This window comes from Cimex lectularius, unplaced genomic scaffold (assembly GCF_000648675.2).
Source record: "Cimex lectularius strain Harlan isolate CLEC.00 unplaced genomic scaffold, Clec_2.1 scaffold106, whole genome shotgun sequence".
Lineage (NCBI taxonomy): Eukaryota > Metazoa > Arthropoda > Insecta > Hemiptera > Cimicidae > Cimex > Cimex lectularius.
The window spans coordinates 829,669-1,118,026 of record NW_019392769.1 but is presented as its reverse complement, the minus strand read 5'-3'; the positions used below and the strand labels follow the sequence as shown (position 1 = coordinate 1,118,026).

The following is a 288,358-nucleotide window of genomic DNA, read 5'->3' as shown; positions in this document are numbered from 1 at the left end:
TTTTTTGAGCATGAATTTTTTAATCTAAACAAACTGGCTTCAATAAACTTAGCTTTTAGAAGAATACCCAACGTAAATTTGATCAACCTGGGGCACGATCGTCTATCATCCTTTGCCTATTCTCGCTTATTTTGTCTTTCAAATTTGCCAGTAATTTACTGGTTGGTTGTGTTCATTTTTTCATTTTACAGATAATGAATATTTGTTATTGTAACAGTTGTGTGCGTCTGAAGGTGAAAAAAAATTGAAAAACGACCAAACTCAATCAAGTTCATTGTGGTTTTTTGTGAGGTTTGTAAAGTAGAACAGTTGTATTTTCCACAATTTTACCTGAATGATCTAAGGTGTTTCTTGTGTTTTATATTTCTACCAGTCTGTTCCGTGTATATTTCTCAAGGAAAGATAGGGGGTAAAAAAAGCAGCCACTAGGCCTTCTGCACCTCGACCTAAGTAGATCTGTTGTGCTTCTCTATTTTTTTATAACTCACTGGCCAGCTTCATGTAATCAACCTCGTTAACCGTGGCAGTAGCATCTTAGTTTAGAGTCTTTCTTACGGCTTTTCCTCTATTAATTCCAAGAAGCTGCAGCACAAAGACCTACACAAAAACATAAAACATATTCCGCGGTCTCCTCTTTTCGTGGCAATATCTGCACAGCATTTCTTCTATCTGTACTCCTATCCGGTGCATGTGCTTTCTTAAGCAGCAGTGCCCGTCAGGAGTCTAACCAGAATCCTGGTTCTGTTACGGTTCCAGGAATCCCTTTGTAAGCTTTGGGGATGGATGAATTATTGTTTATAAATAATTTTTATTGGATTGGCTTATAAAGTTTCACAGTATATTTTATTGTTTCATGTTAAAGAATTAACAATGAAAGAAAAAAAATTGAAACTTAACGATTTGGCCGGGGGCTACGATAAAATGCCACGTTACCCGGAAGGCTTGATGGTTTAATCTGCCCTTTAATTTCGAAAACACTAGCGTGAGCTCAACAAGAAATCCTGTCCACTGTCCAAGGGGTGGATTTTTACCCCGGTTAGCTTTGCTATAAAATGAAAACCGCCCATGCAAATTATCGTGCTCGTGACGTGATTCGTCCAAAAGGGGGTCGAACAGGAGTTGTATTTCAATAAGTGTTCAAAACAGAGATTTTATCAAAAACAACTAAATGAGAAATAATCTTGTCTAAAACAAATAATTCTAGAGGAGATTAATTAATTAAATCGTTAAAAAACGTTAAGTTCCAACAAGCTGTTATTTAAACTACTAATTAAAAATGTACTGTTATGCCACATTTATAATTATAGCATAAGCTAGGACCGGATTTTTATGCAGTTGCATATTTTGTTTGCCACCAAATACGACCGCGGAAATCAATTATCTATGCGAATCATGTATCTAGAAAGCCGTAGGTTAAATTTTATAGAGCATATTTGTGCATATTTAATGAATATCACATAAAATTGCATATTTGAACAATATCGCATATTTGATGGATTTTTTTACGTAAAATCTAATTTATCACGCAAAATATTTAAAATATTATATTGATTTTCGGAGGGGAGCTTAAAAAAATCTGTAAAAAATTAACAAGTTGACGAAAAGTCGAAAACTGAAACGGTGCACGTCAATCAACTGATGAAGGAAATTGCCCAGAGCCATCAAAATCCAAGAACATAAAGACGTCTGAAGAAGCACAATTTCGACCTTGTACAATCCTAAACTCATTAAATTAAATTTATTAGTTGTATTTCTTATAATATTTATTGATATTTACAAGCTATTAGGTATTTATTGCTGCTAAATAATTATTTACTGCAAGCTATTGTTTACTAATAATATTATTAAGTGAAGAACGCTTCATATTTTACATTTAGCGTTCGATTACAACACTAATGCGCATTAGCGCAATAAAGTTATATAAAAATCCAATTTATCAAACAAACTGTTTATTAAACAACTGGATTCCATCACAAAAAAGAAAATGCATAATTAAATACATTACACCATGAAGCCACATCTCTAATTTTCATCAAATCATTCTACTGCAAGGAACAGTTTCACAAAAATAGTTCATGGGAGAAGAGCTCTCACATGAAATAAAATTGTAAAAAACTCAGAATTATAATAGATTTCTTGTCGCTCGAGGTTTGATACAGAAGATTGCCATGAATGATTGTGTCATGGTGATTTTGCAAAGAGTGTGTTTAGCATCCCAAAACATTTACTATAATATCTCACTTATACCTTAATGCAACCTTGAATGAGAGTTAGTGTTAAAACCTCTAAATTCCTTTGCTACCATATATTAACAATTAAAATTTCCTAAAAACCTAGATCACGGATTATAACAGTTTTGTAAGGAGTAGGGCTGGGGAAAATCCTTTGTAAAATATTTAAACGTCACAGCTCAGATTTTGCTGAACTCCTATTGAAAGGAATAACTCAAATAACGGTGCCCGTATAATTTCTCAATCGGTTTTCCTTTATACAATTCTAAATGCTCGTGACGTACTTCTTGTATTCGGAGCAGCGTCAATTGACAACTTCGTCCCTACAATTAAAGATTGCTGTAGCGTGTGTGATTACACTAGTTCCCTTTTAGTAAAACTTAGAGTTTAGAAGATAAATACAGAAAATAATTAACGTTACGTAATCATAAAAGATCATGATGACTTAGAAAAAAACGACGCTACTTAATGACGAATCAAATAGAATTCACGTCTGTCGTACACTTACCTGTTATCAATTTTTTTTTATAGTAAAACTTCTTACATAAGTGTTTTTATTGACGTTGGAAATCAAATTTGCAAAAATCAAGACGAACCGTGTTCAATTGCCAGACGCACAACGCATTGCGTGCTTGGAATATTCAGAAATCATCGGATTCACTACCCCGGATTCTTTACAGTCATGTTTATTTAACGTTGAAAAATTAAATGAAGAATCCTAAGGTAGGCAATTTCGAAAATATTTCAGAAAGAAATTTTTTTCCAATCATTAGCCCTGACCAACTTTATTAATATTACCTTTATTAATATACTTTATTATTATTTACTGTACTTATATTATTATATTATTTTATTCACATTGTTAATGAGTAATCGCATAATAAAGTTTTTTAAAAATTCTGTTCTTAATTATTTCTAACTTCACCAATTCACTGAAGTCGTGAAGTCCTTCACCGTAATATGTCACGTGGCTTCACGAGTTTGAATCACCTGGTTAGGTCCTTATATATATATATCAAACCTTCATACCAGTCTTTATCGTATGCTTTAACTACAATAAAGAATACAACCGAGAATCTTCCGCTTGGTCACTGACTCTTGTGTTCCTGTGATTCTGGTATGTGTGAGTGGTGCGGTCGTCTAACCATTTAGTAGCTAGTTTTACGATAATCTAGAAATTGCCGCCAATAGAGAATTTGGACTTTTGTTCCGAGCGGCGGTTTAACTGATTTAGGGGGATCATGAGATCTCAGCTAATTGCCATGGCTGGGCCACATATTTACGTCGTAAGGTTGCCTTAATAATGGTCCTGATCATCTGGACTACAGTTTTTCATGGCTATTTCTTGTGAATAAAACCAGCAGTCTGGTCGTATCCACAAGCTTGTTGACGTTTTGGAGTTCTACGATATTAATGTCAGGATCAGGATATATAATTTCTTCTAATGTTTGCTCGTCAGGTTCGGCTTCATTAAGGCTCTAGAGGTTATACATCATGCAGTTAGTCATGCAACACATTATGTTTGCTTTGGATATTTGTGATCCTCTGATTATGAATATATTTAAGAGGTGGCGTATTATCGTTTTTTTAAATAGATAAGAGACGTAATTGATTTTGAAAGCCAGGAAAGTTTTATCTATAAATTGTAACCGAATTTTAATCTTATCGTTATCATTTATGCAGTTTATGAAATATAAAAAAAGGTAAGGAATTAAGTTTATTTTATGTAGATTATCTTGACTTCGTACCGTCTCGTTTATGCTCATATGGCCTCATTTATTATTAAACCTTAACTTTCATTTTTCTTGTGATTCTTTACAATCTTTTGATTACTTAGATCATGACCAACTAATTTATAAGCTAGTTGATTGAATAATTGTGCAAGTCTGCTTGTAGGTCTGCCCTAACGGCGTGCCAAAAAACACTTCTGCAACACTCCAACGTCTTGAGGGTTTAGTATGCGCGGTGTATACTATAAAACCTATTTTAACAGACCTTGACTTTTAAGCCATCATCCTACTATTCATCAAATTCACAGAGTTAGAGAATATATTACTTCAGGTCCCGAACAGAAACCGGAGTACTTATAGATGTTTCTAAAATTTTCGCCAAGATATGACATGAGGGATTATGCTGCATATTCAACCTATTTTTCCTTCTATTATCTGATTATACAATTACATCTCAAGGAGAGATTTTTCGCAGTAACCCAGGGATCAGAGACTTTTGAAATGAAGATAATGCTTGCCGGTATACCAAAGGGTCAATATGAATGTACTTACTGCTACATACGCAGAAGTTACTGCCATATTAACAGTTCTTCTACTTATGTTACTAAACTACATGTTGACATTTGCAAAATGGAGCACCTTTTGGGAAAGGAAAATTAACCCTCAACTGGTTTTCGTCCATCCAAAATGTTTTTACACTAAATTACAAGATCAAACTAACACATAAATACACAATGCCCCCGTTGTCAGGTAGAAAGAATATATAAGAAATGTCTTAAATGATTAATCCAGAGCAGCTGCCACAAATCTACTGGTTATTTATAATATATATACAGTTGTAAATATGAACTCATGGAGTATAAAAAATACGATAAAACATAACCATGCAAAAAATTACACTCTCTGCCATTTGTGCACATATTCTGCATCAATTCTGTCAACGTGTAGAATCTAGACAACGTCTTACTTTATCATTTTTATTGTATACAATTAACATATTTATAAAGAAGGAAAAGAAAAATCTTTTGTTTTGGATGGTTTTTTGCAAGCAGTTTCTGTGAAGAGATATTTCTGTAACAGAGTCAACGGGGCACCAATTATACTAAACCCGCAACACGCTTGACTGTTGCGGAAGTGTTGCTGGCCACGCCGTTAGGGCAGACTTAGGTTGCCTATCTAACCAAATTAACTAGTTGATAAATTAATTGTTTATGATTAAAGTAATCAAAAGATTGTAAGAAAGAATTAGAAGACTGAAAGCTAAGGATTAATATAAATCAGGCCATATGGTTATAAAATAGACTAAGTTCATTACCTTTTTTTTATATTACATAAACTGCATAAAGGATAAAGATATAATTAAAAATCATAATAATAAATCATAATATTAAATATCATAATAATAATCATAATCATTAAAATGATAAGGTAAATTCAATTATATATATACCAAATGATATAATTTCAATATAATATAAATTTCCACCTAATTTATTTAAATCAAAATCCATAAAAAGACAGATAATACGCCACCTCTTAAATATATTCTTAATCAAAGGATCAAAGATATCTAAAGCAAACTCGATATGTTTGTATGTGGTATGAGTAACATCTAGACTCTTAATGAAGCCGAACTTGACGAGCAAACAAAAGAAGAAATTGTATTTCCTGATTCTGACATTAACATCCTAGAATTGCAAAAGACCAACAAGCCTGTGGATACGACCAGATTGCTGATCTCTGCTCAGGGAATTGCCTTGGAAAGCTGTAGTCCAAATGACCAGGATCATTAATTACGACTGGCACAAACATGGCAAATAGCTGAGATCATCATGATCCTCCTAAATTATAAACCACCACTTGGAACAAAAGACCAAATTCTTGAGAAGATTTTTAAAATTTGGAAAACCACCTACTTAAAAGGCTAGACGACAGGCACTCTACAATTGACCAGAATCACAGAATGATAAGAGAAACTGAACAAGCCAAAAATTTTCGGTTGTATTCTTTAATGTATTTCAAGTATCTACAAATGTTGCAAGTATGTTGTTGTTTCTGATTTTTCCGTAGCTAATTTTGACATTCTCTCAACCTTTTTAATAGTTATCATGAGAACATACAATTCACTTATGAAGTTGAAAATAGGGGCTCTATTCCCCTCCTAAACGTGGAAGTGATCAGGGGTCCAGTGGGCACATTGATACATAGGTAGAATACAAAAGAAATTGGTTCGGACAGACATTTCAATTATTTTTCTTCTTTTGATCATAAACAGAATTTTACCCATAATTTGATATATAGAATTTTGGCACTAAGTACATTCTTCTGCAGTAAAGTTGAACAGCGAGCTATCCCAATTTTAAGAAATAATAATTGCACAAAGATGGTTAATAGATTGTTGGACAATAATTCAAGGAAATGAACCTTCATCCGCTCGCGTGGAGGCCAGATTGGGCGCATTCTTTCGTTTTTTCGTATTATAAAAATTAATTAGTATTCTCATGTTCGACCATCGACCACCAAGGGGTTTACGACTTCTAGCTCCAACCTGTGATCCAGATTATTCGTTACTTCAATTTTAAGGTACAGAATCAAAATTGTTAATCCAGAGTTCTCCCTATTACGTCCTACGATAATGTATTGTGAAAGAAAATAGAAAAAATAATTTAAAGTTAGACATCAGTCTGACTAGTATTTAATTTAAAATTGGATCATCGAAGGGTGAAACCATAATTTTTCAAATACGATTAATTCATTATGCTTAATTAAATAATATAAAATATTGGAGAAATAAAAAAATATCAACGCGAAATATTTTGATGAAAATAATAATAATAGCTTAAACCTGATGAATTATTTAATTTCTCACCTGTCACATTATTAACTCAAGCTCTATTAACAACTAGAACTTCATAATGAAAAAAAAATATATGAACTGATAGACCCCTGGTCGTTACGTTTCTAAAATTTTGCAACCATTTTTTCTCAGTTTTGTTTGTATGTTTGCGTAGTATTACTTAGTACAAACTTAATTCCTCTGTCGTGTGTTACAAAAATCAATCAATGTTAACTAGTATTTTATAAAATTAATTTTTAAAAACTTACATATGAGTATGATCCTTAAGTCCGTCGTGAAGTCCTTTATATCCATTGTAAGCCTGAATTCCGACGTCATATCCGATTGTATCAGATCTGCCCTCCCTGCGGTCGGCATGCAAGCCCAGCCGACGAGCATTTGATCGCCCTGCAAAACCAAGGAAAACAATTCTGTAGGGCCGTAAATATAATATATAGTCGGGCAATTTTCAAAGTAATAAACCGTAATGGATCGGCCTAATAAGAACGAACAAATATTTACGTCGAAGATGCAACCATGTACAAGATAGGCGGAGAAGAAAATAAATGTAAAATGAGATCATTTTTTTGTTTGGATATGGCAGAGCTATTGCCATAAAACTCCCATATCCAGCGGGGAAAATAATTTCAACAATTCAAATTATAAACGTCAGGCGATTTTAACCTTCTAATTGTCTTCTAATTGCACCCCGTTCCTTGAACCCTGGATTCCGGGAAAACTTTATGGTTTCTGTTGATCGAGGAAAAAGAGGAAGTTAAACGATTTTTTTTACAGTAACACTTTCAATACATTACAAACCATTCAATTGACCTTTTAGCTTTTCCTAGGACAAGCCAATCGCCCGGTGTAAAACCTGATGTGTAACTTTTACAACACGATTCTAGCAAATGGCACATCTGTATTCGTACTGGAAACAGCTTTACTTTAACGATTTCTGAAACCCGCCATAAACTATTTAGCTGGTACTGGCTAAAACTAATTATGTGCAAGGAAATTCAATTTAGCTTTTTATTTTGCCCACTGACATTTACTGAGGTGGAGTACGAGATAAAAAAGTAATACTTGGGATGTGAAAACATTTGCTTTTAACTACTATATTTTCATGTAGCTGCGTTAGATGGAGTAACTGGAGACAAATATCATCATTTTTCTTGCTGTATTTCGAAAAACTAAATCTTCGAAGATTGTTTACTTTCCAACTTATGGAGGAGAATGAGGTTACCACGTTGTCCGATCCATTAATTACCATTGCTTGGAGGTGACACAGCCTAAAAAGTTGGCAATCTTACGTTTTCCTTATTTGGTGATCCATTCAAAATAAGTGATTCCAACTTTTGTTATTAGTTATATAAGAGTTAGTACAAAAATGATAGAATGGTTTTTCATTTCCATATGAATTTTTTAAGCCAATTTATTCCTTTTAATTTCTATTCATTTTCAACAGCCAGCCAAGTTTTGGTCATTGTTTCTTGATTATTATTTATTTCATAATTATGGGGTAAAAATTGAAAGTTTTCATATTTTTTTTCATCTCAACTAAAAACCTTAATTAATTGTAAAGTATTAATTGGTCAAGCGGACCACGAAATTAGTGAATTAATTTTCATATTATAATAATAAAGGCTATTAATACCCAATTTTATAGGTTGATTATCTGAACAAACGAAGTTTTATTGATTTTAATTAAAAAAGGATTAAGTAACAGAAATAAATTCATGGCTCAAATGAATCTTGGTTTTCTTTTATGGATTACAAATAAACATAAAAGTCGCTCGAAAAGGGAGTAACTAGGCTGGAAACATTATCTTGTAGATAATCTTTCCTAATGGATAAGGTTTTTCCCAATGTGAAATAATTTTCCTCTCAAACTTTTTTCTGTTAAACCATTTGAGAAAATTCAAGTCAGCAGAAAGGACAATATCAAAGCATAATATTACCGACATTCGTACCGTTAGACAAAACGTTGCTTCATCGATAGTTAATTTTGGTTTAAAGATAGACTGTAAGTTTTATGCATTCATGAGCACAAAAATAGAACAATTTTTTCCTTATCAAAGGGCAAAAAACCGTTTGGAATTGCTTTCGTGTGGGTTGGTGAATTTTACAAGATGCCGAATAGAGAGAAGAAAGAAAAGAGCATAACTACCCTTAGACACGAGAAAGTCTTGCGTGTTTCTTTTACATTCATACAGCGAAAGAATATATTTTCTTTACAAGTTAATTACTACGTTGGTTCCTCTAATTAACGGATTTAAATTTAATTTATTTTGGCCATGTCTATCAAGCTATTAAGGTTTTACCTTCAAGGCATTGAGTTCGCGTCCTATCCACAAAATATATAATTAATAAATCAGATGAATAACGTAAATTAAAAATTTAAAAAAGTATGTATAAATCTTATTCCAAGTCGTTTTGATTTATGATTTTTTTTCGAGCAATGCTACACGTTGAAAGATATATAATTTGATTAAAAGATAAATAATGTTACAGGGTAGGTAAAGGGGAGTAATGATACAGTCCTTGGCAATGTTTGAACTGAGTCGGTCTTCAAAGAAATTTGAAACGATCTATAGATCTATAGAAAAAAATCATAAACCAAAACGAACTTGGAATAAGACTTATACATACTTTTTTAAATTTTTTATTTACGTTATTCAAGTTAAAGTATCAATTAAAAACTTAACTATTTATTTGTAGACATCTTTTAGATTGTTTTGACATGAAGATGACCTTAAATACGTTAAAAGTTTGGCAGATAACAATTGAATTTGTTTTTCTTCCAGACCATACCGAAATTAAAAGGTAAAAACCGTTTCTTCTGATTCTTGCAAGAGAATCAATTCAGACAAGTAATATTTTATTTTCCGTTTTAACTGCGGTAATAAAGCAGTAGCCATAAGGAAACGCAACGGAAGCTTTTTATGTTTTTAATATTGCAGACTAGCAAGTACTTACAACATGCCGGTACATCCGGAAAATGTGCTTGTTTAATGAGATGATAAATTTTTTAAATGGAATTTATTAATTCAACTTGCAACATAACCTCCAACGTTGTATATTTTATAAAGTTATTTTAATAATACGAATGCGCAGCCATGATGGATGATCTCGTACGAGCGACTTATAAATGTTTCTCAAATTATTATTCATAATTTTAAACATTTAATTTTTATTAGAAACCTTGTAAATCAAGGATATTTTTTCTGAACAATTTTCAATGCGATTAGTCTAACACTAATAAACAATAACTGGGGCGTCGGTTGCCACATCGGTTTAGCCGTTGATAGCGCTCATCATTGTAAAGTAAAGATCCCAGGTTCGAATCCAGCGGCCCTGCATTCGTACCCGGCATTCTTACAAATGGGCTTTTTTTCCAAAACCCTGAGGGTTTATATGACCTCTGCTGTTGTGAACCCTCGTAAAAAAATTAATAAATCTACTAGGTTCGTGGTCCGCTTGACCAATTAATATCTTAAAATTAGTTAAGGTTTTTCATTTGAGATAAAAAGGTCACAATAGCTCAAGTGGTAGAGCAGCGGCGTATCAAGCCGAAGATCATGGGTTCGAATCCCGCTCGTGCCACTGACTTTTTTATCTCAACTGAAAACCTTAATTAATTATAAATAAATCTATTAGGTTTCGTAGTCCGATTTTCCAAATAAATTCTTTTCAATTAATTAATCATTAATTAAGGTTTTGTTTGAGATAAAAAAAGTCAGTAAAACGTGTGGTCGAATCCCGCTCGTGACACTGACTTTTTTGTCTCAACCAAAACCGTAACTAAATAAAAATAAACGATAACATAATGAAATTCTTGTTAAAATTAATAACCCTGTCGAAAATCTTTGTGCTTGAATTTTCTTATAACTTTACTATTGTTTTAAAGCTTACATACTTACAATGTTCAAAAGATTATTAAATGTTTTACTATGTAACATGTTTCCAGTTGATATTATACTATTCAATAGACAAAAGGCACAGACAGTGTTAAAATTAATTAGAAAATGAATTAATATCATTGATCATTTGAGTTTAATATTTACATTTCTATGGCGTAGAGGTAAAAAACACAATCACTAAAAATTTGTGTACGTAGAAATTAACTTTCAGTTTAGAAATTTTGAGGAAAATCAAAATTTTAGTAAAAGATAAATTATTCAGAATGGTTCAAAAATTCAAGTTCAAGTAACGTGAAAAATAGTTTTTTCCTTAAAATGACTACAATAATTTCTTCGATTTGTCTTAAATTGGTTATAATTGTTCCTAATAAAGGTTTGTATTTGTAACTGTTAATACTCTTCACACCCCCTGAAACATTCAGACGGAACTAAGGCCAGATCTGATGAGTTCAAAGCACAATGTCTGGCTCCGCAATTCTCAATTTGAACATTGTCATTCTCTCAAACCTCTTTTCCGCTGAAGAATTCAGAGCAAACGAAGTCGAGCAGGTCATTCAGTATCTACCAACAAATATAAGCCCTGACTATTAAGTCACCTTCAAAAAAATCCTTCTTCAATTTCCCGGAAAATCAATAGTTGTTATTACTCTCCTTGCAATATAGTACTGCCTACCACCTACTCTCCTATTCTTTGGAAGTTCATGATTCCTAAAAATCTCAAGCCTACTCATTTCCCTAACTCTTACAGACCAGTTTATTTCAACATCCTTGGAAAAATCCTAGAAAAGCTCCTTTTAGTCAGACTTCCGAATTTTCATACGTCTGCTCACCAGGCGCATTTCCGAGTCATCTCTACCTCCATAGAGCTGAAACAGTATTTCCTTGGTTTATTTGGGGATATCGCTTAAGCTTTTGAACGAGTTTGGCACCTGGGGCTGCTGTGTAACTCTTTCTTAAATCGTATCTCCTTTCATTCTTTCCAATTTACCCAAATATCCTCTTCTTCCTCCCCTTATCCTGTCCGAATAGAAGCCCTACAAAGCATCACATTTGCTTCTATATTATATAAGGCTGTGCTGGGAGGGATGGTAGAAAAAATAACATTCACCTTCGCTAACGATACATCCCTTTTGTCTCCTTCCAAAGATATTAATATCTACAGGTAGACTGCAAGAGATACGAGCAATACGTATCCTAAAAACCAACTACTAGCCCTTGAGTTTTGGTTCCATAATACAAAGCAATTTCAACAATCCGAATATACTTTGCCTGACATGAAACCTCATATACTCTACTAGAGCGTACAGGCTGCATATACATAAAATGTTGAACAGACTAAGCCAAAAACGATACAGACTAACATAACTAAACAAGAAGAACCTCTAATACCTTACTCGCCACTATATGAACGTACTGAATTGAACTATACTGCACAACGAAATGTTCCAACTTTAACTTTATCCAATTCTTACATTTTAAAACCCTGAGAATAGTTAAAGCTCCCGATCCCATTTTTCAAAGACTCAATCTCGATATCGGAAATTTTTATTCCATCACAATCCTTCAATTTTTCTTCCCAATAACCCTCGCTGGACCACTAATATTCATGTCTGACATGACTATTTATGATTGTATGTGAATGTTTTTTTACAAATTTTCTGCAGTTTTAGACATAGTCATAACCAGATTAGATAATAGCCCAAAGCTTTTGAAATTACAAATACTTACGCCATCAAATTACTGTCAAACTTTACATTTTATTTAACAATAATAATAAGGTGGGCCAATCCCCCGCAGGTGTCCGTTATGCAGAGAAAGGTTGCTCGATGTGTTCCACATAGTCAAAACGAGTCGTGCCTTGGCTCCCGACAGGGCGCGAGTAGGCATGCCTCCAGATTTAAAGAGGGTTCTCGGACAGAGCGGCGAGTTTCAGGGTCCTCTATTCCTCTTTTTAAAGGAATTGGGAATTTTTTATTGTATATAGAAGTTAAATTATGTGTTTTATGTTTCTGTGTCTTGTATGAGTGAATGTATGTATTGGTGTGAATAGGGAGGGGCTGATGGCGAAGTAGCTTCTCCATCGCCCCTCAAGTTGCTTGCGTGACTTGGATCTACGGCGGAAAACTTTTAAAGTACCCCATCGACCCCACATTAGAGTAGTTTATTATAGTGAACACGTAGATGGAGGAATATCGAGTGCTCCACTACCAAACTGTTTGAGTACGATCAATATATATAGGTATGAATGTATTTATTGGTGTGATTGTGTATCGAGTGTGTAGCGGTATTAAGCTAGTGCTTCGGGGCTGAAATGACCTAGCTATCCGTCAAAAAAAAATGTCTTCAGTTTTTTGCTTACAGATTATTTTTATGCCTATAAAGGCTAAAAGCATGACAAGAATGAAGCCCGACGTCGACATTTTAAATACTTTCCTAACTCTTCACCCTCGGATAAGGCTAAGATGAATCCAAACAATTCCAATCGCTGGAGTTTCTCCCCCTCTCTCTTGCTTCTTTGAATAGCTACACGACTTATCGTAAAAAGAAGTACGTGATTCCTCGTAGGGAGAATTTAATAACAGTCATACTAAAGTCTTTCCCGGATATCAGTCAAAACAGGACAAAAAGCTCGTTTCTTTTGAAAAGCCTTTCTCGCTAAATCGTCACAAAACCTCGTCCGAGAAGAAAGGGTGCCGTTTATTAATTAGAGGAAGGGCTACCGATTGTCGCTGGGCTTTGTTTTTTTAAATTAGCCCAATTAGACGAGGGGAAAAATGGGTACTCGCCTCACATTTTAAAAGCTTTTCCCTTTAACAGAATAGTTTCCGCGGAATAAGCGGATTATACAATTTTCCCAAGTGGAAAGAGAAAGACACCGAGCAGATGGAGATCGCTCCTCGGGAAACTGCGGATTTATAAGCCTTTTAGGATATAATAACAATAATTACGCGAGGGAAAAACAGAATCAAATAATTTAGGAACAGGTTATAGCTCAATTATTATGTATTATATACAGAGGTTATATTCATTATCAGTTTTAGTGCACAACTCCGTTTTCTTAATTATACTTTCAAGTCAATTAGAACCATTTAAACGTATTTAAGATAGGGTAATGCTACAAATTAATACATAATAACTAAACACCACTAAGAAGGGAGCTACGGACGTGGGATCATTGTTTTAAATGAAAAGTTTTTTGTGATACTATCAAAAAATTTAGACACGCTACCGAGTTTTCTTGCTTATAAGCCGAGAAACAAATATTTTAAGTATTTTAAATACTTTTTTAATGGGCTTATTTCTTTGTTGCGCATATATTTTAACTTTAATATCACACACATATTGCTGAGTTTGATGAATTTCAATTATTTATATTAGATTTTGTGCCTTACTTTTAATAATATTTCGTATTAAAAAGGGTTGTCCAGTTTAGTATTTAATTACATGAGAATCCATGAATACCAAAGCTTCCACTTAATAGGACGAGGAAAGCTAACGTAAAACGCCCCATTAAAATGTTTATGCAAATTTCCTTTTCCTAGAAATATCCTGTAAGGTTTTCGGTGTATTGTAAAGGAGAAAAGGGTTTACAAACATCACTAGCAATTTATTAACGATTGAATTGAATTTCCACGGCAACGCTTTCGTTCTTGTATTACAAGATGTTTAACATTCGCAATAAAAAAATTTAATTTAAAAAGAAGTCTTTGATGTGGTCTGTATCAACATGGGACCGACTGGGAATTTTGTGGCCTCTTTTATGTAAACATAGTCAAAATGTAACGAGCTATTCTATAAGAAAAAAATTTTATGTTTGTCTTTTGTTAAAAGAAAGTACTTTCCTGCCATTAAAAATTTACGATTGACTTGTGACAAAAGGAATAACGGGTCTTTCTGTTGGAAATCTGTTATGTTCCGTGCCCCGAAACCCTAACTCAGATGTGACAGATATCGTACGGACTTATCATCCTTCTTCCTTATCAAGATGACCGGTACTGAGAAACCACATTGTATTGTTAACATTATTAACTATTTACCCGCTCTGAGAACTTGGGTTTGACGACCTGGCGAGAATAGGCGGACCCAGACATGGGGCGACATTTCTGACATCAATTCGCCGTTACGCCGTTAATTGAAAAGTTACAACAGATAAACAGCGTTGACTCAGTTTAATATAATAGATATTGTATCAGTTAACATGATTAAAACCCCTTCGGGTAAAAAGAACTTTCAGGTAGTCACCGCTTGTGATTATAATTATAGTCTGGATGATGACAATCGTAACATAGACTGCTACACAGATGGATCACTTATCAAAGGTAGAGGGAGTGGTGCAGGAATCTACATACCAAAATTAGGAATCAGCAACTCCTCCCCTCTTGGCAATAATACCTCCGTTTTTCAGGCGGGAATCTGGGCCATCAATGTGTGTTGTAGAACACTTATAGAAAATAAAATTAAAGGAAAAGATATTAGAATTTTTTCTGAAAGTCAGGCTAGTCTTAGGGCATTACATTTTTGTCAACCGTCGTCAACCTCACGACTGGTGGAGGAAACTATAGATCTTGTCAATAGGATCTCTTTCAGGTTTGAGAACATGGTAACCCTTATTTGGATACCAGCACGTAAAGGACACCATGGCAATGAAAAGGCAGATGGCCTAGCCACAGAAGGTTCTATTCCCACAACCGGTATTACTTCACTCTATGAGCACAGCGAAAGAGAGTATTAATAACTGGGGCATGAAACAATTCCTTAGGGAGTGGAATTTATCCCCCGGACACAGGCAATCGAAAGAGTTTGTTAAGGCGATCAAACCAGCAGAATCGAAATGGCTATTCTCTATCTCAAGGAAGGGAATTAGGAGGCTGATAGGCTCTGACGGGCCACTGCCCACTGAGAAGACACCTCTTCGTAATGGGTATCCTACCAGATCCCTTTAGCCGTTTTTGCGAAATAAAAGAAGAAACGCCAAGGCACTACCTTGCAGAGTGTGATAGGTCCGCTAGGTCTAGAATTGAAACTTTTGCAGGAGAGGACATCACTAAATCACTCCCCGAGATTAAATGATCCAAAATCTTGGGGTTTGTGAACAAGTCCAAGAGGTTTATGCAGGACACGTGAACCGACCAAGTCCCGGACCCATTGGGGATGGGGTACGAGTCTACCCAGTCATTTAACCCCTCGGGTCTTGGTCGCCCGCCCTGCGTAATATATATCCTAGGACCAAGTTCTTTCTGGGTTCAATCATCATGGCAGTCAAGTTTCAAAACAAAATAATAATAGACTTTGTCTATTTCATTCCGTCCTCTAAGGTCCTTAACAACAGTGCCCTGAATCTCTACGACTCTGACCACGCCATATTAGCGTATCAAAAAATACGTGTTATCTATGAATTGTTAATTACCAAATAAGAACACTTAAAGCGTTTATGCAGGACACGTGAGCCGACCAAGTCCCGGACCTTTTAGGGATGGGGTACGAGCCTACCCAGGCTTTTAACCCTTCGGCTCTTGGTCGCCCACCCTGCATAATATATATATATATANTATACATATCAGTTAACATGTTTGCCAGACTCAATCAATAGTTTAGGAATGTCTAATAATGCACCCTTGCAGTACTCTAAACAACTCTAAATTATTTTTGAATCTTGAAACAACGAGCAGAGAAATCGAATTGATGGGAAAGGGGAATTTAAAATGGGATGAGTATTAAAACTTGTAAAAGGATTCTTTCAAGGATTTTGGATATTACTTGGAGAAGGCTGACAAGTCTGTAGGAGGATATATGGCTTGGAGATTCGTGGGATTTAGATGTGAGAGTGATTATGAATATTTATATACTAGAGTGAGAGGTTTGTAAGATTAAATTGTATATGATAGTAAAAAAAAAAACTACTATCTTCTGTGGGTTTTGGAGGATTATGGGACAAGTTTGTGAGAATTATAAGATCGTGTGCGGGGGATTTGTGAATGTGGTTAGAAAGGTTTAGTAAAGGTATAAAGAGGAAGTGAAATACCAAAATTTTATCTTACTTGCTGTTAGTGATGTCTAATTTTTATATCAGGATTAAGAATAAAACTGAACTGAAATTAACTAAACATAAAAATACATCGGTCGTTGGCCTGCAGAGGTTATACCAGGTTACGCATAGGTCACACCACGACCACACATAGGAACCTCCTAACGACGAATAAAGAGTGCAAAGAAAGAACTTCGACATCCCGCATGATCCAATATCTCCGGGCTATAAATATTATCATTTGTTTCTAGATAGTTGTAGGTTTATATTGGCGTTATTTATTGGAACGAATGTTTTTGTAAGAGCCCGGACTCATTAATGAGAAAGATATATCATCACGAAGATATACATATGTACATGTATATGTGAAGAGTATATGAGTATGAATTATAAGTTTTTATTAATGACATATGACAGATTAAAACTTATTGCAACGATAACGTGATGTGATGATTGTTCTTAATTATTGGAGGTTGTTTTGGCGGTGCAATTAGATCTACCGGTTTTTACTCTGTTCTTATATTTATTGGCTGGTTGGCTGCGACCGGGTTGGTGGCCCTCTTGGTACCCCCTAAATGGCAACCCTCCACATGTTGTTGCACACGAGCTTGAAAGTCCGGTGGCTAATGCGGAAACGTAAAGCAAAAAAAAATTATTGGCCGACGTTTTGTCCTTTCTTTTTCTAGGAGGAACTTAAACGCCTTGAAACAATAATCTGTTACATTAAAAAAATATATATTTGGCCAATTCAATATTTTATAGAACTATACGCTTTTTATTCACGTTCAAATATATGTGTCGTGAGAATATATTCATTAAGTTTACCATTGTCTTATTTTCTTTATAATGTATCAGGCAAACTGTGTTTAATTTAATTTCGTATATTTAAATAATTTTGTAAATTACTTAAATCAAAGAGTATTATACTTTACGAATTAAGCAGGAATAAACATAAAATGCTGTGTTCTTGAAGTTTTTAAGATTAATTATTCCCTTTATCTTTTCACTTTCGTCTAAAATATTATTAAAAATTCAGAGGATTTAAAATGCTTACGTCATTACGTATTCATTAAAAAAAGCTTTCATCTTTTTACACTAAACGTACTTTCACATTTTAAACTAAACAAAATAACGGCATATTTTTGTAAATAAAACAATCTAGGTGTTGTGCGTGAAAAATATGATGTATGGGAAATGGTTCCTGGTTTATAACAGTTAATCCCGCCGAAATCACGAATGATATATCATAAAAGAAAATTAAAATGACATTTCAACAATAAAGACAATCTAAGTGATTTATTGTCTGTCGATCGCCGATTTTTTGTGCTGTCTTTATTAATTAACATCGTTGATTGAAATATCTACGATTGCTGTAAAAATCGTTCAGAAAAAACCCTCAAAACAGACCTGTGTCCGTATTGAAATTTGTAATAGATGGCTGCCTGTTAGAATAATTCATCAACGACTAACAGCCGAGTAATCAATTATTGAAATTGCCTCCCTAAAATCGAAACTATCTGGAATCCGGCGGTCGTTCGCTTGTAACACGAGGCGCATTCGGAGTTTTGCATTATCGGGGGTGGATTCTGGGAACGGCCTGGGTAAAAGGTACTCCGGAATGCCCAACGACCGCAGTTTCGACCATGATTTATACCAAGGGTTGATAAACTTGTCAACCCCACGCCGTTTAATTATATGTCGTATACGACATCAGTAGTCACGGGATCTGCTGACTTTGCATATCTAATAGTTGAAGTTGTTACTGTATAAATGAAAATTACTAGAACAGTGACAATTCGTATTATATTGTGAGATTTTGTCGAGAGTTTGTACATGTAGTTTGGTCGTCTTTGGGAATAATTGTCTATCCATCCTTGTTGGTTTGGTTTGTCAGACACATTGTAACATTTTTACATCTTATGTGTTGGGTCGGATTATCTTAATACAATTAAATCAATTGTCGGTGATTTAAAACAAACTAAGTCTAAGTTATTAGTTATTAGTTATTAGTTCTGTTTGTCCACATCGATTATTGTGTTTATTGGTTCGTTTTATTTTGTATGTTAAATAGTGTTTTATCAATGAATTATGTATTCGTAAATTTCTTCTTTTTGACTTTGTTTTGGTAGTATTTCTAAGTAATCATTATTGTTGTTACTATTATAAAGTACGTTAAAGAAAATGATCTCAAATGGAAAAGATCATACTTACCAGGTTGTGCCTAGCCCATAACAAGGTCATACACGAATAACTTCTACGGGGTGAGACCACGTGGGTGCTTGTTGTGGGGATAAATCATTTCGGTAAAGCACATAATAACAAAAGAGTATAGAATATATACATAAGTATATACTCGTGGATAATGATAGACTGCAAAGAACTAAGTCTGCAAAGAAAGACATATGACGAAATGACCTATGGGCGGACTTGGGGCACAGCAGCAGGCACAAATTGCTTATCTAATATCTCAGGATTACAAATTTCTATTTAATTATACATAGAACAAATGTATTTGCGTGAATGGAGTGACATACTCCCAATTAGCCCGAGGAATATCGAGTAATGTGAGCTATTGTGAATGAACTGTGGTGTTTGCATGTAATTTAGTAGAGAATGAAAGGGTTTATTCCGAATTACCCCTAAGGATATCGAATACTCCAGGTTAGTGTGAATTTAATTTATTAACGTGAATCTATGAGCTTATTCCCAATTACTCCGAGGAATAGCGAGTACTGTGTGGTAGAGTAAATGCTAAGCAGGCTATCATGTTTTATCTTGTTTTTGTGCATTTATGTTTGTTGTGTTGTTTTATCTAAAATTAAAGAAGCCTTGAGGCATATCATACAACATCATAAACTGACTGGAAAACCAGAAAAATAAATTGGTACGATTAAAACGCGTAAAAGACAAGAAAAGAATTTTAATTCTTTTTCCTGTCAAATTAACCTTTTATAATTTCAAATTAGGCCTTGTTAATTGTAAATTAACCCCTTTTTTAAACACAAAATGAACTAGGAAATAATTTGAAATGTAAACACATAAAGTAAAATTCCTGCATTTGAAAAAAAAAATAATTTGGCTCTTAGAAGACAAAATGAAAAGTAATGAAAAATAATATTAAAATTTTTGTAAAATTAAATATAAAATCAAATAATTCTTCTTTTAATTTATGATTTAGTACTGAAAAACAAATCCTTTGATGACAATGATATTTTCATTTGTGTTTTTTCTGAATATTTTTTTTTAAATATTTTATGTGTAAATATGTAACTGCAGGACTTTTTGTTGAAATGATAATTCGGTTGTGTATATATCTAAAATTGGACTGTCCTATGCTTGGGTACCTGACCTGTTTGGACTGTAAATAAATTTAAAAAAGTACAGGAAAAAATGATCGATATTATTAATTAATTAATTAAGTATTAAATCGGATATTACTTTTGTCCCTGGAAATGAAGCTATAATTACAATGAGGGTTTGTAATTACAATTAATTTCTATCCGTGAAGTACGATAATACGTAGTTGAAAAACAATTAATCGGGGTGAAGGAAGTTGATCGGTTAATGGGGTGTGGTGCACGAAACGGCCGAAAGAAACACGAACACCTCTGGAATATTTATCTGGATGGTTTTGACGCAAAGCATAGGTGGATTTGTTTATGGTTTGACTTCAATGTAAATTAACCGGAATATTTATCCGGGTGATTATTGTTGGAAAAAAATCGCTTTATTCAGACAAGGACGTGGTTCTTTGAACTGAATCTCAAAGAGAAAGCGGTGATGGCAGCAGGAATTTGATTTGGTACTTGAAGAGGATAAATGTATATTGTCGCATTTGATGGGTATCTACAAGTGGTTTTTCACATTAAGAATAAATGTATTTTAGACTCGGCTAAGGACCCGCGGTTGTGGGTTCGAATCCGTCGCGCCCCGGCCTTTTTTTCATGCAACTCTTTTCCCTCCCTAATAAGATATGCATCGCATATATACAGCGTGACTGGCGGTAAGTGTCGAAAATTTCAGGAGATATTTCTACTAACAATGTGCAAAAAAAACTTCTTATAATCCAGTGTCCAGGAATGTCAACGGTAAAGAAGTAATTTCAGAGATTTTTTCGAGTGATGCCAACTAAATTGCTTATAATTTCAGAAATACTGACTGTAAAAAAATCTAGTTTAAGGAAACCGAAAGAACGTTAAATTTTCTGAAAGAAAACGTATTTACATTGCAAAATAGATGAAAACATCCTGGATGAAAAATTCAGAAAGAAACAAAAATATTGAAATTTGGAATTTTTTGAAAATATTTGGTAACTGTTAATTCGTAAATTATTTCCGGATGCTCCTACTGGAAAGTCAAATTTTGTCTATAAAACACTGAGATGCCTGGATAGCCGCTAGGACTTCTCCCTGTTGTTGACTTGTACCTGTACCTAGCCTTATTCAAAAGGTTTTAGGCCCATTTCTTACTTTCACTGCTTAGAGAAAATAATCATGGCTGCTAGACGGCAAGGAATAAAAATTTATTAGATGTGCAGCAGATAAGAAGTTACAGATTCTGGTCAAGTTCCTGTCCTATAATTATCCAGATTGAACTTTTATTTATTTTTTTTATTTATTTCTCACTTATCTAAATTTTTTCAAACCTTTGTTCGCCAACAGTAGGGGGGTTTGCAACAGCAGAGGTTGTATAAATGCCCGGTGTACCGGTGTTAAAAAAAAGCGCATTTGTAAGTTCCATTTGTAAAGTTTGCCGGGTTCGAATCAGGGCTGTTGGATTCGAACCCCGGACCATTACCTTATAATGATAAGCACCGTGTTAACGCCTAAACCGTTGCGGCCAGCTACGGCCCCCTTTAATGTTTCAATTGATATTTAAGTATACAATGTACGTTTATAAACATAATAATTGTCTTAATAAAATTGCTTAGATTAAATTAAAGAACATGTAGTCAAGAAGGAACATAAATACATTCCTGTCTAAGAAATAAGCACGTTTCTAAGGAAAAAATATCATTTACCAAACTCATTGTTAAGTTCCACTAGTAATTGCCGAAACAAACTATTAACAAAAGTTATGTTGCCAAGAGTCAACAACAGAAAAGCAAATTATACACTATTCATACATCCGTGATGTCCTGATGAAAGGAATACATTCGTCGAAAGCTAGCCGAATTTCTTTCAAATCAGCACCTAATTTTAATATAAAATTAAAACAAATATTGAAAGCTCAAATGTTTACAAAGTGCGACAATTGAATGAAGAAAGTGCAATTTTCTTTCTTAATTAGTTATCTATATTAAGATCGTGCATATTACTTTCGTTTTTACAATAAACAGAAAATTATTTAATTGGTAGACAAAAAGCATGAAATTTAAATGAGAAGTGGTCTCCATTCCTCTCTTCCAGGAAGGAAGAGATAAATGGACGACCCTAAACACTCGCAGCCTAATCTTCTTACTTATGAGAATGCTTATGTTTTATGATTAATAATTGTTGTACAGTTCAATTAAAATAATTTTTAATTATTTTTGAGTTTAAAAGTTAACTGCAAAGTTGGCAAGCGTTCCAGCGAATTTTAAATTTTTATAAAAATTACTTTTTTTGGGTATTACTGATTGCTTTTGACGAAAGCTGGGGTTTTTTGTACAGTAAAAAACCAGTTTTTTTGTATTATCCGAAGTGGTGAAGGCATACAGCACAAAATATTCATTAAACAAACCATTTTGAAATTAGAATTGGAAATTATGTTAAAACGTGGCACAACAGTCTGAAAAAAAAATATTTGCCCGCCTTCTAATTATCACCATCAATCAGACTTGACAAAAATGTTATCAAGGAAATGCCTCGTAAAGTGTTATTAATTATTTGACACCACCTTTGGCTGTCACGTGATACATCGGCACAGGGTGAAGTCCTAGGCACTTAATTAGAATGGATGAGACCTTCCTGGTTAATTCTGTGCGTTTTCAACGTTGAAATTTGTAACCGGGGCCTTAATGAGGCGATACAATGGCTCGTTATTATCTCGTTTACAACAGTTATAATAATAAACTACGGTTGGATTGTGGTCTAGGTTCTACTATCAGTTGATATCTGAGGAGGTAAAAGTTTCACTTATTACAGAAAAAATTTGTTTGCCTTAGCTTATGGTTTTAAATCCTCAGGGGGAATAAACGACAGATATTTGCTTCTTTGTTGTGTTTTATGATTATGCCGTTTTCCACGGCCCACCCCTATGTCTACAATGCCATACAAGTTGAACAAATTTTCCAGATCATTTCAGAGGATTAATTTTCCGCGTGGAAATATGAATATATTTTTTTTAAATTCTCAACCCTTTATTTTTACTTTTTGCTACCTCATTTAATTTATTTATCAAATACAAGCTTTCTTGAACAATGAAAGTTGGTCAACACGTCCGATTTGTTCTAATGACCGCACCCATTGTGTTTTCATATCATGATCGATGGAGTGAAATCCTATCTGAAAAGGCTACAAAGGCCGTGCTGAAATTTTGAAACCCAAAAACATTAGTGACAGGATGCTAGGATTAACGACCGGAGATTTCCATCAAACAAAAACTAAAACTGTAACTCAAATTAAAAAAGAAAAAAATTAAAACTGTACTTGCTAAATTACATCAGGAAATGACCTATCACTGAAGAAATATTATTACAAAATACTCAAAAGGGATAGTTAAGCTTAAATCTAATAATGCAAACACCCTAAATTATGTTCCCATTGTATGGAAATTTTCAGTAATTATGACACAAAACCTAAGAAAGTCACCAAAAGTAGTCAAATCGTATAGACCCATATCTCTACAACCAACCACCTATAAGTTTTTGGAAAGATATTACATATTTAAAAAAAAGCTATAGTAGAAAAAAAATTACACAAGCTTTCATACAACTAATTGAAAATAATTAAAATTAAAAATGATAAAAAATCAAATATAATAACAAATGATTCTTCTTTTAATTTGAATTTTTTTAAGCATGTTGGGCTCTTAAATACCGTATGAAAAGTAGTTACATTTAAAATTAAAAATGATGTAAAATTATAAAAATAAAGGATATTTCTTTTAATTTGTGAAATGTCAGAATCTGTGGTTTTTAAAAGCCTAATTATATGACATTAAAAAAGCTCAATTTAAAAGATGAATAATTTGTTTTTATACTTAATTTTATATAATTTTTAAAATTAATTTAAATAATTTTCAAATGGGCTTCTAACATCCATATCATTTTTTTTCTTCAAATAAAATAATTTTACTTTAGGTGTTTACATCCCATACCATTTCCAGGTTTTTTTGTGTGTCAAAAAAGAGTTAATTTGCAATGAAAAAGCTAATTTGAAGTTGAAAAGAATTTGAAATTAAAAATGTTAATTTACAATTAAAAAGGATTTATGTAAAGGTAAAAAGCATAATTAATTTGAAATTAAATAGATTATTTTGATGCAAAAAAGGGCTAACTTGAAATTAAACAGGGCTAATTTGAAATTAAAAATTTTTAGGTAATTTGACGAGTAATTTGTAGGATAAAAACCTATATCAGTAATTACACTTTCTACTTAACTAAAAGAGTTTTTTAGAGTCAAACGTGCAGAAACGTAATAACAACTAGGAAAAATAAATGCCCCAAGGCAGCTTACTTTATCCAATACTTTACTTGCTTTATATCAATGATTTTTCGGAAATGGACGGCATACAAAATTGTAATGTTTGCAGATGGATATGGTGATATCAATAGGACCGAGCATCAACCGTGCTTCAAAAATCTTTCAAATGGCGTGGAACAAGATTAAAAGAAGAATGTGCTCCCCTCCACACCAATTAGTTCAAATCGGACCTTTTAAATATTAAAAATAAAAAATTGGACAATATTCCATTTATGGCATTATACTATACGCGATATGGCTAAATATTTAGGAATGATCCCAGATGCTGAGAAGGAAAGAGAACGTAAAAATGTCATACATAACTTTAAAAAATAGGGTATGGACAACTATACTGCATGAAAGGATACAAAATAAAATACTAATATACAAAGTATTAAGCATATGTGTACATATGACATACAACTATGGTGGTGTAGCCAACAAAGAAATACAAACATTCCAAAATATAATCGACTTAACATAGTCAATGCAGCTTGATATACAAGTAATAAGGACATACATCGCGATCTTAAATTCCTTGAGGTCAAAGCGGAAAAATATAAGATTTTCCGCTGAACACCAGTTCCACCTCAGCCTGCACTAGTAGCTAGAAGCGACAAATCTCCTACCCAAGTGACACAAGCAGTACATCGTCAGAAGGTTGAGAAAGACGAGGGCATTTGAACTAATTAAAGAAGATCAGTTTGAATAAAAAAGTATACTAAAACAGATCTTAATTAAAAAGGCTACAACGGCCTGTCAAAACAATTCAATTAGTACTTTTTTAATAATTCCTTAATTAATTCATACATAACGAATAAATCAATAGTTAGATAGAATAAAATAAGAAAATAATATTTTCTTCGAAATGCCTACGAAGAAACTGAGTGTTTTCTTTAAAAGCCCTTATTTCTGAATTTTAATATAAAATTATATTAAGCAGCTGTTTTCGACTAGCTACATATATTTCATTTGCAATTATTCATAACTCATAAAATATAATTAGAGATAACATGAAAAACTGGACTAATACTAGATATATTCAATTCGCAATTGCCGAAAAATTTACGGCCCTTTCAAAAGCTCAAGGTGGTGGATTAACGACCGAATAAGCTATAAGAGGGCGTAAATTACTGTAATCCCGTACTATAAAATATGTTTTGTTGCTCGGGCAAAAGGGTCGTTTTACTTAACAAAGCCCTCGCCTTGTCACAATTTTTCTACTCCTTGTGTATATTTTTTTCTTGTGTATATTCTATGCACTCATTTCATATTTTGTAATTAAGTCATTCACGAAAGGGAAACGCTATATTTTGTGTGGAATTTCTCGGAAGGATTTGGAATGCTTTCCAACGGCTAAGTCGTCTTGAAATAAAAGGAAATACCTTTATCAACGATTTTTTTTTGTCTGAGAGTAAATTGGGCGAAAAGATGTAAATATTATGACGTTTGGATTAAAATACCAAAAACTGAAAAACCGTTTTTAATTTTTTTTCAAAGGTATTTTGGCATCTTAGTGGTTAGTCTTTGGGCAAAAGACAGGCAAATTACACCAATCAGTGATGTAAATCTGATGATAATTGTATGCCTTACTTATATAAAATATTGAATATTGGAGCTTTAACATTTTTTAATCCAGTTTCTTCTGGAAAATAAAGAGAAGATTTACAACTTTGATTAAGGGTTTTATTCCATGTAAAATTGTATACACATAAAAACAGCAACCTAATTATAATGGTATTTATAAGCAAAATTTCATGAAATGATATTCAATAAACGAAATATTATGGTGGATTGAAGAAAAATATTAATGAGAATTTTTTATATATACATGTTTGCAACGGAGTTTAACTTTTATAGTTCACATGTTGTTAATTGTCTTCTAATTACTTTTGCACATAGGCTTATTTTTAATTCAATTAAGTTTTCGATATAAAATATTCTAGTATTAAAATTGGCCTTTAATTAAAAATATAGCATGTAATCTTTTCGAATTGTACTAAAAAAATTAAATTTCTCAAAACCTTGTAGCATAGATTAGTCTTAAAATTAACCGTCAAGTGTCAATGGACAGAAATTCCAAGTTGGGTATTGTTTTGGTTAAGCAGAGAAGTCAAGCGGTCCAGAATAATAAGCTAGACGAAGAATGAATGCTAGTACGAACTCTACTTTTTAGAAACAAATAAGTTTTTCAAGAATCTTCTTCCCCGGCGGGAAATTTTTTTTGACCAGTCTATCTGGAGAATATTCAAACTAAGGTTTTCCCGAAAGAGGAAAAACATACGGCAGTCAGCCAGCTTGATATTGGAAATGTATAAGATAAAAAAGCCCTTCGGAGTATATTCCAAATATTTGCTCAGCATATTCCTTTTGGGGTAAAAAAATCAATAATCTGTCAATCCGAAGGTAAAAAAATATTGCAACGATGCAGGCTTTCAATGTTTAAACTAACATACACCTCAACTTATAACCAAATGGCATATTTAAATTACTAGAGTTGTGTTTAACTATTTGCATATTTTCAATACCATTTCAACCTTTTTCATGATCAAAAGTTACATAAAATTATGGAAATTTAAATCACTGGCTTTTTTCTCCCATCCTGCGCTCAATTTTGTACGAATGTGCCCACCAATAGTTTATTTATGGCATAACTGAGTTCGCAATGTCAAATTATAAATTTGAAATTAATGCTGTCTACTGTCATCTTTTCATCGAGAACATTCTCATAACAGATATGAATCAGACTATTTAAAACTCAATAACCTTGGTTTACAGCAAGATATCGATCAGTTTTTTGCGGTAATTGAAATTGTATTTATTCTTGTAGCAAAATAAAATCGTAAAATTCCGGATAAACCGCTTCTGATCTTTTTTCCTGGAATGTATTGGTGCGTGATACGAATCGCGATTGTTTCAAGATTGTGAAGCTTCAAAAATCCCAGTAGATATATAACCAAAAATCGTTAAATTTCTCCTTTATATCAAACAATATTATTTTATAAATATTTTGTTTCTAAAGATTCTTTTGTCATTGGAAAAAAATGTTTTGGCATCATTGGAAAAGTGAGTCATTCCTGGTTTCGCCGGTTTACGTGGGCTTATTTGACGATCAAATTACATAAATAGTAACATAAATAGCGGTTATAAAATAAATTTAATTAAATCTATATTTGTTGTAATTTGACATCTATTGCGTTTTCTATAAATAAATCACGTATAAATAACAGACAAATTAATAGATTAAAAGAAGGAAAATAGAAAGAAAACAAACAAGGGCGAAGAGCGATGCGTGCAGATCAATAGACGCAGGAAAAATCAAAACCTTTAGAATCATTCATCTTGCAATTCATAAATTAAAAGCATTGTTTCAATTTGAATTTCTGTTTGAAAAAAAAGTTCTTGCTGTGCAAACATAAAACTATACAAGTATAATATGTTTTGATATGATAAAAAATTGATATTCAGTTGTAGCTTACGTAAACAAAATTATATATCTCTGGATATCATTACTTTTAGACACGAATAAACTTGCAAAATAAACATAAGTAGAAACCTAAGGAACAAGAAAGGGTGGTAGAAAATAAAAGCTCTATTATCAATGGCAGTGAATCTGCTAACATTCAGCTCTATAACAAGAAGCCATTAATTGTAATTTTTTGGTAACTGCCTATGCAAGGAGCTACACAATTCAAGACACTACACAATATAAAGAAAAAACAAAAAATGTGTTTTGTATCTGTCAGGTAACGATACACCTAAAATAACACCGTACACTTTTTAGGTTTCAGTGATGTAAAAAAGAAACTCGACAAGTACAAGCATCTTTTCGATCTTCCCCTTTCCAACAATATTTGCTCGACTCGACGAATAAAACACGGTTAAATGAATACAATAGAGTTTATAACCACTGAACATGACAAAATTTTAGAACAACAACAGTTTGGAACAATCAATATAGATCTCAAAAGAAAATCTCACAATCTAACACTTAATGTTAATCTTGGCTCACCAAAACATCAATAGATTCATAATCACTCATTAAAATATAATATAGATTAAATTAAACTGGACTAAATTTGACCATTAATTGCACTATTGGTGTGTCTCTTGTTAGACCAAGAATACGTTCATTGATGGTTCATTGCTCCTAAAATATTGATTCGTAATGGGAATCTAATTCGGTTAATTGCCCCAGGGGATAAAAGTGATACTACATCCCAAAGGGTGAACGGATTGTTCGTAATTAATGCGGTAGACAAGTCGTAAATCATCAGTACGCGTGGTTCCGTCGTGCACGGCTGCTATTAACAAAATGATTTTTAAAAGCTTTCTTCACTTATATTTGCGTGTAAATAATTCTCGGCCGAATCGCTTTTTCAAAACTCAATCTTTTATCTGAAACCTTAACCTTTTTTTCCCCACTCAAACCAACTGGAAATAAAAGGATATTGGCTGCTCCGTGGCATTCTCTTTTAAAAGGTTTTTAAGTATAAAGGGGTCGACACCCTCTATTCGTTAATATCCCACCACACATACCAAGCCGTGCGGTCTATAGGAATAAATATCAAAATTCATAACCGCTTACTTAAATGGCGGTTGGAAGAGGAATTCGACATGGTTGAGTGTTATTCGTAAAAGGCCCAGGCACATATTTTAGCAGTAATGGTTTTGCTACATCAATTAATAATAATTTATTTGTTGCATGGTAAAATTACATTTACAATTACTCTATCTTAAAACAATATTATTGAAATTACAAAAGCTATAAAGCGTGTTAAGGGCTTTAATAAAGGAAGCACTCGGAACAACAAAGGGCACGTCATGTTGTCCTCGCAAACCCTCTGGGAAGGGATGACCTTTTATCTCCTTAACAAACACAGATTGTCCATGTAATATAAACAAGAGAATTAAATCGTAATCAGTGAAATGCCAATCATTAAGGGGAATTATGTACCTGACAAACAGTTTGCTTTTTGCCAGTCCAGATCCAAGAAAAACATTTCTTAGCTAAATAAAGTGTATTTATATTATTAAAATATAACTTTTCTGACTTTTTTGTTCATGTATTTCAAGGTTGTTTATACACTTAAAGGCAAGAAAAAAAGTACAGTTGTATTTAAAACTGGAAAGACATCGAATAGAAAGGCGACTGACTATTCGCAAATCAGCATCCCGCTTGGAATGACACTTGAAAATGGGGGGGTTATCCTCTTCACAGATGAGTTCTAGTTTGGTTTGTGGTAATCAGATGACTGGGAACACTGGGAACATGTGTGCCGAAGAAGTAGAGTACGCTTTGCTTCATGCGCCATGCGTGAGACTCAGCCTGTTCAAAGAGAGTTATGATATGGGGTGGAAACAACGTCCATGCCCTACTGAACTGATTGTCATACAGAATGGATCTTTTACTGCATTACGGTACTGGAAGCTGTGGTCCCATTCGCTACATTTTGTGAGCAACATCGGGTTAATGAATCATAATGCTCGACCTCATGTAGCTAGGATTGTCACCCACTACTTGGAGGATGTTGTTACCACAAAGAATTGGCGTTCTCCTGACATGAATTCCATAGAATACGTTTGGAACACGATAAAGATTCGGGTTAGGCATTGTCCTCCAGCAAGGTGAACAACTTCAAACCGCTCTTGTTGAAGAATGAGATCCATATCACAAACAAGTTCCGATCGCGTATTACTCCGTGCCTAGCGGAATTAATACCCTCCGTGAGAACAGAAAACCTAATTCGCGTTATTAAGAGCTAAACTAGGTAATAAATTGTTAATTAAATTTTAATCTATCACTAAATGATTTTCAGTGTTTTGGTAAATTTTTTTCAAACCATCATAATTAAATAATTTTGATTAAAATTCATGAATTTCTAATCTCGTTTAATTTGATTTACATAAACATGAAAACGTTGTAAGTATTACAACGATAAAAATACATATAGTTTGTAATAAACTACAAAATGCAAGAATCTGTTGTTTTTTTTTAAGATTTTTTTTTAGTGTATATAAAACCTTTATCAAATGAAAATAATCACAATTAAAATTAAAAATTATGTAAAATTAAATATAAAAATTAGGGAGACTTCTTTTAATTTCAGAATTATTTTAAATTTGTGAGCAAATAATAAAAGACAGTATTAAATTAATGACACTTAAAATTAACAATTATGTATATGAAAATAAAGGAATTTTCAATTTACAAATAGAGGATTCACTGAACAACCAAAAAATAGCATTGGGAACCTTCTTGGCCATTGAAGGAGCATTTGACAACACTCCTTTCGAAGCAATGGTTACATCACTCAAACAGCGAGGAACAGACAAAACCTGCAGTAGATGGATAGATTCAATGATAAAAAGCAGGAAAGTGCAGGCTTCCATGTTCCACAAAAAAGTAGAAGCAGTGGCGGCGAGGGAGTGTCCGCAAAGAGGAATACTCTCGCCTCTGCTGTGGAATGTGGCAGTGGACGACCTCATATGCAAACTAAATGAAAGTGGAATTTACACCCAAGGCTAAGCAGATGACATTGTCATACTAGTCAGGGGAAAATTTGATTCAACATTAAAAGAGCTCACCCAAAGAGTACTAAACCTGGTGGAACAATGGCGTTTAAAACGGGGACTTAAAGTAAACCCCTCAAAAACCACCTTAATCGCTTTCACCAAGAAAAGAAATATAGAAATACAAGGATTACGCTTCTATAGCGAAATGCTGCTTTTAAAAAATGAGGGAAATATCTAGGAATAATCTTTGATAAGAAATTAACCTGGAATCCTCACCTGCAACATACTATAGCAAAAGGTAAAATATCGCTAATGACTACAAGAAGGACCTTAGGCAAATCTTGGGGACTAAAACCGAAAATGGCCTATTGGTTATACACGGCAGTAATAAGACCATGAATAACCTATGGATCATTAATCTGGTGGAACAAAGCTCAACGAAATTTAGCTACCCAAACATTAGGCAACATACAAAGACTAGCAAACCTATGTATCACAGGGGCGATTAGAACATCCCCTGCAAACGCATTAGAAACTTTGCTAAACCTACCTCCACTGGAAATATTCATACAAGGTGGGACAGCTAGGAAAAGCTGAGTTAGGCTCCAGAAACAATTAAATTGGAAAGGAACTAAACAATTCGGGCATACAACTATAATTCACAAAATCAGACAATCATTCCTAGAAATGGGGACTGATTACATGATCCAAGAAACACTCTTCACAACTTCGTATAAAGTCTTAACGGACTATAAAGGAGAGGAAGAAACAGGAGAGCATCAGATACAATGATATGGTACACAGATGTCTCCAAAACAAACGAAGGAACCCGATCAGGGGTTTTCTGTACAAGCCCAAAACATGAGCAATCAAACTCATTAGGGTCTTTCAAGCGGAAATACATGCCATCAAGCTTGTGCCCTGGAAAATCTTAAAAGAGGTTACACTGACAAAAAAATCCTCATAAGATCAGCTATTAAAGCATTAGCATGTAAAAGAATCACATCAAAATTATTCAGTGAATGCATCCAAAATCTCCAAAAACTGGGGAAACATAACAACCTGATGATATCTTGGGTGCCAGGGCACAGGGAATTTTGGGTAACGAGAAAGCAGACAGACTGGCCAGAGGAGGATCTGCAGGACCATACATAGGCCCCGAACCTATTCTTTGGATAACAAGAACAAATATAGAATCCTCCATCGCAGAATGGATCCAAACAAAACAAAAGGAGAGGGGATAAACTCTAGCGGTGCTAGACATAGTAAACTTATGATGAAACAACCCTCACCGAGACTGGCAAAAACACTGTTGCAATTGGAGAGGGCCAAACTCAGAGGAGTGGTAGGACTACTAACCGGTCACTGGTATCTGAGAAAATGGTATACAGCGATGATCCCATTTGCAGATTATGTAACGAGGAGGAGAAAACAGCCACCCATATCATCTTCGAATGCGAAGCAACAGCTCAATGGAGGTTTAACCTAACGTACGGAAAAGACTTACGGAATCAAATTGCAGCAGCAACAGTCAATGACCTGATACTTCTAAGAAGAAGGATTGACTCTATTGACTGAACTAAGGAACTAGGAAGGTACAATAAGCCAGAAGGCTGCAGTGCCTGGGGAATACAAACGCCACTTCCTAGTAACTTTTTCCACCATACCATACCACCAAGGAATTTTCTTTTAAATTGGTAATATGTAGTTTACATTTTTTATACCAAATTGAAATATCTCCCAAAGTAAAAGAAAAAATTTTTAATTTTATTTTCTATAATTTTTAATTTGAATTGCAATTACCCTCGAACCCTCTTCGCCGACTAAAGAGACGATTATTTACATATTATATGCATATGGTTTCTAAAAGCAGATTTTATTTTATATTTAGTGTTGTCTTCAAATGCAGGAATTTTACTTTACCTGCTTACAATTTCCTTCTCCTAGGTTTTTGTTCTTTTGAAAAAAGGTCTAATTTTAAATTAGAAAAGGTGTATTTGAATTGATAATCGGTCAATTAAGAAATTAAAAAAAGTTAACTTCATGGTAAAAAATGTTAAAAGATTAAAAATATTCAATTTGAAGTTAAAAACGGTCCATATCAAATTAAAGAGGATTAATTTCAATGAGGAAATTCCTATCGCGATAAAAGCTTAATTGAAATCGTCAATTATACGTCCGTATTCCCTTTGAAAGCCAGGTTTATCACCATTTTGTGTATATCTTTCACACAAGGATGAAGACTTTATAGATAAAACAAACGGCTTTGCTCAGAAGGAGATCGAAAGCTGAAAGTTGAACAGCTTTGAAAACCTTTCGGTCTTATTTCAATGATATTTGTTTTACCCGCTTCCATTTAGGGAAAAGTCAACTTCAGGATGTTTTGTCATCTTGAAAATCGTAACAAGCCAGTAAAAAGGGCGAAACTAACAAAAAGAGTAACTGAAACTACTTATGAAACATCTTAACAATTCGAGTAAGTTTATAAATTTGATAATTTACTGGAATTTGGTGGTCACTATATACAATTGCTATGAAAATCATAGAATATACAGATGTAAGTTGAGACAATTATTGCTATTCAATTTGTTTAATAATTGTTACTACCGGTTTGGGTTTTTATCTAGTAATTCGTTACTAAATAGTTTTTTTTTAGTTGTCTTTAGAAAATTCCAAAACCACAACTTAAGTACTTTCAATTTTCTATCTTCTCCGATCACCCAGGTCCGCCTATCCTTGCTGTGTGGGTATTTTTCCATTTTTCTATCTTCACTGCTAGGTCTGTTTATTATTTTCTTATTCGAAATTCTTTTTAAATGTCAGTGAACTATGAAAGGGGGCCTTTTCGTAATTGTTATTCTGTCGGTGCCTTAGACTGAAAACTGTTTTTTTTTTCGTTTTTTCTGATCGGTTATTGTGCTTTTTTATGTTTACTGCTTTGAATGGTGAAGGTAAGTCGATAATTTGTTTGTTACTAAATTCAAATATAAAGGTTTTTGGTAAAAGTTTTGGTTAAAAATAACTTTAAAGGTTAATTTATAAGATTTCAAAGTCTTAATTTCTTACTCAAACTTCACAATTATTTCTAGTTTTATCTTCTCTGATCACCCATGTTTGACTGTTCTCTCAAGTTTTGTCTGTGCATTAATTTGTCAACCATACAGACCACAATGACCGGAGACGATAAAACTAAAGTTTCTTCATCTTTCATACCTCAACGCATTATCTCTAAATTGTAATGATCCTGGTTAGTTAAAGGTTTTCAATACTCACTGCGCTGACGCTGGCGGATTTGATGAGTCGCACTGTGTCGGCAGGCATGGCTTCCAACAGGAAAATCAACTTTACCGAGATATCTCGGTATATCGAAGTATATGCGCCAAAGGAGCAGACCACGCCTAGACTGAACTCTTGTCGGCCTAATGAAGCGTTGACCCAAAGTTCATAGTTTCCGTCCAGCCATATTAAATTGGGAGCTGAAATTGATAAAGAAGATTATTTTAACCGTTGTGGAATAAAAACAAGGTAAATCGCCTTGGGAGTTTCAATTTGTTTATAATACAAAGAACAATTAACTAAAAAACAAATCAATCCGGAGCTTATAGGCCGAAGTTTATCACCTGGGGATTAGGGTCGACCTTTACCATCACGAGGATGTTCACCCTGTTCCAAATTAAATTCTAAGACTGAACTTGAAAAAGATTTCTTGACATTTTGATGCGATAGACTGAGAACGGAATTGGTTCTTACGCTAAAAATAGCCCCGTAAACTTATAACTTCTTCTTCATTTTATTTTGTTAACAGTTTAAAGGAAAAGTCAATAATTTTGAAAGATCCTATGTTCCCAAACACCTCCCACTACTTCCAATCATAAATTATAATAAATTAATAAATTATCACCGTTTGTTACAAAAAAATAATACTAAAATAATAGCAGTTCAAATACTTTGAAAACCTCGAATAAGAATATACAGAACAACAACAGAAATAAAAAAACTCGATTAAATCGGTAACCATTTTCTTAGTAATTAAAGTCATAAATAGTAAAACATGAAATAAGAAAAGGATAAAGAAAGGAATTTTAAATGATTAGGATTAAGGTATAATTTCTTGCTTATGAAGTAAAGGAAAATAAGTTATTCAAAGGATGATATTAAAACAAAAAAACAGGACTAATGGAAATACGAGACGTTTCACAATTCGGCGTATACTATACTAATGATATACAGGATGATAATGGGGTATCAGTTACTTTTTTCGTTTTATCTGAGATATTATGACAACGAAAATTAATTCAGTACGTTACTAAAACAAAATATAAAATTAAAATAGTAATACAAATAATTAATATAACATATGTCTTTGTTATTTTCATTAATCCAGAAAAAAATAAGATTCTCAATGGTCTGAACACTTATTCGCTTGAACTTTGATAATTACGAGAGGCGAAAAATGATCTAGACACAATTTTTTATAATCGTTTATCTTCCTCACGTTCGGGCAAATTGAACGGGGTCGTCGAACGACGTTCTCATTTTTATTACACTGTTTAGTTTTTTACATTCCAATCTAAAATATAATAATTGAAAGAAAACGTTAATGAGGATGTTACTATCTTTTAAAACAGCATCATTGAATATCTGGCTTTTGTTTCGTCTTTCACATTCTATTTTCAACCTATTGAATCTGTGAATGTTGTTTGCCTACTCTATAGTCCCTTCCTGGACCTAAAATGACTTAAACTGACAACAAACTACAAGTCGACATTAGGCAACATACAAGCTGACTCAAACCACCCACACTTAATTAAGAAAGGGAAGTAAAAAGTTACTTTAGTTTTTTTGTACCAACTGATCAAAAGTTTGAAACTAAAATTAAATATAAGTATATGTAAATGTATTCTCAGTCATTTGAATACTTATGCCTGCCAGTAAGTACGTCTATCCTATTGAAGGTGAGATAATCTACTGGCATAAAGCAACTTTATAGATATTATATCTTAAATAGTTATTCTTCAATGAGATGCTATAGTTAGGCAGATATAAGCTCCTATTTTTCACCCTGGAATTACAGATTATTATTAATTAAACTTTCGTTTTATCCTAGGCAGCCCATCCTTGACCTAAAAATTACTAAAACTGACAAAAAATTCCAATTCGACATACACAAACAGTATACATCCGAGTCAAACAACTCCACCGACACACAATTTCAGCAGTAAAATATATGACAGATAAAGTAAAAACAATACTAAAAACTAACAATACTATATTATATTATTGGATTACATAATTCCAAAGGAAAATAATCGCCAACCTGGAGGCATATGGCAGTAGATGGTGACGATAATAAATTATAAAAAATTGGATAAAATGCGATCAGCCATACGTAATTTTCTAAAATAATCTTTTTGCTTTTTGGAAATCATGTTTACAAAAGCGGCAACATCGTGAAATAATGCTTATTAATTTCAATCCCGCATTTGGACAGTTCCAAGTATTTTTTATTATGTTATGTAAATTTCTTCAGATAAGTCTGGGTATTAATTTTTTTGTAATTATTTAAACATTTAATGCATTATTGTAAGTGAATTATTGAATTATAAGCCACTTCTATTTCATACTTGTACATGTATCATGTTTCTATCCACTAAATTTGAATTATTTCCTCTGATAGTTATAATGCTCTAAGAATGTACCGGATCGGATTGATAAATCATAGTAATGCCACTCGGAATAGTTCAGCACCGTGAGAGCTAGATTAATACAGCCATGTTAAGTTAGAACTCAGTTAAATCCCTCTATCATTTTTATATAAATGAAAATTACAAGTTATCAAGGAAAATCTTCTCATACGGAATACAAATTGAAAACAATTTATTAATTATTTTGTGTGGTATTTATAGACCGTTAATTAATGATTATTTGGAGATAATGAGATGCGGTGTGGTGTGACGTAGGTTTAGAAAAACATTTTCTTTGTTCTGCCAACGTTTCGATCTTTATTGAGATCATCTTCAGCTTTCGAAGTGTTTGTTTTCTGTGTAGATGTGTCATTACTGTGTGTCGTGTTGAGCGTGAATGTACAATGATCCCAACAAAGTTCGAAACGTTAGCTAGAGTCTAAAAAATATAACATATAAAAATAAGTTAGGCTAAGGATCAAATAAGGTGTAAAAGTACCGAATTGTTTTATTGCTATTATTTTGTTAACTGATTCATCATGAAATGAATTAAGCCCGACATTTTCCAAAACGACCAATTTAATTTTATGAAAATGTTCACTTGCTGGTTTGGTTGTTGGCCACTGGTTAAATTTTATAAAAGATCACTAAAACATTAAAACGTTAAAAAAATTCTTTTTAGTTTAATTCTTTCAGACAAAAGCCTTTGTCCTCGCCATTTACGGTACAACATCACCCAAAAATTTTATAATAGTATTTTTTTACGAGGGTTTGCAACAGCAGAGGTCATATAAACCCTCAGGGTGCCGGTGTTTTTGAAAATAGCCCATTTGTAAGTATGTCAGGTTCGAATGCAGGGCCGCTGGATTCGAACCCGGGACCTTTACCTTACAGTGATGAGCGCCGTGTCAACGCCTAAACCGTTGCGGCCACCGACGCCCCCTTTTATGGAAATGTAAAAAAATTATAATAAATGATTAATAATAAAAAATTATTGTTATATCAAAAACTTTGAATCCGACAGTTCATTCAATTAGTTACCTACTTCATCTATTGATTTTGACATACTAATTTTGTACATTCCAAGGAGAAAGCGAAGATTCTGATTGTAATCCAATTCTCGCCAAAGGTTTTTCTCCCCCCAGGTTGTTCTTGTTCTCAGATATCGTGTTAATCTTTAATAACACCCTGGAGGAATGCCAGGAAACCTAACAACAATTTAGTTAGATTTTACGACATTTACTAACCTTACTGCGGTACAGGATGGTCTCTGATATCTAGGACAGTGAGGCAAACGTAGGAGGTAGATTTATGACCTCTGTCGTATACAGGCAAATTGAAATTGCCCACACGATTGGACGTCATTGTTTTTCTATTAAAAATTATATAAAAATAACAGAAACGATCAATTTTGCCAATAGTAACTGTTATCATATTCTTGAAAGTAATTGTAGTATTTCCTCCTTTACATTTTTCGGTGAATAAAAACATAAATAAACATATGCTCGCTTCGGCCAGCCCCAAAAGCGAATAATTACTGTTTTAAAGTCAAACACTCTACAATGCATAATGGCAAATATGTTTGAATGTTTGCAGCCATCATTATATTGATCTATTCCTTACGAACTAAGAAACAATTCTTTTGGGAAGGCATCGTGAAAATGGTGGAGTCCGAGGAAAATTGCTTCAGAGAAGAAAACTAATGGTAACAATCTACTGGGCCATGGTGTACATTTATTATTCGCCAACCCTGCATTGCCCCAGTATCCGTACAACGAGAAAGGCGAACGAATTCTTTAAAATGGCTCCATTTTTGTCAATATCAATATAAGATAAGAACAAATGTGTATTGGAGAATATAAGATTTGTCAAACTAATAATAAGAAAAGCGTGTTTAGTTTTTAACATTTCAATGTGCTCACACCAAACTTCATTCTCACTACTCCAGAGTACTCCTCGAGGCCTTTATTAAAAATCCTCTAAACACGCTAATAAATGACATTCATACACCAGACTTCATTTACACTGCCCCTGTTTATTGAGTATTCCTCGCAGTGATTGTTAAAAAGCTCCTCTATTCACGCTAATAAATTACGTTTACACGCTTCAGACTTCTTTCACACCGCCCCAGAGAACTCGATATACTTTCGTGTGAGTGAGGAAGAAGCACCTCCACTCATGCTAATAAATTACCTTCACGGCCACTGGACTTTATTAATCACACTGCCCCAGGATGGTCGGGAATGAAGCCCCTCAATGCTAGCTGATAAGTATTCGTTCCAATAAATAACATATAGACAAACATAAACACGCACAAAATCTATATGTAGCCCAAAATATTTATGACCCGGTAGTATACAATCCTCGTACTATCAATTTGCTATTTTGGTCGTAATGAATGTACCAAATTTACGACATGCCAACAGCCAAAGTTTCAGAAACTAAAGCGTAAACGTACCCCAAGTTTAAATTCATTTATATTTATTGATTTTAACATGCTATAATTTTTCATAAAATTAATGTAAATGTAAAGGTTAAAACCAACTTTTCCATCATTCATATCTCAAATAAATTTAAATAAATAATGAAAATTAACATATTATAATTAAAATAATCGTTAGAGAGACAAACGAAGCTATTGAATTCATTTGGTAACATTGATATTAACATTGCGTGGCCTTGTAGCCAACATCATTTCCAATAATTCTACCTGCAAGTTCCATAAATTCATTTTTACCTAAAATCTTTTATTTTATACATTTAAGCAATATGTTGTAACCTAATCGATTTGCGTTTTTGTTAGACGTTAACAGTTCTTTAACCGTTTGACCTAAATGACAGATATAACCATCAAAATCAATTCGCCGCTCTCTTTTTTTCATTACCACTCATCCCCTCGCCAAAAAGATAGTAGGTGCTAGCTACTACCGTACTACCGTAGCTACCGTAAGGCGGCCCGGGGATTGGCGAGAGTTTGTTTTTTATTATTGTAGGGGTATTTTGGGTTTGTTGGACGATTCTCTTATATCTTGATTGTTACCATTCGAAATTGCAATGAAAACTAACGCGGGGGATGGCTTTCATAGTGACTATGAAAACCAACCCCCATATAAAGTAATGAAAAAAATCGGCCGTATCGGCCTATTGTGGTCACATTACTATCCCGAAAAAATGTTTAAACGCATGTTGTCGACTTGCATGGCGGCGAGTAATTCAACGTGGCCACCACGTTACCGTTAACTTTCATTAACTTAAAATATTCATACCTATTCAAATTTAATGATCTTTTATTATAAAGATCTGACCCTTACAATGAAATTGCAATATTGTCTCCACTCGGAAACATGGTCGATAATTTCCTTAAATTCTTCCTGCCCATAAAGGCACAACTACAATGCCCTACGTAGACGGTTACCATCGCCAATTACTTCAATTTTAGTTGGGCTTAGCCCTCAGAAGGGCTTAAAGTCAAAACAGCGTAAGTTTATCCCTGAAAAAAGCTGATTGGAACCTGACATGTTATCAGTTGAACCAGAAATGAAGTACTGAATATCTGTTATATTGAAAAAACAAAAAGAAATAGGAGGGATTTTATGATAAATAAACAGCCATATTTTGCGAATTGAAATTCGTGTTTAGATAATTTTTTATTCGATTGGTCTTTCATAGCTTTTAACAGTATGTAACAAAAGATACAATCCTCACAGAACATCTTTCACACTTTTAAAAAAATTCAAACTAGGCTTATTTTGACTTTGTTTGTTTTAGTTTAAACTGAGAAACTAGTGAGAAAAGTGAAACATTGTATTAAAACGTTGTGTTTAGCCTCCCCATATTTTCTTCTCTTTCTACACCATTAAAATCGTATAGATCTCTCTCTCTCTCTCTCTCTCTCTCTCTCTCTCTCTCTCTCTCTCTCACACACACACACACACACACACACACCAGTAAAAAATTAAATTATGGAGATTATGTTGTCAAAAATCTAATAAATGGTTATACAGTTCGGCATTACTATGAGGTATTGATGGTTTAGCCTATTCACAAACCCTCTGTGGCAAAACAGCGTTTTTAATTTGTTCATAGTTGAGGCCACGGTTCCACTACTATCCCGAAAAATGTTTGTACGCATGTTGTAGACTTACGTGGCGGCGACTAATTCGACGTGGCCGCCATGTTACCAATAATTTTCATTAACTTGAAATATTCATACCTATTCACATTTAAAGATCTTATTATAAAGATCTGACCATTACAATGAAATTGCAATATTGTTTCCACTCGGAAATATGGCCGACGATTTCCATAAAATCTTCCTGCCCGTAAATGCACAACAACAATCCCCTAAATAGACGGTTGCCGTCGCCAATTTTTTTACTGATGTGTGTGTGTTTGTGTGTGTGTGTATGTGAAAGAGAAAGAGAGAGAGTGAGAGTGAGAGAGTGAGAGAGAGAGAGAGAGAGAGAGAGAGAGATCTATTCAATTTTAATGGTGTAGAAAGAGAAGAAAATATGGGGAGGCTAAACACAACGTTTTAATTACTTACTTACAGTTACTTCAATTCGAGTCGGGTTTAGGCTTAAAGTTAAAACGTCGTTAGTTTAACCCTGAAAAGAGCTGATCGGAACATGCTGTCAGTCGAACCACCATAATGAAATACTGATTATCAGTTCTCTTGAAAAACAGAGAGATAGAAAAGATTTTATGATAAATATACTTCCCTAATTTTGCGAATTGTAATCCCTTTTTAGAGAATATTTTTTCGATTGGTCTTACATAGGTATTTAATACAAACGTATAACTAGATAGAGTCCTCGCGGAAAATCTTTTACAAATTTCAAATCAGGCTTGTCTTGACTTTTTTTCTTAAAGTTTACTCAGAAACGTGAAACATTCTATTATAACGTTGTGTTTAGCCTCCCCCTATCTTTTTCTCTTTCTACACCATTAAAAATCGTATAGATCTCTCTCTCTCTCTCTCTCTCTCTCTCTCTCTCTCTCTCTCTCTCTCTCTCTCTCTCACACACACACACACACACACACACATTTCAGCCAATTTTTTTTACATTATAGAAATTATGTTGTCACAAATCTAATAAATAATTATACAGTTCGGCATTACTGTCAGGTATTGATGATTTAGCCTATTCACAAACACCCTGTTTCAAAACAAAGAGCTGATTGGAAATTGGTTTGGACATTTTTCCGTTTTTAGAGAATGTTTTTAAAGGATTGATCTTAAATAGGTTAAACATTATAGAGCAAAAGAGACAATAACATTTCCTCTGAATAATTGATAAATAATTATTTTAAAAAACCCAAAGTCCTATATATTTTTTTTAAAAGTCTCTTCATTACTTTTAGCTTGTCAAGCTCGATGTTTAAAAACCGCATATCTCTAAATTTATGTATGCTAATTTTTATAATTGGTTCTGTTAAATGGAATGAAAACCTTTCGTGTCCCTTGAAGTTATGACTGCAGATAGAGATCGTATGTGCTTTTAAAAATGTGAAAAAATTCCCTGAGCTTTGAGCTTCTCCATTCAAGGCTTGTCTGTAGATTTTATCAACGAATTTCAACCTTTCCGCTCACTGAGAGGTCATTTCCGAGAGTAGGGAAAATCAAGGAAAGCAACGAGTTGCGCCAGCGGGCGGTATGCCAGCTGATCCCCTACTTAGACTCAATATCCATTCATCCCTCTCTCACATCATAATCATTCACAAATATATTTAAACTGTAATTTTCCCTTCCAGAAGCATTAAATATTTAAATATTAATATTTTATTAATATTTAAATTTAAAAATTGATAATTTATTTAGTGGCGAACATTTGCTTTCGTAGCCAAGCAATTTAAAAGTTTTGTAATATTAAATAGATTAAAACGTCTGTTTAAATTAAAACTAAAAACATTATTTAAATAATTTTTAAACAAGGTCAAGTTTTTAATGAGGAAATTATCTTAGATCTCCGCAAAAGCTGTACTTTGGAAGAAATCCTAAGAACTGGAATAAAGTCCTCTATCTGAACAGTGGTTATGGACATAATCCGGTTTTCGGTTTTAACCCTTTGAAATCAAATTCCCAAAATGAAAACTTTCCCACCATGTGAAACGTGAATGATGAAAAACTTGATTTCAACGATTAAAGTTACATTAACGCTTTGTAATCGTATAACATATTAAAATCAATATATGTATGGTTTAAGGTTTAAAACTTTGTGTACGTCTAAGCTTTAATTTCTGATATTGTAATTATTGGCATATCGTAAATGTGATACATTCATTAAGACCAAAATATCAAATTGATCGTACGATAGCAGATTTTATATCACGTGATCATTCTTTCCTAATTACCAAGAAAATCATCTGTGACAGTGTGAATGAAGTCTAGTGTGTGAATGTAATTTATTCCGATAATGGAAGGACTTTTTATCCAATACCTCCGAGGAATAGATCACATTGGAAGACTGTGAATGGAATTTTTTTTTTAGCAAGAATGGAATTATTGGTCAAAATAAGGGTCAAAGATAACACTAGGTAGGTCAAAAACATTCGGTTGAGGCAAACCTTGTTTTCAGATTGAGCCAATACACGCTTCAACTAATTAGGTTGATCCATTTTCCAGGAAAGGCTGATAAAGTGAATTAAAACACCTGCCCTATCAGTCTTTATATCCTTTTACCAGGTTTAATTGTAGAAAAAAAAACACATTTTCTGGGTAATAAAGACCATCAAAATATCTTTTAAATAATTAATTACTAATCAAGCACAATTATTGTATTGACTGTTAGTTTACCTTCGTGTGGGATGATGTACGTTGGTTTCGATGCGTTGCAATCCGGCGGTAGATCAGTCCCCAAATAACCAAGTGAAAAGGGCCCATCATAAAAGCTGATGTTGCTCACAACAAAGTCTACATTTTTGAAGCATAAGTTCTGGAAAAAAGAAGGCTTTATGAGTTTGTTTTGTTATAAGTATGATTCACTTTATCTTTTTTATTAAAACACATCTAATTATTAATTAGAAAATTAGTAATGCTTAAACTATCTGTTTATAGATGCACTATAGAAATCAATTGATCCTTACATTGATAATGCAATAATATTATTTTCTTTCAATTTTCTGTTGCCAAGTGTATTACTTGGCTTCTATTCTAAAACTTAAAATGGGGGCAAAGAATAATTTTGTTATTCTTAAATGTCTTTATGATTTAATTTATACAAACATAATGATGTACATGGCTTAAAATTGTATCGATCTTCTTTTTTTTTCATTGAATATACAACCTATAACTCAAGCTTTCCTTCGAGAACCATATGACCTTTAAATTTTGAAAATGTCACGAGGATCGAAAACCATTAATAGCTCTCGAGAGTTTATCGATTTGATACTTGACTTGGTTGACTTTAAACCTGGTAACGCGAGTTGAAATGTGAGGGTGAAACAACAGTCAGTTCTGCAAGGAAGTTGAACGGTCATGTGGTCAGTTTGATCTACTTCAAGCGGTTCAAGTTTCGGCCACATTGTAAATTCCCTTACAGTACAGTAGAATAAAGTGCAATGATTTATTTATTCGCGTATAAAAATACAATATTTTAACCTTTAAGTTTAACATGCATTATACAAAATTTAAATGCCTTTTAGGTACCCAGAAAATGTCCAATCTAACGTATTATTATGAGTTGCAATGGACATGGAATAATTAAAAAATGAAACTATAACTTATAATAATCTTTCGTCTTCAGGTGTATAATAAAGGCAGTTATCCATATATATTTTTCTTAGATAAGTACATACATTTTGCCGAGAGAAACAAGTTTAATTGCTGTCGTTAACAGCACGATATAGCTTAAAGTCTACAGACATTTTCTAAGTCGTGGACCGGATTTTTATTCAAGTTGGTCTGTATTCAGTTTACACATTTAAACTTTTTTAATAATTAATCACGTGGCAGAACAGAAAACTTGGTAGATCGATCCAAAGGAGTAAACAAGCGGGCAGAGGAAAGTTTTAATTTTGGCATTCTGTTCGAGACAGTTCGCGTCTTTTACTGGCCTTAAAAAAACGCAAATCTTGGCCTTGATAGTTTTAGTCAATACTTCTTAGCAACTTCCTCATTTAACTCAATTTACAAACGTGTAAATTAAACATAGACGTGGCATTTTCAAAAAGTCCGTTATAACTTTCTTGTTTCCGTTTGGCTGCCAAAACTTCATAAAATACAAAGCAGTACGGCGTTTCAGTAGAGTAATATCTAGAAAGATAGAAAATAGTCGTTTTAGGGAAAAGCTGGAATATTTGTACATTGTCAAGCTACGGAAAGGTAGCTTGATTTGAATATTTCAGTATGTTAAAGGTTCACAAGAACTGTAGACCTCAGTTGGTCGAATTGACCGCTAGTTAACCCTTTCGTTTAGAATAAGGATTAGTTCAACTTCACTGGGCATAATTACATGTCCATATATTGAAATTAATTATGGGTATTTATAGTTAGAACTGGTCAGGGTCAATGATAAAGTGTAAAACGTACTTTAATGACAAATTACTGATTAGTTAATATTATTTAAAAAACACAATATACGTGGATTATCCTGATAAAAGGGAAAAGAAAGATATGTAAGGGGTCTTCTTATCCTTGGGTTATCTACAGGCCCAAGATAAACGTTTAAATAGCTAGATTGTTAGAGAAATACTATTGAACCAAATTTAAGATATTCTACTGAAAATATACACAATTGGAATAAGAATTCAAAATATAAGAAAGCAGAAGAAAGTACAAGAACTTAAAAGGAATCAAAAGATTTTCTGGAAAATGGAGAAACAAACTTGGATATGGCTGCGAAGATTGTAAAAATTAACTTAAAAAGAAAAACATATAATAAAATTATGTAAAATCAATGAGTCAATGTTTATTTTGTTCTACCACAAAAATATTTTTATTGTGATTATCGTAGAGCATGTTTTATTAAAAAATTGTAAATAACTTTTGTTTGTTCGTTTTATAGAGTAATGAAGTTTAACTGAAGTACAAAAAAACTCATCTTTTTATTTTGTACATAACGTTTAGACAACGCAAACAAAGAAAATGAACGGTATTGTTTGATATTAATATAAATTTTAATTTAATCCAAAAGTAGAAAAAAAAGTGTAGTCTATAAATGATGGTTTCACCGGCAGACGAATTAATCCAAACCATACATTGTCTTTTTTGTAATATATATGTATGATTATTTTGTAGCGTATTATTATAATAAAGGTTCTAATAATCTTATATTACAATAATTTAAAAAAATTGTAAAGTTTTCAAAAGTTTAACATAAAATATTGTCGAAAGAAACGCCTAATTTTTGTTTAACAAATTGTTCTTATATCTTCACGTATGCCGTGTCTTCTCAATCGATCATGATTGAAATATTCGACCAGTGAATATCGATCATGAAATGCAGCTCAACGATCAATGCGCACCTCGTAGTCTGGTGTTTCAACTTTGAACCAAAATATTGCCGCATTTCGCTGCATGGCACGTTTTGGTCAGATTTCTCCAGACTGGAATCTTTCGCTCACGGAGCAGAACATATGCTGCAGTTAGTAGTAAATTAAATTTTTTGTACGGTCGTGATTGCGTTTCCGGATGACCAGTTGAAAGAAAAATCTAAAATACGTGTCAATTGATTGGCGAAATTGAAGATAAATGATTTCTGAAAATTCCAACGTTTTCTGTAAAAGTAATAATGAAATTTCCCTTTATGTATTTACTACTCGTAAGTTAAATAAAGGGAAATACGTCAGCATATTTGAAACTGTCAACAGCAATCAAAAATCAAGGGACATTTGTTGAAAAACTTCAGTATTTATTCGCTTCAATTATATAACTTTAAAAAAAAAATTAATGTACTGTTTACTAAGTGGAATTGACGACCGGTGGTGTAAATTGTAAAGTGTGGATCTGGTGTATGGTCGAAAAAGAATTAGTTGATTTATTATTAATGTCGGCAGAATATTTTTTGGCCATACACCAACCTTACAATGATAAGACTCAAAACAAACTGCAAAATATACAGAGTAGGGTGGCAAAGCAGGGACGCCGCTTAATGTCCCACAATATATATGAAAACCGCACTCAATCTCCTCCACTTACACATTCATATACAAAATGGGATTTTTTCTTGTGCCAACATATTCCTGAGATATAAGGAAATAAAACCATATCTAGGAAAAATCTAAAATGAGATGGCTATGACAGTATCTGATAGAATTACTCACACTTTGATCACTCTGACAGAGCTTTCTAAGTGGTCATAGAACAGAGATGTTTTAAAGAAAGCAACCCAAATTTCATGAAGGGGCCCTATTAGCACACTGATGGATCAACGATGAAACAGGGAGTAGGCATAGAGATAATAGGCACGAATTGCTAACAAAACACTTGAAAAATATAAATCGATAACCTGGAAATGATCGCAACCAACACATTCCAAAATGACTTAACACATTAAACTCTTATCAGATAACAAAACAAGCATCAAAGCATCAAATAGCGTTCGATATTCAAAATCGATTATAAGAGGTGGGAGAGATATCAAATTCTCCTTTTGTAAAACTAGGAATTCAGAGAATTCTGTTGACAGCTGAGAAGACACAAATTGTCGAAAGGGAAAATTTGGCTTGTGTGGTGTATTTTTGCCTTGGCTTCTTTACAATGTCTCTTTTAGAAAATAACATCCCATGTAATCATAATACTCAAGATTCTTTTCTTTCTCAAGGTAAATCAGAAATTCGGCTAGAATTGTTCACTTCTGATTAGAAGACTTAATTACGTTTCCTCCCGAAATTATACAGATATAGAGCCCATATAATACGCAGGGATAGTAGACCTTTTAGAGCCACCAAACCCTACAATCAGACAGACAAAGTTTAATTGCCCTTTTGAGATGTGATGCCGGTATAAATCAACATTGACATCACGCCAAAGGAGAGCCGAGTTAATATACAACACAAAGCACTACATCAAGATAATGATTGTCAAAACACATATCTTTATTAAAAAACAATTACTATTTACTTCTACCAAAAAATATTCTGCCTTGTTATGTTAAAATAGCGAAAATATTTCGACTGAACAACTCTTTCAATAGGCTTATTTTAATACTCACGTATATAATTTTCAAACTATAACCAACTTTTCTGAACCTATAACTTACCTATTTTGACTTACATAAAGGGCGCAAAACAACCTTAAAAGATGGCAAAAAAATACAACTTACAGAAATAAGTCGAAATAAAAAAGTCAGTGTCACGAGCGGAATTCGAACTCCATTTGTCGCCGAGAATCAAATCGATTACACAACATTTGAAAAATGGCAAAAAGGAGGGAAAATCCGAAGGTGGGGTTGAGATGGGAAGTTAGTGCCCGAGTGGATCGAAGTCACGATAGCAAGTGGTAGAGTAGCGGCGTATCAAGCCCAAGGTCGTGGGTTCGAATCCCGCTCGTGACACTGACTTTTTTATCTCGACTTAAAACCTTAATTAATTGAATTGTATTAATTGGTCAAGCGGACCACGAAAAATAGTGAATTACAGAAATAACTTGAGTGGATTGGCAGACGTGTTAATATATAATTTTCAGTTGAATAGAAAAAATTAAACTTGGAATAAAACTTTACCCTTTTTGCCGAGGTATGCATTAATTTTTAGATGAAAAATAGAAAACACTGATTGGTATTTGATTTGTTTTTCCTGATATTTTAGGGATATTTTATTTTAATTATTTGTATAAAACAGAAGAAGAAGAACGGTGTACGTATGCTACTCTAACGTAATTGGTGGCATTTACTGCTATTCTTGCTATCAGACTATAACATGCCGATGAACGGTAAGAATTGCTGTATCCACATTAGAAGGGCATGTTGCATAATGGAAGAAATTGGTAACATCCAAAATTGTGCCATGAGAAACTTTTACTCTTTTTGTATTCACTGAAAAACAAAAAATGGACACTTGTATTGTTTATTTTCCATAACTAAGTAAAAAACAAACAGTTGACTTAAAAGTTAAATACAACATTAATAACATGTTGCTTACGTTTATAGTGCTACTAATCTTTTTTCACTTTTTAGGTTAAAAATAAAGAAAAACTGTTAAACTATTTTTTTTGCCTTTGCTTCTTTGGCTATTGGCTCAGAGGCAAAAAGACAATCTGTTTTAGAAATTAGAAAGCTAAACCACCACAGAATTACTAAAGAACCACGGCCTCCTGCTGATTATATCCCGGTAAAATTTATTAGTGGAGAAGAAGTCTAGTTGCTTGTCCTACGTGACATATACTTCCTTTTTCAAACTGCCTTTGAACTCCTCCACTGGGAGGGGAGATTCTAAATTTCAGTGACAAATTGTCGAGTGAATTATTTGGTTTCTTAAATTATTTTCTTTGATAAAACAATAAATTTGAATAAAAATTTTTTCTTAAAAGCATGGTTTTAAGTCGAGAAGACCTCGTCTCTTTGGCCAACAACTGACGAGGCGTCCGTTACATAGCTCAAGTCCTAGGTGTGACGTTCTCTACCATCCGCGATGGTCTACAGCCGTTTAGGGCCGGAAGTATCGATCGAAGAGAAGGGAGATGTACGACGGCTAGAGACGATCGTTTTATTGCTCTTACTGAATAGTCATTTAACGGTTCTCTTCATAAGTAGTCAAACTCCAAACGGTCCGTCACGCATTGCTTCATATGTCTTTTCAAAGAGTATAGGGTATGGGGTGGAACTAACATCCATGCTCGAACCAAACTGATTATACAGAATGGATCTTCGACTGCATTAAACTCATTGAGGATGTTCTTCTAGAAACCATAGTCCCATTACCTTCATTTATTAAGGACAAAATGGTGGTAATATATGATAAAGCTCGACCGCATACTGCTGGAGTTGTTACCACTTTCTTGGAGGATGTAGGAATTGCCACAAGGAATTGGCCAGCATCCACAATGAATCCTATAGAACAAGGGACATGACAAATAAAAGGGTTACACATCGTTCGTTGCTTCCAACAACCGTTTAAATGCTTCAAACCGATCTTGTTGAAGATGGGATTCGATTTCCCAAGACCAAATCCGATCTCTTATGCTGAAGTCGATGCCTATGAGAATTTATATTCACCGCGAGGCCTGAGGAGGTAATGCGCGCTATTAAGAGAAAAACTAGGTAATAAATTGTTAGTTAAATTTTAATCAATCACTAAATGATTTTTCGGTGTTTTGGTGAATTTTCTTCCAAACATTCAAAATTGAATAATTATGATTTAAACTCATGAATTTATGATCGTTAAATTTAGTTTACATTAAAATAAGTATGTTGTATATAGTTCGATATAAACGACAGAATACGAGTGTCCGTTTTTTTGTTCTTTATTGAATTATATAACAAACAAATTATTTATTTTTGTCGTGTAATATTTCCATGTGCCAATCAGCTAATCTTTTATAACGGTCTACCTCTAAAGAAGCTTATTGTTAGGTCACTCTTAATTTGTTATGGCTTTATGTTTTTCATATGTATCATGTGCATCATATTTTTGGAAGAACGGATCAAAAATTTCAGGGGCGTAGGCAGGTTTCGAACGCACGACCGGAACGAGCCGAGAGTATGGTATGCTAAACACTGGCTTACCGCAGTCCCTCAATTAAGAAATTTGTTTTTATTTGCACAAAAATTAATTTTAATTTATTTATTTAATTAATATTAAAATTAATAATTAAATTAAATTAATTAAAAAAAATTAATTAATATTAAAATTTAAATTAATTAATTTAATTTTTACTTAATTAATAAATTAATTAATATATTAATTTAAGTTTCCATACCATTTATATGTATTATATGTCTTAATTTAATTATGGGAGATATTAAATATGGTTGTAATGGTATGACTCTACTTACTGTCTTATTAGATAGTATATATTTCTTTAAACAACATGAAGGATGTATGCTTATTTCTATTTAATACTGTATATTAATAAATAATTTCGTGTTATCAATATCAATGTTTTGAATTTGTAAGGTCCATTCAGCCTGTTTGCAACGGATAACGTCAATTACTAGAGGGAAAGTAGAAAATAATGATTTTATAATTAGACGACCCTGATGACAATCATTATTAATTTCATCTGCCTCACGCTGTCGATCTGTTGTGATTTATGTCTTTTTTCCGCTATTCAGCAGGTTTATTGTCCTCCGACATCCGCGGCCAGTCTGACCCCCCACAATTGTGGTTTTAGCAATAAACAGATTTGGAATGCCAGAGTGTGTCCGATTATAATTCAAGGCAGTTCTCTATAGACAAAGGATGCATTTGACCGGTTGTTCAAACTCATTAAACGGATTTCAGTTTGAGTATAGATTTAAAACGTCAATTGCAATGTTATATAATATTTTCTCTTTATAAGAAGCATAATTAATTTGTTAATCGTTGCAATTAATTTTTTATTATTCTTTAATTAATAATTGGAAGTATTAAGTAATACAATGTTTTAAGGATCATAAATTTTTAATTTCAACTTTTGTCTAAACCGTAATGGTTAATTTATATGTATATTAAAATATAAATAAGTAATTCAATGATTAAAATACCGCATCTCGATTATTCCTAATAGCGCATAATTGCTATTTAAAAAAAGTTATACCCTATTTTACAAAATTATTTTTAATTTACTGGCGCCTGGTAATTGCCAGATAAGCACCCTCTTTAGATAAGATATTCGTCTCTCTGATGAAACGACCGTTGTAAACATTTTTCTTCCTAATTTTCACTGCTATAACGAGACCTTATAGGAATTATATAAACTTCTTTTTATGAATAATATCATAACAGGAAAAATCTTCTAAACGAATCGGACTTCATATTAAAGTGCTATTTTCTGTAAAAATGAACATATTTTACCCTTTACAATTTGTAGGTTTTAGAAGAAAAAGAATATCACTTCGTCTACAAAACCTTCCACCCTGTTGCTACAAAAGCTCTTTGGCGCGCAAGCTTTATTGAAATATTAGTGGAGTTATTATTGGACATTCTTGGTTTTACAAAACTTATAATATTGAATAATTGTTCAACGCGTTTTAAATCAAACATTCTGAAGAAACCTCGCGATTTTCTATTTTCAGAGGAAGGGTAGAGAAAAAGGGCTAAGCACTAAGGCGGAAGATAAAGAAATTGCACTTACGAAGGGTAATTGAATCGTAATACCGAGTTGGGTTTGGTTCGGAGTATGCTGAATGCTGAAAAAAAAACGCTTTTCAGGTCACCCAGTAGACTATGGTGAATTAGTCGAGAGAGCACGCAAAATTGTGATGAAAGTGATGATATACAATCCAGGATTTGCCTTTATGCATATAATATCCGAACAAAATTAAATATTCAAGAATTATCAGATAGCGCTAGCGTTAATTATTTGATCCCAGAAACATCCTTTGCAACGTCCTGTAATGTTTTACCAGACAACAAAGGAGAACAAATAGAATGGCTATAAAAACTAAAGATTCACTGACTAATCAATAAATCTCAATTAAAAACAAATGGAGCTATGTCTGATAGACCTAAGAAAAAACTTGACTCATCCGAAAACAAGATTTTAATCCAATCTTGCTCAAAACAATTGATGTGATTTCTTGCAAAACTTAACCTAGCTGTTCTGTGCCTTGTCAGAAGTTCTGGTCCAGTGGCGGGCCTTCTTACACGTAATCCAGTTTCTAAAAGTCTTCGCCTTACAGGGTGTAAATTGGCATTAACCTTTCTAACTTGTTGAAGTTGTTGCTCGACCCCAACAGCGGTAGAATGTCGATTATGGAGTACATTCGAAACAATAAAACGATCATCTCTCTGAGGTGTGACACGATGGGGACCTCATACATGCCTTCTTGCTTAACCTCCAGGATCTGGGTAAACATGGAAGACCACCTCGAACAGTCGTTCTGGGAATGTTAAGCACCCTGGCATATAGGCTTGACTTCTTTCATCTTTCAAAATGCTATGATTCTAGCCGAATCTGTATCACTTAAAACCATCACTAAATCAAATTTGAACCTTAAAAATAGCATAACTTAAAAAACTAAAACTACAGGCACATTGAAAGCTTTACACACAAAAATTGGCTATTGAAAGATGGATTTGCAAATTTGTAAATACAAGTGAGGGGGATTTTATCTGTGTTTTTCTTACCTTTAATATTTTAAAAAGTACCAATTATTGTTGTAAGGTAATCAATGGAGGATCGTCTAAGAGGTAATTAAAAAAAATAATCGTGGCTATTTTTTGCTTCTCGGTGTATGATCCAGACATTTTGCGAACTCCTATAAAGTTTTAACAGATGCAAAAAAAGCTTCGAATGCAAAGTAACTGCTCAAGTTTTTAACCGAGGGTATATAGATGTGCATCAATGACCCACTTTACTTTCTCTCATTTCTACCGGCTGTATCTACGGCTTGTTGACGCTCACTGCCCGATCGCAGGGTTTCGTAATTCTATTTAGTCTATTGTGCCAAGTTCACGCTAATAGTTCATATTCTACTTTTTTTTAACGATTTCATTAGAAGTCAGAATAGCAGATCTTTGGTATGGGCATTTATTCTCCTTATTTATTCCTTTCTAGCTGGATTGGTCTTTTGGTTGTGGTCCCCAATCTGGGATGGACATAGTGGCAGTGGTCTTCTTTTACTTTGTTGATAATTACCATGATATTCTGACGTCATAAGAAAGATTAATTTTTTTATTTAACTCGAAAATGTCTAACTAGTTAATAAATAAATATAATAAGTGCAGCAATGACAGTTAATGACCTACTGCTTCTTAAAAGAACTAAACAAAGGACCTAGGATTTTTTTATTTTTTATATTTTTTATTTGCCTTATGATCTTGCATATTAGCCATGGTACGAATTTTTGTGTGTTCAAATTGGGGGTTATCGGGAAAAAAGGGCCAGAGGCGACGGTGAGAATCGAACCCACGACCGCGGCGTGAGAGTCTCTCATGCTAACCACTCGGTACCGCGGTCCCCACCTAGGAAAGTTCAATAAGCCAAAGGAGGGCAGTGCATGGGGATTTACCAAATCCCGATTTCTAGCATGCTTCTCATCTTCAGCGTACAATGTTTTTACAAGTCAGCTTGATTGGATAGTAGGCAATATTATAAAATTTAATCATTTTAAATTATCATGTTAACTGAATCAGTATGTAACTCAATAATATTGCTCATATAATTCTGCTCTTAGGTTAGGACATGAGAACTAAAAAAAAATCAAACTTTTATCTACCAGAAAAAAACAATGCTGCAAAGCCTATACAAATAATTTATATATAGGAAGAATCGCAAAATTGAAAATCCTTGAAACTGCGCATACTTCTGATGCCAGACTATTGATGTTGAAAATGGCAATATAAAACTATGTGGATTCAGGAGAAAGTATTTCCCGCTTCAACCTTCCAATAATTTAGCCAATTAAAACGAAAATATTGACGATTTTAGTTTAAATATTATTATTTAATACATTTCATTGTTCAATGGAAAAATATTATTTGCTATTTATGTATTTCATCATCGTCGCGAGTCTAGTCACGGGAATATGTTTCAAATCGATTTTTTACTATTCAAAATTACTACTAGTCAAAGAGAACTAAATCATAGAGGAAAGAAACCAAGAGAGCAATTAAAGGGCACTACAACAGAAGTATTAAGAAAAAATAAGTTTGTAATTAGTAAATGTCCTGCAGAAACTTTCTCATGCTTTTAGGCTTAGCACTCACCTAAGTACAAAGTGTTTTCAGACGTTTCTTCATCCTCATTATAGAACAAGCAATTTGTCTTTCTAGGCTCTATCTTCCGCTTTTTCAGTGGTAATTTATTAACAAATGGATAGTGCGTTGTGGTTGATGGTTTTGCAAAAGCTATTTAAACTGACTAAGCTAGTTGGTAAACGTTTTGGCCATGGGCCATTTTCAATGGATGTCTGTATTACCGGTAAACCACTAGACCATTTAAACTCAAGTGTGGCTTATCTAATTATACCGATAAACCTTATTGACAAACTAATGGCGAATTGTATTCACTACTCGTTTTAACTGATTACTTTAATATAGTTACATTTCTAATGTTTAAATATAATTATCAAAATTGTAATATAGTAATCCGTATATGTTTAGCGGTCATAATTTACAATGTTAATGGTTTTGTAGTAGTAATCCCGCTCGTGATACTAACTTTTTCCCCTCAACCAAGACCTTAGAATTTTAAAAAAATTCATTGAAAGTATAATATAGTTGTAACTTCTAGCCTATAGCTGGAGATAAGTGTCGCAATACAGAAATTTCTCAGTTATCGGGTTTGTGGTCAAGGTTTTATTTTACTGCCAAGCTTTCGACTATATATTTAGTATTTCTCAAGGCGCTACAATAGTCATACCACTCAAAATTAGTGTTTACCCACGAGGTTGAAGAAAATGGTAAATTACCATACTTTGATTTATTAGTGATTAGGAATAATCAAATTTTGGTTACAGATTGGTATCAAAAATCTACTAGCTCAGATAGATTACTTCACTACAGTTCCTCACACTCTTTACAAATGAAAGTCAACATAATAATGAACTTAATTGATAGGCCTTTAAAGTTAAGCCATGAGAGTTTCTACGAATAAAACAAACTCAAGATTGAAGAGATGTTAATATCAAATGGATATCCAAAATCTCTGTATAAAAAAAACTAAATAGAAGGTTGAATGATACTGTTCCCATGGATATAACCAATAATGTTAATAATAATAACCAATACATTAACATATGTAAAAGAAATTTCAACTAAATTAAATAAATTGCTAAAAATAAAAATGGAAAATGTCAAAGTTGTTTACAAGTTTGAAAACAAAATAATGAAAAATCTTTTTACAAAATTAAAAGATAAAGAAGAAAAAGGAAAAATATCCAACGTTGTTATTGTGTTTATTGTAACAATTGTCCCACCGTGTACTACGGACAGACTAAAGAATTTTTGGCCGAACGCATTAAGGTCCATACATATGATTGCAGAAACCATAGTAGAGCGAGAACGGGACTGTCGAAACATTCAATTGAACACAAACATAACTTTAAGTTAAATATTGATGACATAAAAATTGTGGACTATGAAAAAATTCTAGTGCTTAAATTACTAAAAGAATCTATGTATCTACAAAAAGATCCCAATGCTTGCAATTTGAAAACCGATTACAATAATATTAGTACAATTTTTTCAAATTTATTAACAAAAATTAATATTTAAAAAAAAAGAATAGATTGTAATCTAGACAACGCATGTACATAGTATTTATTTGTATTTATATTAATTTATTTATTTTGTATTTATTTATTTATGTATGTATTTTTTTGTTTATAATGTATGTATTTATTAATGAGTTCTGATATTTGTAAAAAAAACGTTCAACAGTAGGACATTTTACATCAGTACGTTGAATTAGAGAGCATTGAATTACCTGGTTGATAAACTACATCGCTGAATACAGAAATTTAACTAAATATTGTATTTTTTTTTTTTTTTTTTTTTTTTTTTTTTTTTTTTTTTTNGATGACGACGCCCCGGGGCCTGCTCGCGCACCCCTGTCGGCCGCCGGCACTGGGGACCTTCCCCCCTGCACCGTAATGTTTACTCCATTTCTATTTTCCATCGGTGGTTTTTGTCAGGGTGCCTTCCCTTAGTCTTTTATACCTACGACCAGGTTGGGAAAGGGGATGTTGGGAAAAGGGATGTGTTAGGGAGTGACGAGGAGTGGACATTATGGGGAGAGGGATGGTCGCTTCTCCTCACTGGGATAACGGTGAGGAAAAGGCTCTTTTAGTCGCCTCATACGACAGGCAGAGAAACCGTGGGCCTATTCTGCCCCGGAACCCACACGGGGAAAATATTGTATTCAATTTATATATGTTCATAATTGTTTAAACATGATACCCCCTTTTCACGACAAGTTGCTTTTAACAGTTTCTTATTTAATATGATTTTATTGGCAACCAATCTGGTTAATGATCGAAGAGTTAACATGGTATTAGACCAGCTAAAATGTATTATTAACACATTAATTAATACATAAATCTCATTTGTTAACCTTGTAAATTATTAATTATAATTTCAAAATCCAAATCAAAAGGGCCATATCCTTAAAAATCGAAGAAAGAAAACAGTGTTTTCTGCCCAATGTACCATATTCTCGAACCCCAAAAAACAATTTTTTCAATTAATTTTCAATAATCGTAAGGTATTGGTTGAAATGAAAAAGCTAGTGTCACGAGCGAGGTTCGAACCCACGACCTTCGGCTTTAATTGAAAAAAGTTATTTGGTCAATCGGACCTCGAAATATAATAGACCTAAAAACAATATTGTAATAATAATAATAATCACGAAAAATATCCAATTATTAGAAAGACGAAAGAAATATCGATATTTTAAAATATTTTCTCTTAAAACTGTACTTTGCATTGAACATTGAAAAAATTTGGCATATATCTGCTAATTAAATTATATCATGCAAGTTTATTACAGTCGTATTGGCATTTTCTTTTAATTTGCGTGTAAAATCAATTGTTTTGGCCAGGTTGTTCTTTTTCATCAAAATGTACCTTACTCGCATTCGACGGGCCAGCTGTTAATCAAGGGGATGCAATAACTGTAGTCCGGTGTAATAACGTTCAGCAATTAGCAAAATAAATGTGCGCCTATACGACATAAATCTTGTTATATCCTCTCTCACAGGAGGCAGAATTGGCTGTTCTAGTCGTCTAATTTATATTTATTTTGACACAGCCCTTTTATGTTCACTTCTTGTAGGACATTTGGGAACAGGTGCTGATTAAGTAAAGTAACCGGTAAAAATCAAATGTGTATGTTCATGAGAAGTTGGACCGTGATTGACGATACTCAGTTTTGGGCCTGAGAAAGAGGTGTTTTTCTTCGACGGCCGGCATCAAGCTATCAAACCTGACAATAAAGACATCGGGTCTTTTCTATAGAAATTAATTTTGGGTCAATTCAATCAGAATCGATCTTGAAGACACAGCAGGAAATAAGAGTGGTTTAAAGTGATTGAGCCGCGCCCACAGGTCACGGAATTGTCTTCTGAAAGGACACTTTTGTTTTAAACTGTCAACTAAAATCTGCAAAGGTGGGTCAGCCTTCTCAGTAAGAAATGCTCTCCTGCATGATGAAGTAACCCCGATTAGAGAAGACATCATGCAAGTGGCAAGAATTAAAGTTCAAATAAACAGCAAACAGCACGAAATCGTCTCGTTTTATTCTTCTCCGGCAAATACAGTGACACCATACCATTTCTTTAGTTTGATTCGCCAATTCGATATGACTTTTCTAACTAGGGTGATTTTGCCAGCAAGCATGCCCTATGGGGATCGAATCTTTTCAATCGTCGTTGTATTGCACTACATTCTACAATTAACCACTTATCATCGTTTTTCGGAGAGCAAATAAATATAACACCATACTTGATATATTCATAAGAAAGCGAATCATTCATTTATGCATTAAGCCTAGTAAACTTAAAAAATCAACAGATCATAAACCAGTAATATTGGAGATCGGTTCTACAAACACATTTAAATGAAAGTCTATTTGCAGAAACTGGACGAACTTACCGATTTGAAGATCCCACTGAAGTTGCTTGCTGAATTAGCCAAGATGTAGTTCGTACAACAACTACTATTACTTGAAACATACAAATAGCTGCCAATTCAAACTCAACCTCCGAAAACCAGTATGGCTAGAATCAGTCATTCAATGGGAAAGACTACAACAAGATACAGTTAAGTACCTTGGAATGAGCTTAGATACAAAGCCGGTGGGACAAACCGTACTGCCCTACGGTAACAAATAAGCCAGTTGTGCTATATCTTGAATTCTAAGTCTAAACTGCCTCTGGCCTTAAAACACCAAATTTAACTGGAAATATCAAAACGAAATGACTGTATGGAAGTGAGATTTGGTCCTCGGTTAGTAAGTCGGAAGACAAGAGAGCGAAAACAGTGCAAAATTAAGTGTTGAGACCGATCACAGGTGCCGCTTGGAATGTGAGAAACTCCACTTTGCACGCCTACCTAGATATACCAATACCACTGGTAGGTGATGTCACCGCAATTTCTTATACCAGGCTGAAAGGTACCATGAACATCCACCCGAACACCTAATTTCACCTGACATCCCTCCTCTCCTCTCCCAATACAAAGTGTCAGACGCCTAAAAAAACTAAGACTCGGGAACAAGACCAGTAGAATATATTAGGCAAACATAAACTAGTCCATCGTTCAATCTCGTGCTGAACTTTTATCATTTACTAAGAATGTATTCAATATTTTACATTTATGTACAAGTTTATCTGCACAATCTTTTCGCTTCTATTAAATGCAGTAATTAGTCTGTGTAAAACAAATTTGGGACTCTCACCGGATAGTACCCTAAGTAAACTCACATATGAATTAGGTCTCCCTTATGTAAACGTAAACATGAATTCCGAACTAAAATGTAATATTTTACAATATAGTCTAAATATATATTAAAAATAATTTTTTGTAATTTTCTCACCGGAATGGAAATATTGCAAACTTCAGTCTGCCCGTAACGAGAAATGGTAGAATTGTCCGTCTGATTGAGTATCTCAACACTAGGGTAGTCTATGCCTGAAACAATTTAAATTGAAATGTAATAAACCTGTTAGTACAAGCCAAACATTATAGAATAGAAATAGAAATGGGTTTTATGTAGAAAAATACTCTAGATCTATGTATGGCCAAGTAGATGAAAAAAACAAATCAAAAGTTATCTGTTAAGTTTATATTCCAAGAAATTTAAAACCAGCTATTAAAAATTTCATTATGTCAATTTGTCGACATTTTTAAGTTTGTTTTGCACTAATGACGACCTCAAAATAAGTCAAAAGTCAGGCATATCAATTGAATTAGTTTTTTCATCCACGACAAAACCGAGATCCAAATTATTCGTGAGTAAAATGTTCACTTTAACAAACAACAATCCACCCCAGGCATGAAAAACCAACTAAGATATATTACGAAACATGCTCTAGTACAATAGCATTGAAATGGTACTATTAACAGATGACCAATGTCAAGAAGGGCAAACTTATCCTATGCAAGTGCCCTGCCATAGCTAGGAAACGGGTAAAATATCTGGGATGAGCATTACTGTGGAATGTAGACGAATGATACCCCATCCCTGAAAAAAATGCTGTACTTCAATACAGAAAAGAAAATCTTCCAGGAAAAACTTTAACAGAGATCGGACACAATAGATAACAGTTTAAGTGATAAAAGGGAAACTCCTTACGACTCCTAATGTGAGGGGGAAATATAGACATATACATCACTAGTACAACCAATTTGGACGGAATTGAACGTTGGTATTCAATTAAACGTTCCAACTTCTAAAGAATTATTCCTTCCTAATTAGTTCCAAGATCTAAAGAAAATCCTTCGAGCCATTGCCCAATTTCCCTGCTTTGTATCCAATATCCTTACTAGCCACAAAGGCTGCTAAACCCCAATGGTCCACGAAACCACAATAAGTCAATAAAGAAGCTTCCATAAAACTCTGGGCCTCATCCTAATCCCGTAATACAATAGCTTTTATGCCAAACTTACTCATAAACCAGCAAATCGCTTTTTTAATATAATAAATGTAACCAGAGGGAAAACAAAATAAACCATCAGTAGCCATATCGGACATAAAATTTCGATCAAATAATAATTCAAATTTGAGGGTTTTACATTTTTTCCTTACTTGATAAAATGCTGTCTATATTTAATGTGCCCAAGATAATCTTTTGTTCCGTGTTTTCGTGGAATTTACTCTCAGTCGTGTTGGTCAACGGTAAGGAAGACCTCGTGGAGTTCTTGTGCTTTATTCGGACGGTTGACGCAGTACAAAAACTGTTCCATCCTGTGAAACAAAAAATTATTAGTTATATTATTATTTTATAAATATGGCGTGAATTATAAATATAAATATATTTTTCTATATAGATTAACCATTCCTTGTAGAAGGAACGAGGACGTCAATCACCTGCAATTTTTTGCAAATGGAATCAAAGTGTAAAAGTTTGAATATTTAAAAATACCGCTTTATATTTAAAGAAAATGTGTTTTTTCTTCCAAGCTTTCAATCAGTTGCTTTGTAATAAATAAACAAAATTTTAATAGGAAAGCTCAGTTCATTTTTTGTGACACTTAACGATATTACTTTAGAAACTATTCTATGTACAAAAAAAATTCAGCGTTTTATGTTTTTACTTTTTAAACAATTATTAAATAAATACACGATTAAAGGAATGTACAATTTTAAATCGAGAAACAAATACATACGTTTTTTATATTAAAAAAGTAAAGGTCATTGAAGTTTTGTATCGTTAATGTTCTGAATCGGTAGATTTTTTTTGCACGCAAACCCGAACCTACACTTAGGGCAAATCGATCCAGTTCACCGCATGTTTTCATTTTACCGTGTTGTTAAATAAAACTCCGTATTACGTATGCTCCGTACACATAGTCTGCCATAATTTTCACCTTATTTCTTATAATGATTAATTGCTGTGTGCCCTCCTTCGCCGTTATCAAGCTTCTTTGATATTCGTCGCTTTTCGAGATAGAATTACACCTTCTGACTTGTTTTAATTATTACCGTGTTTCTGCCATATTTACTATGCCAATGTGTAGATAGGTGGTTTCACAGCGTGGATGTGGTGTTATTTTAATTATCCCCCTTATAATATTAAGGGGTTTATTTACATCTGTTTCCAATAATGACTACAAGTGTTTTAATTGCATTACATCAGTTTAAATCACTTATATCTTCATTTTTGTTAATTAATACAATTAACTTTTTGATTAAAGCAATATATTTATTGAATACACATGCATTACACAGGGATTTGTTTCTGTGAGTTCTGTTTCATTTAGACGTACAAGAGACACAGAATACAAAAACTCCATTAACTGTACAATGTCTTGTCTGAATTCGCAGAAAAAATAGCCAGAATATGTTAAGCGGTTCTTCTTCTTGTAAAAACTGCAGTTCTTCTGTCACGCATACGGTGTATGCCTTCTTAGGCAATAATGTCCAGTTGATTCTAGGGCATTTTATTTAGTTGGCTCTTGGTAAAAAGTATACAAAGGTAAAGAAACATACATACGGAACAATGGCAAATGAATAATCGAGAAAGAGCGAGAGAGAGTGAGAGACATAAAGAGAGAAAACTAAAGAGATGGAAAAGGGCAAATGAATGAACGAAAGAGAAAGAAAGAGACAGAAAAGGGTAGTAGAATGAGCTAGAGAGAGAGAGAGAGAGAGAGAGAGAGAGAGAGAGAGAGAGAGAGAGAGAGAGAGAGTGAAAAAAACTATATAAAGGAGGACAGAGAGAGACAAACAGAGAAAGAAAGAGAAATAATGAAACAGAGAATAAAAGATAAATAAATATAAAGCGACTGAAAGAAAGAGAGAGAGAAGCAGGGCATGAAAGGTAAACATATAGCAACTGTAAGATATTAAGAGAATGAGAGTGAGAGAGGTAGAAAGAGACATTTAAATAAAATTAAACAAACACAGCTAGAAAGTATTAGGGATAGATATTAGTAAGGATATAGGAATATATAAAGAGATAGAAAGAAACAATACATAGAAGAGAAAGAGAAAGTAATATGGATAAAGAGCGTGTGAATAAGGAAGAGAGAGAGAAAGAAAGTGAGAGTGAAAGGGAGAGAGAGTGAGTGAGAGTGGAAGAGAAAGAGAGAAAGAGAGAGAATGAGATAGCAAAGAAACACATTTAAAAACAAACAGAAAAAATGGAAAACTAGAGATAAATAAAAAAATATGAAACTGGGAAAGAAGGAAAAAGAGAAATAAATATGGGGAAGCACAGATGTGTATGCATATGCATTAATGTATATCAATGTATAGTATTGAGTCAATTTAAACGAATAAATCAATGAGTCAATGAGTGGAAGCGATAAAAAAGGGAAAGATAAAGGCAACAAACTAAATCCCCGAAATAAATGCAGACGAGAAAAATAAAGGAGAAAAATAAGATAATAGAAAAGCCCATCAAACAGCAAAATGTAGAGAATAACAAAGAAAGACATTGGAAGAGGCAGTTAGTAAAATAGCAAAAGATGATGGATGTGTGTGTGGGGGTGGAAATAGAGACAGAGAGAGAGAGAGAGAGAGAGAGAGAGAGAGAGAGAGAGAGAGAGAGAGAGAGAGAGAGAGAGAACGAGAACGAGAACGAGAACGATGTTACATAGCTAGCAAAAGATAGAGGTAGATCGAGTGGGTAGGATCAACGTCGAAAAGTGTTGTTGTAAATTGAACGGAAAGACGATAGGAGACAACTTACATTTAAATATAGTTTAGATATAGGAAGACGTCAGGCTTGAGGTTGGTGTTTATTAGCTGTAAAAATGCAAAGGGGAAAAGCACACCCTTTCCTTTTTCTCTGTGAAATAATATAATATAAAGTATAACGTTTAACGTCAGGCTTTTGTTTATTGTGTATTTATTTAAATAAATATTATTAGATATTCATACATTACAAACGGGCAATTAAGGTTCGAATTTCATTACATTTCATGATTAAAATAAAACCTTTTCTTTCCAGCAATTATTACATTAAAAATTTAATTTCCAATTTCATGTATGTTATGTATTGTGTATGTTTATGTTATTTATCATTTTCATTGATAGTAAATTTATCGCTATAAATAGGAGTATTATTTTATTCGCTCGACGTAATAAAACATTATTACTATTCGTAAAACCAACCCATCTCAGGAATAAAACACCAAAAAAGGTATATTTACGAAACATGCAGTAGCACGTTACATGCAACAACAGCATTGAAATAGAAATAGTAACAGATGACTAATGTCAAGAAGAGCAGACATATCCTATGCCACTGCCCTGCCATAGATAGGAAATGGGTAAAGTATCCGGGATAGGCATTCTTGTGGAATTTAGATCTACCCCAGGTATCTACCCCTGAAAAAATTCTGTACTTAATAAACAAATGAAAATCTTCCAGGAAAGCAGTGATCGTATACAACAGACACGAGTTTAAGTGCTAAAAGGGAAAATCCTTACAACTCCTAATGGAAGAGGGGAAATATAGGCATATACATTCCTTTTTTCTGTGAAATAATATAAAGTATAACGTTGTTAGGCTTTTGTTTATTGTCTATTTATTTAAATAAATCTTATCAGATATTCATATATTATAAACGGGTATTTAAGGTTCAAATTTCATTGTTTGATTGATTCTGATCTTCGCTATAACAACTTCTGCTTGATGAAATATTTCGATTGAAGTAAACTGTACAATTATAAGTTGCATAACGAAATCCAAACAATGAACAAAAACGTTCTGGTGAAATATAAATCTAACTGAAACCTGGAATGGAATGAACGGGGCTCGTATATATATCATGCCCGCACGACCGGAAGGCGTTGCAGGTCCGAGATTCCTTCCTGACATGTTCAAGCTGTTGAATTTACACCTTGGTTGATTGCTCATGAACGTTTAGTCCGCATAATTTCGCCCTTGGTCTCATGATGATGATGATGATCAGTTCTGACGACAGTTAAAACTTAATATAACCCGGGATTATGCTGTTATAAACGTGAATATTAGGAAGTAATGCTGAACACATTAATTAAATAAGACTTTCCAAGAATAAAGGAAATTGATTTAACAGGAATATGTTTAGTACGGGATTTGTATCGTTCCGACATCAAATAGTCCGTAATTACTTTCCATTTTAACTTCCGCAACACGGCTTCCCCTTCCACCGATGAGACATCAACACGATATAAGATTTTGTAAATTACAAGGATTATTGCGTTAACCCATTTTCCTCAGCTTTTAACAATAACAGTTTAAATTTTCCGTATTAAAATTAATGCTATTCTTAGTAGACAGTGTTCATTTGGTTTATAAAGTTACTTATGTTGAAATTTTACATAATGGAATTTGGTGACCTCGTAACAAAGTACAACCCCAAGGATACGGTTCCACGAAACTGGACCTAGATCCGCACTAAAACTGTTCCAGAGGTAATTAGTACTGGTCAGGCTCCAAGTTCTCTGTCTTTCATTACTACATCTAAACTCATCGAGTGGCAAGGCGTTCCAAGACATTAAAATTTAAACTAAATTACATTGCCTTTAGAATGGCGCAATTAATTAATTGATTCCTTTCAAGATTTATATCACTTGTACTCCGAGTAGTTTTAAACGAGGTAAATTTGCTGCTATTATATCACAATGTATTCATTGCAATCTAAGTGTTTCTATCTATCCACCAATCTAACAACCTTAATATCCAACAAAATGTAGACTCCAGAGCTTTAACATCTAGGTAATCTCAGCTTCAAAAGCGCGCAACTGCACATTCTTACACATATTTTAAAATAACTACGAATAAAAACATTCACATTAAACAAGAATCAACTTCTACAAATGTAATAATAAAAATATCTTCCAACAATTAAGGATCAAGAGGCTCCATGCGTGCTCAAGTTATGTTTTCATCATACTCGCTCCCTATATGGAGCCACGGCATGGCGACCGTCAACCATATTAGGCAAATCAAGCGCCCTTTCTCTAATAAATATAATAACTTGACCTCCCTACTTGAAAATAATTATTGTATTTAAAAATTTGCTAACTCTCTCTCGCACTCTTTCTCTCTCTATCAATTTCTTTCTCTCTCACTCTCTTTCTCTCTATCAATTTCTTTCTCTCTCTCTCTCTCTCTCTCTCTTCGCGTATATGACACGTTTTCTCTTTTTTCTCTCGCACTTACACTTTCTTATTTATTTATTTTTATCTTTCTATCCCTCCTTCTTCTCAGTACCTCTTCCATTCTTAATTTTTTTCTTATTCTTACGCCTTCGTTTTCTTTCTCTATTCTCTCTATTCTCTCCTAACTCTCTCTCTCTTTCTCTTTTTCTCTCACTCTTTCTCTCCTTTCTCTGTCTGTTTTTCTCTCGCCCACGCATTTAAATTCAGCGAATTGTAATTTATCCGAAATAAGAAGTTATTTCAGTTATTACCATATTAATTGTTGATTTTTGTGCATAAATCAGTGGTGCTCAACTAGAATTAATGCGTCCAAACAACATTAAACTAACACACTTATAACTAAAAGATAAAGGAAGGCTTTTTGTATAAAAATAGACATAGTTATTATTTAAAAAAAGAACAAATCTGGCTGTTCAAGTTGAAATAAACTTTTCTATTTATAGATGAAAATTCCACTAATGAAGAAAGTGATTACTTAATGGGTATAGAAAAGCACGGTCTTCTTATAAATCATAAAAGAAAACAAACTTACTACTAACAAAAGAAAAACCTTGGTTGATATTTAAGTTAACAATAAAAATATCAAGATTTATTGCAATTCAATAATAAAATAGGAAAATTTCATCCCAACGTATCGAAACATTGAAGCAAGGTACTATTGGAAACAAATGCCAATAGGAACAGTTAATACTTTCCAAAGAAGGACGTTTGCAGAAAGGAAAACAGTTAGACAACGTGAAACTGCTATGGGTTAAGTCCGGATCGTTTCGAAGATGCCTTGTCTGGTTACAAATGACACCCCGGGTTTCCCCTGACTCTCTGCGGCAAAGCCCCTTATTCTTGGAAGCTCAGATAATGCCTCCTATCTAACGGGAACAAAATCTACGTGAAATTATTGAAATTTGATATTTCTCTTACTGTTTCGACAGGGTTTTCTGTATTTTATATATGGCGATGTGATAACCGTCTTTTTTTGAGGATAAAATGATAAAATTACAAAAACCACGAATACATTAAGTAAATAAACATTGGAAGAACGAATTTTATATATTATATAGTATTTTATATATTAAAAACTAGAAGTACTCTCAAAAATTAGACAACTATCACTTGAAACAACGTAATTTATTTATAATTCGATAAAACTCTTACAATGTTTATCTGTCTCTATATTCCCAATCGGCACAAACTTTTAAATCCTTTCAAAGATTAGAGGTTTCAATTAACGATTAACACCTCCAATCAAAAGAACTTAGTCGTTTTAAGTTACAAAGTATTTATTAAGTGTTTAACTTTTCTTAAGCTACTGTAATGTTTTTTCAATCAAAACAAACTAATTATTTAGGTAAATAGAATGTAATTGGTTTAAAGATAAGACTATTGAAATAATAATAATACATAAAGTTTCAGTTGTCCTATTAACCAAAGTAATTGTTTTAATTGCAGTTTTTTAATGCAAAGTGTGCGAGCGGTACACTAATTTTTCAACTAAACCACACTTTGCAAAAGAATAATAATGAAGTACAAAAATTATTTACTAATTCATAATGACTTAAGTAAATAAGTTCGTGTTTAATCACCGGAGATAATTAGTTTATGTCCTTATATTTTAGATCGTTTTCACTCCTTATTACTTAAATAGATTTAATATTTAACGGACCGCTGCATCAGAGTGAGGGGCGGCAATCACTACTCCGATATTAGACCATAACAATCCCACAAGGGAGCATTCTTGGTCTCATCCAGTTTACATTTACAATACTGATTATATCCTCTCCCTGTACATCAATAACAATAAACGTTTTTTCAATTCAACTAAAGTCACTTCAACAGCAGACTGAGGTTGAATCCCCGCAAAAGACTTAACAGGCCAAAATTTAACAGAAAATTTGCACAACAACGAAGACTTTTATGACCGAAATATGTTTAGACCGTCAAAACTTAACTAACTCTATACAAGACCAAGCCATCCAATATTTACTGGATCAAATCCTTCCAAGTCCTCACTATCCACGACCTCAACATTCCTTATGTGGACGAACTTATTCTGCCCTGCTCCAAACGTTTTACACCAACCTCAGAACAAACTTATTTCATTTTGACTATGCGCGTTGGAGTTTTACGTGTCTATGTAATAATTAATTAAATAATTCACTGGACAAGAAAGAAAAATAAATTTCAAATCAATTTTTCCGAGATAAGGATAACAAGTTGAAATGTGTTCAAGCAGACACGCAAATAAGCTACATTAATAAAACATTACATAATTAGCATAATTGAGGATATGAAGTTCAGATCAAAAAAATAATGCTTCCATTTATTGATTATCTTAAAAATATTGCCTTTCTTCAAACTAACAACGAATCATACGAATAAAAAGGGCCTGGAAAGGCTGTATTTAGGCTACCTAAAAATAGACAAACTGCAGTATTGATATTTAGACCTTCTGAGACAGAATGTTAGTAATTTGTTGACGTAGTTGGTATGGTAACAACTAGACACTGAGCTAGTGAAAAGTTCGACCTTGGCCTTAAGTTCGGCATACACACATATACACATACCCTAAGCTTTATTGGCCGGACTATTTTGATTTTAAAAAAAGGTACATAACTTTAGCCTATACATAATATATCAATTAAGACTTATAATTACAAAGAATAATTTGAAATATTAACCTGATAACATGAATCTACATTTTAATGTTTTGTTATAAATTTAACAGTTTTATACCTTGTATTTTAATATTTTTAAAATTGTATAAATGCATTATCTTTAATGAAAATGATTAAGGTGGGGGTGATTATGTTGATTCCCCCATTGGATAAGATGGTTCTAAAGCAGCCACTAAAAGCAGTTTGTGAGTAGGACCACCTTTTCCAATAAGTTACCTCTAATGTGTGATATATGAAGTTACATGAACGTATATGTTGTTTTGTTTTAACTTAATTACTCTTTTTATTAAACATTTATTATATTTATACAAGTTTTAACCCAGGATCAAACATAGTTTTGGAATTACACGAATCTTAAAAATCTAAACTTTATTATAACATTCCCGCACAAATAATACAGATTAAAAATACACCCACTCCTATGCTCCATGTTATAAATTTGAATGACTTAACTAAAGGTTCTTATAATAATCCTGTTTTGGAAAGGAGACTTTGTTTCAAATAAGCCTTATATTTGAATGGCTTATAATAATGGCCTTATATGTTAATTAACTTAAATTAACACAACATTTCATTTAATTCATTATGAGTTTTATTTACAATAGCTACTAGAGGTAGAAGAAAATATAATTTTTAGGTTGGTTTGTTTTAGTTATGCCATAAATGAGATGTTATCCTCATTTAATACTAACTTTAACCAACATTGTCTAATTAATTAACAGCTTGATGTATAGTCTGTGATCAATTACGTAATTCAAACAGCGATGGCTTTGAGATTTATCGCAATTATCACAGTTAGCAGGCTTCGAAAAGCTTGAACGGTGAAAGGGAACGCGGATCGGTCGCCGGGGTCGTGACCAATTGGCACTTGAATTATTGGCCGGGATCTCTGTGGACAAATATTTGTCCTGCCGTAATGCCGATTCAGTGCAAGAAGACACGTTTCAACCCAGTAATAAAGACACGATCTCTGAACCTTTATTACGACAAACTAATTGCTTTTGCTCTAATCGCCTAAGTTATCATTTGTTGTTTAGTGTTCGATAAAAATATACTTGATAATATTTAGATTAACTTTAACTGTATGTTTGGCTAATATGGTAACGAAAATATCAACATGGTTTCAAGTATTCTCTTGAGCTTATTTCCACTTAAACACACATTGTCTTCTTTGCCTTTCTATTTTGGTGTTTAATTCGCACACACACACTCGCGCGCACGCACACACACACACACACACACACACACACACACACACACCCTTCATCTCCCTCAAACTTCCTATTTCTCCTTCATCATTCTTACTGATATTGCAACCGCTGCGAGAATACTCGAGCGCATTTCACTAGCATAGTAGATTATCTCCACAATTTCTTATACCTAACAAGATATTCTTCCCTCCCATACAGTATTGTTTGGGAACCAACGCTGTTGAAGCGGCAAAATTGTAACTGCTTCCATATTGTTTGATATCCCCTAACTGAGATGACAACATGCTGGCTGTTATTTAGCCCTACGCCGACTATAGCAAAACCCGTTGGCCTATGACATCAAATTTCAGCTATTCCGTACATCATTTTACACCTATATATGCGGCGCCAAGTAACATGCGTTGTTTTGCATATTAGTCAACTGCTGTGCCACCACCTGGTGCTGCAGAATTTCCGGCTGCAGATGTGAAGTATAATCCGATTTCTATTCTCAAAATGCTGCTGCTTTCGATCGTTGTAATTGGTGCTCAGCGTGACGCCTAACTTCAAAGTATTGCCGCTCTCATAGCTTAGGTAACATCAGCTCAATCGTTAACCCGATAAATTGTCTGGACCTTCGTTTTAAGCCCTTCTCTCATATCCTTTTCATTCAGTTTTGTTTTTTTAACTCGTCGTCATTTCATGTAGAGTTCAAATCTTCTTTCACCTAGTAAAAACCTTAAAGAAGATTTGAACTCTACATTGATTATCTGCAGGTCGATCTACAAACATCATTTCATCGTCATTTATTTCGTCTGTTACATTCTCACCTTTTCTATTTCACATTTTTCAAGCACTCTTTCTTTCTCTCTCTACTCACTTTCTTTCTCTTTCTCTCTATTCCTCTGTCTCTCTCTCTCGCTTTTTTCTCTTTCTCACTCCCTCTCGGGCTCTCTCTCAGACTCCCCCTCTCGCTCTCACTCCTTTTTCCTCTCACTCCCTCTTTCTCTCACTCACTATCTTTCTTTTTCTTTCTTTATCTTGCTAGATCTGTCTTTCAAAACATTTAGCTATGCTATCATTTTCTTTTGCTTATCTGCTAGTCACTTGTTTCCCAATATTAGAAATGTTTTCCTTTTAATCATAATTTTTTGTGCTAAATGTCTCTCTCTCTCTCTCTCCTCTCTCTCTCCTCTCTCTCTCTCTCTCTCTCTCTCTCTTTCTCTCTCTCTCTCTCTCTCTTTTCCTCTCTTTCATTCTCTCTATTAAATCTCAATCTCTTATTTAACTCTTTCTTTCTATCTCTAACCATATATTTCTCCATTTCTATGTATTTATCTATCCATCCACCTGTCTTCGTTTCTTTCTCTATTTATCTATTGATTTATTCATAATCTATCACTCTGTGATAATTTGATAATTATTTGAGGGTTTTCAATAATATATTAAGACAATAGGTATTAGAAGTGGTTGTCTTAAAGTCTATCCCTACTCGATTCTGTTCCACTATCTCTAGTGCTCTCTTACTGTTTGTAGAATTATTTTTATATCTCAGGCGTTTCCGTTCTCTCTCTATTTCTTTAATCTTAATGTCACTGTTTTCCCGATGTGTTTTGTATTTCTACTCGTAGGTAATTAATCTTGTCCCACACTATTCACTGATCAATGAAAACAACTCTCTTGTCAATATTATTTTATTTATAGCATAGTTGAACCATAGGATAAAAAAAAGGGTTTCAAAATTATAAATATTCTACGTTCACGCTATGCCCATTAAATTTTTGTGTTTAATCTCCCTCCTCCCAGACCAGTTAAAGGTTTACTTATTTATAAAAGAGTTTAAAGATTTCGCGTTCTTTAAGATTTGTTGATTAAGGATGGATTTAAAAAAAAATATTTTTACATTAAACTATTTTGGCTTTACTTTTGCGATTAGTCTTCGTTAATAAATCTAAATTGGTTCATTGGTGAATAATTTTAAAAGTTATACTTTATAAAATTAATACTCTTGAAATAGTGCAGTACAACAGTGAATGTTCTTTATGTAGCTTTTAGGTCAAATCCAAATAATTTTGCCCCGTTCCTGTTTCACTCGCAAATATTATATTCTACTCTGTATCCACGCGAGGGGTTACATGTTTATAAATTTCGAAGATCTCATTTCGACCATATTTTAAGGAATAAGTTAAAAAGTTCTAAGTTTTAAAGAGTAAGTTTAATAGATCTAAAGAAGAACTTAATTTTTCGGTAAACCGTATCGTTAATAAGAAAATAAAAATAATAATCACATCATCATATGTTGAATGTTGGGAACTCCTTCTTCCCATTGTTTCACAAATCCAACATGGCACACTTGGACTCAATTTCTGCCGATATGGCCTTTGGGAATACAAATTCCCAAATTGACAGTATAAAAATCCGAGAAGGAATTCCATAGAGACGGAGGTCATACCTCACGGTGGTAGGAGATCAAGTTTTCATCGACACTTCACTCTATCATTCAACTAAGATTCTTCTTAGAGCACGTCTCTAAGAATCTAGAGAACTGTGTTACAAAAACCTTGGCTTAAAGCATTTTTCCATGTTTGTCACGTACATTGTGTCGGAATGTTATTATTTATTACTTAATTTATTAGTTTGAATGTCCGCTAGTACCTCTCGAGTTCCATAGCACTGTAACTATCTACATGGTCATCCCAAAAAATGTAAACAAATTAGTTGAGATTTTTTCGACGACTTGTTACAGTTTTTTTAATCAGAAGAACATAATTTAATTCATATTTTTCAGTATAACTTTAAGAAGTGCTATCAAAACCCAACTTCAATACTAAGTAATTACCATGATAAACAGTCTACGTATCAAGGAACAGCTTTTCAAAAAGATTTTTAAGAATGATGGTTTTATTTTTTTCAGCCTCCTGATAAAATACAAACCGGTTTTCAGGGAAGTCATTGAAAAGCTCGAGTTTTCCAATTTATGAAACGTGGAACAAGAAAACAACACTAACTAGTGGGCAATGTAATTTGAAAGGCTGGCATAAAAGCATTGAATTAATCAGCATTAAACAACGAAGTTAACAACGGTAACGCAGGTTCAAACGGATTCGCGGAATAATTCCTGTCACGGATTATATGATAATAGTCTTTCCGTTAATACACGTTCTGTTTTTATGAAGATTTTCCCATTTTACGACGAGTGATATCGGTCTCATCGTAAAAGGGTTTATTTAAAACGTAATAAATGGTCTGAATAAATTTTTTCGTGATTTGATTTTAAAGAATGGCAAGCTTTTGGGATTTACGTAATATTTCCGTTGTATTTGAATAAAGGTGCAATAACTAATCGATATGTGAAGGTATCGATTGTTCATAGTTTTCAGCAAAGAAATCACCTACGACATTTCGAGAGCAGTGTTCACCGTATTAGTCATATTACACTATCAAAAAAAGAACTTTGCTAAAATGAAATGACATTGAAACCAATGCAATGTCGTCCGCGATTTGGGACTTACTTGGAACCCCTACATTACACTTAAAAGCATAGAATTTAACAGAAACTATTTACTAAATACTTAACAGCAGTTCTCTCTCTCTCTCTCTCTCTCTCTCTCTCTCTCTCTCTCTCTCTCTCCGTATATCTGACTGACAATTTTTCTCTTTTTCTTTCTTGCACGTACACTTTCGTATTTCTTTCTTTTTATTTTTCTATCCCTTCCTCTTCTCAGTATCTCTTGCATTTTTCGTTTTTTTTCTTATCCTTACGTCTTCGTTTTCTCTCTTTCTTACTCTCTCTTTTTCTATTTTCTCTCTCTCTCTTTCTCTCTTCTGTCTGGCTTTGTCTGTCTGTCTTTCTTTATCTCTCACTCTCTCTCTTTCTCTCTCTCTCTCTATCTATCTCTCTCTCTCTCTCTCTCACTCACTCCCTCTCTCTCTCTGCTCTTCTCTTTTCAGTTAAATTTATCACAAAACTATTAGAATCATAGTATCATTTTGGAGAAACGGATCGTTATTTCACTCGTCTAAACGATTTATTCTTTTATCTCTATTATTTATTTTCTCTTGAAAAGTTGGTATATTTGAGAAAGCTGTACAAAGATTCAAAGAAGAAACGACGAGACGAATATTCGCAATTATTGGAAATTTCTTCACCTATAGAAAGCTTATTTAAACATGCTATCATTACATTTAAGTAGATAGACACTCTCATAATCAGCAGGAATAAAATATTGCCTCCGCTTATTTTGCTCAGTTTTTCTAATCATAAAACGTAAATTCATAAAATTTTCTCAACGAAAAATGTCAATTTAGTTGAAGGAAGTGTTAAATTCCTACTAGTATAAATTATGAGTTGAAATGCAAAACTAGTTATTTTGTAATCGCGAGATAATACTTGCTTTAAGCATGTAGAGTCTGTTAAAAACATACCAAACAATTTGCCTAGTCCATAAAGGTCGAACATCAATGATCTCGTTTTAAAAGAATTCAATATACATTGTAAATTTCAGTTAAAAAAGGCAAGACATTTATTACAAGGACAGAATAGTCACACTATTTTAGAAAGGTTATAAATTTGCTGGTAAAGATTCATTACATTCTTTTAAAGAATGTTCAATTTTTTTGCGTGTATTTTATCCCAAGTGGAAAATATTAAAAAACAATCAAGGAAATTGTATTCAAAGTGAAACAGTTTGCAGGCACAGGCTGTAAAAGGTTTTTCCAACGGAGTAGTCTGCCAAGGAAAAGAAATATTGAATGATGGAGGCAATCTATTTCTCCGTTCCACATGGTGTTTGCGGATGTTCTGGGATAGTTGACTTCGGTGTACAATAAATCTTCTATCCGCCTTATAAGTTGAACAAACTAAGGAGAAAAACGTTTAAAAACTGATTAGCCCGTTTTTTCTTAAATTATTAAAATGGAAGAAAGAGTAGAAAAAGGAAGCAATATTGGAACAGTATTAACATACGAAATGAACTGAAGCTTCTCACTTTTTAATACACAGAGCTTTTTTTGCAATTTAATTTAAATCTTTTCAAGAATACGAACGCATTTTTTAATTCGATCAATTTTATATTAGAAAAGTGTTTAAAAAAACTTAAAATTAAACAACTTTTGGGTCTTACTTAGAATTAAAAAAATGACTACGGATGTCTTCAAATCGACCTAACCAAATTCCTAGCCATGCATTACGAAGTATTTAAAAAAAATCACAGTATCAAATAGTTCTTTAGAAACTTATTACCGCGTTCGGTTTTTAAGCTTGGAATAAATAAGAATGAAATTTTTGAAGATGCTGGTTTTTGAATTTATGTTTTTTGCTGCATTTGCACTTATAACTTTAGCTTTATTTGTTTTTAGAACATGGCCGATAAGGTGTATTGTCTGCTTTTATTGACAATTCCTGTCTTACAAACAAATCGACAATTGCGCATTCCCAACAAAGCTTTAGACTGAAAAGTTTCATTATATATGTAATCAACATGCATTTGATTGTCATCACCAACATTTTGTGAAACTTAGCTGGCATTGATTTCCAAAATTAGACTTGGCCCTGCAGTTTAAATGACAGTGAAGGAGTGATAGGTAAAACTAATAACATATAAACACAAGTAATACGAAAGACAGGTAGATAGAGATAATGGCAGAGTTCTATAACGAGAAATAAATACATTTAGGATTCCTAAACAGGAAAAGCCTCCTCAGTTGGGAGTAAGTGTAAGAAAAGATAGACAAATAAAATAACAGAATAGAAAAATGTTAGAAAAATTAGATTGAAAAGAAAGAAAGAAAGAGAGAGTGAAGAAGAGAGAGAAAGAGAGAAAACAAAGAGTGAGAGAGTTCCCAAAGAAGGTACATAGACAGAGTAAACATAGAAAACAGCAAAGAGAGAACACATAGTGAGAATAAACGAAGAACAGAATGGCAAAATGAAGAATAGAAAGACATTGTAAGAGAAATTTAAAAAAATAATAATAATAAAATAATTTAAAAAAATAAAATAAATGAAAAAAGAGTATAACATGAACCTTGAAACAGAAATAAAAAGAATGATAATATAAATATATAATAATATTATATATTTATAAATTATATATAAAAATATAGACTAGATGAGCGTATATTGAGATAAAGAAAGAAATTGAAATCCCTGAAATAATAACGAGAGTGCATGAAAAAGGGAAATGAAATATAACAACGGAAAGAGTGAAAAAGGGAGGGGGAGAGAAAGAGAGAGAGAGAGAGAGAAGAGAGAGAGAACAAAAGAGAGGGAGAGGAGGGAGACTAGTGAGTGAGAAAGAGCGATATTAGATATATGTAGTTGGAATATATTCTAAATTAATTCTATCTGAGAGAACAGAAAATTAAATTTTCATTCTGAGAACGTGGAATCACTCAAGCAATTAATAAAAAATCGGAAAGGCCGTATGCTATACTCTGCATTATTGTACGATTGTTGTCAAACTTGATCTCTAACGAAAATCAGTGAAGAGATTTTTAATAAAGGAGAGTAAAATTGTTTTGAAAAGTGCGTAAGAGTACAAAATAAAATAAAAATCCGGCAGGGATAGCAGAAAAATAAACAACAGTAAAATGACTCCAGATAATACTGCGATATATAGAAGAAAGGTTCCCTAATAAGATAAAATAAAGAAAAATTTAATAATAGAACGCTAAAAGTGGATAGACACAGAATACTTTTAAAAAATTCTGTTGTCTAAATGTAACAATGAAACCTACGTATCTTATTCAGTCTATGATTCTTATTTATAATAGAGCATAATTAGCTTTAAAAAATAAATAAAAGTACTTTATTTTCTTATGGGAATGTGTAGAAAATTGTTAAGAAAAGAAAAACCTTTACATTTATTATTCGAACCAAAGTCCCCGGCTAAATCTTTCACAAGTCTACTCAGAAAGGACCACTTATTGAAAACGCGACCGTTTATCAGACAGATAAGCAAAATATATTGCGATCGATAAATTCACTATCCGGAAAGAACGTGATCCGCTCACAAGATCAAGTCGCAAACAATGAATGGGGCCGCGTTTATCTAATTGATTTAAATGACTAAAGTTTTTTTTTTCGTGTAGATGTTGAAACTCTGTTGCATTTCAAGAGCAAACAGCAATTGGTTTAAGTGAAGCAGATTGGATACAGCATTGAGGATTGGACATTCTATTCTTTCCATTCGCACGACGTTATTTTCAATTATGAAGGTCTATTGATCACATAAAAAATTCAAACGACTCATCTCTTTTACTGGGGTTGTTAATTATATAATGAATCAATTCAATAAATTGGTCTATTGTTGATAATCACTGAGACCTTTTATTCGAGCTTTTTGTTTTTAATTTGATTAAAAGCTACAGCGTGCCTTTTATTTTTGTTCAGATAGAGAATATTAAAGTTTCTTTTTAATTAGATAAGTTGATGTTATGTGTACTATTTCTTAAAGTGTGTCCATCTAGTCTCAAAGAATTTATGCAAGTTTTTCTATCGTATTATATATATAAATTAACTTAAAATAAGACATAGGGTGATATTTCTAATATGTTCAACATGTTAGCTAATAATTTGTGCTTCTTTTATAATTTTAATTTTCTTAGTTAAAACACTTGAAACTAAACCAATTTTTTAATTTACGTAAAACATCAAAAAATTAAGATACAAAAAAGAAATTTAACTTTTTTACGAGGGCATTTCAACTACGAGTTATACGAACCCTCGGGGTGCCGGTGTTTTGGAAAAAAGCCATTTGTAAGTATGTCAGGTTCGAATACAAGGCCGCTGGATTCGAACCATGGACCTTTCAGTGATGAGCGACGTGTCAACGGCTAAACCGTTGCGTCTACCGACGCCCTTCTTAAATATGTTTTAACAATAACAAATTAAAGAAAGGAGGGGGTTATTTATTTTCCATATAAAAGTAAACAACAAACTTTGTGACGCATGTAGTAGGCCGGTGATAAAACAAAATCGAGCCAGGTTAACGGCCGCTGTCACTGATAAGTTTTTGACGGCGTAATCAGAGAATTGCGTGATTTTATGTCTTTCAAGAAGAATTTCTATTACGGGATAAAGTTAATAATAAATAACTTCTTCCGCCGAATCGATATTGTCGTGTAAATTCAATAAAGTCTCAGATAGACTCAAAGTTTATAATTTCCAAGAATTGATTAAAAACGAGAATCCTCCTAGATTGTTTAGACATCGGCCGACAGCCTTCGTTTTATAAACTTTATACTTATAAGCAACATAGAAATGTTTAGCGTTTAATTGTTGACTTTTAGTGTTCAAGAAGTTTGCTTCTGTAGTTGACGGAGTGGAAGCTTTTGATAAAAGTCAAGCTTAATTTATTACACGAAAGGAACACATTTTCATTTGGGACATCCTAAACGCCTGTAGATTATTAGTACTTTTTCTTTGTAGAGAAACTCTTAAGTAGTAGATTTTATTTTGAAATTGATTTACAAATAGCGATGTTTTAACTTTAATTTTCAGATTAAAATTAATTAAATTTTACAAATCCATCTCTAACTTCTTAAGCGCGGATTTATTTATTTCCAGTGTATAGTAAATCAAAGCGAAATAAACAAACAACAGGTGGAAACTCGTCCAAGCGGTGTTTGTTTGTAAACAGAACGAAACCCAGGGTGATCCACTGACCTCTTTACGGTTTTTATAAGACAGTCTTACAACATAACATTTTTTAAGTACTCTTTACATTCTTTAATCAATTAAGCATCTATTTAACAAATAGAGCATAAAAAGTAAAGCATAGTATTTCAATATAAATAATTTTGCTAAACAATAGATAACATTTTTCTGCCTTTAGGCAACGCTATCTATTGATTATGTGTTTTTTATTTAAATTTATAAAATATCAGGATAGTTTGAAATATAGTTGTTTTGCTAATATTTGAAATGTTTCTTTCTCAGAAATATTTGGATACACAGACGAAACCACAGGCTAGGTTAAAAAAAGACAACCATTTAATCTGCTTGTCTTTTTCAATCAAAATGAGAATGACAGCCACAAACTTTTTCAATCCCCCGATAAACTGCTTTATCCCAAGAGGCTTTACAATTAGCCCTGAATAAATAGGCAGAGAGAAGGGATTCTGGAAACAATGTTGTTTTTAACTCCCTTAAGGCGAGAAATGGAGTCAAGACGGACCTAAAATGACAAATAGAATTTGAGCATCGCACCTGACCTTAAATGACAGTGAGACGATGGCTATTTAACTCGATTCCTTTCTTTAAAAATTGGCTTAAATGATTTGTAATTCAGTACATGCAAAAAAACCTACTAGAAAAATAATTGTTTTACCTTACCAAGGTTTAATGCAAGAGCCAAAATTTTCTCCATCGTATGAAAATAATTTAAAATGGTCCGACGAAAACACATTATTTATGTAAAACAGAAGCTCATGTGTTGTTATATTCATGTTCCTACAACAATTGTACTTTTTTAATTTCAAATTGATATAAAGTCTTGTCAAAAGTCTCCAGATGGAAGTTACATAAGTTTACTAGTGTGAACTAAGTAAGAACATTAGGAATTAGCTAGGTTTATGGAGAAACTTTACAGTAAGTACAGGCACACAGTAGCACGAACCTTGATTCAACTCTGTCTAAAATTTATAAAAATTATATTTTGTCATTTATAAAAAGTAGCGACCGTTTTTTTCGGACCAAAATATCATTTTATTTTACTACAACCTGTCTTCCATAGAATGAAACTAGTCCGATGAGACTCCAAGCATGAAAAATATATTCAAATGACTTTTTGAAATATGCGTACCAAGTGAATGGATTTGCAACCCTTTATCATTCCGATTACGTAAATTAACAATAAACAGCTTGTTCAATGTATGCACTACAAGATATGTTCAATATTTTAAAAAATTGCACTTAAATTTGATGTTCTAAGCAGCAGACCAATGTTGAGTAATACATTCCTTAAAAGTAGGATCCCCTCTCCCATCACGATATCCTAGATTTTATGTACTTTCGCGTTTGTACTTTTCTTTGCTTTCAAGATCAAGATAGAAATTCATCCATCGAGGCGACGACTAAGCAGGAAAGATGAATGTAAGCAGTCGACTCAGAATCAACGCTTTGTTTCATGGGAACTCGTGGGAGGCTGAAGTTGGAACAAGTTTCGTCAGTTTGTCTGCTTCCAGAAACTTGGCCAAATTTGATCAAACGGCGAGTTGCCCGCAACAATTGAGTCAGCCGTTTGGGTCTACGTGAAGAATACTTTTTGTTTTCTTATAAAAGTACAAATTAACTGAAATACTTATCACTATCGCTTAGTTAGAAAATGTTTAACAATGGAGAAATATTTGCAATGGAAACAAGAAAAAGATGCCAGACAAGGGATACGGAGAAAGAAAGAGGGGAGAGAAAAATAGATAGATATGTCAATAAATCTAAGTTCGAAGAAGAAAAAGGAAAAGAGAAGTAAGATAAAAAAAGAGTAAATGATGAGATCAAAGTGACGAATAAGGTTGATGATTGATTAATCATTTAATCATAATCTCATAGTATTAGGTATCTTCGATCTATCTTACAGTTAACGACATCATTGGATATTGTGTTTTTTAAATGAGTCTTAATCTTTTGTCATTGATGCTATTCTTGACTTTATTAGGAAGTTTATTGAATTCTTGTAAGCCCTTAATAACAAAAGTGTCATTGATGGATTTGGTTTTGTAATACACGAGGTATTTTTAACTCACATGTTGAGGGAGTATTTACGTCACTCAAAATTACGTAAGTAGCACGGATTTTTTGACTTGAAATTTTTAATTGGTAAGTTTACTTTATATTTAATTAGATCATTACAACTTATAAATCACAAAAATTATAAATTATAGAATTATATATTTATTTGATCAATAATATGATTCTATAACTAAAAAATGGTGAGGAGAGGGAAGGCAGGAAGTAGAGAGAGAGAGAGAGAGAGAGAGAGAGAGAGAGAGAGAGAGAGAGAGAGAGAGAGTGTGTGTGTGTGAGAGAGAGAGTGTGTGTAAGAAAGAGCACTAGTTTGTGCGACGGAAGGAGAAAAGAAAGGAAAATTAGATTAGAAAGGCGAGAGAGAGAGAGAGAGAGAAAAAAATAGCATCGATAAGGTTTAAGAGAAAGTGGGTCTTATATGAAACACTATAATGGCAAAGTTAGACTAAGTGACAATGAAAGAAAATAAATGTCAGATAAGGCAAAGGTTGAGAAAAAAGTAGGTTAGGTGCAGAAGAGATTGAGAAAAACGATGCGTGCGAGGGAGATAGATAGATAGATAGATAGATAGAGAGAGAGAGAGAGAGAGAGAGAGAGTGAGAGAGAGAGTGTGTGTGTGTGAGAGAGAGAGAGTGTGTAAGAAAGAGCACTAGTTTGTGTGACGGAAGGAGAAAAGAAAGGAAAATTAGATTAGAAAGGCGAGAGAGAGAGAGAGAGAGAGAGAGAGAGAGAAAATAAATAGCATCGACAAGGTTTAAGAGAAAGTGGGTCTTATATGAAACACTATAAATGGCAAAGTTAGACTAAGTGACAATGAAAGAAAATAAATGTCAGATAAGGCAAAGGTTGAGAAAAAAGTAGGTTAGGTGCAGAAGAGATTGAGAAAAATGATGCGTGCGAGGGAGATAGAGAGAGAGAGAGAAAATTATGAAAAAGGGAAATTTACGAACAGCGATGTGAGAGCAGAAGAAAAATGAGAGATATAAAAAGAGAGGAATAGAGGTACAAAAAATGAAAGTGAGTGAGTGAGAAATAAAATAATAATAATAAAAGAAATAGTACTAAACCAACAATACGATTTATGCTGTACATGTGGAGAACATAATTACTTTTTAATCCATTGCAAACAACTTTAAACAATGTATTTTGTACGTCTAGAAAACATTTACCACGTTTGTTGTGAAAGTAGTTAGGGTATATTAAAAAATAAAATATAAACAAAAATACTGGTAAAGTGTTTCAAATAAATTATGTAATTTACACCTATATTATCCTTTTTCTAGTAAATTATTTGTTCAGAAGTCTTCATAACGAAAAAGTAAATGGAACCAGCGATATGAGTTCTTCATATTTTTCATTTCTGTTTATTGGAGAATAAACTGTGGTATGTTATGGATTTGTTTTTAATCACTTTTTACACATGGAAATTCCGTGAACGCGAAGAATTTTAAACGTTCTGGTAAAAAATATGGCTAAAATCAGATTTTAAAAAAATATGGCAGGAAGGTTGGTTTGCTAATACCATAGCTCAATACATATTTCACATCTGTCAAAAAGCCTTTTTCCGCATATCGAAATACTAAAACACATACGTGCAAACCGAGCAATTTTTATGTTTGGGACATATTATATTGAACTTTTTTTAAAGTAAAAAAACAAAACATGTAAAATGGGTCGTTGACTTAAATAGTCTGAATTCAATATAGCCAGTTGGGATCAGGGATGAGAACAGAAAGGGTCGAGGGTGGAAGATCTGGTAAAAAATGAGGCTGGATACTCAGTACTCATAGATCACATCTGTCACACAAACATAGCTTGTTTGTAACTGTCAGATTCAAATCATATCGACGTCGACATGAATCGGCAACGAAGTATGTAATCTGACAGAAATTAGACTTTGATAATGTGAACGAAAGTTTAGATTTAGTTTACCTAATTCATAAATTGTTTTATAATATTATTTTTGTACTTTATAAAAAGTATTTATTTATTTAAAAGAAAATGCGGATGCATGTGGATACAAATTATTGTTACATCATTTTATAAAGATATATTCAGATTAATTTATTTTCTTGAGTTTGTTTAACGTTATTTATGTATTTAATAATTCATGACAACTGTCCCTATTTTCTAGTTGTTAATTCATATAATTTATTAATACTGATAAAATTATATCAATATAATTTATTGTATAATTTATTTGCTTATTTAATCTTGACTTTATCTGGTGTTTTATTGTTATGTTATTGAAATTTTTCTTCCTTTCGTTGATTGAAGAAGCAGTGCACACATGCAGTACGTCTTTCCACATAAATCAAAAACCCATGTATTAAAGTATATATTTTTATTTAGAAAACCCAAAAATTTTAATTCAATTAATTGTTAAAATTGAGTGAGCAGAACAATACGTAAAATTAACGTTAAACAAACGTTGGGGGAAAACAAAAATAATTACTGCTTTAAGAGCGTTAACTAACATTTTTAAGAAGACAGCTACATCATTTGTAAGATTTCTTTTAATAAACTAAAACCGTTTTTGCACAGAATGAAAATTTTCCAGTGAGATTTTGAGCATTAGTAGTGCTTCAAATAATTTTTTGAAAGTTGTGAATCGACGGTTTTAGTGTATCATGTCTTTATGAACTTGAAAGTCTTGATGATTCTAGTCTTTATTTTCTCGGTCAAAAAGAACCTCCTCAACTAAAATATCAACTCTCAACTGCAAGAAAAATCGGCGTATAACTTTTTACGGTGATAATTGAGTGGCAACGGGAAAAGTTCGAGCACGATCGGAAAATCGCTTCTCCCGAACAATTGTGTTTTTCACCTTTTCTCTAAAACTCTCCTGTATATTGAAAAAGATTCTTTTTTCAGTTTATCGGGAAATAATAGGCAATCAATTGTCGCGAAAAATTATTTTAAGAACCACCCCGGAGCGGAGAAATAATTTTATTTAAGGTATAAAAATTTTGACAATTTTAGGCTGTTGCCGAAAAATTAATGATTCATTATTTTTAGGAAACCCTTAATTTCCAATTTGTTATAGAGCCCAAATAGATTTTGAGAAAATAGTGCCAACGTGTCTATGCAACGTTTTGGCCTCTCTTTGAACAACTAAATTAAAATGAAAAATATCTGAAATACGGTAGCATTTTAGAGTTTGATGCTTAAACCGAAAATGCAGACTCTCACAAAAACGTATCAAATTAAAATACATCGGGGAAGTGGGCCAACTATTGGTCCAAAAAATCCCCTTAAAGGGTTATAAATTCTAACGTAGAAATATAACATTAATTCGTATAATTAAATTTTTGAAATCGTTAGAGCTAGCTTAAAACAAAAATAAGAAAATATTTTATCTTTTCTTTTTTCTTTGAGGCGGGGGCAGAGAGGCAGAGTAGTCTGAAGAAGCAATATCCGGTCGTTTAAGAGGATAAAAAAGGTGAAAAGTTGACTAAATTATCATACATGCGATATCATTTAAAAAAATGTTCGAAGTCAACAGAAATTTCATCTTTCATTTGTAATAACAGGCTTTTAAAATAATCTACACAAAAGCACGTTGCACTGTTCAAGAAAATAAGCACATTTTTGACTATGGCCGACATGGGCTTCGAAACTAATCAAATTCACAAAACTTTAGGCATTTTAAGTACGCCAAAATGACAAAATGTCTCCATGTTTTTACTTTTTTTTGTACCAACCGTTACCACATGCAATCTAAATGACATGTTTTGGTATTTATTGCAAAAAATCAATAAATATTTTCTAGAAAAACGTGATCAGATTGTCAGTGCAACAATCACGCACTTTATTTTCTTTGAACTTCAAAAATTCGATTATAAGAAACAAAAATCCGTATTTTTTCGTTTAAAGGGGGTAATGTCACAGACAGGAAAGTGAGAGAAAAAAAGAATTAAAGTTGGACACATAATGGGGCTTGATACCCATACCAGCTGTGACAACTGGAAAGCTAATGGCCCTTTCTCGTCCGGTAAGTCTTTACTGCCTGGGTCCGCACGCTCACCTAGATGATAAATTCCTTTCATAACTTCACGTTTCGGACATCAACCCCTGTGCAAGCGGCCTTTTTACTACCCTAAACTTGACCTTTAGCCCCTTCTACTGTTCCCCCAAAACGTGTACTCTTGAAAATTTAAACGATCAGCACGACAAATACGTTAAAGGCAGCATAGCAGATTTTTTGAACTACGATCGAACAACGCAAAAGTAACATTTTTTTAAATGTCAACATCGATCCTCCCCTTCTTTTATGCAAATAAACTTTCAGAGGGGGGAATCCAAAGCACGCAACTTACTGGTACTTATCGCGTCAAGTCCGGGCTGACGTGCAATAGGCTTTCCTCAGGATACGGTGCAGGGGCTATCATAAAGACATTCACGGGTTCGCGGAAGTGTCGTAACGATTTTAAACAATAAACACGGTTATAAAGAAAAGTTTAAATCTGGCGTAAGGAGAAAAGGCGTAAAAACGTCGCCATTAAAACCATTAATAAAACCCCTAGAAACTTCGTTGCTCTTATAAATAGGCAGGTTGTTCTAGGTAGTGTTAAAAATTACCAATCCTAGTTAAACTTAACTATAAATAAATTTTTATAAAAAAAAAATACTACAATATTTGACATATGAGATTTTTCTTAGGTTGTGCGGGGTAACGAACCTGTATTTTGGTCCTTTTCTGTCATTCTTGTATGTCAATCTGTACTGTTATCGTTTCATCTTCGTCGGTTAACTTGCAGCACCCTACTTATATCTTTGACTCAACACTGATAATGGAGAAAGGCTGAAAGAAAGCAAACCGGTGAGGAAAGGGGCAGGCCAAATGATCGGAAAGTGACAAATTGCAGTGCAAAAATCACAAATAAAAAGGCTGAAAAAACATTGGAAGAAGGGTAAAACCAATCGGAAGTCTTAAACTGTTGTAACACCATTTCTTCCACTCTAGTTTACAAAGTGTTCGGCTTCGATGCGTTTTTAGATTTTGTCCTCGCTTTCGATAAGGTCTGGCACCAAAACATCCTCTATAAATTAAGCAATTCCTACCCACCGCTTATTATTCTTAAATCCTATTTAACTGACCGCTCCTTCAGAGGATTTAGATATCAGACAGGTACAGACCGGCGTCTCACAAGGGAGCATTCTAGGTCTCATCCTTTATACCATATGTACTGCTCACTTTCCTGTACATCCCAATACCATCAGTAGGGGCGTCGGTGACCTCAATGGTTTAGGCGGCGTTGACACGGTAAGGTAAAGGACCCGGGTTTAAATCCAGCGGCCATGCATTCGAACCCGACATACATATTAATGTGCTTTTTTTCAAAAACACCGGCACCCAGAGGGTTGATATAACCTCTGCTGTTGCGCACCCTCGTAGGAAAAAAACCACAAGTGAAGTCCAATATACAAAACCTTCGGGTTGGCCAGTTGCCACCCGCAACATTAAATATCGAGGGAGTATTTCAATACTATTTCTTGTCCTGCTGAAGTTTACACGTAATGATTTAGAATGATTCAAGTCAAGCTTATTAATAGCAAACCACTGGATTGCCCTATCAAATATTTCAGGAGTTTGGCATCAAAAAAGGGCAGAGGGAATTACCACGAATCACTAAGTTAAAGTCATCAGCGTATAGTTATGAAGTAATCAGGAGCACTAAGGAAGGAGGGCAAGTAGTTGCAAAACATAAAGCAGAAACAATAGTGAGCCTAGTATGAAGCACTCCCATGTTATCATTCTCACCTTTAATTTCATCTCATCATTTTCATTTTCATTCTTTATCGAAACTGACCGGAGCCATTGTCAACTTTAATATTCATTGTAGACCGTCTTCCTTACATATAGGAGCCAATCCACTTTATTACTTTACCAATTACACCATACATCGACAACTTACTGATAAGAATATGATGAACTCAGTCGAAAATTTTGGCTAAATCAAGGTAATTGAATAATCTCCCTCATCCAAAATAGAGGACACATAATTTATTAAAACAAATTTTTTTTATCTACTTTCATTCATAATAAGTTCAAACACTTTAGAAAATGCTGTAAGAATTGAGATTGGTCTATAGTGAATAGATATGGTCTACTGTAATTCGTGATCACCTTTCTTATGGATGGGGATCCTAAATTTTTTTGTGGCTTGGAACATGATCCATAATTTTTTACCGTATGGCGATCATGCATAATAAATTCAGACACTTTAGAAAATAATTTAAGAAGAAATTGGCCTATAGTTGTTCAATAATTCTTGATCACCTTAAAATCTTCAAGAAATTCTCCCTGAGCAATGCTAAAATTGAATAGATTAGATCTATTGTGAAGTAAAAGAAGAAATGAATGTTTAGTCAAATATAAAACTCGGGGTCAATAAGGTAGGAGGACAGGTCCTTAACACAGTACAGAAACATGGTGGGTCAAGTATGCTACATTGAGGAACGTTCATAATATTATATTTTATGGAAAACGACCGGAGCCATAGCCAGCTTTAGAATTCATTGTAGACTATCTTCCCTAAATATATGAGCCAAACCATTTCAGTACTTGACCATACTCTTTGATAAGAATACGACCAACCCGGTCAAAAGCTTTGGATAAATCCAGGTATGTCCCGACTCCCAAAATCTCCCACATCCAAAACAGAGTACATATAGTTTGTTACATCAAAAACTGCTGGTCTGTTCTAAGCAATGCTGAGAAAAAATGATCCACATATTTTTACGGTATGACGGTCATTCATAGTAAGTTTATAAACTTTATAAAATACTGTAGAATGGATATAGGTCTATAGTTCTTCACCATCTTTCTTATGAATGTGGATAATTTGCGTGCTTGAAAGCGTCATGGAATTCTTTCTGAGCCTTGGAAAGATTGAATAGAGCAGACAGATTCTTAAGGAAAGATCTGAATGAAAGTCTACAAAAATCTTGTATAACTTGGCATCGATTTGTTAATGGTCATTTTCACGAAATCTTTGTCAATAATTGAAAAAACCTATTAAAATAAAGTTAATAACGGGGAATTTGTAAAGGTTTGACAAGACAATAATCTGCGGTTTGTTGTATAAACTCGAGAGTGCCTAATAAATCAGTTTTTCATTTACATAAACTTATTAAAAAGATTTGTTTTTACATCTTATGCGCCACATTGGTTAAGTAGCATGGATTATATTTTAGGGATTGGGTTGGTTGGTGTTGGCTATTTTAGAAGATTTACATCGCAGAATGATATTGCGATTCCGTAAAACAATAGCAAGACAATAATCATCGCAGAACGGATCTATTAACCACTTCTAAGTGCGCCCTTCTCCCGAATGTCATAAACATCATTTGGATGAAGTGGAGAGTAATTCTTTATTAGAAAATGCTTTCTGGAAAGGCTCAATTCCAAGCAGAACAAAGAAAATGTAATATTCCAGCCGTTTTGATTAAGGTTGAACAGAAATAAAAGACCAGTTTTGTCGAGATTTTTTCCACCTTTATGGATTTTATATGGATAAGCTTTAAATTAGTTAGATTATTGACAAATAAGTGAAGTAATTTATGAATAAAAAACGGGAAAGTACATCAGAATTTAGCCTTCTCAAATAAAAATTTTCACTTCAATTACAACCCAAACAGTGACAAATGTATGAAGGTCGAAAGAGAGATTTTCACTGCAGACAACCATACTCTCTCAAAACAAAAAAAGGAAAACTGACTTAGTCTCGCTTTTGTTTCAATTTTTTTTAAAGAATTTCACTACCGTTTAGCAGTAGAGCAAACCTAACAGGAAAGAGTAGAAACTTATACAGAACACGTTGTAGATTTATTTTCTTTGTCTAGTGTCCCATGAATGTTATGGTCGGAAGCACTCCTAAAGCTTTTGCATACCAAACTTTGCACCGTAACCTTTCGTCGAGTTTTGTCACATCGTTAAGAGTTTTCAAGTTGACTAGTCTTAAATGACATCCAGGGAAGTTTAATTAAAATACTCGTACGGCAAAAAAATTAAGTACTGGCCGTCAAGCTTAATAAAGGTTGAAAAGAGTTTAATTTCATCTTACGATTCAATTTGTTATTTATTAACGTCTGTTATACCCTTGTAAATGCAAATTGTCTAACTACAAGATTGTGCAATACTTGTACAATTGTAGTGAAATTTTTAACGAGCCTGGCGTGTGTGAAAATGAAATTACGCTCGTGGAAATTTAATCAAAGCAACCTGGCATTTAGTTGCTTGAAAGGTCGTAATAACATAACATACGATATTTTATAATACCTTTCATCATCAGCATCAGTCAGCCTGTCGGCGGCAGGCATTTTGCTGGAAAATCTCGATTGGCAAACAACGCGATAGGAATTACTTAAAAATCCAAAACGAAAATAAGTAATCATACAATATATATATTGAATTTCAAGTTTTATGTGCAATTTAATTTTATCTTCGTTATATTTTAAGAATACAGACTTATTTGTCAGATTTTGTTAGTTCATTTCAGTTACTATGTACTACTACATGAGTCAAAATATATGCATAATTTATTTTTTAAATATTAACAGTATCGGTGCATTTCATTATACCATGTGTAATTCATAAATATGAGTATAAAGGAAAACATTTGTAGATAGAACAACAAATTTTCAATTTAAAATTTTAATCAGTTTGTGAAAATTCCCAATTTATCTTAACTCTAGAGTCTAAAAATCGGGGCTTTCTTCAAATTAATGATATATCTGACTCCAATTTTTAATATTTATCAAAAGTGTTTTTAAACGTTTGCCTTTTGATTTGACCTGTTAATTTGGGGTCTTGGTGTGTTAATTTTAACTGGTGGTTGACCAATTGTTTGCCTTTCTTAGAAAAAAACCTTTTCAAAATATTAGATTTGTGCAGTGCTCGCTGATACATAGCTCGCTTTGATGTAATTGTCCCGACCTTCGCGACACATTGAACATATTGGCGACATTTATTTCTTTCGTCATAATAGCATATCCTTGTTTATAATTGAATTTAAATTGTACTCTGTCGCGTGCGGACGCTTAGAGATGAAAAACGGGAGGGGGTCGGATATACTTATATTTACGAAATAAAACATTTAAAAATAAATAAAAGATCGAATTTAGAGGGAAACTCACCGAAAAAATGAAAACCAAACGTGAAGAAATTGAGGAGGAGCATGTAGTCAAAAAATGAAATTCGACCCATTTCGCTTTTCTTGTTTCTTTTTCCCCCTTAAACGGTTTTAAAATTTTCCGTCTTCATTGTCTTTCCCTCGACTGGATTGTCCATTCGCGAACCGTTCTTCATAGGGCTCGTGTTCCCGCTGGACTGAGGGATCGGGGTGCGGACGAGGACTCGAGGGTTGTCCTGCTGCGCACTCTCGACCACCTGTGGACGCTCCGCCCCATTCAAGATCCTTTTATCACTCGACACGAACGAAGAGCTCCTACGATCAGAATTCGGGTTTGCTGGACTTCGAAGGAGGCAGGGTTTTCTTTAAAGCCAGTGTAGATTAATGTGCACCAGATCAAACAGCATCCTTACGGAGGTCTTCAGATCGCCAAAAAATTTAAAAATCCATTTTTTCTGGTTTTATCAGCATATTTTTTATATATATTTATACTGATAAAATTGAGTTCAAATTCAAAATCGTGCGGTTTTGACGGACCTTATCTATTTGTTAGTATATATCTGCCTTTCTTTCCATTACTAATTATACAATATTTATTTATTTAAATATTTTTTAAAGAATGTTTTAAATTGGTTACTATGGTCCCACAAACACACACAATGCCGAAGAACATCTGATAAAGGTACCTGTAAAGAGCGTAAAGGAATGTGACTCAATATGGTAATGGTGATTGAACACGACAGCGAGTATTTCCCCTGTTCAGATTTTTGGAGGAAACAGGGCTGTTTTATTGTACTTATTCTTCTTCGCTTTAGTTGAGTGTAAAAGGTGGTGGTGATGATGATGAGATACTAGGACACGGGAGTTTTATTTTCCACGAGCACTTCTGACTTTTAGCTTATTGTACTTTTCTAGTTCTATAGTTCAGTTTAATTGACTTGAAGCGGTTGTTTCGCATTCAGAGATAATAGATAAACATGGGTAGCAGTTTCTTCCTTTTCATTGCATAAACTATAAATGAATATACCCATATTGTATAGGTGATTTGTAAGATGCCAGTAGCCAGTATAAGCTCTATACTAGTTGGTTTTAGTCTAACAGCAGTGTGTTTGTCAGTTTTGTTGAAGGTTCTTTAATCAGGAATAGGTCTGGCACCTATGTTATTTGTGCACTTCTTGATTTTTGTGGGCTGAGATGTAGGATTGTGTTATCCTGGAGTAAAGGTTGTGGGCCAATAGTTGGTCTTGCAGATCATCTGGGTAGTTCGTCCGCTTGTTCATAAGTCATAATTATTTTGTGCCCTCGCACACAAGATATTGTCAGGTTTTTGTTTTTCGCCGTAATCGGTTCTGACCCTTTTTTACGTGCTAATGCTTTTAGGGCTCCTTGGTTTGCTATATTATTTCGATTTTTGTCAGTGTAATCTATTTAAATATTTACTAATACGCAGCCATCTATAGTATGTATTTTAGCCTGAAAGATTGAGGTGTGCTTCCTTAATGATTTTGATTGCTCATATTTTGAGCTTGGACAGAATATACCTGGATCGGTTCCTTCTTCTAGTTTTGGAGCAATCAGTATACTGACGGTATTTGATTTTCTTCTGATTTCTTCTTCTCTTTTGTAGTCTGTTAAATCTTTATGTAATCTTGCACAGGATGTTTCCAGGATCATATAATCCGTCCCCATTCTAAGAATGGGTGACTGATTTTATTTTTTATTGTCCGTAATCCTTAATCCACATCCAATTTTTTATGAGCTTTTCTTAGCTTTAACGTATAAATGTTTCTAAAGGAGATCTGTTTACAGTGTTTCTAAGACAGCTGATGATGTATTATTGCCACTAATATTTGCGGAAACCGATTTTGTTGACTTTTAGTCCGCCAGATTACCAATAGTAACGTAGTACAGATTAGTAATAGTACGTCTCACTTAATATTATACTGCTGGGTATAATCCATATGACATTTTCGGTCTCCAAGATTTAGCAGGGTTCTTCTTGGGGCTATTAGTAATATTTTAGGTTATGACGTGTTGTAGGTGAGGGTTACAGATTTATTTTCAAAGATAATTCCTAAGCATTTAACTTCATTTTTGAACTGAAGCACTTCATGTATTGCTTAAATATGGACCTCATTTTTTTTTCTTTTCCTGGTGAATGCAATTAGTGAAGTTTTTGTGGCCCCGTTATGAACACCATTTCTCAACCATGTTTCATTCTTTTAATGCTGGGGCTAATTTTCAACTGACTAGTATGACAATATCATCTCAATATCTTAAGTTTTAAATTCCTCTTTCATTGAATTTGTATACAAAGTCATCCATAATGACATGACACAGCAGAGGCGAATACCTTCATTCCTATGGACAACCTCTCTTCACTAGTGCTTCGACATATTCGTTGAAGCCTGTACTTTTCTGCTTTTTAGCACATTTCTTATCTCACTACAGCTGATTTAATCAAACGCTCCTTCAATATCCAAGAAGTTCCTAATGCTATTTTTTGTTTGTTAATTGAATCTTCTGTTTTTGTAGCTATTTGATGTAGAGCTCGATTCATAGGATTTTTCTTTTTGATAAGCGTATTCACTGCTGTGAAGGTGTTTTCTTTTTATGGAGCTATTCCTTACGCATCTTTCAACAAGCTCTCAAGCGTTTTGTGTGAAAAGGGCGTTAGACTAATTGGGCTGTACGTGCTTGCCTCTGTGTAAAACTGGATGTTCATTTGGTGTTACTAATCATCACTTCTTCTTGAGAGTTTCATCAAAATAATTAATTAAGAACAGTGTTTGATTAGATTGACGGTTGCTTTCGCATGAAGTAGTTTGTGGTATTAGTTCATGGAGTGTCATCTATCCCTTAAGATTTTTGAATGAATTCCTTTTCTTTAAAAGTTCACGCCAAAGTCAAGTTAAGACGTTTTTTCATTCAGTAACAGTTTCTTATGTAGATGTAAGTCATGTTGGAGGTTGATTTAGCTCTACCCGTAGAGTCTTCTTTTCTAGTCACCTTCATCTCAATATTAAAATTGGGCACAGTATTTAATTGAGGGAACTGTTTCCTTATCACAAATAATTTCACAGAAAAGTAATCTCAATAGGTCCCTTTAAGGAAAAGAAACCTAAAAGTAATCTGCAACAGGCTCTCTTAAATTTATTTTACGACTAACGGGCCCGTAGTAAATTACTATAGGACATAATAAAGCGAGAAAATCACACTTCTTCCGCGCTGGAATGGAACAGTTTATATTCATCTGGATAGGGAATACAATAGATTTGTTTACCGACCTTTGGTTTCCTTTGAAACCATAAGAATATTAATGGTAATAATTATTCATTTTTTATTGAAATATAATTAATTATTATTTTGAGTATTGATGGAACTGGAGTTTGGTAGATCCTATCATCATGTTTCGTCTAGATTGTCTGTTGTGTTCTGTAAGGCACGTTGCGGCATTTAGCCCTCGTCAATGACCTAGCCTCACCCTGCTTATATACCTCACCCACTAGGGATAGGAAGAACCAAATAATCGGAAAGGACCAAACCACTTTTTGTTCTTGATTATAATTGGTATTGAGGTAATTATAGTAAACTGACTTGCAGTTTCCTTCTTTCTGGTTGTATCAGTGACCAAGCGACGTGGCAAAGTAGGTTAAAAACAATTTTAGCTAGAAACAAAGTAGGTATATATTTATTTTCCGCACCCAAAGATACCCCTGAATACAAATTTTCTGTAAAATCAAAAACTAATTTTTTTCTCAAATTTTTCGCTATCCAAGTGCTTCTGATTTTTTCAAAAAATCAAAATAATAGTGGTAACTTACAAATAACTCCGCCAATCTACAGGAAACTTTACAAGGATTAGAACTCTATAAACTAAACGCAATGGCTTAAACTTAACCTCTCTTTATTTTTCTTATTTAAAATGGCATAAAATAAAACCATATATATTAAGACTGAAAGAAAGGAAATTCAGCTTTCCAACTGTTGTAATAACGTGGGATCTAAATGAAATCTTGAGAAACTATGCATTTTTAAGTAGAACATCGGACATAATAATACACTGCCCATCACAAAAAAACCGACCAGCTGGTTTTTGCACGAAAAAATGGCCAAATATGGAAATGTCGATATTCTCAGCCTTTTAAGTCACAGACTTGCGATGTCTCAATTTTTTAGAAAATTTTACGCTGAACAAGGTGGCTTTTTTAAAGGTTTTTCTACCTTCAGTCATTCATCAGTAAATTCAAAAATTCGGGAACATGTTAGTTTTTGCACTTTTTACGAAAACATTAAACTGAGCTGAGGGGCCAGAAAAATCACCCTCGAGCGACGCCCTTTAGCAATCGATAGGAAATTTTAATAAGCTTTCAATTTCTCCGATTTCTCGACCGTTTTCGAGTTACTCGCGATTTTGGGCAAAAAGTTTGTTACGTGCTCATGGAAAAAACCGATCACTTTCTCCAAATGTGCTCAAGAATGCATAAATTTAGAAACGTCATGTTTTCGCAAATTTTACGCTCTACAACTTTTGTGTGAAGTGAACAAAGAAGCGACAATTCTTATTTTGACCTTTTGGGATACGGAATTCTTCTGCTGTCGATATCCACTTTTTTACCTCATGACGGAAATTCAACTTTTCCTTCCCATTTTACAGGTGGCAGTTTGGCTTCAAATAACGTATTAAAACAATGGTAAAATCGGATTTTTTTTATGTGCAATAATAAAATCAGCCAAAATTAATCCAGCACAAAAATTAATTTTTATTGATATGAAAAATGTGTATTTAAAGTTAATATTTATGGGGTGCTAAAAATTAATTCGTATTTTATTTTTTTCAGGAGTAATTTTTTGAGGGGGCGAGGGCCTACTTTATTGGAAGTGCTTGGTTTTTGTAACTTTTTTTATATGTAAATTTCATTTAATACAAATCTGCATATTATTTTCCTATTCTAGCTTAAAAAAATAAATCCACTGATATATAGCGTATCCCTTTTCAAACAGAACAGCCATTTTTATTGTAAACAAAGTACAACAAAAACATTTAAAAAAAGTTAAATAACCCCCTTTATTTTTTGTATGGTATCTATTTTTATTAAACAAACTTTTTTCTACCGGGATGTACAAGAAGACTCAATCAACTTTTCATAAATACAATCCTACGTTTTTTTATGCATATTCGTAAAGTACATCGTTTTTATTTTTATTATTATTATTTTATTTTTATTTTTTTAAATTAAAATCGGTCAAGGATTTCCCGAGATACAATTTTTAAAATGATTTATTGATCTTTTTGGCTTTTTCTCCCCTTTTTTCTCAATCAAGCAAGTAGCGGAGTTGAAAAACTTAACAAATAAATTGCTACGAAAATTTAACAAATAATTGGAACAGCGATGTTAAAAATCTACACAAACGTTTAGTTGAAAAGAGAAGGCGTTTTGATAATTCTCTTCTTCCTGGTTGTTTACTTGCATGTTGGAATAATACAATTGCCTAAGTACGAAGATTAAAAACTTTTTTAATTTGAAAAATCAACAAAGAATTAACAACTTTCAGTTGTTTTATTGGCTTGGATGCCTCGTCATTGTTCACGCCGCAATTATCTAGACTGCGAAAAGGATCGATCCCCTGTACTATTATTTTTCAAAAATTTGTATTTCATTGACCAATTTCAATGAAAAAAAAAGTCATAACAAAAACAACGAACTTTAAGAATATGCAGCAAAAACATAGGTTTGTACTTTAAAAAAAAGTAAATTTAATTAGGCATCTTGTACATCTGCGATAGAAAAAAAGTTTGTTTTTTTTTAATACAAGTACATATACCTTACAAAAAATAAAGGAGTTACAATTTAACTTTTTTTTTATACCTTGCTTTGTTTACAATACAGAAAAGAGGAAAGCTGTATAATAACGTTAAAAAACATGCCTAACAAGAAAACGTATTTAGCGTTTAGTTATTATACATTAATAGATAGCATTATCCAATCTTAAGTACCTCTATGGTTGTTAATCTTTCTAATTGGCGTTCATTATCCCAAAGCACAGAATATAAATAAGTAAACGTGGTGTTTACATTCAAAGGGAGTAAACCCTCAGTACTGGTAATAATTGATGGACAACCTTCTAACATTATCTGATCCCATGTCCTTAGCTTCCGCTTGTAAGTACAGGTAATACTTGTTTCAGTCAGTTACATGAAAATATGTTTATAGGTTTTTAGGTGTAAGCCGGAAAGGTGAATGTTCGATGGTGTGGAAAGTGTGATTCATGGGACAGACGAAATGTAATTAAAAGTAGCGAACGTATATTCCTGCTTTTGCCATTTCCAAGTGGGCTGATTAATGTGAACTAATCGCAACCATTCTCGTCTGAACGAGCATTAAATTAATTAAACTGAATATTCCAATATAATCTGCTATAAACTTGATTTTTTTACAAGTAGAACTTAATTGTTTCACCTTGATTAGGTAAACTACGAAGTTTTACTATATAATTCTTATTAATTTACTCTTTATGATATAACTTGATTTATAGTAATAATAATTTTTTTGTACCTTCCTATTTGGAAATATTTTAATTAAATTTGGCCCATCTAATAAATTTTTGGTACAACAACATTTTAATTTAAAGGGATTATTTCAATTAATTGAATTAAACTAAATTCTTTTAATTATTTTTAATATTTTCCCTTATTCAATTATTGTTCTCTATTGCTGATGCAAGGGCCTGAATTAGACTTTATTTGGCGGTGCGCTCAGTTTTTTTTTTTTTTTTGATTTATGATCTTTGCATATTTAGCCATGACGAATTCTTATATATGTTGTTCAAATTGGGGGTTATCGGGAAAAAAGGGCCAGAGGCGACAGTGGGAATCGAACCCACGACCGCGGAGTGAGAGTCTCTCATGCTACACTCGGCTACCGCGGTCCCCCTTTGAGCTCTTAAGGGCTGCATTTATGGAAACATGAAGTTATAACCCTTCATTCTTCCTTTCCTTACACATGGTAGGTATTTTTCTGATTACTGACATGTAGATAAAACAATAGGTCATAAGAAGAATGGGCCAAAGATTTGTAGTAAATTGGGCATAAATCCAAAAATAGAATACACAGCATACGATTTATTGCCTGCAGTGTCTCTGACAACATATAGGTTTAAATAATGAATTATACTTAAAACTAAAAAGATTAGCATGTCTTAACACTATATTGTTGCATACATACAACCTGCGGATAACATACAGATGGACAAAGATTCCCTTAAGACAAAATCTTATAAAGCCTGGACTAAGAGCAGGCCCTAAAAATACTGAAAAGGATTGAAATAAACAAAATGGCTACAACACTTTCAAACAAAATGAAAGTAAAAGACAATTTGGACAGACACTTTCAAATAAAGTTAGCAAGAGATGTTTGAAGAATAAAAACCCTGGGGCTTTATTATGGTACACAGATGGAACATGGAGTGGGGGCAGGAGTTAAAGGCCCAAATTTTGGGTGAAATCTCTAATCCCCAGTTCATCACAAGTTCAAGCAATTGACGACTATGAACAAGAAATACTTAAAAAAGAATTAAAAGGTGCAGATGCATATTCTCAGACAGCCAAGCAACACCGAAGGCTTTAAACGCCACCTTCAATTTAAACAGTCCAGGAATGCTTTACACATCACCAGCTCCTGGAAAAATGTAATTAGGTAATTCTGATTTGGGTAACAGGACTCAAGGGTATTGAACTCAACCTTTTTTTAATTTATGTTATAAATCAATTTAAAACCTAGGTTTACATGACTTAAGTACCAAGGAAGATAAATCGCAAACAAGCTTTAAGTTGGAAAACATACACAGTTATTAAAGGAAGAAATTTACAAAGGAATTACTGCACAATTCTGGTTGGAATCTTGACAGGGCACTGCCACTTAAGAAGGATCATACACTGGATAGAGTATAGTAGATAGAGTATAGACAAAAGAAACACTGTGCAGATACTGCCAGGAAAAGGAGGAGACTACAAAACACATTTTATATTTCTGTGAAGGGCTTTGTAGATGCAACAAGAACCTACACTAAGGAGTTATAAAATAACAGAGGAGCACAATAGATCTACTTAGGTCGAGGTGCAAAAGGCCTTGAGGCCACCTCTTTTATCCATATTTCTATGTACATGTATTTAGTTATACTTTTCCAAGTTTGCAAATTTTATCTCTACTCTTCTTTATTCAACCTATTAATAATAATGGCATAGGTATCCATCTGCCAAAGTCGATTTACATTTGACTTCAATTTTAAGTTGACACAGAAAAAAATAATAATAAACTAACAATAATTATTCATTGACTAAATATTACAATTAATATTTCAATTTTTAATAATTATTACTTACTTACAAACCATAATTGTTTCCTAATTCAAATTACACTCAATATGGATTATAAATAATTGGGGGCCAGCAATTTAGAATGAAAAAGCTTTAAAACATTTAAAAATTAAATTCTAAAATTAACTCTTAATGATTGTGTCAAGCATGGCATACATAATAAATTACATTTTCGAAATCATTTAGCAACAAGACAATAAACTGTGTCTTATTTAATTTAACAAAATTTAGATGCAGAAGCCGAATCTCAGATTCTTTAACATGGTCATTGCATAATGAACAAATTACCTTTTCTTTAGCCCAAAAAGGCATACCATTGAGATAAATTAGATCTACTGTGATTTTAGATAACCACCTTAGCTCAACCAATGACAAATTTTTAGTCCTATCCTTAGCTAGGTTAAACATATTAAAATCATACTGGTAAAAATCCTTATAGAATAAAAAATGCAAGGTTGGTCTGACTTGTTCACGAATTTCTTCACCAAATTTGACACTCAGTTCTCCTATAATTTCCTTAAACAGCAAAGGCCACTCATTCACATTATTTATGGAAAATTATGAGTCACATGAAAGATCTTTGCCCAAACTATTCCAACGCTCAAACAACAATGCACAATAACTAATGACTTTAAGGGTTACTATTTTGAAAGGATGGTAATTAGGAAGCTTGAAGAGTTTAAAGATGTATTTAAAATGATGGAGTTTGAGGGTATATAAAAATAACTTTAGAGTCTAAATAAATCATAAAATTCGGGGTGGTTTTGGGAAGGGAAAATAATTTTCTAATGAAAAAATGTTGGGTGGAACTGTTCAAATTTTTCATAGCCCCATACTTAACCAAAACTGCTCAAAAATGAATAGGGATATTTGTAATTTATTCTTATTCCATTAATTTTAATTAAATTAACCAATGTATTCTTGTTAGCGGATAAAGCAAAATAAAAAGTACAAACAAAAGATTTGTTAATCCTTAGTTTTAATGATGGATTTATTTAAGAATATGAAGATTACTCATTTTGTAAACAAACACGTTTTCTCGTCTTTTCTTCATTTTAATCTAGTTGTATTCTCTTCAGCCATCAAAAGACATCTTGAACAAGAAGTTCGCAATATTATTGTGAGAATGAGTCATTGAGGTCACTGGTATGTGGATATCACGAAGGCAGTTGGCTTTTCTTAGAGTGTGGTCTCTCGGGCTTTCCAATTCCGACAGACTGGAAGTACCAATAGGAGGCCTGGATCTCAGCGCATTACGATGCTAAGAGAGGAAAACATATAGGTCATTGCTGCAAGATGGAACCCTTTCCGTTGTGCCCGCCAGATCCTAAATGAAGTACAAGATGTTTTGGCAAGGCACTTATTGACACAAACGATTCGTAATTTGGCCTGACATTGTATGCCTCTTTGCGGTGACCTGCAGTAACAGCCCACCACCAGCATCTCAGGAGAATATGGTGCAGGGAGCGCCTAGATGCATCAATTGGAATGCAGTTATGTTTACTGATGAGTCGTGTTTCTGTCTGTACAGAGATAGCAGGCTCCAAAAAGTCTACCAAGAACAGGGGATACCTACAATGCCCCAGTTCGTGATCCCTTCAATTTAGTTTGGAGGACGCAGTGTAATGGTCTAGGATGGGATTTACACTGGAGAACGAATTGGACTATATAAATTATCGATGAATACGTTCTCAAACCAGAGATCTCATTGGTAGGGATTTTCGATTTTCTGGATAACAATGCCAGACCTCATAGAGGCAGAGTTGTCCATCAATGTTTAGAAAACCTGGAAATTTCCTATCTACCCCTTTCCCCATCATCTTCAGACCTCAATCCCATTGATCACATATGGGATGTCTTGCAGATAAGGCTTTTCAATCACCATCTGCAGCCATTTGACCTGCAACAACTGAGTGCAGCGTTGCAAAATCTATGGATGAAATTACTGACAACCTTATTAACAGTATGCCTAACAGATGCACAGAGATTTTAGCCAATAGAGGAAATTATTTATTTAAAAAAATTATTGTGTCAGATAAACGAAACTATGGAATTAAAACCTTTTATTTTTCAAAATCCCTTAATTAAACTTTCCTTCAGTAAAAAATATAATAATTTCTAATAAATTTTAATACAATTTATAATCAAAATAAAATAAAAATACTAAGGAAAGTAAATATTACAAAATTGGCAATATCTGCAGCCATTTTTGAGCAGTTTATGATACAAATTTAAGTACCTATAGATACATTTTTTCGTTAAATTTATATTTGTGTTTTCTTATATTTATTTAACGATATATTATATATTGTTATAATGTGTTTACCTTGTTTTTGTCTTCTGATATTCTGTTTGTAGTAATAATGAAAGAATAAAAATAATTCTTTGGCTTGTTAATAATTCGAGTCCATTTTCCTGACATCTACTGTCTGTACCTGAAACCAGTATCAGTGCTGCCAACGGAACCGAGAAACTGAAAATCCTTAGCTACCGTGTTTCGTACTTTCGACACAGGTGCGAGTTGAAATAACGACCTGCCTGTTTTTATATTTCCATCGAGAAAAGAAAACGTTTCGAGGCACTTTTCATTTTTTCTCTTCTCACCGGATGAAATTGAAAAATTATGCTCATTAATCGGTCTGTTATGTAATTAAAGTCGAGTGTCGGTGTGGCTGTGACTATGTTTACATGATACATGTTAAGGTTACAAGGAGAGCTAATAGAAAAAGGGTGGTCTCCTTTAGTTTTAATGGGGAAACATTTCAAAGTTTTGACCGAGCCTTGAGTTGCAAGACTTAGCTGAAGCAGAAGACTGAACGAGTATTTGTATAATTAGTCGCCTTTCCATATATGCTTGTCTACCTACTCGGCGATAATATGGTGAGTTATCTTCATTCTGCCCTTTCTTTTTCAACATAAAATAGCCCCGCTTGCCAACTCGTTTTGTTTCGGTTTATGATAATTTCTAAGTGTTTGTCTCAATTTCTTCTATTTCGGTCACGTTTTTTAACCCGGAAATTACGGGTTCGGTTCGTCGTTGTTGTACTTCGTATTAGGTGTGACTAATCGTTGTTATGAAATACTTCGTTAACAGGTGGTTTAACACTTTACGACAAAAATTTTCGTATCGCCATTTCCATCTGCAGTTTTAGAATTTTTTATCCAGACATGAAATTTCACGAGTTAATTATTTCTTGTACCTTAATAAAATCTAAAAAATAAAACATAAATAATAATAATAAAAACACTTGACAATCTTCATTTTTAAATTTACCAGCAATCATTGTGTAAGGAAGTCTTCCATCATAGATACAATCAAAATTTTTAACCGTCTTTCTTAAATTACACATAAAAGTGTAATCCATTTAATTTTTTGCATTAATAAATTATCCTAAAATATTTAAATATGACAACGTACATGGCATTGTAATTTATCACTCGTCTTATAGTTTCACAGGAAGTTTGACCTCAATGGATGCTTAAATGATTGAATTTTGACTAATTGTCATGATACAACAAGGTCAAAATTAATATAGAATTGAATTTGTGTATAATTACTGGGGTTTTTTTGGGGGGGAGGGGGATTTTCTATGTGGCCTGATATAGCCTGGAAAAACTGATATGGCATTTGTTTTGTAAAGGAACTTCTGGGCACAAATTCTTTTGACTACGTCCAATATTACTTGTCATCAGTTGGCTCCACTATTCCCGTAGAAATATCATAATTTTAAAATTGGATCTATTTGTGGCAATATTATTTATTTAATTCATGGTGAATTATCCAATTCACTTATTTCAAGTAATTATTCTTTTTATGTAAGGTCTTGGTTGAGTTGGAAAAGTTGGTGTCACGAGCAGGTTACGAACCCATGACCTCTGGCCCAATACGCCACTGCTCTAACCACTTGAGTTATCGTGACTTCGATTACTATTAAACATATCCTTCATCCAAAGCGAGAATCCTTATTACAAGTCTGATAAAAGTACTTGACATCGTAATCAGTCCCTCGTCTTACAAAAATTGTTGAATTTTTATCATATGATTTTGACTAATGTAATGATATAAACTAAGTCAAAATTCATGTAAAATGGAATTTGTTTATGATTATTTTCTTTCTGATTGTCTTTGTGACCTGATTTATCCTGGCAAAACTGCGTTATGGAATTTGTTTTGTAAAGGAACTTCTGGGCTCAAATTCTTTTGATTAATACAACATTATTGTCATCAATGAGTTCTCTATTCCTGTAGAAACATCTTAATTTTAAAATTCTATTTGCGGCAATATTATTATTTAACATGTTCTTCATCTGAAGCAAGAATTCTTATTACAAATCAGAAAAAAGTACTTGACATCATAATCAGTACCCTCATATATAATTGTACTGGAAGGTGGACCTTAATAATGCTCTTCAATTGTTGAATCTTTTCCATATGATTTTGGCTAATTGTAATGATACAACTAAGTCAAAATTAATGTAGAACAATTTGTTTATGATTACTGTTTTAGAAATTTTCTAATTGTGACCTATCCTGGAAAAACTACATTACAGAATTTGTTTTGTAAAACAACTGGGTTTAAATGCTTTTGCTCTACGCAACATTAATATTGTGAAAAGATTTCACTATTTGAGTAGGATCATTAGAATTCTTAATTTCAGTTTAGAACTGTTAGCTTTGTTTTAACACATACATCATTTCTTACATTCTATATAATATATAACGCTTTTGGTTTTCAAATCATCATGATACAACTAGGTCAAAATTAATGTAGAATGGAATTTGTTTATGATCTGATACGTCCTGAAAAACTGTGGTATTGTATTTGTTTTGTAAAGGAACTTATGGGCTGAAATCCTTTTGACTATGTCCAACATTAATATTCATCAAATGACTCCACTATACCAGTAGAAACATTATAATTTAAAATTTGGATCTATTTGTGGCAATATTAGCATGTCCTTTGCCCGAAGCAAGAATTCTTATTACAAATCTGACAAAAGTACTTGCATCATAATCAGCATCATTTAATTGTACAGGACAGTTGGCCTCAGTAATGCTTAAATTGTTTATTTTTTTCCATATGGTTTTGACTAATTGTCATGATACAACTAAGTCCAAATAGAATGGGATTTGTTTATAATTACTTTTTTTTGGACTTTCTTTGTGACCTGATATATCGTGGAAAAAATATATTACAGGTTTTGTTTTGCAAAAGAACTTAATGGGTACTAGTCGTCAAATGACTTCACTATTTGAGTAGGAACATGAGAATTTTTAATTTGTTTGAGCTTTGTTTGGATTTATTGGATGTATTCGTGTATTTAATACGTCGTTTGTTCAAACCAGGCATTTTCTTTACATGTGTGATGAAGTATTTGAGATCGTGATCGATCCCTCATCTTATAATTTCACTCTCAAAGACCTCAAAGAATGCTTAAAGTGTTGAATTTTATCTGTACAATTTCAACTAAATTTCATTATACAACAAAGTCCAAATTAATATAAAATGAAGTTTATTTTGTAAACGAACCTCTGGCTTCCAATTCTTACAACTCCTTGCAACAAATAATGTCACTTTTGTTTTTTTTACCTTATACTGATGAGCACTTTGTCAATGCATAATCCACTTGCTTTATCATTGACCTTTAAAATCAATTTTATATTAAAAATCACGGATTAAGCCAGTTTGGAAAAAACACTCAACACTCAGTCATCATGTCTTTGAACATATAATTATTAGTATAAAATTATATTACATCATTAATACTTGTGTTTTCAAATAATGAAATTATGAGTTATCAGCGAACGAGATGAACCAAGGCGAGTTTATTCTATATCAGGCATATATTATTATGTTGAAGGCTGATATTAATTATATTGTAGATAATTTCTATTGTGAGATTAATTTACTTTACAACTTAACAATTCCAGCTTTCAGTCAGAGTTTAAAACAGTTAGTTGTATTATATTGATAAATGTAAACCTCCTAATGGTAAAATTAATGTTTAATGTGACCTTCCAAACTGGTGATTCTTCTTTCAAATCTGGTATGACTTTAATTTTTATAGAAGAATCTAGAATAAATGCCATGAGACATCCAAAATTAAATATGTAAATACAGACTGGACTTTGCTTTTTTTTATTGTTATTTATATTATTTCTCAACCAACAAGGATTCTAATAATTTAAGCTATCTTTATTATTGGTTTTGAGATTAATCTACTTGAAAGAACATCAAGTATTCTAGTTAAAAGATGGTAGATTTCAGTTGAATTTAAAACTTTGTTAAATTGAACTTGCACATTATTAAAATAAAATTGAACCTATTTATTTTTGAATGGGACAATGTGCATGACATCGTAGTTTTAGAATAATAAAAATCTGGGCCTAAATAAATGCTTAAATTAGGAATTTTCATGGTAGAATCTTAAATAAATCTCATGAGATAGCATGTTCAAAATGATAGGAATACTGAATGGGAATTTTTTGTAATATATCTCAACTGTTCAATGGCCAAATAATTTTAATTATCTTTTATTATTAGATGTGAGATTAATGTACTGGGGAAATTTCATTGCATATTTTAGGTAGTTGAAATAAAGATTTCACGACAAAGTAATAAGTATTTCAAGGGGGCCACGGTAGCCGAGTGGTTAAGGCGTTAGACGCTCGGCTAGTTGATCCCACGGTCATGGGTTCGATCCCCACCGTCGCCTCTGGACTTTTTCTGACGCCTAAGGGGACTGGTGGCCGCAATTAAAAGAAATTGAGACAGTACTCATCAATAGAAGGGGCGGGATCGGATCTCAGCGACCCTGAATTTGGTCCCAACCCCCTTCAAAAATGAGTTTCTTCCATGGAAGAACACCGGTACAACGGGGGCTCAAGTTCACACTTGTGTTGCGAGTCTCCCTCCATATATATGGAGCCAGGGATAAAGTACAATAAGCTGTACAGCTCAGCTGCGGTGCTCAGGGGGAACTGCTCCAGTCCCTGGTATCCATTGTAAAAAAAATGTATTTCAACTTTTGAGAGGATGAAGTACATAACATCATGGGCAAAGCCTGGGTTTAGATCTACACAAAAAGCTGGTCTTAAATTATTTTCAAGGCAAAATCAACTAAATTTCTACATGATATGAATACAGAAAGGACTTTTTTATTTAAATAATAATAAATATTTATCATCTATTATTAGCTTTCAGATTAATTTACATGAAGTAAGTTCACATTATATTTTGGTTTCAAGGTTTATTATTAGCATCTAAACGAAAAAGTTTTACATATATAGTATTATCATACAATAATAGTAATAGCAATAGTTTAATGAAGAACTTATGATAATACATTATTATAATACAATAAAGTAAGACAAAAAATAATAATAATAACATAAAAATTAAAATCACTTCAGCCAACAATAATTTAAGTATGACGAGTGATTTGATTGTTTTCTGAAATTAATGTATTAGGAAGTGTGAATCTCTGACAAGTAGGTAAATTTTGCCAAAAAATGCTCACTATTTTCTTTTTGTCGCTCATTATATAAAGAGCATAGGCTTTATACCTCTTGTCATTAATGAAGTGAAGTGTAAAATCCAAGTGTAAAAAGCCATATTTCTTCATTTCAACTCTCCCCCAGTTTTTCACCCTCCAATCTGAACACTTGACACTTGTATCGAGCTTTTGGTATAAGAAACCAGTTAACCGCACTCTATCCAGATGCACTTCTCTTTAACTGGACCTTATACTAGACTGTATACTCTGAAATTTCTCCAAATTTATAATTTTCTGGAGAGAACCAAATAGAGGGATGGTATTTATTTAACATGGAATTCCACTGTTTATATCAGTGCCATAACTTTTCTTTACTTTCTGTGCTGTAATTTTGGAATAGCGACGGGACAGGAGTTTCAATACTCAGCACTCTAAATAAACACAATACAACAAATATAATAGAAATATAATAAAATATCGAGATTGGAATATAGGTAATCATCTGCCATTTGCCGGGGCTGCTCAGGGGATAAATTCCAGTTTGCTGGCCACAGATGCAACCTATTCTGGGTAGGGACCTGCTACCCGCTCGGCATGCTGTGGAACAATAAGTTCTCAGCAAAGTGAAAAACTTTTATATAAAGAAATGCAGAGATTTTTCTAGTAGATGATAAGGTAGAAAACCTCAAACCTGAAATCAGTAGAAGACAGAATAAGACAGCAAACCACATTAAATCATTTAAATTGGAAGATGTGGTAACCAGATCATATTTCACAAAACCGGTCTACTAACAAATCTGACAAAGTATGTGGGATTGCAATCAATCCCTCATCAAAGAAGTTCACAGGAACATCGGCTTCAATAATTTTTTTTTAAATTTCCATCTGATAAAAATAAATTTAAACCTCTAAATCATAACATTATTTTTAATATGACCATGTTCCAAACCAAGAACTATTATTACAAGTCTAATAAAGTATGTAGGATTGCAACTAAGCCCTTGTCTAATAATTTCAAAGGAAGATCGGCCTCAATAAATACATACGGCATTGTATAAATTCACTTTTTTCCACATCCTACATGTATTTGTTAAATTTAAACAATGTTTGTAAATCCCAGGCCCTGAAGATGATCTCAATAAGATGGAAACGTTAGCACGATAAAGAAAATGTTTTTCTGAAACCTACGTCACACCAGACCGCATCTCACGATTTCTGAATAATCTCAATAAATACTTTTCTTTAATTTTTCTCTGATTAAAATAAATTTAAACCTCTTAAAAATAACATTATTTTTTAACACGACCATGTTCCACACCAAGAACTCTTATTACAAATCTGATAAAGCCTATGCCATTGTTAAAAAATCCCTTCTCTTGTAATTTCATAGGAAGCTAATACTTTATTTTTTGAATTTTTGTCGTATGATTAAAATAAATTTGAACCTGATAAAATTATTTTTTAACATGGCCTGTTCCAATCCAAGAATTTTTATTACAAATCTGACAAAGTACGTGACTATATTTTGTCTAAAGTAGTACAATCCAAGCTATGGAACTCCATAATAGAGAATCTATTTGAAGAAATCTTCTGTTAACAACATTGAACAGTGCTGGACCTAAAAGAAGTTTTCTTCAAACACAAAGTACGTGACATCATAAACAACCCCATTGTCTTGTAATTTCTCAGGAATCTTGACCTCAACAATATTTTTGGTAAATGATGGTTCTACTCACAGATTTAAAACCATCATTTACCAAAAGTGAATCTACATACCCCACCTTCATCATTTCTATCAAAAATACTTTGTCTTTTTAATTTTCATAATAGTGTTGTTTTTTTAAATGTATGCATTCAGTGAACTCTTATTTTTGTAATATTTTGTATTTTGTGGTTCTAATCATTTCACCTCTTTATATTATCTGTAACGTTGATGCAATTTGATGTAACTTTGCATATTCAAGTTTTCAAATTTTTTTCAATTGTTATTTAAAAGTATTTGATTCGTTTAAATTGTATTAATTTAATAAATTTGATCCTCTTAATATTATTGTTTAATGTGACAATGGAGCAAAGAGTATGGCATCATGATCCCTGGGTCATAGTACTTTCTGACAAGATTGACCTTATTGATCCAGCATTTTGAGAACATTCATAAATAGCTTTCTTATCATTTTTAATGTGTATTTCTTCCATCTTGACATTGTCAATTTATATCATTGCTTACAAGGAAAGGATTAGATTTGTTTAAATCGATGTCCATCTGATAAATGAATTAAACAATTTCTGTTTAATATTTAAGGCCCTTGATCAATACTTTGTCTTATAATTTCTCAAGGATATTGATATTATTAAATACTTTATAATATTTCTCACCGATGTTTATATCACCTTTTAAAAAAAGATTTTATCAATTTTCACATCCCTAAGTTGAAATGTACTAGGTTTCAATTAAAATTTAAAAGGCAGGTATGTTTAAATTGCTAATTAACAGATTGATAATTAAATTTATTAAGAGCATTGTTGTTGACCATTTTTGACCACTACCCAGACCTTTAATTATATTTAATTATATTTTCATTAAAGCATTGTGAAAAATTGAGCTTTAAAAAAACATTATTTTTGTGAGAACATTTTCAAACAGTTCAATCGTTCTAATTATTTAAATGATTTTATCTAAATACCTTTAATGTACTGCATGAATTTTCAATTATTTAAGTTGTATATTGTTGATTTCAATGTATATTTAATGAGCAAAGTATATTTAAATGGATATGTATCAAGTTAATTATACCCCTTAATATTAGATCTATGATTAAATTATAAATTGTATCATCATAATTATTAATTTTGTAAAGTACTTGACATCACAGTCAATTCATTATCTTTTATTGGATCATCTCTCTGTACTTCCAACTTTTATAGTTGTGGTTAGAATTGTTTAAATCCATGCATTTAAAAGTTATATATTACAACTTTTGTATTAATTCACATATACAGATTGAAATGTCATTTGTCACAATTGCTATTCAGTGAGGTTCATTTAAATTAAGTATAAAAGTTAAATTTAATTAACACAATTAAACCTTGCAATGGCAATATTTTTGTTTGATTTTGTGACCTCTATGAGTCATTATGTGGCTCATCTTATCTTCCATCTTATCATGACAAATTATTGCAAATCAAGAAATGTTGGATAAGAGAGACGGCCAATAATATATGAGTGGTTATTTATAAAGTTTTCAATATCAAATGCAATTTATTGTTTAGTGGAATGATGAAAACATGATGTAGTAATGAACTTAACTGTCAGTTTTACGCGGGCTTATATATTTTATAGTGATTATATTGTTAATGGCAATATTACTTTCAGTATTGAATTAGCATTTCAGCAGTTTGTTGAGAAATAGACTTTCCTTGACAGTTGAGAGTTATAATTGTCTTTGTGCCCAGTGTTGTGCAAGGATGTGAGATTTAATTTTGTAATAATTCTCCCAAGCGCACAATTTTCATCTAACCTTTGATTTATTTTTATGTTTCAGTTGAAGAACTCAGAAATAAAATTCCACATCCTAAGGTAAACCAAGTTTGTAAAAGAAACTAGAAAATGAAGACTTCTGAAATGAGAGATTATCAGAGGAGAAGGTTGAAGGCGTTTGTAATCAAATAGAATTTTGAGTACACAGTATGGAAGTTGATACGAATGTTGAAGTTTTATATGATTTTGAGTATTCACCAAAAGATGGTCAGAAAGTGGTTATCAAAGAAGGAGAAAAGCTTCTTTTATTAAAAAAGACAAACAAGGATTGGTGGCAAGTGATAAGGAGTATCGGGAGGCCTTTTTATGTGCCTTCGACTTATGTCAAAGTTCTCGGGGAAAAAGATGGAGCAGTCAAGAAAAGGAATAACATCTCTTCAGCATCCCCACCAAGAAATTTTACAGTTAGTGTCAATATAAAGTCACCTGATCAGAAGCCAATCAAAACAAAAGTGATGCTTAACTGCGATGAAATACCGACTGATAGGGTATCGGAGAGATACGGTAGAATCCCTTTTTCGAGCAGTTCGGAGTTGTCGAAAAAAAAGGATACTCTGGCCGAAGCGAATATTCTAGATGATAACATGTCCCCGTCTTTAGCCGATCTGGCAAAAGAGATAACATTTAAGCCGAAACAAGATAGGCTCAAGTACTCGGGGAGCTTCAAGACACGTTATGAAAGGAAAATGCCGTCGAGATCATTTTCTGGTTCGACACCTGACCTCACCTGTGATAGTGAACCCTCCCCACCAGATATAAACCACACCAAGAGTGTCGAGCAACTTCCTGATCTTGAAAACAATGTTGTTCCAACGAATAGACACATCAGCAACAACATCAGGTCACTCGCAGAAAAACTTGAGAGGAACATGGCAAAAAGCTTCAACTCCTCGTATGAAAACAACAATCTAAAAGACAGCTCGGATTCAGTTGGGAGTAGCATCGGTGGTCATGCTTCAGTCGATACACTCGGTGCTTCAAGCTCAGAGAGTATCGACAAACCTAAGATACCACCTGTTGCAAAACCTAGACGATTTCAACCAGTAGTAAGTGAAAAATTAACATCTTTCATTTTACATATCAGTTTGTGATCTGAATCATTTTTTATTTTGTTTACACAGAGATTAGATAGTAGTTCTATATATGTCTATTTGTGGCTTTCTTAACATTCAAAAACCATAAAAACATTTTACCTTTTTTATAATTATTGTTTTATAATTTTTCTTCGTTTTAACAAATTTATCAGTTATCACACCAATAAAACTATGAAATGAAATATATTGAGAATCGTTGCACTATAATTAGAACAAGTTTTTAAATCACCATTCAAGATTTCTCTATTCTAATATTCCCCCTAGGAATGAATATTTCATCAAAAGAGAATACCAATTACTCAATTGCCAGCAATCATACAAATTTGCATGACAATCAGTTTTGATTCAATTTTACCCCTAGGAGAAGAAAAGGCGTAAACTGTAATACTGTCCTGCATAAAAGGAAAATCAAAATAATATACCTTATTAATGACTTATTTGCTGTTATCAGTTAATAAATACTATTATACATGTTCTCTGTTGTCATAATAGAATAATTTTGATCAAAGTTGTCCATCTCTAATTGCCATTGTTTTATTTTATAAGCTGTAAACATAATACCAAAATGGGGTAAAAATGAAATATTAAAAAACATACTTGGTGTTCTGGTCATAAATTGCTACGAAGGTGGATAATCATATTGAAGATCTCTATTACATTTAAAATCATTTGGAGATGCCCTAACATTTTAAAGTAGCTTTGAAGGTGTTGGAAAAATAAGCACTCATAAGATTTTTCCTTGATGAATTTATTAAATTATTAACATTGTGAATGTCCTGGTAGATTTATTGGTCTATTTTGAGGGTCTAATTGATGAAGTTGCTTACATAACTGACTGAATTAACTTTTTATTTGTATTTGTCGTAGAGATAAGAGTGGTGTAATTTTGGAGAGGCTAATGTTATTGTATTCTTTATAATTTGTATTGCTGTTTTTGTGCCTGTGTTAATGCCGTTGCATGTGTTTGCTTTGTTCTGCCCCAAGTGGAGTACTACATCGTACAACTTGCAGGCTCAAAATGAAGTCATCTATGCCAACTGTTTGGAAGTAGCCAGGGAGATGCAGCTGCGTAGCCCATGCCGGCGAAACAGTGAGAAGGATGATTCTTCCGAAGAGATGCCCACAATGACATCGCCTCCGATTCCTCCGACAGGCTGGAGCACATATGTCGACACGGAAACGCAACAAACATCTTACATTCATTCATCGACTGGTGAAAAGGTAAGAAAGCTTTGATTAACATAATTTTTTATGTATGAAAACAGCGCTAATTGGATTTAATCCAACTGCTGTCATCTTTTGAGCGACTAAACAAGTTGACACTTGTTTTACTTTTTTATGCATCTAGGACAGGAAATGTTTAATTACTACGCATAGCTTGAGAGCTGTTCATGGTCTAAATAATTATTCTATTTTTATTTACTCCTATTCATATACACACACCCAACATCACTAATAATAATTTTATATATAAGATAATAATATTGTTTGGTCAAATAATGCTCAAGAGTCTGATTAAGGCTCAAAATAAGCCATACGGCATTGACACAGATCTCACTTACGAAAAATAATGTTACACACATCCATATTGAAAATGATTAGGCTGTAGCATCAAGGTACAAGGTCGTCTGTTATGCTTTGAAGGAAATTCTTGTGCACTAGTGAATGTATTTATTAGTTGGAATGGTGTGATTCCATTGATACTGGTACTTCAGCAATCTTTGCAATGAGATTTAAACATAAGAAAGAAAGAGTGTGTTTATTTTTATATATTATGACTTGCCACAATAACCTAATCTATAGCTGCATAGTTTAACTTGGTTTAAATCTTACCCCAGGCTACAAACGATAAATCTAATTTCAATAATAACAATAATAATAACAAATAAAATATTTAAAAGGGCTTTTGAAATAAGCTCGACGTTAATCTTCCATAAGATTTAAGGTTAGAAATAGTCGGCTTCTTTATGACCTTGGTCACCATGACCAATTTTAGTGTCTTGTCCTCCTTTATCCATATCATTTAATCTACAGATCTGCTTTTGGCACAAAGCCCAGATATGAAGCATAGTCTTTCATGCATCAATGTCGACAATGATTGTGTAGTAGCTTTTTGTTAAGCATAAAGCAATTGACCAGATTCTAAAGCATTGTCAAGTGCTCCCGTGTGAATACTTCAGGCCTTGGTTTTATCTAACAAAGGAGAAGGAATCTTAGTCTACATAGGCCTTGTACCAACAGAGGAAATGTTCCACTGTTTTGGCTCCAGTGTCTAGTTAGCAGTAGGACTACTGTCATTACATGCTAGGTTTAGTAGTTCGATGGTTTTTGGTGAACTTTTATGCATTCCTCTGGCCTGAAATACCATACCACCATTGAACTGAGTATATTTTTTATATTCCGAACCCTGTCTGATGATTTTCCTATGCTGTCATGGGGTTCAGACCTGAAGGTCATGGGGTTTGAATCCCACTCATGACACTAATTTTTCAACCCAACCATAAACTTTAGATAAAAAGAATAATTAATAATTGGAAATTTTTGGGTTAATTTATCAGCCTTATTCCTCTGCCTTTTATACCCTTGTACCCACAACAAGGGTATTTTATTGCAATACGGTCAATTATGACCACTAATAAAATATGGATTAATTTAATTTTTTTATATTCTTAACCCATTGTCTGATGATTATGTTTGTGGCAATTTCCTATGCTGTAATAGGGTTCAGAGCCAATAGGTGACTGCTATTAGAGCTTGTCCATAAATTAGTGTGTGAATTGAGAATCTACCTTTTTTTTTTCTTCTTTTTGCAATTGTTATAACCTTATTAAAATTTTGGTGTACTTTTATTACATTTTTTTAAATTATCCTAAAACAAGAAACATGTACATTTCCCTCACATTGTTGAACTCTACTTTTACTAGCTTAAATTTTATATAGGCAGCAATTTACAATTTCATATTTAACAAAATGGAAAAAACCAGTTAAAATTCCAATAAAATAAAAGTTCTTCCACTGAATTTTAAGAACTTAATTCTCCTGAAATTAATAAAAGCTGTTATTATCTTTAAATAAATATTGTCCGAGCTGGTACATCATGTGTGCATGTGTAATGCAAAAATTATTAGGTTAACAGAATGTAAATAAATTAATACAGAAGATTGAACTTGACATTCTTTAAAAAATGCAAATTAACAGGAAGTGATGACTCACTCTATTAAGCAATACACTAAATGGACTTCTATTAGATAATTTAGTATATAATTGTTTATTTCTATACTTTTTTCTTAATTAAATAAACTAAAGAATTCATTTTATGATTTTTTTTTTAAATATGGAATTTTTTTAAATATTTTTAAGTTGGAAAAGTTGTATTACAAGGATGTGCCTTGACATTTTTTTTACAACTGAGCATTTATCAACTTATTTAATGAAGAACACATGCCTTTAGATGTCTAGATATGACATTCCAATTGACCCCTGTGGGTGTTCTAAGTAAGGGCTTTAATTGATAAAAAAAAAAAAGGACAGAATGAGAGAAAAAGTAGTGGGGTCCGGATGACCCCACAGTTTCCATCTGAGTCACACAGTGATGAAATGTGGGAATCCAATCCTGTTTACAGGTGCGGCCTGGTCGACAGAAAAAGCTTCTTCACCGCTCTGTGCGAAGATGCTATGAAATTTGTCGGACAGCTCACGCTCGAATGTCGTCTTGCAATTTTTGACGACACCACATTTGAACACTTTTACATCTCAGGTCCTGACGCATTGCCTGTTGTAAATCAGAAAAGTCAGTCAGATTCGGATATCTTCTGGAACCTGATCATCGCAACCTTTGAAGAGATATTGAATCAGCTTGATCTGGTTGAAAATCCAGCATTGGACAAAGAGTTTTTAGAAAGCTGCAGCAACATACACAACATGATAAATGACGATTTAGACCCCACTTGCAGCCGTTTAAGCTTGGCAAACAATCCGGGCACTGAACTTTCAAATTGGGAATGTGATACAGAAGACAATGTTAGTACTCTTATCAGTGAAACGACATATCCTACTGATGATGATGATACCCAAAGCGAATCTAGTGATGTTAAAGCATGGATAATCAGCCTTTACTATTCAGCATTTGACGACTACGAGTTTCATGTCATTGAGCACAATGACGATGGTGATGAAGATATTGAGGTATTAATTGTAAATGCGTAATGTTAAAAACATTTTCTTGACGTTTATTCATTTTCATTTGTTTGAGATAAGATAACAAATATTGGGTTGTCCGGAAAATAATGCAGGATTTTAAGTTTTCATTAAAAAAAATCTATATAAAATATTCTGTTTACGTTTACAGGATTACTCATTTGTANGTATGGGAAATTATTTTGATTAAAGAACATTGCTTTAAAGTAACTAGTTTCTTTTTTTTTGTTTAATACCAAAATCCTGCATTATTTTCCGGACAACCCAATAAGATACAGGATATTTTGAAGCCTTTTTTGTGATTTGAAAGTTGTAACTGCAGTCTTAGCCTAACTAAATGAAAATTTAAAAACGGCCTTATGTTTAAAAAACTTCGAAAACTTGCAAGATCAAAGACGGTACAACGCTTGTCCCTTATTTACTTATAATTTTACTCAAACTGTTTACATTTCTGAAAACATGTTTTATGTGTGTGGGTGAATGTTTTGCACTGCTCTGGCAATGTTTGATGTTTTTTTAACCACAATAATCTGGTTAGGGCACTAAAAATTATAATCTTGTCTTACGAGACCAATTTTGACCAAGAAAGAACAGCGCTCTTAAATATATAAATAAGTTGTTACTCTCGATTCTACACTTGTAAAAAATAAATTACAAATTTTATTGATTTTCTAGTGGCATTCTGCAAGTGATCATTCTGGTAGACTTTACTATTTCAAAGAAAATAGTTCAGAATCGTCATGGACTTTGCCAAATCAGTCACCCCAGTCTTCCTACCACCAAAACCAAGAAGTACAGCCTCCTGTAAGCCCTCAGGTAGTAAAATTTCCTATAGTTTAGCGAATAAAAACATAAAAGTCTTTTTTTCTTAGCCGTTACCCAGTGATTTGGCCAAATTCAATAAAATAAGCCAAAGCCAAGTTGATGTCATTGCTAGGAAGCAACGAACTGCCAAAGCACTTTCTCTCATTGTTCCCAGCAAGTAAGGTCATGAAATTGTTCAGTTTTACATATTGCTCATGCAAAATTTACTTTTCAGGATTGATGAAAAGGAATTCACAAATCAGAAGAACAAATCAAGACTTCCAGAGGGTCTAATTGTACGTATATAAGTAAAACTTTCTTTGTAAGATGTTCATAATATCTTTTTCTTTTTCAGTCGGTCATCAGCGAGGGCCCTCTGCACTTTACAAAAATAGCTGAAGCTGGGAAACGTGTTAGAAAAAATTGGAACCCCGTCTATGTGGTTCTGACAGAATTGTATCTTTTTATATACAAAGACCTAAAAGCATTTCATTCACATAAAACACCACCTGAAGTGACAATAGACCTCCAGGGTGTTGAGGTCTGCAGTGGTGGTAGTGTTTCGGGCAGAAAGCACGTTTTGCTACTTTCAAACCAATCGGGATTTCAAATCGCTCTTCAGTGTGAAAATATCCACAGCGTGCTACACTGGGGAACAAAAATCCAAGAAACCGTAAGTTTTTTAATCGATCTTGTTTAAATTATTCAATCATAAGTCAAAAGTAAATGACAAATTCAATACATCTTTATAGATTCTCGATTGTTTTAAATGTTTATCAATGATGAAAATGTGCAGGGGTGCTGATTTGTTGCTATGATAACAGCATAGTTCACTTTAGGTGATACTGCTCATCTCAAGTGATTTATGGACACATTTTGCTGAGATATATTAACTGAAATTAATTTAGTTCAAAATATTTTGATTAACCTTTTCGGGACTGATTTTCAGATACTACACAAATGAACAAACATACACAAGTACAGAGTTTAAAAAAATAAAATAAAAATAAAGATGACAAGTACAACAAAAACAAAAATATACTCTCAAAATTATTGTCAACATAAATGATGTAAAACTAAAACTGAGGCCACTGAAACTGACTGAATCTGAAATATAAAAGAGTAAGACGGTTGGGATGGGCAGGGCGAGAGGTAGAAAAAAGTAGGACATTCCCATTGAGACAGATATTATGGCCGAATGATTTTACAGAAAAAGGAATGTGTCGTAATTTCACGTAAGTTTGAAAGAGAGGCCTGATCATAAAAGGTGAGAAAAGAGTGGTTTGTTGATGATGAGGATGTAAAAAGAATGTGTCACTACTGAGGTGTCTGCTACACATTGGATACGACCTCAGCCCAATAGATGTTATGAGTGTCCAACTCATAAAAGTTAAAAACCATGAGGATGAGATAGCTCATCACTAGTCCTGAAAAGGTTAATCGGTCAGAAAATGATAATAAAAATTTTATAAATTGATTCTGCGTTTAATATAGTTCGAATTCTCCATGTTTTCCTTTTACAGGCAAAAGTCATTCCTGAGAAAATCAGCAACAAACTCGGCTCCATAAATGAAAACCCAGTAGAAGAACCATCTAAAAAGGGCTCTAACATCGGCCGGTCAAAATCTGTTAACTGTAAGTAATTATATAAGTGAAAATTAACAAAAAATAATTTATATACCTTCTTATGGCATAACAATTATCACTCTCAGCAGTAACACAGGTCAGTTCAGTTTATATATATATATTTACTACATTTTTCTACTATGTTAAACACCCCACTTTTTATTTAAAAGAAGAAACAAATTATCATCCCCACTCCCCTCCAAAAAACGACCTACAAAGAAAGCAAACGTTGAATAATCAATGCTGTAGCAATTGCTAACGTACCAGTGATAAGTAAAGATAAGACCATGGAGGGAGGAGAAATCTGTAACCAGTTTATTCCCCCATGTGTTGTGAATTTTATTGTCGCCTATATAAAAGAAACTTTTATTGATAAAGGTTTTAACAACACATAAATTCGTATGATGTTCACATGTGGTATTTTATTTAATTTTTTAATGTATTTAATTAATTAATTATTAAACATTTGTAACCAAAGTAAGGGTATGTTGTTATGCAACCTTGACTTTTTTTATTGTTCCTTTATTTTTTTATTTGCTTTTATTGTTTTATAGTAAATGTCCATCATATTGTTTAAATTTAGTGATTAAATTAAGCTGGAAAGTTTTTATTGAAATTTAATTTTGTAGAGTCATTTAGTTAGCCGTTTGGCACTGACCAAAACATGTATCCGGATGATCGGAAAATTTATTGTAGAAGAAGATGGTTGTACAACTCTGTTCACTCTTTAAAGCACCACAATTTTGTGGAAATTTGGTCATATTGAAGCAAATTGAAATAATTTTTGTACTGTAAGCGGTGGCGGCCGAACAATCATTCTATATTCGCTTGCTTTTCTCTAAGTGATAAGAGAGTAGTCGGCATCAGTACTTTGCTACTTATTCTTATGTAGTGGAAGGTTAGATTTGAGAATTTAATAAACCCAAGAATATATTTTTCAACATTTATTTTAACACATTCCGCCTTTCAAATTTATGCAACCCAACAAAATCTTAATTAATCTAACGTCAGACAAAACTCTAAATCTGGGACGAGTATTAATAAAGGGACTTACCCACGCCACGATGGCGTTCACAGCATCCCCAGTGCCTTTCCGGTTTCTCGACCATCGACCAGTTGAAGTGGTTGGAGATTTCGTTTATCTGAAAAACAAAGATTGTAAAAAAAAATTCTAATAACTTAGAATGGTTGCTTCAAATTAAAAATCATTTGCTTTGTTAAACCTTTCTAAAAATATACAATGATATGTACCTTTCTGTTTTAATTAGTTAAAATTTTAACTGTATCCTGTTATCCTAGAGAGTTAGATCGAAATTTTTTTGGTTCATGAGAAACAAAAAAATGAAGTTTACGTGTTTTGGGATTCGGTATTTTTCCCAAAAACACCACAATAAAAAAATATAGGGGGGTACAGAAATTAAATTCACCCTATATTTTAATTAATACTGTCAGTTATTACTACTAAACGTATATGGATGTATATTTTAAGCTGTAATCGGAAAAAAATCCTGCATGAATTATATTTTAATTTTATGTTTTTATTTGTTATTTTTCATTTGTTTTTTCTTGTAGTCAAAAACAAAGATGACAGCACTGAAGACTTGGGTTCCCAGGCTGAACGGCAGGGCAAGATTAAAGAAAGGTTGAAAAAGTTTTTCCATAAAAGGCCGACAATGGATTCTCTGGTTAAAAAGGGCATTTGGAAAGGCTAGTGGTCATTTTACTTCTTATTTTTAATTTAATTTAATTTTTTTCTGTATATATAGTTATTTTTATATTTCAAAACATTTAACAGATGAGCCTGTTTTTGGATGCTACCTTGAGCAAGCCTGCGGTCACAGTAACACAGGACCCCATGGAAAAGTGCCACTTTTTGTCGTCAAGTGCATCGCAGCCATCGAATCCAGCGAGGAGAACATGAAAGCCGTCGGTTTATACCGAGCGTCAGGCAATCTCAGCCAAATCCAGAAAATTCGGCTTCAGGTATACAATATAAATATTAATTTCACTATTTTCGTGGTCCACTTGGCCAATTAATACTTTACAATTAATTAAGGTTTTTAGTTGAGATGAAAAAAAGTTAATGGCACAAGAGGGATTCGAACCCACGACCTTCGGCATGATACGCCGCTGCTCTACCACCTGAGCTATCGTGACCTCGATCCACTCGGACATCAACTCCCCATCTCAACCCCAGAGCAGCAGCGTATCAAGCCGAAGGTCGTGGGTTCGAATCCCTCTCGTGCCATTAACTTTTTTTCATCTCAACTAAAAACCTTAATTAATTATAAATATTAATTTTTTTCTTTTCTTTTTAACCGGCTGAATTTTGTTTTGTAGATTGACCAAAACAACTACACTGGATTGGCCAAAGAGGAAGACGTACACGTCCTCACCGGAGCTCTTAAACTATTTTTTAGAGAATTGAAAGAGCCTTTGATCCCTTTTAAACTATTTCCCAAAGTCATCCAAGCAGGCAGTAAAGTTTTAATTTAATCTACAAAATGCATTATAATTGTTAACAAACTCATTTAATATATTTTCCTTTTAGCAACACAAAATACAAAAGAAAAACTTAGCATGTTTGTTGACTTTGCAAAATCCCTTCCAGCAGTAAATAGAGATACACTCAAGTTCCTGCTACAACATCTTCTAAGGTATGTTTTCTTTCTTTATTTAGTGACAAACTTACTTTTGTATCATCATAAACATCAAAATGTATATACAGTCAACTCTCGATTACTCGAACCTTAATGACTCAAATTCCTTGATAACTCGATTTTTTTTTTAAATCCCACAATTTTTGTTTATTGTTTGCCCTCATATTTACATCTATAAGTCGAACATTTCAAAATGAAAACCTTGGTTAGACATATTTTTTTGTAAGCCCACACGACTAGTGCCATTTCTTTACCTGATAGTCCTACTTTAAACAGCCCCCAGTACCCTTCATGCAGTTCATTCATGTCATCTTGTTTTTTTCTCAACCTCTTCATGCATATTTTTATCATTCATTTATGAATCATCTCCATTTGTTTTCTTACAGAGTGACACAATATCAGGAATTCAATATGATGCACATCGCAAATCTGGCAACTGTGTTCGGGCCTACACTTCTCTGGTCAGAGCAAGAATCTCTGAACATGGCGTTTGACCTAATACAGCAGAACATGGTGATCGATGCCCTTTTGAACAACTACCATCATATATTCAAGTAGTCTTCCTACCCCTTTTCCCCCAAAACTCCTTCCTAGAAAGCAGAACGAAAAGACTAGAAATTGTTGCCTCAGTACTAAAGAGAAAAATATTAAATAAAGCTTTATTTTAGAAAAATCCTTTAGAAATTTTATAATAAAAAGAAAAAATCATGTGAAAAATAATTTTAAAATCAGACAAGACACTAGTCGTCAACAAATGTTATATCATCCAATGTTGCTTTTTTGGGTAATTTTATTTTCTAAAATATTGCTTTCCATAAAAATTTAAAATAATATTGAAGAAAAAGAAAAGGAAAGGCCGACCAAAGAGTAGTTAAGTAGCTTTGAATCAGCTCAAAAATACGTATTTAATTGAAACTTTTAGAGCCAAGTTCCTTTTGAATTGTTATGAATTATCAACGAAAATTTGCTGTGACTACATTTCGCATACTCAAGCCAATCATTTGTTTCACATGAGTGATATTTTTTTAGAGTATATTAATTGATGGAGAAAGGAAAATGTTTTTATTATTGTCATTCCAAATATAAATTATATAATTATGTTAAATTATTGTTTTTGTCACACACAACTTATGTTATTTTAGTCATGATAGTTTAAGTGTAAAGTTAAACAAGCTAGCTTGAAAATGTTTATTAGCAAAGCTAAAGAGTGAGATGTCTGTATATAGCTTTAAAAAAACAGAAAACGAAAAAAAAAACTGTAAAATTAAATTCTATTAAGTAAATATGTAGAGCTATTTTATGAAAAATATATAAACGTTAAAATATATATCATGTATATTTTTAAATGCACATGTAATAAATATAAAAACTGATATATAACGATATTTGAAACTAAGTGGCTGTTGTATGATAAGTTTTAAAGAAAGTATTATTTGTGTACCTATTAAGCAAAAATATAAATCCAATAAGCTTATGTATATGTAATAAAGTTTGTGCAAGATAATTCTTGTACCGGTTATCAGTACATTACAAATTGTTATAGTTTGAGAGAACATTATAAATATATATGAATACATTGTTATCAATTTAAAAAGTGTTATTTGTTCCTACTAACGATAAAAGGCTATGGAATCACAGGTTTTAATTGAACTTTTTTTTGGTGGTGGTATCAAGAGTTCTTGCCAAGTAGCTAAGACGAAAACTTAAGTAATTTACTTTTTATTCTAATGCTTTGCTTAGGTTTAACATAGTTAACATGAAAAATTTATTCTCTTCAAAACTTTATAACAAAAATTCCATAAGGTCTAAAATTGCCTTTAGCAAGAAACAAAGTTTTTACTTGTTTTTCGCACCCCCCAAAAGCCCCTGCATTCAAATTTTTGGGAAAATTAAAAAATAATTTTTTCCCTCAAAATTTTTGTCTCCCGAATGCCTTCGATTTCTCTCAAAAAGTATAAAAATGGTGATTATTTTGAAATGACTTCACTGATCTACAGGAAACTTTATAGTAACTTTGAATCCAATAAACAACACCCAATGAAACAAACCTATTCCCTGTGAATAAATTTTAGCCGGAGATCGAAAATAAAACATTTGTGGTTCTTCCAAAGAATTCATCCTTATTTTTCACACTTAAAATGGAATAAAATCTAAACATTGTTGACATAGGCTGAAAGTAGAATAATCCAACTATCCAATGGTTTTATCTTAATTAACGGATCGAGGTCACGACAGCTCAAGTGGTAGAGCAGCGGCGTATCTAGCCGAAGATCATGGGTTCGAATCCCGCTCAGGCCATTGACTTTTATCTCAACTAAAAACCTTAATTAATTGTGACATCGTCTTAACGTTGAATTTGGATAAAATCCAGAGTAATGAATTTTTAAGAGGAAGAGGACACTGAAAAAAAATCTTTTTACTATTTTTCATTAAAAAAATCGTATTATTGGTTTTCAAGTGTGCTCAAAAATCAGAATTGGTTTTTAAAAAACAATGTTGACCAACTTTACTGAAAGCATCTTTGTTTCTGTAACTTTTCACACATCTAATTGCACAGTCGATTTTGTTCCAGCCCAAAATTATCCTTTTTTTATTTACTTGAAAAAGTTGTATTTATTGGCCTTAAATTGTTCTTAAAACAAATCCGAGTTGGTTTTAAAAAACAATTTTGACCTTCATTTTTTTAATAATTTCGACCAATTCATTGAAAACCTTTTTGTTTAATTATTTGTTATTTATTGGCTTTGAAGGGTGCTTAAATGAATCTGAATTAATTTTTAGAAAAATTGACTAGCTTTACTAAAAGCATCTTTTTTTTTGGGGGGGGGGGTTTGAAAAGAAGCATATCTGGACACTGGTTCCCAGGAAAGTTTAGTTTTTAAGGAATGTTTATTTAGATTTGAAGATAATTTAGGTTCATTTAGTGTGTAAGTTTGTTAAAAAGTTATCTGTACAGATTTACGATTAATCTGTGTTTAATATTTTAGTTTTCGTTGGAATAAATTTTTTTAAATTTTACTGTTATTGAATTTTCTTTGTTTTATTTTATTTTTTTTCTTTACGGTTCACTATTTCCGTGTATATAAACAGCGTGGCACCCATTTTTTTTTGGGTTTAGATTGACAATTCAACTGATGCATTGGTAGCTGAAATGACTTAACTGCAGACAGCCCCTGGACCATAACTTCGGCGGTGGTACGGTTAAGTCCAAGGGCTGACCACAGAGTCATTCCCTCAGTCTGCTAGTAATCAACCAAAACAAGTTTTACTGGCAGGTCGCAAGAAATCAAGGTTCGAATCTGTATGCGTCTGTACTTAATGTGGAAAAATTATTATAATAAAAATATATAATTTATAAATCAGTAATGTATTTTGGCAAATAAGACAAGATAAGGCTGAAGGGGGAAGTACAAGCCCCTGAAATCCATATTGGAAAAATAAAAAGTTTTTAAGAAAAGGAACTAAAGATTTTGAAGAAAAACACTATATATATCAGTAATCTCAATTAATACGATCTGGGGCGTCGGTGGCCGCAACGGTTTAGGTGTTGACACGTCGCTCATCACTGTAAGGTGAAGGTCCCGGGTTCGAATCCAGTGGACCTGCATTCGAACCCGACATACTTACAAATGGGCTTTTTTTCAAAAACATCGGCGCCCCGAGGTCGAACCTCTGCTGTTGCGAACCCTCGTAAAAAAATAATAATAATAATACGATCTAGCATATTATTTATTTATCCTAAATTTTAAAAATGCAGAATATATAACTTTGAAATAAATCCACAAAGAAAGGCATAAAAACATAATTTAAAAAAATTATGTAAATTACTTTAATTTTTTTATGGCTTCTAAGGCCCATTAGCAAGAAAGTTCAGACAAACTAATATTTTTTTTACGTAATTCACAAAAAACGTTGTATTAAAATTGGTAATAATCGCTATACCTTCCCATTGTAAAAATACAATTTTGGTCGTTTTGTGGTTTCTACTGTTAAATACTCAGTACCTAAGTACAAACCTTGTTTGTAGTTTTTTTTCCCATTAATTAAGGTTTTGGTTGAGATAAAAAAGTCAGCGTCACAAGCGGGACTCGAACCCAAGACCCTCGGCTGAACAAGCCACTGCTCCTCCATTTGAGCTATCGTGACCTCGATCCACTCAGACACCAACTTCCCATCTTAACCCCACCTTCTGAGTTTTCCCTCCTTTTTGCCATTAATTAATTGAAAAGAATTTACTTGGTCAAGCGGACCACGAAACCTAATAAAAAATAACTTGTTTGTAGTTTCGAAGTCCTCTCCTAGAATAAATTTTTTCTGTTAAAAAATACTAAGCACAATTAGTGAGAAAATGAAGTTGCATGCTAATGGAATGAAGATGACTGAAATGAGTGCAAAATGACTTTGACCCAATCTGCTGGCTCACATCAAATAAATAAAAACACTTTTATTTTTAGCCTGATGCATTTCCCCGTTTTGCTAAACATAAAACATCACGGTTTATGACACGACATTGTTTTTATTTCTGATAACACTTCAAAATATTATAAAATCGATCTAAAGGCTGCAAGGTAGGTTTATATAGATGATACATTTTTCCTCAACCTCATTTGTTCAATATTTATAGAAATTTACCATTTCTTTTATTACATTATTTGAGGGTGAAGGATTCTCATGGAAGTCTGACGTAGATAATTTTTTGCCTTTTGAGAAAACCTAGACTCCATCATTAACTCAACATACAGTTACATGTTACTAATGATTGTCTATCGTTGGTAATCGTTGTGATTCGACTATATTAAAAAAATTTAATATATAACACTGCATTGATGGTTTTCTTGCAATTGAGGTCGCAAATGATAAGAATAAAATTAACAAAATATTTAAAAAAACCATTTTAAAGACAAGTAGCTTTATTGGACAAGTGAGATTGTTATAGTTTTACTTTACAAGACAAATCACGATGAAACACAGTCATTCAATAAGCTAAACAGTAGTTTTGCAAGTTTACTGCTCATTTTTTCTTTTATATATATTATACATATATATTTATATATTATATATATAATATATATTTTTTCACAATACAAAAAGAGAACACAAACTACAATTATTCCATTATTACTATGAATATAGAAGAGAACCTGTATGTTTATATACAACATGTATGCTGCGTGCAAATCACTCAGCATATATTTTTTAATACATGTCAATAGCTCACATTGGCTGCAATAACCCACATATGTTTTCTCATATAAGAAAATGCAATTTGGCATATAACGAAAAAAATTTCCGTCATCTCCATTTATAAATAAACTCAGATATTAATTACATAACTTTGTCCATTTTTTTTAATAATTAAAAATTAGAATATGGTCTTATATAGTTTTTACTTTTTTATATATATATTTTTAAAATTTTTTATATAAAAAGCGAATATATGCTTATTCAATTTTTTTAATATATTTTTAGTTATATTTTTTATTATTAAATAAAACTGTTGCTGTAAAATATACTAATAAAGTGAAATTGAATAAATAACTTATGAAAAACAAAGCACAAAGAAGTTTTTCTTTTCTAAAAAATAAATAACGGGAAATTTTTTATAAAAAGGTTCATTGACCTCAGCACAACCAGAAGGCGTAACGCTATACCCACATATAATATTTATAATTTTATATTTATATATATATACTTTTTTTTTAAATATCCCACACTCTTTCTTTCCTTCAGTTTCTCCCTTAACTCATTTAATCTCTCAAAACATGCACACACATACACACACTATGTATATATTTATAAATTTATTTTGTATAAATAAAAACATGTACAAACAGCGCGAATGGAAAAGCAAGTGTGGGAGCAGCTAAATTTAATATATTTGTAGAATGATTTTTTTTTTTAGTTTTTTTAATAATTTTATTATAGAGTACAATTTACAATTTGATAACCCGATGGTATTTATGTGGGCATATATACGGATAATAGGACCACCCTGAGCCCCATATCAGGCGTGTGTTGGTTCAAAAGCCCGATATAATGGTGATCCTACCACCTGAGACATAGCTGATGTTTTAAAATTTAAAATAAAAACCTCGTCTTTACATTTTCAACATTATCAGTGTACTTATGTCGATATATATATATTTATATATATTAATATTTAACCTAGTTTTTGTGATTTTTTTTTTCAATTTATTAGTTTTTTGTTTTTTAATAATTCATATAATTCATCCATACATGACAATAAGTAACATTACACACATTTAACTCTAGATCCTATTGAAATTCATCCATTACAATGAAAGTTATACAGTAATACACAATTATTTTCCTTTATTTTATTTATGGAAAATAAAAACCGTCACAGAGCATCATTTCCTAGGCATTAGTCATTACATGACTCAATTGTTTCACTAATAATTCTATTAAATAAACCAGCTTGGCCCACAAATTTGAAATATATTTTAAAGGGAATTAATTTATACATTCTTAATTTTTTATTATTTTTTTAATTAAAAAAAGATCAAAAATTTTTTAAAAGATTTTTTTTTACATTTTTTAAATTAATTTGTAGTCATCGCTCACACGAGGTAATAATATACAAGCATGTATTAAATTAATAAAATGAAGGATGGGCACCAGCGTGAAATTATTGACGGTCCATTAAATTTTCATCATTCTGATAACATCTCAACGCCTCCTGTGACTTCTCTTTGACAGACTTAGTTTTTAAGACTTTTCAACTTGTTGACTCCCATCATTATGCCGAGCGTCCATCCTTCTACAAGAATATATTTCATTTACACCATTTTTTTCACATTTTTAATTTTTTTTAATCAACAAAAACAGGATTTGTTTAACACTATATAATACAAAAACTTTTTTTGTGTGTGTAAGAGAGCTATTTACCATTTTATATTAGGCAATAACTCATTTTTTACCCAACTTCTCTTTATCTTTCATTTCCACGTTTTTTCATTTCTCTCCCGATTCATTTAAACATATACTTAATTTATATTATATAATTGGCAGTATATTCCAACTCTCTACAGAGACAAGGTAACACAACATCCAACAAATTCGATACGAGTAGAATTCAGATTAAAAATTTGCCAGCGCTGAGAACATTTATAAAAAGCAAAAACCGATCTACAAAAACTTTCATAGAAACATATCCAGTTATACAACGGCACAAATTAATAATCAAAAAGCGTTTAGAAATTACATAAAACAAGTTTCAGAAATGCAGTTGAGGCTGATGTACATGAGTGCTGCCTTATCTTTGATGGATTTTATGTCTGGTCCCTGATGTAAAGTTTTGAGTGTACAATAGCAAATTTGTGTTTAACTTTTTTTCAACCTAAGAGAGGCCCGTCTTTTTTTCTCCTTTTAATTTTTCTTTTTGGGTTTTTTGTATTTTTTGATATTTTTTTAAAATAATTTTCCATTTCATTTTGTATTTTTTTTATTATTTTTTTATAATTTTTTTTTATAATTTTTATTTTTGTTACCTTTCATGTACACATTTTTCTCATTTTTTAAAATGTATTTTGAACAGTACATTCAATTTCACAAAAAACGTAAAATGAGAAGAGAAATCAAGTTCATTTTCAATTACATCTCATTTTTATTTGTAAATTAAAAATGAGAAAAATGGAAATGATTTAAAATAATTTTTTCTTTTTAATCTGGTAGGATCTTGGTTCTAAATAGAGGGAAATGCTACAAAGCAAGACGTTTTAAATATAGATTCTAAGAGCATATGGTTTGTAAATATTTAACTTTTTTTTTGCTTTTTTAAATGTATTTTTGTTATTTTTTTGTAAGTTTTTTTAACAGCTTTTTTTATCTTTTAATTTTTTACTAGCTAGAAAAATGCAATTAATTGCTGGGAAACAGCAACCCCTCCAGGTTCCGAAGCAAAGGAGATTCAGAAATGAAGAAAAAAACAGGTGTGAGGGAGCACTACACATTTCTTTTTTCCTTTTGTAATACACAAAATCATGATACATAATATATTATATCCTAAGCAAACCACATCAATCTAATCTCTCATCAAATTCAATCCATAACAAAATTAATTTTTCAATATTCACCTGCCCCGATTTTACTTACAAGTCCTTACACAATTTCTTTTCTTTCACACTTCATTTTTTTTTCATAATTTGTTCAGAATAATTAAAAACAAAAGGCTTAATCTCTAAATTTCTTGTTATGTTTGAATTCTTTTGGAATTCTCTTACCTTCTAAGTTTTTCTTATATGTTTTGATAAATATTATCATTTTAGGAGTAACTATCATAATTACTTATTATATATAATAGGTTCTTAAACTTTTTTTTTGTATTTTTTTTTGTAATTTTTTTTATAAGTGAGATTATTTTTGTTCTGGAGGGGTGAATATGACAAGATGGAGGAGGTCAAATTAGTTCCAGATGCGAAGGAAGCTATCCCATGATCCAGTGGCAACCGCCATACCATCTTCAGTAACGCCAAGGCACGACACTCTATTGTCATGGCCAGCGAGGATGCCTGTAAAATGTAAAATAAAAAATTATTTATAAAATTTAACATGGTTTATCTAAGAGACTATTTTTCAAGCTAGGCTTATCGAATTATTTTAGATGCTATATAACTAACCCGCTCGCTCGGTCTTCATCGAGTCCCATATGTTGCAGTTAAAGTCATCGTAGCCCGCCAGCAAAAGCCGGCCGGACTTTGAGAAAGCAACGGATGTGATTCCGCAGATAATGTTATCGTGAGAATACATGGCCAATTCCTGATCAGACCTAATGTCAAAAAGTCTGCAAGTTGCATCGTCAGAGCCAGTGGCGAATGCGTAACCATTCGGGAAAAACTGAAAATTAAACGTTCAAGTAAAAAAATGTCCGGACAAGAATCACACAGAATACTTACTGTAACTGCGTTTATGTCAGATTCATGACCTGGGAATGTCTGTTTGCATGTTCCTTCCCTGATATCCCAGAGCTAAAGAATAAGAAAAAATTGTAGTTCTATCCGATACTAGCATCACTTGTAATAATTTACCTTGGCTGAAGCGTCACAAGCTCCAGATACAAACGTTCTCATGTCAGGAGATAAAGAAAGCGACATGACATCACCTGTGTGACCTATGAATGATGTACACTGTTGACCAGTTTCAATATCCCAAAGGGCACTAAAAAAATAATACACAATTAGAAAGAACAAACCTGAATATATAAAGAAAATGAAAGGTATTCGTACCATGACATATCGCCGGAACTTGTCACAATCTGGTTGTCGTCTAAGAACCTACAGCAAGAGAGGTAGCCTGTGTGGCCAGGTAGTTCTCTTGAAACTCTAACATTGCCCTCCCTCGTCTTGAGACTGTAGATAGAGCAAATGTTATCCAGCCCTCCGCACGCGACAAAAGAGCCCGAAGGGGCGTACGCGCATGTCATGACCCAGCTTGATCTTAAAGGGATTGCATGGACTTTGTTTGTCGTGTAGGAGTCCCACACTATTAGCTTGCCATCTTGCGATGCTGATACTAGGTTCCTAAAATCAAAGAGCAATTTTTCAATAAAACAGTAAGAGACAAAATTGTTAAAAGCTATATACAACAACAGGCCTCCTGAATGCATAAGCACTAAAAAAATTCAGTGTTTTTTTGTTTATCTTTTTGAATCATGCAAAATACTTCTTTTTTTCATCAAAAAACAAAGCTAAGCTGAAAAAAATTTATCGTACAAATAAAAAAAGAGATATTTGCAATTTTGAAGGTTCTTGTATAGAGAAAAGAAGAAGAGTTCACACTAAATAATGACATTATACTGCACAAACTTAAACAGAAATGTGAATGCTAAAGAAAAAACTCAAAAGTACAATTTAAAAATTAGAAAGTCAATTTAAATATTTTACTTTGTATATGCACACAGCTATTTGTTAAGAAAATAAAAAATAAAAATAAATAATCTGCTATTAACTATAATCTATCCCTACAAGATGAAAGACTGAATCACTACATGAATCTTATTTTTGATACTTACCCACTGTAAATGCCATGATTGCAATAAAGAATTCATATATCAGGGTCAAGTAATAAAAACAAAAAAGAAATTTCTAGAAAAAAAACACCCTATATATAACTAATAACTATAACTTAAAAAGCTATACTATTATGTAAACAGGGAAAAAATGGATGAATAAATAATCAATAAAATATATAGCCTAATAAAAATATATAGGCTTATACAAATAACGCCATTCAATTTCGCAGATTTGTTTTTAAAACTTTCTGCAGGAAAAAGTGCCAATTTATTATTTCTGTTTTTCCATTTCCTGTTGATCATATTTTCTTTCATATGTGTTTAATAGTAAGAGAAATTTCAATTGAGCTAATTAAAATAAATAACTACTGTATAATGTAAAGGTAACCGGCGTATGTTAAAATTATGCTATGGCAGAAAGACCCCAAAACATTTACTATATGACTGCAGGATCCCAAAGGAATTTTTTTAACATGGGTTCACAACAACGAAGGTCATATCAACCCTCGGCATGCTGGTGTTTTTGAGAAAAAAACATTTGTAAGTATGCCAGGTTCAAATGCGGGATTCGGACCCAGAACATTTTACCTTACAGTGATGAGCTCCATGTCAACGCCTAAACCATTGTGGCCACCGACGCCCCTTTCATCTGTTATTTTAGTAATTATTAATTGAATAATAGAAAACGATCAAACTGCAAGTTTATTATCTTATAGACATTGTGTAATCATTTAAGAGGCTCCCAAATAGCAGCAAAATATAAAACCACATTTTATATTTTACTATAAAACAACAAGTCGTATGTGGAAAAAAAAGACCGCAGGATTTGGCTGTTGATGCCAAATAACACACAGACCAACCATGAAGATGGCAAAAAGTCAAAACACATCTAACAGACAAAAAATTCAATAGGCAAACTAGAATAAACAAAACCAACTTAACTACAAACTTATTTGTACATATAATAATAATTAATAAACTTTATTACATTACATATAAATTTACAATAAAAAAAAAAATATTTTGTACTTCCCTGCTTGCTGTCAAAAAGCAAAGCTTGTTCTAGACAGCAAGAGTTTTTTTTGACATCCTCAGAGAAATAAACAGAATATATCTTTACAAAAAAATAATGAAAACCAAAAACAAACATAATACAGAATAAACGTGTAGTATGAAAAACCAACCATATTGAATCTTGGCTTTAGCTTTAAATATCTTAAATACAATTTAAAATTTTTGAAATTATAATTTTTTTTCTAATATCAATGTCATATCTGATAATATCAATACCAGAAGTTATCACATAATACACCTTACAACTCCTACATAAATTTTAACTACACATGTAATTGCACCCTTTCTGAAGTACAAAAAATACAGCATCCAGCCAAAACAAAGAGCATCCAGCTGAAAACGACTGGTTCTATGGATGGTATTAACCAATAAACCACAGACAAACTACTGAAGATATTGAAATGTAAAAGCAAATTTAACAGACCAAACCTGTAAGAATAGGAAAACTAGTTGAACAGCATTGAATTAATTACATATTTATTTGCACCAATATTAAGATGTTATCACATAATACACCCTACTGAAAACGTTGAAATAAATTTATTTCTCAATCATAGTTCTCAAGATTAATTTATGTGTAACTATACTTGTGTCTGGGCACTTTCAGGATAATGAACTGGTATTATTTACCATTTCTCTTTTTTAACCATTTGTAATTCTTACTTGTTGTTTTTAAGTTTATTTTGACCTCCCTATTTTTTTGAAGAGTTAGGTACTTATTTCCCCCCCCCCCAAATTATGTAAGTTTATAATTATTTATAAATTAATTTTTGTTAGTATTAGAATAATGCTAGACAATTTCCATAGAATATTATTTTCTCAGGGCTCAGTATAAAATCGTCAATTAATTTCTTTATTGAAGGAACAAGGTGACTGTGTTGCTCCGACTAAATATTCATTACTCCACCAGAAGAAAATCCAGATGCGGAAATTTACATTGACTCTGATGCATTTGACAACGAGGCTTCAGGCGATCCTGCCGATCCTTCATGAAATGTAAAAATTTGCATTCTTTTGGACTGCTAATATAAGCATTGTTCAAGCTTGGCTAACATATAGAGAGAAACCTCTTCCACTACTTTATTAGATTATATGATACACTACTATATATTAGAAGATAAGGGCATATGTCATTACTGACAGCGTAGTCGTAGAAAAGGTCGACAATCAGGAAGGTATGATGGTTCTATAAAGAAAGATCGATTGGATCATCAAATTGAAAAAGGGATGCTTATGAAATACTGTTTGCATGCAATGAAAAGGAAGGCATCCTTACTATTGTAAAAAAAAAAATTAAGGTAACATTACGTCCTGATTGTTTTTCAACCTACCACAAAAAAAATAAATTAATAGTTAATTTTAGAATTTTAAAATGTATAAAGTATAAACAACCACACACAAATGTCTATAAATCAGAAGAGGCAATCAACTACACGATGTTCCCTATCAATTTGGGAAACATCACTCTGCAATAATTAAGCAGTAAGTTGAAGGGTGTCGCAGACCAAGACGAGAGCCACAAGAGGTTTCCCACAAACATGGAAAACATAAAGTTGCCATAGTTGGACAACTGATCAAATAAATAACTAATGTCGAGTTATTTAGCGCTGAAGGGTTGTCAAAAGGCCAAAAATATAGCAACGTGGGACATTGTAAATTGCGTCAACCAGGTGCACGGCACCCGTCTTTGCTGGTCCACCCATGGCATGGGAATCCCCCGACGTTTGATTTTCTTTTCCACCCCGGTCATCTTGCCGCTTACAGTATAATATAACACTAGGATTTATCCATGATGTCGTCTACGCAGGACTCTATTTAATGCACCTTTCTAAATGCATATTCTAATGTAATATAGTAGCTTTCTAATATGTTTTATTTCTCAAATTCTTCTCTTCTTCAGTTCACTTTGTGGTCTATACATGGTAAAAAATTATGTCAGTCAGTCACGGAACTGTGTTATATACATAGACTAGCTTTTACCCACGCCTCTGTCTATGTGGGACTCTGTTTTGATTTGCCTTTCAAATGTGATGCAGAGTGCTAGTCTGCTATGCTTTCTAATGCAATGTCTCAATTCTCAAATTCTTCTATTCTTCAGTTCACATCAGTCTATACATGGAAAAAAATAGTCTATATGATCACCTTAGGGATGGAATTTCAGAAAATCCTTTCTTAGCGGCTAATCATGTCATTATAGGAATGCTCTGTCAAAATTTCAGCCCTTTAGATCCAGCAGTATGGTCTGTGCATTGTCTGTTGGTCAGTCACGGAACTGTTTTGTATACATAGATAGGGATGGAATTTCAAATAATCTTTTCTTAGCGGCTATCCATGTCATTATAGGAATGCTGTGTTGAAATTTCAGCCCTTTAGATCCAGCGGTTTGGTCTGTGTGTTGTCTGTCAGTCAGTTATGGAACTGTGCTATGTACATAAACTAGCTTTTGCCCGTGACTTCATCCACACGGGATTCTGTTTTAATGTTTTAAATACACACATAAATACACACACAATATACTTTCTAATACAATGCAGAGAGCTACAATGTCTCGATTCTCAAATTCTTACATTCTTCAGTCTATACATGGAAAAAATGCCCTTGAAATCATTAATTGTGATGTACTCGGTTTAGGGTGTGGAACAACCTCTCTAATGAACTGTCAAGTGAACACTTCTCACTTAAAGAAATACTTGTTAATTTAAAAGTAAAATTTGTTTCTGCACTCCAAGAAAGTCTCGTCAACTTCACGTTTCTTATTTTACAGTCAGGTATGTTTAACTTAATTACAGATAATTTGCAAGGCTTGTCTTTGGGTGAACTTCGCTGGCTTTTCAAGATCAGAGGTGAACTTCTATATCTGAATAGTGCCCCCTTTTAGGGATGGTTAGGGTTGGTGTGCGATAGTGGGATAGTGCCCCCTTTCAGACTCTGGGAAATGAACAGTGTCCTCTATGCAATTCAGGTGTTAGGGAGGGCATTGTCCATTTCTTGACAGAATGCACCATTTTGTCACTTGAATTATTCTGCAATTGCAAAAACCAGCTTAATGTTCTCTTTAAGTATAAGTTTAGGAATTTAAATAAATATGCTCAACAAGCGTACTCTATTTAATATTTTAGTGGTGCAATTGATGTTTTAATTACTTTTACCAAAGATGAAGAAATTGATGGAGGAAAGGAAAAACCATGCTCGAATGATTGGTAAGATGGAAAGATTAATAATAATAAAAATTAAAAACTTAAGGAAATTTTGAATTCGAAATGCTATACATCCTCCACAATGTATTTTCGACACGCTGCTGTTGCATTAAACCCGCAAAACCCGTACGTAAATATATATCAGCGTATTCTTCATTAGAAAAAGAGCCACAGTGTTAACAAGATATCACATGGATAACTAAAAACGTTTGAATCTATAACTCTTTTATTCCAGAGAATAATCATATCCTTTAAGCAAAGTTGCAGTCAAGTTGGTAAATAAGTAAACACTTGCGGTAATTTCGATTTCAAACCCAAATTAAAATAATGTTTAATACATTTTTTTTTTTCACCTTATCAATCCGTCAGCCTCGATTTATTCCTTTCCTCCATCAATTTATTCATCTTTGAAAAAAGTATTAAAAATGAAATTGCACGATTAAAAAGGATATTAAATGAAGTACGTTTCTGAAATTTGCTGTTCTCTAGGTTTGCAAATAGTAGTTTAGAATCACCATAGTAAGTTTATTAACTTTGAAAAAAAAAATTAATGTTCTCGCCACTAAAACACTTATTTCACGAATGTTGACAAGTTTACTATTAATCACATCTTATTGGAAATTTATCATAGTTTTCAATGGTATCAACGGATTTGTCCAAAACCTTTTAGTTTTGGAGTTATCATTGTTTATTTGGAGCAAGGTCGTGAAATCTTAAAAAATCAGAAAAAGTGGAATAACTCCGAAACTGCTGAGATTAAGACCATAGTTAATTTGGACTTTTTGGTTCCATTTTGAAAGTAGAATCTACTGGCAAAGTTTGTAGCACGAGTAGCCGAACACCCTGTACATAAATTGTAAATAAAATATTAACATCATATTTTACCTGCTAAAAAAGACAACCCAACTGACCAGCCAAACTATAGTTGCGTGCCGATATAACGTAAACCAAACGAGTTAACAATTTAAAATAAACAAATATGTTAATTTTTATATCACATTTATATTTTAAAAAATCGTTTTTTTTTAAATATTTTTTATGGGAATTAATTTGGGCAATAATTCCTTTGATGAAAAAATAGAGCCGGAAGTCGAAATAAAAAGGGTGGGCTGGATACGATTGCAGAAGGGTAGAATTCGGCGGTTCGGCTGCGGGGAGGTGCCTACAGCCCACCCCCATTGTCCGGACGAGCCTCCCCGTTATTCGCCGGCCGTACTTTGACGCAAAACTGCGTCAAAGTTTTATCGGGGGCGATTCGAATCGGGGGACGTCCGGGGACGCGCCGCCCTCAACGTTTTACAAGTCCGTTTTTCCCGGGGTGGAGTTAAGTCGAAAAGTTGCCCATAGAAAAAGCATATCAGCGGACCGCCGGACGGCGTTTCAATATTCAGCGGACGACTTTTGTAAAACGAATCTGCTAATTAAAACAACCACCTTGACGTCATTGGGCTTTGCGGAACATGCGAAATGCCGCATGAATAAATTCGACCCGCCCGCCCTCGACTCACAAGATAATCAATGGCTACATGGCAAGGGCGAGTTCATTCAGAGCGCGTCCCCTATTCGATTTGCGAAAGGAAACTGTTATTAATCCTACATTATAAACACGTCCTCTCGTCCCTTATCCTATAAATAGAGTCGACGTCCAATTCCCTTTTTAATCGACTTATTAGCCCGCCGTCTTCCCGGCTACATAGCAATTAGAACTGGTCGATAAACCGCCCTTCTCTTATGCAACGGCTATGCCTCATGTCACCCCCCGACGGAAACGAACATTTCAACTCATCGGGAATACCGCACAATAACAGCGATCAAACGTGCAACCGATAAGGAATCAAACTGACTTGACACCTTTGCTGAACTGGCATACAATCATGTAATTACGATCAGTCAGGATCAAGGTATGGTCTGAAGAAGAAAACAAAAGGGTCTGAGTCGGTCTTCAACGAAATTTGAGATCGCCTGTAAAAACGTAAATATGTCAATCTGTAATCATATTGAAAATTGTTTTGCCCTGATAATGACCTTAAACTAGGCCGAAAGCTTGGCAGTAGCCACTGAATTTGCTTTCTTCTTCAAAACCATACCTTGATCCAGTGTTCGTAAATAACTCATAAAATTTAGTAATAATTTATCCGAACAAATTACTGACTACTAAAGGCCTGTTAGGCTCTTTTGGACTAATTCATCATAAATTTTTCATTGAGGCGACTACCTCTTTGCTTTGCAACTTTTAAAATAAAACTGTTGACAAGACAACCACCAAAGTAATTTTCCACTCCCACTCGCTCATTCTTTCTATCTCGCTCCCTCTCTCTCTTTCTCTCTTTCGCTTCCTCTCTTTTTCTCTCTCGCTCCCTCCCCACCCCCTCTCACACTCCCAAATAGATTTCGGGACTCTCTATTTTTCCATATATTGTTGAATTGCTGGTGTTACCACGCTTGGTTTTCATAGATATGCCATATAATAGTTGTACTGTGGTCGTTCCCTTCAATTTCGGTCTACCTAATCCTTCAGTGCTGGGCCTGTCAAAATAACACACAAACCACCATTGAAGATGACGAGAAGCCGAAACGCGCCTGAGAGAGCAAAACATTGAGAATAGAGAAACCAAATGTTCAGAAACGACCGAACTACAGGTTCATCACCCCGTTTAACCAAAGAGAAAATCTCATAATAAATTGGTTTTAGTGTCAGTTATTATATTAAAATATAAATTAAAAAATCGCCTAACTCTTTGATTGTCTTTTAATAAAAAATTATAATGTTGAAGGTCACTAATCGGAGATAATTCATAACTCATAGATTTACAGTCCTTGGCAATGTTGGGACTGAGTCGGCCTTAAAGGAAATTTGAGATCGCCTGTAAAAACTTAAATATGTCAATCTGTAGACATTATTAAGGTTGTTTTGCCCTGATGATGACCTTAAAATAGGTCGAAAGCTTGGCAGTAGCAACTGAATTCGCTTTCTTCTTCAAGAACATACCTTGATCCAGAGTGTTCGTAAGTGAAAAGTGGTCGATATTTCTAATTCTGAAAATCAAGTAATTGCCCACCATTTAGTGACATTTCAACTCCTGAAGAAGGAAACATTTTAAGACTAGTAACAACGGTAAATTTTTCCCGACCAAAACGGAACTAGAAATGTATCTACCCAACATGTAACTGCCACAGATATAAAGTTCAGATAATATTAAGCAGTCTATTTATACAAGGTGAGTAAAAATAACCGTTTCAAGGGTTATAATTAAATTTATTTCCCATTTCAAGTTCATCCCATTCCAGCCTGTCGCATTTGATGGTTAATTATCATCTAAAAGGCTGTTAAATTCCCAGGTGGTACTGAATTTCAACTGTGAGATTTCTTCTTGTCCGTTTCCTATCACTTGTTTGCCTATTTTCGCTGTTTTGGTCGTCAGATGCGTTTCGGCTTCCTCCCATTTCGAATATAAACAGTATGAAGCAAGGCTACAGAAGATAACGAAGTGTTGCATAACAAAATAATAGGAAGGTCATTGCCCCGTAAACATCAAAAAAAGTAAATAAGAAAAACCTAAAAAATATGACATATAAACCCTAGAACAAAATATTTTGATGTGACATATGGAAAAACTACCAAATATTGACTACCCTGAACAATGCCCATGCCCAATTATCCTACGGTCAAATTGCACATTGTCTTCAGTGCCTTGCCTGGCGACCAAAACTGCGAAGATACGCAGGACAGATTAATAGGAAGCTACCTAACTGTAATTTCATCATCAGATAGACCTCAAGAAGAATCAGAAAGAAAAAAATGACATATAAACCGAAGCATCTTGGTATGATATCTGAAAAAAATGACTACCCTGAACATGTGCCCAAATATTACATTACCTGCTGTGCCTTGCCTGGCGACAAAAACAACGAGGAGATGTAGACCAGAATAATAGGAAACAACCAAAACTATAAGCTCATCACTCCGTAGGCTCCATAAGATATAAGAAATTATGACATATGATTATCCCCAGGACAAGCATCTTGGTGTGGCACAGAGAAAATACAAAAAAATTGTCTACCCTGAACATATTACGCCCATATTGTACATTGCCTTCTGTGCCTTGCTTGGCGACCAAAACAACGAGGAGATGTAGACCAGAATAATAGGAAACGACCAAAACTATAAGTTCGTCGCTCGTAGACCTCCATAAGATTAAATACGAAATATGATAATCCTCAGAATAAGCATCATGATATGGCACAGAGAAAATACAAAAAAATTGACTAGCCTGAACATATTATGGCCACTGTTCAATGCCTTCTGGGCCTTGCCTGGTGGTCAAAATTATCGATATGCTACCGGCATAATAGGAAACGATCAAACTATGAGTTTATCACTGGATAGACCTCAAGGAATCAGTAAGAAAAAGAAAAAAGATATATAAAGCCAAGCATCTTTGCGTGTTATCTGAAAAAAATTAAAATATTGATTAGCTTGATATTATGCTGCCTTCTATTTGTTTGAAACTTCTTGTAAGTACAATATGAAAAGCGTTTCGTTTTAGGATGTACAAGTATTGTTTGGAAGAGGAAGCCTGATAGAGCAAAGTCAGCAAGGTCTCAGGGGTTGCAGCTCGATTCATTTCGTTATAGTTCTGCTCTGTATGCCTGGAAGTGCCTGGCGTGTGTTGGGTTTTAACACAATCTTTGAACATTGCAGTAGGATCAAATGGAGCTCGGATATGTCCACCCTTCCGGAACAAACTCACAGCGGAAAGGTCTGTTTTTCTACTTGAATTCGCCTTGCGACCTTAGTTGGCCTTTAAGTCTGTCCACCGTGGCGGGTGAAATCCTTTTGATGAAAGTTTATCACCCGGTGAAGGAAGAGCCCGCATGTTTCCAGGGACGTTCAGCTTTCTGTGAGGCGAGTTCATGCGGAACTTAACCAAACTGGACCTCACTTTCCCTTGTGCAAGTGATTTATGATCGTGACAAATCTAGCCTTTTTTTGTACCTTAAAATTTTACCATAAAACTTTATAACGGATAAACATCAATAGGCTCTTTGTTAAAATACTAAACTAGTGCCAATTAACCTGTCATTTATTATGTTTATTTGCATCGTTATTTTTATTTCGTTATTTCTGTTGGCAGGATGGAACAAAACAACCGTCTATTTTCGATTTGAAACGCTGTTTTATTTCCAGATCCTCGAATCTGTTCGAAAGTTATAGATTTGGACCTGAACGATAAAAGAACGCCCAGGAAGGAGCTTAAAGGGTCAATCAAAATGCACGGCGTATAACATAACGAAACGCCTCTCGAATTAAAGAGAAGTTTCTATTTAAAGAACACGGAGTTTGTCAACCGACTGTTCAGTGCCGAGAAGCTTCCTTTCATAGGCGATCCATTTCTTAGGAGACAGGTGGAAGAAAAATGGGCTCTGGACATATTCGTCAGATATCATGGTTTAAAGTTCAAAAATTTATAAACAAAAGATCGACTTGGAAAATCATTCTATACATTTTGGCAGTAATAAAAACCGGGCTTAAAAATCTACTCAAAGGCTATCAAAGCCTTAGGCAGACCTAAAATCTTACGATGTGACTGCGAACGACGACTATTTCAGTTTACGACACTTATTACGAGCAACTGTGCTGACTTTTCTTCCCATATACACAAACCTTTCTCAAAGGTTTTTTTTTATCAAGTTCATTTTTAGCTTCCCTCCGATGAAATCAACCAAATGCTTCAATCACTCCGCAAACCTTAATTGGTTTTATTTCAAAATGAGACCTTTCTGTTTTGTCATTAATTAAAGATTATAAATTTCCTTTTAAATAGCAGTAAAAGATAAGTAGCCAGTGCAATTTATTAGAATGTATTCTTCCTATTTCTCTGAGAAATTAGGGTTTGCCTTAGACTTAAATAAATTTTAATTAGACAATTAATGTAGGTTGTGTATTAATTTTCACGATTAATTAATTTATTTATTAACCTGTAATAATGAAGCTTGTTATAGTAAGTCTAGGTTAAAAAGATACCACTGAATCTGCCCTGGAACTAACTCAGTATGGAATTAGATTTGTATCGTATGAGAGTTATAAAGTAAAACAAAATTGGACAATTAAATTAAGTAATACGGTTTTAAAGTGAACGTCAATAGCTGGGAAGAAAAATTTAATTTAAAAATGGTGTACCGTTATAAAATCTGTATCCTCTCACTCGTCACTTCTCTAATATATTTTTTATTTATCTCCCCCCCCCCAAAAAAAAAAAGATAGTAGCACGTGGTACAAAATATACTGTTCGTTGAGTAAACTTGTTTTAGTATGTGAAATATTATCCCAAAAATTTAATTTGATGTGTCTAGTGAAACCATCCGACTTTTTTCCCCTTCGTACGTAAGAGCAGCAATACATCAGTAGAAATAAGACTCAGCCAGTTTTCTGCATAACGTAACAATTACCCCAGAAGATAAGACAAGTCTTTCTTGCGAAACGTGACATCTCACACAGATTGAAACGTGTTTTTTTCCTCTCTTGGTGATATAACCGCAGCCGGAATTCGACCATCGATGCAGAAAACAGCGAATTGCGGGAAATTCATTCCCCTCTCAATTGCCGATTAAATTCGACAAGGATATTTACGTTCTTCTGAGAACTGGTTTTTTTAGTTTTCTTTTTAAATCTCTGGATGCGTAATCTTCAACCGATCGGTCATACTAGGATTAAGCAATCCGGCAGCTACTGTGGAGTTATTTTCTCTAATAAGCAGGAAAGAATCTGTACGAGCATAAAACTGAAATGGCAAATCCCCCTTGATGAAAGAGTATCCAATACCCAAAACTTGTCCCATGGACAAAATAGTCGACTTTAAACAAACCCAAGATGTAAAAAATAAACCACGGATATAGCAGTCATAAAATCAAATGCTGAGAACTCATGGGTCATTCTCACCATAATCTTTTGAATTTGAGGTTCATGCAATTGAAAGCGGAGCCCTATTCAATCTCAACAGACCTAAGAATAATTTAGGGTCCAAGTTACCAAAGCCTGTCTCAATTTACAAGATCAAACAAAACAAGTAGGGTTTAACGAATTTAGCAGTCGTAAAATCAAATGCTAAGAACTCATGGGTCATTCTCACCAGATCTAAGAATAATTTAGATAATCATTTAGGCCCAACAGTCATCAAAGCCTGTTCTCTTTTACAAGATCAACCAAAACAAGTAGGGTTAAACACTCACCACTGAGCTCATGGAATTTTAGAAATTAAAACATATAAACAATAATCAGGATTTTTGGGCAATCAGCAATGGGTACAGAATTGAAGCAAAGGAAATCTCAGAATGCAGAATAGAAATCAAGAAGCGGCTGAGAATTATGCGGTCTTAATGCACATCTGAAGATTAAGTCATCATAACATGTCAGATTCTGCAAAGTAGTAAAAAACCCAAACCAAATTGATTAGTATGTGATATCTTAACCGTGTGAACTTATTTTCAAGATTCTTTATCAGGTCGATATATTTTATTGAAATTTGTGGGCTCAGGTAAGCTCGGCTAATTATATGAAAAACCGTCTTGTATTGTCTTCAGGGCCTATGGCAAATATTCACTGGCCGTAATTCAGCCTGTAAGGTCTCTGGGGTATTTATTGCCAGGGAAGTTGTTGATATTCAATGGTCTGCAGATGCCGGCGCCACTCTCCATTTCTTTAATGAGTGCACCATCCTTCCAGCAATTCAAAGTATGAGGAGAATCGCCTGTGGCGGACAATATCCGGGAAACGCCCTGGATATGTGACATATTCGTATAAAATTTATTGTGATTTCACCCGTCCCTTATTGTATTCGTTTGAATTTAAATTATCAGGCAACAGCGTATGTGCTAAATATTTATAATTCCAACCCGTCCGAGACTGTTTATTATTATTGTTGTTATTTTCATTGAACGAATAAAACTATTAACTATAGATAATTTTCTATTATGTTTTTATTTGCTTTATTAAATGTAACTTTAAAAAAAGGGGGGGTCCGTGGCCGCAACGGTTTAGGCGTTGACACGGCGCTCATCAATGTAAGGTAAAGGTCCTGGGTTCGAATCCAGCGGTCCTGCATTCAAACCCGACAAAGGGCGCTGACACACGGAGCGGTTTTGACCGAAGCGTTTACCGCTTCGGTTTTGCTAGGTTGTGACACACGCAGCGGTATGATGTGCGTTTTGGCCGAAGCGGTTTTGTTTTCTCTCAGTTATTAAATGTATCCTATAGCAGTGCATATAAGCATTGAACGTCGCAAGGTTTTGCAGTTTGTTTAACAAGTCCTGTTTAATAAATATATTGTTCTGTAACTGTATGTAACTTCGTGTATTAGTTACAGCCTTACAGACTATTCCCCCATGTAGTACTTTTTTTTTTCTTTGATGAACATTCCATGGAACTGGCTACAAAGTGAAATCTCACAGTTATCTACACACTACGTCTCGTTCGGTTTTCTTTTCTCTATGAAGTTTTGAAAAATAGTCTTTAAAAATAAATATTTAAGTTGATTTATATTTAACTGGGATCTCGGGTAGCCGAGTAGGCGTGTCAGACTCTCGGCTTAGATCCTGCAGTTGTAGGTTCGATTCCCGTTTCGCTCCCCCCAACAAAAAAAAAATCAATCCTCTCTGATCAATAAAAGTAAAGTAATTCCTGTTCAGAGTCAAGCAAGGTTTAAACTACTTTTCATTTTTCATACTATAATTTAAAAGGCACAGAGCTGGGATTTGAACGAGGTCCCCTTCCTCCTCCCGATAATATTCAAAACAAAATCTTTATTAAACTAGTTACTACCATGTATCACCGACAGTCATACGCATACTTTGTACCCGTAAAGCTGTAGAAATCATTTAATTATAAGGTGATGTACTTTCAAGTAGTTGTAAAGTTAAAAGAGGCCCTGGAGGAAGGTGAGTTCGTTTTAAAAACGGTTGTGTTACTGTACAGCACCGTACAATCTGTAAATACTTAGATTCCTCCCCCCCATTTTTAGTGGTGGTTAAGTATCAATATGTAAAGCTTAGGCGTCAGGAAGTTGAGAATTAGCTAAAATTCTATTATTTATTAATCTTATTGAACTGGCATTGGCCCATTCCCCATGGAGTTCCCATGGATGAAGAGATACTTCTGGTGTCTGTTGTACTATCGTTGGAAGAAGAGAATGGAGAAAAAACACAGGAGAATGTGGGTTCATCCAATTGTCGAGAAGAGAAGCGAAAGAGGGCATTTTAAGAATTTGTTTTCAGAGATGAGGAAACACCCTGAAGAATGTTTTAACATTACCAGGTTGTAAATGGGCAGTTTTGACGAGTTACATAGTAAAATAAAATGCCGCATTACAAATTTTTTTCTCCACGTCTATTTTTTGCATCATAAAAGTAAATTAGAAGACTGACAAACGAACAACCCCTCAAGAAAGTGGGGAACAAACAAGAAAAACAGCTCAAATAAACGCCACGTGTGTCAGGGCTGATGCAATACTTGGGTACCACTCACCGCCAGGCGTTTTCAAAACCGACGCGTTGGGTCGTCTCCGCCACCGACCGACTCGGTTTGAAAACCGACAGGCGGTTACGACCGCTACGTCTGTCAGGTTAATGCAACAACAATGAACGACTCACCGCCTCGATTTTTCTCGCGATAAACGCTTCGGTCAAAACCGCTCCGTGTGTCATCGCCCATACTTACAAATTATTATTATTTTTTATTTTTATTTTTTAACAGTGGCACCCTGAGGGTTTATATGACCTATGCTGTTGCGAACCCTCGTTAAAAAAATAAATAACTTTAAAAAAACTATACTGCCTGATATAAATCTACTGTGATATGTATTAAGTTTTTGGAAGGAGCACGACGTCCTCAGAGATCTTTCCATAGTACACGCTGCAGAGATCTGATATTTCGCCCCCATACCTTTATCAAAGGAAAGTGAAACACGGCGAAATAAATAGGTGGTTGAAACAAGAGGGCGTCTTAATTATTGAATACCGCGAGTTGATTGGATGGCTACATCGAATGATATTGATTGATGCTTGGGCACGCTCTTCGATTCTTCAAAAGCGATGCTTATTAAGCGACTGTGAAATCGTGTAAAAAAATACGAATTGCACACAAAAAATATAAATCATCAAGTTTTTTATAACATTGAGACAGACTATTTGTCTGGGGGTCTTCTACGATATGATGTTTGTTTGATGTTGACAAATTTTGGTCGTGTTTTAATTGCACCCTTAATTTTTCCTTAATATGAAGGGATTTCCTTTAAAATATTTTCATTTCTCTAATTACCTGGAATCCGATCCCCAGTGCATGGCGTAGATTTTAGCCAAATGACCCCGAAGGGTTCTCCTCGTCCGCATCTGTATCCGACCGATTGGCTCCATGTTGTTCGTCGCCTGAACAAGGCTTGTATCGCACGCCGCCTTTCTCGCATCCTGGAAAAAAAATAAAAACATTAGTTTAATAATATGTACTACAACCAAATAACTTCTTTCAATTAATTAATCTTTATGTACGGTTTTGGTTGAAATGAAAAAATTAGTGTCACAAGCGGGATTCGAACCCACGACCTTCGACACCAACTCCCCATCTCAACCTACAACCTTTCGAATTTTCCCTCCTCTTTGCCATTTTTCAAATGTCTTGTATAATCAGGATTCGATTCAGGAGCCGAAGGTCATGGGTTCGAATCCCGCTCGTGACACTAACTTTTTCATTTCAATCAAAACCTCACATAAAAAGATTAATTAATTGAAATATGTAAGAATGTTTCTTGGGTTTCTTTTAAGAAACTAGACAACTATCTAAATCATTTTTTTTAACGCAATTTAATAATAGTACAAATATTGTAACACGTCTTGGTTACTTTTCACAGTTGGGTTGAGCTTTCCCACGGCGCAAGCTATGGGAAAAGTCCCAGGGAGATGAGAACAAAATTTACATTTTATAATTAATATTAATCTCGATCGGTCAATGATTTAATTAATAATCTGACATAGCTGTGCAGAAAGGAAACAGTCAGCTTTTACAATACATTATTTTATGAGTACGCCATGCCTCGCTGCCAAGGATGATGATGCTAAACAATTTAAACTCTCAACTTTCTGAAGTTTCAATTAGAAAAATATTCAAATTCTACTCTTTTTTTTATTTACAACCATAAACAAACGATAAAAGTACATAAACATACAGAAAAAAAGATAAAATAAACATTTTAAAGGAAGACCCATTACTTATAAACCTTTTCTATATTTAATCATATTTTCTTTTTTGTTTTAAAAACAAATTATCTGTATTTATCTCCCAGTGCTACTTTTATACATTGACCTCAATATTTTTCCTTTCATTGTTATTTCAGGATGTATTTTGAGCTATTATATCGACTCTCTATCTTTTTTTTTTCTTTTTAAAAAGCTAGATTACTATTCCATTTTAAAGTACAATCAGGGTCTCGTTTAACAATTAGAATTAGGGTTAGATTACCCAAATTTCACGCATACCCAAAATGGACAAAAAATCGCTTTGTAAAAATAAAGAAGACCTTATTTCAAATAAGTTTTAGCTGGACAAAACCAGAGGTTTATTGGAAATAAATGAAATCATCAGCAACAGACTACTGAATCCGATTTAAATATTTTTTGTCCTGACATACCTAATCAAACAATGCGTATATTATCCAAATGTTTTGGTTTTTAAAGAAATCTCGATCGTAACTTGTAACTGTTTCCCTCTACCTATGCCCTCCCTCAATTTTTCCTTGGGAATTTTTTTCTATTATATATTCTATTATATATATTCTAGTTACCACAAGCCATTTCCCCTCCAATGTAGCCATATTGAATTTTTTTAACGGTTAAATAATAAGCAGCAAGTATGCAACAAACGGAATTGTGTAATGGACTTACGACGAATTCTCTTCTTCCCACGTTACTTAGGTTTATATTTTGTTGTGCTTATTAATACGATGTTCAACTAATATGTTTTGTATGTGAATGTTCATTGTTTTAAAAACGCATGTCCAGGGTTAATGGCCAGAAAATCAAAGCATTAATTTAATTAATTTTGGATGAACTAGAGTGCTAAAAATGTATCTTATAAAAAAACTATACAACTTCTATAAATTTTGGGTATAAAGACTAGCTACAATTTTAATAAACGAAATAAATGCTTTATTATGGAATATAGTTTGATTTAAAACCTAAGGCACAATTTCAGGCCTTTTGGCAATTTCAGATTTCTGCCACGATCCCAACAAAATAATAAAATATAAGCGCTCCTAAAAGCCATTAAAAGTAATTATAAAAGTTATCGTTTTATTTTAATAACAGGTGAAGTAAAAAATTTAAAAAAGACTGTTATGTACCCATTAAGCACACTTGAATTAAATTGTTACTTTTTGGGTAAAATAAATTTTGTACGTCAATTTTTGTTGTCTTGCCAATGAACTGTTTTCCCTAATAAAAACCAAAATGGGCGCATTGCCATAAAATGAACTGTATTTCTCGTCTTTTTTTTCATAAAGAACATAAAAATAATACTTTGACAATTTATATTTAGTTCTAACCCTACAATTAAGCTCTTACTTTGAAATTCGGACCAAGTTCATTACATTTGGTATTTATGTGACTTGATCGTTTTCCGCCTATTTTATCTACCTTTCCCCTGCTATGGCCTGGCGGAAGTGTTTAGGCTTTTCGCCAACCTCAATGGTTGGTTTTCTTATTATTTTGTCAATAATGATAACACTAAATTAAGGAAGAAATTATTTATGTAGCTGTTGCCTACAGAGATTAAACGTAAGTGCTGAAAAGTAACTATACTTTACTTAAATCTGGGTTACGCCTTTCGGTAATATTACTTTTTTATTCCGTTCTTTTAGTCAGGCATCGAAACAAACAAAAAATAAGAAAATGGATTAATCCGAACAGGGTTTTAATAATTTGCAGACGTAAGACGTTCTGCCTAAAAAGTGAATAACAAATTATTTTTGGGGTCACCACAAATTTGTGAAAAGTGCCGGAGAGATGTCCCTCTGCTTCCTTTAGTCCGTGTATCCTTTTAAAACGGAATCAAATATAAACAAAAAATATTATAAAATGAGTATAACAGAGAGACATTTGTTTATTCCGTTAACATCGGCCCCGAAGCAGAAAGATTCTCAGAAGGTTCACAAAAGCTGGGGTCATCTTGAACAAAACTAGCAATAAATCGCCACGATAAAGGCTTGGGAAATGGTTATTTCTTTGTGACTACAGTAAAAGCGAAAGGGGGTTCGCTGAACTATGTATATTTTATGTAGGTTTTTTTTTTTTTGTTATTGTTTTGCGATTTTATAAATAAACAACTTTTCTCTCACTTCCTGCCTAACTTTTTATATTTCTTTTCGCATCCTCTATTGTTCTATAAATTTATTTAAGGTGCTCGGTCAAATATTTCTAATTAAAGTAATTAATAGAATGATTTTTTCAAATGGATTCGTATAGGATAACTTGTATTTTTTCGTACTTTATTCCTTTTAAAATATATAAAGGATAGATAATTAAAGGCACCTTTACTTTTGTTTTGATACTTCAAGGTTCACCTAATATTGTTTGGACACTAGGTTTTTTTTTTTTTTTTTTTTAAACAATGGATACCAGGAACTGGAGGAGTTCCCTCCTGAGCACTGCAGCTGTACAGCTTATTTATCCCTGGCTCCATTTTTTGGGGGCTCGCAACACAAGTGTGAATTTGAGCCCCCGGTGTGCCATTCTTCCATCGAAGAAACTCACTTTTGAAGGGGGTTGGGACCAAATTCAGGGTCGCTGAGATCTGATCCACCTCCTTCCATGATTCAATTGCGACTACCGGTCCCCTTAGGCGTCAGAAAAATTCCAGAGGCGACGGTAGGGATCGAACCCACGACCGCGTGATCTACTAGCCGAGAGTCTGACGGCTTAACCACTCGGCTCTACCGCGGCCCCCTGGTACTGATTGCTACTTTAGTTTCAGGGTATCGTAAAATTTGATCGATGGTATTGCCAATTGAGTTTAGATACTTCTGCTACTTTTGCAGTGTTGTGGTACTTCAGGGTATCACTATATTTATTTCGACACTTCAGGGTATCGTGACTGGTACTGATACCGCAGAGCATTGCTACATTTCTTTCGATACTTCAGGGTATTCCTACAGTTGTTTCGATACACCAGGTATCTTCTTTCGATACTTATTGGTTACGCTACTCATATTTTAATACCAAATCCCTGGCAATATATCCTGTTCCTCTTGCCCTCAATTACTGAGTTGGTTCTGATCTTATCTTTTAACCAATTTAGCAATTGGATGCTAAAAACAACTGCTTGGGTTAACGTCGAACTACTTATTGAATGTGACTATGGTTAGGCAAAGCACAATAATACTTTTCATCCAAGTGCAACCACAGTTTATATCATGAAATTAAATAAAGGATAGTAACATTTAAATGTAGAACAAATTTATTATTAATTTAATTATTGCATCTTTCTAGTTTAGTATACGTTTTACTGTTCAATTACAAAGTTTAGAAGGGTTTTGATGGACTTTTATTTAACATAAGTAGGATTCTACCTATATAGGTATGAATATGTAATTACATGGGCCGCAATTGACGAAAATCACACCCTCAACGTAAAAAAAGGGCCACGTTGCGACGCAGTTTTTTCATAATTATGCTTTTCAACTCCCCTACCGACTGGTATAAATATGCTTTTATGTTCGTCTGTGCGTCTGCTGGGGCGGCGTCGGCCGGTTCAACAACAGCCCCCTTCGATGGGTGGAAGGGGAGAAAATCGCCTTAGCCGACAGGCAGAGGGGTGCGTGAGCTTGGAGGATGGTGGCGTGTGTGTGTCTGTGCGTGCGTGGTGTGCGGGATGGGCTGGGCGGACTAAGCCCTAGTCAATACTTGTTGCCTCTCGCCGACCCTACAGGTTGTCAGCGCGGTGGAAAAGGGATGACGGATTTTTAATTTTTCCCCCTTTCCGACATACAAAAAAATCTGGAATATAACAATTTCTGTAAAGAAGGGAAATATGAAATTTCATCCTCAAACAGTCAAGCGCCAGTTTAAATGAATTATTCTAGACACCTTCAGTTATTTTTATGGAAAAATTTAATTTAAAAGCATATCTTCTAGGTCGTAAACGTATTTAAGTTGATTTAAACTTCAACTAGAACTAGTTTTGCCTTATTTGTACTATTCATTCCAGCATTATTTACAAAAAGTACAAATATAGTTGAAGAAAGCCAGTTTTAAAATCCAATTAAAAGGCAACCTGTAAAAAGTTTAGACATAAAACTGTTTCCATCCGTAATCCGGAAGAAAATAACTCCTAAAAATAGACTCAACACTACACTAGAAACGCTTCGAAGAAGGAAAAACCAATCGATTGTGGATTCTTACAAAAAGAGCCGAATCACATTAAGGAAAAATCTTGTTTAAAGTAAAATCTTGTTTAATAAATACAAATTGACATTGAAACTCGTTATTAAGATTTTATTTGCTTCGAATTCTGAAATAGACCAGGGCGACTAAATGTTTCAATTACTTCACAATAAAATTTTCAACCGTTTACGAGGTTGCAAATTTACCAATGTGGCACCCAAATGTCATAAAATAATAGGCTAAGGCTACAAAATTAGATTAGCGATTAATAAAAAAATGAAAATACAATTTCTATAAATTTTGGTTATGCTTCAACGGATTTTAATAAAAGAATGAAATGCTTTATTACAGAATGTAATTAGATTTAAAACTTACAGGCACAATTTCAAGCCTCGTGACTATTTTAGCTTTCTGCCACGATCCCAATAGAATAATAATAAAATAAAGCAAAATATAAGCTCTCAGAAAAACCATTAAAAGTAATAACGAAAGTTATCGTTTAATTTTAATAATATGTGACATTTAAAAAAGTCTATTATTTACCCAATGTATGTCAATTATTTATTATGCTAAATTGTTACTTTTTGTGTAAAACAATTTCTAAGTATATTTTTGTTGTTATGTTTTGCCAATGAACTGTTTCTCCCTAATAAACCCCAAAATGGAGCATTGCCGTAAAATTAACTGTGGTTTTTTTTTTTTTCATAAAGAACTTAAAAAATAATACTTTAGCAATTTATATTTAGTTCTAACTAATTATTCAGAAATCGTGAGATGCGGTCTGGTGTGATGTAGGTTTCAGAAAAACATTTTCTTTATCGTGCCAACGTTTCGATCTTTATTGAGATCATCTTCAGGGCTCAAAGTGTTTGTCTTCTGTGTAATTGTGCCTTTCTTGCGTGTCGTGTTGAGAGTTCTAACCTTATAACTAAGCTCTTACTTTGATTGAAGTTCGGACGAACTTCATTACATTTGGTATTTATGTAACTTGGCCGTTTTCGAACTTTTTTTATCTGCCTATCTCGCTGGTTGGCCTGGAGGTAGTGTTTAGGCTTTTCGCCATCCTCAATGGTCGGTTTGCTTGTTATTTTGTCAACAATGATAGCACTAGTTTAAGAAATAAATTATTTATGTAGCTCTTGTCTACAGAGAATAAATATAGGTGCGGGAAAATATCGATACTTTACTGATATCTGTTTATTTCGCCTTTCGGTAGTATTACTTTTTCACTCCGTACTTTTAGTCAGGCATAGAAACAAACAAAAAAAACAAGAAACTGGATTAATCCGAACCGGGTTTTAATAATTTACAGAATAGTCGATCTGCCTAAAAAATGTACAACTTATTTTTTTGGGGGTACCAACAAATTTGTGAAGAGTGCCGGAGAGATGAAGTGTCCCTCTGCTTACTTTAGTCCGTGTAACCATTTCAAACCGAGTCAAATACAAATAAAAGATATAAAATGAATACAGGAATACAACAGAAAGACATTTGTTTAGTCCGTTAACATTCGGCCCAGGAGCAGAAAGATTCTCAGAAAGTTCACAAAAGCTGGGGTCTTCTTGAACAAAACTAAACTAGTAATAAATCGCCACGATAAAGGTTTGGTAAAAGGCTATTTCTTTGTGACTACAGTAAAAGCGAAAGGGAGTTCGTCACTACATTTGAACAATAAACAATGTAACAACTAAAATTAATTTAAAGAAAGTAAATAGGGACGTCGGTGGCCGCAACGGTTTAGGCGTTGACACGGCGCTCATCACTGTAAGGTAAAGGTCCCGGGTTCGAATCCAGCGGCCCTGCATTCGAACCGGACATACTTACAAATGGGCTTTTTTCAAAAACACCGGCACCCTAAGGGTTGATACGACCTCTGCTGTTGCGAACCCTCGTAAAAAAAAAGAAAAAGTAAACACACATAAGAAACTGTTTCTTTTATGTTAGTTACTAGTTTCGTTGGTTGCAAGGTTAAATTAAAACGTTTGTTTCTAGTCTGAATAAGTACCACACTGGCTCTTTTTTTTAAAATAAATTGTTATAAAATATTAATGACTGACGACCACTTTTTTAACCACTGCGTTAACTCACCTGAGGAAGGATTAAAATAAATCCAAAACGTTGTGGATAAAAACTGGTTGTGGTTTTTTGAGATGACCTATTATCCCACCTTCAAGAAGGAAGAATCATAAGGTTAAATTAAATATGGAAAGGTGTTTTTTTAGAGTATTGAAACTTTTGAGACTAATTTGTTGTTTTTAAATTTACACACAAGCACCGGTAGAGTAATTTTTAAAATTTTTCCCCAAAATACATCAGGAAATAAAATCCAGGCAGAAACAAAGAACCAACCTACTCATATTTCTAACGATTTTTATTTTAACCTATCCGCCTGTGATTTCAGGACCATCAGAGAAGGATTAAAAAAAGGTTTATTGAAGTCATTATAATCATATTTTTCACTGTAATAACTAACCCGACCCCCTCTGGACCAGAACCTGTTTGGTAAGCTTTGTGAAGAATTTCATGTTATAATATGTACTATTTCCGTATAAAAGTCCAAATGTGTTGACAATTTAAAAGGAAAAAAATTCAAAATGTTACCTCGGACGTTACTTAAATCGAGAAGGGAAAAACTGAAGAGCCCCTTGCTTGGTTATTATTCAAATCTTGAACGAACGTTGAATAATTTTATAGCAGAACAGACCTTGATATTTAAAAACTTGAAAATTTCCGGCGTATTTTTCCTTTTAGCCGGTGTACCGGAATAAACTAATATTCTTACGTACATTAAAACATATCTACGAAAGTATGTAGTGTTTTTGAACGTTCATAGCTCATTTTCAATCAGCCATGAGTAAAAGCATTATATTCGTTTTTTAAAGAAAGATAAGAGCATCATGAGAGCAAGAGGACCCTGTATTGAAAGTATCAACCCCCAATGCGCCCCTGAGCCCTTAAAGACGGCTGGTTCGAACAGAAATTTTAATTAATTACATCCGATTTTAGAAAGGGAAAATGGAATCGAGAATGCAGGCCCTATCTTTGCAAGATGGCGGTGATATTGATCGGCCGTGTCAGCGGCGGCTGCCGGGGGTGGAGTAGAACCCACGAGAACACGCACAGCACACCCGGCATGCTAAAGTCGTTTTCGACCGCATTGCACTGAACATTTCGAAAGGGGAAAACAAAAAAATCCCAAGACGATCGGACCTCGGAAAGGGTATTTTTAGACGAGGTGGCAACGCTCACCGAGCACGATTTTGCCTCTGGGGTCCCGTTAAAAGTTTCAAATTTTAAAAATTTAACGCGTACAAAGGCAATAAAACATCCAAGCATGTTCTAAACAGAAACGGAATATGTAAAATACAAACTCCCTAGTTATACATGTTGAAAAAGATCGGCGTCGTTAGGGTGCTGCAACAAGTGGGATTGATAGTCGTGTAGTAATTGTGGGCGGGGTCATCAGTCCAATTGCACCCCTTCTTTCAATCACTCTATTAATTTTACGATAAGTTTTGTTTCGTACGATTTCGACTGAGGAATCAAATTCTATAATATTACATAAACAACAGGGCAGCTGTCTTATATGTACAGATTTTCTGAAATTGGGTTCAGGCATGGAACAACGTAGCGTTACGCAACGCCGTCCCGTGTCATATTTAGACGCTACACCGTAACTATAACATAACACCGTCCAATCTCTTGTGGCTTTGCGCTTTCGATATGCATGGACGGAACTGCATATGCAACTGTGCTTTAGTTTTAGACAGAATGGACTGATTTTTCTCACCCACATGTTTTTTTTTTGTTTTTTTAAATCCATCTATCATAACTTTACAAGATTAGTATAACGTTAATTGATTGTATAGCAATTTTAAAAAAGGATTCCCAACTACGAATTGCAACTACTAGCCTTCCTTAGACACAGCCAGTAACTTCTGTTTTCCAATTTACGGCATAATTATATTTACTCACAAACTCAAGTAGAGAACGCGTACGACAGGCAAAAGCAGAGAGGAAAGGAAGAACATAATGATCGGAAACGTTAAACCTTTGAGTTCCCACCTGTTAATCCCAAGAGGAAATGTCAAAATCTAAAAGTAATTGATTACACTTTGTTCAATTATGCACGGTATGCAACCATAGTTTTTGACGATTCTCCACTGGTTGTAGGGTACCGAAATAACACGTAATTTTGTCTTGCTGGGTATATTGCTTTAACCATTCGTGTGGTAAGTGTAAGGACTGAGGGGTGGAACGCGACAGTGCTGCGCACATGCTACTCATCGATGTCCTTTTCGGATGCTGTGCGATGATGCTGAGTTGCGCGTCGGTGCTGCGTTACGCACCGTTGCTATTACCTGTTTTTCCTTGAGTCGGCTCTACTTGCTGTGTGTCGCGACATTTATATGGCATGGGTGAAAAATCAAATTGGTATTTTGCCTTTTGACGGAATCATTGGTTCCACTCAAGAGGAAAGAATTGCAAAGAAGCGCAAAAATGGACGGAATTTGATAGAATCGTATCTCATGATGTAAACATGTTTGTGCAGCACAGAAAACACTACATTTCAATAATTTTGATAGGCTATCGAGATTTTTTCTGAAGTGTTAGTGGACCGAAGGAAGCGGGGTCCTTGTGCTCAAGTCAAATCTTATGATTTTCTGAACAAGTTCCTAACTCATTAAACATCACTCAAATATCCAAAAATAAAATATTTATGTAACCTAACCCTGAGATAGAAAAAAACAATCGAGGGCCACAACAGAAGTACTGTACTCTCCAAGGAATTGCATAATTACAGATAACGCTTGAAAAATCAAGGTTTTTTTTACTACATTTGTTTCTAGGTGCTTTCCTTCTAGTTTATTCGACAATGCCTTGAACTACCTGAGGTTAAATGATAGCGTTTATCCCTTCGTTAAAAACCGTGTCAATGTGTGCTGAGGTGTAAAACCTTGCCAGAGATGAATCGATCCCGCTATTTCTTTGGAGGTCACCGTTCTTGACTCATTGTCGGCTCGTGTGCCAAACACGCCCAGAACATCGTGACGGCTTTGACCTGGCGTGGTATGCCGAATTAAGACTTGACCGATGTTGAAAAATGGACCATTATTTGAAAAAAGAGGGTCGAATAAAATTTGACTGACAGGCATGGACATCCTTGGCATGGATGATCCTTTATACATCTTTAGTTTGGTCGTTTCAGATCCACCTTCCTATTCACGCAGACCAGGATGATGAGAGAAGAACCAAATTAGGGATTACCTCGGACCCCAAAATGAAAAATTACCATGTCATATTGCAGAAACAAACTATTTGACGACACTGCAGGGTTTTTCATTATGGTTTCGTATAACAATCAGTTTTTAATCTTGTGAAATATGTACCTAAACCACCGTTGTTGTTAATCAATAACACCATCGGCCGAATGGGCACATTCCTCCACCGTGGCGAAATTATTCAGCTGAATCTCCATCAAGAGTGATCAGCGATTAAATCTTTCATTGGAACTGTAGATCGAGTTTGAACAGCTGAAGGAGGCTTTTTCTTTAAATTATTGACTTTTCTATTTCACACTTCATACACAAAACATTAAAATTATCATTGAAAATTTACCCTACACGAATAATCCTATCGAGAAAATTTCACGATTCAGTTTAGGGGATTTTGATCTCGGTCCAAATTAAATGAGTGTGCCTTAGCGACTAAATTAGATATGACCCAAGGGGCGTGGAGCATATAAACAGTGTGGTTTTTAGATTCGTAAACTGTTCCGCGAACCAGAGAGCACTGTAGTTACTTCCCAACTTTCTCATTTTAAGTCTGATTCCCGATTCACTCCAAAAATGGCCTTGTTTAAACATTACTTTCGCCTTTTTATCACACCACACACAAACTGCTGAAAAGGAACAATAATTTGTTTGAAAAAAGAAAGGAAAAATTAATTTAATTTAAAACTGTGGCACTAATGGCCTGAGATATAATACCACAGAAACAAACCATAATTACAACAGTGAACAGCTTTTATGAACACGTGTGTACGATAAGATCGCTATTACAACGTAAGTGCTTCTTTTTACCAAACACTTGACAAAGAGGACAGCTGTTCAATGTTCGGTCAATCAAGTGGACAGACAAATAGAAGGAAAAGGCGCCAGTTATTACTCTTTCTATGAACATCTACAACAGGGAGAAATAATCCGAATATTTGTTTAGAAGAATATATTTCCATTGATCCAGAACCAGATCTGGAGGCTGTCGGCGTTCGGGTTAAAAAGTTTCAATCCGATGGAACCGCCTCCTCCCCAGAACCGCGATACCGCAGAGGGATGAATAAGATATCTGTTGATCTTTATCTCGTCATCTGTTGATATCTGAACCTTAAAACCTCCGGGGGCACGCAAGTTTCGACACGAAGAATAAGTCGTCCAGAGACACGGAAGGGAAGCATCCCGCGTAATTCAGCTCCAGTTGGAGGTGTCCAGATTTTAGTTTTCACGTTTTACTTCCAGGTTGGGGATGGGCTTGGTCAAAGTAAAACCATCTCAGGCGACTACGGGTACCTATGAGAGTGGTGACTTCCCCCCTTCTTTGCGCTGATGAAGTCTTCTGGGTAACTGAAACTTTACCCCTCTGGTTATGATTTAAAAAAACAGTCGGTAATAAAATTTCCAGTTGGAGAATTAGTCCCATTAACTGATACGGACTGAATGAAGATTGATAAGAGGTGGCCACATGCCTGCATATAGTATTACCTTTAATTTGGTCTTTACCGATGCGTTTAGGCATTTCACCTTCTTCAGTGGACTTGACACGCCCTGGTATACTCTTGACGAACCATTGAAGATGGCGAAATCCCGAAACGCATCTGACAGACCAACCCACCGAGAATAGGCAGACCAAAAGATCGTTATCGACCAAATTACAAGTTCATCACACCACAGACACCACCATATCCACCGGAGGGGACTTGTTTGTATTTAGGGTAGTAAAGGAATTTTTTTTAAATCCCTTAAAAAACTAAAATGTGGGGTGAATCTTCAGACCATTATACAACAATTTAACAGTAGAAAATTGCTTTTATTAAATGCCAGGTAGTACAGCAGTAGCAATATAACAAAGTAGAGTATAATAGGAATGGAGTCTAAGCCACTTTATGTAGGGAAATAGTAGGAAGTGAAGAAACGGAGTGAAACCTGTAGGATCTCATCTTATTCTTTTGATCTTTTGAACCCCAGGTTATGGCCTTTTTGAGAAACTGTGGGGATGAAACGCTGTAATAGGAAATGAAGAAACACAGCTTAATACATAGGATCTCACGCTACGGTGTTTTTGAATCCCATATAGGGATATAGTAGGAAATGAAGCAATACAGAAGAACTTATAGTATTCATGCTACGGCCTTTATGAGCAACATACTGGGATGTACCGTCGTAGTAGGAAATGATGAAACACAGCGAAATCTATAGGATCCGATCCTTTTGGAATTCTTTGTAGGGATGTAGTAGGAAGTGAAGAAATACCCTTCTATAGCATCTCCCTAACCATCTCATGCTATGGCCTTTGTGAATCCCATGTAGAGATGTAATTGAAAGGGATCAAATACAGAGGTAAATCTTAGGAACAAATGTTAGGCTTACATTGTAGGATATCGACTTAATTTTCATACAAAAGCAGTGGGTATCAGAGTGGACGCTCAAATGGCTGCAGGTTGAAGGGGAAAGCGTGAAAGGTCAGAAAAAGAGCAACCACGAGCAGAGGGGCCGGAGATATTCTCAACTATTTGTCCGCTCCTATACTTCCGACATTATTACTGAGGATCTCATGCCCCGGCCTTTTTGAAAACTCTTGAAGGGATGTAGTAGGAAGATTAAAAAGAAAAAACAGTAGAACCTACAGGAACTCAAACTCCGACCTATATGAACTTGTGGGGTTGTAGTAGAAAGTGAAGAAATACAGAAGAACCTATAGGATCTCATGCCTCGACCTTTTTTAGACCCTTGTCGGGATGTTGCTGTTAGAAATACTGTGAACATGTGAGGTATACAAGTACGCGAGGTTTTGCATGTTACCCGAATGATTACATCGTGCCTTCTTCAGTCAAAAATGTTAGTAACAAGCGATAAACACGTGAATCTTTTAGGGTACATATTTATACAGGTGAATCTCAAGACATATTTCAAAACCATATTTTTTAAAGTTCAAACCATACGTTTAAAAAAGTATATGTCACATCTCAATCCCTTCAGATACTGAAATACAATCGATCTATCACGCTGCAAAACTATATTTAAAGTCTTATTTACGTGTGGCTCCCGAATGACCCCGTTCGCGACGGGCAGAAAAACCGCCCGACTTATTGATCCGCAATCGGTCAATGAATAAAATTGAGTTCGGCGTCGAATAAGCCGGGAAAGTTGGTGGGGTGAGTAACCAGAAGAACCCAACTCGTGGCACGTGTATTTAATAAACTTCCCCCGAGCGTAGACGTGATCTACCCGATGTAGGGAGGGCAGCCAGCCACGGCCACACCCTTCTCCAACCCCCACTGAGTAAACCTTAACTCAACCCGGTTCCAAATTGGATACACGGAATGTGTCACATATCGCACCTAGGCTCGTAAACGTTACGATTTTCCCGAACCCACCTCATACAAATATACACGACTTAATAATTGTTTCGAAGTTAAAGCACCCATGGTTTCATAAAATACCTCAACAGATTAGCCTGTACCTAACGGTAACTCAATCAATAAAAGCATATTGTTTTAAACAAATATATTAAAACCCTTCACAAACCTCTTACGTCTTACCATAAAAAACAGGAATGTTGGAATTTATTAAAGATTAACAGTATGAACATTGTCAAAATGTACGGCCATAACGACTGCATTAACTATTTCTATCGAAAATGCTCCTCATTTTCCACCAGATCATCCATAAAAAAGAATCACATCAGTGATGTCTATCGATGAAAACAATTGAAAACAACAAGCGAAGGATAATTAAATTTAATTAATATATAAGTATGGGGATTTTTCTGTCATAAAATTCTATAACCATCGAATTTGAACTCAACAGTGATAAACTGACACAGTGTTTAGCACAAAAAAGCTTATTTCAAAGAGAGATTAAATTTAGCTGATCATGATGTTAGTATGTTTCTTCTTCTTGGGATTAACTGACAATTAAAATTACCATGTAATATTTTAACTAACTTCTTTACTTATTTATTTTGTAAATGGTGGGTGGCTCTACTCACAGATTTTTTGTTGTTCTGTGTTTACAAAAAGTGAATCTGCATACTCACCCCACCTTGTCTTTTGAACGGACCCCACAAAAGAAGGGGGAATGTTACGGATCGGATCCATCGTGTATATTAAGAAAGCGAGACGTAACGAAAACCGTCCAATAAAGCATAAATGTTTTAAACATGCTGGCCCGCAGATAGCTGAACGTAGCATAGGCGCCAACATGTCTGAAAGGTTATATCGATTTCTACCCCGACCGGGTAAGCTCGCCGAGGGATGCTGTCACTTCGCCGGACGTTTTCGCCCCAATTTACGTAATCGCCAATTATTTCCCCCTCCCGTCTTGATATTTTCCAAATAATTTTTTTCGATTTTTTTTCCCACGAGATAAAAGGAACACAAAAGGGACAAATGGTTGATGAGGTGCAAACGGAAGAAATAGGATATCAATGAAATATGGACAATAGTTATATTACTGTACGTAAGATCAACATTAATGTACAATTACAAGAAAATCAGACAAAAAGGAACAACGTAATAATAACAGATTGGAAAAAGCCTAAAAATATACTTCGTACAATCTGGTGAGCTTTTCAAGTCTTAATCACAATAAGAAGGATGTTACTGACTAAGGAATGCCGAAGATGAAACGTGTACCACGAGCTCCCAACCTGGTAGACATGTGGTGTAAATCTATTAATCCCCACAAAACCATGAGTCCGCAAGGAAGAGGACGATAGGAAGCCCAAAAGTTCCCAACTTAAACGGGATACAGATTCCTTTCTCCAAGGAAGCCAAATATCTAGGGATCACCAAACCAGCGTCTCATATGGAATCCACATATAATTAAAACTACAAGGAGACAAAATTGCCTGGGAAGGTGCAGACGGCCAAAAGCTGGGGATTAAACCACGAACTGACCCTATGGCTCTACAACTGTGCCTTAAGACCAATGTTGACAGGTCGATGGTGTGGTGAACAAAGACTTTACAGGCCAAAGGAATCAGGCTATTAAGTGGGACCCAAAGACAAGCTATCTCATTGTTACTGGATTCATGAGCAAAACTGCGGCCTTGGAGGTGTGGTTAAAAATTCCACCACTCCATATTTTAATCCAAGGAGAAACATCTGCTCTGAATTATAAATGGACAACCATCTGCAAGATAGGCCATGTCAACAAACAACGGACGAAATACAGGCAGATGATATATTAGGCATGCCAATCGATACCACTACTCCAAAATATAACTTCACGAAAAAGTACAATACCGGAACGGGGAGAGTGCGCCAAAGGAACTTCTCTAAAAGTAAAATCCTACTGCTTGGCGGCTCAAAAACTAATAAGAGCACGGGAGTTGGAATCTACGGGATGAATCCGAAATGACTTTAAACTTAGGTAAATATGCTCCAGTTATTCAGTATGAAATTACACACTGTACCAGAGAAACAAAAAAGCTAGAGCCACTTTCCCGGAAAATACCCATCTTCTCAGACACTCAGGCAGCACTTAAGGCATAGCCTCTGCGAGATGAGGTACAAAAAAGAGGAGCACAATAGATCTATATACTCAGGTCGAGTGCGAAAAGCCTTGTAGCCGTCACTTTTTCCCTATCCCCCTAGTCTACGAGATACATTGAAACAACATTTATTTCCTTAAATGTATTAATGCCCTGTTTACCACGCCATTAAGTCAGAGGAAACGAAACTGTTCAAATCGGAGATAGATTTTTTCCAGATGTCAGACGAGTTCTACAGGGCCCCTAACGCCCGATCCTTAAAAGTTGTACCAACTTCGACCGAAAATGTTGAAAAATCCAATTTCCTTCGAAGAACGGCACACATTGAATTATAGACAATCTCGTCCCTGCTATTTATACCGTCAATTTATGACGGCACCTTTGTAAACACGACACATACCTTGAACCTTATATTGACGAGTTGGCCCCAAAGAAGAAACGCAAGGCACGATGCATAAGCAATCGGCGATACTTAGAACTGTCACAATGATGACGTGCCTGAGAAAGACTCCAAGACACCTGTCAAGACTCAACACGAAAACACCCCTTAATCAGTTCCTAACATTTAATTTTTCACAGGCATTCCTGCGGCAAACCGGATGATTATCTTCGCATAATTTGGCTAAATTTTATTAACAGGTTAGAGAGAGTTTTTGAAATTTAAACATCCGCTTATTAATCTCCAGGGAATATCATTCCGCCATTTTCAGAGAAGTCTGCTTTCTCTTTGGATCTTCGTTATGTTGGCCCCGTTGGAGGTCGAGATTTTTTCCAGTTATATGCTGTTCTTATGTTTTGTACATGGAATATCTGGATTATCACAGATCAAACTGCTGACACCAAACATGTTAAAACAAAACCTCGAAAATCCACAAAAAAAAAAAAAGTTAAATTGGCGGTCTTCTCTTGTCTTTTCACATCAGAAAGTTAACCACCCCGTTCGAAAATTATTATAAAGTTGACAACATCGGAAGCTAATTCAAAATCACGAGCCGTAATGAGAATAAACAATGCTGATAAACCGACCGTGAGAAACAGCAGTACTTTCGGCTGATAACAGTCCTTGAAAGTTAAAACACTAGCTTGGTTAGGCATGTTTTCAACTTAAATAGGTCAAACAATCAATACGATTGACAACAAGGTTCCAACTAAAAGTACATTACAAAACTCTTCCATTATTAGTCGCTAAATTGTCAGTTGAAGTAATAAATTTAAAAAACATGTACGCAGCAAGCATAAAATTTGACACTGCATGCATACCCACGTACGTATTTCGAACTTTTTCATATCAAAAAGTTTGGAATTGTAGATATATTTTCAATTTTGTTTAAATATTAGATTTCACTGACACTTTAATTTTTTAATTACACGACAGTACAAAGGGCAATGAGGAATTTTGAATTGGTATAAAGTTCAAATTTCAAGCAATTATTCGAGCAATCAATTGTTAGAAATATGAAATTATTGATCGATAAAAAAAAATTAAAATTTAAAACTATTTAGAATAGTCTATATTATGTAATATATATTGTTATATTAAATAATATAAATGTTTCCGTAAAAATGTAACTTTATAAGACAATCTGAAATACCAGAAGAATTTAGAATTGGGGTTTACAATTTTTATTTCATTATGGTAAAAATTTTCATTTTACAGGCATTTTTGAATTTTGGAATGGAGTTAACCCATAAACCAAAATTGGCAAAAAGGGCCTCCATAAAACCGTGAAACCTGAGATAATTGAAATTTCAAGGCCAATAAAAAAACATCAACAATATATGTAAAAATTTGGATTACACGTAATTGCAAATTTACTGGACAAAATATAATTGTTTCATTTAAAAGTTTCAATTTACTTGAATTTTTAACTTTTGATCAGAAATATCTGAGGCAATTCCTCAAAGGAAATTTAAGAATTTTTGATTATAAGGAACATTGATTTCATACTCCCTTTTCGTGACAATGCAAAAATCAATTCTAGAGCAATTTGAAAATTTGTTTCCTTATTAAACATTCGATTTGAATTATACCATTATGAAACGAGACTAAATTTTCAAAGGATTTTAGGAATTTTTTTTCTATCCTAATTTTAAAAACACATTTTGAAATTTTCAATAATATGAAATTACAAATTAAAAATATGTAAATTTGGTTTCATATCTAAACTAACAAGACAACCAGAAATTTCGAAGCAATGTGGAATTTAGATCATTTCATGATTCAATTTTGCATTTTTTTTAAATAATTCACTTACAGCCTCTCTACATATCAAAATGCATATTACAAATATGTGCTGTCACGGGCATTACCGTAGGGCAAAAGGAAAGTTTAATCTTTGTGGTTATCGAAATTAGTGATTAAGTAAGGATTTTTCTGAGGAATGTTGACTGGAAGGATTGAATGAGCTGGATATTGGATAGTTTGGCAGAACACCAGTTCCATTCCGTATGTCCAAAGTGATCGCAATAATATCTTGTGTAGAATTAGTTGAATTTTGACGGTCAAAGGAGATTTCGGCCCTAAAATACTTAGAAGTTGTACAAATCTTTTGCCAAGTCGTGTTATTGTGAGGAGGGACACTAGGTATCGTCCTAAGTATCTGAACTGAGTGAAAGTCGGTAGCACCTTGTTACTGATGTACCGTACAGGGCAAGTCACGTTACGTTTTTCCTCATTCGTTATTGTTCTCGGCTTTTTGCTCTATTCCTTGGAAATTGGAATATGCTTGGATAGGATTCGGGTTATAGGACATAATCGTGGTGTCATCCGGCAATGTTGGTGATGGGATGTATAAAGTCAGCAGTATAAATGGTTCAAAGGATGGGACCAAGAGCGATCCCATTTTGGGACGCGTCAGCCTGACTGTCTGATATCGGGGCACACGTTGCCGCACCTTTGAAGCAGCTGTCAGTTAAATAGGATTCACGGATGAGGTAATAAGTTGTGGGTAGATAGCGTTTATACAGAATGCCTTCTGTTAAATTGATGTCTTTGAGTCTTTTGTATGGATTCCACTTCAGCCTTCTGTCTAGGTATAGGCCTATGCCTTCTGTTAAGTTGAACTCTTTGAATCTTTGTAGGGATTCCATTTCAGTCTTCTGTCTAGGTATAGGCGTGAGTATCTGACTTAAGTAGAAGTCGGTACCACCTTGTTAATGTGGGGGTGGGAGGCAAAACCATTTTTCAATTCAATTAGGCTTATCCAACATTTTTACACCAGGGTTTGATAGCTCAAGGAGTCTTTGTTGTCGAAGGTTACTTGGATAAGGTTCAGAGCCATACAGGATTGGACCAAGAATGCTCCCCTGTGGGACGCCAGCCTGATTGTAGAGGATGTCTTGTGTTACGTTGTCTCTTAAGTCTTGTGAGAAGATTCCACGTCTCTCTAGGCATAGTCCAAAATATCTGACGTGAGTGGAAGTCGGTAGCTCCTTGTTGATGCACAGTCGAGGACAATACCATGAATTATAACGTAAATTCACATTCGGTACATTTTTTTGTAATATATAGAATTTTTAATTTTTATGACGATTTCCTACGTAAGACATTTTAAGTGAATATGTAAAAGGGCCGATTTATATTGCTGGTTCGAGATACAATTTTCAATTTGAAATCCAAATATGAAATTTTGAATTTATCATTTTTGTATAATATAGGATACTCGATTTGAAATAGCGATTTGAAAATATGGTCTCATTTTGAAAATTTCAATTCGCTCTCGAGAATTTCGAGTCATTGAACTGTTGGCAGTAGTTTGGCCAAAATCGATCGCATCCGGTCCGCGTCCATGTCTGACAAGTTGAAAATTGATTGGAATCGAGGGAAACAAGTTTAGAATTTCGACGTAGGCTCGGCCCCGTCCGTGGGAGCTATTGTCATGATAATTATGATATTCGTGTATAACTGGAGTTTAGCCTAATCGTGTTTTACGTGTTTTTGAAATTCTATTCGGCATAGTTAATCGGTAGCGACATTAACGACATTGTCCCCCCAGATGTAGCTATTCATAAACCGAAAAAAGAAACGACGAGAAAAACAGCATAAATAGTTTAATCGTGTGCTGAATTTAGCGAGTATGAGCTCGTATTCTATTGTAGTCGACTTGTCGTCCATGACACCTGGAGGATGGACATCGTTCTTCTCACTCCCGTTTATATAAATAATTCTTAAGGTTTAAAGATGAAAAAAATGTGAAATTATTTCTTTCTTTTGTATTTAAGCAAACTGAATATCGATCGATGTCCATGTTAAAACAATAAAGCGAACGTGCTTTGTCACGGTGTTAAAGACTAGATCGGAAGAGCAAAACCGTCTGAAATATTTTCGCCTTCCAGAACATTTTCCTAATGGCAAAAATAGAAACTTTCATCGGAAACGCTTGTTAACTATTTCAAAACCGTGGCAGTGATGGATTGTTGACGTCACTGCTAGCGGCTGGCTAATCTCGCCAAGTTATCAAAACTTGGATCCATTTCTGCTTTTAACTTCTTGTTCGGGTGATTCATGTCGAAAATAGTGAAAAATTGATCAAAAATCGAACACTTCGTTAAGCCGAATTCCGTCGATTATTGCGCGTCCAAATCAAGTACAATAACCTTCATGTTAAAATTGTCTGGACTCGGGGGAATAATTTGTTTTGCGAAATGTTTTCAATAAAAACGGGCCCTGATTGATTTGCCATCGGCCACGATCTGATATGTGACGGTTCTATCTGACTCTTATCTGTGATTTAGCTGCAGCTTCTGGTATTCGTTTCCAGCTCGTTTTCAAACTGTCACCAACAGCAAACCTTTTACGCGCAGGAAGCGAGATAATATTCCCTCCCATTTAGGGCCTGAAATGGCTTACTCGGCAGCCTCGATTTTCTTAATATTGGCAATATCCAGCCTGGGATATCCTGCCAATAATCTAACCTCTATGACTTTCAAGAAGATACATTGAGAGAACAAATAAAACTACAAGCCTACAAGCCTGTAGGCCAATATATTAAAAAAACTAGTATGTATAATAATTTACCCGGTAATGATGAAATTAAAAACGAATAGAAACAACTGGGTAAAGAGACACGTGGGTGATGTTCGCCGCACTCTGGGCTTAAGGGTGGCCCATTTAAAGGAAGTTGTGAGTTTAACCTTACTTGGGTGCGACGCTCGTTAAGCACCACAAATTTAAGAGACCGCATTGCTGTTGGTGATTTGATTTTACAAGTAGTCATTTTTTCAAATTTACCATGAAAAAGTTTATTAAACAAACGCTCCCGATTTAAAATTCAAAAATGTCTATGAAAAAGTGGTTCACTAATTACTGTCGATTTATACAATTACAACACGTTTCTGTGAAAGTGATTTGGCAGAAATCGGTGCTGTTGTATTTACAATTTTGCAGAAATATTATTAAATTAGAATATTATTAAAATATTATTAAATCAGAATATTATTAAACCAAAACCATCTCTATTTTAAGTCCTACCTTCTAAGTCATAAATAAAACCTGACTTACTCGTCGTAAAGGTTTCTAGTTTGGTAAAATTAAAACTGCAATCGGAATATGTATTAATGAATCAATCCGATACAGATCATCGAGTTTTAATTATAAATTATTATTACAGTTTGTCTTACAATTAAAATTTAATGTCTATAGAAAAGTAATCCATGTTTAATATATTTTTTCAACCATGATTATTTTGTTTACTGGATTGGTGCGTTATTATCACTAAAGAATTCAGAAAGAAGAGTAAAAATTAAAAACCCCATAAGAGTGGGATCATCGCAATTACTTCTTCCCGGATAAAAGCCCAGCTTTATTTTTAATATAACAATATTTATTCTTAAGCAAAAAACGGGTCTCGGATTCCACCGGATGATGTGTTCAAATAAAATTCTATCTGATAACGAAATTTCAAGATAATATTAGAGGGGTTATCATTTCTAAATAATAATAAAAAAATTAGTTTACGTAGAATACGTAGAAATTATATACGTCACTAAGGACACTATTTATAATATAAAATGAAATGTTATCACTCGATTGCAAACAAACTGAAATAAAAAATACTCAAGAAAAAAAAATGCAAAACAAAAACAAATTTAGGTGAAGATAAAACCTTTTGAACTTTTTAAACCTTCAAAGGTATTTGTAATTGTAAATGTGTTAATTATTTTATTATTTTACAATGTTCATGTTTTATGAGCTCAATTTTTCAAGTATGTTTTTGCCGTTCGTTTAAATTGCCACAAAAAAGATACCCTTAAAAAAATTCAATGTAGATATGTAGGGTTTTGTTTTAGGAAATCAGCCTAATTTGTCAATAAAACTCTATATAATTAATGCCAGCCAATAAATACAACTACACTAGAAAAATAATTGGTAGTGAAAAATAGGAGGCTAAACTAAATGAATTGTGTAAAATTTCATATTTATATATTATGTACAAGATTCTTCTGTATTCTTGATTAAAAATTTCTTAAAACTGATTTTATTTGAATAAAAGTAGGATTTATGCCTAGGATATGTTTATGTTTTGATGTTTTTTTTCTACTTACTCGTATTGCATTTTTGAGAGTTTCAGCTTCTTGACGTAAACTGTCCAACTCATTCATACTTGCACTCTATCGCTCTTTACGCCGACTGGAGCTGGAAAAAAAAAGACATTGTCAAATATTCGTTTAATTAAATATTTATCATGAATTGTAATGAGTATTTGTAATATCAGTAGTGCAACTTGGATATAGTCTAAACTAAAATATGTCAATCGGTCCGTCTGGTTTCGCCGGTTACAATGACTCTTCAGGACACGAGAGACCACCCAGAGTAATTTCCCAGCTCAAACAGTAGCTGCACAGCCGTTCTGCGTGCCTTGAATAATGTAGACAGTGGAAATGTTGCACAGGCACGCAACCATCACCTCTCTTGTTCTAGAGAGGGTCGTTTTTTTAAACGAGTAGGAATACAAATTCAAATTGCATTATATTTCACTGTACGACTGGCTTTCTGCCAGGAATATAGTAAAAACTAGTCGATTCGTGAGTATTTTAAATATACGGTTCTTTTGACGTTACAAGCACGAAATCGCACTTTATAATTTTGCGTCTAAGCTCGGAATTTCGAAGAAATGATAAAATATGAAATGAAAAAATGATGGGTAATTTTACCGTCCAAGCGTGGGAATAACAATTTAGAATGGCCCGTCACACAGTGAAGAGAACTGCGGAGTGAAATTTTATACCAAGGCCGGTTAATAATGGAGCTTCATTCAACAATGAGAAAGGCTCTGTTTCCTCGTCCCGCTACAGTAAATTTACTGCTGAATTCGGGCATAAATGAAGCCGTCGTCGAATAGGTTTAGCTTAGAAAGACGGCGCACCATGTATACCATACAGAGGTACAGGGAAAGACATTTCCTTTAACTTAAAGAGCCGAACCATTTTAGAAAGAAAAAAATAGCCGACTTTGAAACGTCATTACTGATTTTGGACAGAACGTATCACAAAATTCAACTTTGGGTTGATAAGAAAATAATGACTTTTTTTACAGTATATATTTTTATTTTTGTAATACCTAGCATGTTTTTGACTATTAGGAGATGTATTACTTTCTGCCATCTTTCGGGTAGCATCTTTCGCATAAAATTCCGATCTTTTGAGTTCAGGAACGTTCGAACATTTTCGAAAATTAAAAGTTGTGGCCATTTAAAATTTTTGTAATCACCGAAATAAATAGTCACAAGTTAGTTGAAAATGGCAGAAATAGGGAAATTCGGACGGTTGTAAGTTGAGATGGAGAGTTGGTGTCCGAGACGATAGAAGTCACGATAGTTCAAGTGGTTGAGTAGCGGCGTATTGAGCCATAGGTCGTGGGTTCGTATCCCGCTCTTGACACTGACTTTTTCATCTCAACCAAGATCTTAGAAAGAATAATTAATTGATGGAAAGAAGTAGACACAAGGTGAAACGTCCGGATGTGATAAAAAATAACTTTTATGTTTGCTAGTGTAGGCCGTTTTTCCTTTATTTGAAGGTCTAAACGGGTTAGCTGTTCATAGTACGACTACTAAACGTTTGCCCTTGTGGTACCGTACACTTGGCAAGGGGTAAAATCAGTCCCATCAAATGAACAGCATACGTTTTTTTTTTGCGTTGTTTTGGAACAACTTGGGTTCGTTGATTGGGTTGGGAATCTTTTTTTTTGCTGGCTATAGTTTTGAATGTGATTCATGTTTCATCACCTGTCTATGAAGAAATGGGTCGTATGAGTGACGACAGAGTAATGAAGAACAAATTGATCCGCCAAATTTCTTTTACTGAGATCGTGTGGCAACCATGTAGCGTTCTTTCAGACTAAACCAAGTCTTTGGATGAGATTTCTAATGGTTGTATGGGAAACATTTAACATCTGTATCTCTCCTAGTTCTCGGGCCGTCAAAAAAAGGATTTTCCTTAGCCTATGCCTCACAATGTCTTCAAAAACGATATTTCCTTCTCTAAATCGAACAAAATAACGTTGGACATTACAAACATTTATTGCATTCGTACCAAACACAGCTCACAACACAACTAAACAAGTTGAAAACAGAAACTGAGGAGAAATAAAGCCTATTAATTTAGTGATTAAAAAGCGTAAAACGAAAATAATATGGACAAAAATGTAGCCTCATGTGAGGAGAAGACAAAGAGTGTTTGTAACTGCATGGAGGCTCTGACGAAAGTCATTGACAAATGACCTGCCCTGGCCTGGGTCCTTGGCCAACATGGACTTTCAGGGTCCTGAACCCTTCTGTGGCTCAGCATCCTGCCACAAAACAGTATACATCTTAAAATGGATCCTTAATGATTACAATAACAATTCCACAGGCATGAAGCACGCGAAGAGGTTCATAGAAGGGCCATCTGCAAAACTTACAAATAAATACTGTAAGGCAACCGCAACCGAACCAGGATTCTGGTTGGAATCCTGACAGGGCATTGCCACTTAAGAAAGCACATGCGCCGGATAGGAGTACAGACAGAAGGAACACTGTGCAGATACTGCCAGGAAGAGGAGACCGCAGAACCTTTTTACGTTCCTGTGAAGGTCTATGTAGGTGCAAGTTCTTACACTAGGACAGGAAAAACCAAATCAAGACGCTACACTAAGGAGCCTCTGGCAAGGCTGTGGAGGTTGATTAACAGCCTGAAGCTGGCCAGTTAGTTATATAAAACACAACAGATCTACTCATGAGGTCTTGTGGCCGACCTCTTTTATCCCTATCCCTAAGATAGAACTATATCTTCGACTGATTTTATATACCCAGAGGATAAACTTTGCTGAAGCCGTTGCTAGGCAATGAATTAAAGATAAATTAAAAATCGCCATATATTAGTATGTACAGCCCAACTATTTTTACATGCTCATCAGTCTGATAACACTATTCACCTGTGTATGACAGTTTTGGGTTATAAAAGTTATTTTTACTCTGAAGAGCTCATGTTAGTTAGGGAGCAAACAACGAGTGCCTGCCTCTTTATTGAGGCCAATTTAACAATGCGTTTCGTCATATTCGACCGAACACAAAATTTTTAGACGCTTCGCACTTCACTGGATATCATTCAATTGGATAAAATTAAATTTAAAGCCCGATTTTTAAGCATTCAACTTGTACCAATTGAATTGTGTGATTTCTTCGTAACTGAGGTTGATCGTTTCCGTTTGGTCTGTCAGACGTCCCATCTTCACGGCTTTGCATCACCCTGTTTATATCCTCAGCCAACCACTGAAGATGGAAAAAACCGGAACATACATGACGAGAAACAGAGGATTGGGTTGTCTCATAAAGCCTTATATCTTTGAGGGAATTTTGCTTGCTGCCTTGTCTTGCCTTGCATTTATCTTTGTTCAACCACCGATGATGGCGTAACAGGTCTGACGAGAAACACAATGGATAGGACCGTTTTCCCAATATGCTACAAAACCTTTGAAATGCTGGGGAAAGGGATTTTCCTTGTGTACTTGCCTAACCATCCCTTATACACTAAACCAACCTCTGACGATGGGGTAAAAGCCGAAACATCTCTGGCGAGAAATACTGATGATAGGACCAGGTTCTCTCAATATGCTACAAAACAATTAATTAAGGTTTTTTGTTGAGATAAAAAAGTCAATCGCACGAGCGGGATTCGAACCCACGATCACAAGTGAAAATTCAAGAGGTGCAGTTGAGATGGGAAGTTGGTGTCCGAGTGGATCGAGGTCGCGATAGCTCAAGTGGTAGAGCAGCGGCGTATCAAGCCGAAGATCGTGGGTTCGAATCCCGCTCGTGCGATTGACTTTTTTATCTCAACAAAAAACCTTAATTAATTTTAATACATTAATTGGTCAATCGGACCACGAAATTAATGAATTTAATGCTACAAAACCTTTAAAATACTGGGGAAGGGGTTTTCCTTGAGTACTTGCCTAACTTATACCCTATACGAACCTCTGACGATGGGGTAAAAGCCGAAACAGGTTCTCTCAATATGCTACTAAGCCTTCAATATTTGGGTTGAAGAATTTTTCTTGTATCTTACCCTCACCATTATATTCTTAATCAAACCAATGAAGATAGCAAACCCTCTGACGATAAATACCGAGGACCCGGTTCTTTCAATCTACTAAAAAGCCTTAATATATTGGGGGAAATTTTTCTTGTGCCATAGCCTCAACCAACTTATATCCTTGATCGTACTACTGAAGAGGCCGAATGCGTATAAAAAACCTAAAACAGCGAGCATATGCAGACCAAAATGATTAACTTCACTGGATATAATAATTTTATTCAGTAAAATGTGATATTGTTAATTAGATTTTTCTCTCATTACTCTAACTAAACGGTCTAACTATCGAAAAATTGGATTAATACCAAGGAAATTTTCCCAACTCAAATTGTTCTATTTTACGCCCCTGCATTTCTGAGATTGATTTAAGTGATTACTTTTATCAAACTGTAACCTTATCTCTATCAAATAGTGAAAATATTTTTCCCTTCTCTTTTCAAACGCAAACAAAAACTTGTTTCCTTCATTATCTTATGAGTGATATGGAAAGTCATCTCCATCTACAAAGTAAATTAATTTAGATTAAAATATGCCTAAAAATCTGTGAAGTTGACGGTGTTTAAGCCAATTTTTGACACGTGGGGTTTAAAGTTGTTCTGTCAAGCGTACAAATAACAAAAACCGATTGTTTTAAATATTATTTTAGTTATGACAATTATGATTCTGGCGTTGTTAAGCGCTGTTGCAAGTCTGGTATATATCAAGTAGCTTCTTAAATGGATGGGTTAAGGACGATATCGTACTTCTTTGACCTCGAATGCTTAGTTATATCTGCATACATGAAATACAATAATAACTCCTATTTACATCCTAATAACAATGGGATAAAACGATGATTTGAGCCGATAGTAGTTCAAGAAGCGGCTTAATGCGCGTCTGTTTGCACTTGATCGATTAATGCAAAATTCGATTAGACCACAGCCATCCCAAACTGTCTAGAGTCTAACTTCAGCATCCCAAATAAAACTTTAACCAGATATGCACTTGACTTCCGACGAGGAATCCTAATTTAAATAATTATACACTCTTGGTCAAAGGCAGCTCTCGCGAATCTCGTTAGCCCGTGCATTTATGCAAAGGATCATTTGAGAAAAAGGGTCGAACAGTGCTTACGGTCGATCTACTTCATAAGCACGGTGCTGCCAACAATTAATCCCCAGCGGCCCGCCAGAGTCTGTAGTATGCTGCCGGTCGTTGACCCTCACATTCCCACAAGAAAAGCAATATGTAATGCCGAGCTGAAATGTCCTCTCGTCTTATTACTTAGAACAATTAAGTTCTCCTTTTCAACTTTTCATATTTGCCCATTTTATACGGTTACGTGGCATCCAGCCGGAAACAATCAATTTCCCGTTCACGCGCGTCTTCCTCTGGAAACCGGTGGAGTTTTTTTGTTTGGGTCGGACGTTTGATGTTTGCTCGTATTTGGCGGTCAGTGGGGCTAGTGAAATGTGACTAAAAATAAATAAACCACTGTTGACCCCGTTACGAAACTAGGGGAACTAGGCGACGTTCAAACGAAATGTTGTCTCCTGAAGACGGTTTATGCCCCGATTACCTTTCTCAGAAAGATCAATAGTGGCTGTGAATAAATTTAAAATGGCCACTGTAATGCGTTTCCGTTGTAAGAATCTCTTCCTAGGGGAAATTGTACTGTGACCAACCTTCAATAAACCATTAAATTGTTTACAAAAAAACGAGTCGGTTTAAAAAATTAAAATAAGCTTATTGTAGAATGTCTACGAATAGTATACGAAGTTTACCAAGACTTTCAAACCTTGGTTTTATTAAGTTTATAAATTGAAGAAAAAAACCTATGCTTAATGGCTTTGAATACATGACCACCTCAAATAAACTGATTAAAAAATCAAAGAGATAAAAAAAATTAATTTGGGCGTTCTTGCTTGGTACACTTGATACTCCACATTGACTAACCCCAAAAATTTTTCATAAAACACTTAAATTTAACAAATGAATAAACGGAAGATAAAATAGTAAAATCCCAGCGAAAAAAATTCAGGAAAAAATAAAAGCTTCATTGTACTTACAAAAATGCAGTATTTAAATGACCTGATAAAACATATATTTTTTTATTATTACAAATCAATATATTTTATTTTTATATTTAACATTTGACGCTATTTTTAATGTATTTTATATAATTTTGGATGATATCCACTGTAATTTCTGAAATATAGTTAAATGAAAAAGTCTTTTTTTTACCAAAATCTATCCTTATTTATTGCAAATTGTTTCAATATTACATACAGGACAACAATGTATTTACAATTTGGGCAGACATCTATCATTATGGCCCGCTTAGTCTCGCTGATTTGGTATGTCAAACGATTTTCGTCGTCTTCAGTGGTCTACTTGTTTTTTTATCAATTATATCCGGACCAGGATGATCTAAGAAAGGCTGACATCGACTAAATATATTATAAAATAATAAATATAGTTGTATAGAGTACAACTCAAAAAATATTGTTTTTAATTATTGATAGTGCTGTTAGTAACAGGATTTACAAATCGAACTCAAATACGAATTTTCACCTGCCCTTGGTAATTAAGCGAAAATAATCAAAATTTATTCATTCATCCAAAATTAAACTTTTGTCTCGAGAAAATATGTCAAAAATAAAATTAACCTAAATGGAATTCAACCAAATGGATAAGGGTTTCATTTTAAATTTTATTGTTTTTTCTAAGATGTAATTTTTGGCACAGTAGGTGACAAATCTATAAAAATTTTGTTACATTTTTATTTTACACACAACCTCCCTTCTCCAAAAAAGGAATTTGGTAGCAAATTAAGAGATTTTCGGTGAAGATCATGGGGTGATAAAACTTTTTTGGTATTTTCTGATCATATCGCATGGACATTTTCGTAATTTTCTGTAGATGGTCAAGGGTATAAGCAGGGAGAAGCGAGGCTACCCATGATAGCGAAATGATGCAACACATGAATACTAATAACAGTAGAACTACGAATTCATCCCCCTCGCGCATTTCCATAAGAATCTCTGACAAATAGTCATATTTTTTGGATAAGGGGTATAGTTTGTGGGAAAGTGTTACAAAATAAGTTTTGTAGCAGTTTAAATATAAAATTTAAAAAATACAGAAATCATCTTTCTAAGTACGATGTCATTGCTTAATTGGTCTAGATATACAGAAAATCTAGTCATAGGTTTTGTTAAACAAATTTCACACTTGCCTGGTAACAGGCTGGCGACAAAATATATAAAATAAATGAGAGTACTAAGGATCAATTATTTAAATAAGATCTATGTGTAGACTTAGGTGAGGAAAAAAGGGGTGGCTACGATAAAAACAGCTACTTGTTGACGTTATGCTGCAACATTGAAAAAGTGACGCCGACGATGACAGAAGACGATTCGTAACAAATTCGATTTACATAATTACAAGAGCAGGCTACTTTTTCACCCTCACCGGGGACCGGTTATTCCTGTGTAGGAATTCCGATAATCCAAGTGCCCCGGAGGTGAGTACCACCCGTGCCCGAAGAAGGTCCTCCTCCTTATATGGGAGGGAGGACGAAACAATCGATAATGCTGCGGTTTGTTTAAGCCCGTTTGTTTCCAACCCCTTTGGACCACCCCCGCGAGGACGCCGTCACAATGAACAGGGACGGGGATCGGGGCCAAATCCACACAAAATTTATACTAATTACATTTTTTTTAAATTTATATAGATTCAAATCTTTTCATCGCCAAAAAGGAATGCGTGAAATCATTAGTTTAACTGACAAGGATTTTTTTTTTTTTTTGGACAAATTAAACACTATTTAACTATCTTTCCCCATATCTGCCACCTTTATTATATTCCTATGCTTCTAAGAATATCTAGTATCGAATTCAAATTATTTTTTACACATGAAGGAATAGATGCTCTTGAAATAAAGGCCTCATATAATTTTGTCCGTCTGGAAAGTCGATCAGGCGCATTGTCTGTCTGCTCCAGGGGACGGGAAGGGAATTGTTTAAAGGGAATCGTTTAGACCCGTCCCAGAGTAAATTAAACACACTTCTACAAAAGGGCATCGACCCTATCAATCAATTTAACCCTTTTTTTTTAAATATACCGTACTCCTCGATTGGCAGTTTAACGAGAAATAAATTCCGAAACGGGCTGACAAGATCCGCTGGAAAAAATGCCAACAATTTCGAAAAGTATTTTCTGGACAGATGAACGTTTCATAAGGACAAGATAAAGCCAAATAAGGGAAATGTTCAATTCTAGAGACATTACGGACATGCTTCCAGAATTTAAAAATACGAATTGTTTTATGAAACAATCAACAGAATTTTTTTAAAGGGGCATCCGACAGCTTGGTCATTTCAGCCTCGACCGTATGCGAATTATTGCAACACACATTCACACAAATAAATACATTCACACATATATAATTGCATTCATTTGGTGGATGGAGTACTGAATATTCTTGCACACAATAACAAACCAATCCAATTAGGGTCAATGGTGTATTTTATAAATATTCCGCCATCGACCCAAGTCACGGACACAGCTCGAGGAGCGATGGTCTATTCCATCATCAGCCCCTCCCCATTCACTCTAATAAATACACTCACTCATACAAAACACATCTCAACGGCTATATACAATAAAAATTTTCCAATTCCCCTGAAACTCGCTACCGTGATCGAGAACCATTCTTAAATCCGGCGGCATGCCTACACGCTCTCTGTATGGAGCCAAGGCATGACACGCCTCTATTATGTGGGACACATCTAACAACCCTTCTCTGCATAATGGGTGATTAATATATTTATAACACTTTTTAGATGTTTAGTAGGTTCGACTTTTGTTTTAGGGCTTAAGGACTTAAGATTCGAAGCCTATCAGCCTTTATTTAATTCATTCAATACAAATTTCTACCGTCATTTTAAGCTATTAACACTCATTAAACAATGGGACCCAGGGTTTTTCGTTTTCTTATTACTATTAAAAACGCACAATTAAGCGTAAAATTAAAAAAGTTAGTATTTTTAAAAACAATTTATTTTTACGCTTATCCAAGCTCTCAATTAATAATCCTACACGTTTTTAACTTAATCTTTAAAATTCATATCATTTACAAATACAAAAATATGTTGATTATTTTTTAAATAAAACATGAACAAAGAAAAAAAATTTAGAAAAGGCAAGAGCAAAAAAATGGTATGAACTGAACCCAAAAATTACCAGGGGGGTGGAGAAGATTTTCTCGGTTTATACCAGTAAAACGCTAATTTAGTTTTTTTTTAGTAAATAATATATTAATAAAACTTTTTAAAATTATTGTGAAAGCTTATTAATTTTGATATCCGATAAAACCAAAAATTGTTCAAACTGTCTTTGCAATTTACAGTTTTATCGTTTCCGATCATTTCGGTCTGCCTAGCCTCGCAGCTTTGTTTTGCGACACGTTTCGTCCTCGCCTCGCCCTGCTTATAACCCTGAAGCCGAAACGCGCCTCACAGACCGAAACAGCGAGGAGACAGACCAAAAACGGTCCTAAAACTACCAATTAAGAGTGCCATCACCACGCAGATCACAAGAGGAAATCACAATCTGCTCTTAAAATGCGCGGATTTTTCAGAAAAAATTTAAAAAAAGTAAACAACAGAGAAATATTTTCAGAAAAATTAAAAAAAAAGTAAACATAACAGAGAAATAAAACCATCATATGCGTTCGATTAGCCCCACCAATGTACTATCACGGGGTTGGTAATTTTATCGCTTTTTATTACGAGGAAAATGCATTTTTAAGCATGAAAAAAGAGAAAAATATCAACAATTTCAAAAACTATCTGGAAAAGTTTATACACCTAAGCTCTCGAGTAAAAGTGGTCAATTTCACAAATCAAAATATTAAAAGTAGTAAAAAGATTTTTAGAGAAAGAAGAGGCAAATATTACAACACTTTAATTTGTTAATAAGCAAGGCTTTAATTATCGTGTAAAGTATGATTAACTCATTAAATATTTATTTTTTAAAATTTTTATTTCCTTTTATTTCTAAAAATTTTAAAATTAAGGGGCTGGAAAGTATATATTTTTTAAATATTTGTTTGGCTGAAAATGTTATCTTCCTTTTGTTCGGATTTTAAAATAGAATAATTACAATAAAATATAAACCACGTATAAAAATAAAATTAAGGTAGAGAATCCTCGTCCTTCTAAACTATGCGGTCGGAAATGCAGCTTTTACCAGGTATGTATTATTATATACGATATAGAAATTCATATATATATTTTTTGTTTGGCCTGTTGGGAGTGGCCAAGTAAAGTATCGATCGACGTCCAGGACTACCAACTACATCACTTTCCCTCACTACACCCTCGCCGCCCTCAACCCCCGCCCATCCTTCGCTCTTCCTTTCACCTTCGAAAGTGGTAAAAGTGCATGCGAAGTGCATGTGCTCGTGCAGTTTCCTTCTGGAGCCGGCTTCGCTCCAGACTCGCTTTCTCTCCCGAAGGGGGCAAGTCTGGAGCCGGTCCATGGGCCGGGGGTGTGAAATCCGGCCAGTATCTCTTAAGTGTGATGGTCGAAAATTTATCGATTACCTTAAGTCCCTCGGCAATTTTCATTTTTAAAAACGGAAACTTCATTTTTTAATTAAATAGAATAAGAATAAGGAAGACCGTTAGATAAATTGTACAAAATAATATTTAATTTTTTTTATGAAAACCTTTGTGAGCGTACATGCAGGTTCTTGATTAACGCAAGGCTTGTCTTTACTATAAGCATTCTTTAAATGTATGTTATATATTTACCCTCTTCCTCTTCCGAGATCAAAAAAGAAAAACTACACCTTGGAGTGTCATAAGTCTATATTTCACTTCATATCTTAAAAGTTTCACTAGTATCACAGACAGAGGTAAATGGGGAATCCTCGGTCAAGACATCTGGGACATGCGGAAAGGAGGGATTACTGGAGCACTTGATATGTTTCAGAAGAGCTTTTCAAACTGGGACATTTAGCACAGTACCACGCCCAAGGCAACACTGTGACTGCGAAGGTGCGGTGGGACGAGAAAGAGACGCATGCGTTCCTGCCCTCCATCATCCCCGCCTCCAGCTCCCTCTTTCTCTCTCGAGGAAACCCCCAGGTCGATTTATATCGATCAGGCAAAAATACTGCTTCAGACCTACCAGTTCCAACGGGAGGAAAGGTGTAAGCCGTCTGGACTGAGTAGGCACCGACAGCAGACACACGCGAAACGCCACCCCCTCTGAACCGACACTCAACTAGTGCTCCAACTGCGACAACAGCCCTTACCCGAAACATAACATCGAATAAGCCCATAATTATTAAGGAAATTATATATCGTCACATATAGAAAGGAGATGAATCCAGCTTTTACAACCTTTTAAACATAATCGTAGACATCAATACTACATAAACGATTCGTGGATATGAACTGGATGAGAACGATTTTAACCTTTTTTACCTACTCCATTTAAAGAATTTAACTCGGCCATCCAATCCACTCTTGATGCATTCGTGAAACTTGTAAAGACACGAGCCGTCTGGACTGAGTCGGTACCGACAGCACAGACACACGAGAAACGCCACCCCCTCTGAACCGACCCTCAACTAGTGCTCCAACTGCGACCACAGCCCCTTACCCCAAACATAACATCGAACAAGCCCATATTTATTAAGGAAATTATATATGGACACATGTAAAAGGATATGAAATCCAGCTTTTACAACTTTAAAAAACATAATCGACGGCAACAATACGCCATAAACCATTCGTGGATAGGTACAGGACGAGAACCTTTTTACCTACTCCATTTTTATCTGGAATGTAGGTGGTACTAGTAAAGAATTTAACTCGGTCATCCAACCAACTCTCGATGCATACGTGAAACTTGTAAAGTTAGGAGCGCGACGAGCATGTAATGCAACGTGACACGAAATGCGCGGAGTAACTTGGTCCTACGAACGCGTCACACGAATGTATATCATCACGCGTTAGTCCTTTTCTACCAGAAAAAAACACAAAAAATTAAAGAAGTAAAAACTGCTACAACGAAAATCTGAAATTTTGTTGCGTTTCTATTGCTATCTATCTGCGATTTGTTAACTTAATCAAATAAATTCTCGCAAGATATAAGATAAATTTGTTTCGAAACTTTATTAACGAAAACTGAACCGCAGATTTAGAAATAATATAAATACCAACATGAAAACCTACTTTAAGTTAGTTTTAGCAACAACAAAAATTTCACCGTGGAGTTTTTTCATGTTAAAACACCCCCTCAAAAACGGATCAAGACGAACAGTTCGTAAACGACGCGCGTGTAAATTTAAGTTGTTTGTGGAAACGCGCAAGCCAAGAAACAACACGTAAACTTTGCACAGAGGAATTCTTTTTTGTTTGTGTCAAAAATCGAGACGAACAGTACTCAAACCGCGCGGTGTAAACACAAGCCACACTGCACAAAAAAAATGTTATGTTGAGTTTATGTCATAAATCCTAAAAAATGACTGGAAGCGAGCAGTTTGCCAAAGACAAGCATAAATGTCAGCTGTTACAGGTGTACGGGCCAACAAAAATCCACCTCCGAGGAATTTCTGTTCGTGGTTGCATGAGCAGTCCGCAAATACTACGGGAATGAATTTAAGTTCAATTTGTTCTCGTCCTCGCCACCCCAAACAACATGTCCAGCCTCACATGTCACCGAATAATACTGTCCTTATAGGGGTTCGCAACAGCAGAGGTCATATCAACCCCCAGGGTGTCCATGGTTTCTTATAAAAAAAGACTCATTCTTAACTTTGGATTCAGGGGTTCTCTGTACCGGCAGTAATAATAATAATGGATTTCACTTCATCATCACTACTTGAATCACTAAATTGTCTAAGTGGTTGAGTACACAATGAAGAGCACTGCATTAACATATTATTATATAATAAAAAATATAATATTCAAACCCAAAGGAACTGCTAAGTTGCTTTTTTAGCAATACTACTCGCGTCGTCCACACGCCCAGTTGGAAGATATTTGGGAAGTAGGACCTTCTGTGAATCACTGTATCGACGCTCTAACCGGCCACCGACCCCCCAAAGGAATACCTGTGTCCAAAAACTAAAAAATGGTTCGAGGAGGTAAGTCGTTAGCAAACGGAGCGAGTATAAAGTGCGCTACTATCCCATCCACCACCGTTCCAAGGAATAACTTCGCGATAAAAAAACAGGAATTCAGATCAAGGCGAGCAGTTCGCGAAAATGTGCTGGTGGGAATTTCAGCTGTTTGTGGCGTATGCACCATCCAAAACAACACGTACGCATGGCACCGAGAATACCTCTGTTGTTCAATTCCTAAAAAATGGTTCGAGGTGAGCCATCCAAAACAACTTCTATCTACCTTTGAATCCAGTCGAAAATCTAAAAATGTAGACGAGCAGTGTTTGCAATCGAGGGGGTGAAGTTTGATACCTTTGTGTTCACGTCAAAAACAAAACATGGATCGAGACTTCCTTTTCTTTACATCGAAAACCAAGAATACAGATCAAGTCACGCAGTTTGTAAAAGGTGCTTATGACAATTTCAACTTTTTGAATACACTATTGTCTTATCACAGTCCAAAAACTGGATGAATTTTTTAGATGAAATTGGACATATACTTCAGTTCCAAGATTCACACCTTTACAACTTGTGCACTATGCTGTTTGAAATAATCGATATAATTTTCCTAAACAGTTCCACTTGGGCGAATGGTCATGCTAAAATTCATAAAATTGAAAAACGACACAGTTCATTATTTCACTATTATGAACCACTGTTTATTTGTGTCAAATGTGCAAGAGAACAACGCCCAAAACTAAACCGCTCTTGCGTTATTTGTTATCGGTTTGATCCGAACAGATCTATTTCACCAAAAAAAAAAAAGAAAAAAAAAATACCATCAGCGCGTAATAAGTTTCACAGAGGGTAAACAAGCAGATTCATAGAACAGTAATTACTCCAATTGCTGACATCGGATTTAGCACGGATTTATTCAGTTATTAATTCCTGTCGGCACAGTTATTCCGAGTAAATAGTTCTTGGAAATCAGTTATGGATTGTGATCATCATTGATTTCCTTCAGCAGTATTAATACTAGCGTTAAAATAATAGGAGGAAAAAGTCGTGAATTTCTGAATAGAATGAAAGGGGACTGGCCCCCGGCCAAAGGGGATCACAATTATTTTACCCGAATTAATTTCGATTCATTTGAGCTTGAAATTCATTTGGACTTGTATTATCAAGTTATCATGGGTCATAAACGTAGAAAACTTGTTAAACAACCGGGCTGATTATATTTCTCACCCTGTCTTTCGAATATGGATTCGAATATGATAAGCGTGCGAATTTTTTTTTTTAATGTACGTCATTAGCACAACTGTTAATTACCACCTGCAAAACGAATTCCAAATAGATTAATTAGCAATTCGTACGAAAAAGTAGCGAATAGCCTGTCTACACTTCGGTAATTTAACGAAAACACGATGGGTTGAATTTACTAAGATTAAACTTTGGACCCTGAACTTGTTTTAATCTATTTGATTGTACAAATCTCTAAATAATTGTTTGGGAGGGGGAACGACAGATGAAAATTGTGATCGTTGTCCCACACTTTGATGTTATCGAACCATAATTTTCCTTAACAACGTATATATGCAAATAATTATGTAACAAAATGAGCATTGCAACATTTCCCCCCTGTCGCGGTGATGTTTCAATAAATCAAAAGCATATTTGAACTCTGTACATGTATTAACACTAATCAAGACCTCTGATAGCGATATCAGTGGTTACGAGAATGTCCTCTTCTTCCTCCCAGAATTTTCCTAAATCTTGTAACCTTGGGTCATATCACTTGTTTTTGCGATTCACGAGCTTTTAAACCAAGCAAACTTAGAAAGAAAGTCTTGTCTTCCAGTGTACGTCATCAACTCAGATGCTTAGGACTATACCTAGATGCCGACTGACACACATAAAAAAAGGACTTAAAAGAAATCTTTTATAAACTTAGTGCTTCCTAGCCACACCTTATTACCTTATTCTCGAATCCTGTTTAAACTGACCGCAGTTTCAGAGAAGAGTGCGGCAAACTAATCAAGCTGGCGTCCCACAAGGGAGCATTCTTGGTCCCACCAAACTTTATACCATTCAATATGCAATCATTACTCAAATCCTTCCCAACCCACCTTCAACTTAAAGAACACCTTGAGCTTATCAAAGATTGGTGCAAAAAAAGAGGAGGACAAGACTGAATGAGAGCAAATATACACAGTGTTCATTTACATGAAAAAAGAACTGTCTTGCTATCCACTGTACATTCAACCACAGCCAGTACCGACTTCCACTCAAATCTTATTTGATTATACCTACACAGCAGACTGACGTGGAACCCTTATGAAGACTTAAGAGACCAAGACCAAGATCTGTTTTGACCGTCCAACCCCAACTTACCAAAGAGGGTAAAAGACATTTCTGCAACTACTTAGGATATATGTGGAACTGTGGCGACTCTACCCAAACCCTATTTTTTTTTTTTTTTTACTTTCCCATCCCGAGAACATACCACGTCGCCTACTCGACGATGGTCTCGGGACCTCTTCGCCCCTCAATAGCTCGTATTGAGTACCAGTAATGGATGGTTTCTCTTAGCCTGTGTTCTTATGGTGTAGTGGCCGTAGGTCAGTCATTTGATAAGTCCACATTTAGGAAAAATCTACGTTGACTTACCGTCGTGATCAATTTCATTTTATTTTTTAACTGCTTTTACGATATAACTTTACTGAAGTATAACAAAAAGAGGACTGGTGGGAAGAGACATTCCCAGGGGAGGGTCTATTTATCTTTTGCTAGCGATCCAAGCAATACCGGCTTGGCTACCTTTTGTCCACTTTCCTTCACAACCCCCGGTTTCTTCTGGTTTGTCACTAAGCCCATATGAAAACTTGTTTTATCTATTTTAAATTATGTGTTAAATCTTTAACGTTTTTACTGTTAACATAAAATATACGAAACGTAATTTATTTTTATAGTACTCTTGTTACACAAAAAAAAAAAACTCGTGCTTTTGCTTGAAATCCAAAATTAGTCAACAAGTAGCATGACTAATAAAGAAGTAATTAATCATTCACTAAGAATGATTAAAGATGACACACGCTTCACATAAAAATAAAAACATTCCTCATTTTCAAAGTAACTTATTATTTATTTATTATTTTGTTCTTATATACAAATAAAATTTAAAATGAAAAATAAAATAGTGAATTGTTTTTAAATATTTATCTCAACGGAATTCTTGAGTCTGTAACTACGTTTGAATATATGACACATGAAAAGAAAAATAACAAAGGAGTTATGATTATCTCAGAGGAGATGAACGGTTTTCAGATTATTTCAGCATTAGTCAGAGCAAAAGGGTTATATATTTGTTTAAGTTTCCGTTGAGAAACTAATTCAGAGAAAAGACAACACAGCGAGTCTAGGCGGACACAGACCACATGATTTTCAGTGTTGACAAGACAAATTATACGAGGGGGGATTCTTCCATATTTATATATTTCAGTGTATTCGTTTATTTACTATGTACGATTTAGTATGTAAAACAATACACCTTGTGAAAAGCGAGCTATTTATTAATAACTACCGTATTAGAGGGGTCTTCTTAGAAAACATCCATCAAATAAGTGTACCTATATCTAATCTTGCTAGTATCCTTCTTATTATCAAACCGATAATTAAAAATAAATAATAAAAATCACTTGTCGAAATAACAAACCTTTAGGTACAATTAATCCAAAGAATTACCGTTCAAAACGTCTTTTTGTATGTTATTTTTTCTTTTAATCTATTCGAGATCTAAAGAGAACAATGAAGTAATTAAACCAAGGTAAGGACAAACAATGTGAACAAATTAAACGTTTCTATCGTTAATTTATCATAATTAATCTAATCATTATGAAGTTTTCCTGTCTCGCCAGCCCCAACTAATAAAGTGGTTATTTAAAAAGAAATAAAAGATACTATTAATATCATATCTATACGGGGTAGTAAACGATGATAAGATTATTAATTTACAAAAATGGATAGCACACTGGTATCTTATTAATTAAAAGCTTAACTACAGTTTTAGTTTCGACATGTTTCGTATTTTGTGAATTCGAGTGGATAAAAAAATATCCATGCTATCTCGAGTTTTATTTCTGAGGACGATTCAAGTTGAATTAGACTGAGGCTAGTCATCAAAATCAGCACATTTGACGAAGAAGTTGGATCGCCAGAATTAATAATCACCGTGTTAATGCTAAAACAGTAATAAAATTTGTTGATCGACGTTGAGTTTAATTTCATTTTCGCATATTCATCCTGCATGCATGACTTCTCGATATTAGAAATTAACTTGTTAACCTACTTGGTCGCTGCCTCTGAAAAATGTATGAAACATGAAGAATGGCTGATTATCACAACATCTAGAGCATGTCCAACAACATTTACACCAAACCGAAAATATAAAAATAAGTAAACACAATTAGGGAAGTTGTATGTCTCTACAAAAACTTTTTTTAAATGAAAATAAAAACAATAACATACAAATGTTGTGGTCAATAATTAATCATATATACCAGACCGCTTAAATAACATTTTTTAGGAGGGTATTTCAACTACGAGGTTATATGAACCCTCGGGGTGTCGATGTTATGTATGTTAGGTTTGTATGCAGGGCAGCTGGATTCGAACCCAGGACCTTTACCTTACAGTGATGAGCGCCATGTCAACGCTTAAACCGTTCCGACCACCGACGCCCCAAATAACAGAGCTTAAATAAATATTTTGGGTGTAATACTAAGTAAAGAAAAGTACCCAAGAAAATTTAAGCCAAAATATAAAAATCACTATAGACACTGTAAAGAACACTATAAAAAATCATCTTGGTCTACCTACCCTCGCTCATTTTTGTATAGGCATTTTGGATGGGCAGACCACGATTATCAAACGATCAACTATCAAACAATAGGTTTATCACCTCGCAGACCACAGGAGGAAATATCATAATTTGAAATGTGCCTGTTAGCTTCTTAAATGTAGTCCATGAAATTAACCGTAATCATAGTAGATAGTTTAAGTCTTATATAAACTCGAATACTGAAAAATATTTTATAATTATTCAGAAATCCTGAGATGCGGTCTGGTGTGATGTATGTTTCAGAAAAACATTTTCTTTATCGTACCAAAGTTTCGATCTTTATTGAGATCATCTTCAGGCTCAAAGTGTTTGTACACTCTCAACACGACACGTAAGAATGGCACAATTACACAGAAGATAAACACTTTGAGCCTGAAGATGATCTCAATAAAGACCGAAACGTTGGCACGATAAAGAAATTTTTTTCTGAAACCTACATCACATCAGACAGCATCTCACGATTTCTGAATAATTATCGATTAACGGGCACTAATCACCACATATTTTATAATTATAAACACCTAACAACAACAAAATGTATATACAGTTAAATCCCGACATATAGAATCTCCAAGGGGGCGAAGGATAAGTACGATATATCGACATGTTTATTACATGATATTATGGAATATCGAAGGTAAAAAAAATGAAAAATATGTTATAAAGTTTTTTTATATGTACATAATGTTATTTTTATCAACTAAATCTATTTTTGAAAATATTAATCAATTTTTGCCTGCATTGCAAAAATTATTTAAATTATCTATTGCTAATTCAGTAGTGTGAACACGTTCTTATCCACGTTTGGTTATTTAAAAAAAAAAAAATGGCCTCTTTAGGACTGATACTAGTAACTTTTTCTTCTCGTCTTCTTCAACGACCACGTTTCAGTTAAAAGTTCAGCGTCTTTAAGCATTCCAATAACTGCAGTCCTGAAAAGTGACGCGAATTTTTTTCATTTTGTGACAAGAGCATCAGTGGATGGATTTCATTTTCCGGTTCCATGGCCGATATATCGTCCTTTAGGAAACCATAATGTAAATCCATTATTCCAATTATCTCTAAATATTTTAATTTAGAAGTTTTCCTCTTGTTCCGACTTCCCAAGAAAAGGGCTTTACACACACCCTTCACACCCACCTTGCTAAATCCAGTCCTAGACCTTCCACCAGCGTTTATAACAGGAAAGATTGTAACAAGTGACGAGTTTTCTTTCCCTAAGCCCTCTACTACTGAAGTTATTAACTTTTAATACAGAAGTTAATTTTCTTCGGTCCGTGTAGTTCAGCTTCTACTCCAGTCTCCACCCCATAATCCTGAGGTTGGTTATCACAAGTTCTGAAGCTATTTTTGATCGTAGTTGCCGTTACGTTTTTCCATGCTCTGTCGTCAATATTCATTGCAGCAAGCAATTTGGTTTATTTTGAGTCAATGGCATCGGGTGACACAAACACCTGGAAACACCCACCACTGATCACAATAGTCTACGTGACATGAAGCTCGGTCCATCCTTATAAGGAAACCCCTACCACTCTAGCCATACGTTTAATCGGGAGTTCAATGCTAAAATACGAATTATAAGTTTTGTTGACGTTGATGGACAAAACACACCGAAGGGACTGAAATGCATTGGTTTTATACGATTTAATAAGATTTATTCAAGGGACTTTCTTACGATATGTCGGTTTAGGAAATATCGGGATTTAACTGTACTTTTATATTTTAGTGTGGAAGAATCATAACATGATTTGCAAAGTAGATACTGGCAACAAATAATCAAACAATTAATAAAAATAATAATTGAATGTACACAACTGCAGTACTGAAATTTGCAAAATAGCCAGTCAGTGTAATTACACTGTGATAATTCAATTTTTATTTTTTTTCCAGTGTATACAAACTGGTCATTCCGAATAATCATTGTTGATAGTGAAAAACTGAGTTTTGACTGTTCTTATGTCAAGATCTCTGCCAACAACCTCAGTGACTTAGAGAACGTCCACTTCTTCCTTACTGAAATGTTTTAATCCATTCTATTATACAAAAATCTAAGTGATAATTGCTGAGGAAAATTAACAGAATATAGTGTCCCGTATTTTGACGTTATCAAATTGACATGCCTCGTTAACTTTATGCAAATAGTTATGTAACAAAATGAGCATTGCTACATCTCCCCCCCCTTATCGCGTTGTTTCAATAAATCAGCGTGTTTTATCTCTGTGCATGTGTTCTGACAATAAAATTGTTGCAGTTGACAAATATTTCATTTTCATTGAGGCTGGGAGAAAAAAAACCAACAGATTTAATTCTGGGATATGTTGGATTTAATTTTTGATAGCTGGAGACGGATATCGGGTTCAGGATCTAGACAGCTCGGTATTTAGTTTTGGTGACTGTAGAGATAGAAAACCCGGACTCGCATAAGTTGAATTTTTTTTATTTTCGGACGTAACCGGAAATGAGAGTAAATAACGGCTCTAAAGTAGATTTCAAGGTGGAGTCTGAAGTAATGGCTATCTAACAATCCTATTCACTTGAAGATAGACTGGTTGGCTTTGCCGAAACTGAACTGTTGAAAACTGTTTAATCACCAAGTCTTGCAGCATTGAATCTGGAGGTGTTGGGTCATGCTCAATGTTCACCAACTTCGAAGGTATTCACATATTTCATCCATCTACGTGCTGTTCGCAAGCTCCTTTTTTTTTTCTTTTTAATCATTCAACACAAGAAAACCTCTTCCTTCTCAACAGATTCGACCCAAAACTGGATTTTTCTTCTAAAGGAGCAAACTTCGTCATTAGCATTGAAAGTTGAGATACCCTTCCCTTGCAAAGAAAGATTCATCTCATTCATTTTTATGACAATGAAAAATATGATATTCTTTGCTATTTCTCATCATTGAAATCGTTAGCAAATGGCATTGTGGTCCTTCTACTAAGATAGAGACTTCAGATTCCTGTACTCATAAAGTGTTTTCCCACGATTCTCTATGGTGAAGCAGGGAATGATGAAGGCTTCCCATATGGTCATATAGTATGTATTGTGAAAAGTCTCGACTTCAATGGCCGCGACTTGATACAAAACTTTCTTAAAAGAGGCTGGCAAGTGTAAAGCTCGTCTACCAAGAACACAATCACTTCTGCTGCAATCCTTCAATTTATTTTTATTTTAGTGATCACTCCCATCTAATCACTACCAGTCAGTCATCGAAAAACTCCATTTATGCACGTGTCAATCCAATTAGACCAAGGAATTTTGATAGTTATCACGAAATCGTCCAACAAACGAAATATTTCGGCACCTGTTGCATTGGCAAGAAGCAAGGTTTGCACAAGGGAAAATTCTCCTCGAAACAACCCGAAACAATCATAACGGACAAAAGCCAATAAAATAGCCAACCCCGCGATCAGTTGATTCGTCGATTGGAGAGAAAATGAATTGTGTTGGATGTAAGAAACCGCATCATTTGATAAATCAATCGTCAAAACTCAGCAGTGTTTGATACTGACACAGAATTTATAAGTTTTACTCTTTTTCGTCAATATCTCGTTAACGCACGGTTTTATGGGGGTTTCAGCGATAGTCAAAGAGCAGTTTAGAATCCTTGAATTCTACTAACTGACAGCTGCTCAGAGATGCGGCAACTAATGTTCTGGTATCAAACCATCTGGCATCCCACAATGCAGTATTCTTGGTTCCATCCTTTATATCATTTATACTACTTCCTTTTATATACAACCCGATACCATCGTTACCACCGATGAAACCGCAATTCTGTCCTCTAACCCGAATCCTATCCAAGGACCTCCAACATTCCGAAACACCTTGAGTTTATCATACTGGTGAAAAAAGTGGAGGACAAGAAAGATTTGAGAAAAAACGTATCCAGCGTATATTTAAATTGGAACAAAAAGCTCCTAACTTCCACTCGAGTTGTAGCTAGGAATACAGCTAAAGAGCAGACAGACATGGAATTCCCACTCAAGACTTAAAAGACAACTTAATAGAAGGCATCCTCTGTTTTCCTATAATGTTTCCTATCCACCATTCCTTATTACATCCTATTTAACTGACCGCTGCTTCAAAGTGAGGTGCGGATGCAATTGGTAGCACACCCATCAGATTGACGTCTCTCAAGGGAGCATTCTCAGTCCCCTCATTTATACCATCGATACAACTGATTTTTTGTACACCCCAATACCATCATTGCCACCAACGCGATAATGAATTTGGACTTCTAACCCGAAACCAAGAACAACTTGATCAAAGCCTGGTGCAAAGAAGACTGAAAGATCAAAAACGTACAAACAGTAAATTTACATTTAAAAACGAAAAACTGTCTTCATTATACATCAACAACAAGGAGCAACAGAATTCCGAACGTCCCCTTCTTCATCCCTGAACGGTCGTAAATTGTGTGACCTTTGAGCTTGTGTTATATCTCACTGATTTGCGAATAACTAGCTTTTAAACCAAGCAGACCCCACGGGAAAAAAACAGTCTTGCCTTCCTCTTTACATCTACAAGGAGCAACGACGTCAGATACTTACGACTTACCTAGAGAGAAGACTGACGTGAAATCCTCACAAAAGGATCAAAAGATCATCAACTAGAAGGCATCTTCTATGAACTAAAACGCTTCCTACCAACTCCTTATTACCCTATCCTGGAATCATATTCAACTGTCCGCTGCTTCAGAGTGAGGTGGGACGAGTGCTCCGGTAAGGGCGGCGTCCCACAAGGGAGCATTCTTGGTCTCATCCTGTATACTATACTGCTGACTTTCCTATATATCTCAATACCATCATTACCACCGAAGATACCGAAATTTTGTCTTCTAAACCGAATCCTTTCCAACCAACCTTCAACATCAAAGAACTCTTCAAGATTATCAAAAGATTAGTGCTTAAAGTGGAAGACGAAATTTAATGAAATACAGTGGTCATTTACATTTAAAAAAAAAAAAAAATAAAAAATAAAAAATAAAATAAAAAAATAAAAAAACTGTCTAGCCATACATTGTACATCAACTACACGGAATTACCAACTTCCACTCACTCAGATACTTAAAAGAGCAGACGAGAATCTCCACAGAAGACTTAAGAAACATCAACTTAAGGAAGCCTTGGACAACTACAGCCTTAATTGATCTTTGACAAGTTCACGTTTTGATAACCTATGTTGATTTACAGTCCAGAAGACCGAAAGAGGAAAAATGTACACAATGTACATTTACATTGAAGAGAGAGGGGGGAAAAGTCAACCCCTACACTGTATATCAACAACAGACCGACAACACCGACTTCCACTCAGGCTCTCAAAGTCAAATACTTAGGACTCTACTTTAAGACTTAAGAAAACAACTTAACAGAAGGCTTGGACAACTAACAACTTAAGGGCCGAAAGCTGTTTTGACCATCACAACTCACCTCCATACAAGACATTACTGCGCCAACTTTGGACGTACAGTGTGGACCTATGGAGTTTCGCCAATCCATCCAATATCCAGCGCCTAGACAAATTTTCAATTGTACTTTACTACATCAAAATGTCACCTTGATTCCCAGAACAGTACTTTTCATTACAGCCCCTAAAAAAAATTGACCTCTGAACTGTAAATTCTATTTATGTCCATTAAGCTGTGAAAAATTTAACTTGAACTAACACAAATAAATATTAAACTGAAATTAGAAGAATTTTTATTCAAGGTTTGTAAGTGTTGTTATCAAAATATATACTTTTTTGTAATCATTTTTATTGTAAGTCTCATTAATCCTTCACTAGCTTGTTTAATGTAGTCTACAAATAGTTTATTGTAAAATAATAACACAAGCATTGAAGATTATAAAGTAACGAGTCGTACAACTTACACATTGACATTAAGTACAAAATGAAAGTTCTTTTTCTTCTTAATATTAAACTAATATTAGAAGATTTTTTTCCAAGGTTTGTAAGTCTTGTTATCAAAGTACACAGACTTTTAAAAAAAATCATTTTTATTGTAAGTCTCATTAATCCTTCACGAGCTTGTTTAGTGTAGTCTACAAATAGTTTATTGTAAAATAATAACACAAGCATTGAAGGTTATAAAGCAACGAGTCGTACAACTTACACATTGACTTCTAAGCACAAAATGAAAGTTTTTTCTTCTAAATATTAAACTGAAATTGGAAGATTTTTTTTCAAGGTTTGTAAGTTTTGTTATCAAAGTATAGACTTTTTTTTTAAATCATTTTTATTGTAAGTCTCATTAATCCTTCACTAGCTTGTTTAATGTAGTCTACAAATAGTTTATTGTAAAATAACAACACAAGCATTGAAGGTTATAAAGCAGCGAGTCGTACAACTTACACATTGACTTCTAAGCACAAAATGAAAGTTTTTTCTTCTAAATATTAAACTAAAATTACATTTTTTTCAAGGTTTGTAAAGCTTGTTAGCAAAGAATATAGACTTTAAAAAAAATAATTTTTTGAATTATGATTATGGATCTAACACAATTTCAGTGGTTTGCCAAGTAGTCTGATACGATGTATTTTATAAATAACAGCCTAAGACTTTTTTAAGTGACATGTTTAAAGTATGGACGTAATTTGAAAAAGTATAAAACAATAAAAACATCACTTTATAAAGTATAATGAGTTTTAGTTGTATTTTGTAAAATTGGTGAACAATATGGACTTTTATTATATCCATTCCATTTGGTGTGGGGCAGTTATCTGTTGGAATTAGTATAATTAAATTTTAAATTAGATGTGGAGTTGTATCGCTCGTGATGATGATGAGAAGCACGGAAGAGGAGCTTTTGTTAAAACAATTATTATCGGTTTTCCCGTATTATCAGGTGTGGACTATCGGAAAAACGCCCTTTTTTTGTAACTTCCTATTGTGAGATAGTACGGATCGGGTGGGTGCAGGTTTTATTTAAATAAGGTTTTATCGGTCATTTAATGTAAAATATTTTCCGTTTATGATAAAAAGGGGTCGAGATTTTCCGAAATTTCGGAAAATTAAAGGATATACAGGGAGTGTGACGTTAGTCGAGTTTAATATTGATATCTCCAGAAGTGGAAATAAATTGTTCCTGGGTTGAGGGTCTTTACGGGCGAGGTCGTCGTCCGCCTCCCCGTCTCATAAATTGGCCAAAAAAGTAAAGAAACGTTGAAAAGCCGAGTCGCCGGCCGAGGAAATATCGGGCTTTCATCTGCCATTTATGATGGCCGACAGAAGCCATTTTGGAGGCTAGATTTTCCCCTTATCGGCGTAAATTTACGGAGGCGGAGAGGCCGGGCGCCGGTGTAAAATCGGGCCGATAAAAGCCCGGAGGCGGTCCGCTTACCTTGGATACCCCGAACGAGAATATTGTTGTCCAGCCAGCTCCTCAGCAGTCGGTGTAGGGCCGTCGCTAGCTGCCAGTCACTTTTACGCCTCCCTGGTACGCTCGAAAATGGAAAAACGGTACCGGATTTCAAAACGAGCAAGGATCACATTCATGTGAACCCCGACGGACTCGACACGCGGCCAGATTCATGCAAATCTACCTACAAAAACTTGTACATACAACTAAACGGTACACAAGCCACTCTGTTGGGCAGGGTGCGGCTTTCCTTCCACTAACTTTGCAAACCGATATCCGTGACGTCATCGAAAAAACCACTCCCGCCATTAAGCCGCTCCCGCCCCAATTCAAAACCGATGGCATCACAAATTCGACTACTTCAAAAGATAGTACTTACTCAACTGTAAAACAACAAACTGTAAGAACTATCTTTTAAAGTAGATGAACTACATACTCACCCAACCTTTACTATTTCTACTACAAATTCGAATCAAAGGCGGATAACTTTAAGAAAAACCATTGGACAATTTGGCAGAGGATATTTTCATTGGGACATTTCCTATGCTAAAAAAAAACACCATCTTTTTTTTACAACGAGTTTATACCCCTCGGTGTGCTAATATTTAAAAAAAAGCCCATTTGTATGTTGGGTTTGAATGCGGGGTCACTAGATTCGAACCAGGACCTTTACCTTATAGTGATCAGCATGCCTAAACTATTGCAAGACCACTGACACCCAAATAAATAAATTAAATAAAAATAAAAAATCCTACAAAAATCAGGACTTCAACATTACAAACCGTACATACATTAACGGATTTCAGTTCAATACTACGCTGCTATCACTAATAATACGCTGCAGCTATAACCACTTAAGCTAGTCGTGAATCATGAAGTTACGATAGTTCAAGTAGTTGAAGCAGCAGGGTATTGAGCCAAAGGTCGTGGGTTTGAATCCGCTCATGACACTAACTTTTCATCTCAACCAAAAACCTTAGATAAAAAGAATAATTTATTGGAATTGCAAGTAATAATTAATAATAAACAGATAACTAATTAAAAAGTGTTTAATTTTATTTATTTTATTTTGCAAGGGTATTACAACTGCAAGGTTATATGAACCCTCAGGGTGCCAGTGTTTAAAAAAAACTGTATGTCAGGTTTGAATTCAGAGTTGCTACATTTGTACCAGTGACCTTTACCTTTGTTGATCAGTGGTGTGTCAGTGCCTAAACTATTGTGGCCACTGACTCCAAAAAAAGGTATAGTCAATCGTAAAGTTACAATAGCTCAAGTGGTTAGAGCAGAAGCGTATTGAGCCAAAGGTCGTGGGTTCGAATCCTGCTCGTAACACTTCTTTTTCATCTCAACCAAAAACTTTAGATAAACAGTATAATTACATGGAATTGTAAGTAATAATCAACAATAAATAGATAACTAATTAAATAAAAAGGAGTTTTATTTATTTATTTTATTTGGCAAGGTTTTTTTGTTCAACTCCAAGGTTATACGAGCCCTCCGGGTGTCGGTGTTTTGTTTCAAAGAGCATTTGTAGGTATGGTGGGTTTGAATGCAGGGCTGTGGGATTCAAACTCTGGACCTTTACCTTAAAGCGCTGAGCGCCATGTTAACACTTAAACCATAAAAAGAAAAAAAACATACAGTAGTAGTGACCCCTGGTCACTGGCCAACTTGGGACTGGGACGCTGGCCGATTCCCGTTTTGGCCTGTTAATCAAAGCTGTAGGTATTTCGAAGGGAAATATTAAAATAAATTAATAATAAAGAATAGCACTCTTTTTTACATATGTAAAATGTGCATACAGATTTTATTATAAATTTGAATACAGAGAAAAAGCCAAAGTATATACATATGTACCATGTACAAATCAACAATGACAGCAAACTTTTTCTTGTTTTAGCATATTTCTTTTATTTTTGCACATTTGCAGAATTTCTGAGTGCACAATCTCTACATTTTTTCATCATTAGAACATCTGTAGCAGTTGAACCATGCTGGCACGGTTAGTCAAACTCAGCACATCTTTCTAATAAGAGCACGACAAGAGGATCCACCGAGAATCCCTGACGGAGACTGTACAGATGTGATAAACGGAGCCTCCTTTGTCTCGAAAACCACGAACTCGTACCAAATAACAAAAAAATAAAAATCGCATAATACTATAATAAAATTATAGCGAGTTATGTGAGGTCTTCAACTAGTAGTTTGGTCCTTTCCAACAAACCTGTTCTGCCTCTGCGGTTTTGATCTGGCAGATGTACATTTTGTCAATTACTTGTTCAATCCTTAAGATAAAATGATCAAACTACAATTAAAATGATTTAATTTTGGTTCATTTTTTATTGTACATTGTATTGAATAATTTAATTAAATTTGTCATTTATTTAAAAATATATACACATATTGTAATATAAACATATCTAATATATATTTACAATTTAATTAGCAATTTAACCTTCTTTTTTTTAACCAATAATTTCAATACTAATAAAACTCTCCACTGTTCAGTTTAGTTTAAAAAATTGCACAATTTTCTAAATGAGCCTATTAGATTTTTCTTTCAGCTTTCCACTTTTACTAATTTCATCAAAAATCATAATTCCGGATCGCTTTTGTATCTTTTCCAATGTCGTCTGAAAAAGAGGAAGTCAATTAATATCATCTCATGCTTGTAAAAAAACAACTCGTACTATAAATTCATCCAATTTCTTATTGTCATCAATAGGTGCGTTGGGCATTATGAAAGGCAGTAGCGAATATGTGCCATCGTCTTTCTCGACTAAAATGACTTTGAAGAAATGGGTTGGAACAGCAACATTGCTCTCTCCGATGACTTCGTACTTAACGTATTTCTTCCCATCGACCCTGAAATCAAGCTGTTGAATCAATGAAATAATTTAAAATTTGAAACAGACCTTTTTTCAATAAAAAGAGGCCCGGTGCAGACGTAAACATTCGGGTATTTCCTTGCCAAATGCCTTGTGTATTTTTCCAAGCGGTTCCACGAGTTCCTGTTGAAACCGACGCCGACTTGAGGAGCGATGTTGGACAGGGTGAAAGTCTGGTTGCAATGCGTCTGGGATTTCATATGGTTTCCAGCTGCTGCGAGGTGCCCTCGGTCATAACCGCTTTTGAAATAGTCGGAATTTTTTGACCTGGAAGCGCACTAGACCATGATTTTAAGAATTTCGTCTAAAAACCAAAGAAACAACCTGAAATATTCGTGGATCTCTGAGTCTTCGGTAAATTCAGAGCGTTGACGAGTCACTTCCCCAACTCTCTTAATGTTGTCCTTAGTGAGATGTTCGAATGTTAAGAATGGTATCCGATTCCTGGTGTCGTACACGAGCATGAAGTCATCAAAAACCCTTACGCTGTACGGGCTGTTTGTCGTCGTCTAAAAAGTATGACAATGTCAAGTTTGTGGTCAAATTTGTGTAAAACTCACAATGACATTTACATAAATTATTTGCTCAAATTTAACACCGAATCATAGAAGAGAGATCATCCCAACCTGATTAAGAATAGGCCATGCAAGGTTGACACTCGGACACTTTTGGGCCAAAGTTTGCATGTGTCCGGCATGTGAAGAAATGTTTTTTTTTTTTTTTTCCACATCGGGCAGGCGAACAGGCGCCCAGCCAACGGCATTCCACCCACCTGTAATACCACCTTCATTGAACATTTAAGTTTTGCTTAGAGCAGCCGATCTTTCGGAGGGATGTGCATGCCACTGCTATCATCCACATGCCTCCCAGATCAGGGGTCCTAAAAGAAATGTTTAAAGGGTGTCATTCCTTGGCTCCATATAGAGAGTGTGTAGGAATGTCACTCAATATGAAAATTTAGCTTGAGCACAGCAATGAGTATTTGGTCTGCTGTTCTGATTTTTGGAGGAAACAGGGCTGTTTCATTGTATAAAGTACTTGATAGACATCTCATTATGAGTTTATTTTCTGTGTATATTGAAAATGAATGTATTTATTAGCGTAAATTTGTAAAGCATTGAGTACCCCATTTTATGCAGAATGTGGAAAGGATGATGGATGAATATCGAGTACTCCACCACCCTATTTGAGTGAATGGTATGTCAATAAGAAAGAATGTATTTAAAAAAGTGTGCCTTGATTTAAAAACCACAAGATTTTGGGGCAGAAATGGCCTAATGGTTGACAACCGCTGGAGTGAAACTTCAAAGGTGGAGTGGATAAGACCATTGTCTGACCCGGCCTGCCAAAATCTTAAGTAACTTTAATTATAAGCTCAATTCGGTGCGTGTATTTGCATGAGCTTATATAAATCAATCAACATTTGCTTTTTATTTTATACTCTACATTGTGTGTTCAGAAATCTGCGTTTTTAAGTTCATCCTCAATGAAAGGAACATTCTATGGTGTATGAGGGTAAAAGGCCGCTTTGAATATGTACTGCCAGATGGCCTCATGCTTAATTCTATTCAAGTGGGGCTCTGGCAAAATGTACCTGTAGTTTACAAGCCCTAACGGTATTCTGAATAGAAAGTAAAAGAATACACAATCCAGCGAGAAACCTCCAGGACTAAAGACAAATGAAATAAAGAGGTAAATGGTGTGTAAAACCTAGTTAGTGACCCTAAAGAAATTAACGTGATACTCCAATTCCCAAGTAGCTAGCTCATAACTTAGAAAACCAAAAGCTTAAGTGGTAGTAAATAGTAAAAAAAAGGTGACTATCATCAATTAAATGTCCCGGTGAGATATTAAACTACACACTGAAGATGCAGACTACAAAGTCTCGGTGAATGCAGTCTTCCTAGGAAAAGGTAACTCCAAAATAGTCAAGAGTGAAACTACAAAATTAAATGACCTGATTCTCCATGTTGGAGGTTGGGCTTGGAGCAGACAACCCCGTCTCGGAAAAACAAAAATTTATTGCGAATCAAACCTAAGTGACTAGCTGAACTGATAAATGATTGTGACACATGCGAGGAAAAGGATTTTTACGACACCCATTAAAAGAGCTCAGCTCAGGCCATGTTTAAATAATGGAAGAAGAAAGGTTGTCCAAGGTCAAAATTCTACTCTTCATCGACTCTTCAATTGACCTGTTGGGTCTCTAAACGAGAGGGAGACCACGCTTGAGCATGTTGGAAAGCAAAGGCTCATGATAGGAATGGCAGAAATGTGTGAGCAAGCCTGGGTCCATTAGGACTGTAGTGCCTACAAAATAATAATAATAATCATCGATAAAAACTCAAAGAATCGGTAAAGTCAAAGAAACACCATTTAATAGACTTCACTGTTCCAGTACACTAAATCTCTCTTTCAATCAGAGGCAATGAACCTCTGCCAAGATGAGACCTGTTACACCGTTTACAGGTCGTGGTGTGGATTCTTTCTGTAGGGAAAGAATACACACAATTAGAGAGCAATGTAAGTAACTGGAGGCAGGAAAACCAAGATTTGTTGGATTGGAAAAAAAATCAAAATATATACTTAAAAGGAAAAAGAAAGAAAGTTTTATCAGGTTCCTAGACAAACTGCAGACATAATGTACATGTAAGGAATTATATGCATCAATGAGAATCACTCTGGCACATTTACGTGCTACCAGACTGCAAAGCTACATTATTCTTCAGTATAAAATACATAGGAAACTTCATATAAGCTGGTACTTATTGGTGTTTTATTAAAAGTGCAGTATAAACCCCCTGAAATTATTAGTTAGTAAAAATTAATTATGATTACCAGGCCCAGATTGTCTTGGGTGATTATAGTAGGGCTGGACTTGAAAGGAGTTGCGGCGGAAACCCTGAATGAGCCGAGCCCGAGGCGGGACCCCCAGGTGTCCAAGAGGTCCTTTTCCTTCAGGACCTTCCTCCTTTCCGATTCCTTTCCACCTAGCCAGGACACGTAGCCGAGAGAGGCGATCGCCGCCACCGTCGAAAACTTTTTGAACATTTTCACGACTTTTGTACACAATTGTCTATATTTCTTTAAAAGGAAGGCAAAATTGACCGGACGTGTCTATAAAGAGGCACTTCACGGTTCTAAGGTGTTCAATTTTTATTGAACCTTCAGCATTTTGGTGCCTTCTCTTTAGAGAGGAGGCCTCGTTTACTTTATAAAGTTGAAAAGTGCACAGGCGAAGCAAACAAAATTTCCTAAATTCTACCATTATTTCCAGGTGTATTTACTTTCTTAAATTTATAATTATATAACTAATTTTCTTGTACTTTTCGGTTAATTTATTTATTTGTTTAAAGAAAGACACTGATAGTATAATTATCAAAAATACATAACATAAAAAACTATAAAATTTTATAGTTTTATAAAATTATAGTAAACTATAAAATTATACATAATAAACAACACGTAAAATATATACAGAAAACCTCATTTACTTTATAAAGTTTAAAAGTGCACAGGCGAAGTAAACAAAATTTCCCAAATTCTACCATTATTTCCAGGTGTATTTACTTTTTTAATTTATAAATATATAACTAATTTTCTTGTACTTTTTGGTTAATTAATTTATTTATTTAAAGAAAGACAGACTGATAGTATAATTGTCAAAAATACATAACATAAAAAACTATAAAATTTTATAGTTTTATAAAATTATAGTAAACTATAAAATTATAGATAATAAACAACACGTAAAACATATACAAAAACCTCATTTACTTTATAAAGTTGAAAAGTACGCAGGCGAAGCAAACAAAATTACCTAAATTCTATCATTATTTCCATGTTTGTTTAATTTTTGAATTTGTAATATATATATATTTTTCACTGTGAATTAATTTATTTGAGTTAAAACACTGACTGATAGTATATTTTTCAAAAATACATAACATAGATGTAAACTATAAAATTATACATAATAAACAACATGTAAAACATATACATAAACCTCATTTACTTTATAAAGTTGAAAAGTACGTAGGTGAAGCAAACAAAATTACCTAATTTCTATCATTAGTTCCACATTTGTTTAATTTTTTTAATTTGTGACTATATAACTAATTTGCTATATTTTTCACTGTTAATTAATTGATTTATTTATTTAAAAAACACTGATGGTATAATTTTCAAAAATACACAACATAGACGTTAACTATATAATTATACCAAACATATACATATATCTTGTTTGCTTTATATAGTTGAAAATTAACATAGATGAAGCAAACAAAATTTCCTAAATTCCATCATCATTTCCACTTTTATTTAATTTTTTAATTAGTAATATATATATTTTTCACTGTGAATTAATTTATTTTAATTAAAAAACAGACTGATAGTATAATTTTCAAAAAACATAACGTAAATGTAAACTATAAAATTATACATAATAAACAACATGTAAAACATATACTAAACCTCATTTACATTATAAAGGTGAAAAGAATGTAGGCGAAGTAAACAAAATTTCCCTAATTCTTCCATTTTTTCTAGGTGTATTTAATTTTTTAAATTTGTAATTATATAACTAATTTCCATGTAGTTTTCACTGTTAATTTATTTATTTATTTAAAGAGAAATCGGCTGTTAGTGTAATTTTCAAAAATACATAACATAGATATTATCTATAAAATTATACATAATAAAGAATATATAAAACATACATAACCTTGTTTACTTAATAAAATTGAAAATTACGCAGATGAACCAAACAAAATTGTGTAAATTCTAACATTCTTTTTTTAAATTTGTAATTATAGAACTAATTTCCATGTGGTTTTCACTGTTAATTAATTAATTAATTTAAATATAAACTGGCTGATAGTATAAATTTCAAATCTAAAAATAATCCCTTACACATAAGATGGTTGCAAATATCTGTATGCTTTGTTAGTATAAATTTCAAATCTAAAAATGATCCCTTACACATAAGATGGTTGCAAATCTGTATGCTTTGTTAGCATGCTATGTGGTTCGACCATAGACTCGACATATTTAGTTTTTATAAATATATTTATAAAAACTTGCGGTGGTTTATTACAATAATGCAATAAAATTTAGGGACTGCCGTTTTAAGATATTCTTTAACGTCAAATTAGTCTTTAATGAACATTGTCATTTATTATACATTTGAATTTAATGTACAAAATAATTTTAAAGTGAAAAAGTATATTATGAGATTTCTGTGTGTGGTGTGATGAACCTGTAATTTGGTCGTTACCGATCATCTTGGTCTACTTATCCTTTATATATTCATCTGCTGGAAAAATTTCAGTTTTTTGCAATCTTTAGTGTTGGGTTTGTGTTATAAATCAAATTGGTACATGCACACTGTATGGATAGGCAAATCAGAATAATCGGTAATGACAAAATTATAGAAAATGGAGATATTTTTAAGCATTGGTTTTAGTTTCTAGAAATCTGTGTAACTACAGTACAAATTAATAGTTTACAAAATTCTTGTCAGGTTTGATAAAAACATACATGTACATAACATCAACATTATAAAAAAACAAAAAAATAATTTCCCATTTCTTTATTACTAAAAATTACTTTAGTTTCACTTTGCAAAATATTTCCGAAAATATATTTCCTATAAGCCGAAATGTGTGTCTAACAAATTTCAAACTCGTTCTTTGCCGGTGGCCTGAGCGCATCCATAATCTCAGAGTCTTCAGGATCATCGTGCTCCCTTGTGAACATTGCAGGGACAGTCGGTTTGTAGTTCTCAACGGCTTCGATAAACGACTCTGGGTAGCCAGGAGAGTAATACCTGAAATATTGAAAATTGTGAATAACGAGTATTTCTGGTGTCGTGAAAAAAAAATACCTTATAATCTCCTCGGGGAAGCAATGGTTGACAATGTTGATGAGCTCCATGAGAGTCGAGCCCGGCTCGGCTTGAATCTTCTGGATTCTTTGTAGGCATCCGCTCTCGACAAACAGTCGTCTTGCTCTTGCATCCACAGGAAGCAACTTTAAAACAAATATAAAATAAATTTAAAACCTTAAAAATGTAATTATTCAAATTTAAAAAAAAAATAAGATTTTCAAAATTCATTGATACATATGATTACTAAAATCAATGTAGAAGTTAAAATTAATATTACCTAACAAACGCTACGATAAATGAATAAAACATACCAAATAACAATCTAATTTCTTCAAAAGAAAACTTTTTACAGTATCTTTTAAAATGTTTTAATTGTAAATAATTAAGTTTACATCTTTAAAAACAATACAATAAAACAAAATACGTTTTCAATTGATTGATATGCTAATTGTATAATAATACAATATATTATTTTAAATTTTATATTTAGCTTTTTCCTTTTGTGTTTCCTTGGATTATTCCATAAATAGAATCATATTAATAAAATCAATAAAGATTAAGATATTAATTATGTTGAAAAACATTGTTTTGATTAATATTTTTAATAATACATATCAAAGTGATTAAAATGTGTTTGTTAAATTTGCATGAGTAAAAAGTGGGTGGGCTCGGGTGGGTAGCAGGCACAAGTCTATTAAAGTGTGCTATATTGTGAACATAATCAATAACTAAATATCCCGGTCTTGCCACAGTGAGACACTGACCTTATTCCTTCAGCTTGACATGTGAGATTAGCCGTAGAAACTAGAAAGAATGTTAGATATGGAAGTGAAAGGCTGTGCGATCAGTGTGTCCACCTTGAAAAAAAGGCTGATGCTTTGCAATTACTCGCATCGATATTTTAAAATCAGCGCCTTAGACAATGAAGAATCGGTCGAACCTAACAGGCCGCCGGTGAAAAAGAAGAGAAAGATATACAGCGTTAGAGCCCAGGCGAAGGAAAAACAACTACAGGAGATTCTCAGCATTAAGACACCGGTCAAGAAAAAGAAAACCGTAGTAAAAGAAAAACTACCTTTGCCAGTATCGAACTACGTCTACCCAACTTATCAAATTCTAACGGATTTGTACAAGAGCCAGAAAAAGACTTTGGAAGAAATGAAATTGACTCTTGTCATCCCTTTCAGTTATGAAAAGGATCAACACAGCCTATTCGACATGACCGTACTACTTCCTTACATGTCAAACGCATACCATAATCTATACAACAAACATATCGACAATCTAAAAGAACTAATAAAGTCAACGTCCCACTTTGATAAAGAAGGAGAAGAAGATTTAGAAAGAAAAGTACTACAGATAAAAGGCATCATGCAGTCTGAAAATAATAGCTTAGAATCTGAATGTGATTATGAAAGTAAGTTCAAAGAATAAAATATTTTCTTACAAATCACAAGCTTATTTGTGTTTATTTTTTTAATTTTAATCTGGATCACATGAAAAATTTCAAACGAGTGCTTTCAATCAATATGAAAAATTTCTTTTCAACATGGCAATGTTCTAAAGAATATTATCATCAATTATTAAAAATTAAATGCAATACGCTTGCTCAAATTTTGAATATCACATAATTATAAAAAGCACAAAATATATACCAGATAATTTTATTAAACTATTAAAAAAAAGTTTGGTATTATACCAGGTATATACTTATAAATATATATTTTATATACGCATTATATCGTCTATTTTTAATATTTCCAAAAAGCAATATTGTCTCATTCAAATATTAATGTTTTTCATATATCTACTATAGTAGTGTGCCCAATAATCATTATTTTTAAAATTTATTAAACATTTAAAAATAATTATCAAAATAAAAATTTTAAAATTAAAACAATCAACACTATTTAAAACAATTATGATTAAATATGTTTAATGTATAAATGTTTAATAAATTAATTAAATATCAACCCTGCCAAACTGCTTGGTGAAAAATGAAACATGGACCAAAGTTCACTTGAATGTTTTAGAAATATTTCGTTCATATCGACAATTGTAATATAAATAAATACTTGGCATAATATTTTAGTTTAATTGCAAAATAATATGAACAATATGAATAATAATATGAAAACGTGTCTTTTGAAAATTTTCCTTTGTATAATCGTTTCAGTTGTCTAGAAACCATAATTTTCGGAGTAATAATTTTGTATTAAATATAACAGAAATTAATTATAAAAATTAAAAAATATTTGTATTAAAATTATAGCAAACATTGAACAAGACATTTGTTTGTTCTATTGGGCAAATCACAAATTTTTGAAAATCATCAATGCTTGTTGAAGTATATTTATAATTAATATTTATTATATTTTTATCTGAAAGTGTGTATTATTTATGCTTATTGCAATAAATTGTATACTTATATATATTTTTTAAAAGTACATAATATATTGTAATCTGTGATTGGCAATTATCAATATATTAAATAAATATTTTAAAACTCTGCCCCTTAAATGAACAATATTTGTGTTTCTAATTATTCAATATCATTTGAACATGATTAAGGGGGGTCGGGGGGTGCAACAGTTTACGAGTTAACATGGCGCTCATCTCTAAGGTAAAGGTTTCGAGTTCAAATCCAGCAGCCCTGCATTCAAACCCGACATAAAAAATTTAAAAAAAAATTGGTCCATCAGTAGCTTATTTTAACGCACAAAAACTGGAGTTGCCACTGGTCTGAGACGTGGTAGGCTCGACTCTTTACACCCATGTATATATACATAATATATAGTACATACTCACCTGGCTGTACTGAGCGAGAACATATTTGAGTATTTCCGGAGGAGCTTTTTCAAGCATGGGTTCCAGCTCAGTCAATGATGTGCACATCGAGAGTGTAAGTTTCAACGCACCCTTGCACTTTTGTTTCAAGTTCTCACTGCTCTTTGGGCTTTGATAAAGCTATAAAAAAAAAATATATTAAGAAACAAAACTCAAAGGATAAAATAGTGCAAAAATAGTACTTCAAGAAGTCGTTGGAAGGTGTTCGCCTTTGCAACTGTCTCTGAGTGCTCAGATGTGTGTTTTCCTATCTGGCCAATAGCCCAAGCCAGAGTCGCCAGAATGTGATCAGGAAAATTTTGGTTGAGCATAAAAGCAAGTGTCTCTATACCCTGAAATTTAAATTTTTTTTCTATATCGGCAGTTTTTTAATTTTTAAATAGATTGACAAACCCTTGAAGCTTTGATCGCCAATGCGATAAATTCAGATTGAGCAGCCATAAATCCGATAGCAAGAACAGCAGGGAACATTGGCTCTTCGTCGCCAGACTGAATCAGCTGTAGAAGCCCACCGATACCCCCTGAATTCACTACTAACTGAGCTAGCTGAAAATTAATAGTTAATATGTTAGATCTGATATAATAAGTGATCAGCCTTCTTAAAATAGATTTAGAGATGAGGCCAGTTAGAAAGAAACGTCAAGCTTTTGAGGAACTTAAAAGCTTGTCAAAGGAACTGAGTGTTTTCTTACTAACTGGCCTCATCCCTGATTTTCTCTTAATATAAAAATATGTTAACTTAAGACAAGCTATAATTATGATTATACCTGAACATGGTGTTTGCAAATTTCACACAGCAGATTAGCCGCAGCTTTTCGGACAGTTGTGTCTGGATGGCCCAAGTGTAATACTGCGTCTGTAACTACATCCGTTTCTACCACAGATTCTGCTAAATTCAACGTATGCTTTGCTATTTGGGAGAGAGCACAAATGGCTTGTTTCTAAAACGATCAGATAGGTTAAGAAGAATGAAGAAAGAAGAAGAAGAAAAATAACTTTATTCTGGGACTGGTGTCCCCTAAGAATAATTTACATGAAATAAATAAAGGAAGTTCCTTCTAGGAAGTTAAAAATAAATAAAAAAGATAGAAATCTTGGCACAATGTATACCAGTAAGGCAGGCCAGAAGAGAAAATTACGAGAATATTAAACAAAAATCACAAATGTTAACGTGAGATCTCTTCTTGTTGGGAGAGGAGGTGATTATACAGGTGGGATTTAAAGGAGGAAAAAGAGGCAGCGTGACGAATAGAAAGGGGAAGGGAGTTCCAGAGTTTAGGTGCTCGGATCAGAAAGGATCTTTCGAAGGTATGGGTTGTATGTTGCAGAAGGATAAGATCGATTGGGGATGAGCATGTCTTATGAGTGAGATGTGAGGAGTTGAATTGGAGGGGTTGGATGATGTAAGAAGGACGACGAGTGTGGATGGACTGGTAAAGAAAGCAACTTAGGAAATACTGTGCACGGAAGGAGAGGAAAAGCCAGGAAAGTTGGGAATACAACCCCGACACCTGGGATCTTTGTGGGGTGCCGTACACAATTATGGCGGTGGATTTGGACAGATTGAGGACTAGGGAATTTTTATGGGCCCAGTCGTTGATGGAGTTTAGTCTTTTTGAATCTTGAGAGTGGCCGAGTGAAGATCGAAAGGGTGGAAGGATATGTATATTTGGGAGTCATTGGCATATAGGTGATAGTTACAGGACTGGATGGAGTCGGGCAGGTCACTGATATAAATGGAAAAAAGGATAGGAGAGATGCTAGAGCCTTGGGGCACCCCAGATTTTAGAGGGAGGAAGGAGGAGGTAAGGCCATTGGGAAGGGAAACAGCTTGGTGGCGATTGGTAAGGGTGGAGTGGAACCAACGGATGGTGCTGGCAGAGAACGAAAAAGATTCGAGTTTAGAGAGGAGAGAAGAGTGAGGGATAGAATCGAAGGCTTTAGAAAAATCAAGAAGGACAAGAGTAGTAACTTTCCGTTGGTCCATTGCTAAGTGGTTGGGTGGAATAACCTTGGCAGAAGCCAGATTGGAGGGGGTTGAGAAGATGGGACTGTTCAAGGTGCCTGGAGACTTGTGCTTGGACTAATCTTTCTAGGGGCTTGGACAGGTTTGAGAGGATGGAAATGGGACGGTAGTCAGTAGGGGAGGATAGGTTGGGGGTTTTATTGACAAGGTGAACAAGGGCTTTTTGCCAGGCTGTCGGAAAAACAGAGTTTTGGAGTGAGTAGTTATAGATGTGAAGTAGAACAGGTAGTAATATTGGGAGGCAGAGTTTAAGAAAATGGATAGGGATGCCATCAACTCCAATGGCATTGGAGTGGGAGAATGCAGTAATTGTATTAAAAGTAAAGATAAATTTAAATAAATGGCTCGTAAATCTTACTTTCAGCCTTGGACTTGGAAAAGCCATACACTTAGCAAGCAGCATTGTACACCCTGAATCACAGATTGCCTGTGACAGGCTCGGATCATGTTTTGCTATATCACCTATGGTGGATGCTGCGACTTGTTTAAGGCAAAGCTCTGGCTCATGAAGGCATAATTGCAGCATCGGTAAAACACCTAAAGTATTGTAAAAATTTGTATAGCATTGGTAGAGTTAATAGTGATGAATTTCATACCTGCTGTGACGCAAGCTTGTGCAAGGGCAGTGTTATGCTTTGTAATGTATCCAACAGCCCAGGCTGCTGCTTCTTTGACGCCTGTGTCGAATTCCTCAAGGCATGTCAAGATAGCTTCCAACGCTCCCGATGCGACTAGCGTAGTGGCCATTTCTGCCGAATGTTTTGCGACGCACCTCAAAGAAAACATGGCCGCTTTCTTGTAATATTTCTGCAAAGGTGTGCTTTAAGAAAACAGCCAAAGAAAAATTTGACGGGCCGCTTACGCTTCGCTTTTCTATACCCTTCAGCATAGTTGGTAGAACGTCGACGTTAACCGCTGCTTTAGCAGCCTCGGGGCTATTGTTGGAAAGTCTTCCGATCGCGAGAGCGGCGTTCTGTTGTACCCTGAGGGAAGGGTCAGACAAAAGAGCCTGCAGCAGCTCGAGCACATTACACTTTAGCATACAGTCAACATTGATAGAGCGCAGTGCCATATCGGCCATCGTTTGAGCAAAATGAATCCTCGCTTTTTCATACTGATCAAATGCTGTACAAAATTGATAAAATTATGTGTATTCAATAATTTCTAGATTCTTTTTATATACAAGAAATAAGTCATAAATCACAGATAAATCAAGTGAAAGAATTTTTGGTATTGTCAAAAAGATTTGACTACAAGGATTTAATTTTTTTTTTTTTTAAATATGAAGACAGCAATTGAAAAACATTAATATTGTAGCATTATTAAATATGAATTATATTTTTTATTGTCATATTTAATAAAATCATCAAAAACCCGACCGCATCTCACGATATCTGAATAACTATCACTAATATAAATAACGGTCACTAATCTCTACACATCAAATATTAAGTTGAATCTGCAAGTAATGACTTTTAGTTTGCCTTGGCGAAAAAAAAGAAAAAGTATTAGGTAACTTTTTTATAAAAATTAATTACATTAAATTTAGGTACAAGATAAACATTACAACCCATAATACAGATTATAATGGAAATGGCACAATTTTTGTAGAACACTACCAATAGGTAGTTCTACTTGTAGAGTTCATTTAGAAGAAAATAAGCAGATCAAATACTTTCAGATACTCAGGTAGGTATAAAGTCCCAAACTTGTCTAGAAATGCCTAGATTGTCTAATGGGCTAGGAAGGGAATCTAAGGAAGATTGACATAATCCAACACAGTATGTGCAGATTCTGTAAAGAAGCAGAGAAGTCATCAACTTTTTACAAACTGTGACGCTAGACTTATCCACAGGAGTCTTTGACATGTACTACATAACTATAGAATAAATTCAACCATTGAGACTAGACTTAATAAAATTTCTTAAAGAACCAAAAATGTGTCGGCTTACCGAACTGCATGTTTTTTTTTTCAGGCATCACATGTTGTTATTGGGATGAGTTGGGTAAATCTTGACTCATAATGATCCGCTGTTGAGTTGCGGAAACGATGTTTGGGTGATGACTCCCGATCTGGGAATCTGTGGAGCATCGTGTACCGCGGTATGAGCATGATGCCTAAGTGCTCTGTTGGATTTGAAGCTTGACAGATGCATACTGCCAAATAAAGTGAATGAAGATTGATATGGTATATACTTGGTATTGATTTAAAGTTGAATCAGGTCCCAAAAGTGGTTTGAGTTTACATATGCTCATATCAGTGAATACGTTAGTCTTTCATCCAGATGAAGATAACTGTGTAGAATCGTTTTCCAGGTGAAATGCCTTAAAAGTAATAGTCTAACCGTACAAAATAAGTTTTATTATCTATTACTCATTAACAGTTTTATACAGGGCTAGTAATATTTAAGTTTAAACATTGTTTAAGTATATTTTAACTCTGTTTCTTCCTTGAAGCTTTTAAAGTGACCTATTTGGACTCAGAAATAATTTAAAAATTTGTCATATATTCTTATTTACATACATGATAATTTATATTTAAAAAATATTAAAATGACTTAATATTCTTCTTCCCTTTAAATTTATATAATTTTTTAAAAAATATAAAATGGTTCTGGGTGGACATTTATTTTGTCAAAGTTGCACATGTCTTCTTCAACTTCCCTCAACAGATGTTTGTAAGCAATAACTTTTAAGAATATCATCAAAAAAACACCCCATATGTTTGTGAAATTTCATGTCAAAATGTAAAATGTTCAACGAGCATACATTCTTTATTTTGGAACTTCGTTTTATCAGTTTCTTTCTGAAATCACTCAATATGATACCTCTGGTCCATTTCCCTTCTTAAAACACCTCCAGTTACAAGTGAGAAAAGGGATACTTAATATTAAAATCATACCTTGTATAACAGCTCTCGATCCCATACTATTGTCTTTTGGTTTACGTACAATTAAGAATTGAAAAATATGGGAAATAGAGGTTCTGAAGCTAAGGATGAACAATTTGCAAAAACAACTGAGTCTTGGGAAATAGGAACATTAAAAAAGGTATGAAACAATCAGATGTTTTCATAATAATGTTATTAAGTATCAATACTGTATAAAAAAAAAGTTGATATATTTAATCTATATATATATTAAAAAATTGGTAACATCATTAATAAAATATATATTTATAAAATATGCATGTACTTGTATTAGCATGAAAGGCATATAAATTAAATTGGGAACTAAACATTTTAAAAATGTAACTTTGTCTTTGTGCACAGTTTGCAATTGTCCTGCAAAAAAGAGGGTATTTGTCAAACCAATACAACAGATGAATTAATTGAAATAACAATGTGAATAAAAATATTACCATAAATGCTGGTAAGCAATCTCGATGAAAAATGTGGTTGCAGTGGAATATTACAAGACTTTCTTTCACATTACTATCTAAAACATAAAAATAAATAAATAATAAATAATCAAACACTGTTTTAAATTGTAGTCCTTAAAATAATAAAAAAAAATTACCCTTGGTGCTTTTCAAAATAACTTTTTTATGACAAGACCCACATTGTTGATCATCTAAAAAAATAAAAACAATATTAAATGATTGGTATAAAAATTAAAAATCCAACAGTAGATTTCTTACCACCAATCAAAACTCCTCTTTGCCTAATTGACCGTACTTTCTCACTCAAGGCGAACGAGTCATTCGCTAAAATTACATTACAGCCTTCTTGAACTTGAACCTAAAGAAATAATAAATTCACTATTTTCGTGGTCCGCTTGACCAATTAATATCTTTCAATCAATTAAGGTTTTTAGTTGAGATAAAATCCTTAATTAATTGAAAGAAATAATAAATGAAATATTATATTGAATTGTTGAAACTTGTCTGTTTTGGATGTTTATAAGCAGTTTGATCATTAATGAATTGATCTTTGTTTGCCCGTTGTCGCATGTTTAATAATTTTAAGTTAAAGAGTTAAATTTTTATTTAAATCAATTTCTACTTAAATATGTATTGGCTTGTAAAATAAGTTTGTAGCATTTTTTAACAATTTGATTTTATCCCTCTTGTCTTTGAAGCAATAAACATTGCTGTCATTAAATTCACTAATTTCATGGTCCGCTTGACCAATTAATATATTACGATTAATTAAAGTTTTTAGTTGAGATAAAAAAGTCAATGGCACGAGCGGGATTCGAACCCACAATCTTCGGCTAGATACACCGCTGCTCTACCACTTGTGCTATCGTGACCTCGATCCACTCGGAATGAAAAATGAATGAAAATGATTGAAAAATGGCAAAAAGGAGGGAAAACTCAAAAAGGTGGGGTTGAGATAGGAAGTTGGTGTCCGAGTGGATCGAGGTCACGATAGCTCAAGTGGTAGAGCAGCGGCGTTCTAGCCGAAGATCATGGGTTCAAATCCCGCTTGTGCCATTGATTTTTTTATCTCAACTAAAAACCTTAATTAATCGTAATTGCTGTCATTATTGTTTACACACTGAAAAGCAGTTAGTTAAGGTTTTTTTTCAAATTCATTTTGGTGTTTTGCCAGTTTAAAATGGAGGAAAAATAGTTCATTTTCATTACTTAATGACTTTTTATTGCCACCAAGAGTCACGTTTTGTGATTTTCTCCTAAAACATGATATAAACAACTATTTTTAAAAAGACTGATAACTGGGAATGAAAAGTGGGTCCTTTACAACATGTTCAGAGAGGAAAATCGTGAGAACAACAGAGCGATCCCACCGTTAACACCCGATTTACACCTCATAGAGTAATGTAGGGCATTTGGTGAAATTGGAAGGGACTGCTTTACTATGAGATTTTTCCGCCAAACCAAAATGTTAATTCTGATTTATACACTGCACACAAGTGGAGCGATTAAAGCCAACAATTGACCAAAATTGACCACTATTGGCTAATCACAAGATTGTTTTCCACCATTTCGCTCCCACATGTGCTTGCAGATATGCCAGTAATTATTGGGGCCTTGGCTGGGATGTGCTACTCCACCTATTTGCAAGGCATTCAGAATTTCACTTATTCCGGCCAATGTAAAACTTTATTAATGGGGGAAAAAATTACTTAATTGAAAACGGCACAAAACACACTGAGTCGTCGCTTAAAAACCTAAGAGTCCACGATTTGCTATATCAATTACTAAAAAAATGTAACATCGAGGTTTGATCGAATGTCACCGAGAAATTAGTGAGAATCTGTAGTTAGGAGCATGGTTGTTGCGGTGGTATGGCCGGTTCTCGATGGGTTTCGCCGGCGGGGTGGTCGGAAGGGGTGCAGGGCGTACCCTTGCCACTCACGCTGTTTATGTTAGCTAATTTGAGAAATCATGGGTAATATGATAACATAACCCCCCCCCAAAAAAAAAAAAAAAAAAAAAAAAAACCTAAGAGATTTTGGGAGACCAGAATTATAAAATTACAAAGAAGATGGCACCTAGTATTGGAACAAAATGGTTCATGTATTTTTGTTTAAATTTGTTTACCATAAAAAAATGCTACGAACTTAATTTACGACTACACAATATATAATATTTTATCATTACATTTCATTCAATTGTTTATATATTTTTTGTATTGCAGAATGATTCCTACCTTGTGGATCTCAAAGGAAAAGAATATTAATAAATTAAAATTGTAAATACAATTTTCTTTTCTTAGTAGTATTAATTTAAAAAATTAGGTTAAGTTTCACCCTTACCTGAAGATTGTACCCCTGCATCAGTTTTACCAACGACTCCTTGAGGGAAGGTATAGGAAGTTTGTTGTCTATTTTTTGAAGCAGGATGTTCGGATCGACATATGTGCCTATGTTCTGAAGAAGATTCGTTATGCACACTGAAAATAATATTATTATTGAGCATGAACTTTTTTTCTCTAATGGTACTAAGCGAAATTACTCGGCTTGTCTAATGAAAAGCTGATCAGGTCTTCCCAAAGTTCTTCATCGTCATGCTCCTTGCAAAAATCTATCGCTCTTTCTATGTCTCCTATGCTGGTAAGAATAAGTTCTAGCGCTTCTTTTGTATTTCCAATCCGGCCTGATAAAAATATTTAAAAAAATCAATTATCTAAGCGGCTATCTATCTAAGCTGGAGGACAACACCAGCTTTCTCATACCCAATAAATAAACCATTTCTTCGTTCAATTTTCCACTTTTGCATATATCCAACGCTTCTCGGATAGCGTAATGGTCACTCATTTTCAGAAAATTCAAAAGCTTGTCCGGCTCAAAGTCCGCATACAGTCTGACCAGTTTTGAATGATTTTTTATACAAGCTTTCGAGTCGTGCTTGTTCAAGGCATCTAAGTACTGTATAAAAAATAAAATTTGTCATTTAATCGATATTAAAATAAATCCATTAAATTTAGTGGTCTATTGGCCAAATTACTTCTTTCAACTAATTAATCTTTTTATGTAAGGTTTTTTGGTTGAAATGAAAAAGTTAGTGTCACGAGCGGGATTCGAACCCACGACCTTTGGCTAAATACGCCGCTGCTCTACCAATTGAGCTATCGTGACTTCAATCCACTCAGACACCAATTTCCCATCTCAACCCACCTTTCGAATTTTCCCTCCTTTTTGCCCTTTTTCAAATGTCAGGATTCGATTCTCGGCGACATATTAAAATAAATATCAAACTCACCTTAAAACAGTAATAATTGTGGTCTTTGAGCGCTTCTACAATATCATCTGGATTGACATTACTGTGTAGAAATGTTCGAATCGCCTTGTTTTCGTCCATTTTCATGAGATCTTTCGCCGACTTGTGTATACTGCTGTGTAATTTGTGCTGTTCAATCAGATTAAATACTCCATTGTTTTGCAATCTTAAAAACAATATTACATTCTATTACTGTTTCATTATTTAAAAAGGGCATGACCAGCAGAGAAACTCTCATGTATCAAGAGCACTAAAGCATCTGACCCATCTTCACTCGATTAAGAATAGGCCATGCAAAGATTGACCCATGGATACACTTTTAGGCCAAAGTCCAAGTGTAACTTAACTAAATTAAAGAATGCCATTCCTTGGTTCCATATAGTGAGCAAGTAGGAATACCACCAATTTGAAATTTGTGCTTGAGCCCGGCAGCGAGTACTTGGGTCCCCTGTTCCGATTCTAGTAGGAAGCAGGGTTGTTTTATTGTATGTAATACTGACAATTTTGTGTCCTCTAGTGTGCGTGAGTGTGTGTATTAAGAGTGAATGTATAATTAGCGAGTGTGTAGTGTCAGAGCTGTGGTAGAATATTGAGCACCCCATTGACCCTAAATTAGGTTGGTATATAATAGATGGTAAGGGTGATGGAGGTATATTGAGTATTCCACCACCTTAAGAACGCTTGTAGATCTTTTTTCATCGTAATCGGATTTTTTTTTTTTTTACCAAACTTGCAGTGTTGTACAGGCTATAATGACAAGTGAGTATCAGTCCGGTGACTATTTACTGCAGTGTGCTCATCTGGCCCCCCTCATACCAGATGTATCGACCATTTTCTGCAAATTGCTTGCCAACCCAATATCTTAAAATTATCACATGCTTTTATCAATCATCATCAATAAAGATTCAATTTTTTTTCTGCATCCGAAAGTAATTGTAAAATTTTATTTCATTTCCTTCCTTCTCAAAAAAAAAAAAAATGCACCATATTCTTCACTTTCCAATAGTATAGGATGTACCCACAATGACCTTTTATGTATTTCTATTTCTTTTTGTTTTTTCTTGTATAAATTGTAGGCCAATAGGATAATTTTTTTCCCCAAGGTTTGTTGTATTTTTGTGGTGGAATTCCATTATCAAAGGTTGAAATTCTTTAGTTCCACCTGTTTATTAAACCGTTCCTGTTGTTTGTTAAATAGTTGGAAGTGAAGGCTTTATTGACATTCAAGATTTTTGTCTTTCTTATTATTCAACATTATACATAAGTTAATTAAGGTTTTTAGTTGAGATAAAAAAGTCAGTGTCACGAGCGGGATGCGAACCCACGACCCTCGGCTAAATACACCGCTACTCTACCACTTGAGCTCTCGTGACTCGATCCACTCGGACAACAACTTCCCCTCTCAACCCCACCTTTTGAATTTTCCCTCCTTTTTGCCATTTTTCAACTGGTCAATTTGTCAAGCGGACCACGAAAAATGGTGAATTATACATAAGTTTAATATACCAGTTCAAAACCGAGCCAGAGAGAGATGTACTCAAAGTTACAGTCCATCTAGTAAAAGATAATATATGTAGATGTAAAAGATAATATAACTTATATCCATTAATCTTCTGCCAATTGTCTGATGGACAAAAAAAAAAGAAAAAAAAAACCGGACGTCTACAAGGACTATAACCCTTTCATTGTGATATGGCTACCCAGTGAGGCAATGGGAACATGACATACGTGTTACATTGTGCTCCAGTCTCTTCACTTTTAGACTCTCTCAAAGAAGCAATGTGTTGCTTAAAAGGGTAAACAATGGCGTTATGTTATCTAAATTTTCCACTCTCACCAGCAATAAAAATAACTTAAACAGCACACTGCTTCTATGATCTTGAATGTATAAGTGAAGATAGGTTGCTGACTGTCCTGAATAGGTTAACAGATGTAAATTGGTAGGAATGCATTGACGGAGCCCAACCTCAATGTCTGAGCAGGCAAGTCTCCCCAAATAATTTTTTTGTTTTAATGAGGGTTTGCAAAGGTCACATCAACACTGGGGATGCCAGTGTTTTGAAAAAAAAAAAAAAAAAAAAATGGAAGTATTCAGGAATGCTGTATTTGAATGCAGGACCTTTACCTTACAGCAATGAGCGCCATGTTAATGCTTTAATCATTGCGACCACCGGCACCCCTAGTATATTTTTTTTTTAACGAGGGTGATTCAATTTCAAGATTATTTGAACCCTCGGGGTGCTGTTTTGAAAAAAAATTTATACATATATCAGGCTCGAATGCAAGGCCGCTGGATTCAAACCCCGGACTTACCCCTAGTAATTCTTTAAAAACTTTTCTGAATGCAAAGACTGTATTAGAACTGAAAATGTATTACTATTTTCAAAAGGTATCCTTTCATTATACAGGGTGAATTGCTACTCGTGCTACAAACTTCTCCAGTAGATTCTTCACCCTAAAATGAACAAAAAAGTTCATATTGTCCATGGTCCGATTCTCAACCATTTCAGAGTAATTTCGCTTTTTATCGATTTTGAAAGATATCACGTCCTGGCGTCGGAAAATCGTGATATCTTTTAATCTAAACATTTCTCTTAAAATCTATAAGCACCGTTGAAATCCCCGTTAATTTTTAGAGAGAATCAAAATCATAATTCCATTGAAATTTTTTAATTTAATTTAATGCCCATTTAGTATGTAATGCTTAAGAAGTTTACAAACAGCTAGAAGGTCAAGGAAGAAAGACCCAAACGTTTTGCCACCTTCATCTTCTTATTGAAAAATTAACGGGGATTTCAACGGTGCTTATAGATTTTAAGAGAAATGTTTAGATTAAAAGATATCACGATTTTCCGACGCCAGGACGTGATATCTTTCAAAATCGATAAAAAGCGAAATTACTCTGAAATGGTTGAGAATCGGACCATGGTCAATATGAACTTTTTTGTTCATTTTAGGGTCAAGAATCTACTGGTGAAGTTTGTAGCACGAGTAGCAAGTCACTCTCAAACATTAGCAATCCTTGAACCACCATTTTTTCTCTTTTTGTCATCAACATCTTGGTCTCACAACCACTAAATAAGAAAATGACGAGTGCGTTGGAAGCGTTATTAAATCAGGTAGTTTTCCTCAAATTTGCTGCCTTCTGAGACTAAAATTAGAAACTCTGGATTACTTTATACACTTTCCGATTTACACAATTTTCCACTCTTTTTGTAGTTCTGGCTGAAATAAAACACAAAAAATTAGCCCAAACATTTTGCCACCGTCATCTTCTTATTGAAAAATTAACGGGAATTTCAACGGTGCTATTAGATTTTCAGAGAAATGTTTAGATTAAAAGATATCACGATTTTCCGACGCCAGGACGTGATATCTTTCAAAATCGATAAAAAGCGAAATTACTCTGAAATGGTTGAGAATCGGACCATGGACAATATGAACTTTTTTGTTCATTTTAGGGTGAAGAATCTACTGGAGAAGTTTGTAGCACGAGTAGCAATTCACCCTGTATATTACAAACCAATTTTGGATAAAACCTATTTATTAGAAAGAAAACGCTCAGTTCTTTCTTTGGGCATTTAACTCTCTCTCTCTATATTTTTTATATAATTCACTGGTTATGTTCCTCTGGCGTTATATCTCAATTTTTAATTTTATTTTCTTTGAAATCTAGGTTTCACAGTCATGAAGGATATAGTTCTCAAATGCTTAATGAAGGAACTAAGTGTTTCCTTTTTAATTTTATTTTCAGTTTTAATTAGACTCACCCCTCATAGTTTTTCAAATTATATAATTATAATGTCTTTAAAGATTAATCATTAATTATTTTGGAAATAAGTTTATCTTCTTACATAATTTGCCATATGTTAATTGTAAAATAAGTAATAAATGTATCATTAACTATTTTAAAAACTTACTTGATGTACATAGAAAGTGCCTTATCATGATTTCCCATGTGGGAATAAATGATGGCTAAAGCTTCAAGGAGGGTAGGATTGCTTTTCAAGTCAGACCCAAAGATACATTTCAGCACTACTGCTCCCATTGTAGACGGGTCGTATAACGCAGGTGGCCACGCTTTAATTTTATTTAAAAAACCCTTCAAAATAGGTAAATATAAAATAAAAATAATCCGTACGGTCCACCTCACCGAATGAAGGCACTTCAAACTTACCTCTTTGTCGTAACGTAAATACTCGTAAAGAATGAGCTCATAGCAATGATTTGGCAGGCGACATTCTAGAGAAATTGGTACGTAATCCGCTAACGCGTGAGCGGCCTGATGTTCAGCAAACCGTCTCAGTTCTTTTTCCCACTTCATTTTGTCATTACCTACATTCAAATGTATTTAATTAGTTAAAAATTAATTTTGTTTTTAATAGTAAATATAATAAAAATCACATGCCTAAAATATTTTTACACTGGTCTGCAGCCTTTTTGTATTCACGCTTTTTTAAAAGATACCCTATGTACTCTCTACCCACTGAATATTTCGAATGCCTGACAAAAGGCACTTTAGAATCTGCGACGGCTTTTTGAGCCATTTCAAACTTACTGAAATTAATTAATTAGTAAAAAAATTAAGTTTTTTTTTTTCAAGTGACTCACGAATGATTGATAAGCCAGTCGATACGGTCGTCAGCATCGTACGGGCATGCTACAACTATATCACGAGGGCTTACAATGACAAATTGTCCTTCATCTGGAAGGCACTCTGGAAATATCCAAGGATCAGAAAACGAATAACATAAAATATTACGTATTATACCTAAACTGTAATCGGAAGCGGCATATTTTTCAAAGCCCCTGAGTGAAAGAAAATGTGAATTGAGATCCTCATAGCCGCTCGATGTCGGCTCGATGACTTGGAGCTGTGGCCTATCACCGTCCAATCCAGAGTTGTTGATCTCCTTGGTACAGCCGAGAACCACAAGCATGTTGCCCCACGGTCCGACACCACTCACTATGTACTCCATCTGGATGGTGTAAACTAAAAGAAATCTGTCCATTTTAACAATGTACTTTTAAAATGATGAAAAATTCAATGTACCAGGCATAACGACAAAAGCAGAAATATGTGAAGGTGTTGCTGTAGTTTTTCGTTTAATGGCACATATTTTAATAGTGTTATTCCAAGCAACGACTAGATTATTATTTCCTTCCCAGCACATGGGGCATTTTAAATCTATTCTAAAAAGTAAAAATAATTGTTAAATTGTTTTATAAAAATTTATGGAACATTAAAATTTAATGTTTAAAAAGAGAGAACTGAGAAAAAATATCTTTTATGAAATAGAGTAATTATAAAAAGAAAATTACTGGGGTTTTGAAGCCCATTTTACAAGTCCTAGAGATGTTTTAACATCGACGTCATAAACTCTGAATCCAACTTGTGTCGACCAAGCCAAGAGCTTTCCATCCGGGCTCCATTTTATATTTTTAACACCGCCTTCGATAGAAGCGTCGCCTAATACGGTTGATCTAATCCGGGAAAAAAATCCCTTTTCATGAAGCACTAGTTTCTCATCTCCTATTTGAAAAAAAAAAAATGTTATTTATTTTTAATTTAACAAGGAGACAAAACAGACCTGTAATGACCCGCCTGTAAGACCCTCCTTTTGCATATAAAGGATCTATCGCAACAGATCGAACGAGTCTTTCTAAACGAATTTCCTGATTATTATCACTATCATAAACACCGAAGACATAAACCTGAAATACAAATACAATTTGGCATTAACAAAAAAAAAAAAAAAAAAAAAAAAAAAGACTTCTTCGATGTGATGAAAATGTTTGGTTATTGTCCTCCCTTGATGAAATTGACGCACTTGATGAAATAACATACAGATGAACCAGTGACAGTGCCAAAACATTTCTAGAAGGGCAGACCCAGAAACGACCAAATTAAAAAAAAAGTGTAAATTCTTACTTTCCCGTCATCAGCACAGCTGGCAATATAATCGCCGTTTGCATCGATACTGATTTGGTTGACAGCTAAAGTGTGCGCTCGGAGTTCTTTGTCCAAAACTACATTTCCCTGATGGTCCAGAAAATAAATTAAACCCCAGTCAGTCCCAATGCATACAAACTGAAAACAAATTATATTCATAATTACTCTCAAACAAAATAGACAAAAAAAAATTAAAATTTTATTAAAAATTTTAAAAAAATTGCAATACTGGTTTTACATGGCTAATCAATTTTGGATTTTAATAATTATTTTGGTCTGCCCAACTCGCTGGTCTGTCAGATGCTTTTGTAATTTATTTCCGACAGGCCAAACAAGTGGAATAGGCAGACCAAACTGATCTCTGATGACCAAATTCCAGTCATGAAAATCTTGCCAATCACATTGGAGGAAACTCTTAACAGAAATAAACAAAATACCACAATTTATCTTTTTTCTATTCGGTGGCAGAGGAAAATTCCATGCTGTTTCTAATTATGTGAACCAAGGAGTCTATAAGCCGAACGCAGCTGTTCTTAATGACTACACATCGAACAAATTCATGTGAATGTGCAACATTGATTTTCTTACAAACCACTGAGCTACTGTCAGAATTTGTAGGCATTTTTCAAAGGTTTGTACCCTTTTTTACACAGCAGTTAGCACAGATCTCAAAATTGTGCATCCATACTGCCATGACAAATTAATATTAGATAAACCAGCCTTCTCAAGTTTAGTGGTAAAAGAGATGATTTTCCTGTAATAGTTTCCAGGCATTGTATGTGCTATTATTTATCATATGTTATTTCCAAGTGAGCTTGCTGTCAACGCCTAAGAAATGGACTGCTTCAGTTTTAGGCATTCTTTTGCTTTTGAAATAAACCACATGGGGTGGTAGTTTTTATAGGTACATAAGTGCTACGTCGACTTTTCTAGATACATGATGATTCTTCATTAAATATACTATTTTTCTATTCGTGCCAAATAGTTTTTTTTTATTTTTAAGTTCAATGACTGACTCAACAGCTGATCACTTAGAACCGCTAATCATCAATTTCTCATAAAATTAATTCATTAGTGTTTTAGTTAAAGTAATTATCTAAACTGGAATGTATGATAATCTGTATCACATTGTACCCAGTACCTAGTTCCATTTGGAGGCTCGATAACTTTCACTGAAAAAACCCATTTTCAAGAGTGTCAGCCACTTGGCTACTTTTTAGGATTGAAATTTTTCAATATGGAGCCAATATGCACAACATTGACAAAACAACTTTCATGAGGGCTTATTAATGAAGAAACTGGTTGTTCTAATGATGTGAGGCGATTACAGCAACTCGGAAATATTAATGAAAGACATACTCTAAAGCAAGATATTCTGAGCTACAGTTCTAGAACTTCAAACATGACAAGATCGGTATACAAATATTATGTTCTCAATGTATATACAGGTTTTGTTTCAGGGCTTATGATGACCAGATGCAGTGATAGTCTGTAGAAGAATAGGGAAAGGATAATGTCCTGGAAAATTAATGAAGGATTAAAGGGTTTGATATTTGTGCTGATGGTTTAAGACCAAGTGTAAAATATATGTGCCTTTAATGGGATGATTGCTCTAGTAATAAATACAAAATCTTATAGCATCAATACCACATTGCTGACCTCGCTACATGAGTCAGGATCACTGACACAGTTAAGTCCATTGTCATTTATTTTTATAAAAAATATGAGTTTAAACACAGTTGGGATGAAATGGTGGCTTTGAAGGTTTCTAACCATGGGATGGGTAGCAAAGTTGTTTAAAATTGTAAATAATAACGTTGTATTGAAAGGTTCCTTAAAAAAGTATTGGGTATGACTGTGGGAAGAGATGTGTTAAAAGTGAGATTATCCACGAGATGACAATATTGTTCCCTATGGACTAAACTGCTCAAAAATGAATTGGGATATTGCCAATTCTGTAGTATTTACTTTCCCTAGCATATTTATTATAAATTGCATTAAAATTTATTAGAAATTATTTTGTTTTTTACAGAAGGAAAGTTTAATTAAGGGATTTAGAAAAATAACAAAATAAAAGGTTTTAATTTTATAATTTTGTTTACTGGACACAATGTCCTCTGTAAGACAAAACTTCTGTGCACCTGTTTGGCGTACTGTTAATAAGGTTGTCACTAATTTCATAAGGGATTTCACTCCATACATGTTGCAACGCTGCATTCAGTTGTTGCAGGTCAACTGGCTGCGGATGGTGATGGAAAGCCTTTTCTGCAATGCATCCCACATATGCTTGAAAGGATTGAGGCCTGGAGACAATAGAGGGAGGAGCGGCAGATGGGTTTTCTAAACACTGATGAACAACTATGAGGTCTGGCATTGTCACCCAGAAACTGAAAATCCCTACCAATGAGATCCCTGGTTTGAGAAATGAATCCTCGATAATTTCTTGGACATAACAGACTGCGGTGAGGTTGCCTTCAACAATATGGACTCCAGTTTGTCCTCCAGTGAAATTCCCAGCCAAGACTATTACACCTCCTCCAAACTGCACTGAAGGGAGCACGAACTGGAGCACTGTACGCATCCCCTGTTCTCGGCACTCTTTGGTGCTTGCTACAGACAGAAACATGCAGCATTCCAATTGGTGTTCTCTTCTAGACGCTCGCTGCACCATGTTCTCCTGAGTTGCTGGTGGCGGGCTGTTGCTGCAGATCGTCTTAAAGAGGCATACGATGTGAGCCAACTTCCCACAAATGAATACAAATCATTTGGGTTGATGCCTGCCAAAACACCTTGTACTTCATTTAGGATCTGGTGGGCACTATGGAAGGGTTCCATCTTGCAGCAATGACAATATTTCTGCCCTCGCTTAGTGTCTTAACGAGCTGAGTTCTACTACAGGCCTCCTATTGGCACTTCCAGTCTCTCGTTATCAGGCTAAAGCCCAGGAGACCACTCTTTAAGAAAAGCCAACTGTGATATCCACATGTTGGTGACCTCGATGACTCATTCTTACAATAATATCGCGAACTTATGGTTTAATGACTTTCCATGGTTTTAGAGAATACAACTGGATTAAAATGGAAAAAAGACGGCTGACCACTTTAAGCCAAACCAAACCACGTATAACAACAACGATAAGCAAATGGAGGAAAAACTATCAAAGCCGCTACAACTTTTTCCCTTTTCGGACTTTTTCTCTCCTGCGCAGGTTAAAAGAGTGATTGCAAAAACACCAACTAAGAAATCACCAGGGGCAGACCTGATCACCCAACCCCTTCTGAATAATTTACTAAGGAAAACACTTGTACAGCTCACCCAAATATTTAATGCCATACTCAGGACCACTTATTTTCCCTCCAAGTGGAAGCTTCCCCACATAGTGATGAACCCCAAGCCACAAAAGGACAAATCAAATCCGGAAAATTATCGGCCAATAAGTTTACTTAGCATTGTTGCTAAAACTTTTGAACTGCTAATTCTCCCGACCTTCATGAAATACCTGAAGCCACTGATCCCAGATCATCAATTTGGTTTCCGAGAAGGACACTCCTACCCACAACAGCTCCAGAGGGTAATTGACAACTTCCTCGATGCCTTCGAACATAAAAAAGTCACACTGGGGTTATTTCTTGATACAGAGAAAGCTTTCGACAGAGTATGGCATATAGGACTATTAGCAAAAATAAAAGATAGCCTACCGGGCACCTACTACCGACCTATCCTTTCCTACCTGTCGGAAAGAACTTACTGTGTCAAAGTACAGGATGGCATCTCTGACCCAAAGCCCATATTTTCTGGTGTCCCACAAGGCAGCATTGTGGGGCCTCTCCTCTATTTGGTGAGCGTGAGTAATCTATCATCCCAAATCCCAGGAACAGTCAAGACAGCACTTTTTGCTGTTGATGTGGCTATATTGAGCACAGGAGAAAACAGACCTTGCAACAAGTCACTGACCAAGTTTCTGAATGGGCGGACAAGTGGAAAGTCAAGCTAAACCTAGATAAATCAAAATTAGTCCAGTTCACAGGAGAATCCAGACATTTCAAAACAGGGCCTTACGGATTTTAACTGGAGCCCCCTGGTATGTGCAAAATACCACACTGCACCAAGACCTGGACATTCCTCTAGTGGACCATGCACTGAGAGACAGCTACCGAAAGATGTTTAGCAAGTTCCAGTCCCACCCAAACACAGAAATCCAAGGGATACCGGACCACCTACCTCCTGCACGTCCACACCGCAGACTCAAGCGCAAGCGACACACCGATATGTTAACTAACTATAACTAACTGTGATAAACTGTGATTAAATTAGATTAAATCATGTGTAAATAATTTAAATATTAATAATAATTCTAAATAATTAATGAAGGGAGCTGCTGAGCTTAAGGATCCAAGAACTGTTTGATGCTGTTAAACATTATGCCACAACTATAAGTACTATGTACAAAAGTTTAAATTAAAAAAAAAAAAAAAAAAAAAAAAAAAAAAAAAAAAAAAAAAAAGAATCTCTTGGGAGACACATCAAGTACAACTGCGGGAAAGAGCTGTCATTCAGCTGCCCTTACTGTTCGCACAAAACAAAGCAAAACAGCAACCTGAAAACCCACATCCTTCTGAAACATGGTCTAAATTAAACAAACATTTTAGCCCTGCTATTACAAATGAATTCATTTGACAGTCCATTGAAATTATAACTAACAAAAAAAGACGAGAAAAGGTGTTTTTTTACAAAATGTGTAATCTTCATGTTTACTGTTGTTAAGTAAATCCGTTATTAAAAATGAGGATTAACATTTATTTTTGCTTTGTATTTTCTATTTTGTTTTATCCAACTAACAAGAATTTATCGGTTAATTTAATTAAAATTAATAGAATAAGAATAAAATATCCCTATTTATTTGTGAGCAGTTTAGTTTGCATCGCTGCGATTGGCGCGAGTAATCTACAGGCAAGACTATACTGCTTAGTGATTCTGGAGGTCTGGTGTTATGTGGAAATTGCGTCTGGGGTGTTGTATCCTTACCGTTGGCTGTAGATGCCTCTGGATCTCATTTTATTGTACATTTTTTGCAACAAAATTGGCCTTATGAAAAGGAAAGGAAGGTCAAGGAAAGCTCCTATAAAGTGGAAGTTTTCCACTGATATCCTTGCTTGCTTCTAATATTTATTTAGACAGAGCAGTTATTAAAATTACTCCGATTTATCTAGATTAGTCAGCATTTACCTTCGGATGTATGGCTACGCAGGAGGCCGAGTCTGCTTTCAGGATGTTTTCAACGCCATTGCCCATCCGCATGTACTTGAGCTTGGGCTCCTTCTCATCCAGGTCCGACCCTTCATCCTCTTCCAGATGCTTTCCGGACAAAATCATGGTCAAAACTGGCTCAAGGAAATGTCAATATAAAACGAAGACAAATTACCTCATCAGACTTATTGCTCGAATTATCATCCATGACATGCTTATCAGAACTTTCTTATATGCTTGTACATTGTTATTTATACTAAATTGTTTGCTTATTTAACAGATAAGGATTCCCAGATGGAAAACCCCAAATTGTCGGCACCGCGGGGGCTGTTAAATTAATTGACTTTAATTAAAAGAGTATACCGAGTTTGATGATGTGCATCATACAATTTCGGATCCTTTGAGACGGATTGAAGATTGAACAATAACTTCAACCTCAACTCTTGTTACAATCAGCAAGTTAAACCTCCTTCTGAGTTCTGTTATCCTTTGAGCTTTGACAGCAGTCTCTCAGGTTATGTGCTGATAACTTGCTGAATGCACGTGAATTCCAAATGAATAACCGAAATGCTTTTACAACAACTCATCAACGGAAGACAACATTCTGATTTTATTTTAATCGAAGGTATAAATAAAGTGTATCCTAGATATCAGAATAGACTGACGGTCAAATTATTAATTTAATTATTATTATTATTTTTATGACAGTGATATCAGCCCACAGTTCACTCAATACTTCACCATCGGTCCTAGTTGACAACAAACATAAACTGCTCAAAAATGAATAGGGATATTTGTAATTTATTCTTATACTATTATTTTTTTATTAAATTAACCGATGTATTCTTGTAAGTTGGATAAAACGAAGTAGAAAATACAAACCAAAAATAAACAAATGTTAATCCTCATTTTACTCGTATTTTCTCCATTTTAATCCAGTTGAATTATCTTTAACCATGGAAAGACATCATCTTGAACCAGAAGTTCGCGATATTGTTGTGAGAATGAGTCATTGAGGTCACCGACATGTGGATAAAGTTGACTTTTCTTAAAGAGTGGTCTCCCGGGCTTTAGCCTGATTCCAAGAGACTGGAAGTGCCAATAGGAGGCCTGTAGTAGAACTCAGCTCGTTAAGACACTAAGCGAGGGCAGAAATATTGTCATTGCTGCAAGATGGAACCCTTCCATAGTGCCCGCCAGATCCTAAATGAAGTACAAGGTGTTTTGGCAAGGCCTTTATCAACCCAAATGATTTGTAATCATTTGTGGGAAGTTGGCTCACATCGTATGCCCCTTTAAGACGATCTGCAGCAACAGCCTGCCACTAGTAACTCAGGAGAATATTGTGAAGCGAGCGCCTAGAAGAAAAACACCAATTGGATAGCGGTTAATGTTTACTGATGAGTTGCGTTTATGTCTGTACAGTGGTAGCAGGCTCCGAAGAGACTACCGAGAACGGGGAATGCGTACAATGCATGTTTGGAGGAGGCGGTGTAATGGCCTGGCCTGGGAATTACACTAGAGGATAAACTGGACTCAATAGTGTTGAAGGCGTCCTCATCGCAGTCCGTTACGTCCAAGAAATTATCGAGGATTACATCCCTCAAACCAGGGATCTCAGAAACGGTGAATGATGGAGTGAGTGCGGTGTTCAATCCTTTTTTTTTTTAAAGATAGTTCCTACTCACAGTAAGTTGTTTTCCAACGATCTGGATTTCGAGCCCTTAGCTCATCGTCAGGTTGAAGGATTTCTACAACCATGTCTCTCGACATGAATTGCAAAAGTAGCACTATGCAAAAGCACTTTTCTGCACGAAAATCCTTCAACCTGATGATGAGCTATTGGAAAACAACTTACTGTGAGTAGGAACTATCTTAAAAAAAAAAAAAAGGATTGAACACTGCACTCACTCCATCATTCACCATTTCTATGAGATCCCTGGTTCAAGGGATGTAATTCTCGATAATTTCTTGGACAGAGGGACTGCGATGAGGTCGCCTTCAACAATATTGAGTTGTTTATCCTCCAGTGTAATTCCCAGCCCAGGCCAATACACTACCTCCTCCAAATTGCACTGAAGGGAGCACAAACATGCATTGTTCTCGGTAGTCTCTTCGGAGCCTGCTACCACTGTACAGACAGAAACGCTGGGACTCATTGGTAGGGATTTTCGGTTTCTGGGTGACAATGCCAGACCTCATAGTTGTTCATCAATGTTTAGAAAACCTGGGAATTTCTTATCTGCCGCCCCTTCCTCTATTGTCTCCAGACCTCTATCCTATCAAGCACATGTGGGATGCGGTACAGAAAAGGTTTTTCGACCTACAACAACTGAGTGCAGTGTTGCAACATCTAAGGAGTGGAATTCCTTATGAAATTAGCAACAGTTTGCCTGACAGATGCACAGATGTTTTAGCCAGCAGAGGATATTGTGTCCAATAAACAAAATTATGGAATTAAAACCTTTTATTTTGTTAATTTTTAAAATTCTTTAATTTTTTCTAAAGTAAAAAACAATAATTTTTAATAAATGGTAATGCAATTTATAAAAATAAATTTAAAATGCTACAGAAAATAAATACTATAAAATTGGCAATATCCCTATTCATATTTGGGCAGTTTATACATACACTGTATATCTACATAATAATATTGTACATGTAACATATTTTTTTAAATTATTAATTTATTTTAATTTTATTTATTAATAGTTTTGTGCCTCAAATTCATGCTTAATGAATAATCATTAAACAATCTAGCAAACTAATGATAAGCCACTACATTGGCACATTTTAATAATCAAATTCAAACTTTGGTTATGTAGAATAATGTTCTATTAGAGATAAATAGAAAAGGAATTGAAATAGAGAAATATATGTTCTTTGGGAGACTGTCGTGGTTGAGTGGGTATTTACCATGCTAACAGTCCTGGGTTCAAATTTTAGCATTAACTGCTGTATACTAAAAGACTACTCTGGACAAAATCCCATAGCGGTTAGCACAAGTGCATGCTGATCTTCAGGAACTTTTCCCTAATGACCACTTAACTATTTACACTGATGAATCCCTCGTGTCTGGTAATGTCGGATGCTCCTGGTTCTGCCCTAGTATCAATAAAATGGAATCAATTCCTCTGCCGGCAGAGATATCAATTTATTCAGTGGAATTATTAGCAATTAAGGCAGCGCTAACTTTCTTTACACTCAACCTTCCTACAACGAACCACATTATAATTTGCACAGACAGCAATGCTGTCCAGTGCTTGCAAAACACATCTACTAACATCAAAAATTATATTGTAGCTGATATTAAAAAAGACTGTTAACAATTTTTCCACTTTAAAAAAAAAGGGTCTCTTTCATGTGCATTAAAGGATATATGGGCTGGGCATATACGGCAACGAAAAAGCCGACAAACTTGTAAAAAATGCCACACAATTACCCACCCCTAGAATCATAAAGATCTCTTATACAGACCTTTTTCAAATATTGGAAACAAGATTTCAAATAGAATGGCAAATTGAATTGGCCTCAGATAAGGGAATGGCCTATAAAACATTATTTCCACTTGTGAAAATAAAACCGTGATTTAACAAACTAGACATGGCAAAACAAAGACATAACCACCATACATTGGTTAAGAACAAACCATGGCATCTTGCGTATTTTCACAAGATTGGCATAAAACAACACCCTAATTGCAACACATGCGGAGTAAAGGAGGACCTGAAACGCACTTAATGTTTCACTGTAGCCAACATTCATCGGCCAGAAATAAATTCTATCAGAATCTGGAGAAAGAAGTAGAACACCCAATTACGGAAAATAGAGCTCTATTCAAGAATCCCAGTGTGTATAACTTGATAATAAAATTTTTAAATGTGTCTGTGAAAATATAATTGGAACTGTTGTTTTTAAAGTATTTTTAGAATATGTTAATTAAAGTTAAAAAAAACTTTAGCATAGCCGAGGGAATTGAGAATAGTTTGAAAAACATTCTCGTTTGACCCAACCAGGGGCACCTGATGGGTTGTTGGATAAGCCCTTCTATATGAAAAGATTACTTTTGTGGGCTCTTTGCTCCATTTTTGTAATCACCGCTGAAATTAAATATTTTATTTATGCAATTTTTAATATACATAAAAATTATTGAGATAATCTTTCTAGTAGTATAGTCCTGGCTGGTAGGAGAATTCCCATCAGGTGCAATCAAGGACATCTTTATTAATACCAAAAAATAAAATAAATAAATAAATTACAGAATAGGTGCAAATAATTTACAATGGACAAACTCACAGCCCTTGGCTGTCTGAGGAATATTTACATTTATATACATATTTATGCTCTTTATTGTGTTTATTGATTTGCTGAAAATTGTTAAACATGTAAAATATGTTTTACAGATAATTATGATCTACAGGGACAAGAATTTATAAAACAGTTCGTAAATGAAAATGTGAACAGAAGAAACAGGGTGCTTTTTTTCGCATATGAAAATAGTTATTATTCCTACCTCAAAGATGTGGAGGGCTGTAAGCTTTTCTCATTTTATCATTGTCTCCAAGACCCGTGGAACTGGCTGAATAAATCAGGTATTCCAAAATTTTTACAAACCGTTGCAGTTTGATTTCTCACGCGACTTATTTTTTCAGGTGACAATGGGATTACACTGGATCCCAAAATGTTAGAATCCAAGTTGGAGAACGGGTTCACAAATCTGATTGTCGTTGATTCATTGTTGTATACTTTGTTGAATTGGTCTTTTAGCGATTTATGTAAGAAATTGAGGAGCATCATTGACATGAACAATGGTTGGTGAATAATAAGAAAACTCGTCCTCGATTAACTTAATTTATATCTGATCATTTTGGCCTTCCTGTCATAGTAAATCTTTGCTGATTTGGTCTGCCAGGCTTTGATTTGTATTTAGTACAATTAATTAAGGTTTTTAGTTGAGATAAAAAAGTCAATGGCACGAGCGGGATTCGAACCCACGATCTTTGGCTTGATACGCCGCTGCTCTACCACTTGAGCTATCGTGACCTCGATCCACTCGGACACCAACTTCCCATCTCAACCGCACCTTTTTGAAATTTCCCTCCTTTTTGCCATTTTTCAAATGTCGTGTAATCGGGTTGGATTCTCGATGACAAATGAAATGGCAACGGAGAGCTTTAGTGGAAAAATGGCAAAAAGGAGGGAAAATTCAAAAAGGTGCGGTTGAGATGGGAAGTTGGTGTCTGAGTGGATCGAGGTCACGATAGCTCAAGTGGTAGAGCAGCGGCGTATCAAGCCGAAGATTGTGGGTTTGAATCCCGCTCGTGCCATTGACTTTTTTATCTCAACTAAAAACCTTAATTAATTGTAATATATTAATTGGTCAAGCGGACCACGAAATTAGTGAATTTAATATCTTTAGTGTTGGATCTGTGTGACAAAACACTGAAGATGGCAAACAGCTGAAAAACGACAGACCAAACCAGTCATAAGCAGATCAAAATGATCGGAAATGACCGACCTATGAGTTGATCACCTTGTACCCATGAGGAAATATTACAATTTAATATCAATTTTAGAAAATCGAAGGGTTCAGGTGATCAGCACTTATCACAAAGATCATTATAGCGAAGAAAGTAGCGAAATTAAACAGCTCAGGACATTAGCTCGCAGTATTATTAAATTAAAACACACTCCAAAAGGTACAAGAGCCGATGTCACCCATAAAAAGTATTCTGGGAAAATTTCATACGAGGTGACAGTAAATAATTATTTTCACATAAATAAAATACAAGTTTTTTTTTTTTTAAATTTCTTTGTAGAGCTATTGTTGTTCTTATAAATCCAATGGTACGCTGGAATATTCAAAGGTGAAACAAGAGGAAAAAGAATCCTCTGGGCTGGACCCAACAAAGCTGACTACGTTCAAACTCTCCCTCGAAGACAATGAGAAAGAGACGCGAAGCCAAGTAGTTCTTCCTTATTTGAAGTAAGATAAGATCGTGTTATTATCCTTAATTTAATATTAAATCATAAATCTTATTATTTTAGAACAACACAAGCTCCTAAAGGAGCAATTTTCTATGAGCCTGATAACAATGATGATTGGGATGATGAAGATCCAGATGATGATCTGGAAATCTAATATAATGATGATTCTGTACATAAATGATTTTTGTAACATAAAAAATAAATTAAATCATTTTAATTGAATACTGGATAATTGTTTTGTGCATTATATGTACATCATTTTATTCAAAATTAATAATTTATTTGATAGATTTTTTATTTTTTATTTTTGTATAATATTCATAGGCTGGGTGTTAAAGGACTCAAATTGTCAGATGATTCGACCTCTTAAAAGATATTTTATTACATATTATATTTTTTTTTATATGCCTTCTTTAAAATTTTAACATGATGTCTTTTATTTTAACTATCTTTTATAGGTGATTCAAAGCACTGTAAGAATGACCCCACAAGTGCACTAGAAACTTCTAATCCTACCTACACTGGAAATATTTATACAAGGAGAGACTAGGAAAAGCTCATTTATAATCCAAAAACAATAAAATTGGGTAGGAACTAAACAAATTGGGCACGAAACCATAATTAATAAAATCAGATGCCCAGTCCTAGAAATGATGGGGAAATGAAGTCTGACTAGTTTTGTTAAAATTAGAATGCTTGGCTGTCCCGGATTGTTCATAAAAATAGGTCAAAATTGGGGCATCCCGATTCTGGAAACATTTTTTACAACATTCTATAAAGTCTCAACAGACTACAAAGGAGAGGAAAATTCAGGAAAGGATCAGATACAATGACCAGTATACAGATGGCTCCAAAACAATTGAAGGAACCAGATCGGGTATTTTTTGTGCAAGCTCAAGATATGAGCAGTCAAACTTATTGGGGAAATTCACTTTGGTCCTTCAAGCAGAAATACATGCCATTAATGCTTGTCCTCTTGAAAATCTCAAAAGAGTTACACTGACAAAACAATCGTCATAAGATCTAATAGCCGAGCAGCTATTAAAGCATTAGCATGTAAAAAAATTACATCAAAATTAGTCAGTGAATGCATCCAAAATCTCCTGATGATATCTGGGTGCCAGGGTACAGAGCAATTTTGGGTAATGAAAAAGCAGACACACTGGCCAGAGGAGACCATACATAGGACCCGAACCTACACTTGGGATACCAAAAAAAAAAAAAAAAAAAAAATAGAATCCTTCATCCCAGAATGGATCCAAACAAAATAAAAGAAGTGGATTAGCGGCGCTAGACATAGTAAACTTTTGATGACTGGCAAAATCACTGCTGCAATTGGAGAGGGCTAATCTCAGGGGAGTGGTAGGACTACTAACTGGTCACCCGCATCTGGGAAAAATCTACACAACATGGGCATATACAATGATGATCCTATCTGCAGATTATCTAATGAAGAGGAGAAAACAACTACTCATATCATCTTCGAATGCGAAGCAACGGTTCAATGGAGATTTAACCTAACACACAAAAAAAATCAAGGGAATAAAATTGTCATTGACCTGCTGCTTCTAAGAAGAAGGGTTGAGCCTATTGCACTTAACTAGGGAACTAGGAAGGTACAAGCCAGAAGCTGCAGGTGCCTGGGACAAACCCCACATCCTAGTATCCTCATTACCATTAATAGTGTCATGAACGGGATTCGAACCCCTGCTCTAACCACTTTGATCCACTTGAACATCCACTCCTCATCCTAACCTACAACCTTTTGAATTTTCCTTTTTATGCCATTTTTTAAATGTTGGGTAATCAGCATTCAATTCTCAGTGATTTATAAAGTCGCCATGAGGAGCTGTTAGCGAAGTGATTACTTTTTTAATATTAACTTCTTTAACATAATAATTCATATATGTTTAGCGGTCAAAACTGGCCGTACTAATTATTTCAATTAATTATTCTTTTTATCTAAGGTCTTGGGTGAATGAAAAAGTTAGTGTCACGAGTGAAAATGAAAAATGGCAAGAAGAGGAAAAATCCGAAAGGTTGCAGGTTAGGATGAGGAGTTGGTGTCCGAATGGATCGAAGTCATGATGGCTCAAGTGGTTAGAGCAGCAGGTCATGGGTTTGAATCCTGCTTGGGACATTAACTTTTTCATCTCAATCAAGACCTTAGATAAAATGAACAATTGAAATAATTAGTATGGTCAATTATGACCGCTAAGCGTATATGGAATTTTTTTTTTTTTTTTGCGTTATGAACTATGCATATTAGCCATGTGACAATTCATATATGTGTGTTCAAATTTGGTGGGGGGGGGTTATTGTGAAAAAAGGGCCAGAGGCGACGGTGGGAATCGAACCCACGACCGCGGCGTGAGAGTCTCTCATGCTAACCACTCGGCTACTGCGGTCCCCCAGTATATGGATTAATATCGCTTACTATTCTTTGGAAGAATTGGGGTGCGATATAAATACACAAATTTAAATAATGTTAATTTTTACAGTTTTTTTTTTTACAAATCTTTAATTACTAAGTTTAAAACTTAAGAATAAACTTCAATTACACCTATTCTTTTCTCGTTTTCCTCCTTTTTCATGACAAAATTCATCTTCTACGACAATTGTTCGCTTTTCCAATTTGATCCATTCCGCTTCCAACGCTTGCTTTTTCTCTTCCAATGCTTTGAACTGGTTGTCTAAGTTTTTTCTCATGTGTTCTCGCTTTTTCTGGAACTCGTAGGCCAAATCGAGAAGAGATTGTTGCTTTTCATTGACTTTTTCCACCATGGCTTGTTCCATCTCTTCCTCTGTTTTCTTAAGCCTTAACTCATGCTCCTTTTTTTCAACGAACAGCTGTAAGAATGGGTGTACGTTTGGGTGCTTTAAATTTTTCGCCATACTCGATAGGACTTTTCGCCTGTAATTCTCATAAAAAACGTTGTTCGTCTGATCTTTAAGACTCTGAAGGTGTGATCTGATGAGCAATTTCCTCAAACACGTAAAATCTGAGTGTTCTGGGTTTTCAACATCGACAATACCCCATGGGTATTTTCTGCACATTTTCAACTTACCGTTTATCTCTGTAACGTAATTACTTCCAACAACCGCAAAGGGAATTTTTTCCTTCAGTTGCATACTCTCAGGATCTTCGGCTTCAGGAAAATCATAGATTGTTATATTGTTTTGCTGGATGTCTTGTAAAATGGTTTTCTTAAATTGAACGCATTCCTCAGTTGTCAGGGTGTCTGCTTTTGCTATTAGTGGGATAATGTTAACTTTATCATGGATTCTTTTCATGAACTCGATATCCAACTCTTTTAGATGGTGGCCAGTTGGCGAGATGAAGTACAAGCAACAGTGAACTCTAGGATCCACAGTGTCTTTTTTCTTGCTGACTTGGAGTTCTCTCTTCAAAACTTTGTCAAATTTGGTTTCTACGTAGTCAACAATCGGCTGCCAAAATTTACGGCTGTCGATAGTGTCACCAAAACCTGGAGTATCGACAAGAGTCAATAAGAGTTTAACTGAATTTTCTTTCAATAACACCCTTGTTGTTTCGACCGTAAGAGTTTTCTTAAATCTCAGGGAAGGGCCTGGATACTCATCGTTATAAATGTCACTTAAGAACAAAGAATTGATTAGTGTCGATTTACCGAGTCCTGATTCTCCGACGACCATCAGTGTGAAATCAAATCCTTTTTTTATTGCTTTTCGGTAAATCTGATTCGGCAGATCAGCAAAGCCTACGTAACAACATTTTTCTTTATTCTCAAGATTTAGACTCTCTTTTTCTGAGAGTTTTGACTCCACGGTTTTGGTTGTAACCTTGTTGTCATTAAGAACACGGGAGGAAGTGTTTAATTTCCTTTTTCTTGACAGAAATGATTCAAAATCATTATGAACAGCATTCATTTTGCAGTTCGAGTATTTAAAACTTTAAAACTGAACAAATTCTTGAAAAGGAGTTCAGCTGATTTTTTAAATTTGATTAAATACATAGTCATATTCTAATTTTTTAAAAATCAGGTTTGCAATGACAGAGATTATATCAACCCTCGGGGGATTGGTGTTTTTTTTTGGGGGGGGGGAGAAAAAAATTGAAAGTATTTTGGGTTCATTTGCAAGGCTTCTGGATTTGAACCAGGGACCTACCTTGATGAGCGCTGTATCAATGTGTAAACCGTTGTGGCTGCTTCCAGAATAATTATTAAAAAACATAAAGGTCCCTAAATTGATTTTTTTAAACAATAATTTTTGAAATTGATAATTAAATTTTCATAATATAATTAAGCAAAAAGGGGTGTTAATGGCTACAACAGGTATGACCTATTAACTATGACATCTGTGCTTGTTGTCAGTCAAAAAAGTTATCACTGTAACCAGAAACATGGGTCTTAGTGAAAAGGTGGACGAGGTGGCTATGGCCACGACTTAACCTCCACGATCCAGCCCATGATGTTAAAAATGTGGATCGGCAGAAAAGCTCTCGTGTCCCTTTGCGGCTTCCTCGGGAGTCCCGCAAGGGTCTCATCTTGGACCAGTTTTGTTTCTCTTATTTATTAATGATATCCATCTTGCTCTCCATTCTGCTCAATTTTTATTATTTGCTGATGATCTGAAAATCTATTCCATAATCACTTCTCCTTCTGATTGCTTACAGTTACAAAATTCTATCAGTAATGTGCTAACCTGGTGCTCTAATAACAAAATTGCTCTTAATGTTTCCAAATGCTACACAATTACATTCTCTCATAAGAAACAACCTTTTATTTATCACTATATCATGATGCTCTTTTAATGCGAGTTGAGGTCTTAAAGGATCTTGGTGTACTTTTTGATCAAAAGCTCAAGTTTAAAGAACATATTTCTTCAATAAAAAATAGATCTATGAAGATGCTAGGTTTCATCATCCGGAACACCTATGAATTTAAAAATCCTCTATTCTTTGTCCATCTTTATAAAGCTTTTGTACAACCCATACTAGAATATGCTACACCTGTTTGGAACCCATTCTATCTAAATTATCAAAAAATTCTTCAATCTGTACAAAACAAATTAAAAAAAAAAAACTCCTACAAACTCAACCTTCCTCCGAATTCTGCCTACCCTGGAATCCGCTCTGAATTTAAACTTTTTGAACTGGCACTAGGAAGGGATTACTTTGATATTGTTTTTTGTATTTAAATTATTAAACAATCTCATTGATAGTCCTTCTCTCCTCTCTCAACTTACAGCTACATGTCCCTTCGCACTCTCTTAAAACCTATAAATTATTTTATATTGAATTCCAAAGCTCTAACTACATACTCTCTTCTTCTTTACACAGAATGATGATCAAGAGTAACAACATCTGCAATAGCATTGACTTCTTCAATAGTTCTGTGCAATCTGTGAAAAACCATATCCTACAACCTTAGTTGAATGCTTTTATATTTCATACTGTACAAAATTATTACAATTTATTTCATTTACTGGTTCAACTAATTTTGCACTCTAGTCTTATTATATATTTACAAATAGCATTATTTTCATTAAATAGGTACCTAATTATTGTAGTTTCAATTGTCTTTCAGCTTTATTTTGTTTCCTCTGCCTTATTTGGTCTTTCATTTTTGTTGTTCAGTTTTTACTCTTTAATTGTATTTTTATATTTATCATTTATATTTACCATTATATTATTACCATGTGTATAAGTCCTTATTCTTTTTATATATATTATTTATATTTTTTGTTATTGTAAAATGTCTTTTTTTATAGTGGATTTTGATCCGTAAATAAATAAATAAATAAGTAAATTAGTATAAAGAGGTGGCCCTTGGAGGATTAAGATTAGCGAGGTAGACATAAGGACACATACTTTTGGGCCAAAGCATATGTATCCAGCATGCAAAAAAAGGTTGCTCAATGTGCCCCCCCTAATTGAAGGGTGCAGTTCCTTGGCTCCATATAGAGAGCATGTAGGAATACCAGGTGATATGAGAATTGTGCTTGAGCACAGCAGCGAGTATCTGGGTCCCCTCATCCAATTTTTTGAGGAAACTGGGTGGTTCTATTGTATATAATGGGACCCTAGCATATGGCGAGAGTGAACATATTTGTTAGTGTGAATGTGTAGTGGGTTTATGACAGAATATTGAATACCCCAATTGGAATTAGGTTAGTTACATAATTGGTGTAAATTATGATGGAGGAATATTGAGTAATTGACTAATCTAAGTGTGAGTGAGAGTGTGAATGGATTTAGGAACTGATTACATTGGTAGCTGAAATGACATTGCTGTTGACAGCCCCTGGAGCCCAACCTTAGCGGTAGGACAGAGAAGACCAAGGTCTGACCTAGGACTGACAACTGGCCTCCATCTAAAAGAGTTGGATATCGAGTTCATGAAAAGAATCCATGATAAAGTTAACATCATCCCACTAATAGCAAAAGCAGACACCCTGACAACTGAAGGAAAAAATTCCCATTGCGGTTGTCGGAAGTAATTACGTTACAGAGATAAATGGTAAGTTGAAAATATGCAAAAAATACCCATGGGTATTGTTGATATTGAAAACCCAGCACACTCAGATTTTACGTGTTTGAGGAAACTGTCATCAGATCATACCTTCAGAGTCTTAAAGATCAGACGAACAACGTTTTTTATGAGAATTACAGGCGAAAAGTCCTATCGAGTATGGCAAAAAATTTAAAACACCCAAACATACACCCATTCCTACAGCTGTTCATTGAAAAAAAGGAGCATGAGTTAAGGCTTAAGAAAACAGAGGAAGAGATGGAACAAGCCATGGTGGGCGATTCTCAAAGGCCTGACGGTAACTTATTATAAATTACACAAAATCAGGAATTGCTGGCGGCCTGCGAGAGCTGATAGGTTTGACTCTGACATGTGTGTACATGCACGAGCAGATTTGAGCTTATATAAATCAGTGAATATAACACTACTACATTTTAATGTTTGTAATATTTTTATGTGTCATTTGATTTAGGTTTACTTTGTAGTTGGGAATATTTCTAAATTTTTCCATCAGCTCTTGACTCAGAGCAATTTTCTCGCCTTACATTTTACGATCCTGATTTCATCTATATCTAAACAGTTCTTTGTTTTTAGAATTTTATGTTCACTGATCATATACGACTTTATCCATAATCTCTCACACTCAACAAACATAAGTAATTTAATGGATTTTGGACTGTAATGTAATTTCTTCAAACTTTTTTTTATGTGTGGTATTTAATGACCAGTAATTAATGATTATTTGGAGATCCTGAGACAGCTCACAACAACAACCAGACCGCATCTCACGATCTCCAAATAATTTTTTTTTAAATCACTGTCTTCTTTCAGTTATTATAATTATGCTATTTAGTTTCTGTACAGGTAAGACTTGCATATGTATGTTTAGACCAAAAATATTTTGCTGCTTTTTGCAACTGAAACCATAGTGCTGGACATTACCTTTTCTCTCACTCAGCTAAGAAAACAGTTTTCATTTGTTTGTATTCATGCATTTATGATTTTTTGACGCTCAGTGGTTTCCTTTGTGTTTAGTTTTGCTAGTTTGCTAGAATATTAGTGCAAATTGTATTTTTTTTTATTGTTTATGCTAATTTCGAAAAAAAAAAAAAATTCCAGTCCTTGGTTAGGAGAGTTCTGGAAAATGCTAATTTGGCGCGATCCCCCTCGAATAAGACTCACACTGCTTCTTGTAAAATCTTGACTTAGTTCACATCGTATGATGCAGCCCTTAAAGCTGTGAATTTACTTGGATTCACGCTGATCGGTTGCTTTTTGAATTTTGCAAAGAAGCTTTTTAATGGACTTGTTGAAGCCCCAGTAGTTTTTTCTCGGCTTTGTTGTAAACTCCCTAACCATATTCTACAATTTTATGAGCTGTATTTTTACATCGTTTACAAATTTGTCATCAATTAAATGTATCATCAGAATAGCTGGTCTATTAAATAATTTTAAAAATTGTAATTCATTTGGTGATAGTCGGCGAGTTTTCAAAAGGAAAATTTATAAACGTTTGAAAAGCTACAGGAAAATGTGTTATTATTTTAACTTATTTATTTTTACTTTAAATTTTAAACTTTTATCGATAATTTCATATAATTAATTTGCATTTTATAGCCTTGTTTATTTGTATTTAGCTTTATTTGGTTATAATTGTAATTTAAAATTTTCATAAATGTAAGGCTTTTTATTTTAGTTTGTCTTTAAATTATAATAAGGAATATGAATTATGTAATTAACTGTCCTATCCTGGGGTTTTGTCCTTGTTTGAACTAATTTGATGGATAAATAAATAAAAATAAATATCTTCTGACATTCAGTTGCTTTTTATAAGTGCATTAAGTAATACATTTCAGACTGAAACAAAATTGGCCACTTATTTTCATAATTATTAGCTTTTTTTTGTTATAATGGTCCTGTTTCATTTTGTTGTTTGTTGTTTATACTGTAGGAGTACAAATAATTTGGTGAATTCAACATTTGAAGTGACTTTAAGAGTATACTGCGCAAATTAGGACAGCTATTTGATTATTGATAATATTGTTTTCTTTTTGATAAGTTTTTGATAAGATTAAAATATTAATGGATAATTGTGTACAATGTAAATTTTTGTTTTAAAAGTGTTACTTCCAGTTTATTCATTATTTGAACTTTTTTTTTCACTCGACTCAAATTTTTGTATTGCAAGCATGATCGTAACAAATTACATGTATTATGTGATTTCAGTAAGGGAAACACAGGTCTAGAAGTTAATGAAAAGGCTGACGAGGCAGCTAAGGCCAGGAATTTCCAACCTCCCTTTGGACTTAACCATCACGATCCGGCCCTCTGATGCTTAAAAACACGATTAAAAGAAAATGTCATCGGTGGATCAGATCGGCGGAGAAACTCTCACATATTAAGAACATTGATCGTATGTAGCCCTCAGAGGGCATGACTCGTAGAAGGGTCATTCTCATCAGATTAAGAATAGGCCATGTGAGGTTGACACCTGGACACTTACTTTGTCCCAATGCTCGCAAATGTATCCAGCATGCAAAAGGTTTCTCAATGTCTCCCACATAATTGAAAAGTGCCATTCCCTGACTCCATATAGAGAGTGTGTAGTTATGCCACTCAATATGAAAATTGTGCTTGAGCATGGATTAAGAATAGGGCGAGTGAGGTTGACACCCTGGACCCTTACTTTGTCCCAATGCTCGCAAATGTGTCCAGCAGGCAAAAGGTTTCTCGATGTGTCCCACATAATTGAAAGGTGCCATTCCTTGACTCCATATAGAGAGCATGTAGTTATGCCACTCAATATGAAAATTGTGCTTGAGCATGGCAGTGAATATTTGGGTTCTCCTTTCTAATTTTCGGAGATAACAATTTTTTTAAATATTATACATAGTACTTTATACATATCTTGTGTATCTATTCGAAACTGAATGTATTTATTAGTGCGAATATGTAATGAGAAAGGGTGATGGTGGGATTTTGAGTACCCCATTATCTTCAATTAGATTAATGTGTAGAGGGTGATGGAAGAATATCAAGTACTCCACTACCCTGAGTGCTTGGTATTTAAATTTGAAAGAATGTATTTAAGAGTAAGTGAGAGTGTGAATGGGTTTGGATTTGGAGACTGTGTTGGGGCTAAAATGACTGTTGATGGACAAGCACCCTGGGCAGGTGATTCAAGGCCAGATGGTAATTTATTGTGAATTACAAAAACTAGAATTGCTGCTGGACTGTTGGTGTATGCACATAAGAAGTGAGGTTTAGCAATTAAACTCGGCTGTTTGAATCAGAGGGGGATTGGGAATCTGTTCTTTGTGCAATTCGCGTTCCAACTGAGCGAGATTCGGTTATTGCATCTCGGATGTTTTACTATCCTCAGAGTTGATGTTACGGTTTTTGAGTGGCTCAAATTTGTGGCCCTTAATTCGTTATGCTAGGCATGCATGGAACTACAGATATGAGTTAATTAAGGAATGTGTGGTGATTAGTGACCGTTAATCGATAATTATTCAGAAATCGTGAGATGCGGTCTGGTGTGATGTAGGTTTCAGAAAAACATTTTCTTTATCGTGCCAACGTTTCGGTCTTTATTGAGATCATCTTAAGGGCTCAAAGTGTTTGTCTTCTGTGTAATTGTGCCATTCTTGTGTGTCGTGTTGAGAGTGCCTACACTTTGAGCCCTGAAGATGATCTCAATAAAGATCGAAACGTTGGCACGATAAAGAAAATGTTTTTCTGAAACCTACATCACACCAGTCCGCATCTCACGATTTCTGAATAGTTAATTAAGGAGTTTAATTTTTGATTTGTTTTGTATTGTATAACCTGTTTTTATATTCTTTCTTTCGCATTTTAACAGTTGTTATTTCTCCTTTTTTTCAATTTATTGCCTAGGCTATTACTTTTCTTACTTTATTATGTATTTTTTTATTTTCTGATTGTTTAACCAACGATGTCTGGCAGACGGATCCAAGATCCATGCCCCTAAGTTCTTTGAAATCACAATTATCATGTTTTCTTTCTTAAGTTCAATAAAGCATTATTATTATTAAATAAAAGATTATATCCCTCAACTAACATCAACCTATCACCTTTCACTTCTTGCAGCTCGCTGCTACTTCCAACTTTTGTGTAATTTACAATAAATTACGAGCAGGTGTCAACTGGGTGTTGGCAGTCTGGGATCAGTCTTATCTGTCCAGCAGAGATCGGGCTCCTGGGGCTATCAACAGTTAGCCTGTAAAAAGAAATATTTTACAATACTTAAATATTGTATCATTTTGGCCCCCAATGCAATCAGTTTCCACTTACTGGACAACTTGATACACCTCCATCACTATCTATACATATTATAAACTAATCGAGGGTCGATTGGTTCAAGATGAGGCATCTGTAAATATATATACAATGAAACAGTCCTGTTTCCTCTAAAAATCAGAACAGGGATCCCAAATACTCGCTGCCATGCTCAAGCATAATTCTCATATCTAACTATGAATTTCTTGAAAAAGAATGATTTTATTAAAGAAAACTTCTATTACAATTAAAATTTATTTTTAATTTATGAAATATTTTACAATACAATAATGATACAAATTAAGGATTATTGAAGAAAGAACATACATCAATATTCATCATTGAAATTGCAATAATAGTTTCTATCTGTTTATTCATAAATGTAGAAAAGACATAAGTAAAGTTATTAAGTAATTGGGTAAGCAATTTACTGAATAACCAATTGACAATAGTTGGAGGTCTAACGTTGACAAAAACTTGTGAGTATGACATTTCAAACTCGTTGACTGTAGCGTGGCAATTTTTGTTTTTATCTTGGTTCAGTGTTACATTGAGTTTTATAAGATTCGCACCCACGTCCATGTCTAATTTACCGTTGGTATTTAATATAAGAAAGTAAATTGACGCCATGTCATAGTGGAAATTCATTTCATTTAAAGTTAGAACTGTCTGTAGTGAAATACTTCCCTTTTCGTCGTAAGATATATTTGTGTAATCGATTCTCTGGAAGGATGAAGTGTTGGTAAAAATGCCGTTGCTGGCCGAGAAGCTCATGACGCTAAATCCAAAATCGAGGTCAGGAAGTTTCAATTTGTCGAATTTTTGTGAGACTATGATCTGTCTGATGCCTTCTAAAATGTTGTCTATCATTTGATCAGCATTAGGGTTACGGAGTACCATCAGCTGGGCCCCTTGTCCAGGATGAAAAGCGCTTATGGCTGCAACAAGAAAAAGAACTCTTTCCATAATGGCTACTGATAGAATCCAAACAATTTCCTTCGTTTTATGCTAGTCGATAAGAATTATCTGTCATAAAATTAATAAATCAAGCGATTAATTCGAATCGCTTTACAGCCAATAAATTCACACCGCTTATCTTTAATATTCGGCTGTGTATTTGTTTGATCATTTCTTTTAAAGTTCAATTTTTTCCAAGAATAACATAATGCTAGCTAATTGTTTAAAAAAATTCCTACTAGTTATAGTATCTGTTATGATTTCAGTTGGATTTCAGGCTGGTTAAAAATACTGCAATTATTGTATTTTTACTTTATTTGGATGTGTCATTACTAATCAGACCCATGTGCTTTTTACTTGTTTTATTTAAGAGATCGGTTTCAAGGGCGTCCACCTCCCCTCATCAGTTTTGAGTTTCCGTTCAGAGTTCAAAAATGAGAAACTCAAGACTGATGAGGGGAGGCGGATCCCCCTGAAATTGATCTCTGAAATAAAACAAGTAAAAAGCACATGGGTCTTATTAGTTCCGACACAAACAAAATGAAGTAAATGAAAAAACCAGCCTGAAAAAAAGAAGAAAACAAAATTAAATATTGCACTGGTTGTAGAATAAAAGTGACATTTGTAGTTTGATCACCCCTGATCATTCTCATCTATTTAATGTCTAATCTCACTGGTTTTATCTTTGTGTTTGCCATTTTGCCATTTTCAGTGGTTGGCCTGTGTTCTAGCAAAATGACGATCGAACTGCGGGTTCATCATGATCAGCAGTATTTAAATCGTTTAAAAAATTGATGGTTTAACAAAGTCAATAAATAATCAATGTCGTTTTGTTTTTATCTCATTATTTATATTTTTAAAGAAGATCATTTAAATAAACAATGAGGTCATGATAACTCAAGTGGTAGAGCAGCGGCATATCTAGCTGAAGATCGTGGGTTCGAATCCCGCTCGTGCCATTGACTTTTTTTATCTCAACTAAAAACCTTAATTAATTGTAATATATTAATTGGTCAAGCGGACCATGAAATTAGTGAATTTAATAAATAAACAATTCAGAGAGCGTTTTTTAATAATAAGGTAGTTTTTTAATGGCCTTGCCTATTGTTTTCACAGTAACATAAAATTTCCAATTTCTCTGCTTCTGTCTCAATTGGCAAGTTTTAAATTATTTTACAATGTTTATTTTAATGGTCGGCGAAAAGTGTAACAATTTCCCTCAATTCCTTCCTGCTGAGAAAGAGATAAGACATTCGTCATCCTATCTGAAATATTTATAAATATTGTTCATCGTTTTTACATCTGGAATTTTAGCGAAGCGAATCAGATAAGAGTTTTTAATGTTTTCATATTCTGGCACTCATTTCTTTCGCCCAGGCTGGTTTCTAGCGGATATGAGCATACTGCCATAAATGGGCTATTCGAGAAAATTGTATATTTTTTAGTTGTTTCCCATGAACAGAGTTTAATTACTTGCAATCAATTATAATTAAAAAAAAAAGAAAAAAAAGAAAGAAAGGAAGTAGAAACCTTACATAACTGAACAGCTTTTAGTTAACAATTTTTTAAAGATGAATTGGATTATCGACCTGCTGGATACAAGAAGTCTTTTCAGAGGATCTTCGGAAGAGGTCAAAACAGAGAAAACTTCCTTACGGTTTTCGCCGAGCTTTCGACAGTTTTATACTGTCATCTTCAGGACCTGTTTTATTATCATATAAACAAACAATTAAAACATGAAAAAACAATAATTACAACAAAAATTGAATATCTTACTTTAAACCTTAATAGGGAATTAAACAACATGGTGTTTTGGGCACAGAAGTACATTATGTTTTTTGGGGCTCAGCATCTAAACATTAATTTAAATTGAATACATTAATAATTAAAAATTATAGCTAAAATTACAGTAAAAATAAAAATTAAAAACGTGGTCGAGAAAGGTTACCTCATATAAGTCTAAAAAACCAATAAAATCCTCCTTTTTTAGTTTTTCAGTTAATAAAACAGGCCCTGAAGATGACAGTATAAAACTGTCGAAAGCTCGGCGAAAACCGTAAGGAAGTTTTCTCTGTTTTGACCTCTTCCGAAGATCCTCTGAAAAGAATTTTTTAAAGGTGTGTTGTATTTTTGCGGTTGCAGGTTGAATGTTAATAAAGCCTTAGTTCCAACTGTTATTAGTTTATTCACTTTTCACTTACAATGTAAGCATCTTCAGCCCTTATCCTATACATAAATAAATAGTTTCAATATAAATTTTGAAAAATCTATGTACTAATGTTTACCCAATGTTATACTTTACATCTAATGAATTGAATGAAATAACTGTGACTCTGTTTTTTGTTATCTTTGATATTATTATTATATCATAATGATATAATAACCAAAAACAGAGTACATCTTCATGTTGACTAGTTTTTTCTTTCCATTAAATTTAATTAGTTCATTCAATTCATTAGAAGTAAAGTAGGAGATTAGGAAAACATTACTACACAGATTTTTCAAAATTTATAAAATTTATATATTTGTCACTATTTATTTATGTATAGGTTAAGAGCTGAAGTTACAATACAAGTGAAAAAGCTTTCCTGAATAAATTAATAAACAGTTGAAAGTAAAGGACTTTTAATTCTTTTTAATCGCTAAATGATGATGGCTCAGATATAAAAACATCATCCCAAATAAAACATCATCATCTCTCTCACTTTTTCTTTCACCTCTCTTCACATTATGTGTAAAAAAAGTTTACAGAACCAAACTTTTATGTGGTAATATAAACATCATCACTCTCTCTCTCTCTCTCTCTCTCTCTCTCTCTCTCTCTCTCTCTCTTCTTGATGTCTAGGATCCATTGGTGTACCATATTACAGTATAATTTGTAAATGTTTCTTTTTAATTCTTCAAACATCTTGTTTGAAAGGGTCTGATTTTTCTTTGATTTTGTCAGATACCTTTATTACCTATTGTCCTTTTAGAGTTTTTTCCATGCACAATAATCTGCATGTACAAATGATATCTTATGAATGTACATGTGAAACCCTTCTGCTTTCATTCTCGAATTTGGATATAAGTCAGGACAGGGTCATTTCTGCAGTTTATTTAATTTATTTTTATACTTTGTATCTACCAATGAGTTGTAATAATCATTGATTTATTTATATAATTTTTGTGATGTGTATTATTATATTCTGACGCACCATATCTTTAAACTTTATCTTTTTCATACTTTATCAAAATTTAACATTTTTTCTTTTATGTCATTCTTCAAATAGATTAAAAAAATCCATATCTTAGTCAAATAAAAAGTGTGAATTACAGTTTTTCTTCAAGGTTTTGTTGCTTAATATTTTATCGTCATTTTTACAAAGGTTGACTGTCATAAAAGAAAGGAAAAAAGAAAAAAAACTATTTATAATTTTATAATTTTTATAATTGAGGTTCGAAATTTATTGTTTGTCAAGAAGTTTCACACTAATTTTCAAGTCATATTATTCAATTTAAAAAAGGCTTTCAATTTTTTGTCAATACGTTAATAAAATATTGGGTCGATTTTAAAACAAACCCTTTAAATGGTAGGTAAATTAAAAAAATCGATATGATTTAGAATAAACATGTCAAAATATCAGATAAACAAGGAAGCTGAACTAATTAATCTTATGTTAATTTTACATGCTGTTATAATTTTATAAATATCATTTTCGAAAGGAATGAGTGCCCACGAGTTGGACACTCGAAAGGTATTGGGAAAAATAAAAACAAGGAACACTTAGTCAGTAGTTAGCGCAATGAACTGCAATAAGGCCAGATGTCGTTGGTCGTAATTTGAATGCGATTATCTTATAAAAATGTTAAATAATACGAGTTAAGTCGGTATTGAGCCGACGTTGAAAAAAATAAAAAATAAATCAATTATACCCAATAACTGTTGTAAAAACTATCGATGCACATGATTTTTAAACTATTTTCCCCAGATTTTGACTTGTTTATCATAACGCCATTTTGTGTAGATGTCTTGATTATTGTTTCCGATGTCAATATTCAAAACGTGCTCAACTTCTGTTATTATTTCTCTTCATTTAATATTTTTTAAAATTTAATTGAGATTATATTTAAGATTTTCAGAATTCCTATAACCAAAAAGAGTTTTTAAATCCTGCTTTCTTCGGTTTTGGGATGTCTTCGTCGATAAATTATGAATATCGGCAGATTAAAGCATGTAATAATAATCCTTTGTTCACGGAAAAGACGGAAGAAAAGAAGCTTAATTATTTCACCGAGGAGACCATATCGAAAGTGACTTTCTGCCCTAGCAGTCTGAATTTGTTGTTGATTTCCTCGTGGGATGGACTTGTTACTCTTTTTGATGTGAAGAACAATGCGTTCAGGTGTAGGTACGACCATGGCTCTCCAGTTCTGGACTGTTGTTTTCTTGACGCGGCGCACTCCTTCAGCGGTGGTCTCGACAGCATTGTTAAAGCGTACGATTTAAACGTCGGGAAAGAGACGGTAGTTGGAACGCACGATAAAGCCGTCAAATCTGTTGAGTATTCATCGGATGTAAAATTACTGTTGACAGGAGGCTGGGATTCGCAGGTGAAGATGTGGGACCCGAGGATGGACACTTGTGTCGGTACGCTGCTTCAGCCTGATAGAGTATACACGCTCGCTCTTTGCGGTGACAAGTTCATTGTCGGCACTGCGGGGAGAAAAGTGTACGTGTGGGATCTCAAGAATCTAGGTTATGTTTTGCAAAGGAGAGAGTCGAGCCTTAAATACCAGACGAGGTGTATCAAGAGTTTTCCAGATCATAAAGGCTACGTGTTGTCGAGCATAGAGGGTAGAGTCGCTTTTGAGTATCTCGACTCGAGCCCTGAGATGCAGAAGCTCAAGTACGCCTTCAAATGCCATCGTCTCAAGGAAAACGGTATTGAAAAGATCTACCCAGTCAATACAATCAGCTTTCATCCCAAACACTCGACCTTCGCCACAGGAGGTTCAGACGGCTACGTAAACATATGGGATGGCAACAACAAAAAGAGATTGTGCCAGTTCCACCGGTACCCATCTTCTGTCACTTCCGTCTGCTTTGACGGCAATGGCACATCCCTCGCAATAGCATATTCTGAGTTGTACAATGAATACGGAAGTAGTGACAAAACTACGAGTGGTATTTACCTTCGCCATTCTTCTAGGCAAACTATGCAATAAACGTTTGCATTATTTTAACCAATTTTTGTACATTTTTTCATTTTGTAATAAATACTTTTGTTTTTCTTAAATAACCTCTGTTGTAGTTATTTTTATTTGACCAATCAGCAGAACTTGGTTAATTTGGAAATATTTTCTTCTTGAGATATGGGGGTTGTTGAACCTGTGGTTTGGTTGTTTCTGATCATACTGTGCCACAAGAATAAGTAATAAAGGATAATAAGTAATGATCAATTTAAAATGTAATTATACAACAAACATTAGAAATTGGAAAATACAATTTCAAAGGAATTAAAAATTTGATAAAACTAATCCCGAATCGAATCCCACTCGTGACACTGACTTTTTTATCTCAACTGAAAACCTTAATTAATTGAAAGATATTAATTGGTCAAGCGGACCACGAAAACTAGTGAATTTGATAAAATGTTAAAAAATTATATACATTTTTCTTTAGGCTGTCTGGCTGGACTAACAAAAAAAATGTCCAGTGCAAAAGATTGTTAAAAATTGATGTAATATTATGTAAAAATTATGTAATATTTTTTATCTATTATGTAGCACTTTTTATTTTGTATGCTATTGTACAATAATTATTTAATTTTGTTGTTCTACATAATTTTTCAATTTTTAATAAGGAAATAATTATTGTGAGATTTCTAAATTCTACACATTTCTACATTTTCTATGTGAGTGTGATGGATCTGAAATTTGGTCGTTATCGATCATTTTGGTCTGCTGTGTCATAAAATTAGTCATAATTAAATAATAATTCTTTGATTGCCAGATCAATTATCGAACTCTTTAAAAGCTTAAAGCGCTTTTAAAAATATTAAACAATATACTCACCCCATCTTTATCATTTTGACGAATATTGTTCAATTCCATTTTTTGTGTCTTTATTTAAGCTAAAGTGTCCTCTTTTTTTGCTAACATTGTTATCAGATTTAAATATGAGATAATTGTTTCAAATGAACTAAATATTGAGATAAAAATTTTATTGGATATATGAATAAATCAAACGGTTTAATGTTCACATGGATTTATTTTCAAAATACACAGCAGGCATTTAAACCTAAAAATAGCAATAATATTAATAATTAATAATAACTAATAATTAGTCAATACACCTTTGTTATGAATCGTTACATATAGTAACAAGTTTCTCGATTAATTTTCTTCCTCCGACACGATATGCCATATCGGCCAAAGCGTTAGTGACTTGGATAACTTGGCAGCAGATGAGATATTCATGTGAATGCACTTTCATCGCTTTGATCATGTCTGGGTCAACGTTCATCTTAACTCCGTGGCACTCTTCCCTTATCCGGGATAAATTGAAGCTAATCTGTGACAAGTTGTTAACGCTGTCACCCTGCCCAGTTTGATCTGAACGTTTCTTCCCTTTGACCTTGGTATCTCTCCACCATAAACAACATATGATGCCGGCTGTGGCCCCGACAGCCAGAGCTGTGAGGCTGGCTGTGATTAATTTAGATATTTTAGGGTGTTCAAAATTACTCAAAAAAATAAATGTTAAACCATTTTTTTAAATTCTGATTTAAAAAAAAATCACATGTTTTTAAGAAAAATAAATTTTATCAATAGATAAAGAAGGAAATACTTAAAAAAAAGTCCAAAATTATTACTAACGTAACAATGTTTAAATGCATGTATTAACTTGTAAATTCTAACAGATAAAAACACTTGTATTATTTTTAGGAGAGGAGGAAATCTATTTTTTGAAAAGGGCATCAGTTCACTAGAGAACATCCATAGGGTAATTTTTAGCTTTTTTAACAGCGTATGAGTCAATTGAATTTACAGTTTAAAAACATATTGGAGAATTTAACAAAAAAGTATTTTATGCAGCATGTTCACGTGGCTTAGATCTCTTGCTTCTTGTGCCCCGGGTTATCTCCCTCAAGAGGCATAGTGACTTTATACAGGAAAAAGAGCTTAATTGAATAATTGCTACAGTTTGAGGAGTGGTGTGTCCCTGGCTTACAATTGGATTTTATTGCTCAGTTTACAATCCGAGGGAGGATCATTGTTGCGGTGTAGGTCATAGTGATGGTGGTTAGCTGGAGGCCCTTTTGGAGACCCTCAGGACTTAACTTCCAAACTTAGGCCTGGGACTGATGATTGATATCACTACTTAAGGCTGAACTTACGATCAGTTTTATGTTCAACATACAATCTTTATAGAGGAGAGGAACGTTGTCGGATTGGGTCGTAGGTTATGAAGGCAGTGAATCGCTTGAGATCCTTTTCAGATGTACATCTACATAGTTAACAGGGTGTGGGAGACAGTGTATGAACTATATTTAAGGGGAATTTCCATTTCCTTTGTATAGATTCCAAGTCACACAGGAATAAAAAACAACGAACGGGCAGACGTTGCTGCTAAAACAGCCCTGCGCTTACCTGAATCTGAGCAGCCCGTGTGTGCAAAGGTCTCGTTTCAACCTTCAGAAGAGAGATATTAAAAAAAATGGGAATCTGAATGGATGAATATTGGAGACAACAAACTAAAAAAGATAAAAGACAGCATTCATCCCTGGGAAACTTCCTATCAAACGAATAGGAGGGAAGAGGTTATCATCTGCCGACTCAGAATTGGACACACAAGAATCACACACGGGTTCTTGATGAAAGGTACTGACCCTCCTGTCTGCCTATGTGGTGAACGCCTAACCATAGAACACATCTTGTGCCCCCCAAGGAACTGCCAACGGTTTTACTACACATCTTCCTTACACCTCCCCCTTAAACAACTCCTACAGGATAAGCAGCAAATGGTTGACAAAGTCATCGGGTATCTTAAAAAAATAAAACTATACAACTATATATAACAAGAACACTACATTAACACACAAATAACATAAGCAACAAAATTCGGCTGGCTGTATGCGCTCCCCAGAACTGACACACATACAAATCCACATACACACACTCACATACCACTGTACACATACGCATACATAGCTACATAAAGGCAATGATAGCCCTTGCTGGTTTTTTGCCTAAAAAAAAAAAAAAAAAAAAAAAAAACTGGTTGGTCACGGATTCAGGCCAAATTTTTTTTGGGTGATTCTTGTAAATAAGTTCTGGTTTCAATTCAAATTCAAACAAAATGTTATATTTAGGGAGTCTTTAGAGGAAGAAAAATGGAAAACAAAAAAAGTTTACTTGAAAAATAATTGGTTTTTAGACTTTAAATATTCACATTTAATTTTTGCAAGAAGAATGNAAAAAAAAAAAAAAAAAAAAGGTCCAAATTCATAACCCACCAATCTGGTCGTCCATTTGTCAGACTTTTGACTCAAGTGACTGATGTCACGACATCTGACTCCATCTGAACATTATCTCTGACGACTTAACTCTCCATCTCATGTCTGTCTTTGATGAATCTAGTCTTTGCATGTGATTACATCCCAACTGACACTGACTCGGTCTCTGGTACTGATCTGTAGCCAGTTGTAAACCTTGTATGGCGAGACCCCAGGTCGTTGTGACAAGACTGTGAACATGACCTCACCCTGTGATCCATGGATGAAGCGGTTGTTTACAAAACAAGGGCATTTACCCTGGGAACTAGCTGACTAGGCTTCGAGTGCGTGCAACAATACTTTCCTTTGATAAAATACATTCACTCAATTTAATTAATGTCTCATTAATAAACATTATAACAAAACATTACCTAATTTATAGGTATTTAGACAGATATTTTCCATATCTTTGTAAGCAATTAACAAATTTGAAAAAAAAAAATGTCTGAACGAAAGAAAAGGCAAAGTATTTTAAAAAAGTGCCAACCTACTGTTGAGAAGCTCATAGAGGATTTAAGAAACAAAAAAGAATTGGATGTAAGTTATAATCTTGAAAATAGTTTAAGTTTCATAAATGTCTAACTTAATTTTAGTCATTTCATGTTGATCCTTCTGATGAGAGCGTAATAATGAAGACGATAAATGCAAGCACGTTAAAATTCAAAGAGTTAGATCACAACTCAAAATCAACGCCCTTGACCGATTCCTCAGACTGCATTTTAGAAAACCCTACCGATGTAGTGATAATTAAATTTACCACTGATTACATATTAAATCAATTATTAATATTGCCAACAGACTGCAACGAGCTGTACAAAAAACGACAACACACTGATTCAGAATAATCAACAACTTAGACAAAATTTAGAAAGAAAGGTCAAAAGGAACTCAGCACGAGGATCATCAGGAATAAATAATGCAAGAGACCAGCTGATAGAAGAAAATCTGTTAAAAAAAGCAAATGGAATAACAAAATCGGTATGGCATTATTAATTCTTGACAATAATTGGTCTTTTATGATGTATTTTGAAACAATTTTCTATCAATATTTTTGTCTACATTAAGCCTAACCACTATTTTTGATAATGATAAAAACTCAACTAAAACGTTTTGTTTGTCCAATAATTGACACTTGCAGCAAGGTATTGCTGGATTTGTTTGTCTGATTTGATTCAGTAGTCAGCATTGATCTGCATCAGAGATCAAATAAATCACCCTGTAATGTATTTTGAAGACGTACTGAAAATAAATACAACAGTATCTTCAAATGGTCAATAGTATTTATTTATTTTTGGTGGTTTATAATTTCATATTACCGATGACTTAGTGAAGAGTGTGTTCCTGTTAAGCACAGGAAGTTCAAGACCGATGACAGGTACTGTAGCCGATGAGGTGAAAGGGAGAGGAACTACTTTTCTTTCTAGATCGTTTTTCTCAATAGTCCCTTCAGTTGGAAAATGTGAATGAAAACTGTCTGCATCCACATATCTTGGAGAAGTCATATTCTTGACTGGGGTTAATACTCCTGGTCACCTCCTGTCCATCGCACAGGCCAAGCGTGACCAATCCAGGCCCCCCCCCATCACTGCAGCCCTAGTCCCCTGCCAACCCTAAATTCAGCTCACATGAAATGTGGCACTCCTTTATAAACTGATAGTAAATGTCACCCCTGTTCATCAAAACCAGGGATTCCAAACTGATTGAACTTTCTACCCCCTCCAAAGTCAGAGTCTGGACAAAAAGCGTTTGTCTTTCTCCTATGTTACTCCGGACTTTCCATTATAATGTGACTCAGATACTCTGTGCAGACCCAAGTCATGCAATTTGCAGTATATCTTAACCCCTATCTTATATATTTATGTATGCCCCACAAACAATCTGTTTTCATTCTTGTAATTATGGAGAAAAATGCTGGGAAGCAGTGTAAATTTGAAACCCAAGAAGTTTTTTGGTACCTGAGTTTAAATGGTTAATTTTAATGTTAAAAGATAAAGTTAAACAATAATTAATAAAGGTTTAAAGCTGTATATGAATAAAGAACTAATTAAATACAAAGCTAAATTAAAAAAAAGAAACTATTTCATTTATATTATTGGCATAAACTGATTTTTCAACAAAGAATCAGTAAAGTATTTATTGCTTTTTTCTTACACTTTAACCTTTTTCTTAGGAATACCAAATCACAATAAAGGCTTTGGTTGAAGAAGTTGAACGCCTATCTGGCAAGAAAATCTCTGATTACCTGCAATTAACAAAGCTGCAGAAGCTGATTACCAATAGCAATGACGATATGGCAGACGATGTGTTTAATTACCTGATGCCAAACTTCGATATGCCCCATAGAAATTATGAGTGATTTCTTACAGATAGCGAATAAAGAATATTGCATTTTTTTTTTGTATTTCACAAAAGTATATGTGCGATGGGTTTAAAAAAAAGAAAAGTCTTGCTTGCGATAAGCCTGGTGTAAGTATTTATAAAATTTGCTAATTTTGGATTAAATAATTTTTGAATAATACTGCAAACAATATCTGCAAATTTTATAATTAATTGAAAATTTTTGAATGGTGGCTTTGCACCATCTTCAGTGATGAACTAGCCAGTACTCTACACATACCCAGAACCGGCTCAACATGCGTTCATCGACTCACAGACTGACACCCACCATCAACATTAATATAAATTAAATTCACTAACTTCATGGTCCGCTTGACCAATTAATATATTACAATTAATTAAGGTTTTTAGTTGAGATAAAAAAGTCAATGGCACGAGCGGGATTCCAATTTGAAAAATGGCAAAAAGGAGGGAAAATTCAAAAGGTGCGGTTGAGATAGGAAGTTGGTGTCCGAGTGGATCGAAGTCATGATAGCTCAAGTGGTCGAGCAGCGGCGTATCAAGCCGAAGATCGTGGGTTCGAATCCTGCTCGTGCCATTGACTTTTTTATCTCAACTAAAAACCTTAATTAATTGTAATTAATAGAAATGTCATTATAATAAAAAAATCACAAAATTTGCTTTTCACAACAAATTTTATTATATTTGATCACATTTAGCTTAAGCAGAATTTAATGATACATTTAAACATATCTTATTGCTAATAAAACATCATAGTGTTGTACAACTTAACATTGACTGAAAAAAATTCATAGTTATGTGACGTTAGGGTTATAAGCAGGGAGAAATCTTTTTTAATTTATTATCATTTTACGCCATAGATCATGTACCATTATTTTTTCAGTCGAATAAAGCAAAAATTTTGCTTAGTGTCAAGAAAAAAAAAGAGAGTTGACAAAGTTTTACTCGCTTTTTAGATCATCCATTGTAGTCATCGACTCTGAATGTGATATTTTACAACAGAACCTACAGGAACATAAATCTCAAAGATGCTGGGACTATTCGCAATTCGATTGACAGTGATTTATAAAGTGATTTGAAATGTCAACAAATGCTTGTCCGACATAAAACTTTTACTTGTTTTGAAACATCAATAATGAAAAAATAAGAATGTGAGACAAAAGACCACATTTCAAGTTTTACTAAAGAATCGACATTTTGTAAACAAAATTAACCCATTTTTCGACCACTTCATGGATTAGACAATTTGGAAAAACAAAGCTCAATGATTGTACGAGAGCAAACTCCATGTCGGTTTACGGCGTGCGTGACATGGAACCGAGGAAAGCATTTGAACTTTGAGTCAAAAACCATAAAAAAAGTGTGCCGAACCGCGCAGTTCTCAAAAGGCGCATTGCTTGCTCCCCAAGCTCGGCGTGCTCGAACTTAATATTTGACTAGTTTTTTGGGGTCATTAGGGCTGGTGTCTAGAACAAGGTCAAAGTTCAAAATACCTTGATCGCTTCAGAAAATGCAGTTTTAAACACTGAACTTCGTCTTGTTGCTTTGTTATTTTATTTTTATCCATTCACCTCATTGCCGAACCAAAGCGAGACCCCATACCTGCCATTTAACAATTCAGTGACCAGAAAAAAACGGATCTTCACGTTCTTGAAGCCTTTCTTAGATCTTGTTTAGAAAATTGCAAAAATTCCCTATTTTCTGGTGTCTCAAATAGCTTAGAGGCAGCGCCTTCAGTTCAAAGTCCTTTTCTTGGTCCATGTGCTTAGTAGCACTTTAGTACAGGGCACAATCTCAAGAGCTTTTCAAAAAATACTTTCCGATTTCGGGCAAGCAGCAGTTCGGTCTATACGGGCTTTGGTTTTCTCAGTATTCTTGGTTTCAGCTACATTTGGATGCGTTTTTATTCCACAGTTGCGGAAAGTAGCCGACCATTAAGCAGTCGTTGAAAGAGAGTTAGTCAAAATTGACACGCTAAGTCCATAACATAACCCGGTACTTGTAGCTTTTATTTTGTTCACTTACCATAGAGGACTCAGGTCAGAAATATGTGGAGTTGGTAATCAAGTCTCCAATTTATGTTTTTGAAACAGGACTTTATGAAAGCTTTGGTCGTTTTTTTTCTATCGTCAAAATGTCTTACGTTCCGCTTTATGGACTTCAGAGCACATTCTTCTTTGATTTTTTTTAAATTGCAAGCTTGTAGTTCACAATCCGTGGGTTCTGTTTTAAGATTCATATTGCTTAATAAGTTTAGACAAAATTATATTTATACTCCATTATATTTCGTGGTCCGATTGACCAAATAACTTCTCTCAATTAGTTAATCTTCATGTAAGGTATTGGTTGAAATGAAAAAGAGCCACGAGCGGGATTCGAACCCACGACCTTCGGCTCACTACCCCGCTGCTCTAACCACTTGAGCTAGCTTCACGAGCCGAAGGTGGGTTCGAATCCCGCTCCTGACACTAACTTTTACATTTCAACCAATACCTTACTTAAAGATTAATTAACTGAAAGAAGTTCAATCGGACCACGAAATATAATGGATTTAATAAGTAAAACGAAGTATATCTTCACTAAGAGCTCTCCGTGGCCATTTCATCACAGAGATTCGAATCTTGATTAGACGACATTTGAAAAATGGCAAAAAGGAGAAAAAATTCGAAAGGTGGTTTGAGGTGGAGAGTTGGTTTCCAAGTGGTTCGAAGTCACGATAGCTCAAGTGGTCAGAGCAGCGGCGTATTGAGCCGAAGGTCGTGGGTTCGAATCCCGCTCGTGACACAATATATACACTGTTAATGTAGAATACTGGATTTCAATGAGTTTTAAGTGTACCCTTCTCAGAACTTTTGTGGTTACAGAAATTAGTCCTACGACTTCCTATGACCCCCTGCATGCCCGCATAACAGCCAAGAGAAAAAATAAAATGTATTAGGTATGTATTGGCGTTAACCACTTTCACTGTTTCTTAGGAGGTTGCGACGCCTGTGCGGCTTCAGTGAGACAGGATTACTAGGAAGGATGCGGAATAAAAGTTTTCTGCGAGAGGATAATTATTTTTGGAATTTTTGTAGCTGTTTCTTCGAGGACATATTAAATATTAAAGTCTTTGTGAATGATAAGATTGTTTACATAGGAAGGAACGTTGACGATGATTCAGAAGATTTTGGATTGCAAGGATTCGATTCATTAGATGTTGGAAGTTTGGTTGAACTCCAAAATCCGACGGACTACGGTATGGGTATCCAAATAGTGATATAAATAAGTTGCTTGTTTCCGTTTTGATTGTTGGTTCAGCCTTTTAAGAAACCTGAAACGTTGTTTAATTTTTGTCTTTAAGTCGTTTGTCATTGAATAGCCCAATGTAGTGGGCTATATTAGCTTATTCTCTATATAATAGGCTTTTAATAATAGGCTATATTAGGAGAGGGATGTAGCAGATGAAAGAGTGGTTATTTTTTGAAGAATGAAAGTGAAAATTTTACATTTTCGTGTTTATCTTCCACTGCTTGATCTAATGCTCAAGGGATGCGACATGGATTTGTATATTTCTGGTTGAGATGATCAAGTCATAATAGGATTTTTATGAGAGTAAAGGATGATATCGGCATCAGATGGATAGAACCCAAACTGTCAGTCAAAATAAAAAGGATTTATCACAGGGAATTATTCTTTTACAAAATCGGTCGTGTGGCGGAAATCAATACGATTATTCATTATGATTCCTGCCTATTGTTCAAGTCTGTTAAACAAATAACTGTTAGTCAAATAGGACAACAAAAAACAAGCGAATTCCACCAATATTTCGGAACTGACAAAACAAGTAATAAATAAAATTGAGGTTTAAGATACAGGGTCCACGACTAATCAGTGTAACTGACGTCTTGTCCAGCCCTTGCTGAATATGGTGGCTTTTTTACGATTTGCTATAAGCCGGATTTACCAAATACGAAGAATATTGTGACTTTTGCTTTATAAAGAACGATAGCACAAGAAATAAAAAAGGAATAAAATTTGTCCTAGGAAATAAAACATCTCAGAAACTTGCCCTTTCTAATCTTAAGATATTTAAGAAATAACCTTCCAGTCAGACATCGCACGAATGAATACTCTTTTGGCGAACGGTTTTGCATATTTAAAACAATCCATTTAGTGGCCTATTGACCAAATTACTTCTTTCAATTAATTAATCTTTTTATCTAACGTTTTGGTTGAAATGAAAAAGTAAGTGTCACGAGCGGGATTCGAACCTACGACCTTCGGCTCAATACGCCGCTGCTCTAACCACTTGAGCCATCGAGATTTCGATCCACTCCACTTTCAAACAATGTTTGTCGTTCGAATATATTACTATTAACAATTCATGTGATTTTTATCAGGTCTACTTGCATGGTTTTATGTTTATAATGGCTTTTTCCTTTTATATGCTTTTCTATTAACCGCTTTCTCTACAAAAATGTATAAAATTAACCTTAAATCTAATCTCCAATGTTACAAGAACAAGAGAAATAAAGTACAGAACTGGAAGTATTTAGCAAGTTTTTTCTTCGGAGTCACTGGTGACCATCCTTCCTTTCCTCTACTGGGACCTAAAAGATCTATTGTAGAATTGACCCTTTTCAATCCTCGAAAAGTGCGCTGACCTTAATGCAGTTAAGCACTTTCTATATAGAAGAGTTAGTTTAAGGTTATACTTGGAGGTCACGAGACCACGGAGGATTGTGATAGTGGGTTGGCATGGAAGGAGTGGAATTTATAAAGTGATGTCCTTAGTTGACAGGATATATACCTGATATTTTAATAAATAATTGTTTACGGTTCCTAAGGATGTGATAAAAGAGATAAATATATAATGAGATAAAGTTGCATATCGTCAGATTCGTAGTCGTCTGACTATGTTCTTCATCGTCAAAATAAATTAAAACATGTCTTTTATTAATGAAAAGTGTGACGTTTAGGTGACATTTTTTACATTGAACATTTCGATCGAATCAGAGCGAATCAGTTTAAATTAAACAACGTGAATTAAACGATATTCGTGAGGTTTTGAACCTGTTTCCACTGCATCTAATTCTTTTGAATTGAATGATCATTTGAGTAGGAATTGTTCAGGAGTAATTAATTTGAAATAAAAAAATTGTTAATTAATCAGGTATTCTGGATGTTTTCAAAATTAAAAATTCCAATCTAACAATTAATTTTAACTGATAATGTGTAAGTACACACAAAAGATTAAAAAAATGATTTTCCCACTGTTCAAGGTTATAATGAATTGTGTCCACTTTTCGCCTTTAGAGTCCATAGTGTTCTGCACAAAACCCTCAAAAATGAAAAAACCACCTAAAGAAGCTTTACCAAACCATTTTGCTATTTGTAGTGCAATTCTGACATAACGTATCCTTTATTAATGAAAATATTTTTCAAAATGATTCAATTCTTTTTTTGTGTGTAAATGATTGTGTAACTCACAAATTAGTTGTTTATAACGAACCGGATTTCGAGCATTAAACGCTCATCATCAGTTTGAATAAATTACAAACGGCTCTCTTCTCTCGACGTGAATTGTAAGAGTGACTTGCCGATTCACCGTCAATGCGACTTATCAATGAAAAGATTTCTTTTTTTTTTTACATTTCTCAATTTTGAAAGTACGAAAAAAACATGAATTACAACACAATAATATGTTGTGATGTTAACTATAATCCAAAACATCTAAAAATAACAATGCCATCAAGTGTAAAACATAAACAACAATAAAGTATAAACAGCAAAAAATAATAAAAAATAAGAATAACTAATAAATAAATTTATATAAATATGGCAAAGCTAAAACAATAGCAAAATATAAATATCACATGTACAACACACAAGCGCTTTTATCATTAAGGAGTGAGATATTTTTCATAGGGAGAAGTTACATGCTTTATCATTGTCTTTACATTATATTATGCTTTATTCTCCTATGTTTCCACGAAACTGTGGTATATCTCCTTACCGATTTGCAGATTGCATTTTGGCTAATGGAGAGAGGTGCAAAAAAAAAAAAAATATTGAGTTATATTGTTATAGTTCAGTAAACAGTGATTTCTGGTTCGAGCTATTTTTAGGAGCTGTTGTTAGTATCCTATGAATGATATTGCCAAAAGAAACTGTGTAAAAAGACATTTTTTTTATAGAACAATAAAAATTAACTCCTTATGCAGAGAAAGGTTGCTCGATGTGTCCCACATAACAGGAGCTCCATACAGAGAGCGTGTAGGCATGCCGCCTGATTTAAGAAGAGTCTTCGAACACATTGGCGAGTTTCAGGGTCCCCTGTTCCGCTTGTTAGGGGAATTGGGAATTTTTTATTGTGTCTTATATGAGTGAATGCATTTATTGGTGTGAATGGGGTGGGGCTGATGGCGAAGTAGCTTCTCCGTGGCCTCTCAGGTTGTGTGTATGACTTCGGCCGACGGCGGAAATTTTATAAAAATACTCCATCGACCCCAATTTAGATTAGCTTACTATAGTAAACAGGTAGATGGAGGAATATCGAGTTGTCCATCTCCCAAACTGAATAAGTGTAATCAATGTATGTTGGTGTGAATGTATTTATTGGTGTGAATGGGGAGGGGGTGACGTAGCACCTCCATCACCCCTCAGGTTGCGTGCGTGAATTGGGTCTACGGCGGAAAACTTTTAAAGTACCCCATCGACCCCAAATTAGAGTAGTTTATTGTAGTGAACAGGTAGATGAATATAGAGTACTCCATCTACCAAACAGTATGAGTGTGATCAATGTATATAGGTATGTATTAATTGGTGTGATTGTGTATCGAGTGTGTAGCGGTATTTCGGTAGTGCTTCGGGGCTGAAATGACCAAGCTGTCGGATAATCCTGTCAAAAAAAAATTTAACAACGATTTTTCAAAATTCGATAAAAAATAGTTTTTTTTTTAACTTTCGCCCAACTGTACGCTGGCCTTGATATCCAAAAACATTTCTTCCCTTTTTAAAAAAGATAGTTCCTACTCACATTAAGTTGTTTCGCAACAATCCTGATGTCGAGCCCTTTAGCTTATCGTCAGGTTGAAGGGTTTCCACAACCACGTCTCTGGACATGAATTGCAGAAGTGAACCCCCTGATACCCCCGCCAACGCGACGTTCCAATGAGGAGCTGGGTTTTTAACGGCGCTCAATTTGAACGTGCGAAAAGCGGAAATTATAACACAAATAACAATTGTAATAGTAAATACTGTAAGAAATTAATTGTAAATTAGTGATTAAAGATTAAAATAATAATAATAATAATTAGAATAATAGCTTAATAATATTAAATTATTATAAAACATAATAACAATTAGAATAATTAGTTTAATTATTTGGACGTTTCATATTATTTGTATACATATTTAAAATGGGAGGTAGATCAAAACATATTATATTATTAATGCATTTATCACCATGTTCAATTTTACATTTTTTAATTTCAAATTTCTCAAACCAATCTAGTTCTCTCCCTTTGTTGAAACTATGTAACACTGTTGTATTTAAATTTGAATTGAAATTATGTTTTGTTTCTTTTAGATGGTCCTTGAATTCCGAAAATTTGTTCGACTTAGGCGTAGGGAGAAATACTCTAGAGAAATAAAAACGAGAGTAAAAGAACATTTTCGAATCCGTTTCATTTTGAAAAAATATTTTCATTAAAAAAGAATACGTCAGAATTGCACTACAAATAGCAAAGTGGTTTGGTAAAGCTTCTTTAGATAGTTTTTTCATTTTTGAGGGTTTTGTGCGGAACACTATGGACTCTAAAGACGAAAAGTGGTCACAATTCATTATACAACATTGAACAGTGAGAAAATAAGTTTTTTAATCTTTTGTGTGTACTTACACATTATCAGTTAAAATTAATTGTTAGATTGGAATTTTTAATTTTGATCATTCAATTCAAAAGAATTAGATGCAGTGAAAACAGGTTCAAAACCTCACGAATATCGTTTAATTCCTGCTGTAAAATTCACCACATTTTCTAATTTAAGCTGATTCGCTCTGATTCGATCGAAATGTTCAATGTAAAAAATGTCATCTAAACGTCACACTTTTCATTAATAAAAGACATGTCTACGAATCTGACGATATGCATCTTTATCTAACATATTTATCTCTTTTATCACATCCTTAGGAACCGTATACTATTATATATTAAAATATCGGGTATATATCCTGTCAACTAAGGACATCACTTTATAAATTCCACTCCTTCCATGCCAACCCACTATCACAATCCTCCGTGGTCTCGTGAACTCCAAGTATAACCTTAAACTAACTCTTCTATATAGAAAGTGCTTAACTGCATTAAGGTCAGCGCACTTTTCGAGGATTGAAAAGGGTCAATTCTACAATAGATCTTTTAGGTCGCTGTAAAGGAAAGGAAGGATGGTCACCAATGACTCAGTGATTGAACTCCACACTCACCCCATCATTTATAATTTCTAAAAACATTTCTTATCTCAAACAAGCGATTGGGGAAGAAGGACAAAGTTGGGAGTATACTATTAAATTTGAAAAATTGCCGAATTCGTAGGCAGTCAAATGGGTATATGACATTCAGAAAGCAATAATGCTTGTTTATAACGGCAGAAAACAAATCCAACGCTCAAACGCGATTAGTGTTTGTCATGTTTCTTATCTATCATTAAAGTAATACATTTTTGACATAGGGTTAGTGTTTCATAAATTATCGATTGGCATATAAGGAAAGTTAGACGTACAATTTATGTCTAGCGACCTAATTCGTCTTCTTGATTTGTTTCTTTTTTAAATAATTCATTTGTAGGTTTTTTCCTGCTCGACAATGCGTCTTATTACAGTATCACAAATGTAATATTGAAACTTTCTCATTTACAGCGATCTATGAAATCCGAAAGTCGACTGATGTATTGTCATCTCGAAATGACCAAATCTCGGTTTAGCATTGAAACACCAATTTTTATCAGTTTTATATAACAACTTTAATTAATTAGTTCAAGTGGAAGGCACTTGTTACGGCCAATAATAGAAAACAACACAAATCTTGGTTACTTTATGGAGATAAGCAACCCACAGAAATTTTTCTAACTTTGAACCCTCTGGCTCTCGTCCTGGAAATGCAGTTTCGGAAAAACTTCATTGTAATAAAAACCGAAATTGCCGAATCGATTACATAAGTTACATATATGGACAGGTGCAAAAAAAAAAAAAAATACTCACCTTTTTATTTGTTTTTAATATTGCATAGACGTCTTGGTGGGGATTGACTCTTATCACTCTTATCGTTTATTTCTTACATTAGTCAAAGATTTTCACATTTCAGTCCTGATGTGAAGCTTAAGCGTCACAGCTGTTTTACTTTGTTTCAAACTAGCGAGTTCGACACGCAGGTTTATTCTTGAATTATGATTTAAAATTAATTGTTGCATGGAGTTGTGTTTTTATGTCTTCGTTCATTAAGGGATTGTACGATTTAAAAAAAAAAATTATGCCAGAATTTGTATGAAAAGAAATAATTTGATATTGATTTAATATTTTTTTTATTACTATTAGAGATTCTTTAGAGATATTTTAAATTTTCAGTTTCGAAGTATTTTGACTGGTTAAGAACAATGAACGGTTACTTTTTGCAACATGGAATTCCCCGAGTCAATTTTCTCCCTTGGCTTACTAATCAGCAGTTACTGCGAAGGCTGAAAACCCGATAACAAACGTCTATATCGTGAAAGTGGGGAAAAATATAAAAAAAAACATTCGTAAACCAACCTGGGTTTATTATATTTCTAAGTCTAGAAAAATCGTGCTTAATTAAAAAAAAAAAAGTGTACCCTACATATTGATTATAAAGACCGGACAAGTTTTACAAGGCTATCGAATTTCATTTCGGGCGAGGGATTGATTAAAAAAGAAAGGGAAAAGTTGTGTGAATCCCAGTTCTAGACCATGGCCACTCCTTCATCCTCAGTCATCTCCTATCTTTTGTATCGGCGGCATCCTTTAGTCATCGTATGATTCGAACATTTCGAAGTTTTCAGCGTACCAGTGAGTACCTAATGACAAAAGAATGGACGACCAGTAAGTTTTTTTTTTCATCTCATCCGAAATCGTGGACTTTTTGAATTGACCCTTTTAATAACATCTATCTTGAATTGTAAGAACTTTTTATTAAATTACACTTACTCTTTGTTTATTGATGATGGATTATTGGTTAAATTTTCATAATTAAAAAAATATGGGTCAAAATTGGCCGATAGAACACTTACTTATAACTACACGGGCAATAAACCATTTTGGCCTTAATCCCGTCAACGCTACAATTTGCACTAACTACCTAGACAGTATCGTTTATCAGAGCCGCTCAAATAAAGATCATATAATGAAGGTTTTTTTAATTTCAAAGCAAGCAGACTACAGTGATTTTTTACAATTTGATTAAACAAAATTATTAACGAAAACTTTTTGTCTTGTTCGTCCTCATGGTAATCATCTGGCATACTTTTTAAATAAAACTTTGTAGGCGAGTGTGTGTGTGTGTGTTTGTGTTTGTGTGTGTGTGTGTGTGTGTGTGTGTGTGTGTGTATAATGATTTGTCTTCACTAATAGATAGGCAAGTAATGAATCTTTAAGTTTAAAAATACAAAACTAATGTGTGGTGATTAATGACCGTTAATCGATATTTATTTAGAAATCGTGAGATGCGGTCTGGTGTGATCTAGGTTTCAGAAAATCATTTTCTTTATCGTGCCAACGTTTACTTGGATTGAATCTAAAATTTCTAGAATTTATAAATTCATTTTTTTCACATCCTACATGTATTTGTAAAATTGAAACAATGTTTATAAATCCCAGGCCCTGAAGATGATCTCAATAAAGATCGAAACGTTGGCACGATAAAGAAAATGTTTTTCTGAAACCTACGTCCCACCAGACCGCATCTCACGATCTTCAAATAATCATTAACTAACGATCACTAATTTATTTTATTTATTGCTACCTGCATAAAACATACATTGAGAAAATAGTACAGTTATATACAAATCTGACAAATCTCTCAGGCCATGAGGCAGACTAGGTGAAACCAAGAGATGCGGTCTGGATCTCACGATTTCTAAATAAATATACAAAACTAAGTTTTTCAGAAGGAAGAGAGTGCTCATTGTAATTCTAGGAAGAACACCTGCATCGTAGAATTGCAATATGATAATTTCCAATAACTTATGTGCATGCTTGTACACTGGGTGTCCCATAGACATCAATAGTTCAGGCAGTATCCTGTATGTCAAATTGGGCTAAAAAGTCCCCGTGTTCAAAGTCTGATTCTCAATTGTATTCGAGTTTACACTTTTCAGGTCGGTCAACCTGTCAAAATCCTAATGTAAATACGATTAATTATAGCAATTGAAAGTGTATTGTAAATCCAGTGAGATTAATTTGTTTTAATTGTAAACATAAGAAAAAAGCTTAGAAGTGTCCAAAGTTTTTGTCTTTTGCTTGAATAAGATTTTCATAGTTCTGTAAATATTGACAGATACAGATATGACATATACAGAAAAGTTGCTTGTACTAATGTATATGTAACCAATGCAAAAATAAATATTTAATAGCTAAAAATTAGACGGTTTAGTTTTTAAGACCTAAAAGTACCTTTTTGGCACAAAATATTGAATATAAGAAAAACAAAAAGCTTAAAAAAATTAAGTTGTTCAATATTTCTACCTTCTTGAAGAAAATAAGCCTGATACTTTATTTCTCCGAAGCTTTTTGTTTTGAATGCATTTGATGAGTTGAAATATGTAAAAGAAAGTCGTGGTAGGTTGAACTAACCTGAAAAGTAAAATATCTCGAATACAAATGAGAATCAGACTTTGACCAATAGGGACTTTTAGTCCCATTTGACATGTACGATACTGACTGATATATTGAAGTCAAAAGACAGTCTAGACATTGTGGCACAGTTCTCCCTTCTCTTGTCCCGGGATATCTCCCTGATATGGTAGAGCGGTCTTATACTTTAATTAAATAAATGGTCCAGTTTCAATTCAAAGCTGACATCGTTGGCTTACAATTGGTTTTTATTGCTCAGCGGACTTCATGCGGGAGAGGAATGTTGTTGAGCTGGTCGTAGATCTAAGCGATGGTGAATAGCTGGATTTGGTGACTACTTGAGTTCATGAGGACTTAAGCTCCAACCTCAGACTGGGGACTCGGACGGCTGATATGACTGCTAAACGCAGACCACCATTGATGAACAGATACAACACCTCTTTGACTTACTGACTCCAACTATCATTTTATCTGAATCTCTACTGTCTTTGGTACAGGTCACTCTCTCTTAGCCTGGAGCGGCCTCATGCTTCATGCTCTCTTAGCCTCATGCTTCAAACCTTGTATGGCTAGACCTCGGAAGGTTCTTGCTGATGAGGATGTGAACGTGAACTTTTGCTTGATTCTTGGATGAAACGGGTGTTTACGAGCCGTGAAGAGGACGTAGACCTCAGGCACTAGCTGGCTAGAACAATATATGAAATTTGATTAGCACTGATCATTTTGGTCTGCCTACCCTCACTGGTTTGGCCATCTTGTCATTTTGCATCTTCATTTTTGCTATTTTTTTATTACTTTAGCTATCGTCTAGCTCATAAACAAGAGTGAACAATAAACCAAATATACCACTGAAGATGGTCTGAATTGTCAAAACCAAGCGAGGATAACCAGACCAAAATGATTGGTAATAACCAAATTTCAGGTATATCTACTCGCAGAAGACAAGGACAAATTTCTATTGTACATAAATAACATACTATTCGAACTTTATTTATTTACACACTACTTTACCTAAGCCTTATCTCGTTTACAAATACAACAAATAACAGATAATTACTGTATAAGTAGGACAAACTATTTGGTAAAGACGATCGGCATTCAATAAGTAATTTGTGCAAGATGTAACATTTACAGCGACGTATAAAAAAAAGAACCTAAAAGAAAATTTTCGAACAGAAACCGGTCAGTGATAATGCTAGTGATGATTCAATTGATTTTATTTAAATGGAAATGGCCGACGTTTATGTACATGTTGGCTGAATGAGATTAGCGACTGTTTCTGAGTCTCTAAGTCGGTTATCTTTTTTGCCTTGAAACGTTTCGACGACCTCTAATGCCGTTTAAAAAATGGAGTCGATAACTGTAAATTCCCCTGAACAATTAAATTTACATAAATGTTTAAAATTTCTCTAAAAATTCTGCCAAAAATTCACTTCAATGTGCTTTTCATCATTGAGATGATCATAAAAAAAGCGAATTTCTTACTAATTTAAATCAATTTCTTTGAAGAGTAGTACAAAATATAAATAAGCATTGAGAGAATAAAATGAAATGAAAAACAAAACGAAAATAAAATTAAAAACGTCGTAAAACCAAAATACTGCTAAAACGTAACGCGTTTTCACCAGTTTTTTAACAAAGGGAATAAAAAGTTATTGTATAACTGTAAATTTTGATTTAAATAAAAAATTGTACAAATTGTAAATAAAATTGTGATATTTCTCTATTTAATCTGTGGGTGATAAATCTATAATTTTCTCGTTACATATAATTTTAGTTTGCCTGTCCTTGCTGTGGTGACTGGTTGTCTGTCAGACGCATTTTGGTATTTCGCCAGGGCTACAATGCTCATAAAAATGTGTTTTATAAAATGTTAATAAAATAAATAATGCCTCTATTGTTTTTTAAATTAGTACAATGGACAATAGCTCTTTCCCAAAGGATTGTGTAATATTTATAAACTACATAGTTTCTTGATTTTATAGGGTTTACGTTATTCCAACAAAATATGGATTGCTCAGAACCGAACTAACCTTCTGTTTAATATTTTATAATAAAAAACAACGAACAGTCTTTCTTTTACATCTATATCTTTCTCTGCCCATCTCTTTAACACACAGTCACTCTCTACACGCTCATTCTTTTTTCTTTAAACTATTACAAACGCATACAAAGCCTCTCTTCTTCTTGCTTTAACACATACTATCTCTCTGTTATTATCTATCTATCCATCTATCTCACAAACACACTTTCTGTCGTATAAATTTTTTTATTTTAAATGTCTAACACACACACACACACACACACACACACACACACACACACACACACACACACACACACACACACACACACACACACACANATACACATTCACACACACTTTCTCTCTCTCTCTCTTTCCCTCTTTCTTTCTTTCACGTTATCAATTTCCCAAACACTCACACAAACTCTTTTTAACATACACTCATATTTTCTTCCTGTTTCAATTTTTCTATCAGGCACAATCTTCCTCGATTTAACTTTCATCCTCTGTCTATCTTTTTTACACACTTATTGTATGCACTATTTCAATTTCTCCAACACACACACACACTCTCTCTCTCTCTTTCTTTCTCTCTTTCCCTCTTTCTTTGTTTCTTTCTTTCACTCTATCCAAAACACTCACGCAAACTCTTTTTAGCATACACTCATAATTTCTTCCTGTTTCAATTCTCTATCACACACAACTTCCATAACATATACACAATCTACTCTCTCTATTTTTCTCTGGTATTCACTATTTCTCTTTTTCTATTACAATAGCTATCTTTACTTCCCTTAACATATCTCTATCTCTTTCTCACTTTTACTCACACTCACTCTCTCTGTCTCCGTTTTACCGTCTACAGGATTTCTCTTATCAGCTCTCTCCCTTTTTTAGATAGATATTCTCCAACCCAATTAATTTTTGCTGTTCATTTTCTCTCTCTAATATTTTTACCTCTTCAAAATTCATATTCTCTCCTGCATTTTTTATATATCTATATAAATAGAAGTACATCTCTATAAATATGGAAAAACACAACATTAATATATAACAAGACAAAAAGTATGTAAACAATACAAAAATCTTTTAACAATATGTGCAAATAATGTAAAATGTAATAACTAAAAATGTAACAATGTGAAAAACATAAGTTATTGCTAACAATATTCTTTCATTAGACTTTCTTTCCAATGTCGGTGTTCCTTGCAAACTCTAAGCAATCCCGATTATGGTCTCCGGTTAGCGCTGGCCTTCTGGGAAATAGGCTTAATTCTGCACGTCTCCATACTTTTTCAGCGTTCATGGACATACACCGCTCAGTTTGAAGTCTTCTGTTTCAGAAGCAGTGGAAAAGAGCGAAAAATCGGTCGTCAGCAGGTCCCACGGATCTTGGGTGTTCCTGATCTCGGAGTACACCTTGCATTTTCCTGTTACCTCCGAATGCCCGACAACCGTCCTTTTTTCCTTTTTTTCTCAACCCAGTACACACTGGAATCGAGGAATTTTCTTTCTTATTTCTTCTTGATTACTTTTATCCTCACCGAGTTCTATGGCACGGGTACTTGCCAGCTGATTATGGACATTTTTGTAGTTCCCACCGTCGCCTCTGGCCCTTTTTCCACAATAACCCCCCCCCCAAAAAAAAAAAAAAAAAAAAAAAAAAAATTTGAACACACATATACGAATTGTCACATGGCTAATATGCATAGTTCATAACGCCAAAAAGAAAAAAAAAATGCCTTTGTTGATGATTTTCATTGTGGGGATTTTAAATCAAATCATGAATCGGTTTTACCTCGCGATCGGCGACAAAAATAAATCCTATTCTTCTAATTATAATTAATAACTCATTTTTAAAGTACTAAAACAAACAATATGTCCAAAACATAATTAAATAAAAAAAAAAAATCGGAATTTCAAAGTGCACCACTTATTTTTGTGGAGCGATGCATTTGAAGCAGTTTTTTTAAAACCAAATCATTGCTTTTCTACAGAATCGTTACACCCATGTTTTAAATTTTTTTAAAAAATTTACCTCGCCTTATACCATGCTAAAATTATACCCGCCCTTCGTTTCCAGAAAAACAGAAGAAAATCCATTAAAATGAAAACAAGGTGTAGCATGAAATCGTTAATTTTTTTATCAGCGTTATTTTATTTTTCTTGGTGCGTTTCGAATTTCCTCAACGTTTAGTTTAGTGCAGTTTATTCGGTTCAGATGGCTGGCAAGAGGCAAACAGCGAAGAGAAACGGAACCAGGGATGTTATTTAATCGTAGAAAACATGAAACGTTTTATCATTGAAATATCAGTGTTTCTGTCAGCATTTAGGTAGTTTTTTCTAGTTTTTCTAGTTTTTAAATAATTGATAACCAATCTTTTTAAGTATCATCAGATATATGCGTGACTGAGGCTGTAATTATTTTCTGTATTGCATTTCCATTAAAAAGTTTTACTTTTTCTGTGTTTAGTTTAGGGGATCAGGAAAGTATTCACGATTTAAATGAAGTGATTATTAAACAATAATATAACGTTAACAATATGCATTTGTATTATTAAGAATCCAATGAATTCAAAAATCTCTGTTACAATTAACATTTTTATGAATAAATAAATCTGCAAATTTTGTAAAAAGTATATAAAACGAGTTATAACCGATTAAGTAAATACAAAAAATAGCTGTTATCTGATAAAGGTGCTTGTTGCATAAAAGTGGAATTTTAGACGATAATAAATCTTCGAAATCGAAAGAATTGATCGTTGATACAAAATCAAGAATACAACGAATTTATAAGTTTATAATAAAATAAAATTGTTAAATTAAATATTTGTGCCGTTTTATGTTGTTTTCATCTTTGTATAGTTAATATTTGAAAGTATGGCCTGTACTTATGAGTATGTAAACTTAATTTGTGTAATTAACTTATTTCATTTTTAGAACGATGCCTGTCGAATCCCCATCTGGGGCCGAAAAAGTCAAACGACTGCAGGGTACCGACTCTCAGAATGAACTGCTGGAAGTTAAAGTCGTGATACCAGAATCGACAAACGAAGTACGTTTTAAAAACCAATTGTGAATATTTTATTCGACTGCTAAATAATCCAACGCGGATTTTCCTCTATCAGAGGATGTTCAGTTTTAGGAAATTATGGGCTTTCACTGGCCCTGGATTTTTGATGAGCATCGCTTTCCTCGACCCAGGCAACATCGATGCTGATTTGCAATCGGGTGCTCAGGCCAATTACGAGGTAATTAGCATAATAATTGACAACCGTGACAAGTAAGTATCGACATTTAATTAATTTTTCATAATTAATTGATAAATTAAAACAATAATGCCCAGTTAGTAATAAGAAAATAATGCATTACAATTTTTTTCTCATTTTTATGATGTTCATTTTGCAACTTTCGCTTATTTTCGAAAAAAAAATCTTTGGACAAAATAAACCAATATCAAAACTTTTTGCTGAAAGCTCTGGAACGCATGACTTAATTTGATGTGTAACTTCAGCTCATTGGAATTTGTAAATAATTTTTGATGGTATTTACTCATAGTTTATGGTTATTTAGAGATCGAATTTAGTAAGGAAGAGGTGAAAACAGAAACAATCAGTCCATTTTTGTTTTTATTTGAGAGTTTTCCAATTCCAATAAATCGTGAAAAAAAAGAAAGAACTATTTGACTACATCATCTAATACTTCAAAGATGAAGGGAGAAACAATAGTTTTTCTGGAAGTAATGAAGTAAATGTTACTTTATACCGTGGCCATTGAACATTCTGCCCAAGAAATCAAAAAGTAAGGCAACTACCTCATTCGAAGTAAAGTGCTCAGCTATTTGGGGACAGATCAAGGCCCTGTCAGACATTCGGAAAATAACAAAATTAACCTTGTTTGTGTACCAAGGCATACTGGGCAGAGGTGGCAGAGGTTAGGTCATCTATTGGTCCTGAGCCCTTCTACGCCCTATCGAATTGCCAAACACGTAGTTTCATCAAAAATGGGCTAAGACTCGTCGGTTCAATGGGACTGTATTGCAGAGGGAAAAATTCTTCATAGTACCATTGCATTACCCACCCATTAAACGTGGGATGTGTTAGATCCAGACTGGACTGCTGACTGCTTACGAATCGGAGGCAGCAACAATCCTGTTCAGATAACGTCAGGAAGAAGAAAAAACCGCGGAACATGTCCTGTTGCGGTGCGAAGTACTACGCAGGCTTAGATTCATACTCCTAGGAGAGGTAAAACCAAGACTTGGAAGATAAGAAGGAATGACAAAGTTTGGGATATGGTAAAAAGCCTTTAGTCTAACGAAGAGTTCTAGACAATACGGAGTTCATAGAACGATTTGGCCATGGCGGTCTAGGATGGAAAGAGGCTGACCCGTTTTACCTTCAAATCAGTATGATATTTGATGAGGATCGAAATGGAATAATTTGTCATTAACCGATTATTCTTAGAAATGGATTTTTGAACGCCATCAAATACGTTTTACTCTTTAGACGTTTATTAAATTATAGGTTCACTTCAGACGTCAAAGAAAAGAGGAAATTGAACACATGAACTGGGGAGACCTACATCAACCACCTATTTTTGATTGAAAAATCGATAAATTATTTGAAGTAAGCGATATTTGGGCAAAGAGAGGAACGAAACTTTGCACGAGAAATGATTAAAACTTAAAATGTATCCAGATACTTTTTCGAAATTGTCTTTATTTTGTATGATCACTTAACACAGTACATATCTTCTTAGCTTCAGCTTAGACAATGTATAAATAATATTTGTTTAATGTAATTTTTATTTGCTTTCTGAACTTTTATCACGGCACTTTTTACGACTGTAATTATAATATCTCCGCTTGACCTTATCACAAATTTACGATGTTGGGTGGATGAAATTAATAAGAAGAGGGGAAAATTATGAAAATACCAACGCTCAATTATTTAAGTATATAATTATACTTCATCATTTTTCAAATCATTTATTTTTAACGACACACAAACTCAATCTGTGTCTCCAAAGCGAAATTATTCCATTACATGGCACTAAGGTTGCGAAATGAAGGGTGAATTTTCAGGATTTTTGTAAAATTTTGCCTATGCTTGATACCGATGAGGGAAATTCATTTGGATGGAAAGTATGTGGTTCTAAGGACAAAACTATGAAAGTATTGGGTTGTAAGATAAGACCAAAGCGTTGTTTGATGGTAAATTGAATGAAATTTTCAGATACTTGTATATCAATATATGAACAATACGTGTCCCCATCTTTTTTGCAATGTCTTAAATCTGCCCTCCCAGAACTTCTTTTTTCAGTCCTCAAATGAAGTATAGTTTTCCAATTAAAAGAGTTTTGAACAGCTAGAAATAAGTGAATCCCAAGTATGGTTGGTGGGGTGCACATCCAAGGCAATTTCTGGCGAATGTGCAAAAGTAGGTGGGAGGGAGGTTATCTGGTGTAAAACAATCCTCTTATAGCCAATGCCGTTTGTGGTCAATTGGGAACTTGAATCATTCCAATTGTATACAGTATACAACAGAATAAATGGCTTTGTTAAATAAAGTACCCCAGTCCAATCCCACCACATAAGTGCCTTCTGGGATGTTAACAGTGGGTCGCTGCGTTTTCCACATAATTTTCCTCTCTTAATATTATTGTAAAGGATCCAGTTTTCATCCCCTGTTTTCAATCTTTTAACAAATGGTAAACAAATTTCGTACGTGATGGGATTCGTAGATGGAGCTGCGTTTTAATAAATTCTTTTCAGCCAACATAAAAGCCTATCACTCTGACAAACATGCTGTTGCTCTTAGATGCGTTGAAACCCTTGTATGAGATGTTCTGTGTTTCTGTGATGTCTCGTGTTGTTAAATGTGGGTTATTACAAAAGCTTGAGTTAAGTCCAATTAAAATTTCAGCTTCTGAAATGAGCAAAACACTTACGAACGGTGCTTTTTCCTATAGCCCATAAAATCACAAATTTTCCTAGCAGTCTGAGTTACAGCTTTCGCTTTGTGGTAGTAAAAAACTCTTTAGAGGAAGAAAAATGGAAAACAAAAAAAGTTTACTTGAAAAATAATTGGTTTTTAGACTTTAAATATTCACATTTAATTTTTGCAAGAAGAATGGCGAAATAGGGGACCGCGGTAGCCGAGTGGTTAGCATGAGAGACTCTCACGCCGCGGTCGTGGGTTCGATTCCCACCGTCGCCTCTGGCCCTTTTTTCACAATAACCCCCCAAATTTGAACACACATACAGGAATTGTCACATGGCTAATATGCATAGTTCATAACGCCAAAAAAAACAAAAACAAAAAAAAAAACAAAAAAACAAACAAAAGCCATGTTATTCTGTCGTAGAATGAAATTTTAAACTTTCCTTATTGTTAAATTATTTCGGCTTTGTTGGAATTTATTCTCACTGTAACAAAAAATCACATATTTCATGTAAGTAGTGGGACTTAATAATTTTATATATTTTATTTAAAGTTTCATTTTTTTAACGGTTTCACCCCTCCTAGTTTTTTGATTCTCCCTTTGGAATTTAACTTTGTATCTTCCACGGAGCCATTTTCAACCTCGTTTTAATTAAAAAATTCACCCCGCCACGCCGAATTTTCCACCCATTCCTGAAATATTTCGCCGGTTATAAAACAAAGTTGAAGTTTTAAATTGATTTCAATTAATTAATCTTTAATTAAGGTTTTGGTTGAGATAAAAAAAGTCATTGTCACGAGTGGGATTCGAACCCACGACCTTCGGCTAAATACGCCGCTGCTCTACCACTTGAGCTATCTATCGTGACTTCGATCCACTCGGACACCAACTTCCCATCTCAACCCACCTTTTGAAGTTTCCCTTCTTTTTGCCATTTTTCTCGGTGACAAATGAAGGAAAAGGCGACAAAAAGGAGGGAAACTTCAAAAGGTGGGGTTGAGATGAGAAGTTAGTGTCCGAAGTCACGATAGCTCAAGTGGTTAGAGCAGCGGTATGTTTTGCCGAAGGTCGTGGGTTCGAATCCCGCTCGTGACACTTTTTTTTATCTCAACCAAAACCTAATTAAAGAAATTTATAATGAATAATCTTCACCATTTTTGTTTTACGAATTTGTTGATCTTTGTTTTCAGCTATTTTGGGTTTTGTTCTGGTCGACAGTACTTGGATTGCTTATCCAAAGGCTTGCCGCTCGCGTAGGAACGATAACGGGACAGCATTTGTCGGAAATCTGCTACACCGAGTACAGAACTGTGCCCAGGATTTTTCTATGGCTCATGATCGAGATTGCGATCATAGGATCGGACATGCAGGAGGTCGTCGGAACGGCTACAGCAATTTACCTTCTCTCCAGCGGGAAGTAGGTGAAAAGAAACGATTCTTTTGAAATTTGTTGTAAATGCTTTTACTGATATTTCTTTTATCATAACCTCATAGAGTGCCACTTTATGCAGGAGTTATAATAACAGTATTTGACACACTGACATTTCTTTTCTTGGACAAATACGGCTTGAGAAAACTAGAGATGTTCTTCGCTTTGTTGATAACCATTATGGCTGTAACATTTGGCTACGAGGTCAGTGTCGTTTGTACAATTTTTTTTTGTCATAATTGGCTAGTGCAATGTAGAATTTTTGTTTCAGTTCGTCGTCGCAAAGCCAGACGCGGCGAGCATTTTCGAAGGTATCGCCATCCCACGTTGTACCAATTGCAAAACGGACAAAATCCTCCTCATGATCGGGATCGTCGGATCGTGCATAAGCCCTCATAACCTCTACCTTCACTCCGGCCTGGTTAAGGTATAAATTCAAATGTGACAAACTAGCTGGAAAACAATTCTGATCGAATTTTCAGTCCCGCGACATCGATAGGACCAAAAGTAGGAACATATCGGAGGCTAACTTTTACTATTTCATCGAGTGCGCACTGGCCCTGGCCGTCACATTTGTCATCAATTTATTTGTAATGTCTGTATTTGCAAAAGGTCTGTTTGGAAAGACAAACATCGATGTGGTAAGTAAAAAAAAAGTACAGTAACACGTTAAAAAAAATCATGTTTTTAATATATTTATCTGTCCAGTATGGTCTTTGTGTGGAAAGTGGAAACCCCTGGGCCTACGAATTCGTAAGTTTAACATTATATTTTACATAAAACGACAACAAAGCACGGCTATCTGTACTTTAAAATAGTTATATTAATTTTATATAACCAAAAAATCGACTGATATGCACTGACAGGCCAAAAATTCCACCCACTTGTAATATAAGTTGATTTGTACATATTTGTATATATTAATTAAGGTTTTTAGTTGAGATAAAAAAGTCAATGGCACGAGCGGGATTCGAACCCACGATCTTCGGCTTGATACGCCGCTGCTCTACCACTTGAGCTATCGTGACCTCGATCCACTCGAACACCAACTTCCCATCTCAACCACACCTTTTGAATTTTCCCTCCTTTTTGCCATTTTTGGTCAAGCGGACCACGAAACTAGTGAATTTGTATATATTAATCAAAATTTCACGTTTTGTAACGCGAAATAATTGATTCTTTGTCTAAAAAAGTTTAAAAAAAAAAGGAAATTGCTAAGGAAAATGAAAAAAAAAGATCGCAGCTCCTCTTGCCTTAATCTCATCTCGAAGACGCCTTGGCATACTTTCTACCAATCTAGAACTGTCTCTTTGCTGGAGGTTAGCCCATTCTTCACGAAGAGTCCTTTCAAGATCGTGGAGTGTACCAGGAAGTGATGGACCTGCTCTTATTCGTCTTTTGAGGTTATCCCATAAATTGTCGATGTGGTTGAGGACTGGAGAACGGGCTGGCCAGGCTAAGAACCGGATGTTATGCTTTTGAAGGCACGTTAGCACATGCAACATGTGGACGGGCATTATCGAGCATTAGAATAGGATTTTTGCTGATATCATCGAGGATAGGCAACGCTTGATGTTCCAAAATTTCATCCACATAGCGAGTGGCTTTCAAAAACCTTCACGAACAACCGCCAATTCTGTGCGACTTTCCATTGAAATTCTCACATCATCACTGAGCTACGTCGAAAAAGTTGGCTCTGGGAAAAATTACAGGCCTTGTATCTTGCATTTTGCCTTCTCCAGACTCTTTACGCTCATCTGGAGATCTTAGAGCAAATCTTCACACATATGTAAAAAGTACAGAAGACCAATCGTCCAAAGACCAATGGCTGTGCTCTCGAGCAATTAGGAGCCGTGGAACTCAGTGAGTTCTGTCCAATTCTGGTCCGGCGGTCTGGCGAAAAGCCATCAGTCCATACCGATTTAATCTTCTTCGAGCAGTGCGTTCAGAAATTTGGACACCTCGAACTTCCTGGAGGTGATGAATCGCTTGAACAACGGTAAGGTGCCGGTTGCGTAAAATTCTCAAAGTCAAAAAACGGTCATCCTGTGGTTCTGTTACTCTAGGGCGCCCAGAACCGGGCCATCTATGGTAGTAGTCAGTTTCTAACGGCGTCGCGCAGAATTTCGTATGGAACTCCGATGGCATACCTGATGGAACGTCTATCATCAATAAGAGCCACCCCACGCGCAGCATTCTCAGCACTAAGTGGCATTTTTAAGTTTACTAATTGAAATTAATAAAATAAAGATGAAATCTAAACAGTTGATTGCGTCAGAATTGAAATGAGACTGAATAGACATTTTAAATTCCGTAAAAAGTAAATATTTAAAAATCCTTCATCCTTATTTTCAATTAAGGTTTAAGTGTGTTTACCTCTACTTGAAATTCCCAATTTAAAACATAGCACAAACGAATAGTTATTAGCAAAAACAATGAGACAAATTAAGAGCAGAATTTTCTTTTATCGAGAAAAAAAATCAATTGGGTGGAATTTTTTGTCTGCTAGTATATAATAATTTTAAAATTCGAAAAGCAGAAAAAACATATTTTAACAAATTACCCAATGGTAAGATGAACACGGACAAGTGTTAATATTTTTTGATCTTGTACCACTAAAAAAATTGCATTAAGACGTTGATCAGACAATTTCCCCCTGAAAGTAGAAAAAAATGAATCAAAGTGTATCAACTTAAAGAAAGTCTGAAAAGATAAAACCACGGACTGTGGTATGCGTTCCAGCTTTTCTTATAATCAAACCCTTAAATGATTTTAATGAGCATAAACTAATGATTCTGTCTCATTCTAACCTACAAGAATTTTATCATCTTATATTAATTTGTTCTGCAGAATACCTCTAGTCTTGAACCGTACAGTCCTGTGGATGTGAATATGTACAAAGGCGGTATCTATTTAGGATGCCAGTTCGGTTTTGCGGCCCTTATCGTCTGGGCAATCGGGCTGTTGGCAGCAGGACAGAGCAGTACCATGACAGGCTGTTATGCCGGACAATTCGCCATGGAGGTATCACGCTTTTTGTACATAACGTCTTTCCCCCCCAAAACATGTCTGTTCTAGTTGTTTTTCCCAGGGGTTTCTGAAACTCACATGGAGAAGATGGATTAGAGTGCTGTTTACGAGGAGTATCGCTGTCGTGCCGTCCTTTATCGTCGCCTATTACCAGGACGTCCAGCAGTTCACTACGATGAACGACTTCTTAAACGCTTTGATGTGCATCCAGCTACCGTTCGCAGTCATTCCCGTCATAGCATTTACTTCGAATTCGAGAATAGCCGGCGAATTCGCGAACGGCATTTGCCACAAAATCATAGCACTGGGTATTTTCTTCCTGATCTTCGCCGGAAACGCGATCCTCGTCTATAAGTACATCGTCGACATAGAAACTACCTGGATACTCGTCCTGATTGGAATCTATTTCCTGATATATATCATCATGTGTATATACTTGGCACTGCACTGCTTCGCCTCCTTGACCAGCCCTGACAGCTGTATAAATAAAAACGAGGTAAGCTATAACAGATTTTTAACTATTGAAATAAATCCGGGTTAAGATATAGAAAAATGAACATAATCGACAAAATAATATTTTTAAATTGTTGCAGTTTATGAAAAAGTACATTCTAGGACAGTCTATGTTAGATTACTACGAGGAGATTGATAGGATAGAAAACAGGTATTGAATCGATAAAATTCGCTTCGTCTCGCTTTTTTCATATAATTCACAAGCTTGCAATATTTTTCGTAAATATCAATTATGCACAGTTTGAAAAGGTGACTTTTTCAAAATGATTTCGCTTCGGTGATGCTGGAAATTCGGTTAAATTGTTAAGATTAATCACTCTTTGTTGTGCATTGTAATTAAATCCTGTGCTTTTTAGTGTTGAGCAATTTTTTTTTTTTGTATCGTTGGACTATCGGAACATCGGGGGGCCGCGGTAGCCGAGTGGTTATGGCGTCAGACCCTCGGTTAGTAGATCCCGCGGTCGTGGGTTCGATCCCCACCGTCGCCTCTGGACTTTTTCTGACGCCTAAGGGGACGGTGGCCGCAATTGAAAGAAATTGACACGGCACTCATCAATGGAAGGGGCGGGATCGGATCTCAGCGACCCTGAATTTGGTCCCAACCCCCTTCAAAAATGAGTTTCTTCGATGGAAGAACACCGGCACACCGGGGGCTCAAATTCACACTTGTGTTGCGAGCCCCCATAAAATGGAGCCAGGGATAAAGTCAATAAGCTGTACAGCTCAGCTGCAGTGCTCAGAAGGGAACTGCTCCAGTCCCTGGGATCAAAAAAAAAAAAAAAAAAAATCGGAACATCAAATCAATTTGAAACGAATAATTTCATTTTATATAGTGAACATTGTGTCTTGTCGAAGTGTAAACTATTTTGTAATGTTTATGTGTTTTCTTTAATGACGAGTCGTAAGCTATTTTTACTGTCTTTGTTCTCATGGTTTCTGTTCCGTTAGAATTCTTGTAGCTGAGGATTTTAATGACACTTCGATGCCAAGTAGCCTCGACAACATTGATGAAGACGAGGGCGAAGACGACTCGCTTGTTTATTGATGTTTTGTCTTGTTTGGTAACAACTGTGATTTTGGTGTTGGGGGTAAAAGATTGTTTGCTTTTTTTCTTTAATTTAAATTTGTGTTATTTGAACAAAAAAATTAATCCTTTTATCAATTTCAGGTACGAACCGAAGTACACCATCCCATACACCCTTGACACCGGTGATCCCAAATATCGCTATTAAAAAAAAAAAAAATACAACTTTTATACATATTTTTTTATAAAAACTTTTATTTAATCAGATTCAAATTTTTGAAACTTTTTTAAAAGAATTATTTTTCGAAATTAAGTACAGATTGTAATATTCAAGCTGTAGAAAATAAACCATTTACCACAATAACTCCAATATTTTAAACCGATGTTAATTAAGCCCGGTTTTATTGAGTTTTTGTTGTTGTGAACAGTCTGTAATAAAAAATGAAAAAAAATTAAAAAAAACAAAAAAAACAAATAAACAAATTTTACTGATTCAGGTCTATATTTAGTTACTTACGTTTTCGTGTGTATAAATTTAAAATTAACGTCGATTGGTCTAGAGCAAAGTCATGCTGAAAGACATATACATAATAAAAATAATAAGTAATAAAAAAACGTTTATTTTGAACAATTTGTTTTATTCTATCTTTCACTCAAAAGTCCATGGTTATTGTCATACTAAAGGGCTTAATATTTGACTTAGTTTTGGGTGTCGCGGACAAGAGGGTCAAACCATTTTTCTGGTCGTTTATAGCATTTTCCCGTCAAATTATCCCTTATTAACTTCAAGTTAAACCTTTTTAAATTTCAAATTATCTTTTTTAACTTCAAATTAATCCTTTCTTCTTTAAGGCATGTAACAATATTTTTAAATGGAGCTTATCTCAAAGGATAAGCTAATCCCCTACAGCAGGATCGGGCAGTGCGAGCTGAGCTACGAAAGGACGAGGAAGGACTCTCTCAATTTTGTTTGAAGACACCTGCTCTTTTTACGTAAATGGCAAGGAGTTAGTTGCGTATGTCAAAGATCACATTTTTTTTTTTTTTAAATAAATGTATTCAGATTTGAAAAAAAATATGTGATCTTTGACATACGCAACTAACTCCTTGCCATTTACATAAAAAGAGCAGGTGTCTTCAAACAAAATTGAGAGAGTCCTTCCTCGTCCTTTCGTAGCTCAGCTCGCACTGCCCGATCCTGCTGTAGGGGATTAGCTTATCCTTTGAGATAAGCTCCATTTAAAAATATTGTTATAAAAATTCCCCAAAAAAACTAAAAGAAAAAAAGAGAAAAAAACAAAATGTTAATTTATTTCTATATAAGGAGTTAGTTGCGTATGTCAAAGATCACATTTTTTTTTTTAAATAAATGTATTCAGATTTGAAACAAAATATGTGATCTTTGACATATGCAACTAACTCCTTGCCATTTACATAAAAAGAGCAGGTGTCTTCCCACAAAATTGAGAGAGTCCTTCCTCGTCCTTTCGTAGCTCAGCTCGCACTGCCCGATCCTGCTGTAGGGGATTAGTTTATCCTTTGAGATAAGCTCCATTTAAAAATATTGTTATAGGCATTAAAAAAAACTTACGGTATAGTATGAAATATGAGCATGTGTTGTCTAATATGGATTGTATGTGGTTAAAAAAAAGATGGGATTTCGTGTAAAAATAAACTTTTTCATTTATCCGAAACGCTACTCAGTTCTACCCTATTTTAGATAAGAACAAATTTTATATTTTAAAAAATATCAAATTTAAAGAATAATATTTTACTTTTGCATAACTTTCCATGAGATTTTTACATGAGAAATCATTTTATATTTTTTTAAATTCTCAAATTAAAAGAAGATTCCATTTTATATATTTATTTTTATATGATTTTTAATTTTAATTGTAATTAATTTTCATATCGCCTTGTAAGAATCCAAAACTATTCTATATTAAAAAAAATGAAAAAATACAATAATCTTCGTAGAGGTGAAGAAATAAGAAGACTAATTAATATAAATGTTAATTATTAAAAATTAAAATAAATAATATACAATTAACAATTAACAAAATAAAATAATATACATACTTTCCCAAGAGTGCAGAAAACGATTAACATGGAAAACTATTGTAAAAGCGTTTTGGGTTTAAGGTTATGAAGCACAAACCCACAACACTTTTACAATAGTTTTCCATGTTAATTATTAAAAATTATGGCACTATAAGTTGCCGAAAGCTTGTTGAACCCAACAATTACTCTTCTTATTTCTTCACCTGTCTAATGACCTCTACGAAGATTGGAACTCTACATAGATTATCTGCAGGTCGATCAACAAATATCAAATATACAGTCAAGTTTACATTACTTGCTTATATTTCATACCATCTTCTGTTTTTATTAATGTTTTAAAGCAGGGGTCGGCAACCATTTTCGGACGGCGGGCCATTTTCAAATAAAATTTTTTATGCGGGCCGCACTCAAATGTAACTTAAATAGTGCTTTTATATCATATACGAGTATAAATATTATTAAAAATAAATATAGAAAAAATTTATTTTTTATTGGCATGCTATAATTACAATAATGCCAGAGAACAAAAATTTTACAATTCTTGAAAGGGAAAAAAAAGAAAATACAATTCCAATTACATATGTATAAATATGTAAATATAAAATATTAAGGAAAATAGTTTATCTTTCATTTTATTCATTCATTAAATTTCAATGAGCTTTTTGTTCTTGAATATTGTTTCATAATTCATTTAAGTCCGGTTGTGTTTGAGATACTGAGATCCTCAACAAGTTTTGTAAATTTTCATCCTCAACCTCGTTCTATATTTTGATTTTATGAAATTCATTCTCGAAAATGTTTGTTCCCATAAATAGGTGCTTGAAAAAATACAAATCATTGATTTTGCAAAATTTCTTAAATTGGGAAATTTGTTTTCAGGTAGATTTGAATAAAATGCGATTAAATTATTTTTATCAAAATTATTTTTATATACATTGTTAGATTGCAAATCAATTAACTCTAGTTGTAAATTGTCTGGTGCTTTTACAATATCAAATTTTAAAGGATTTTCAAATATTAATATGTCCATTTCTTTTGCATAAAAATCTTGCAACCGATGACGAAAATTTTCATCCAGTACTTTTAGTGACTCAATAAAAATATTCGAAGGAATGTTTGGCGTTTTTGGCTAAAAACGATTGCAAAGTAGGAAAATGACAATAATTATTCTTTTCCAGTTGAGAAATAAACAATTTTATTTTAAGCTGAAAACTTTTGATTTCTGTAAATAGCTCGTTGATTAACTTTCCTTTGCCTTATAGTGTTATATTTAATTTATTGTGGTAAGTTGTAATTACCACAAAAAAAGCTAACTCGCTTATCCATTTAAAATTTGATAATTCTGGTATATTATTTCCTTTTTCTGTCAAAAACATTTCAATCTCGTCTATCAACTCGAAAAATCTTTTTAAAACTTTACCACGGCTGGGCCATCTTACTTCAGAAAAATAAATGATATCTTCATATTCTGCGTCAATTTCATTTAAGAAATTCCGGAATGTTCGATGGTTCATACCGTTTTTGCGAAAATAATTGATGGACTTTAGTACAATATTCATAACATTTTTCAAATTTACAACTTTTGCGCAAAGTGCATGTTGATGGATAATACAACTGAAGTTGTAGAGGAGGCTGTGTAATATTTAATTCTTTCAATTTTTTATTAATCATGCCTAACAAACCAGTATTGTGACCCGTCATGTTCTTTGCACCGTCAGTTGTCACATTTTTTAATTTTTCCCACTTGAGATCGTACATAGTGAAAACATCTAATAGTTGCAAAAATATATCTTGTATTCCCATGGAGGCTTTTTAATGCAGCAAGTTCTTCTGTTACACAAAATTGTTTATCAATTCCACGGATAAAAATCAGCAATTGAGCTGTGCTAGTTATATCGTTGCTTTCATCAAGTGCTAGTGAAAAATAATCAAAATGTGAAGAATTTTCTTTTAATTTAGGGTAAAATAGGTTTCCGACTATGCTTCTGTTAGCGCGCATTTTTGTCACCGGCCACATTTCGGCACGCTCACGCTCTAAGTTTGTTGATTTTTCCTAAAATTATATTGGGCTTTGGCGGGCCGCGCAAAAAGTTGCCGACCCCTGTTTTAAAGAATGGGTTATGCATTTGTCATCAGAATTGAAGTCGTTTTTAAAATGTACGTTAAATTCTCTGTGGAATGAGTCATATGCTGGATCATTTCAGATCAATGCATGGGAGGGATAAACCTATAAAATGTGAACATTTGAAGATATTTGAAAATTTTCCAAAATTCTGTGGCGAAAGTATGTAGGGAATTTTACAGAAACTGTTTCATTTAATAAACTTTCGAATGTTATGCTTGATAAGATTGGTACATTCTTTTTTCTACAAATATACAAAAATTCCTGTATCAAAAGCAAATAATTGACCCCGCTTATTTCAGCGATCAGATATATTTCCACTCTTTAAACATGGTGATGTAAAAGAATCTATAGCTAGTAGTTACTAGTATATAGTTATTATGTTATATTTACTATAGTTTCTTACCCAATTCATAAAAGTCTTAAGATACCTCTACTCAAAACCTCAGTCTGCAGAATGCGGAAAGTAAGGTGTTTTGGAGTGGTTTCATGTAAACTCAGGAGTGTTACAAAGTTGTGTACTGAGTCCGTTTTTGTTTTCAATGTTTTTCAATGACGTGCCAGCTATTTTAGAATCAGGTGTCTAACTCCTACTCCATTTACACTCTACTATCACCCTATTTTTTGAAACATAATATTAGGTTTACACGACATAAATTAAATTACGTATTATTAAAATGATACAATTTCTGATATTTAGAACCAATAAAATTTAATTAATTCTTATATTTGCTTACGATACTTTTTTTTTATTAATAAACTTGGTTGAACGCACCTTCGTTGTAAGTTTTAGTGAGCAATCAATTATTCAATTTTTGGATGGTTATAACAATATTAAGTTTATTTTCTTTTAATGCCATAGCTAGGAAATAGTGTTTTGTAGGTAAAGAAAAATAATTCACAATACAGTGCTTTGGGAGACGTTAACTTTCAAGTAAGAGAAACTTAACCGCCACATCCATCAAGAGAGATGAACCGCAGGTCTGTTAGTGATTTGCTTTCAAAGGTCCTTGAAAGATTATTGCCCAGTGATGAAAATTGGATTTTCTAGAAACAATAAAGGTGAAAATTGAACCATCAAACAATGTATAATTTGAGGAGTTAATTTTAAGATTTTTGCATTAGGAGGACAGAATCCGTTGATATGAACTTAAACATGAAATTGTCGATATCGTCAATTATTATTTCAAATTTGTTCAGTTATCAAGAAACATCATACTTTTTACCATGAGATTCTAGATTTAGATAAAAGAATTGTTCTAGGGTTAATTACGCCACTAGATACCCAATTCTGACCGACACTGCCAATCGTCACCCATTTTTATCGTTAGGGATGATTAGTCACCCATTTTTATGATGTGATTCCACGATGAATTTAAATTTTAAATGTATAAATTTTTTTTAAATGATGATTTGTTATAATTGGTTATTACCAGAATCGCCGAGAGAAAAAAAATCTGTCCAGCTACACCTTGAAAATAAAATCATCCCTTCACCCAATCTGGAATACCCATAAATTCCACTTGGTTTTCCTAATTTTCCGAGGGAAATGTGAAACCAATTGGAAAATCCTCGCAGGAGGGAGGAACGTGGAAAAAGAGGGAGGGCTCCTAAGATAAATTGATAGCCTGTCAAACTAAGCAAACTAGGGTAAAATTGTTTTGGAAAATGAAGAAACACACTTAACGACTCTCGCCTTGCAACAGCCAGGTAAATGGTGCCGTTTTTTTTTTCTACAACTTTATGTTTTTACTGGAATACAGTGATTAGTGATTACTTACAAACACTTGAAACAGGATAACTTCAGTGTTGAGTAAGATACAAATGTATGTATTAATCCGAGTTCAGGTCATTTTCTGGCATTAGACAAATAATAAAAGTGCGTATAATATTATTAAGTAAATGTCAAGTGAGGTTTTAAACACTGTTTTTTAAAATGTAAGTAATAAAGTTAATAATAAAGTTGAAATGGAACAATCAATGACTCAAGCTATACAGTCATTTTTGACGCACCATTGGAAAATCAACGTGGGTGCGTTTAAATCTGACTCGAGGCTTATTTCCTTTGATTAATACGTTAATAAAAGAAAATGAGTCAATTTTCGGTGCACCATAGGAAAATCAACGTTGGTGCGTCTAATTATGACTCGGCACATTTTATTTTGTTAGTCTCGTACCAAAAAATAGGCGGGTCACTTTTCGACGCACCATTCGTTACAAATTAGTTTTAGTAGGTTGGAAGGAAAATAAACAAAACCAATATTATTAAAACATTATTCAAACACAATGTAAAAATTTAAAAATAAATTCTTCACAAATTAATTTGATTAAGGTTTAAAAGTATTTTTTTCTGGTAAAGTAAAAAAATTAAATAAATGTAACAATCTCCTTTTTCCTGGTAAGGTAAAAAAATTAAATAAATGTAACAATCTCCTTTTTCCTGGGAAAGTAAAAAATTTAAATAAATGTAACAATTTCCATTTTTCTGGTAAAGAAAAAAATTAAATAAATGTAACAATCTCCTTTGTTAGCAAACCAAAAATGTTCAAAATCATTATAATAATTGTTCCAACAGACCTCCATTTGCTGCAACACAGTAGCCTAGTCTATCGTAAAACGATGATCGGACGAAAAAAAGGAAAAAAAGGATTAGTATACTAGGAAGTTTTAACAGAAAAAATAATAAAAGCATGTAAAAACTTAGAAATAATTAAATTTACACAATATATTATTCTTGCATATGTGAAAAGGTGTACAACATTTTTCCCCTTATAAAAGCTTCTATAGAATAGCTCAAAAGTAGTAAAGCCGTTTATAAGCTGCAATGCTCCTGTAAAAAATATTCATAAGGAAAACTGTACCATTCTTATATAAAAGAATAAACCAGCATATAAAAGACTTAAAAGATAAAAAAAGACAAACAAAGTTGAGTCAGCATTTAAAAGTCATAGGCCACGGTATAAATTTTGATGAGGATACAATGTTCAGTAAAGAAAATAATGAAGAAAAATTAATTGAGATGCATATTATATTAGATATATTAATATGGAAATTTATATAAGTTTATTTATATATATATATATATATAGGGGGCCGCAACGGTTTAGGCGTTGGCACGGCCGCTCATCACTGTAAGGTAAAGGTCCCGGGTTCGAATCCAGCGGCCTTGCATTGGAAAAAAAATCAACATGAGACGTATATGTACAAAAACATATAAATGTACCTTTGAATAATATAAAATCAATAAAATTGTAGGTCAATAGATATTAAAACTTTTTTTGTTGTTGTAAATGTTGATGATCTGGCTTAAGGAAGTGTTTTGCTCAATTTTTTCACCCTCTTGTAGATAAATCTTTCGAAAAAAATTGGCTACTACAAACTTTATAATCATTTACGGCAAAAAATTGATTTACTTTTGAAGTATTTAATATTAGAGACTAGATCTGGTGAATAATAAGTTTTGGCAGTCAAATGAACCAAAGCTGGTTGATTTATGTTACTTCTACTTACAATTTAACTCGAACTGTTTGGGCAGGAGAGCAAAACAATTAAATTTATCGAATGTCCAATTAATTGCATTGGACATGAATATGACTGTGCTAACTCTACTGTCGATATCTTTGTAAGATGTTTTTAAAATAGATTTAGTTTTCAGATATAAAAACTGTGACTACTACATAAAGCGGAATATAAAAACAGTTCAAAAAGTAATTCCACCATCGTTTATCTGATTATCTTGAAAAAGTCTCTACATTGTTACTAGAATGTTGTTCGATTTAAACTTAAAGTAAACATCTTGACGTTGTTTTACGGTCTATTTCGAAAGAGAAATACCCATTTTATTATCCAACAAAACGTAAGACTAATACGCTCTTGACTCTTGTATTATTCCCTGGCCTATAAAGATAAAACGTCATGTTATTTACTTTTTAAAAATTTAGATTCATTACCTCAATGTGAATATTTAACGAAACGTTCCACGCGGATTACAGGCACAAATTTTATTCAAATAAATATTTCAGTTGAATTTCAACACCACCTGGCATTTGTTGTGTTACAAGACTTGTATGCTCTTTTCTTGGGGGGGGGGGGGTAAAGTTAGTATTACAAACGTTCGTATTACGGAATTCATAACCTTTATGATTATCACTATACCAAAAAAAGTGCGCTTTTCTCTAGAAAAAGAAGCTCGAAGATTCTTAACACACTTCTCTCGCCGAGAGCCTGACAGAAATGGGTGTAGGGCCTAGTGCCGCACATTCACAAAGATTTGCCGACGTCTCTGGCTTTTCTTGACAGAGTCGGCATGTCCTGTCTCCGTCTAGCCCATATTTTTAGTTGTAGGTGAAAGAGCAGTGGCCTGTACATAGGCCTATAATTTTCCTCAAATTTTGCCTGCTGAGAGAAAGAAGTTCTCTCGCATTTTTGAAAGATTCATAAATCTCTTAACTTGGTGTTTTTGAGTTTTTCTCTCATACTTGGTACGTGAGTTTCTTTCTCAAGCTATTTTTCCATTTCAACTTTAACTTTAAATTAATTAATCTTTATGTAACGTATTGGTTGAGATAAAAAAATCGGTGTCACGAGCGGGATTCGAACCCACGACCCTGGACTAAATACGCCGCTGTTGTAACCATTTGAGCTAGCTTCACGAGCCGAAGGTCGTGGGTTCGAATCCCGCTCGAAACGCTAGCTTTTTCATTTCAACCAATACCTTACATAAAGATTAATTAATTGAAATAAGCTATTTGATCAATCGGACCACGAAATCTAATGGATTTAATATTTAAAATGATGTGCGTTACTATTAACCGGTGGATATACCATTGATAAACCGATTCACGATCTCTGTTCCGTGCTTTTTTATTTTCTTCTTTATCAACCTCTGCGCGTAGAAATTTCTTCTTGAGATATATGACGTAAATCTGTGGCTTGGTCATTTACAATTATTTTGGTCTCCCTATAGACAGATCCACTTTTGAACTCGGCCAAAAGCTGAAGCTTAGGCCAAAACAGCGAGGTCAGACAAACCAAAATGATCCGAAGGAAGAAGGAGGTTTTTCATGCTGCTGGAGGTCTCTCATGCTCAGACTTTTGTCTTTTCATTTGTACGCAATTTCTATATGTCGTTACCATATTGTAAACAGTCCTTTTCGCAGGTACAGAAATAATAAATCAGTGCTTCTTAGACAGGGACAAGGTTCAAAGGTAACAAGTGGCCCATTTCATAGCACCGTTTAAATTAGCAGTTGTACCGCCGTTGTCCAGACAGCAAATCACCAGTTTCAGATGAGACTGTTATTTACTTGGATCAACATAGGCTCAAAAAAGTACAAAATCGTACTGTCTGATGGTTACCGATATTATTTATTTATGATTCAGTCATAGTAGTAGTTAAATTCACTAATTTCGTGGTCCGCTTGACCAATTAATACTTTACAATTAATTAAGGTTTTTAGTCGAGATGAAAAAAAGTTAATAGCACGAGAGGGATTTGAACCCACGACCTTCGGCTAGATACGCCGCTGCTCTACCACCTGAGCTATCGTGACCTCGATCCGCTCGGACATCAACTCCCCATCTCAACCCCATCTTATGAGGTTTCCCTCCTTTAAAATAATACTAGTAATACTTAAAAAATTTCTAATGTAATATCAAAATTCTGATTTCTATAGTTGATGAAGTAAATGTTTACTGTATACATTTTCACAGCTGTATATTAGAAACAGTAAATGGTAACTCTTGGTTTGTACTCGTTGTGAGAAAACAGAACAGTTTCGATGATTTATTGTCGGATGGAGAATAATAATTGTTTTTTATTATTTTATAAAGCAGATGCGCGAAAAACAGCGCGCCCATGAGGCATGCACCATTTTGCGGAAGAACAGCTGTATAAAATCATGATACGTTTAGCATGTTCGTATGTGATATGACGAAATTCGTGTAGGGAGATAAACCGCGAGCTGGTAACCATATTTGTTTTGTCTAAGCTGATTTTTTTTCGAGCATTTTATCATTATAAAATCGCGATCGTAAAGCGGTGGAAACAAAACCGTTCAGAAATTATTTATACTAAATTGCAAGTTATACTTTGGCAGTCAGTTGTTAAACATCACTTATATTAGTTTGGAATTGATAATTAAATTTGATCGGACAAGTTTATTAAATTGGCTTAGTTACAGTTATAAAATGTGTTTACCATTAATAAACTGCAGCTCGTCGTGATAAAAATGAGCAGATTGCAAATGGATGACGAATTACTGCCGGAACCTTCCAAGATAAAATCTCTGATGTAATTCCAGTGCAAGAGATAGAAATAAGGTATTGCAAAATTTGGGGTGTAAATAATTCCCGTTGCCAAAGCCCAGACATAATCTCCACATACCAAAGGGGTACCACGATCTTCTTCACAAAAATAATCTATTTCGATTGTGGGTTTAACGCAAACTTCTCCAAAGGGTATCATGGTATCTTCGGGATTGATTTCCGTTTTGAAACAATCTTCCTCAGTGGCAATATGGACATCGATCTTTTTCAAGAATTTAGTCGCGGTGGTCGTTGGAGTCGAATTTTCGCTTGCCGGAATCGTTGGTCCCCAACCGACAATTGTACACAAGGTCATCCGTGAAAGCGTCAACTCATCCCAGGCGTACCTGAAGTCGTCAGGATCTGTTGAATACAAACTCATCGGTGCCA

General features: G+C 34.2%; 9 protein-coding genes, 3 long non-coding RNA genes, 1 other non-coding gene and 2 pseudogenes across 34 annotated transcripts in view; 7 read left to right on the top strand and 8 right to left on the bottom strand.

The window, feature by feature from the left end:
- LOC106662253 overlaps nt 1-89,482 on the bottom strand; it is a 124,820-nt gene extending 35,338 nt beyond the window's left edge. For 3 of the 4 annotated variants that reach the window (XM_024227554.1, XM_024227556.1, XM_024227557.1), the window contains exons 1-6: nt 89,257-89,481; nt 60,437-60,595; nt 59,225-59,319; nt 43,403-43,541; nt 34,196-34,398; nt 7,067-7,205 (exon numbers count right to left, since the gene is read on the bottom strand). In XM_024227554.1, coding sequence (XP_024083322.1) covers nt 7,067-7,205; nt 34,196-34,398; nt 43,403-43,541; nt 59,225-59,319; nt 60,437-60,595; nt 89,257-89,326 — 805 coding nt within the window. In that variant the 5' untranslated portion in view covers nt 89,327-89,481. Of the gene's footprint in view, nt 1-7,066; nt 7,206-34,195; nt 34,399-43,402; nt 43,542-59,224; nt 59,320-60,436; nt 60,596-89,256 lie in introns of all 4 variants that reach the window. The other variant, XM_024227555.1, reaches the window with a different exon arrangement.
- A 10,729-nt stretch (nt 89,483-100,211) lies between these two features.
- On the top strand, nt 100,212-120,639 carry LOC106662251 (rho GTPase-activating protein 9-like). Of its 4 annotated transcripts, none has more exons than XM_014386180.2 (13): nt 100,212-100,509; nt 108,669-109,710; nt 110,770-110,979; nt 114,631-114,771; nt 114,828-114,937; nt 114,995-115,055; nt 115,115-115,432; nt 116,283-116,394; nt 117,958-118,092; nt 118,181-118,368; nt 118,726-118,864; nt 118,937-119,042; nt 119,432-120,639. In XM_014386180.2, the coding sequence occupies exons 2-13, from the start codon at nt 108,814-108,816 to the stop codon at nt 119,601-119,603; spliced, it is 2,589 nt and encodes an 862-aa protein (XP_014241666.1). In that variant the 5' UTR covers nt 100,212-100,509; nt 108,669-108,813; the 3' UTR covers nt 119,604-120,639. The 4 variants fall into 4 exon arrangements, with proteins under 4 accessions (XP_014241666.1, XP_014241664.1, XP_024083313.1 ...); XM_014386178.2 differs by having other exon boundaries at nt 110,743-110,979; XM_024227545.1 differs by lacking the exon at nt 100,212-100,509 and adding an exon at nt 103,655-103,677 and having other exon boundaries at nt 110,743-110,979.
- A 6,361-nt stretch (nt 120,640-127,000) lies between these two features.
- Nucleotides 127,001-191,736, bottom strand: LOC106662232 (guanine nucleotide-binding protein G(I)/G(S)/G(T) subunit beta-1). Of its 4 annotated transcripts, none has more exons than XM_014386143.2 (9): nt 191,451-191,736; nt 166,083-166,173; nt 143,659-143,804; nt 129,076-129,078; nt 128,291-128,584; nt 128,093-128,222; nt 127,961-128,032; nt 127,685-127,901; nt 127,001-127,576 (listed from the first exon to the last, which is right to left on the bottom strand). In XM_014386143.2, the coding sequence occupies exons 2-9, from the start codon at nt 166,137-166,139 to the stop codon at nt 127,470-127,472; spliced, it is 1,026 nt and encodes a 341-aa protein (XP_014241629.1). In that variant the 5' UTR covers nt 166,140-166,173; nt 191,451-191,736; the 3' UTR covers nt 127,001-127,469. The 4 variants fall into 4 exon arrangements, with proteins under 4 accessions (XP_014241629.1, XP_014241630.1, XP_014241631.1 ...); XM_014386144.2 differs by lacking the exon at nt 191,451-191,736 and adding an exon at nt 176,912-177,145; XM_014386145.1 differs by lacking the exon at nt 129,076-129,078 and having other exon boundaries at nt 191,451-191,734.
- Nucleotides 191,737-193,872: 2,136 nt separating this feature from the next.
- Nucleotides 193,873-197,525, bottom strand: LOC106662075 (nuclease C1-like). Its single transcript, XM_014385882.2, has 5 exons — nt 197,198-197,525; nt 194,684-194,868; nt 194,387-194,626; nt 194,162-194,336; nt 193,873-194,104 (listed from the first exon to the last, which is right to left on the bottom strand). Exons 1-5 carry the CDS (start codon nt 197,408-197,410, stop codon nt 194,006-194,008), a joined length of 912 nt encoding a protein of 303 aa, XP_014241368.1. The 5' UTR covers nt 197,411-197,525; the 3' UTR covers nt 193,873-194,005.
- A 2,410-nt stretch (nt 197,526-199,935) lies between these two features.
- On the bottom strand, nt 199,936-208,163 carry LOC106662210 (sperm-associated antigen 6-like). The gene is made up of 10 exons (XM_014386095.1): nt 208,025-208,163; nt 205,985-206,247; nt 205,719-205,929; nt 205,481-205,659; nt 203,864-204,037; nt 203,490-203,642; nt 203,279-203,428; nt 203,058-203,216; nt 200,247-200,392; nt 199,936-200,189 (listed from the first exon to the last, which is right to left on the bottom strand). The coding sequence occupies exons 1-10, from the start codon at nt 208,047-208,049 to the stop codon at nt 200,030-200,032; spliced, it is 1,620 nt and encodes a 539-aa protein (XP_014241581.1). The 5' UTR covers nt 208,050-208,163; the 3' UTR covers nt 199,936-200,029.
- LOC106662212 lies at nt 208,084-210,788 on the top strand. Its single transcript, XR_001339859.1, has 2 exons — nt 208,084-208,172; nt 210,728-210,788. It is a non-coding gene; the product is annotated as an uncharacterized LOC106662212 (long non-coding RNA).
- On the bottom strand, nt 208,274-223,420 carry LOC106662209 (vacuolar protein sorting-associated protein 41 homolog). 2 transcript variants are annotated; one of them, XM_014386094.2, is made up of 19 exons: nt 223,185-223,420; nt 222,989-223,117; nt 217,742-217,900; nt 217,401-217,524; nt 217,132-217,342; nt 216,863-217,002; nt 216,581-216,802; nt 216,421-216,526; nt 216,218-216,366; nt 215,987-216,144; nt 215,730-215,911; nt 211,792-211,975; nt 211,265-211,457; nt 211,045-211,185; nt 210,846-210,982; nt 208,762-208,861; nt 208,641-208,694; nt 208,483-208,559; nt 208,274-208,405 (listed from the first exon to the last, which is right to left on the bottom strand). In XM_014386094.2, the coding sequence occupies exons 1-19, from the start codon at nt 223,215-223,217 to the stop codon at nt 208,364-208,366; spliced, it is 2,541 nt and encodes an 846-aa protein (XP_014241580.1). In that variant the 5' UTR covers nt 223,218-223,420; the 3' UTR covers nt 208,274-208,363. The 2 variants fall into 2 exon arrangements, 1 of the variants encoding a protein (XP_014241580.1); XR_002910415.1 differs by having other exon boundaries at nt 208,378-208,405; nt 208,483-208,555.
- Nucleotides 223,421-223,448: 28 nt separating this feature from the next.
- LOC106662211 (elongator complex protein 5) lies at nt 223,449-229,224 on the top strand. 2 transcript variants are annotated; one of them, XM_024227548.1, is made up of 7 exons: nt 223,510-223,634; nt 223,718-223,805; nt 227,413-227,601; nt 227,662-227,820; nt 228,586-228,761; nt 228,829-228,995; nt 229,058-229,224. In XM_024227548.1, exons 2-7 carry the CDS (start codon nt 223,790-223,792, stop codon nt 229,149-229,151), a joined length of 801 nt encoding a protein of 266 aa, XP_024083316.1. In that variant the 5' UTR covers nt 223,510-223,634; nt 223,718-223,789; the 3' UTR covers nt 229,152-229,224. The 2 variants fall into 2 exon arrangements, with proteins under 2 accessions (XP_014241582.1, XP_024083316.1); XM_014386096.2 differs by lacking the exon at nt 223,718-223,805 and having other exon boundaries at nt 223,449-223,634.
- A 2,284-nt stretch (nt 229,225-231,508) lies between these two features.
- On the bottom strand, nt 231,509-232,959 carry LOC106662387 (annotated as a pseudogene).
- Nucleotides 232,960-244,540: 11,581 nt separating this feature from the next.
- Nucleotides 244,541-246,000, top strand: LOC106662307 (annotated as a pseudogene).
- Nucleotides 246,001-247,001: 1,001 nt separating this feature from the next.
- LOC112127148 lies at nt 247,002-247,552 on the bottom strand. Its single transcript, XR_002910416.1, has 2 exons — nt 247,107-247,552; nt 247,002-247,051 (listed from the first exon to the last, which is right to left on the bottom strand). It is a non-coding gene; the product is annotated as an uncharacterized LOC112127148 (long non-coding RNA).
- Nucleotides 247,553-247,564: 12 nt separating this feature from the next.
- LOC106662308 lies at nt 247,565-251,701 on the top strand. Of its 7 annotated transcripts, XM_014386322.1 has the most exons (7): nt 247,591-247,629; nt 247,699-247,756; nt 247,849-248,634; nt 249,691-249,845; nt 249,902-250,048; nt 250,107-250,286; nt 251,479-251,701. In XM_014386322.1, the coding sequence occupies exons 4-7, from the start codon at nt 249,750-249,752 to the stop codon at nt 251,662-251,664; spliced, it is 609 nt and encodes a 202-aa protein (XP_014241808.1). In that variant the 5' UTR covers nt 247,591-247,629; nt 247,699-247,756; nt 247,849-248,634; nt 249,691-249,749; the 3' UTR covers nt 251,665-251,701. The 7 variants fall into 7 exon arrangements, with proteins under 7 accessions (XP_014241805.1, XP_014241807.1, XP_014241809.1 ...); XM_014386321.2 differs by having other exon boundaries at nt 247,566-247,756; XM_014386326.2 differs by having other exon boundaries at nt 247,568-247,756; nt 249,902-250,045.
- A 9,271-nt stretch (nt 251,702-260,972) lies between these two features.
- LOC106662257 (protein Malvolio-like) lies at nt 260,973-277,941 on the top strand. Of its 5 annotated transcripts, none has more exons than XM_014386202.2 (13): nt 260,973-261,077; nt 268,478-268,592; nt 268,666-268,788; nt 272,674-272,900; nt 272,978-273,116; nt 273,184-273,339; nt 273,395-273,553; nt 273,621-273,665; nt 275,763-275,936; nt 276,004-276,438; nt 276,536-276,606; nt 277,404-277,543; nt 277,624-277,941. In XM_014386202.2, the coding sequence occupies exons 2-12, from the start codon at nt 268,482-268,484 to the stop codon at nt 277,498-277,500; spliced, it is 1,737 nt and encodes a 578-aa protein (XP_014241688.1). In that variant the 5' UTR covers nt 260,973-261,077; nt 268,478-268,481; the 3' UTR covers nt 277,501-277,543; nt 277,624-277,941. The 5 variants fall into 5 exon arrangements, with proteins under 5 accessions (XP_014241688.1, XP_014241689.1, XP_014241686.1 ...); XM_014386203.2 differs by lacking the exon at nt 260,973-261,077 and adding an exon at nt 261,519-261,729; XM_014386200.2 differs by lacking the exon at nt 260,973-261,077 and adding an exon at nt 261,676-261,762.
- On the bottom strand, nt 261,445-261,960 carry LOC112127146. The gene is made up of 2 exons (XR_002910414.1): nt 261,868-261,960; nt 261,445-261,737 (listed from the first exon to the last, which is right to left on the bottom strand). It is a non-coding gene; the product is annotated as an uncharacterized LOC112127146 (long non-coding RNA).
- Trnan-guu lies at nt 272,505-272,578 on the top strand. Its single transcript has one exon. It is a non-coding gene; the product is annotated as a tRNA-Asn (tRNA).
- Nucleotides 277,942-288,358: the final 10,417 nt, after the last annotated feature.

Excerpts from the sequence above, each read along its gene's own strand:
- LOC106662257 (XM_014386200.2), top strand. Across the intron at positions 273,117-273,183 it reads CTGTAACATTTGGCTACGAG|TTCGTCGTCGCAAAGCCAGA; the intron begins GTCAGTGTCGTT and ends TTTTTGTTTCAG. Across the intron at positions 273,666-275,762 it reads ACCCCTGGGCCTACGAATTC|AATACCTCTAGTCTTGAACC; the intron begins GTAAGTTTAACA and ends TTTGTTCTGCAG.
- LOC106662232 (XM_014386143.2), bottom strand. The coding sequence starts at position 166,139 with ATGAATGAGTTGGACAGTTTACGTCAAGAAGCTGAAACTCTCAAAAAT. Across the intron at positions 143,805-166,082 it reads CTCTCAAAAATGCAATACGA|GATGCGAGAAAGGCGGCGTG; the intron begins GTAAGTAGAAAA and ends TTTTTTTTCCAG. Across the intron at positions 128,033-128,092 it reads CTTGTGACGCTTCAGCCAAG|CTCTGGGATATCAGGGAAGG; the intron begins GTAAATTATTAC and ends CTTATTCTTTAG.
- LOC106662209 (XM_014386094.2), bottom strand. The coding sequence starts at position 223,217 with ATGGATGATAATTCGAGCAATAAGTCTGATGAG. Across the intron at positions 217,901-222,988 it reads GCGTAGCCATACATCCGAAG|TTTGTATGCATTGGGACTGA; the intron begins GTAAATGCTGAC and ends ATTTGTTTTCAG. Across the intron at positions 208,862-210,845 it reads TGCAGGGGTACAATCTTCAG|GTTCAAGTTCAAGAAGGCTG; the intron begins GTAAGGGTGAAA and ends TTATTTCTTTAG.
- LOC106662210 (XM_014386095.1), bottom strand. The coding sequence starts at position 208,049 with ATGGGATCGAGAGCTGTTATACAAG. Across the intron at positions 205,930-205,984 it reads AGGGTATAGAAAAGCGAAGC|AAATATTACAAGAAAGCGGC; the intron begins GTAAGCGGCCCG and ends ACACCTTTGCAG. Across the intron at positions 200,190-200,246 it reads TTCCCCGAGGAGATTATAAG|GTATTACTCTCCTGGCTACC; the intron begins GTATTTTTTTTT and ends TCAATATTTCAG.
- LOC106662251 (XM_014386178.2), top strand. The coding sequence starts at position 108,814 with ATGGAAGTTGATACGAATGTTGAAGTTTTATATGATTTTGAGTATTCA. Across the intron at positions 116,395-117,957 it reads CCGGTCAAAATCTGTTAACT|TCAAAAACAAAGATGACAGC; the intron begins GTAAGTAATTAT and ends TTTTTCTTGTAG. Across the intron at positions 118,093-118,180 it reads TAAAAAGGGCATTTGGAAAG|ATGAGCCTGTTTTTGGATGC; the intron begins GCTAGTGGTCAT and ends AACATTTAACAG.
- LOC106662308 (XM_014386319.2), top strand. The coding sequence starts at position 249,750 with ATGTCTGAACGAAAGAAAAGGCAAAGTATTTTAAAAAAGTGCCAACCT. Across the intron at positions 250,049-250,106 it reads TAGAAAACCCTACCGATGTA|ACTGCAACGAGCTGTACAAA; the intron begins GTGATAATTAAA and ends TATTGCCAACAG. Across the intron at positions 250,287-251,478 it reads CAAATGGAATAACAAAATCG|GAATACCAAATCACAATAAA; the intron begins GTATGGCATTAT and ends CCTTTTTCTTAG.
- LOC106662075 (XM_014385882.2), bottom strand. The coding sequence starts at position 197,410 with ATGTTCAAAAAGTTTTCGACGGTGGCGGCGATCGCCTCTCTCGGCTAC. Across the intron at positions 194,337-194,386 it reads CCTCTTTTTATTGAAAAAAG|GGTCGATGGGAAGAAATACG; the intron begins GTCTGTTTCAAA and ends GCTTGATTTCAG. Across the intron at positions 194,105-194,161 it reads AGAAATTGGATGAATTTATA|ACGACATTGGAAAAGATACA; the intron begins GTACGAGTTGTT and ends CCTCTTTTTCAG.
- LOC106662211 (XM_014386096.2), top strand. The coding sequence starts at position 223,577 with ATGCTTTTACAACAACTCATCAACGGAAGACAACATTCTGATTTTATT. Across the intron at positions 223,635-227,412 it reads TGATTTTATTTTAATCGAAG|ATAATTATGATCTACAGGGA; the intron begins GTATAAATAAAG and ends TATGTTTTACAG. Across the intron at positions 228,762-228,828 it reads CTGGGAAAATTTCATACGAG|AGCTATTGTTGTTCTTATAA; the intron begins GTGACAGTAAAT and ends ATTTCTTTGTAG.